The 288358-nt window shown below is 41.3% G+C and overlaps 1 protein-coding gene and 4 long non-coding RNA genes across 10 annotated transcripts; 1 reads left to right on the plus strand and 4 right to left on the minus strand.

The window, feature by feature from the left end:
• Nucleotides 1-17777: 17777 nt before the first annotated feature.
• Nucleotides 17778-21148, minus strand: LOC113978067. The gene is made up of 2 exons (XR_003537491.1): nt 19576-21148; nt 17778-19317 (listed from the first exon to the last, which is right to left on the minus strand). It is a non-coding gene; the product is annotated as an uncharacterized LOC113978067 (long non-coding RNA).
• A 1226-nt stretch (nt 21149-22374) lies between these two features.
• Nucleotides 22375-26914, minus strand: LOC113978064. Of its 3 annotated transcripts, XR_003537486.1 has the most exons (5): nt 26656-26914; nt 25921-26403; nt 25194-25561; nt 24031-25006; nt 22375-23948 (listed from the first exon to the last, which is right to left on the minus strand). It is a non-coding gene; the product is annotated as an uncharacterized LOC113978064 (long non-coding RNA). The 3 variants fall into 3 exon arrangements; XR_003537485.1 differs by having other exon boundaries at nt 24031-25282; XR_003537484.1 differs by having other exon boundaries at nt 24031-25561.
• LOC113978063 (BMP/retinoic acid-inducible neural-specific protein 3) lies at nt 26184-215995 on the plus strand. Of its 2 annotated transcripts, none has more exons than XM_027704759.1 (8): nt 26184-26351; nt 43167-43452; nt 134981-135171; nt 144928-145118; nt 165261-165366; nt 167808-168044; nt 187374-187596; nt 214529-215995. In XM_027704759.1, the coding sequence occupies exons 2-8, from the start codon at nt 43217-43219 to the stop codon at nt 215643-215645; spliced, it is 2301 nt and encodes a 766-aa protein (XP_027560560.1). In that variant the 5' UTR covers nt 26184-26351; nt 43167-43216; the 3' UTR covers nt 215646-215995. The 2 variants fall into 2 exon arrangements, with proteins under 2 accessions (XP_027560560.1, XP_027560561.1); XM_027704760.1 differs by lacking the exon at nt 26184-26351 and adding an exon at nt 29222-29557.
• Nucleotides 140628-143729, minus strand: LOC113978065. Of its 3 annotated transcripts, none has more exons than XR_003537488.1 (3): nt 143353-143729; nt 141318-141517; nt 140628-140984 (listed from the first exon to the last, which is right to left on the minus strand). It is a non-coding gene; the product is annotated as an uncharacterized LOC113978065 (long non-coding RNA). The 3 variants fall into 3 exon arrangements; XR_003537489.1 differs by having other exon boundaries at nt 143347-143729; XR_003537487.1 differs by having other exon boundaries at nt 143287-143729.
• On the minus strand, nt 153668-155864 carry LOC113978066. Its single transcript, XR_003537490.1, has 3 exons — nt 155789-155864; nt 153909-154043; nt 153668-153781 (listed from the first exon to the last, which is right to left on the minus strand). It is a non-coding gene; the product is annotated as an uncharacterized LOC113978066 (long non-coding RNA).
• Nucleotides 215996-288358: the final 72363 nt, after the last annotated feature.

Raw genomic sequence — 288358 nt, forward strand, 5'->3', positions numbered from 1 at the left:
TATGGCTCTCTTGTATTTGTTTCCTAATGTCAATGACTGTTTAAATCTTCTTGGGGAAGTAAAGAAAGGAGTATCTTGTTCTTTTTCAATGTGCCAACAAATCCACAGAACTGGCACATCTGTCCTTTTATATCTTTTTTTGGTCAAAGAAAACTAATTGAGTTTAACAGCCTGCAGAGCAAATAGAAGATATTGGAATCCAGCCTTAAAGCTGACATTTATTGCCAGCATTTCCAGACCTATCAGTGTGTAAAGAGTAAAACATAATTTGATGTTTCTGCATTTGAATAAAGTTCATGGCTAATTAGGTTACCAGTACCACTGACAGGGTTTAGTACTGCCCTTTTAGGACTATTTTTTTACTACACATTGTGTGCAAATGATCACCTCGAGTATTTATTTCATCCTCTCCTTCAGTTCTGTTGCTCTACAAAAATGACATAATGATGTATTTGAAAGAACAAAGAAAGCAGTAGCTATGGTTCTATCCAGTTGCAGTGTATACTGTCTGTCTGACATACTGAGAGTAACTGAAAATTTCAAGATCTCTGAATTAATCCCAGCTTTCTCCTGGTCTTCTACAGATGCTAAATATTCCACTAAAATTTTAAGCTGTCTTGTATACAAATGCTTGTTGTGTTCTATCTCTCTTTAGCTCCATAATATCAGTCTCCAGAGAGAGGAATCAATCCTGGAGATGGTATCTTACAGAACAGTTTATCTGACCAAGCTACAGCATGTACATTCATAGTCGTGTTTTTCTTCCCCCCCCATAACTTTGCTGAGACAGTAAACTTTAAATTACAATGTCAGTATTTTATCATTTCTAAATCTACATATTTATTTTGCACTGCCTAAAAACTGCACCCTGAAGAGGCTGCACCGTCTTGGAATTCCTGCAGTGTAGGAATTTACTAAGTGTGAGTAAATATTTTACCACAGTTTTTCTCTTCCACAGAGAAACCCACCAGAAAACAGAAGCTTCATATCAAAATAACATTAAAAGTCTCTCAATATGAGGCAATAAAAGAGCCAGAAGACTAGTGCTGTTTCCCTTTCTCCAGTCACTAGAGACTTCACCTGGCTGTCATGATGTTGTGGTTTAGGAGTGGCACTCCCCAGTTCAGTGCCCCCACGAGATTCCCAAACCGTGCACAGCTCTCCCTTGGTCTTCTCTTTTCCCACCCTCCTCCCTCTGCAGTGGCTGGAGAGGAGGCACAAAAGGCAAAGATCACGGGTTGAGACAAGAATAATTTACTGGAAATAGCAATGAGGCAAGAAACAAACAGGTACAGCAACATTACTAAGGATAGAGGGTACAAGAAAGAAATGATTCACATGGGAAAACAGACAGTACACGGCTCCCTCTGCCATGTTTGCTCACCCAGAGGGAACCTCTTCTCCCTGGGAGAGAATCCCTTTCCCCTGACCCCAACTGTGACCTGAGGTGGTACAGAATAACCCCAGGGTCCTGGCCGTGCCCCTCCTGGCTACTGCAAAAAATTAACCCTGTCCTGGCCCAAACCAGGACAAACTTTTAAAATCTGACAGAGCTGCTTACAAATTACATCTGCCAGTTCCCTCAGGACCCTGGGATGCATCTCATTGGGCCCCATGGATTTGTCTGCGTTCGTGTTCCTCAGATGATCTCAAACCTGATCTTCACTTATGACGAGAGGGATTTCTTTCCCCCAGGTCCTGACTGGAGATTTAGGGATTTGAGAAGTGTGAGGAGAGAGACCACCATTGAAAACTGAGGCAAGAACAGTTGTTGAGCACCCAGCCTTCTCCAAGTCCATTGTCACTATACCTCCCGTCTTATTTATTGGAGGTGCAAGGCACTCGTACAACTTTGTTAATTTTCCTTTTCTGCCCAATGCACTTGTAGAAGCCCTTATTATTATTATTATTATTATTATTATTATTACACACATACCCTGTCAAATTTAGCTCCAAATGTGCCTTAGCTTCCCTGATCCTTTCCTCAGACTCCTGGGCCATATCCCTATATTATTTCCAGGATTTATTGCCTATGCATTCCCCTCCTGTGATTCAGTGTGACCAGGTGGTCCTCACTCAGCTGTGCTGGTCTCCCGCCTTTCTTGCCTGAGTACTTGCGTGTGGGAATCAAGAGTTTCTGTGCTCCAAGAAAAATGTTTTAAACAGCTGTCAGCTCTGTTCAGGTCCTTCATCCTCGAGGAGAGCTTCCCAGGAAGTGCCATCCTTCAGTTCCTTAACTGAAAGTTCCCTTGGCTGTGGTTTTGGATCTTGGCTGTACCTTTCTCCCAGCCTATATCCCTCGAGACCATGAATTCCACTGGGACATGGTCACTCCAACCCAGGGTTCCACCAACTTCCACTTCAGTGATTTCCTCTGTGTAGGTGTGAGACAGATCCAGTAAGGCATCTCCTCCAGCTGGGTTTCTGAATCACAGAGGGATCATCCTCGATGCACCCCAGGAGTCTCCAAGGCTGATTTCAGCTTGCTGTGTCACATTACCAGCAGATGTGGGGGTAGTTGAAATCCCCTCCCAGGATCAGGGTCTGGAGTGTGATGTTTCCTTAGGTGAAGTAAAACCCCTTTGTCAACAGGCTCCCTTTGATTGCATGAGGAAAGCATCAGCCACGAGGTTTCCTGCTTGGTTGGTCTCTGCTCTTTACTCATGAACTCTGAGCCTCTGCATTGCTGTTTCTCAAGGACAGCTCTGGGCAATCAATCCATTTTTGTTTTACATGGAGGGGCAATTCCCTCTCCCATTCCCTCCTTGCCTGCCCTTCCTGAGCAGTTTATAGCCACTGATGGCAGGACTCCAGCCACCGGATTTGTCCCACCAAGTCCCAGGGATAGTGATCAGATCATAATTTTCCAACTGTGCAGTGGCTTCCAGCTCATCCCATTTGTTTCCCAGAAGCAGTCCAGAGATTTTTCTAGATGAGCAGTGTAGACAGGAGACCTACTACCCTTCTTCAAACTTCCAGTAACAAGATGTAAATTGTACCTGCACATAACCAGAAGTAAATTCTGTTACTGCCTGAAAAGTAACTGAAGACTGTGTCCAACTATAGGGGAAGTTATACAACGTCTCTGATTATGAATTTTGCTATGTGCATGTTATTTGGCTTCCAGCATTGCCTCACATCTGTGCACTGGAACTGAGCTCTGGATGAGAACAAGCGGTTTATCAGTTCCTTGGCTTTTTAATCCTGATTCTTCACCATCTGCTGATGGTCAAGACTGTCAAAGAAACCAAAATAATTGTAGTTTCTCAGTTGAATTATTTTCTTTTGTTGTCCAGATGCTTCATGGCCCACACTCTAAGTATATAAGTAGGAGAAACCTGCTTCATCCCTGGCAAGGTTTGGGAGGTTTGCAGGGTCACAGAAGTTAATGCTATCCAAGATTAACAGGCCTGGAGTTCTGTTTGAAAGTTCTTATAAAGACTGCCAACAATTTTTGGCTTTAAAAGCTGATCCAACTCCAGCAATGATCACACTTTCTGCACCTTGTTTATGTAATAAATAAATAAGGGAGCTTTTAATCCCTTTGAAATTGTACTTAGTTTGAGTTGAACAGCTGCAGTGTTATCTGAGTTCATGATTGAATTTAAAATGGCATAGAAATAGATCTCTGGCTGCAACTGTATTTCTCTGCAAACCTTGCAGATAACAAAGAAGTAAAAAAAAAAAAAAAAGAGTCATTATCATCTACTACACAGAATTCTCATATACTCTTTAGCTAAATGGCAGAAAATATTGTCTGGGAATCTAATTATTAATCCAGTCATGCTCTGGAATTAATTTCTGTTTTAATGGGAGGACTGTGTTTTCCTTTCTAGATTTAAAAATATACGTCCTACAGGGATGTAAAAGCAAAACCTTCTACACAGTTTTCATAAAGATTAGAAGTGTATTCATTTTTTTCGTCCATTTTAACTGTGCTTTTAAACTCAGGAAAGTAAACAGAACAAGAAACAGAAGCTCAAACTGTTAAATTTTCTGAATAAAAGCGTTGGTTGATTGTCATTAAAATACCACAAAACCATCACATTGCAAAACACTGCAACACCCAGCACCCTTTGGGGGTCAGAGTGCCTTGCTTCAGAATTATCAGCACTGAAGAAAGTTAACCTGAGGCATATTAAGCAAACTCAGTCCTAAACTTTGTGGCTTCACTGAAGTTATGTCTGCAAAGAGTTAATTACATTTTCTGCTGAACCCTTCCTAAACCTTTTGGAATTTTTTGTTATTGAGGAGTTGGTAAAGACTTTTTTCCCTCACCATCGTCTCTCTCCCCCTCAGAAAGGCCCAAACCCATTAAAACATAACCCTTTAATTTTTTACAGTAGGTTAATTGATGGGATACCAGGGGTTCAAAATTAGACATCTGTTCTCTTTTTCACCTCTTCTCATCCTCTATTTTTTAATTGCTTGAGATATCAAATGCCTAAAAATGGAACTACCTATTTAAAGCCACACCCACGGAATGGCAGGAGATTCCCTCTTGTTTCATCCATGAAGTCAAACCCAAATCAAAGATAGGGTTGCCCCAACCCTTGAAATACTTAGTTTAATTGGCCAACTACAGAATCCCAAATTCTGTTGTTGTGTAAGCCCAAGCATCATAACCAACTAACACGCACAATATACTACTTTTGCTGGCTTGTAGAGAAATGCCTTTTCCAGTTTTCCCAGTGCCAATCCTTCCATCTTGGTGGGATATGTTGCCAAGGAAAGCAGCACTGCTCTGCCTCCTGGTCCTGTGTGTGCTGCAGTCTCCAGGATGACAGAGGCAGGAGAAAGTGAGCCTTTCCAGTGCCAGCCTTTCCAAACCTCTGCAGCTTTCCATCCTGACACACAGAAGATGCAACTCTCCCTCTGAGTGCTGGGTGGGAATGCAGATGATACAGCCACTGGAAGATTTCCCCAGTCTGAATGTTTATTTGGCAGTGGCCACAACAGCTTTGGCAGGGAAACATTATTTGCTGTTGACTTAGGTAGAAACATAATTTCACCTTTAAAGAGAAGAGAAATTTTGTATGAATAGCCTAATAAGTGAGGGCCCTAATTTTGGCCAGCAGATCTTGAGACTTCAGTCTTCACAGTCTGTGTCCCTCCCTCCCTCTATTAGTGTACATTAACATGTATTGATACAGAAATATATCTCACCTATTAAAAGACTGCTTTATGCTCTTATGGCACACATTTCATTTTTGTAGCAGATGGTGCTTCTTGTTACTGATGCTGATCACATTTGTTTTCTAGTAGAAAGTGCAACACTATCAATATAACAACAAATTCAATATGTGAAAATAAAATCAATTCCTGCATTCGGCACAGAGATGTTAAAGTCCCAGGAGATCTGGCTTTGTCTGACAAGGCATAACCTCAGATGCACTTTATTTTACAGTTTAATTGCCTAAAATATTTAATCATGGCTTTCATCTTAAAATCTCAACTTTTCTTCCCCCCACAATGCCTTTGCAAAGGCAAGCTGTCAGAGATCATGAGACATAAACACTTTGGGAGTTCCACCTTTTCTTTCAAATCTTCTCTCCACCCCTTTAAATGGTCTATTTATTCTACAAATCTAACAAAAACATAAGCTTTTCTTTTTCCATTTGCATTTCAAGTGGACATGAAGATTCCCACTGCTGTAACTGCAAAGCTCTTTTGTGCTCTATGCCTACATTTAGGTATTTCACGCTCAAATACAAGAAAAAGGTGTAAATCAAAATTTCACAAAAGCCAGAAGATGACAATTTGCATGCAAGATGTCAGGACAAGTCCAGAAAGTACCAATTTACCTGTAAAACGTGAAGACAGGTGACAGTTGTCCCTGGTGCCAGGGATCAGCTGTTGTAGATTCCACATCTCCCAACTTCTGCTGCAGGATGGGGGGTGTGTTTTACAGGGGGCTTCTACCCTGGGACTTGAGACAAGCTCAGGGAGGGAGCCCATGAGATGCAATAAGGCCAAGTGCTGGTGCTGCATCTGGACAGGAGCAACCCCCAGGATCAATGGGAGCAGGGTGATGAGCTGATGGAGCAGCCCTGGGAGAAGGCCCTGGGGGTGCTGGTGGGGCAGAGGCTGGACATGGCCCAGCCCAGACCCCCCCGTGCCCTGGGCTGATCCCCCAGCGTGGGCAGCAGGGCAGGGGGGGATTCTGCCCCTCTGCCCCCCAGCTGAGACCCCCCTGCAGAGCTGCTCCAGCCCTGGGGAACAGCACAGCAAGGACATGGAGCTGCTGGAGAGAGTCCAGGGGAGGCACCAAGATGAGCAGAGGATGGAGCAGCTCTGCTGGGAGGAAAGACTGGGATAGCTGGGATTGTTCAGCCTGGAGAAGAGAAGCTTTGGGGTGACCTTATCAAAGAGGGTTTATAAGAAAGATGGGGACAGACCTTTTAGTAGGACCTGTTGCAATAAGACAAAGGGTAATGTTCTTAAACTAAAGCAGGGTAGATTTAGACCAGATATCAGGAAGAAATTTTTTATAATTATTGGTGCTGAGGCCCTGGCACAGGTTGCCAGAGAAGCTGTGGCTGCCCCTGGATCCCTGGAAGTGTCCAAGGCCAGGTTGGATGGGGTTTGGAGCAACCTGGGCTGGTGGAAGGTGTCCCTGCCCATGGCAGGGGGTGGGAATGGATGGGCTTCAAAGTCCCTTCCAACCCAAACCACCCTGAGATTCCATGAGTCAAAGGGGCAGTTCTTATGCAAAGAAAAGAGAAAACGCTGCCTTCTGCTTCTCCCACCCTGTCCAGAACCCTCTCTACTATCTCTGCAAAATTTGCAAACAGCTCTGCCAAGCTGTGAACCAGCTCTGCCCAGATGGACTCTGCCAGAGGAAAACAGCATCTACCACTGCTTTTGCTCAAAGTGTTTATTATAGCTAAGTACAGGAAGCTTTTATTCCATCCCTTTTCCTTTATCCCCTGTTCTACTAGTTGCTGATTTTGGATTAGAAATTGTAAGACCTGAGAAGAAAACTAAGAAAGTACTCCATTTGGGAATTAATTCTTCTTAAAAGGAAGAGCAGATCTCCACCTGTTTCTCTCTCAAAATCTCTAATGCCTCTGAGCTCCCATTAAAAAAAAATAAAAGTATTTTTTTCATCATGGCAGTCTGGTTATGTGCAGCAGCATCTAGAGAAAAGTGGTCTCTATATAATTAAGCTGTTTTGCTTTGGGACTATCTCTGAGCCATAAATATTTGCATAGAGGTTTCAGGAGAAGTTTCCTTTTGTATCCCATCTTATAAAGTTCAACTATTCTTTCCCATCACCCCCATCTCCTTCATTAAAGCGCATCTTTTAAAACATGTCCTCAAATTTTTGTTAGGGATGCAGTTTACTGTTGAACTGCAGATTATATCATGTGTGTGCTCTGCATCACCAGAGCTAAATTGAATCCATTCCAGAGAAGACTTTTTGAGCCTGTTAGCAAGGATAGGTTATCAGCAAGATGGGAAGATAAATTTATTTACTTTCCTAAAGTTCTTTCATGGCACAACCTGGCTATAATCAGTAGCTAAGTGCTCTTTTGAGTTGATGCACAGCCTTTTTTTACTCTGCAGCATGAAATAGCTGTTCATCCACATCCTAATTCCAAATTACTTCAGGCTACTAATCTCTACCATCATTTAAACTCTAATATCTTTGCTTTCAATTAGCTGTTACTGTATCTAAATGCCCTGCCCTGGCATCTATCTTTCCTTTTTAGGGTGTTTTAGATTCCAGATTTTTCTCCAAGGCCTCAGTTTCCTTTGTGCATACCTACAGAGCCTCATTTCTCCTTCCTCATGAGGCATTTCCTTTGATTCCAATGTCAGTCTAAGTACCTTTTTTAATATTTTTCAACTTCATATAGTCTTTACATAATATTCTAAAAAAAAGCTCCGGGTGTTGCAAATGAGACTTTGCTCTGTCTATATATGTGAGTATTTAAGTTTTGATTTATGTATCTCGCTTCTAGAGACATAACACATGCCAAGACGTTGTTTACCTTCTTGGTGCTCCCAGACATTGTGCAGATGGCTGATGCATTATCCTTAATCACTCTCAGGACTTGTTACTACTCCGTTCTGTATATTAGTATTTTTTTTGTGCTGTAAAATTTTCATCATATAGTTCTGCTCTCCATCTCCACTTTTCCATACAGAAGGATAATTACATCCTGTTGAATCAGGTCAGAATTTAAGACCATGGCACAGGGATGTTTTGCAGGACAGTTGTTTCCTTACCACTGCAAGAAAAATTTGCAAATGGTGTTTCTGCACTTTATACTCTGTTTCCTCCCTAACCACCTTTTTTTTTTTCATTCAGGAAAATACAAGGAGTCACTCCAGCTGATGCCTTGGAGATCAAGTGGCTAGAGATGTTTGGGAACATATTCTATATCCAGTAATATAAAATATTGATATTTTATAGCTAATAAAAGGCCTCATTACACCAAGTAGAGCCAGAGGCCAGAAGTTTACAAGCCCAAACACCGGCTGACAGGATTTGCTGGATAAAGCAGCCCTGCTGGAGTGCCCGTGTTTGTGCCCAGGAGAGCCCTCTGTGTCCTGGGGGCTTTAATGTTACATTTCCACGCACAGGAGCTGCCACATCATCTTTGCTCGCCTCCTCACAACATATTTTCTTACCTAGAAGGATATCAACCGAGCATTTAAGTAACACTCAGTACAAGCTGAACTCTGAACCTGAGCTCCCTGAACCCTGTGTTTAAGAGCCCCGGGAGCAGCCGCTGTGGCAGAACTGAGTGTTTGTTATTTGCGTGCCTAAAGCAATTCCAGTTCCCAAACAGATTTGCTTGTCGGTGTGGTTTCTGTGCCTCTGACTGAGGGGGTAGGCAGGAAGCAAGAGCAGCTCGAGCACAGAGTAAAAAGGAAAATAAGTGAATCTTCCTGTTTCGCTAATTTGTACCCCCCTTTCCGAATTACCGCCATCACCAGAAGAAATCTTCATTTCCACTTGAGTTCCAGCGGAACAAAACCAAGCCATTTAGGAATAGGTTGTGAATTGGCTGGGCTGTTGGGTCACAAAAAGTGTTTTGTTTGCAAAACATCCATTCAGAGCCTCATTACTCCAAATGAGCTTCACCTGCACTTCATTATCACAGATTTTTTCTTTTGTTTTTGAAAGTGTAGGAAAATTTCACCTTATCTAGAACCAAGTTTGTGAAGCTGTAGGCAAAGGTGTTGGATGGGCAAGTTTAAATTAAAGTTTAGCTTGGTGGATGAAACGTAATCAAGAGTGAAGAAGCTGTACATGAAAAACTGCATCATTATAAGTAATAGGGTCAGAGGTACGTTTGCTGTCAAGTGTCTCCTGACCTTGCTCAGCTTTCAGGCTGCAGAGACTTTTATAAGCACAATGTATTATGCAAGGTTTTGGCAGGAAACAAAACCACTTTGACTATTCTCTTTTATGAAAACTGATTAATCTCCTTTGATTCTTCACATAAAACAAAGGACAGCGAACGGGGACACTGGAGATGAAGGCAGGAACCCCACGGGGTGAGTATGATTCCCCCTTTGAGCAATCCACTGTTATCCTGGAAATTTTGCAACAGACAGAGTTGATACTTTGAATTTCAACAAATAGTTAATTGAGAATAACTGTCAACTTTCCTCTCATCCCACCTCATTTTCCAAACATTAAAGATGCTTAAGGGGTTGTGAGGGGCTGAAGGCATTTTCATTTATGCCCTGTCCTCCTATTATGTGTTTTTCAACCACCTTTTCTTCCAACCAGCAATCCAAACCCAAAGGACTGTTCTAATGTGCTACCTGGAGAATATTCTTGTCTTTCAATTTTCCACTTGTTTCCTACCCTTGGGATGTTTCCTTAGGCCTTGCCTACTGCACTGTTTTTGTCCTAAAACCTGACTGTGTCTCAGGGTTCAGAGCAGCAGCTGCACAGTGCAAGACTGAAACTTTGCTTCTTCAGGAGCACTTTTCAGCGCATTCTCATGTTTTCTTTCAAATTTTAAAGAAATGCCCTGTGCTATTTTTGATACATTTTCATACAGCCCTGGTGAGTCTCCAGCAACCAAACAATTACTTATTCTCTGACCAGGAAGTCTTACAGGAACCCTCTGCAAGATCTTTCACTGTGGAAGTTTAGCCAGAGCCAGTACATTCCTATTGGAATTCCCACTTTAATCTTGGGTAAAGGAACATTTTATAAAAGCCAGCATCACCACACTCACAAAGGGTTCCTGTGCAGCTCAACTTGAGTGTAATCACACTCAAAGGGCCTGTGTAAGCAAGGAAAGAGGCTGCTCTCAGAAACCACGTGCAGGCACAGGCTAGTCACCTTAACAACTACTTTTGATTATTAGCAAGACTATTTGAATTGTTTTCCTTAAGCCAGCAGTCATACCCAATTTTTATAATCTTTCAGTGCAGAAAAAATGAAATATTTGTTCATCCAAATGCTGCTTTCCCTATAATTTACCAATAAGATTTTTACTCCAATCTTCTGAATCACTCATATTACATATGCAAAACCTCATTAATACAGGTCAGATTTAAACCTGCCAATCGATGGAATAATATATGGTGGTTTATATATTTTGGATTATTGCCACCACCAAATGAAAAAATATTCTACTTCGAAGTAGAGAAGGACCCATGTCATAGAATAATAGAAAAAGAGCCAAGGGGTTTATTAAATTTGACACCTAATCTTTCCATCAAGCTTATAAAAATGAGACTGTTCTGCAGTAGTGAGCTAGAGCATAACAGAAGCTCTACTGCAAGTGTTCTCAGCCACTGCTGTAAAAATATGGGTTTTGTCACAATGTGATAGCCCAAATTTTCTACTTTCTACAGAAAAACCTCATTAATAACCCAATGAAAATGATCATATAAGAACAGACGTTGCTACTACTCCTGTTTTCTTTAGCTCCAGGCCTAACTCATAATGTTTCTCTGTATCCCAAGGCTGGCAGCTCTGGGCTTCTTCAAGGTTTTGGGAAGGGGACAATATGTAATTATCCCCCTGAGATATTTTCTGGGAAGATTGTCATGCCTGTGGTGAAGGTTTTGTTCTCCTCAGAATTGGGGTATGCCTGAGGCTTTTACTGATTTTACTGGTAATTGTAAAAATCACACACTTTGGGTTACAAAGTGGTAAAAAAGTTTGCCTAGTTTCGACAGTTAACACGTTTACAAAAAGCTGATTTTTCACTATTCTGTTCAACAAAGTGATCATGTACTAATGAAAATGTTTCAGTGGATTTTAATGAGTGTGTTTTTTCAAGATTTTAATTTCAGTGCTTAGAGTGGGCCAGGTGCTTAGTTGGTTTAATCCATCTACTTCTGTCAAAATCAATTATTCTGATATAATACCAATGTAGGATTGTATCCACTACACTTTTATCAACCTGTGATCAGCAAAAAAACCCTCAACTATTTTTGCTGAGGATGGAGATAAGACAAATTTCAAAGGCTTTCTATTTTTAACTGTGGCTCTTGTGTTTTCTTCCCTCTTCATGGATGAATTTTATGTGCTGCTGGATCTGTCAGCTGAAATGACAAATTTCTTACACAATCTCTGTTAATTTTTTGAGATAGCTGAATGTAAAAGTAGAGCATGTAAGTACACAGATTACAGATTTAGTGAGTTTGATTGCTATGCTTTTCCCATTCTAATTTATTTTTCTACCATTCCTGTAGCATATACATTCTATTTATTAATTTTCAAGTCTAACAATTACTGCATGACCTTAAAGTTAAAATCTAGTAGAGAATCTGTTTAGCAAGGTTCCTTACAAAACTTTTAATTTTAATTGAAAATTTGGACTCTTTATCAGTTTGCAAGTAAACTGGGGCTTTAAAATAAATAAACAGCTCCTTTTTATGTGGAGCTGTTGATGACAGAGATAAGAACTCAGGTGACTTTGTACATTATACTGAGTAAAAAAGTCTCCCTGGAAGCAACTGTGTTCTTTTCCTCCATATCAGGTCGCAACACAAACATGTTTTAGCCTTGATACTGTGAGGAGACTCCATTAATCCAAAGCAACTGCCATGAAAGGAAAGCCAAGTTCACAGATAGTTGTGTGAGTCAAAGATATAATTGTAGGGTCAAGTAGAATTTGTCTATCTTATGTTTCTGGTACTTCCTCTGAGAAACTATAAGACAAATGAATTTACTGCTTTCTTATTCTGTTAAAATGCATATTATCAGGCATATACAGGTCTACCTGGTTTGGAAAAGCAGCACAAATATTTCAGATCAGAAGGGAAACCTTTGCTGAAGGTGAGATAAGACACCCATTGCAACAAACCTATTATTGTTTGTGGCAGATTTACTTCACTTATTTTATAATATTTCCTATAGAGCTGGTTCCCCACAAGAAGCCTCAGCTTCTACTCTGCTGTCCCATCTCCTTGCAAGGCATCTAATCCTGATGGATAACCTACCCATGGCAGAAAACCTTGGACAAGAAACACAGGGAGAATTATCCCAAGCTTATTCAAGATGGGCAGATGGTTCTCACAGTGTAACATGGGGAATACTACTGCATTAGTGGAGGATATTAGTCATCAAGGTATACCAATATAGAGGAGAAAAAAAGTAATTTTAAGGTTGACATTGATCCAATAAACCAGTTTGAAAAATATGTTACAAACAGCACTGTATTCAACCTTATTGAAGTTCAGGGTAATGTAATGTACAGGCTCCATCACGTGTCCTAAACCCTGGGCTAGAAAACTGTCTACAACCAAGCCAAGAGACTGAAGAAAATGGGGGCAGCAGGGGCCTAGATACTTTTACCTAAGGATAAAAGCCTTTCTGGATGGAAGTGAGAGGTGAAGTGCTTGAAATGTTTCCATAACTTCCAGAAAATACCTCTGAGCTGAGACTCCCTGTGGAGAAGACCACAGTGGAGCAGGGAAAAGGTGTGAGGAGGAAGGAATAGAGTAGAGGAGCTGTTATGGACTGACTACAACCTCCATTGCCCATCCTCCTGTGCTGCTCAGTGATGGGGAGGAGGTAGAGGGGCTGGAGAGGAAGAAGTTCAGCATGGGAAAAAGCAGGAGAAGGTGCTGGTTTAATTTTCTGTATTTTTTTTCTAATTTACTGACTCTATTTTAACTGGCAATAAATTAAATTAATTTTCCCCAAGCTGAGTATGCTTGGCCCATGGCAGTAACTCACAAGTAATCTCCGTGTCCTTATCTCAACCCACGAGCTTTTTCATCTTATTTTAGCTGCCTGTCCTGTTGAGAGGACATCTCATTGGGGTCTGCAGCTTCCTCCTGAGGGGCAGTGGAGGGGCAGCTCCAAACTCTGCTCTGGATCTCAGGGAAAGGTTCTTCCCCCAGAGGCTGGTTGGGCACTGCCCAGGCTCCCCAGGGCAGTGGGCACAGCCCCAAGGCTGCCAGAGCTCCAGGAAGGTTTGGATGATCCTCTGGGGCACAGGGTGGGATTGTTGGGGTGTCTGTGCAGGGCCAGGGGTCAGACTGGATGATCCTTGTGGGTCCCTTCCAAATTGGAATGTTCTGTGATTCTCTGCTTCCATGAGTGGGAGTGGCTGGGTGGACATCTGGCAGTGGGCCACAGTCAACCCACCATGAGTACAAACTATTTCTGGGACAGGAGGTACATGGAGCACTTTCTGTGTGGGTCACGGATAATTCCCACCACTTTCAGTGCTGAAGAGGGAGATCATTGGAAATGCAGTTGGAAATCTTACCTTTAGTATGATACACTACCAAAGGACATTTAAAAAAAATTTTCTTAAGCTACTTAGAGACTAAGTTTAAATATCTGTTGAGAAGAAAGAGAGCTTATATACTTGCCTCCAGGAAAAGTTTTCTGTGACCAAATAATTGTGTTTCATACTGGCTGGAGACTTTGGTCATTATAGTGATGTGTTTTGGGAGCAGATTCTTTAAATATTACTGGGGAGTATCTGAGTAGGAGGAGAAGAATCCTGGGTGTAGAAGTAGATTTTCATGAAGCAGCAGGATCACTCTGCACGTCCTTTAGCTAACTAGAATGAAAAATCCTGTAAAAAACTTGTTAGGATAATGGTTTTCATTTTCTATCACTGCAAGATGTTGCAGGTGATGATGCAGTAATTACTGTGCAACAAGCACAGTTAGAAACAGCATAACTTAAAATTACTTCATTGTTCCAATTGCTGATTTGCAAATGGAAAACACTCCCAGTACTCTATTACTATAAACAGTAGCTGCATTGGCAGACTTTGCAGAAGTGTTCTTCTTTGCTGCTTGCCAACGTTACAGCCCTACAGGAAGAGAAATTGTTTAACTAATCCACTGTAAAGTGCACCACAATTACCTGTGACAAGTGTAAAACATTGCTTTGTTTATTGGTGGGATGGTTTAACCCCAGCCAGCAACTCAGTACCAGGCAGCTGCCCCTCACCCCCCAAACCCTCAACCCCGGTGGGATGGTGTCAATTGGAGAAAGGCAAAACCCACGGGTTGAGATAAGAACATTTCAATAATTGAAATAAATTAAATAATAATATAAAGAAAAAGAGAGAGGGGAATAAAGCAAGTGATGCCAAGAACAAGTGCTCACTGCCCAGCCTGTCCCCCAGCAGTGATCGGCCCCCCTCAGCCAACTCCCCCCAGTGCATTTGCTGGGCTTGGTGCTCCGTGGTCTGGGATATCCCTTTGCTGGGCTTGGTGTTCCGTGGTCTGGGATATCCCTCTGCTCTGGGATATCCCTCTGCTCTGGCCAGTTGGGCCAGTTCTCCTGTCCATGCTCCCTCCCAGCTCGTGGTGCAGCTCCTCAGTGCCAGAGTGGGGCACCGAGAAATCCTCGACTTGGGATAAGGGCTGCTGAGCAACAACCAAAACATGGGTGTTATCAGCATTTGCTCATCCTAAAGCCAAAGCACAGCACTGGACTAGCTACTAAGGAAAAAACTACCTCTATCCCAGCTGAAACCAGGACAACTAAACACTTTTCTATCAACTGTTGCACGGGGTACCTTGCGGAATAAGACAAGGAAACATAAGATGAATAAAATGCAGTGCTAAAAGGATGGAATCTTAAACCAATGCTTGAAAGACATTTATCTTGTATTTCTATAGAAACATTTAACGGTTAAAAAAGCCCTAACATCTGGTGGCCATCAGGCCTTGGTAATAAGTTCATTTCTTCCCAGGCTTCTAAAAGTAGAAGGGCCTTGTTATTTTTAGAATTTTGCAGTTTGGAAGAACTGAGAGATTTGAGTCTTGGTTGTGTTTTTTTGTTTGTTGGGTTTGTTTGTTTGTCAGTTTGTTGTTTTGTGGGGTTGTTATTTTCAGTTTAGTGGCAGGTTTAAGTTAAATGCAGTTAAAATGCACTACTTGAACTTACGTACAACTGAAGCTGATTGTAAGTTGTCAGTGAAATGCCTGGTAATATCTGTCAGACATTGACCTATAGAACATGAACATGAAAACAAGGAATTTTTCTCAGATCTAGACTAAAATTTTTAGTTTTCAGGCTTACTTCAGGTAGCCAACAATCTGCAAGGCAGGGTTCAGGGGATCTGATCCAGCAACAAGCATCTGTCTGCCCCGTGTGAATCCTAAAAAGAAATATTCAGAAACCCAAATATTCAATGACAACCGAAATGATCTGGTGTCTGATCTATCAGCTACTGTTCTGATTAAAAACTTGTATGTTTTGTATTATTTCTAATTTCCAAGTAAATCAGGAAAGTTTTACAATCTTATTTTGCTGACATTATGAAAAAATATGTATTTCCATGCCAGCTTGGATTTGTTTTAATAATTCTTTTAATAGAAACACATAAAATAATGTCTCAGTTACAAAGAGTTGACCGTGCAGCTACAATGGATCTCCATGTGATGGCATTCCATGGATGAGCAGTATCTCCTCTTCTGCTGTGCTCTGGGGATACTACAAGGCACTACTGGAGCCACGTGGGCAAACTTACAATAAGCCAGAATTCTTTACCCAAAAAAGCTCCAACCTCAGCAGGATCAGGGCATAACATGTAAGCACAAGATTCAATAGCAGGCAACTGGCTGGAGGATTGAGGTGCTGATAAGATCCTGCAGTTACACTGGCCAGTTGTGCCTGAGAGGGTGAGGAACCCACAGACAACCAGAGCCAGTTGGGTGCTGCACAACCACAGCCACATGTTTGGGGTCCCACGGGCTCTTACAGGTGATGAAGCCTTTTAGTTTCCCAAATAACTCTCCACCTGCATAACATCAGACTTAAGCTTCACTTAAAATGTCAAACATCAATAAATGCTGTTCCCCACCTCCAGCAGCAGCTCCACCAAACTCCTCCTGAGCTCAATGAGCCCACACACACTTTGCAGCAAAATCTCAGTGCAAGCAGGGACATCTGTGCCTCCATGTTTCTTGGTTTTGTGTGTGTTCAGCCACTGGTAGAGTAGCAGGAGATGTACAAACCATGCGCAGTTCTCAAGGAAATAAATGACCAAATGAAAGGAGAAACACGAACAAACAGAACTCACCTGGTAGAGAAACGTGATGGCAATTGATAACTACTCAGAGAATGAAACACTGCTGCAACACCCAGCTTAATATAAATATTGGTACTACTGGTATGGGAACCAACTCCCACCTCCTTAGGGTTTTGTTCCTATTTTCTGTGCTTTCCTATATTGGTAAGTATTTATTTAACAGATTTTGAGACTATTGAAAAAGGAAAGCTGCATGGAGCTGCAGTATTTGGCAGACAAGACCATTCTGTGCTTCAAAACGTCCACAACTGCTGAGGCAGAACGATTTCCCATTTCCAAACCTGGTCCTGGAGGCTGTGCACAGTTAACTGACTGTGCAGGCAGCTAAACCCCCACCCAGCTGCTTGGTCATGACTTCCCTCCCTCCCCTCCCCAAAGCAGGATGGCAGAAGAGAATAAGAAAGGCAAAAATGAGAAAAACTCCTGGACTGAGACAAAGCCAGCTTAATGAGTATAAAAAACTACCCCAAAACAACAACAAAAAACCAATCCCCCAAAAAATCCAAGTGATGCCACAGCAATCCCTGAGAAACTCCCAGCAGCAGACTGGAGCCAAGCCAGTCTGAGCAATGGCTCCTTTGGGAAGGTGCTGAGGTCCACTTTGTTAGTGACTCACTTGTTTTGAAGGTGTGGTAGTAGAGCTCTTTTTGTTATACTTCACTGACCTTTTTTCCTCTTACTGTGAAAGGAAAATTCATTTTTGAGAATGCCTTTAATTTTTTGTGAGTAGGACGAGTTGAATATCCTTGCCTTTGGCTTTCTCATTTTCATTACCCAGAAAAAAATGGTTTACTCAATTCGGAAATCAGAGGAGATGTAAATGTTTTCTTCATTTACTTGTAACTGCATTTTTTTTCTATTTGTGCAATTCTTTGCATTAACAGCACTATGGTGATAACAATTGAATTTGGGAAAAAAAAAGAAACCCTCATGCTATGATTATTTCTTAAGAGTAGGAAATGGTTGGAGCACTAACTGTAAGGTACAGGTCCACTGGCTGATGCCATTCCAACCACATTGGGATTAACACACATACCAGCTTCTAGCTACAACATTTATTCAGACTCTAATAGTGCTCAATTGTCTAAAAAACCCCAATTGCCAATATATATATACTCCCAATAAAATATATATAATGCCAATTATATAGTGACAATTAATTGTCCAATAACTTCCAGCAGCTGGTTGAGGAGACCTTGTATTGCCTCTCAACAGTTCAAACAGTGTCAGTGACAGTGTTACCTCAGGGCTGCTTTGTTGTTATGCTGTAGGGTGTTTTTGAACTCAGCCATTTAAGGTGCACAGCTAATGGGAACACTGAGATTATCCCATGTTAATACATTTTGTCAGTGCTGCTTTTCATGCCTTTATCCGAAAAAAAAACCCAAACAAGGAAACAGATGTCTGGTCTCCTAATGCTCCAAGTAGGAACATGTCTTAGTGTTGTGCTGTGTCAGAGAGTTCTGCCAAAAAGTGAATGTTATTTCTAGGGTTGAGCAATATCAAGAGAGATAACTCAAAATTGAATCCATGACTTTTTTTGAACCAGCTTCTGAGGTTTTATTTACTTTCTCTCCAATGTAATTTAAAGAAACGCAGCTGAAAATTTGGCTTTCTGGGAAAGACATTTGCACCATCTTAAATGTACGAATTCCTGCTGCTGTATGAGTCAGCAAAACACATGCTAAAGACATGAAACCATCCTTGTTTACTGAGGTTTGAAATGTGTGCTTACAACCCAGCAGATTCCGGAGTGCTTCACAAAAATCCATGTGGGCTTTGTGCTCCACTGCTTTGACAAATGGAGAACGTAATCAAATAAATGATGTAAGAGACATCTTTTTTACTGCCTCCTCTCCTTTGTGACTGAGAAGAGGATCTGACATCTTCCTACTATCGCCCCCAGCAGCTGGAAGCAGTAGAAATGTCACAAGGATGATGGTTGCTGCTGACAGGAGCACATACCTGTTGTGTGCCATAATGACTCAGCCCAGGCTGCTGCAAGACAGGAACTGTAAAAAGCAAAAACCCAATACACAGCTTCATGCATATATTGCTTATTTTTCCTATCATTATGTTTGAGTTGGAAATTGGGTAAATGGAGTTCATCCATACAAATTCTTCACCCTTTTTCTGTCTCATTAGCTCCATAGCCCAGGCAAATGATAAATGCTCATAAAATTGCTGTATTTTAAGTGCATGCTAGAGACTGGAAATGCATGGAACAGACTGCTCAAGAAACTGCATTGTTCTTATGCATTGTCATTGGTGGCCATGTATTTTGATTCTTGTGAGTTAATGACATATAATAACAAAGGTTATTTTCAAACCTCACTACAGACACTTTTCTTGGCTCATTTCTATGGGAGATAACAAGATCTATTGAGATAATACACCAGATGCTATTCAGGGAATGACTATCAACTTGAACCAATATCTGTAAAATAATCTCTTTTCCAAATGCAAATTGCTTTCTCTACAAGCTTTTTTCTTCACAACATAACCACCCTAAAACTCAGTAAAACTCTGCCTTTCTAGTGTGCAATTCCTTGACACTGCAAAGCATCAACTGAGACTTACCCTGATACCTGTTCTTCTCTTCCCTTTTTGGTCCATGACAAATTTCTTTTATACATTCTGGCAAATACATATTTTACTTCTGCAAACATTCATAAAGGGCAGGTGCAAGACTCCAATCAGGATCCCTTACATCTTGAATACAGAACTGCTTTTCCTACAACTTAAGTCTGTCTTTTGTGCCAGGTGTCAGCTGTAACAACACTTCACTGGACTCCACCACCCCTCAAAAAACTCACTTTGTCTGAATGTGGGTCTTGATTTTTTACGTGCACCACAGAAAATGCATTGAGGGGTCTTCTCTTCATTTCAACACTTCTTCTGTCCTCCACCACTAATTCAAATGCATTTCATACTCCAACCTCTCTGGGAAGAGACTGATTTCTGACCACACAGAAGTAACACAGCACCAACAGGTAGGTTTTATTGAAGTCTGTGTGACAACACTAAGCTCAACCGGGGCTAAAACTCAGTAGAAGCTGCATGGCTTCTGTATTTAAACACAGTACACTGAAATTACACCTCAATTCCTCTACAAATCTGCTGACTCTGTGTCAGGCCAGTGCTTCTCACATTGCTTGTAAAGTCACTGCCTGTGGGAGAGAGACCTCCATTCCATATCCATCATATCAACTCCTGGAAGTACATATTACACTACTTCTGTGGGATATTCTTTCTAGTACTGGGGTACTGCAGCCACTGGATATTTTTCTCCTAAGGAAAACAGGTAAACTTGATGCCTAGGACTCTCCACCTCAATATGATTTAAAATGTATCCCCTGCTTTACTTTTTTCCTCTACAAGTATCTTTTCATTTTCTTGAAAGTAACAGAGACTTCTGTGATTGTCTGAAGTCTGGCTAGCAAGAAAAAGTGAATACCTGAACACATCAGAGGTTATTTTAAAAACGCCTGCGTGGCCACTGGTCATGGAAACATGGCCAAGATATGTCTCAACTTAAAAAAATAAAAAAAGATTCCTCCTAGCAGTGTGTGTCTGGCTGTGTCTGGTAAGCTCACGTGAGCTTACAGGTCTTGCAATTAATACCATCAGAAAACAGTAAATACCATATCTTCAAAGAGGTTGTTCTGTCTTGGAAAACTGGTGCTTTAATGATAGCAAGAGCCTGAAAAAAATCCAGCCTTTTAAGTTTGTCCCTTGCTGCCAAAGGATAGAGCAAGTGAATAGGCAAACATGCTGTATTTCTTTGACTTTTGGGGAGAAATTAAGGAAATTCTACACTACTGGTTCCTTCTCTGTAAGCGAAATGTTGGGAGTTCCTAAAAATAATCTCCTCTGCAAGTGAGGAAAAACTCAGTGGGTATAATTTTATTCCAGTGAATCATATCTCTGTTAAAGCAGAAATGTATAGGTCGAAATATGTTGGTGGACAAGGAGTGATCATGAGTCAGCAGTGCCTGCTGTGGCTAAAAGGCAGATGGGGTCCTGGGCTGCATCTGTGGGGACAGAGTGGGATCATCCCATCCTACTCATCACCTGTCATGCTGCACCTCCAGTCATAGAATGGTTTGGGTTGGAAGAGACCTTAAAGACCATCTGGTTCCAACCCCCTGCCATGGGCAGGGACACCTTCCACTAGAGCCTGTGGAAGGAACCTGGAGCACCATGTCCAGTTCGTGTCCCCACAGTTCAAGAAAGAAGCAGAAAGACAAGACAGGGTCCAAAGGAAGGCCAGGAAGATGATCAAAGGGCTGAAGAACCTGCCCTGTGAGGAAGCACTGAGAACACCAAGGTGTTGTCTCCTTGGAGAAGGATGGGGGGAATTTATCATAGTCACTGAAGTGAGCAGATCTAGGGCCACCACGATCCACAGCCAAGTGCTCTAGTGCAGTACACAGCATGGGGAGAGTGTCCTGGTGTGGGTGAACCTGGGAGCTCTGGGAGGAGGGGAGCAGGCTGAGGAGTGTCAGGTAGTATGAGAGAGAGAGCAGCTACTGGAATCACAGCCTGCCTTCCCTGGGACAGGCCCACCATGCAGACAGGATGCATGATTTGTAGGATTCCCCATCCTCTCTCTCTCCCTGGCTGAATACAGTGACTGAAGGGATTGGGGGCAATAGAATCATAGAATCATAGAATCAGACAGGTTGGAAAGGACCTCTGAGATCATCAAGTCCAACCCTTGATCCACTACCACCACAGTTGCTAGACCATGGCACTAAGTGCCACATCCAGCCTCATCTTAAAAACCTCCAGGGATGGAGAATCCACCACTTCCCTGGGCAACCCATTCCAATGGCTGATCACCCTCTCTGTAAAGAATTTCTTCCTAATATCTAACCTAAACCTCCCCTGGCACAGCTTAAGGCCATAGTGACAGCTCCTGCCCAGCTAGGGTGGTTTGAACTTGGCTGGACACCGGGTGCTCACTAAGCCACTCTATCACTTCCCCTTCTCAGCTTCTGTCCCCTTCTCAGCTGGCTGGGAGAGAGAGAATAAGATGGAAAACAACTCCCAGGTTGAGATAGAGTAGTTTACTAAAGCAAAAGTAAAAGTTTGTGGGCACACAAGCAAAGAAAGAAACCAAATATTTTGTTCTCTACTTCCCATCAGCAAGAAATGTCCGGCTGCTTCCCAGGAAGGGCTTCAGCACGTGAAGTGGCTGCTCTGGAAGGTAAATGTTGGAAATAACAGATGCCCCCCTTCTTCCTTCTTCCCTTGGCTTTTATATCTGAGCTGATGTCACATGGTCTGGAATATCCCTTTGGTCACTTGGGGACAGCTGGTCTGGCTGTGTCCCCTCCCAGGACCTTGCCCACCCCCTGGTTTGTTATCAACACCTTTCCAGCTCCCACTGCAAAGCTCAGCCCTGGGAGGGCTGGGATGGGAAATGAACTCCAGCTCAGCCAGAGCCACCACAGCACTGCAGTGAAAGTGTCTCCTCTGTGACTGCTCTGCATTCCCAGGTGCCCAAGGATAACAGGCTCAAGGCTCTGCAAGAGGGTGGGAACAATGATGAGGACAATGGTTCATAAAGGTTGGAGGTGTCACCAAGGTTAGTGGTCCATGCCCTGAGTCAAAACAGCTTCCATACAGAGGAGAAGTTGGATTATTGTCACAGGAGGATTCCTTGTGTGAGGAACAGAAGGGCCAATGTGCTGAGCTGACACTTCTTGGGGGAGTCTGCTGCCTCCCTGGCAGTGCCCCATTGCTGGAGGGTTTCAGTATGTGAGTGAACAGGGCATTAGATAGTCTCATCTTGGCTCCCTTTTCCTTCCAACCTGGGCTGTTCTGCAATTCCAGGTATCTCTGATATGATTATAAAGCAAAATTCTAAATATGGCATATTTGTTTGTATAATGAGCAAATACAGGACTTGTTTAGACACCCAGTCCAATTTATGGATGCAATAATAACTAGAAACAAAAACCACGAGTATATGAAACATTGTTTCCCAAGAAAAATATGAACACTGGACACAGGCAATTAAGCATTCCCTATGTTTTCTAGATGAATATGCAAATTTGACATTCAAATCAGACATCTAAAAAAAAACCCTCATCCGAGCAAAAACACTGAGAACATAAGCAGTCCAAAGTTTAAGTCTTTTTGCTCTAACTTTAATTACTTGCCATAATTCCAGTTAAGGGCAAGGCACTTTAGTAGGTTATCATTTTGTTCCTCCCAACTGTTTCAAAAGTCAAGTACAGTTTCCCCTGACAAAACATGTAGTGCGTGGAATTTTTAGATGGAGAATTTACAGCAGAGTAGCATGCAGAGAATTCATTACAGCCGGGAGAAGGTGACAGTATTGTTTGCATAATAGGTTTGTCTGTTGGAAACTGAGAGTAACTGCTGAACTGGCTTAACAAATTACATACATTTTTTGGGAGCTAAAGAGAAGCTTAAGCAGGTCCTGGGAGAAAAAGGGTGAAAAGGCTGAATATACGAAGTAAAGAAAAATTAAAATATTATGGGATAAGCTGTTAAAACTTGCGTTTACCAACACAGAATCACGCTGCTATTTAATGCAGATTTACGGGACAAAGGAATCTAATGACCTGTAATTCAGGGCCGCAAGGCTTTTAGGATGGGAGGACTTGGAGTGCCCCTCCCCTCTCACATCATCCTGCGCAGCTCCTCAGTTCAGACTGGGTCCCAGTTTGCATTTAGCATTTTGGGGAGTGATATAAGTTTCTGCCCCGTTCCATTGCTTGTGATTTCATTATTCATTATTCTGCCCTAGGATGAGACTTTGTAAGATCATATTCTAAGGCCATAGATTATTAACACCATTGAACAAAAAGCATCATAGTCCTCTACAACCCTTTAGCTCTGCTTCAGGGTGATTTTAAGGGCCAAAAGTGAACTGTGGTGGCAATTAGGTCTTGGAGTTGACCACTGTTGCAGATCTGTGTTGTAATTATAAAGTAAATTGTTTTAATCTTTAGGTTAATAAAAGCAACCTGGTCTAGTGGAAGGTGTCCCTGCTTGTGGTAGGGGGTTGGAACACGATGATCTTTAAGGTGCCTTCTAACCAAACCATTCTGTGATTCTATGAAGAGAATAATATCAGAATATTCTTATTAGATTTAAAGTGGAAAAGGACCAACAGAGGTTATATTAGTTGAGGAAACCAAGTTGTACTGCTCTTCAGGTGAAAGAAGGTGGCAGGGAGGGAAAGGGAGCACAGTGAAATAAAGATCAGACTATGTCCACTGCACCTCTGGATGCTATTAAATGAAAACACCTCATTGCAAAGCCAAAGACTAATGAAGTCGATCTCTTCTCTTTTATCGGGAGGGTGGGGTTGGTCAGACTCAAAATTCTCCTTGGCTGATTTAAGCTGCCCTTGGTGTGAAGGAGCTGCAAAGCAAGTTCAGCCTAAGGACATCATTAGAGATAGGAAGAAACCTAAAGAGAAGAGCAGAAGAGTATTAGCATATCAGCAAACCTCTTTTCATACATTCTCTCTCTCACACACGTAGGTATATACACAGCTCCAATGGATCTTGCCAACATTTGCAGCACCAAACACTGCTATGAAGACACTGCTGCCCGTGTGCACCCTGGCGCTGGTGACCTACCCCAGTCACACACCGCGGCTCTTTGTCTCCTGTTTTGCCTGGGATTTTATCAGTCCTAGAAAATGGACAGTGCTCTTGTTGAGTGTCTTGAATCCCAAGTCTATTTGATAGTCGTTGCAGGCTTGATGTGCAGCAGTCTTTGTTAAGAAACACACGGGCTTTACATAAACAGGCTGACCTTTATAACTGGCATTTTGTCAGGAGGGGCTGAAGGGGAGGAGAAAAGGGGAGAGAAGAGCCTGTGCTACTTGTTGCTGTGAGAGAAATCATATTCTGAGGCAAAGAGGCAAGATGGCATGTCTTTCATTTTTATAACTACATAAGGCAGCATACATATGCCTACATATTTAACAGCTACTACACTTGAAATGGACACTGCATTTTTTTCACAAACTGTAACATCCTTCCTTCAATCCTTTTCTTGCCTCCTTGCTAATGAAAAAGTCAATAAAACCCCAAGCAGGGCAAATCATTACTAAGATCCGCTCATTTAGCATAAAAAAGATTAAACATGCTGACAGGAACAAACCCATGTGATGCCAGAGGAATCTTGGGTTTCTGCGGTTTCCGAATATTTCACCATAGATTCTGGAAACATAAAACTGCCAGACTGGCAAACGGACATGAACTGGTGCTTACAGGGGTAATGGAGAGAAGACAAAAACTTTCTTGATCAAAAAGCTCCACAGAAATTACCATCTCTTTTTGAAGACCACATGTAGCACAGCAGACAAGTGCTGGTGTAATGCTGCGATCACTCCATACTGCCCAACGTACACATCACATAATCGGTATGGTCAGTCTGCTTATTGATCCTGGGAAGCATGAGATGAACGCAGCCAGGCTACACTGCAGGGATGCCAAAGCTCCTCGTTGATCTGCAGGCTGTTCCCGGACACGGACTGGCTTCCGTGGTTTAGCTCTCAGCCCAATTATACTCAGGGAAAAGCGTTTTTATTAGCCATGAACGCGTGTCTGCTCACAGCACGGATGGAGGAGAGGGACTAGGGGTAGGGGGGGACACACACCAAGCTCCATAAATGCTGGCACTGCCTCCCTCTCCCCCACACACCTTGAGATTCCGCACACATTCCAGAGGCACTACGCGAAGAAATGGGAGATTTTTCCACCGAGCCAGCTCGTGATTTCCATACAGAGAACCTGGAAGCGCCGAGAAGGAAGGGGGGGAGGATGAAGAGGGGGATGAAGGGGAGATGCTCCTCTTACCCAGGGCAGGAGAGGGGCACGGGTGATGAGCAGGGGGACGTCCGCCCACCCTCCCTCCTCCACAGAGGTTCCTCGCCGCGGTGTCGCCTCCCCGTGCCGCTCCCAAAGCCTGTTCCCCGCTCCAGGATCTGCAGCCCTTCCCTGCCGGGCACGGACGGACAGCGGCCCCGGCCGGGGGTGGGGGATGCGGGGAGAGACCCCCTGGCAGCCGGGCTGCGAAATAAATAAAATAAAAGGTTGTGAAACAAAGGGTTGGCCGAGGGTGGGGGCCGAGCAGGAAGCTGGGATGCTCTTACCCGGTCGATGTCGCCGCTGCGGCTCGCTGGAGCCCTACCCGGCTGTGTCGCTGTCCCCACTCCGCGGTTCCCGCGCCCCCTGTGCCGCTCCCCGCCCCCCGAGGCAGGTGGCGGAGCCCCGCGGACCCCGAGCCCCCCGAAACCCCGAGCCCCGCGGACCCCGAGCAGCGGTGCCCCCAGCGCCCCGGCCGGTGGCTGAACCTCCCTCGGCCCTCCGTGGCCCGCCCGGCTCGCTCCAGCCTCCCACTGCTCGGTGCGGTCTTGTCTGTGCTCCACCTGCCTGGGCAAAGCCCCTCTCCTCCTACCTGCTGCTGAGATCCCGCAGTTTATTATTCTTTCCTCGAGAATCGCTTCCATCACCACCAAAAAAAACCCACCTCAACCCCAGCGAATCCCATTCCTCTCCGCAACCCCTCTCGCTATTCGGGTTTGCTTCCCTCTCTCCTCCTCCTTCTCTCTCCTCCCTCCCTCCTCCCCTCCTTTCCCCGTTTTGGGTCTGGAGCCTCTCTCTGCCCTACACACACACACACACAGGCAGACACGCACGGTGTAAATGGGTTGTTTCACACACAGAACTGCTGCTGGTTCCCCAAGTCCCCCCGCCCTGCTCAGCCCTGCTCTAGCCTGAAGCCGCAGATCATGGACTATGTGCTTGGAGCCGGGATGCGTTTTGCTCACAGCCGCTTCGCCTCCTGCAGTTTCACCCGGTGAGTAGGTTTGATTTCGCGTTCAGGTGGCGTGTCCCCAACAGAAAGGGCACTAACGGCAGGGAGAAATAAAAATAATAATAAAAAATAAAATAATTAAAAAAAGTATTGCCTCGCCTTGCTCCTGACCGAGCTGGCTCCACTTTCTAAACTCGAAGGAATTAGGAAGCACCAGTCCTGTGCCCACATCCATCGCCAGCGCCCGGCGCTGTTGGCAGCGCGCACCGCAGCACCGCTCCCAGAGCCGTCCCCATCTCACCGCTTGTTCACCACATCCGATTCATGTTTCCATCCGGCACCGTACCTGCTCCATTCCCTGGTTTAACCCTTGCAGACACAGCCGTGGATGCTGGAAAGGCTCAGGGTTTCCCCCCGTGTAAGGGAAAGGACAGAAATGCTGGTGGCTGAGGGAGCCGTGAGCGTGCCTGAGGAATGTCTGGGAATCCGCGGCGGGAGATCAGGTGGAAAAGTTCATCGCTCTTCCTGATCCCCTGAAGAACTCGGATTGGATTGGGGGTGGGGAAGGATTCTCCAGAAGGATAGGAAAGGAATTCCAGTCCCGTGGAATGTGCTGGGAGGTGGCAGCGGCTCGAGCGGGGGGCGGCCGGGCGTGTGGGGGAGCAGCGGGGGCTGTGGGGGCTCCTGCTCTGTCCTGCCACTGTCGCTGCTCGCTCCGTGCCCTTCCCGCATTTCTCAATCCCATCGCACCTGATTTTACTTACTACTATTTTGGGGAATACCTGTATTTTCGGCCGGCCTGAGGAGTGCAGGGTAGGAGAGAGGCAGCGTCTTCCCAAAACGCACACCCTGTATATCTGCCTGGGGCACAGAGTGTCTCTTGGATCAAGTAGGGGTTTCTTTACTTTGAAAGAAAAATAGAGAAGAACTAAGGGAAATAAACACTCTAAGTCAAAAAAAGGACAAGTGCCTTCAAGAGGGCTATTTGTGGTTAATACTTCGAGGATTTCTGTGTCTCTAATTAGCGTCAGAGATCCACCCACGGTCGATAGCAGAAGGTAGGGAGGAAACGTTCCCTCTCGCTGGGAGGTATTGACTGGCTCCGTGTAGCTGTCATTCGGGTGCAGGGGAGGTGTGTGTGTGTGTCCGTGTGGGCGCAGCCGTGTCTCCAAAGCAGTGCATGCAGAGATCACAAGGAGGCTGCTAAAGGCTTGCAAGCAGGTGGAGATGCCAGGGAGAAACACACAGGATCCGAATTTATTGCTTGGTGGCAATAAAGCAGAAGACGGGAAAGACCAACGGCCCCTTCAGTGCCTGGGTGTGCTACCCCCCTGCTTTTCCTTCAACCTCCCCTCCCCCCACTCCCCACTCCCGGCCTCCAAATTCTGACTGATTTCGGGAAAGGGGAAGTGAAAAAGCCTTTCAAGCGCGGGATCCAAAATTCACCCTTCCTCCAGCTCCTCTCTTCTCCCACCAGCTCGAAACCCCCGTGCCCACATCTCCTTCCAGCTGAGTGTCCTTCTCTCGTAGACTGTCCTCCAGGCGGTTTTCCCATTCCCGCCGACCTGCCCCTCTGCCCCCACCTCCTCCTGCCCCGGCCTTTTCCACGAGTCTGGGGTGATTAACCAAATCCCAGACGTGTCTCCTGAACTCCCCGCCTCTGGCGCTGCTGCTGCCGGGATCCTCCCGCACCGGTCTGCTCAGGAAAGTTTCTGTGCAGTCATACTCCCTTCCCTCCCTAGGTAGAGAGGATTAGAGTGCGTTTCAAAACCTCTACCTGATTTTTAATCCCTTTTTTTTTTTCCTTAGCATTGAGGGAAAAAAACCCCAAAACAACCAAAACCCAGGAAGTTCTGAGGGATTTAGCTTGCGATGGGAATAGCTCAGCCGGTGAGCATCGCCTCGCCGTGCTGCTTAAATGCGAGCGCTCTGCAGGAGAGATTTACGTGCCCATCAGCAGAATATTTCCCGGGTTTAAGAGCACTCGATATTCCCTCTGCCGACGGGGGTGGGATGAGGGCAGCGGAGTTGCGTGGCTCACAGGCACTGTGACGGATGGCAGTAAAACTGTGTCTGGGCAGGAAAAGTGACACAGGTTGGACTGGGTGGCGTTTCTATACTCAGTAGAAGTCGAGGGGACACACACCAAACCCTTTGCCTACACCACCAAGTAAATTAATGCAATTAATATGGGCTTAATGGGCGATTGCAACAAGCGAGCGTCAGGCATGCTTAATAGAGAAGATTCCTATTACCCTTGATTTCCAGCATTCCTCGCTCCCAGCCCAGGGATACCTTCTGCTCGTATCGTGCTGGCTGATTCAGAAAAAAAAAGAATACCGGGCAGCAGCCGGGCGGTTTTTTCTTTGCTGTAGTGGTTCTTTTGCTTTTTGTACAATAGACTGGTGGTGTGTAAATACCTCCCGAGCCCAACGGCCCATTCCCGAGGGAATGCTCCCAAACAGCCCTCTTCCCTGTATTTAGGTGTCCAGGCTCCCTGCTTGCCTGTGTCTGTCACTGCCAAGGATTACCTCCACCTCCTCTGCTGCCTCCATCTCCCCTGAAGCCGTGTGGCTTTGGGACTCCCATTTGGCCGGGAGGTAATTTCCCAATTTCCAATATTGGCAGTGGCAGGCGGACACGCAGGGATGTGGCTCTGGCACAGGGAATACCTTTAAGGATGCGTGTCAGCGTCCAGCCTGCCTGGGCAGCCGCTCCTCCGAGCTCTGTGTCCCCGGGGCGAGGTACCAAAAAGGGGCGGGAGGGGACTGGGAGAGGCGGGGGCTGGAGGGGACCCGTCGCCCGCAGCGGCAGGAGGGGCTCCGGGTCCGGGCGGAGCGAGCACCGACAGCGCCGGTCCCGGCTGCGGGACCCCCCGCCAGCCGCTCCCTCTCCATCCTCTCCCCATCCTCGGCAGGACAGGGCAGCTCGTTTTGCAGGGAAGGGAGATCAGCCCGCGGAGCGGTGCCCGCCCGTCGGTGCGGGCTCGGCGGGGCTCCTGCAGGGAGGGGAGCCCTCCCCGCAAAGGGTTAACGAGGCTGCGGGTGCTCCGGGCACGGTCCTGTGTGCGCCTCAGAGATGCACCAGCCAATCCCGGCAACAGCACCATGAACTATATGTAGCGTGGTGGAAGGAGCGAGGGGAAGGAAATAGGGTGTAAACTGTCCCCGTACATCGGAAGGCAGGAGAGCTGCATTTTTCGGGCTACGATTTCTGTGCCACGTAGAGACCATCATGCGTTTAAAAAGGTAAGGGCTTTGTTACCAGCTGTCTGTCTCGTGATTCACTGCCGAGTTCAAGTGCATTTTCTGTGTACCTTTCATTAAGTGCTAAATTCTGTAGTGCAGAGTGGGAAGAACGTGGAATATGTCGTGATTTACTGTTTGGGGATCGTTCTGAAGGAGTACGTCAGCTCCAAGTTGTAATGATTAAGCAAGTGTATGCATGTGAAGTAAAGCGAATTCATGACTGGCAGAAAAACGTGATGTAGGAGGTAAGAGAAAGATTGTTCTATTGTAGCACCAAAATCAGTTATGGATCCATATCAAATGAAGGCCAATGTGAGATAGACAGTATTCTGAAAAAATATAGAGAGTAGTTCAGAGGCATATCTGCCAAGCAAGTCTGACAGAAGAAAGAGAAATGACTTCTTTCCTAGAAAAGCCCATGTCTAACTTTATTTAAATACAGCCTCACAAAAGAATGCTGTAAAAAGAAATGAAGTCAAAACCTTACAGAATCTGTATGTTGAGAGATGAGTGACTCTGACTCGTTAAGTGTACAGAGATAAAGCTGGAATGGCCCTACTTACATTTACAAGATATAAGAAAAAACTTCAGAGGAGCAATCCATTTAGATATCAGACTTTACAGACTTCTGTCATTGCTCAACTTCATCCCTGTGAGGAGTTACTCATTTTAAACAGGTGCTCTATCAGCTTTACCATAAGACCAGCTTTGGGAATAGAAACATTTGACTGGATGTCTTCCTCTCTGTATCCAAGCATAGCAACAGACCCTTGGTCTCAGATGCTGTCACGGTGCCGTTTAATCAGCAGGGTTCCATAAAGAAACTACCTACAGATTCTTGCCTCCAACCATTTTTCTCTCTAAGACACGTACATAATATAAGCAGGAGAGGAATAAAAAGAAAAATCTGCGATATTTTCTGGAAGTTGATCCACCTCCAGTGAGAGCAAACTCCCCACCAGACACCGAGTCCACCGGAGTTGTGTGTTTGTGGCGATTGTTCACAAAATGCTGAAACCCTGTGAGTGAAAACCTTAACTAGGAAACATGAAAACAAGCAGCTGAATGTTTTTTACAGAGCTCACTGCAGAAGGCAGCATTTGTACAACAAGCCAACAAGCCAACGTGAGGATCTTCAAGTGATGTAATCATCCCGTCTCATCCTTTCCCATTTTTTTCCACTACTGTCTGAATGCCTTTGTGAAGAATTAATTACAGGAGTCTACTCACTGTTTACACCAACGTGTGTCTGAGAAGTTATTTCTTTAGTCACATAGATTGCAGTGACTTTTCATTCCTCTCAGTCCCAGACAATGATTTAGGGGACTAAAATATTTTTACTTCATTTGGATTACTTTGAAATCGAGTAATCATATCTGATTCTGACCAGTCTAAGACATTCCTTGCTTGAGATGCAACACCTATTGAAAACAAAAGGAAGCTCTTTTTGTCAGCAAGCTTGCTTCCTCAGCAGTTTGTTGTTTTTTTTTAAATCTAAATGAAAGATTGGAAGATCAAACAACTCACCTAAGTTTTTCTTAGAAGAAAAAGAGAGTAGTGGGAAGTATCAGATGACAGTTTCTAGAAACACAGTTTTCTAGCTGCCATTTATGCCTAGTGCAGCCCTTAATCATCCCAAAGCTCCATCTCCCCTCAAAACCTGAAGAAGACATTGATTTTATTTTTTATTTTCTCTCCTGAAACACTAGTACTCTCATATGGAGCAAAATCACCAGCAACACGTTTTGACAAATGGAGCTCAAATGCTCCTTCAGAAAGATTGCATTAAAGCAAACTGTCCTGTTGGAGCTGCAGGTAGCAGCTTACAGTCATTTCATGGAGAAGTTGTCTTGCTGTTCTTCTTGATCTCATCTTACACCACCATAAGAGAGCACTTTTTAAAACCAAATTTTCAGCCACGTTCTCTTCATAGCTTTGTTCAGTACGTGTATGTTCACGGAGGGCCTGATCTTGCACAATTAAAGGAGTTCAGAGCATTGCTAATAACTTTGGAAGCAAGATCGATTTCCAAAACAATATTTTGGAACTAAGATGAACTTCAGATTTAGAAGGGAAAAAAAAAAAAGAGGGCATCATGCTCCATACTGAGCAGTCTGAGGCTTTGCATATCTTGAGTCAAATAATATTAAACTACTAAAGAACTGAATGATTTTTAACCCGATCTTACATTGGTTTAAGCCTCAGTTACTCTTATCATCATTGATAAACCAACATTTTTTGTTTGAAGTCGAGAAACGTTAAGAGAGCCCCCCATGAGCTATGGGCAGGCAGCACCTTGAGACTCAGGTTGTCATCCTGCTGAAAACTGGAATGGGAATAATTTGGTCTTGTAGCTCTGAAGTTAATCCTTCATATGCAGCACAGTTTTTTGTGCACACACAAATACAGTCTGTAGATACACATGCACACATAGATACAAACAGGCACGACATGCGCTGCACATCGCTCCACACCCAGGGGCTGTAGAGTTACTTTTTTGCCCTGCCTTGTACCATGGCATGGATTATTTAGCCCAGGCTGTTCCCCAGCTCCCATTGAAAGTCTTCACCTCCTGCATGTGCCACAAAATAATGCCCTGATGAGAGAAGGACCCTCTGCCACGTCAAGGCTTTTCGTGCTTGACTAATGAGCCTCTCACAAAGGCCACAGATTCTGTTCCACCTTCAAAAGAAGGTTGGCCAAGCACTATATACTGTGAGCTAAATTGAGACTATTAAACTGTAGTGGTTCCTCTTATAATGAGGTGAGATTGTAAGGCTCTTCCATCAGATGCCTTTACTGTAACAGTTACGTTAATGGTGATTAGCAGATTCTGCTAATTCACAGTAACACCTTCACTGCCACATCTACCAGCACTTGATTAATGAGAAAAGTGGTTTGTAAGGCATTTATTACACCTTGGCAAGTAAAGAACTTAAATCTGAGGAATCAGAACACTGCTCTATACCTTTAATCCCATATTATTCATGACGATGAGAGTTCTGTGGAGCTAATTTAGCTCTTTCAGTACTTATAAATCTTCTGGAAATAACAAAAACACCTGGTTAACTGAACATGGGTGACCACTCTGAAATCAAATGGGAATATTAAAATCTGTTCTAAATGTTACTACTTATTTTTTTATTATTATTTTCCCCCTTTCTCTATTTGAAATCTCTATTTCTAAGGAGATGAAAAATACTGTCACATACTGAAAAATGATATTGTGGAGGGAGGTGGTAGCCCAAGCATATATCTTAATTATCTATTTTTCACCTAAAACGTTATTGATCCCTATTCGTTAACACTTTGGTGGACACAGAGAACAAATATATCTTGCAGTTTTTATCTTCAGTAATTCTATTTGGTTTCTATACTTAATGTGCTGCCCTAAAGGTTAAAATCGCCGTATTTTAGGTCACAGCTGATACCAACCTCTTTTTCTCCAGAATGGTCAGCATTTCTTGGATGAATCCCCTTATTCCTAAATTCTGTACCACCATTTCCAATGAATATGCTTGTTTAGGTAAAACAGCAATGTTTATGCAGGTGGAAACTCATCCTGCTGCCAATCTCTGGAGACTGTGGATTTATTTCACATACAGCCATTAGCTGGTGATGTTCTCTTTTTAAGTCACTGCCCCTGTGGGATGTGACTCTGACTCATTGGCTTGAAAAGTAAAAGCTTTCTTAACTACCTAAGTACCCTTTAAACTCTCTGTTAGCTTAAGTTTATTAGATTGATTCACATTAGTTGAAGAGACAGTAGTGGCTTTTCTTGAAAGGTACTCATTTATAAACCAGCTTAATTTCTTCATGCTGGTTTGTCTTGGCCAGGCAAAGCCTAGAACATTTTCTTTGTCTTTCTGGAGAGAAAAAAAGAGGCTATTATAAAGAAAAGTGATGAGTCTCATACTTAGAGAGACTGCAGTGATCTGTAACTCCTGATAACCAGACTGTCTGTCTCTCATTCTGCACTGTAAAGATACTGGCTGAGAGTTTAAAGCTCTTCAACATTAGCTTTGCAACTTTTTACTAAATAAGGATGTGCTATTCTATGAGGTACAGCAAGAAACAGCGATAATTTGGTACTAATGTGGTTTTAGAGTGTCTCATAGCTAAATTAAAACAGCAGAGAGATTGCAATTCCTGGTGAGACTCTAAAGGCCAGACTTTCTCTCCTTGTAGCATGATGTTCACAAGAAAGACATCTTCTAGCAGACCTTTTTTTCTCTGCAATTTTTAAATTTTTTGTAAACTTATCTAGATTCAAGCCTTTCAAGGCAGCTTTGGTGTCAGATTTATGTGAGACAGCGGGCTGCCAGTACACAGGACATAATTATTACTTGTACAATCAAGCTTTATCCATCCTGAGGTGCAATTAGGCCCAGACTGGCTTGTTGCAGCTTGAATCTTTGCTCGGTCAGCCATTAAGTCCCTACTCTCACTATAAAAAATTAATAGGTATAACATGAACATTTAAGAGGATCTGGCTACTGCCCATATACCAGCTACAGGCTTAGAAACGCTGTGCTAAGGGACTTAGGAAAAATCATGCAACAGTTTGCAGTAGGAGCAGCTGTGAAACCATCTCTTGAAGCTTCTCTGAGTCCTGTCTAGGGAGTTTGCACAACAGGTGATGTAAGTTTGTTGGTTTTTTTTTGCTGGCATAAATAGTTTGAGGATGAAGAACCTGAAAGGAGTTTTAACCATCCATTTATAGCAGCTGAAAACAATCTACACCACCTGTGAAATCAGCTGTAAAATATGCTGTGAGTTCAGGAGCACTTTTATCTGAAAGACATAATAGAAGGGCAAAATAAAAGCATTACCATTCTATGAGATATCCTTGTTAAAAAATAAAATATATAAAATAGTCCATTCTTCTGACAATGCATCCAGAAAGGTGCATTCATGCCATTAGACCTTTATGGATGTTATTTCTAACTGTTGATCCAAGCTGTAACCACTAATTTTCACATGAAAAATAAAGTCCAGAAGAGAGTAAATCCTTGATAGCTAAAATTACAGGGCTGTGTGTCATGCCTGAGCCAGAACCTCTAAACAGAGAAATTCATTCTTAGAAATAAAAAACCCAAACCAACTGCATTATTTCAAAATATGAACAGGATTTTGGATTAGGTCAGGTAACATCTGAGGGGATGGAAGTACGTGAAACTAGGCTGGATTTTGTAAATGTCCCCACTGCAATCAATATAGTTCATTGCTTTTTTGCCCCTCTCATTAAGTCCAGAGAACAGCTAAACACCGTTCATTATTGTACAAAAAATATTAGCACTCCAACAGCTTCAAAGAAACTTCTATTTTTGCCTGAGACTGACAATTCCTTTCCTCTCCATCCTTTTCTGAGCATTTGTTACAAAATTTCCAGAAACAGAATTTTTAAGCAGCAACAAAAATAGTCAACCCCTCTGTTAGTGCAATGAACATCTTCCTTTTATTTTATAACAGTTTTGCCATCCAATAAATTGAAAGTATTCTATAGGCATTGATTGTTCAGGCTTCACAATGCCTTTTTTTCCTGATGTTAGGATCAGAAACTGTAATCCAAGAAGGTTGAGGGACTTGTCAAGAGTTATGCAGTAGAATCAGAGCTGTACTTCGAGGTAACTCAGCTCCAAGTACTCTCCTTCCTCTCTGTAAACCGAATCTTCAGTTCAACAATCTGTTGGTGAGCAAAGTTTCCTCCCACCCCATCCCATTTTAGTCCTTCTGCATTAATCAGTTATATTTGGATTTGTCCTCAGGCTGGAAAGGCTCTAGAACCAAAGTTTTAGTGCACAACGTGTAAATAGCTGCTTCCTGCCACTCTAGATGGCCACAGCTGTAACAGCCCTGGGGTTAAAAAGGGTACAAGGATGAATTTAAAGAGGAAAGGGTTGTTTGCTACTCTGCTGTGGTTCACTGGATACAACCAACTCACATGTGCCTTGGTCTCTTCACAGCCCACTGATACTTAGCTGCTAAATTGGGTCAGGGAACTATCTGGGGACTAAAAGTTGTGGGTGAACAGGAGACACACTGCTAGAACTAGTGTGCCATGACTTCTCAGTGATCAGTTACTATTTAATTTTGGGGTGTGGTGCTTAAAAATCCTAAGGACCAAATTTAATTGCCACTAAAACACACCCAACGAGATTATCATAGCAGAGAGTGCTGAATGATTTTGAGTTAAGAGTTGAGTTTAAAAAAATTCCAGTAAGCTGGAATTCAGGCTTCTAAATATCTGTCTCCCCTTGTGATTTTTCTACAAACTTCAATGCTCCAGTATGCAAAATTGTGTGTCACAGCAACAGTTGTCAGTTTGTGCCTGAGGAAATGCTGGACCAGAACCTCTCCCTACATTGTGATTTTTCGGTAGTGCAGCTCCCAAAGTTACTTAAAGAGACCTTGTTCTGTTTCCCTTCTAACATTTTTCATGCCATCAGATGCTTTAGCTGAAAATTTGTGGACAGTTTGGGAGAATGTTCAGCATAACTTGTGTAAGGGAAGAGTGACTTAAGACTGAAATGTTGTGCAGTTTTCATGCAAAGAGTTTTTGCTGGTGGGACAATCCATGTGTGCCTGAGGACTTGCAAAGATGGAGATTTCATCCCCTATGAACTTTTATGATCTGGAACGTGCTGTCATCCAGCCTGGAGCAGACTTCAGGCTCTCGAAGGAACAGGTTTTTCTGTGGCTTTGTGGCATCCTGGGTGTTGGTCAGGTGAAACCCAGAGCTCAGTCAAGGTGCTGCTCAGCCATTCCAGAAATGAACTTCATTTTAGGTCCTTGCGTGACTGATAGATATTGTCCACCAAGAATTTAGGTACTAGTACCCATTTAAAGATGAGGAACTGAGGCACCAAAAAGACTGGGTGGATTTTACAAGATCATGTAGTGAAAGGAAAATGTGAAATGGCTTTAAACTGAGAGTAGATTTAGATTGGACATTGAAAAGAAATTGTTCCCTGGGAGGGTGGGGAGGCCCTGGCAAATGTTACCCAGAGAAGCTGTGGCTGCCCCTGGATCCCTGGAAGTGTCCAAGGCCAGGTTGGACGGGGTTTGGAGCAACCTGGGCTGGTGGAAGGTGTCCCTGCCCATGGCAGGGAGTGGCATTGGATGGGCTTTAAGGTCTCTTCCAACCCAAACTGTTCCGTGATTCAGTGATTTCTCCCTTTCAGTTATTCACCTACACAGTCACACCAGCACCACACCGCCTGGGATTGCAGGTCCTGGAGCCCCTGGTCAGACCCCAGAGGGGGGGGAGGGCCCAGATGAGGCTGGTCACATCTATTGAGGCCTGTGTGTGCACTCAGAGCCTTGACAGCTAATTTATTCCCCTCAGTAGGTTCCTTGCAGGACCAGATTCACTTGTTAAGGCAGAAAGACTGTAATGGCAATTTGGGGATGCTGCTCTACATCATCACCTAAAACACATAAGAATCCGTTTGCACAGCAGGATGAACTTAGATTAACAGATTTAAAAAGTGCCTCAGGGAATTTATACATAGTGATTTGGGCAGCAAAGGAAAAAAATCAGGTCTTTTACAAATATCAGGCATTGAAACAATTCCCTGGGCATTCCTGACAGGCAGCACAGGAGGGAGACGGCACTGGCTGTGCTGGGAGGCAACAGAAAGCACGTGGGTCTATCCAATTCCAGACTCACAGCACTTGCAGGAATGGAATTCTGCAGGGACGGAGCAAACACCCAAGCCCAGTCCATGGGCAAGAGCTGGAACCTTCAGCAAGCAGCTCTCACGTTCCAGACAGAGCTGGAGATGGCGGCAGAGGTCGGGCTGACAGATACTCTCTCCTTCTGTGCATGCATTTTATTTTTACTCCTCTGCTCTGAAGGCTGGGATGAGGAAAAAATAGCAGGATTGTTTTTAAAAAATATTAAAAATCAGACATCCTATTTGTTCTCTGTTTCAGCTTTTGAGGATGTAGTTACAGGGGTCTTGTCCTTGTCTTAGAGAGGGGAGAATAAAGCTCAAATCTGGCAGTGGATGAAGCTCTGTTTGAACAAAGGAAAGATGTTGATTTAGGGTGCATGTAGTCAAAGCTGATACCAGGACCTGATGTGAAGACCTTGCTTATTTTTAAGCCTGGAATGTGAAACTCACTTAAGGACTTTAGACACAGAATTATTTTCTCCTTTTAGATTTTTTTTTCCGAAGATTGTAGCTCACAATGAATAACAGAGAACAAGGTGATTCGATCCCCCTTGCTGAAAATCACCTGGTGACAAAGATATTTTGTGTGTCCAGGTGCCACCCCACAGTGGCACAGGCTGGACCCTGGAGGTCACGTGTGTTGGATCTGATGGCAGGGAGAGCTCACCATCCTCTAACCTGGTCCATGGTACCAGCCTGGGCTAGTGGAAGGTGTCCCTGCCTGTGGCAGGGGGTTGGAATGGGATGGGCTTTAAGGTCCCTTCCAACTCAAACCGTTCTATGGTTCTGTGATTCCAACTCCCTCAACTCCTGTTCTGTTTCTTTGTGCTACCAAACGTACATGTTGAGTCTCTTGTTTTTGGGACTCCAAATTTGAGAGAACTAAAGCTCTGCCCAACATCTGACTACGAGCACAGGACAGAACAGCCCACTCCAGCCCACAAATCCTTTTGCTATCCTTCAGGAAGTTCAGCTGGGGAGAGGTTTTTTTTCTGTGGATTTGCGTATCCTCCTTTGAAGAACAGAACCCCTGTGATGGCTCTGAGCCCAGAGCAGAGCACAAGGGAGATGCTTTTTTGCTCTCTGCTCTACCCTTCTCCTCTGTAGCTGATAATGATTGCAGCATTTTCTACTCTTTTATTCCACAGCACATCATCAGCTTCATGGCTGTTTCATTTACACTGGGCTGTGTGAGAATTCCAAGGGCAGATGCCTCCCAGGTCTCATTCATTTAAAATTGTTAGCAGTCCAAAAATTGCTCCTTGGAAAAAAAATAAGAATCACTGCTGATAACACAGTAGGTCCTGTGGTTCTTGACAAAGGTGGGCAACATGATCATCACACTTCAGATGGGGAAGTGAAAGCAGAGACACATAAAGAGATAAACCCAGGGTCTTAGAGCAGATAAGAGCAATCTCTGAGATGCAGACTATTACTTTATTCTTTATGCAAAATGTCTTTCCATTTTTCAGTGTCAAAATACCTTTGAAAAAAAAATGGTCTCCTGACTCATCTTGCCTTCTCTGAGCTTCCCTGTTCCCCATCCAGCTGCTGTGGAGAAAATGTTGCTTCTCACCATTGATTCAAAGTTGTAGCAATCCCACTTCATCACAGAGGATCCTAAATTTTCCACTGAGAGCTGGGATGTTTCATCATTTTCTTGGAATTCTGGTGAGCATAAAAAATGAAGGACTTCAGAGAGATCCTAGTCTTCTGCATTTCCACTGGCAGAAGGAAATCTCTGTAGGATCTCAGACCAAAGGCTCAGATACATCCCAGACTTGCAGAGCAGAGAAATATTGCAAAAAACCCAACCCTGATCTTATTAAATTATTGTACAGTTATTGTACAGTTATCATACAGTTATTTACTTTGATTCTTGAGAATTACAGGTAGATGTGGCCCAAAAAAGGTACTGATGAGGCCAAACATCAACTTTATTGACTCTTCTATGAAAAGTTGCTCCACTAGTGAACCAGTAATTTAGCAGCTCTGTCTCTGCTGTGTATCAGCACATCTGTTTTATAGGGGACTCTCACCTCTTAGAAAAGAGAAGGCTGCCTGCACTGAGGGAACCACAGATTTCTTTTTCCACAATTTCCACTTTAGACAGGATTTAAACTTACTGATTTGCTTTTTCTTGAGCATTGCTGTGCACACATCTGAGCTGGCTGAACATTATTCTGTATATCTTAGTTTACATGGTTTATCAATTAATTTTCTGTAAGCAAATCAAGCAGACATTCTAATTTGCACTATTTTAGCTGTCTTAGTGAGTTCATAAACTACCCATATGTAATTCTATGCAATTTTTAATGTTAAAAAGTATTTACATAAAAAAGGAAGACTTAGGCAGGTGGGGTTTGCCCTACAATATGATGACAAAAAAAAGGCTACAGACATCCTGTGTTTTTGTTCACAGCTGAAATTTGTCCCAGTGACCACAATGTTGGCATTGCACTTGCCAGCACTATATTCTCTGATAACATAAATACATGGATTTTGCCAGTCTTCAGCACCTTTACATGTTGATGAGAGCTGGGACTCAGCTGTGGTATTTCCAGAAGGTGCTGAGTCAAATTCCTTATGCACTGATTTGAGTGAGGAGACGAGATTTCTGACAAAGAAGAATTTAGCCCATTGTGCTCCTCAAATTCACTCTGACCTCGGAATTTAGAAGAGGAAGGACTAAAAACTTAACAGCATTTACAAGTGTTAGCTGGGTGAAACCATGGGGATAACAGACAGTAACTGTGCAGAGCATCTCTATGTGAGGATTGTCCTCTAAGCCAGCACTTCAGGAACAGTCTGTTGACATGACAGCTTTTATGGCAGAATAAATATTGCACTAGTTGTTCTCTGAAGAATGCCTTCTCCACCTGAACATCTACCAGCTCTGTTACTTAACAGGTGTTTTAGTTCCCACCCTTTGTCTACCACGAATTTGATTCAGATTGATTCTTCCCTGGAGTTCTTTGATGGCTGTTGTAGCTGCAATCTTTGTATGTTCCATATGCCTGTAACAGTCTTTGAAAAATGTTTTCAGGGCATTTGCATTCACTAGAGAATTTGAGTATTCAAAATTTTCATTTATTTTTCCTACTGTAATCTCTGCTAAAATCCTTGGTCTAGAATTTTCTAAATTATTTTTTTCATAGGAAATACATATTTGAGAGCTTAAAACCCCACTTAGCCTTGGTCTTTTCATGTTTCAGTCCCTTTTTTGTTAAATGGAGGTAAAAGTTTCCTTCTCAAGGGTGGTATGGGAATTAATGCTATGCAAAGTGATTTTGTAATGACTGGACAACACAGACAAGTAGATAAGTATCAGTTAGAAGTGCACAAGTGATTTTGCTCTCCTTAAGAACTGCCTGTCTATTCATACTCTTCTGAGAAATACCTTCATAGATCTTTAAAACAAGGAGATTATTTTCTTCTGTAACTGCACAGGTTCTCTGGAGGTATTTTACCAGTGGTTCACTTATGACACACCACGAGGTGCAGCACTAAGGCAAGAATAAAGTCCTGCTCTTCATTACTCCTTCCCAAGTGCTCATTTGGTCTAGTTTTAGGAAGATGCTACATATACAAAGTAATTCATTTTCCAATCCCAATATTATAATTTTAAATTCAAAAGGGACTCAATTAGTCATCATTACAGTTTAATGGCCTGAAACACTTTAAGTGTTAATAAGTGCCTGAAAAAGCAAACTCCTACCTCTTCTCATTTAAACAATTACGTGACTTTTTCAACAGGAAAGTTTGAAATTCTATAACAGCAGTTGGTATGAAAATTAAAATTCTCATTACACTCTCTGTAGCTTCACGTAATGGCAAGAAGTGATGTCCAGGGTCTGCTCATCTGTGCCAAGGATGATGGAGGGGAATGAGAACGTTGTGCAATGTATTTTTCCCTGATTAATGATAAGAAGAAACAGAAACATTTGTGGATTTTCTCTCTGTTGCCATGCAAAGGCTGCTCTGGCCTGTCTGGAAGTGACTGACATGTTTTCTCCATTGACACTGAGCTAATTTTTAACAGGAAATGGCAATTAAATGATGGTCATGGAGTTTATGGACCAGGAGAGCAATCTATTCCTTTTCAGTTCTGCTTCTGATCTCTGCAGACTTTTTCATGCACTGGGAGGAAGGTTGCATGGTGGTGTAACCTCAAATACATGAACTTCCACCTGTGAAGTAAAAAAAAAGCACCAGTCTAGGAAGGTGATACTCAAACTTCATAGAGTACACAAATATGCAGCTTTTTTGCATGGAAGTGATAGCTTGGGAGTATAAGTTAAAGGGAGCTCTCTGTTGTAGACTTGTGGAATCTCATTTCAGAAGGATTTATAAAATTAATGCAGCCTGTGTTTTATGGTCATAAACTCCTGCATAGCTGTGACTGCTTATGGTTACAACTCAGTGCCTGGGTAAATGCTCAGCATGAAATATGAACAGGGACTTTCTTTGCACATTTATTGTTTGCAGGATCACGTCCAGATCATGTTACAAACAATTCCATCACATAAAACTTGAGTATTTCTCTGGGTGCACAGACAGACTATTATATTCTCAGAGTGTAAATTCCTGTTGGTTCACATGAACCTCTGTGCTCCTGTGGAGGCCTTTACCTTCCTGCAGCTGATATGTTTATAATTTACACAGAAGACTCTTCAGAATATTAATGTCTCACACAGAGCATATTGATTCAGTGGAATTAATGGGGGGTGCTGAGTGTGCAGTTGCAGGAGTGTCCTGGTGGAGTCATCCTTGTTTTGGGGGGCACTCACAGATCAAATTACTGGTGGTAAGGAAGAATTTCCCACCAAGTTACGAAAGCTATGGCAGTGGGCACTGTAAGAATGTCATGATCAGTGCTGATTTGAATGAATGTGAATCAAAAATTTTGTTCCTTGTAAACCCATCAGCTAGAAAAATGAAAGCTCTCACATCCATATATTTTAATTCATTATGTGCTGTTTTGTCTTAGACTGAAAACTAGAACTGATTGCTTCTATATATTTAGGAATCTACATGGCCTTTTGTCATTTCAGCATTTCTGAGAACCTCATCTCTTGCATAGATGTTTTCACAAAATCTGAGCAGGATATAGAATCATTATGCCATTCCACAGGTGTGGGTCTGACGTATAGAGGGAAACTCTGGCTTGTCTTCACCGAGTTCCTACCTGAGGGAATCAATTCTTGGTTTGTGATTGGGCACACAAAAACTTGTTTAGGGTGCATTTAAAAAGTGATTCTAGCCTGAGCCATTGGGTTGGAGTGAATTGGACTGAAAGCAAAGTGCTGCTGTCTGGGATACTCAAACTTGCAGTGTCTGGAGCTGGAATAACTCCCTGAACTCCTCACTGTGGGCAGCTCCAGAGCTGTCAACCAGAGCAGTCGCTGTCCTGCCACTCTGCTTTGAACACAACAACGACAGCCTGCTAACTACAGGTTGCAGTGAAGACAAGCCACTGCCTGGCTTTTCCAAGGACATCAAAAAAGAAGGGAGCTGGGTCTTCTGAATCTCCCCTATTTTCTGTCCAATATGTGAACTGTGAGCTCATGCACTGACATTGCTGAATGATTTTGTACTGCTGCATCAGGCAAGAATTGTCATGTTGCGTATTTTTCATTAACGACTGGCATGACTGGGAAAAACCCCCAACAATCCCTTCCCCGATGATTTGTGAAGGTTTCCCTTCAACAGTAAATATTATCACTGATGATGTTAATGAAGACATTAGTTTCACAGCATTTGAAGTACTGAAGCACTCCACTGTTAACTAGCCTAGTGGGGTTTATGCTAATGTAAAATGTAATAAAGTAGAGGCCACTATCTCTTTAAGCTGAAAGAAAGGAAACTTGTTTCTACTTCCAAGGGATGCCTAGTGTGTGCTTATCTAATTGACTGTGTATTTTGTCTAGGTGTTGAGGGAAAGCTAAGAGAATGAAGGCTCTAAGTCCCCAGTGGAAGCATGATATGGCGCTGCAGTGCTGGTGCTGAATTGCTCTCTCTGATGGCTCTATGGGAGTGGATAGCACTGAGTCTTCATTGCTGGGGTTTAGCGGTTGCTGCTGTCTCGGACCAGCATGTCACAAGCCCCTTCGACTGGCTCCTCTCTGATAAGGGACCCTTCCATCGCTCACAGGAATACACAGATTTTGTGGACAGAAGTCGACAGGGATTTAGCACAAGATACAAGATTTACAGGTATGAAGCAAAGGGAAAGCAATTACAGAGGTATCATCCTTAGAAGCTGTAAATTATCATTAAGGGTTTCCTTAAGGAAAAGATTCAGTTGTGGGAACAAATCCGTAGACACCAAATTCATTGTTGAAATATGTGCAAGGCCATTTGCAAGGCCACTGTCTACCACGGGAATGCTGCTTGTGTTGTTTCTGTTTTTGATAATTGCTTATGTTGCTCTGGAAAACTTTGTTGTTTGCTACCTACCTCTGCTCTGTCCTAATGACACAGTCAAAAGTGTCTCAGGGATTCAAACACCACCTTTGGTTTCAGAGGGCGAACGTGGATCACCTTTGATTGTGCACCAAGTTCAGCTGCTCTCAGTGTGGTTCATCAAGATGTAGGTTGAGGCTTTAAGAATGAAATTGTGGCTCTGCACACACTGCTGACAAAGCAGGGATTTCATGGTACAAATGAGGGCATTTCAAAGGTGGCCCAAAAAAAGTTTAATGTTCGTTTATACCAATGTTTTGAGAAATGGTTTTCTCTTCCCTGAGGGACTGGGTGGTAAGAGCCACCATGATTTTTAACAGAGGTTGCAGGTGTTTGGTCCATCCCAAAACTCAGCATTAGGTGGCCCAATTCAGACCCAGAAACAAAAAACCACGGGAAGGCTTGGAAAGTATAGGTCTGGTTGAGAATTTGGGCCCTGCTGTGGAATTGCTTTGACGATTCGTTTGTAACCTGTGAATTTCTGCTCTTTTGAGACAGCACTGGTGAACTGCCTTCTCAATCACTTTGCACAGGGTGCACCTCAGTAACATCCAATAGCATTATCAAGGACATGGGAATGAAAAGGAGAGTTCAGTCTAATAGGAGTGACCTAATGGCAGATAGACAGAAGGGGAGAAATGAGAGACCAGAAGAGATAAAGGACTGAGAAAACACAACTCTAAGCAGAGATATTTTTTCATTCATATTGTGACAGTTCCCTCCTGGCAGCCAAGAAAAAGTGAGGCAGCAGGGTAATACAGGACAAATTTTCAGCTTCCCTAATAACTGTCCATGCCATGAACACAGGCTATTTTGGTATGGGAAGACACACACTGATTTCACTCAAAATCATGAAAGAGTCTGTACAAATTTCATACCTGTTTTAGGCTATTATTCTCTAGTGATACCCAGCCCTTTAGAGCAAGGTAAGAGTGATATATACCTATATGTATATTATATTTAGTCTGATGTCCAGTGGCCTGTGAGAAAAGTGCTAGCCTCAGTCTGTAAAGATTTTTTTTTAAGAAACTTGCTTTATTTTCCTTTCCCAAATACATACGGTAGAGGGCACTCTGTCGCAGGTCAATTTTTCAGTGGGCTTCTTTGCCGTATACAGACAAATTAAACACATTTTGAAAATAAAGTGTGATTTGGAAATATGCTTGATGAAGTGGCTTGTCTTAACAGAACAGCATTGCCCAATATTTACTGCATTTTAAAAGCCAGCTGTCAGGACCAATAATGTAAAGCCAATAATGCAGAGACTGAGGCAGCATATTTTATTCCCATTATTCTGTATTAGTCAACACTGAACCGAAATTATCTTGCTAAAAACATGAAAGATGGAATTGTATTTCATTTCAGCTCTTACAATGGGGTCCTTGAGAATTTTTCTCCTTTCAGCCATCATTACAGCAACATTGTTAAGTTTTATAGATCTGTAATCATATTGCTAATCTTTATTTGGGTTTGTGCATAGGTTTCAATTTAATTTACACAATCCCACAGAAAGTTTTACTCATGTTTAGTTCTATTCTCTGCCTATTCTGCTCAAGAAATGAGCTGGGAAGTCAAAAGAGCTATTTGGATCAAAAAAAGCTTCATATTTTTGATTTGGCCCTTCCAAACCAAACCTTACTGCAGAGTTTCCCCATAAAATATGATCCCATTAGGAAGTAGTGCAGATCATGGTGACCTTGTTATGAGCCACTCACTGCAAATTTAATCCCAGTTGCTTTGCTATGAGCTTTCCAGGGCTGTAGGATCTGGAGCCTAATTGGTTTGTTCATTCCCTCACCTGTCTTTTACCTGATGGAAATGTTCCCTCAGGGACAGGGTCGTGATTGGAATGGAGAGGGAAGGGAGAGCTCCTGCCTGCATTGGCTCAGGATTTGCATCACCAAGGAACAAAGTGGCAGTGCAGCCCCTCCAGTCCCTCAGCTCTGCACTGCAGCCCTTGAGCCACACCTGAGACCTGGCATGTAAAGATGAGGGGGAAGGGAAGTCTTCTCCCTTCACTTTAACATCCACGCCAGGTCAAAATCCAAGGGGTTGAGGATGAGTGAGATGTACAGGGTGAAGGACTCCAGTGGGTTGTGTCTCCTGTTTTGAACCCTTCCTGGGAGGATCTTGGCAGCACAGTGGGGTCACACACAACATAACTGAAGACACTTTTTTTTTTTCCCCCTAATATCCAATCTAAATCTTTCCCTTTTCAGCTTAAAGTCAATCTCCCTGTTCATATGCCAGTGAGGCAAAAAGCAACTGCTTTGTATCCACACCCTCTGGTCTCTATTGCCAAGTGTCCATCTGACCATGACTGTTATAAATTAAGGCATGAAGCCGAAGATTTGCACCACGGAACACACTGATGGACTGAGCCCAATTTCTTATGAGAGGTCATAACTTCAGCATAATATGAATTTTAAACATAAAAGTTACGCTTTGCCTTATCTCCTTCTCTGGCTTTCGTAGCATAAAGCGATTGTGATGAAACAACTGGTACATCAGTTATGGGGAGGTAGCAGTAGAAAAATCCTCAGTCACCCATATTTTACTTTGTGAATTAAAGATCAGTTATGTCCGTGGGCAAACAAGTTGATTCTGGGGTGTATATGTCTACAAAGCCAAGAGTTTTCCATGTTACAGGACTGAACTGAAAGAGATAAATAATGTTTTAATCTGTATTGCAGAACACTAAACAATTCCACCTGATGTTACCAACTTTAAATTGGAAATGGTGGACTGGTTTTGTTGGTTATGTGGCATTTCTTATAGTGTGCTATTCCCTATAATTCTCCAGAGGAAATACCCTCCTGCAGGAAATTTAATAATTGCCACTTTTTTTGGTGGCATTCGTCATCCCTGACCTGTGAAGAAAAATGCCAAGAAAGCATCTGGATGGCTGCTGAAAACCTCTGGATTCATGGGAATGCTGTGTCAATATTTTATGGAAGGTGATTCCTGTAGTTCGTATCAATAAGTATTTTGGCAAGAAAAATTGAGTTTATAATTTGTTATTTAATACACAAAGGGAGCGCTGTGCCTCTTATGTAAATCAGCAACCCAGACAAAGGAATTTAAATCCAAACAGAATGAGATGAGAGGTTACCAGGATGGAAAGAGTGATTGTGAAATTATGCAAAGAACCTACATTGTATCAGAAGAGGTAATTTCTACAGAGATAGGGAAGTATTCGTGCTGTCAAGTAAGGTGCTGAGGAAATCTCCTCAGGGATGCTGTGGAGTTTTGTTGAAGCAAAATGATTTAAAATCTGAAACAGATGTGAAAATCAGGGGAAGGAAGAGCCTAGCTTTTTCTTTTAAGGTGGAAATTTTTTTTTCCCCCTAAATATTGTCAAATGAGAGCTGAAAGTGGATTCAATCCTGTCAATGTACATGTTATAAACTGAGGTGAACTATCTAAACCAAAAGCCATCACTGTCTTAAAACCAAACCTGTATAAACTAGCTATGAATAAATTTAGGCTGGCTATTTAAAGAAGGTTTGTAATCATTAAAGTAATTCTGGGACATGTGATGTTACAGAACCTTCCCAATCCTATGAATAGGAGGAAAGGTTTATAAGATATGATGTGGATGAAAGTGGACTAGGTTTTAGTGACCATTGAAATCCTTCTGAAGTAACTACGCCTAACAAGTGTACAATTCCAGTCTGCAAAAGGAAAAAAAAGGAATCTCCTGGACAAGTGAGGAGCTCTTTGCAGCATGGTGTTCATGTCATTTAAGAAGTGCTCCTTTAGAGGCTGTTTTGAAATGGGTTGTGCTCATGAACAGCTACAAAAATGAAAGTATTAGAAAATGAAGCTATTGAGTTAAAGATAAGACCATGTTGGGTTCTGAATCCCCTCGTGACTGAATGCACATGGCAAAGTGAGCAAGGCTCCAGACTGTAATAGAACACTCACTAATATGTTTTAACACTTGTGTGGGAACTTAACCACTTAACTTGGTTTTGGTATATTGTTTTCCCTATCAACTTATTTTTTAGCCCGCAGTTCTCACCAGACTTATTGACACAGGTGTGCTCCTGACAGACAGTGTTAGTAAAAATCCTGGGGGATTCAGTTGTGGAGGTGCACATCAGTGTGCTCTGATTTACAATTTTCACCCCAGTCTACAGTCTGGAATAATATTTCCTTGTGCTCTTGCAAGGTTTATTTGAACTGATTATTTTGGAATGTCAAAGTATGGAGAAGAACCAATAAAAGGTTGTTTTCAGTCCAAGTGTTTTGTGAAATGGAGGCCTGAGAAAAGATGTCTGACATTACACCTTCCAAAAGCCTAAGGGAACCGTTTCTTCATGCTGCTATTTCCCATGCCTTTGACCACACTCTAGAAACCAATATCACTAACAGTTTTTTGGAAGGGCCCATTTGCTACTATTCAAGTGTCAGAGCTGTTGGTGTTTTCCAGTAAGACTGTTCCTTTGGAAAGTAAGATGGGAGCTCCTTGCTCGGACACAGAGCTCAGTTTCCTTAACACAAAGCATCCCTTACAAAGCCCATAAAGGGTGAGGGAAGCAGAACAGGAAGTATCAAGGCAAGGAGAGAGGCAGATTGGTGCTGTAGAAGTTGGGGCTGGAGTCAGCAAGGTTTAAAGAGGGACAATGAGGGGGCTTGGCCTGCTGGTCAACCATGGCCTTCAGTTCTTCAGAGCCTCTGCTTCCCAGGGCACTGCCCTGTGTGCAGTGTCACTGCTGGGCACCACAGAACTGGGCTTGCACAGGCACCAAAGAGCAAACAAGTCCATCTGCCACAATTGCCTGACCAACAAGGAACAAGGAGGAGCAGTTCCTTCTGCCTTTTCCAGAAATACACTTCTGGCTGATGTTGTAATGGGCCAGCTTGCTCCGGGGAATTTTCCATTCAGCTTGGTGGATAAAATGTACAGTGATCAGATGGATCATCATTCCCAGGATGTTTGCAAAAGGTTACACTGCTGAATGCACCAAGTGATCTTTGTAAATCCAGTGGCTCACAGGCTGGTAACAGGGAAGAGCAGCTCAAAGAGAGTTTTTGGGATTGTGAGTTGATAAATTTCCACTAGAAAAACAATATTTGTAGCCCTGTACATTTTTTAAGAATGTCTGGATCTGAAAAACATCACTGAGTTTTATTTCTGGTAGTGATATACTTGAACAGCCTCTCTTATTCTAGTTAGCCAGGCATAACAAAGACATGACACCAGTTAAATGACTGGTTTTGATGAAACTGCTTACACAAGCAAAGCTAAATGAAAGCTTTAAATGACCATCTTTCCAGGTCTAGAAACATGGACCTGGATAATGTCCTCCAAAATCATTGAATTTCCAGCCCTTTATTCCAAATGCAAATCCCCTTCATAGGAAAGCATTTTTGTTTGAACTTTAAGACCTTAACACATATCAGGTTGTGATGCTTTAAAAGTAGCAGTTCCTATCATCAAAATTATATTAGTTTCTTGATCTATTGATCTGAGGACTGTGTGGAAGGTACGTGCTTGTGAAAAGGTGTAAATGAAGGAACAGATAATTTAGACAGAGAAGCTTTGCATCCATAAGAGAAAACTTAGGAACGTATTTTCAGATTAATTATAACCAGAGCCTAGTTTAGTTTACCTGAAATATTAAGGAATGATAATTACACAGAGTGGATGTTCAAAAAGGTGAAGGCGACTTTGGCTCCTTCTAATTTCACCGGGAGCATTGAGGGCCCCTGAGATGGATATCAGAGATATGAGAGGGGCAGGAGATACAGGCTGGACTCCTGTGCTGGTCTGTGCTCACAATCCCAGTAATGCAAGAGGTTGGAATATCTCCACAGGCAATGACAAAAGAGATCTCCAAGAGCAATGATAGAAGAGTCTGAGCTCTTTGGGATACTTGTGGCCCAGGAAAAAGGCAGACAGATATGAGGGGCTCAGAGATGAGCAGGAAGGACCAAAGAGAGGTGGGCAGTTCTGATTCCCAAAATGTCCCTCTCTTTCCAGCTCTCTTACATAAGTGAGACAGCACAGCAGAGAAGTCATCTGGGGGCTGGGTAAAGGCAAGCACTCGTCACTTAAGAGCAGGGGACAAATCAAGCTCACTTTCAAGACTGATCCACAACATCTGCCCTCAGTCCACCTTTGAAGATCTTGGGAAAAGGTCCCCTTTCCACAAGTGTTCAAAGCCAGGCTGGATGGGGGTCTGAGCAGCCTGGTCTAGTGGAAGGTGTCCCTGCCCATGGCAGGAGGCTGGAACAAGATGATCTTTAAAGTCCCTTCCAACCCAAATCATTCTGTGATTCTGTGAAAAGCATGACCAGACCCTGAAGAAATTTTGAAGGGAGCTGGTTTCCTGCAGGATCCTGCAGAACTCTCAGCACACCACAAGGGATTTATCAGTGAGCCCAAGCCTGCAAAAACCTCTGAGGTGTTTTGCCAGTGACCAGACTCAGACCTACCCCACAGCCCCTCACTGCGTTTGGTTGGCTCAGAATTGGCCTGGGGGGTTTCAAAGCAAGGGTGGAGTTCCTGTCAGTGTGATAGAGCAGTGCCAGCCCTGGGCAGGATGGTGGGCACAGGGCTGGCTGTGCCAGCAGGATTGGGAGTGTTCTCAGGAGTCAGTTTGACAAGAACACGAGCATGTTTCAGCTTGGCAACACAAGAGAATATTGGTGCCAAGATTGCCTTCTGTATATTTTTTTTCATAACACACTGCAGGAGTCTGTGTTTTGACAATCTCTCTTTGTATTTCTCCTTATTTGTTTGGTGTATTTAATCAAAGATCCTAAAGAAACTCAAATGGCAAGAGGAGGTGAATCTTTTTTTTTGTAAACATTATTATAATTTATTTCCAGAATGTACTCACTCTCAAAATCTAATATTTTAAGGACAATTATTAGATCAAACCTCCTACTGATATGTTTCCCTAGAACAGAGAACATTTATTTAGAGAATATGGTGTGTCATCATTTCAGTTAGTGAGTTCATAAATCATTTAAGTTGCCCTAAAAAAATTAGGATAATAGAGGCTGTAACTTAATGGTTTCATGCAATCACTGAAGTAGTATAAAAGCTGTTTAACACTAGTAATAGATACATTCTTCAGTCAGCAGGGTAGACTGCCAGGATTTTGGGCATGAAATCAGGTAATTTTCATTAGTCCTTTGAAGATTTTTGGTTAGTTGGGTCTTTGTTCTTTCATTTGCCCTTCCTTTTCATTTTTGTTTCAGAATCCCTGCTGGTACTATCAGTGATGTTCAAGATGTAGGGAATATCAAATGCTCATGACTTTCATAAAGGGGAAAAACAATTACTAAGATTTTTTTTTTTTTTTTGGTTGAAACAAAAAAAAAAGAAAATGTTGTTTTTTTAATTACTTGAATCAAATTCTTTGTGGTTTTGTTTTAACCCCTATGATGCTTTTTTCTCTTACTGCTGCTGGGTCAGTAGCTGTGTCCAAACAGAATGGCTTTCATGTTTTTCTTTGTGACCATATGTTAAGTCTATAAGGGTGGCATGTTACAGCTTATATAGAGAAAAATAACTGAGTAGCACAGAAACTTTGTCTGTATAAAAACCCCGTGGTATTGATTGCAATGTGTGACTCTTTGTATAGAAAGGTATTTGTGTCTCTTCCACACAGAAAAAGAACAACTGACACCAAATGTGCTCACTCAAGAATTTCTGCCATTTTCCACTGCTCTCATTGACTTCGGGTCGTGGTCAATATCTCGGAATCCAAATCTTAGTTGTCTTCTGGCTTGGATTGATTGATTCTACAGGTTTTCACAGTCATTATGCTGGTTGGGAATTTTTATTGTGTAGCTACAGATTCATTCCAGCAGAGACCCTTGTGAAGAAAAGCAATACTTCAAAATAATGTCTTGTTGCTCGATTCTCCCCAGAATCCCAATATGATTGTTATGGATAACAGTGTTCTTAAGGTCATTAATGGCTCTGTATCTCAATTCATCTTCTGATGCTCTCAATTTCTGCTTTATTTATGCAACTTGAGAAGAGAAGATATTGTTACTGCCCAGACAGTTTGATATACACAGAGCTCTGAAAAATGCACCCCCAGAGCCCAGCAGCGATTTAAAGTTGTGTATGCGGGTCTCGTGTGCACGGCAGGGACTGCAGCTGGCTTCAAGGAGGGAATGCTAATTTCTCCAGGGAAAAGCACATATAGAGGGTTTGACTTATATGAGTAACGCAATTTAAAATCAAAATATGAAAGACGTTCTACCAAATATTCAGAAGGATCAGCAGAATCCGAGACCTGAGGAAATGCAATTGATTCATTTAAAATAAATATTTGTATTTTAAATAATTCTGAATTATATTCTTGCAGTTCTTGCAAGTTAGCTAATATGGATTTTTTACTTACACCCTGACTGCTAGCAGAAGAATTGGATGCTTTGCTAGGAACTCAAATACAATATCAGCTTTGTCTATTGATAAATATGATTTAGTAATAGAAAATAAACAAAGGCATAACATTATTATCAAGTTCCATCTACTTATATTGTATTTAAACTACATCTTTAGCCACTTACACACATACTGGCTACAGATTGTAATAACAAAACTAAAGGCTAAACATTACACAGCCTAAGCAATACGATAATCTGCATTAACAAACAAAATGTAGTCTTTTGTCTACACTTTACATATTTAACCACACACAATACATTTTAAAAATAATTAATAATTTCAACGGATTAAAATGAAGAACTTTTAGTGAGGTCTCTTGTTAAGAAGAATTGTTCATTTCCATTTTCCTTTCGTAAAGTATCTAATGATGCTTTTGGTAGCAAACCACAAGTCTTGATAAATTAGAATAAGTGGAAAACATGTAGACTGTGGTGCTTGTTCATTTTCTGATGTCTAGAAGCCAAATATTGGTGATTACTGTGAGAAGGACCGGTGTGAATACAGATGCATGTGTGTTTATTTGGATTTACATGAGTATATGTAGGTACACGTGTGTGTATGTGTGTGCATGTGTGTGTATGTACAGATAGCTGCATATACACACAAACACACAGATACTGATATGGATGAGTGCAAATAAATTACTTTCATGCTTCCCATTTTTGCAGTGAGAAGAATACTGTTCATTAGAAAGAAAAACTTATATCTTCAGTCAGGTGTCTGAACAAGAGCCTTTGACGTTTGCTGTGGACACTTCCTCATCAATCAGACATCCAGAAATTCTTCATAGTGCTGGCAATGCCAAAAGATCTTTCCTGATTAGACCCTTGTATTAAAATGCCTCTGGCAGAAATATTCTGTCAGATCTTGCTCCATTTTCTCATGCTCTTGGTCAACTCCAGATTACGCCTTAAACTTGTTCTACTTTAAACTTTAGGCCTGGCTACAACAGAGTATTTCTGAGAATCTGAAGCTGAAACACATTAACATGAAACTTCTTTTTCATACAGGGCAATTATGACTTTCCTTCATTTTTCTTTATCTTTCCATATGATTTTGGGTATGGTTGTCATCAGTTTGTGATGATTTTTGCCTCTGCATGTTTACACTGTCAATCAATGTATATCTCAGCAGTTTATCATTTCATGATGTAACACTGAATATCTCACCTGTTTGGTCTGAGCAAAATGTTCTGCAGAAAGTGGCCCATGGCCTATGACTTAGAATCAAAACAGGCCCTAGGTTTTCTGCTTGGTGAAAAAAAAATTAAATTATTTTCCTGCCACAAGGCTGGAAAATACCTTTTAATCATTGCAGAAAAGAAATAATGGAGCAGAATGAAAGACTTTGCATTACAGATGCCTGGCAAAGATGCACTTGTTATTTAAACTTTGGCTGTTACCAGCTCTTGAAAATCAGGGACCATTCTATCTCTGTAACAGCAATATTATGCAAAAATGACATGACCTGTGAATTAGTCTTATGGGGTATTAAACTCACTATCTGAGATGAAGCAATCCACTTGTGGTTAACATAGAGGGTCTGAACTGACAGAAATGTCTGGGCCTAGACTAGCATGAAATGGTATGTTGATCTTCATTGTAAATAGACAGGCTTACACAGAGGAAAATATATAAAAGTGTAAATGTGTCCAGTGTGGACCTGATGCTGAGACTAATCCAGCAAAAGGATTAGGATTTTGGATTTATTTAACTCCTCTCTGACATAAAGGGCGATGATGTTTTTGTCCCTGATAGCGAACGGTGGAATTTGGAACAGTAGTATGGAGATTTAATTCTCCTGCTGTGAAATGAGGAACAGTCATGCTCCTCACAGGCAGAAGCAGAAGGTGGCCTTCACAATCAATATGTTCAAGGACTACACATTTGCTTTCTATGAGATCTTCAACTGCTACTGAGTGCAGCACAAAAATGTGGATCTGGTGTTGGGCAGGAAGGCTCTGCAGAGGGATGTGGACAGGCTGGATCCATGGATCCATGGATCCATGGGCTGAGGTCAGTTGTGTAAGGGTCAACAAGGCCAAGTGCCAGGTCCTGCCCTTGGGTTGCAACAACCCCCTGCAGATCCAGGATGGGGGAGAGGGGCTGGAAAGTGCCCAGTGGGAAAGGACTGGGGGTGCTGGTGCCGGGGCTGGACACGATCCCAGGGGTGCCCAGGGGGGCAGGAGGCCAATGGCCCCTGGGCTGTGCCAGCCATGGGGTGTCCCAGCCCCAGGGCAGTGCCCGTCCCTGTGCCGGGCACGGCTGAGGGACCTCCAGGGCCGTGTCCAGGGCTGGGCCCTCAACAAGGGACACACGGAGGGGCTGGAGCGTGAGCAGGGAAGGGAAGGGAGCTGGGAAGGGGCTGGAGCAGCAGGAGCAGCTGAGGGAGCTGGGGGGGCTCAGCCTGGAGCAAAGGAGGCTCAGGGGGGACCTTCTGGCTCTGCAACCCCCTGACAGGAGGGGGGAGCCGGGGGGGGTCGGGCTCTGCTCCCAGGGAACAAGGGACAGGAGGAGAGGGAACGGCCTCCAGCTGTGCCAGGGGAGGCTCAGGGTGGACATCCGGAAAATTTCTTCACTGAAAGGGTCATCGGGCCCTGGCACAGCTGCCCAGGGCAGGGGTGGAGTCCCCACCCCTGGAGGTGTTCACAAGGTGTGTGGATGTGGCACCTGGGGACAGGGGTCAGGGGTGGCCTTGGCAGTGCGGGAGGAGGGTTGGACTCGATGACCTTAGAGGTCTTTTCCAGCCTTAACAAGTCTATGATTCCATGATTTCTCCAAGGTATTTCCAGGTTATTTGAACACCTTTTCATCCTAAATAATATTTTAAACCACTAGTTTTACTGAAGTCAGTGATATAATTTACTTCTTACTAAATTTGGACAATATGTGTGAATACATGTGTGCAGACTTTGGAACCCATCTTGAGGCAGATAGGATGTTAGACACAAACACTGTGTTCTTTGTGAAATAGTTGGTAATCATTTCTGGTTTCAACCTTTTTTTGTGTTTTTGTTTTTTTTTTTGATGCTGATAAGCTTAAATTAGAAGTTCCAGGAAGAAAACAACTGTCTGTTATAAACACCTCCTATTTGCCAGTTTTTTCTAATGCGCTCATGTCATTTCTGCTGTGTAAATCTTGCCATGTTGGTGGCATTTGTGAAAGGATTAGGCTTATTCCATGTCTGTCTCCACTCTAGTGCCAGGGGGATTTGATGGTACAAGATGATTTTTTAATTCCAAACCTGGCAAAGCATAGAGGAACACACTCCTTGCTATCCAATAATACCCTGAAAAGCAAAGAAGCTCACCTTTGCCATTTTACTGCAGTGCTTGTTCTTACTTTTTTTTAATTTAATTATTGTTCATTTTTATTTTTCCCACAGCTGCAGTTTGCAATGGGCTGCAGAAGTGGGTTCCCTCCCCCAGCTATAGTTGGCATTGCATTCTTTGTTTCAAGATTCCCAGTCTCAAGGCCGTGTTAACTATGGCTGCAACACTTCCAGTTGGTGAGGGGGCTTTTATACATTCCCTGGTTCACTGGGGAAAGGGATCGAATATTTCATGATGGAAATTGTCCAGCTGTGCCTTTACTAGACTGGAAAAATTAGTCAGATGTCAGATGAATAGCATAAATTCTGATTTTTCCAATTATGTGTTTAGCTGGCTTTGCAGGAGGGGTGATATCAAGTATTAAATATTCTTGTATCTCACTCCTAAAGAACAAGGCATTTTACATTTTCACATCCTTTGCTTTCATGATACTAATAAAGGTAGGGTAACAAAGCTGGCTGTGAGTTTTGTATTAATCACTAATAAAAAGAGGCCCATGTAAATTCTTCTATACAATAAGCCATCTCTTACTGTCAGTATAGACACAATTTGCCAATCAGCAGCAATAAAGGCTCTTTAATTGCATACTTTTGTTGCACATATTTCTAGGTAAGCATCTCCAAAGCATAAAAAGCATAATTAAAATCTCTAATTCACCTATCTGGGTCCATTGATAGAAATATAGCCACATTTTAAATGAGCTTTAACAGTTTAACAGCTCTGTGCTTCAAAGAAAAGCAGATTAATACAAATAGCCTGCAGGGAAAGATAAAGGTTCAGATCTCAGCAATCTGAAAAACTTTGCATTTCTATGGAATCCAATTTCAGGCTGCACAAATAAAGTTAAGAGGATGAGTAAACTTGCTGCATAGAATATTTTGTTATCCTAACTAATGTTGTGCATTGAATTAAATTTGATCATTCTGCTGAAGTTCCATTTTTGCTTCATTCCTCATGATACAGATATGTTCTGGCTTTGATGTTCTCTAAATGTCAGTGAAGCTAATGCCATATCAATTAAATATGCTTTTTAAGTACAATTTTTTTCACCAGTCAATCACTGAAATTTTCTGTATGGCTTAGCATTAGAAGTCAGAAACAGATTTTCAAAAGAACCTCATATTTTCAAAAGACTATAGTCCTTGGTGTGCCATTTGTTTGTTTAGGTACCTAAGGAGAGCAGTGGTTGTACTGAATAAGGTGACTTAGCAGCTTCACATTAATAACTAGGATGGTTCCACTGTCATTAGTGGAAAATTGTGTGAACAGTTGATATTTTTAACCAGATTATACCCCCTGGTTTGGATTAGTAGGTTCAGATCCTGATTGCAAAAGCTTTGAGACAGAGAATGAAAGAGGAATAAAATAAATAACGATGTGAGGCTATAAAAATAAAAGCAAAAAGCTCAGTCTAACAGGAGGAAACCTTGATGATTTGGTGAGTTAGAGGAATGTAATACATAGGGATGAATTACTTACAGGAGGTGACAAAGCACTATGGATGTGATGATGAGGGAGCACAGAAGGGATCTGCAGAACAGCAGAATTGATACAGAACAATGAAATCAGAGGTCCTTAAACTGAAGTAGAAGAAAATTTACAGGTGACAAGCTCAGACAATAGATCTGTGATTGAATTCAAAAGAGTGTTTTGCTGTATATTTTTGCATAATATGAAGTGTATTGGTTCAACAAAATTTTATATAGCTAATGTCATCCTGCCTAGAGTGAATTTTGCCCCCTGTTGCGGCAGTGAATGACACTGTGTTGCTCATCTAAACACAAACGGTTTTCTTTTGTAAATTCCTAAAATGTTACTTTCAGTGTTGCCATTAACCACCTTTTGCTGTGAAATTAGGAACTAACATTTCCCTCCACCTTTCCTAGGCCCCTGAACCCTTGGTGTTGGCTTCTGACAGTGGCACTGGCAGTGACCTACTTGGCTTCCTTGCAAAGAGATGTCAGTGTCTGATGTGGAAGAAAGTAGGATTCCTCTTCACTCTGGTTCCTGATGACACACTCTACATTTGAGCATCTAGAATTGCAAATTAACTGCTCTTCAAAGACATGAACTCAGAGTTATTATATGTTTTATTATTATATTATCTATTACAGTAGTTATGGTTTGTACTTATTTAAAACAGACCAATCCAATACCAAAAGCATTTCAGTTGTGTGATCATGTTTGGTTGCTTACTTTCTTCTGGGGACTAGTTTATTTCTCAAACATTCTGGACAGGTCAAGAAGTCTTTTGGAGAGGAGAGAAATATTTTGGCTGAAATTCTACTGTTATCTACTTACCAAATCTGTGCCTCCTTTATTTCCCTGTTATAGATGGATCCTAGGAAAAATTTTTTCCCTGAAAGGGTTGTAAAGGATTTGGCACAGCCTGCCCAGGCAAAGGGTGGAGTCACCAGCCCTGGAAGGGTTTAAAAAACATTAGATGTGGAACTTAGAGACGTGGTTTATTGGTGCACTTGGCAGTGTTAGTGGCTGGACTCGATGATCTCAGAGGGCTTTTCCAACCTCAGAGGGCTTTTCCATGATTCCCTGTTTTATGGGCAGTGGTCTGTAGTGCATCCCCTACCAAGGGGGTAAGGGAGCATTCTGCATTAACAGTGTAGGGGCACAGAGGGAGGAAAAAGCCCTGCACATCTTTTCCATTTTCTGGAAGAAACTGCCACATGGGAAAGAGGGACTAAACAAACCCAAGAAAACTGACAGCTACAAGGCAGTGTAATGATCTTTTCTACGTGTGCCAGTGAATACGGGTTCAGACAGGGATTGTTTAGGCTTTTAGTTTTTGGCAAATGGGTTCTAGAGCTGGATTCAGCAGGGTTAGTTATACATGAGGCTGTAGCCTGATTGGGTAAAATTTCCCTATGTGGTACATTTTTCTTCTGTGAAAACCACTGCTCGGTTGTAATTGACATTAAAAAGTCAATCTCTGTTTCCATACTGAATGAGAGTGAACTGGGCTATTCCTTTAGTGGGTTCTCATCTGTAAATTAGATTAGAGCTGAATTCGTAGCCCAGCTAAATAACTGGGTGCATTAATGGCAAATCTGTGGTTGCCTGACTCTGGAGCACAAGCGGATAAGGGAACTCTCTGCTCTCTGCACAGGATGTGTCTTGTGAGGCCAATGGGGGCCATAAACAAAGTGCTCTGCCAACCTGCTACACCTCGTTAACTGAGACAAATCAGTGGGAAAAGATTTATCTTGAGCTTTCTTAAACTGAATCTTGCAGGTCAGTTCCTTTTGGGGAGAGCAGTACTGAGATGTCCCAGAATTTTGCTAAGAAAATGTGAGGAAAAGCAGTAGCTTAGTTGGATTTGTGTGAGGTTGGTGCTGTGCTGGGGACTAACCAGATCAAACAGAAATGTTGGTCAATTCAATCAAGCTTAAGAGGTGTAACTTTATTCTTTCAAGATAGTGTTCTTTCACTGTTTATTGACAGACTTCCATGATTTTCCCTGTGAGAAGCACATTGGCAGCTTCCCAATCATGATATTTTATAATGTGCTTGTTCTGAAATTCGTTTGCTCCTTTAATTTGAGTGTTATGAGATACATGTGTGTGTATCTGTGTACACATACATACAACTTTCCATCATCCTGCCTTTGCAGGATGCTTTATGAGGGCTTTGAAAGCATCCTGCCTTCATATTGACTGTGTCCTTGGGTAAATGTAAAAAAGCTCTGGACTCCTCTGAATTATCTGATATTCCTCCAATACCCTTAGAGGGAAGCCTGTATGTACTTGTTCACATCACATGTTTGTGTGTGCACATGGCTATAAAGAGAAGCAATTTTGAGGGATGCCTTACATGAACCCAGACCAATGGCTCCATTCAATCACTGTGACAACACCAACAGCATGTTAAGCAAAACCCAGTGAAGTGTGAGCTTACTTTGGGAAGTTACTGCTCTGGAAACATCTCAGAAAACAGTATTGATTCACATATGTTTCATCCCTTTGCTTCAAACAAGACATGTAGAAGGAAAATACATGGTGTCATATCAGAGACTGGTGCTCAGATGTTCCCTTGGCTAAAGAGTGAATGGAACGATCAACCTGCAGATCTTTTGTGTGTTTGTCTGTTCTCAATATCCAAAACTGTTTTGCAAAGCATAGGGGGTCACTAGCCAGACTAAAGAACTCTTCAACATTAATTCATAAGTACCCTCAGCTACTCTAAAGCATTTCCTCCAAAAAACTGAAGCGAAAAATTGTGCCAATGTCAAGGTTTTGTTGAACTGCTTCAGGTACTGTCAGGACTGACATTTGCTTTGGAAATCTGGAATAAACATAATCAGCTGCCTGGCTGCCATCTCTCCCTTTATGGAACAGGCTGTGATGCTAGGAATACTATAATTCAGAATGTCAAATATTCAATGCTGATAATTCCAACGGTTATAGAGCTTTTCCCCGGTGTCTTTCTGCCATTTAAAAGTAAAGTTATACTGACAAAATGCTGAAATAAATGTATTAACATTTCTCTTGAGTTCATTAGGTTAACTTCAAGTAAAGAGTTGAGACTGATAACATGCAGGCAGAAATAGCTGCAGAAAGTCCCAAAGAAACCAAGTTTATTAAAAATTTCTTTCTGCCAAATGATGAATGCCAAACACTTCCTTGTGCAATGGTTTTAGTTCTACCTGAAAGGAGAGGGAATAGTCACTATATACCTAAAACTTCAGAAGTGATGCTGCTGTAACCTGTTATCCTCCCCCAAATCCCTAGATATAGATTCTTCTCTGCAACCATCTGGATGCAGCTTCCTAGAGGTTTTTATAAAACACACTTTCACCTCACAGTTGAATTTAAATATAGCCTCTCTGTTGCAGGCTTGCAGGATAAGTGTCATTTCCCTGTAACAGTCAGCATATGGTGCTTGGTGAGGGAAAAAGGAAATTGAAGTTGAAGCCAAGTTGTCAGGAAGCTGCAAGCGTGTCCCTGAGATAAACTGCAGAGTTTCTTCAATGCTCTGGGGCTCCTTTCTCACCTACCAGTATTCTGGTATTTATATCTATATTTGACACTTTTAGAGCGGTCACAGGGTATCCTTGGAGGGGAAAGAAAGAATTATTCAAACACTCCAGTGTGTTGGCATATGGAATTAAAAAGAGGTTGAGGCTATTGCTGCAATTAGTGAGCAACTCTTACAAACTGCAAACCCTGGATGAAAATGGAGTGTGTTGAGCAGAGGGACCCCTTTGAGCAAGGCTTATGGGTTTGCTTGCCCATCTGGCCTGTCCCAGTCACATATGCTCCAGATCTCACAAACCACTCGGCAACAACAGGTGAAAGGACAGGTTTGACCCAAGACATCCTTAGGTTTTCCATTTATCTTCTGTTCTGAAACAATATGTTTTACTGTCTGCTTCTTATCACTTTGGTTTCCTTACAAAAAGCAGAGAGAGCTAATCCAACAGTCTTTTTCAGAAGGGATGCTGCTCTTATAATGGAAAGAGCATTGCCTGGCATTACTAAATCACTACATCACTCAGCATCTGTTTTGCTGGATGAAGAAACCCCACAGGTTCAGATGCAGCCACCCAACCTTCCTGTCATGCTTATGAAGTTCCCTGAAAGCATCTTGAGCCTTAAACATGCTTTTTGGGTGGGGAAAGCTGCACTGACGGATGAGATTTAAACATCACACAGAGTCCCAGAATGAGTCAGGCTGGAAGGGCCCACGGTGGCTCATCTGGTCCCACCTCCCTGCTCCAGCAGGGCCATCCCAGAGCACATGGTACAGAATATCCCTGGAATATTCTGGAATATCCCCAGGGAGGACACTTCACCCTCTCTCTGTGCAGCCTGGTCGGTGCTGGGTCTCTGCCCAGCAAAGAAGTTCTTCCTCCTGTCCAGGGGGAACTTCCTGGGCATCAGTTCCTGCCCGTTCCTGCTGTGCCATTGCTGGGCCCCCCGAGCAGAGCCTGGGCCATCCTCTGCCCCCTCCCTGCAGCCCCTGACACCCCCTGGGGAGGGCCCCTCTCAGGCTCTGCTCTGGAGGCTGAACAGCCCCAGCTCCCTCAGCCTTTGCTGCTCCCAGAGCTGCTCCATCCCTTGGGCATCTCCGCAGCCTGCGCTGGCCCCGCTGCAGGAGCTCCATCTCCCACAGCAAGTCTCTTAGGGCCTGATCAACAAAACGTGCCAGTTCCTGACACCACGACTTGCCATATCCACAGCTACACAATGTTTACTCGTGTTTCTAATTTCAATATGTTTGTGTCTCCTTAAAGTTAGATTAGGCCTTGCAGAATGTGTCAGACGAGCAGCCTGTAGCAATGGTGTATTTTGGAGTTTTTTGTATATTCTCAGAACCAGCTATAGCTCTGGCAACAGCAAGGAAGTTTTTGCTGGTCTCATGCCATGCTGAAAAGCAGCAGTTCTAATTCAACAGTAACCACAGAGATGGTGTACTGCAGTTTTAAGGTACTTTTATTAGTGATCTACATTGTGTAGGTTGGATGGAACAGGTTGCCCAGAGAAGCTGTGGCTGCCCCTGGATCCCTGGAAGTGTCCAAGGCCAGGTTGGACGGGGCTTGGAGCAACCTGGGCTAGTGGAAGGTGTCCTTGCCCCTGGCAGGGGGTGGCACTGGATGAGCTTTAATGTCCCTTCTACCCCAAACTACTGTTCACAAGATTTGATCCCAAAACTACATGAAGATTTTCTTAAAATTTTCTTAAAATTTTTCTTAAAATTATTTCATTTATGCACTCATTTGAATCAATCATTGAGAGCTAAATACTACTGTATGAACTAAAACTAGAATTCTCTACTAAATATTTATTCCATAGCTTTTCATGGTAGTTTCTGGAATTATCTAATTCACTATAAAACCATCAAAAAGTGTGAACTTACTATGACGTAATGGTAACAAAAGTGAACCGTATATAAAAGATGTTTTGTGATTCTGCAGAGATTTAGATTGTGGGAAGTAGTTACGATACTAAACAAAAAGTAATTAAAATCCTAATTTCAGTGACACTCCAGAGAGAACAGTGTTCCACCTGCTTGTGTTAGTTCAGATTTTCATTTTGTGAAACTCCTACAGTCTGATTTACTTAAGAATTAAAAAAAAAAATAAAATCACACCAACCAAATAATCTCTTAGATTAATATCTGGAGAGAAAACTAAAGATTAACATTCAAGCTCTTCCCTTTATTTCTAAAGTTATATATGAATGAAATATGCAACCGAACTGAAGTCTGAAAATTTCCCTCATTTGAAGGAAACCTTTTGCAATTAATTCTTTGAATTCTTGAAATATTAACACATTTTCCTGACTTATGGCACAGATCAGTATTAGCACTACTCAGTACTATATTCACCCCTTTTGTTACAGTGAGTGAGGTAATTATGGGGATATTTGGGAAGAAAAAAGGTTATTATCATAGGTCACTTCTAACTGAACTGTTCTACTCTAGTCTAGTGAAGTTGCTGGATAGACTTCCTTCCTTCCTTTTTTCCTTCCTTCCTTCCTTCTTTCCTTCCTTCCTCCCTCCCTCCCTACCTCCCTCTCTTTCTCCCATAGACATTTTAAATGTCACTTTGGGAAGTACACATTGTTCGAATTAGATTATTTGATCTTTAAAGATTCCCTTCCAGCCTAAACCATTTTATGATTTGACAATTATGATTTTTTTTCCTTTATTGTACAAAAAGTTTATATATCCCAGAACCATGTTGAGCTTTTTAGAAGTTGATAGAAACTCTGGTATCACTTTGCTGTTTAATTATGCCCTTCTCTTCTGTTCTCCTTCCCTCCCAGTCTGGTCAGAAGCAAAGAAAGAACATGGAGAAGTGAAATAAAAATTGGGGGAAAAAAAGGGAAACCAGCAATAGTGGTTAACTGTAGAACAAAGGTCTTCTGTCACATTCTTCTTAAAAAAAACCCCAACAAACAAAAACCATTGAAAAACCTGGAAAACCTACTAAACCCCAGAAACAACACCCCCAAAACTGCAAAGAGATGAAGCATCGTATAGATATATATTTATTTGCAGGTTGCAAATAAAATTGTGCTGTTTTTAAGGTTTCCTCTCTCTTCAAGAATATGAAGTATAAAGGTCACCCACTGCAGTGGGCACCATTACAGCTCTTCCAATTTCAACTATTTACCAACCATTCACCTTTTAATGAAGGTAATAAATGAAGTCACACAAAATAACAATGTTTGTGCCCAGAAATCACTGTTTAGGAAATGATTATTAACTTGTGCTGTTCCTTAAGGTCATAGAAAGGTTTCTTGAGCCAAATAATGTTGGCAAATGATCCCCCTTTTGTTGTATGCATGTCCTGCACTGCTGGGATGTTGTCCTGTGCAGTAGCTGCTGGAGCACACATTTGTACTTTATTATAGCACTGCATTTTAGAGGTGTCTGCACTCAAATGCATCTTAAAGACACTGTAAAATTCCCAAAAATGATTTTCCATGCTGTCACTTTGGCTAATACATGCAACCAAAGGCTTCGCACAAACATACAAATTTCTTATTATTTTATCTCCTGCTGAAACCTGAGTAGTGCACCAAAAAACTGGAGAAGGAATGTGTTCATCTCTGTGTTAGAGATTCTTTAGGATTTTTTTCTCTTTAGAAGAAACTGAGCAAACAGAGATGCTGCAAAGGTTCCAGATTAGGACTAAAGAATTCTTCTGGCCAGAACATCTTTTCTTAGATCATAGAATCCCAGACTGGTTTGGGTGGGAAGGGACCTTAAAGCCCATCCAGTTCCACCCCCTGCCATGGGCAGGGACACCTTCTACCAGCCCAGGTTGCTTCAAGCCCCGTCCAACCTGGCCTTGGACACTTCCAGGGATCCAGGGGCAGCCACAGCTTCTCTGGGCAACCTGTGCCAGGGCCTCCCCACCCTCACAGGTGGGTTTCTTCCCAATATCTAATCTAAATCTCTACTCTTATTTTAAAACTGTTCCTTCTTATCTTATCACTTCATGCCTTAGTAAAAAGTCCCTCTCCAAGTTTCTTTTTTTCCCTCTCCATTCACATGGGCACCAATGTTACCTCCAGAGGAGATTTTTGGTGTGTCAACACCTACTGAAGATCTATGGGGCTCAAGAACATGGAGTATATGGTGTTTTCCATATTCTTCCTCAAAGAAGGGGAGAGGCTGGGGAATGATTGTGAGGTCCTGCAGGTCAACCCCTGTACTGACATCAGGAGTTTGTTGTTGACTGTGAGACCTTCATTTTTGTGGATCAAGGAGTGCTAGATCACATGAAGAGATGGGATCCTCGTGACAAAGTAGGACAAGAGCATCTTTTCCAACAAACTGAACAAAATGGTGAGGAGGGCTTGCAAGTGTGAACAGCAGGGGAGAGATATAATGAACCCAAAAGGAATTAGGAAGTGCAGGAGTGGGTTGGAGAAAGAGGAGTGCAATATGGCAGGTGTGAGAGCAAAGAGGCTTTTGCCTCAAGGGTGTGAACACCAGAACATGTGGCCTGGCAAATGATTAGGGACAACTGGAGCTCCCAGAGCAGTCACGGAGCTGCACTGGGATAATGGAGAGAGAGTGGGACAGCTCCTGTGACTGCAATGCTGGGATGGAAAAGCCCAGCTCTGTGGGTTAATCTTGACTAAGGACCAGATGCCCAGCCAGCTGTTTTCTCACTCTTCTGCCTCAAAAGGACAGGGGAAGAAAATGGGATGACAAAAGGCTGTCATGGAGACAAAGACAGGGAGAACACTTACCAGTTACTGCCAAGGGCAAAAGAGTCTCAACAGCAGGAAAATTAATTTAATTTATTACCAGTTAAAATAGATTTGAATACTGAGAATCAAAACTCACAAAATTAAAAGAAAAACATCAAGAAAAAATAAAACCACACTTATCCTCACCCCCCTCCTTCCTTCTCCTCCTTTTTGTAGTCTCGCATTGATTCCTCATTTATCTCTGTGTTAAGGTAGCTCTGATACCAGAGCTCTGGTTTGGGATGGACAACAGCTGGTGGGTCAGGGTTGGAGGAGGGAGGAGCAGGAGTGACACTGTGGTGTCAGAGAGTTATAGAGCTCCTGGGCAGGGTGAGGAAGTGGATGAAGCCTTCTTTAAGTAACTGGAGGCCATCTCTGGCCATATCTGGATCACAGACCCTGGCTCTCAGGGCTGGCTTTAACCCTCCTGGCATCTGCCAGCATGGTGGGACACAAGCTGTCAAGGATGCTCTTGGAGGTTGTCAGGAATACCTTTGTGATGTAGGTGCTGGATGGATCAGCAGAGGTGGTTGCAGACAGGTGAGTTGTTACTAACCAGGAAGTGCTGTGAGGCAATGAGAGAATTCGTGGTTTAATGGCCATGAATTAGTGACATTCAGGGTCTGGAAGGGAGTGAGGACAGGGAATAGCACAGACCTTGTGCTTTAGGAGGAGAGACTTTGGGTTATTCAGGGAACTGGAAAGCTCTTTTGAAGCCAAAGGAGCTCTGGAAAGTTGGCAAGGCTGAAAGAAGAGCATCCTCTAAGCATCCTCCAGGCACACAGGAAAATGAGTGAACGTATTGGGGACCAGCTTGGCAAAGCAGGGAACTCCTGACAGAGCTGTAAAACAAACAGGCACTGCACAGGAGGTGGAAACAGGGACAGGCTGCCAGTGAGAAACTTAGAAACTTCCTTGAACATGCAACTATGGTGTTAGGAAAACAAAAGCCTAACTGGAGCTGAGACTTGCAAGGGGCAACAAGGGCAACAAAAAGAGCTCATACAGTTATGTGAACAACAAAATGCTGCACAAGGTAAATTTGGACCCATTGCTGAATGGGACAAGTGATTTATAGACAGATGCACAGTCAGACAGAGTTCTCCAGTGCTTTGTTGGCCTCTGTTGTTATCAAGAAGCTTTTCTGTGCCCCTAAACTGAGTGAAGAGATCCAAGGGGCAGAAGAGCTACTAGCAGAGAATGAGGGTTGAAATGAGAGAGGGTTGAAACAATGAGGGTTGAAACAAGAGAGAAATTGGCCCATGCAAGCCCATGGGACCTGGCACACATCCAAGACTCTGAAAGGACTGCCTGATATTCTTGTAAGGCCCCTTTCTGTTGCCATTGAAAGATCATGGAGACTGAGGAAGTTCCACGGTGACTGGAGAAGAAAATGTTCAACTCATCTTCTAAAAAGGCTGAAAGAATGATCTGAGAAACTGACCTCTTTGGTTATGATCCATGGGAAAATCATGGAGTGAGAGCTCTAGGAGCATATTTCTGGGGAGATGATGGCCACACCAAGTGGCTGAGAACAACATGGAGTGAGTAAATCACCTCTGACTCAGCTGATTACCTTGTAGGGAGGTGACAGGATTAGTGAATGAGGGGAGGGCACTGATTGTCCTTTGCCTCAGATGTAGGAAGGCTTTTGTTAGAGTCTCACAATGTGCATGAATACAACTTCTGATGTTGCAGTCCAGGTGGGAGGACAGTCAAAGGGATGACAAGAACAGGTTGAATGATTGATTTCAGAGTGTCAAGGCTGAGAGGTCTCACATCTCCTGGAGCCCATTAGGAACCAGACTATAACAGGGGGCTGCTGTGGAACCTGCCCTGTTTAACATCTTTATCAATGACATGGAGGATGAGACAGATGAGAGTACAAGAGACAACAGCTATAAATTGAAGCAGTGGTTCAGATCATATGTAGGGAGAAACCTTTTCTCCAAGAGGACAGTTGAGAATTGAAGAGGTCACCCAGAGAGATTGTGCAGTCTCCATCTTTGTCTGATTTCAGCAGGAGGTTGGACTAGTGACCTCTTGAGGTCCCTTGCAGCCCTTGAGCCTATGATTCCATGACTCTTATAATGTTGCTGAGCTACTGAGACAACATTGAGTACCATGAGAAGCGTTCAGAGCATATTTTTGTGTTAAATGTCGACTTTTCTGTAAGAACAAAACCAAAACCCACAAGAGGACGAAATGGTGCTTTAATAGATATGGTGTCTTTTCCCTCTTTTTTTCCTGTTTGGATCAAAAATGTTTGTCAAGTCTGCCATCCACAAAATGTTCCAGAGATGTAGAATCACAGAATATCCTGAGCTGGAAGGGACCCACAAGGACCATCCAGTCCAAGCCCTCAGCCTTGCACAGGCCCATCCCCATCCCCATCCCCTGTGCCCCAGAGGATCATCCAAACCCTCCTGGAGCTCTGGCAGCCTTGGGGCTGTGCCCACTGCCCTGGGGAGCCTGGGCAGTGCCCAACCACTCTCTGGGGGAAGAACCTTTGGCTGAGATCCAACCTGAGCCTGCCCTGACACAGCTCCAGCCATTCCCTGGCTGCTGTCCCTGGTCCCCCCAGAGCAGAGCTCAGTCCCTGCCCCTCCTCTGCCCCTGCCCAGGCATTGGAACTGCAGGGAGGTCTCTCCTCAGTCTCCTCTGCTCCAGCTGAACACACCAAGTGCCCTCAGTGTCCTCACATGGCTTCAAATCAAGGCCCTTCCTCACCCTTGTTGCCTCCTTTGGACACTCTCTAAGAGCTTTGGATCTTTCTATATTGTTTGATAATTAGTTCAGTGCAGGGCTACAACAGCAGCTGCATCAGGGAGAAGAAATGTATTAATCCCCAGAGGAAATTGAGTGTGAGGTGAGCAGACTAAATCCTTCATGAAGTTCCATGACACTGTTTCCAACTGAAAGCACTTTCAGTTTGGGCTGAACATGGAGGAACTTCTCCCCTCCCCACTCCCAAAACACAACGAAGACCACTTCTGTCTTTAGTACGACACTTTTCATGAAAGAAGGAAAAGTGAAACTCTTGTGAGGAAGACAGTACACTATCTGTGCTTCTAACTGATAAAAAGCATTTTCCTGTTGCCAAGTGTTTTAAAGCAGAAAAACCCTTGTCTAGCTTCATTGTTCATTTCTTTCAGAGAAAGGATATTCCACTGTATTTTCTTTACGTAGGGCTCAAATATATCTGCTTCATGGGGTGAAAAAATAGGCACTGGTATATGTATGTATTCTGGGAGATTTATCACTGTGGGTTTAAAAGAGTAGGTCTGGTCTTTCCTCATTTAGTTCTAGAAAAATGCTGATTTATACATCTCATTAAGAGACTCAGAACTGGTGCTACCTGAGAAAATATGGGCGACTATGCTTTTGTTTGAAATAGGTTCAGAGTCTAGGGCTTAGAGTGCTTTTTGCAACTTAGAAAACTTATGCCCAAATCCCTTTTCCCTTATAGATTCACTGTGTGACCATGCACAAATCCTTTAGTCTACTTTTCCGCAGATAAAACCAATTTCCTGCCTCACAGGACTCCGTCTGAAGGAGTACATGTAAATGTGCCCAGGTACTGTGGCAAGGGTAGGGGGCATGGAAATTACCTGAACACCACTTTTGCTCAACCTGAACTTGTTTGACCTTTCCCATTTAGAATTTAATTTTCATATAGGTGTAAGAGGATTGTTTCCCATATGTGTTGATATGTATCTTCTCATCTGAATCCTCTAGAAATGAAAAACATAGTAGGAGACAGTAATAGTGATTATAAATTGAGTTTATGATGAACAAGTCTCCCTTCTGTTGGCACAGGGGGAGGAATTTAATTTTTTCAAAAGCATAACAACATGTTGCATGATTTAGTTCTTGGCATTACAGCACTGTTGGGATTTTCAGTGTACTGTAGGTGTGTTATAATGTGCATTGTAGGTTTGAATTCTACTCAAGGTGTTGTTTGCTCTTTGTAGAAGGAAAAGCAAAGTGGTGGGTGAAAGATTTCAGGATAAATTTTCCAATTCTTTCACCCATCAAGAAACAGGATCTAGCTTCCATGTGATGGCTTTGGGACATGGGAGCTGCAGGTGTGTTTCCAACACAGCTCCACACAGATCCCTGGATCAAACTCTTGCAGCTGAAAATAGGGAAGTGCAGGGTTACAAGGGAAATACAAATATCAGAATAGTCTGATTAGAGCTTTCCCTGCGCTAAAAGGTGGAAGAAGGAAAACTGAAAGGAACAAAGGGTTACTGGGGATTATCCAGTAAGCATCAGTTCTCCATGTAACCTGGCTGCATAACAATTTGTAGGCATTTATTGGACTCCATCACTATCTTCAATGTCTTTTGGCACTGCTAGCAAGAATTAGATTTAGAGTGCTTAATTTATGTGCTTAATTTATGATTGGATTTACTTAAGACAGTACATTCAGCTGTGGTTTCTGAGGGAATACCATTCACTCACACGGGAAGGAGGAATCTTTCTCTCTAAAGGACAAATTTTGAGGCCCTGCTCATCGCCCTACAACTGTAACAGGTCAGATCAAGGGAATTCCACGTTCCCTTCTGACCTCAAAACATACCAATATGAGAATCTCTGAAATAAAGATGCATCTTGCCCTTGGCTCATCCCCATGTCGCTGGAAGTGAGGGCACAGTTCGTGCAATGGGAGCTGTTGCTGTACTTTCCATATCCTTTCATACAGCACATTGCACTTGCCCTCCCTCCACTATTTACATTGCACTCATCACTAGAAGTACTTGAGCACCACGTAGGGATTATCTGATGCTCACTTTTCCCCTCTGAATCATTTGAGACACTTTGAGACAACTGGGGGCTGCCATCATGTGTTTTTATTTTGCTGTGTTGAAATATGGGAATTGACAAATATAGTACCATTATTCCAAAAATGTATAAAGTACTGCAGCCAATATAAATTTAAATGATTCACATCCAGTGCTTTCACTGTGTTCACCTTTTCAATATCTGTTTGTTAGACCCTGCCAAGGAGATGGCAACAATCATAAAGTCACTCCAGGAAAGTTTCTCTCGTTGATCTACTCGGACAACAAGGATCAAGATTTTGCAGCACAAGGTCTTAACAACTTTGGAGACAGGCAGTGGTAGTTAAAAAACGGGCATGAAAGGCAAGAGAGTCAGGTAGTTCTTCAGGCAGATTGAGAAGACTGGCAAGTGAGTTTCATAATTGTCATCAAAATTTGAGTATTTCTTCAGCAATCAGATGTGCAGAAATGGAGCTGAGTATGGAGATATTCTTCCATGTTAAAAATAGATTTCAAATACTGGAGCAAACAGTTCAAATAAAAAAGTGTTTGGGAATGAACAATCCATTGAGGAATTATTCAGTTCAGCTGAAGGTCTTCATCACATTTTAAAAATGTTGAATTTTGACTTTTTTGCCTCATTACTCGTCCCATTTTCTAGATGACTTGAGAATATGCTGAACAAGAGAGATCCATGTGGGACCCAGTGATAATCTCCCTTGTGCGCAACCCATAATTTCCCCCCTATTTTTATTTCCTATTTTTTAGCAAGTTGCTGATCCACTAGAGGACCTTTTCTCTTGTCCCATTGGACCATGGCTTCTTTATGAGATTTTGGCTGGGAAACTTCTCTAATGCCTTTGGAAAGCCGAATGCTCTAAAATTAAAGTGAAGCTGTTTCTGTTTGGGTAGAGGAGAGAACACTCTCCCTCTGGTGATCCCCTCCAGGAGAGCTGTAATGGGACCAAGCACAGCCAGTGTCATTATGACAGCAAAATCATCAAAGCCTGCTCGTTTCTCCCTCCACAGTGCAGTGCCATCCTGGGACAAATCCTGCCACGGGCACAGCAACTATTTGTGCCTCACCAGAGACATTTTGCCTTATATCCACATAACACTCCCTGCTGCAGTGTTCAGACCCCATTCCTGCTTTCCCAGAGCCTTTCATCACAGCTCACATCCTGAGCACTAAAAAAAACCTTTATCAGCTGAACCAGCACAATCCAAATTCCTGGATTTAGATCCTGAACCAAGGTGAGGAGTCAGTGCTAGGTGAGCGTGGATCTTCTCAACCCCCTCGGATCACATCTGTCTCATTTAGTTTGGAGCTGTATAAGATTTAAGCTGTAAATGAAAAGTGAAAATTGAATTTCCACTTTTCCTCAGTAGGCAGGCCAGATTGCCTGTAGGCTTAGCAGCAGACGTACAATAAAACAGGTCTCAGTACCTTTCCAGTCCCATTTATGGTGCACAGAAATCTGCAGGACCCTTGAAATACCATAAGGCAACAGTGGGACAAACAGTGAACAGGGAAAAAAATCAAAAAAACTTCCATAGAACGTGTTGTATCTTTCTTCTCCAGGAGATTTCCTGCAAATAATCTTGGACAATACAAAGAAAACACACTGAACAACTACAAGAGGCAATAGTGTAAAACACCCACGTATTTTCATGTGCCCTTTGATCCTGGTTAAAAGATGGCACATGGAATTTTTGCAACATTGTGAAAAAATTGCATTATGACACTTTATGCAGACTGTTTATAAAGACTGACTTATTTCCATATTTTTCTGCCATAGATCTTGAAATCTCTTTTAAAAGTGAGTCAACTAAGCCCCAATTTGATGCCAAATTTATCCTTGGGAAATCGTGCTTTTCTCCAAAGCAAAGCACTTGTTTTTGTCGTATCAAAATGTCAGTCGGTTTTTATTTTGCATGTTGTCATCAGTCAGAATATTATTCATAAGGTACACAGTGATGTCACTGAGTAGAAACGAATTCCATCCCCTGGATTTAGAAATGAAAGCTGTAGTTTTGCACAAGCTGTGCCAAAAACTCATGTTGTTGCTTTCTCGTGCCTTTTGCTGCCTCCAAGGGGGTACTTGTAGCATTAAGTTAGTCATGTATTAAAGATATCAGAGGGTCAGGAGCCAAGGCAAAGGTACAGGAAGATAAAGAAAATGCCAGCAAGCAAATTCTTGGGAAATTAATATTCCATCTGAAAAACAGCAGTGCTCCCACAAATTGAAAGAATATGGTGTCTCCACCAGGGAGTGGCCCTGTGATATTCTCTATCCTCTGTTTCCTCTGCTTGCCAGAACTGATGAAACCATTCTGGAAGTGTCCAAGGCCAGGTTGAACAGGGCCCTGAGCAACCCTGTCTAATGGAAGGTGTCCCTGCCTGTGGCAGTGGGTGGAGGGAGATGATCCTTAAGGTCCCTTCCAACCCAAACCATTGGTGCAGAGATTCTGCACTGTGATTCTGTACAATAATGTTTGCATAGCCCTGAGGCACAGAATCAATGACAAAAATCATAAGAAAGACTGGAGCAGTCCTGGCTGGTTTGCTGAGCGTGGAAAATGCTGCATGTACTTCCCACACACATCAATATGCACCTCCACCAGTCTCGCAGCCTTCTGCCCTTCTTGCTTCCTTGGGGAAGTGTTGCCAAATTCCTTGGATTGCTCCATGTGCTTCTATGTGCAAGTCACAGAATTGTATCGTAGAATCACAGAATCACAGGATGGTCTGGGTTGGAAGGGACCTCAAAGCTCGTCTCATTCCACCCCCTGCCACGGGCAGGGACACCTTCCACTAGCCCAGGTTGCTCCAGTCCCCATCCTTGAACGCTTCCAGGATTTCGATGAAAAAAGAGAAGGCAGGATATTGAAGAAGTACAAGTGATAATATGCAACTGGATCGGTGGAATGTGCTGTCACAAGATAGTAGAAGGAGAAATACGTGTGGGAATGTTTCTGTGAGTGACATTGGCAGCTGTACATTTTCTTATATAAAATTGACAAAGCTGCTGGTGTTCATATTTTGGTTTTTAAACTGGTAACCAACTGGGCAATGAAGAAATTTGCTTCCATGGTAAAGTATTGCACAATTAAGGCTTCTCAGTTGAGTGTGGAATGCCTTCAGCTTCCAAGGAAGTTAGATATCTCACAGGCTTCATTCCCTGCCAGATGCTCTGTAGATGTTAATCCACCCATCTGTGAACCATCCACTCTACCCCAGCTGGAGGTGGGATACAGAAAACACTGGAAAAACAGCCTGTTAAACCCTGGTCATTCCCTGTACTTGCACTGAAATGTGTGGCAGGACAGAGAGAGGAGAGATTTAAGAGAGTAACATGATAAGTTATTTCTATTTTTTTTCTCCTAACATTAATGTTATGAATTTGCTGTTGATGTATTGTTTTTATTTAGCTCATTTGGAACTTTAGGAAGTGACAGACTACTTAAAATAATGTATTATTTATGTATTAAAAGAGGAAGCTCAGGCACACATGCAGTATTCCTTCCCGGGGTCTGGTTGCTGTGCTTCGAGGGTGGGACAGGGAGGTGCCTTAGGGAATGAGAGAAGAGACCACAAGGAAAGGGTACAAAGTCATCCACAATTCCAAAAAGGATTTCTGACCCTCTAATAATCCCAGACCGAGATAATTCAGGGCTCCTACTGAAAGACTAAAACTGAAGAGTCAGAAACCAAAAATTATTTCATTTATTAGTCAACAAATGGTGGGTTTAAAGCAGCAGCCTGTGTGAGGTGAGGCTCACCTTACAGTTTGAGCTCAACCAGAAAAAAAAGCAAATAAAAGGTCTATCAGCCACCAATTTTCAGAACATTCAGAATATTTCACAGATAAAGTACTTGGATTTTGAATCGTTGTCAACTGCCAACCTTTTAGGAGATTTGAATGTTATTCAGAACACCTTGTGATACAGCAGCAGGTGTGTTTTATAAAAGAGCCACTTGACCTTGGAGAAAGCATATGAATTCCACTGTTCAACTGGTAACATTTATACTTTCTGCAGAAACCAGCTTTTAATACATTTTCTGTCTCACTCTGTCTTTTCCTCTGATGCTTTAGATTTTGAAATTTGTCCTCCTCTAGGCAAAAGTAATATTTTATTTGTGTGTTAAAAGGAAAATATACAGATTTTAAATGAGAAGAAAAGCTGTTTACAGGATTTAGACTTCCCTTGGTTTCCAACCCGTGCTGCAAAAAGCAATGAAGGTTACTCAAAACACAAAACACCGTTTGCCTTGGACATCTCACCTCCATTTCAGGTAGTTTTGCACTTGACACTGAGGTCATGATTAAAAGCATATTCAAATTGCCTTTTCCAGAATACTGTCATAGCTCAGTAATAATTCTCCCCAGTCAAGCAAAGAAATTCATATGATGTTGTCCTTTTTTTTCAATAGAAATCGAGAAATGCTGTAATAGGTTATAGGCTTTAATCTCTGTAAGTCTTGCAGCTCATCACCACTGTAAATAACTTCATTGTTTTTCCATTATTTTTCCATTCCATTTATTGCCCCTTCCCATCATTATGCACTAAACATGTCCCTCTCAGAGCCTGTTGGATGTTTATCAGATATCAAGTAAAGTTGCTGCTCTGCCCTTTCCAGCTGAGAGCCTTGGTCAGGCTGTTTGGAAGCCAGGAGGAGGAAAACATTCCAATAATTTTTACGTGTGGGGCACAGCAGAGGAAAAGAGGAGCCTTTGCACTCTGCCAGGACTCTCTGAGCAGAGCCATAACCAAAGTCTCATTCCTGGGGTTTCCTTCCCAGTAAGGTGTGACCAGAGCAGGGAACTCTCATCTTGCAGAACTGTCCCCTCAGTGTGAAAGGAAGAAAAGTGGTGTATGACCATGTTCCACAAAAAACCTGTTCTCTTAAGTGAAAACAAGCATCTCTGTGTTTTTGACAGGCTGGAGGGCCTTTGGGTGACCATCAGTGTCTGTCCATGAAAAATGGAAATAAACTGATGTATAAGGACATTTGCAGAGGAATTTTAACAGGCTCTCAATTTCTTATCTCTATATCAGATGATTCCCATACATGCATCCATAGTTTTCTCACCTGACCAACTCTTTTTCTTTCTTTCTAGTCTCTGGTAAACATAGTTGTGAGCCTGTAAAATCCCTCTCCCTTTATCTTTTATGGGGATGCAGCCACAGCTTTCAGCAGTTCCGCATATTCTCAAGTCTGTAAAAGTGATACTTGTTCTAACGTAATAAGCTTAGAAATTGCATTTATTTAAGCAGTTAATGACTCTTGCTACAGTAAGTTTTCATGAGCTTGTTTTCTGTTTTCATTTCATCTTCAAGTCCTCTCTGTCGTGCAAGGAATAATGAAGCTTGGGATCGTGGTAGAAATGTTTGCTTCACTTTGCCTCACAGCAGCAGTTCTCTGAATGCCCTCAGGTTGCACCAGGAGAGGTTTAGATCAGCTATTATGAAAAATTTCCTCACAGGAGGGGTTGCAAGGCATGGGAACAGGCTGCCCAGGGAAATGGTGGAGTCCCCATCACTGGAGGTGTTCAAAAACACATGGATGTGGCAGCTGAGGACATGGTTTAGTGGTGAACATGGTGGTGGTGCTGGGCTGGGAGATGGACTTGATCTTAAAGGATTGTTCCAACCTTAGTGATTCCACGGTTCTATGATTCTATAAATCCCTGGTTCTCTGAATGTTCTGCCCTGTTCTGCCTTTCCCAAAATCCTATGGGTACCCTGGAGGTCAGTGAGGCACATCCTACATCAAGAACCCCTGTACTCACGTAGAGTCTCTTTGAAGTTCTTTAGGAGATGATCCCAGTGTACAACATTCAAGGACTTTGCCCATTGAAGTATGACCCTTCTCCTCATCCCAAAGTTAGTGCACTGCAAATAAAATTGCCCATTGTTGCTCTTTGGTACTCAAATTGCTTTATTGGGATACTTAGAAGTGCCTCAAGTGGTGTGTGCAAGGGCTGCTTTTGTGACCCTCCCTTGCAGTGATTTTCTTAGCCCTGACAGTGGCAGGGTGTCAACCAGCCCTCTCACCTTTCTCACCAACAGTTTCAGATGACCCCAGAGCCTCTGCTTTGGAGGCTTGTTCATCACCAGTAAGGAAAGCAAGAAAATGAATTCCAGTCAATATAGATAGATGTGTAACCACAGTAACAATTTGTTTTTGTGAGATGTAGAATTCAGCTGAGTGTGACTCTGCTGCATCTAAATCCCCCTGCCATTCCCTGGAAGAGGATTTAACCAACCTTTTCCTACATGCTATGCTGAAAAGTCTTAAAAATTATATGATGATTACACTTTCTAGGCAGGTAGAGCTTGAGTTGCTGTTTTTCTATATAAAACCTCATATACTTCAGGACATCCTGACTGTTCAAAGCAGGGCATTCTTCATTAAATGCTCCCTACTTGGGAAGTGTTCTCCAAACCACTTGGATTGTGTGTCTGTCAGAAATGCTTATGCATTTCCCTGTGCCTTTGTGAGGTTAGAAAGGTTAGCAGGATTGAAATATGTAACATGAGACTTTTAAAAACATTTCTTTAGCTTTCAGATGTAAAAGTTGATATTTGCTTAGGAAAGAGGTAATGAACAGTGGACATAATAAGAAATCAAAGCCTGCTTTGAGCAAGTATAGCCAAGAACCATATAAATACTGTTGGAAAATGCAATGTGAGCTGCACTGCAAGGTCTCACTCTCAGTTTTAGCCATGCTGTGTTCTCTCATTAAAACAAGGAGCAAGAAGTAGGTTGTGAAGTGACTACAGAGTGTTTCCTGAATTGACCTCTCCTTTGGTGCCAGTAATAGAACTGGGTCTTTATTAAGCCACTGAGTGTTCCTGCCTCTTAACGTGCCCAGCTGGGCCATGTCTTTTTGAGCACTTATGCCATTTGCATCACAGTGGCAGGACATGTGAAAAAAGTCCTGGGGCCATGCAGCTGTCATTTCTTCAAACTACTGCCACTCCAGCACATTTAAGGCATTAAACAAAACGTGTTTTAATATGTTCCCTCTGTGTTCAGACCACAAAATATAAGCTGACACATTGGACTAGAGCGCTAAAGACCCCTTTGTACCTGCTGAGATGGAAGAATCTGGAACAGAAGAGATGAAGGAACATCTGAGCTCCTGGGCAGTCCCAGCTGCTGCTCCCAGGAAGAGTGAACAGCTTGGACAACCCACTCCTTCCATGTGCCAGCAGGGAGGAACATCTCCCTGAAATGCAGGGGAAGGATTTACTGTTTTCTTGGTTAGCAAATGTAGTTCTGCTGTGGGCTGGAGGCTCTGAGAGAATTGGTATCTGAGGCACCAATTCAGCACATCACTCAGTGTGGGCTGATGAATAAACATACCAATAGGCCAAATTACAGCAGATGGGGTACAAATCAATAGTATTGAACTATTGCTGTAATAGTTGTGAACACTCCAGTCATTTCTTATTATAGATAGAGAGAAAAAAGTGTTCATATGGTTGAAAAAAACCCATCTATAGAAATAATTACGTAGGACTGGAAGGGACACAACCTGTAAGCTGCCTGTTTTGACCCAAAAGGCCAAGAAAAGTAGAAGGAATGGGATGTGGGCCCCAGAGCCTGGATCCCTTTCCATTCCTGAAGTTTATTTTCTCTTCAGCTCTAGAAGGAAAAGCTGTTCTTCAGTTCCTTTACTGGGCCTACTGTGCTGCCATGAACTGAAACACCTCTCATATTTCACAGCAGCAGAAGTTTCACTCCATCCCTGGAGCCTCTATACACCTTCAAGTTTTTCTAAGACCTCAACGCTATTTTGGATTTAAAAGCCTCTACATTGCTGAAAACTGTTATTCCATATTAATCAAAGTCAAAATGTTTACTTTAGTTGCTCTATTCTCAGTGAAGGAAAACACAAACAGTGAAAACTTTAAATACTGTCCTTCCTGAAACAAAATATGGTGTCTATATCAAGGTGTTCTGTTTTTCTCTTTCTCTTTTCTCCACATGTCAAGGCACCATCCCATAATAGCATCCCTGTATCATTAAATTGACTTGAGCCAGGACTGGGCAATCAGTAAATGATGGTTCCCCCTGCTTCCTAGTAACTCGAAAAAAAAATATGAAAAAAAAATATATAAAAAAGCTGCTTATGTTAAAAAAGAATGAAAATTATTTTAGTTTATGATACGGATTAATTAAAAGAATAACACGGAAGAGGGTTATAAGGTTAAATTGCGCCTGGTACAAAAGGGAAAAAGAAATCACTTGATATTTCTAATTAACAGAGCAGAAAAAGATTTGTTTTTCCTTTTCCTTTTAATGTCAAGACAGGTTAAAATGAAGTATCTTGGCTGTTGTTATAATATTTTCTGTATATATTTTTTGTAGTATATGCAGAATACCTCATTACTCAGGTTAAAGAGGAGCAATAAACTAAGAAACAAATGCACAGCAACCAGGAATCCACTCAGAAATATGAGCTGTATTTACAAGAGTATCTGGGAATGTCTGGGTCTCACTCACCTGTCTGAGGGTACTCTCAGAACTAATTTGTGGGATCCTATAATATTTCAGTTAACTTGGGATTTATCTTTAGGCAAAGATAAATGATAAAATATTGGATAAAATTATTTTAATGGGATTGAATGAATTGAAATATTGAACAAACATACACGACAATGTCCTTTATTTTAGTAAAGTTGTGGACAGTTTTTGTAAGTTCAGTCTTCCAATGTTGCTTTATTTTTGTAGATAATGCACATACCTGTGCATGTGGATTTTATTTTAAAAGAGTTTTTTATTTACGCACATTAAAAAAAAAAGTAGGAAACAGCTTTTTTCTCTCTACAGTTCCAGTACAATTGCCAGACATTATATAGGACATTGTATATGACATTGTTTTCTGCTGTAGGACAAGTTATAGCTGTGACAAAACCATATGATTGCAGAGACAGCTCTTTATAAGAATGGAAATTTCTTTGGATATAAGGAGGTTACAGAAAAGGTACAATATAGAGCTATAATAAACCACAGAAAATGTATTCCAGGTGGTATAAAACAAAGAGCAGAAATTACTGAAGAGTGGACAATAGAGATGTAAAATGCAAAACCTGGAAGGACTGTTTCACCTTTTCTCATTTAATTGCATTATATGTTTAATTTCTTCATCCTCTGTTAGACTTCAGTTATTTTTATGGTTTAATCTCTCTCCCTATAGTAACTAATGGGTGGTATTATAGAACTAGAGTATTTAACAAGAAAAACTTTAGGTTTGTTATTTTAAATGTGCTGATAAGGGAAAATAATTTGTTTTGTGGCAAAAGAAATTCAAAGGATTCTGGTTTTGGTGTTTATTTTTGTACACATATTCTCACTTGGAAAGAGAATTACCATTCAGAAAAAACATGGAAAAACTATTATCAGCTAAAATCAATTTTATTGAAAATAATTGTATTTTGATTGTATTCTCCTCAATGAAGTAATTTTTATTTTCAGAAAAGAAATTATGTTCTTCGAAAAATAATCTTTGCCATCCAGCACTGGCAATATTGCAACGCAAGATTCTGATGTTGTGATAATTTTGGGGGCTACAAATTGTCTTTGGATACAAATGTCTTTGCACAGTTTGTGTGACCTGAATAACAAACTCCTGAAGCTTAAAAAGTTCTGAAGTTGTGGCAGATGCCTTTCTCTACAACACACAGTGGAGCCTGGCATCTGCCCTGGATGAAAGACATCTCTTTGTTTTGGTAGTGAAGAGCTTTGAACATTAGCTGGGTTACACCTTTGGGAGTGAAAAACCTGTGCTGATATTTTTTGGACTAATTGCAGTAACATATCTAGATTTATATTAAACATTGGGAAAAAATTCCTCCCTGTGAGGGTGGGGAGGCCCTGGCAAAGGTTGCCCAGAGAAGCTGTGGCTGCCCCTGGATCCCTGGAAGTGTCCAAGGTCAGGTTGGACGGGGCTTGGAGCAACCTGGGCTGGTGGAAGGTGTCCCTGCCCGTGGCAGGGGGTGGATTGAGAGGAGCTTTAAGGTCTCTCCCAACCCAAAGTATTTTGTGAGCCTGTGATTCCATATTTCTATTTGTGGGAGTCAATGTATAGTAGGATACGGCAGAAATGGAAATAGATTTGGAAATGCATTGGTGTTTCAGGGAGAGAAGGGTTTTATGTGGGGACACATCAAGTCCTCTGGTCCCAAAAATCTGAATCCTTCTTTGTCTTTGCTGATACATCATAGAATCATGTTTGGTTCTGGGGTAGAAAGGTATGAAACACCCATGCTAGTGCTCTGCAGCAGCCACCTCTCCTGTCATGAGCTGTTGTGTGGAGTTATAGCACGAAGCACTGAAGTGATATTTGATGGAGTCATTAGGACTGAATTGAGCTTCTAGAACCTGCCCTGCAGCAGCACCTGAATGTCTCAGAGCGTGGGCATTTTGCTTGAGTGAATTATACAGGGTTCTGCAGGGAACAGAATAAAGTCAGAAAGGCTTTCATCACTAAAACCTTCAGTAACAAAGATTCTCTTCTTTGAAAATGCTGTGCCTTGGTCAGGGAGAGCCAATTGATTAATTTTGAAAGGTTTTCTTCCTCCTGGTTTTGTCTGGCCCCTCCAGCTGGTGATCAGTGCTGGCACTGGGATTTCTGCCTGGGATTTCAGCACCACCAGATTCATTTGTGTGCTCTTGGGGGGCAACACAAACCTTGGTGGGGTGCTCATGAATGCAAAGTCCTTCTTGACTGCACGTTACATTTTCCATGAGCCAAACATAATGTTTACCATCCCATATAAACTGACAAGGCTTTATTTCTATACTTTATGGTTGGATCTATTAAGCTCCAACGTTCTAATATTTTTATATTTGGAGGCAGAGGACTTTGTTATAAACTTCTCTGCTTAATGATGGATTACAAATTTGTTTGGTCTCCCTTCAGACTTCCAATGATACGTTAAGCACATTTTGGATATTTTATTTGAAGATTCTAAAGATCCTAGTTCTAAATATTAATTAGGAATTAATTATAAATATTTTTATCCTTATTTTTGAGCCAGATTTCAATGTTTGCCTTTATTAGAGTCTGCCATGTTTTATTTTGAAAGTCCAGAGTCCTTAAAGGCATATCAGAGATTGCAGTCAAGAAAAATTAAAACTGGTGTTATTTTTAGAAAGATTATTATTAAATAAGTTTCCTACAAGTTTTTAAATTAATTTATTTTTAAATAGGAACCTTTTTGTTCTGTCTGTGTTTCATCCCACTGCACTTGTAAGTAGAAAGACATTTGGTTTCTTTATAAAAGATAGCCAAGACCAAGCTCTGCTTAATGGATCCTGATGATGAGTTTCCCCTTGTTTTATTCCCCACCCCCCTATTTGTACTGTGCTTTTGTAGAAGAAAAGTGTAGGTTGAACCCTTAGGGGTGAGGAAGAGATTGAGAAAGCTGGGAGAGAGTTACTTTGAGAGGGAACAATCAAGTGAGTTAAGGACTTTTGTGACTCCTAGTGGAAGGTGTCCCTGCCCAGGGCAGGGGGTTGGATCCAGAGGAGCTTTAAGGTGTGATTCCATAATGAGAAAATAGAGGCATGAAGGGGGCAGCCACACTGTGGAGGTGAGGGAAACCCCCTGAAGATGCTGGGAAACCTCTGAAGGGCTCAGGCTCAGTGTAACAATGTGCACCTGCTGAGCTGGCAAAAGGAAAGTCAGGAATGCATAAGTTGGTTTTTCATTTCTATCTCACCCTTCCCAGTTGCTCTGAGTTTTCTGAAGGCAGGCTTGGGCTCAAGCAACTGCTCAGTCTCCTGCTGAAAGGTACCAATGATTTTCAGGATGAATTGGAACGTTGCAGGGGTTCTAGTTTTTTGGCAAATGCAGCCTAACCTCTCTTTTTGAATCTGAACAATATCCCGGCGTGTGGTTGCGTGGGCTGGGCCGACACGGAATTTCCATCGGTGAAATAATAAGCAGTGCAAAGTCATCCCTCAGGAAAACTGCCAGGACAAGGGGAAACGGCCTTAAGTTGTGCCAAAGACGGCTTAGATTAAATATTAGGAAAAATGTCTCCACAGAAAACGTGGTGAGGCCTCAGAACAGGCTGCCCAGGGCAGGGGGGGAGTGTCCAAAGTGTGGCTGTGGCACCTGGGGACGGGGGGCACTGCTGAACACGGGGGGGGGTGCTGTGTCATCAGAACATGTCTTGGACAGGGTATTCCCAGGCCTTCTGAAGTTTGGGTGAGCCAGCCAGGATTTCTTCCTCTGTGTCCCATCCACCCACCACTGATCCTTTGGAAGTAGGATTCAGAATCAATGTATAAAACAGTTTCTGCTTTACGAGATTCAGAAGTTTTGTACCGTGGCCATCTGAAGGGTCTTTTCCAACCTTAACCATTCTGTGATTCTCTGGAATGCCATCAGCAGAAGGATAAGCAGAATTTAACTGCTTCCAAGGTTTTAAAGCAGCCCCCAATCTACTGGTGCCGTAAAGCCATAAAAAGGAGGATTTTCAGCAAACTGACATTAATCTCATGCAATTTATATTAATTTTCTTTTTCTGCACATACTGCTCCTGGGCTCCAGGCAACACAGGAGGTTTTCACAAGAAACATTAATGGCAGTAAGTTTTTATTGCAATAACAGGCCCTCTACCAGCTCTTATCACTTTTTAAGCCAATTTCTGTGTTGTTAAATTAATAAACACTGACCCCCTAGCAGCTGACTTTCATCTGTTTGAGGGAGATATTGCAGATAACTGCAGGTTCACTGTGTCTCTCCCCTTTTCTCTACTACTTTCTACTGCTTACCATGAAAAGTTTTAATTATTTCTAGCAATACAAGATCTCTGGACATTTACTGTCATTAGATAATTTTTAGAGGACATTCCTATCCTTTTGCTTTCTGTCTGCATGGACTGTAAATATCCTTACTAGAGTTGAAGTTCTCTCAATCTCTTGTTTCCCCTGAGCATTTATTTTTTTCTACAGCAGCTAAACTGCTTTTACAACATACTGATAATTTTTATATATTCAGCTCGTAAGTGTTTAGTTTCAAACATTTTCAAGGGTTTTGCTGACCACTCTTCATTGCAAATATTCTTTTTCGTGGACTTGCTTGGAAAGGATTTCTCATTTTATATACACTTTTCACCTGATACAATTTCAATTATTGTGATATTGTCTCTGGCTCTCCTTGACATACTCTGAAACACGGTGAGCAGGACCTTGCTCTGGACATGGCTCACTGAATTCTTTTGACTCATCCTGGGAGTGGAAATTTGAATGGAAAAAATGCTTTGCTTCATGGCCTTGCAATAATTCAGGAAGGAAAGCAGACGAAACTCTTATCCTTGTCCTTGATGGTTTTCACCACTTGTCTGGATAAAGGTCTGGGTAACATGGTCTGACCTCAGAGCTGCCCCTGCTTTGGGCAGGAGTTGGACTAGAGATGTCCTGAGATCCCTGTGATCCTGTGACCCTACTGACATGATCAGCATCTGTTCATGGAAAAATATTGTGTGTTTGTTTATTTTTTAGTACACTCTTATCAGAAAAAAAATTAAATTAAACACACTTAGCAACCCTTGAGTTGTTTGAATATTTCCCATCTATTTCTGTAATTAATTTTTTATATATTTTTTTAGGAATATATTTTTTCAGGAATATAATTTTTCAGGAATATAATTTTTCCCCCTTAAACCCCCAGTTTTTGTACACTACACAACAGGGGCTTAATTTTTCTCGGGTCTTTTCTTCAGTCCTTCATTCCTGGATTATCCACAATGTCGCATCTGGAGAGAAGGGGGTGAGATTCTCACTCCACTTTGTATTCAGCTTTCATTACAAATGTCTTACAGGCCTGCAGTGTGTTGCTCACCTGCCCTTAGGTCTTCAGACTCAAAATTGTACCTGAGTCTTGCAAAATCCTCCCATTGGAAGAATTTGTATTTTCCTATTTTATATTTGAACAGAGAAATGAAATCTGTCTTGATTGCAAAATTTAAAAAAATGACAGATATCACTGCAAAGGCAGTGTTGCCATGAGCTAAACTTGTATTTGTTCAGAGGTTGTGTCATCAGAACATGCCTTGGACAGGGTATTCCCAGGCCTTCTGAAGCTTGAGTGAGCCAGCCAGGATTTCTTCCTCTGTGTCCTGTCCACCCACCACTGAACCTTTGGAAGTAGGATTCAGAATTAATGTATAAAACGAGATTCAGAAGTTTTGTACCGTGGTTATAAATTACTTTTTTTTTTTTTATTAATAGAACTTATGTTTAAAAGTTTACTTCTTCTATTTTATGCTTAATATTTTGGCCATATCCTTTCCCATCCAGGATTCTGAGTGTTTGGTTTTTCAGGCTCTCTCAATTCCCATCTCAGGAGGGGATGTTAAGGGTCTGAGCACATGGCAGCCACGTGGTACCCCACTGTGAGAATTCCTGCTTTGAAATGTGTATCTTTCAGTGTCATTACATGATATTTATGGGCATGAAATTTAAAGAATCTACCTTTAGGGAAACACATTGGCAACTGTGGCACTGCCATTTCAGGATTTTCATCAGAAGGAAGCACATCTCTGGGAAAAATTGTTATTTCTCAGCTGCCTCGACCACCTTCAATGCTCAGAGCAAGACCAGTGTGTCATTTTGAGTCACAAAGCAAGTTCTACCAGATGATGATTTGTTCACCAGGTTAAGTAGGTTAAGTAGACTGCTTTAGTTTTGTGTTTGATTGTGTCTACTTTTCACACCAGAATGGGGAGGAAAACTACAACTTTCTTACACCTACCCAAAAAAGGGGAACTCAGATTTAAGGTATGAAACTGGGAAAAGTCCCACATGTAGTTCCTGGGTTTGGGATGTGATTCACACAGAATGACACATGTTCTCAGGCTTCTGCTGTTTGTTTTCTGTTGGGGATGAAAGATTTCAGCAAATAGACAAGACTCACAAAACCATCAAGGGGGAAAAATACATGGGAGAAGGTATATTCTGATTTACACTTTCAAAGATGAGATAATATTTAAAACACTTATAGCTAAGTGCAGTAGGAGAAAAGGTACCAAAGCTCAGTAATTAATGGACAAACCTGCAATGATCATGCCCTAAACAGGTTAAAATTCCACTATAGTCCAGAGTGAGCTGCACACACTCTGAACACATCCTACTGCTCCACTCGGAAAGGGACAAATATCATCACAATCAGACACCCAGAAAGAAATAGAAAGACTCCAAATCCTAAGTAATCTCTTATAATTCATAGAATAATAGAATATCCTGAGTGGGAAGGGACCCACAAGGATCATCCAATCCAATTCCTGGCCCTGCACAGACACCCCAACAATCCCCCCTGTCCCTCAGAGCGTTGTCCAAACCCTCCTGGAGCTCTGGCAGCCTTGGGGCTGTGCCCACTGCCCTGGGGAGCCTGGGCAGTGCCCAACCAGCCTCTGGGGGAAGAACTTTTGCCTGAGATCCACCCTGACCCTGCCCTGACACAGCTTCATGCCCTTGTGGACAGTTCTAAAGTTTTTCATTCAGATATTCATTCTAGCATACATTTCCCATTTGAATAGTTTCAATATTTTTTCATTACAATATTTTTGCTTCTTCAAGCAAATTTAATGAATAAATAAATTTAAAAATATTTTTAAGCCCTAGTGTTATTTGGTAACTGATGTTATCATAATTAGCTTATTAAGAAATCCAAAGTTTAAGATATAACATGAATCACAGAGTCATTAAGGTTGGAAAAGACCTCTAAAGTCGAGTCCAACCCTTCATTGATCACCAGAGTCATGCTATGAGATAGACTAAATAAAAGACAATTAGAGACAAATAAAAGATAGTAAAGATCTTAGATAGCAAAGGTGATGAGGCTTTCACATAACCCAAATATGCCAAATGAAGCAATGTCTTTCACTTAATGAAAAGTGTGGCTACAACCATTAGGAGATTGGTTTTGTGGTTTTCAGCTGCTTAATCTGCTTCCAGTTGTCAGGACAGATGCTTTACCCATCATCTCTCGCTCTGCTGCAGCAGGTAAATACTGTTTTATTACCCTTGAAATTAAAAAAAAATTGTAACTTTGAATCCATATTTTACCAAAGCAGCTGATTTCATATTCAGGAGGTTTTTTTAACCTTCAGTTTTATATACTTTCTAGCTTCTGAGGATTTAAATATAATGAGTTTGAGAACCTGTTATTATAAACACAGCAAATTATTCACAGGATAATGGATGGAAAGTGATGAATTACTGGAACATAAATCTATAACATTCACTCATGGTTGGTAATAACAGAGGAATGGCAAGGCTGATTTATTACTTGCTGGTGTATCTATTCCTGTTTTTGATTGTTAAAATTATAGTACATAGAAAAATTTAATTAAAGTTATTAAAATGAGAAATCTATTTTCCGTTTTCTATTCCATAGCTGAAAAAGTTTTTCATTTGCTCATAAATTTAGGAACAAGTGTAACATTCATCAAAGTGTAAAGAACAATGTTAGGCAGGGAGCTTATTGTAAATCTCATATTTCATCAACAGAAAGGATAATGTGTCAGAGAGTGCAAGAACTCTGAGCTTTAGCAAGCCCAGCAGAGACAGAAATCATCTTTCATAAATACCTGAAATCCTTAGACAGATAAAACACATTAAATCCATTTAGATGTTAAAATAATGCAGATAATATTGGCATGGGTTTTACATCCTATTTGAGCCAGGACTCTTCAGTACACTGGAGAAGTCTCCCTGTGATACATTTTGGAACCTCTGTCTCTAGTGTGCTCTAAATTCTCCCCAAAAGCAAGAAAACCAGCAGTGGTCACCTCTGGTCACAGTCCCATAAGTAACTGTACCTGAGAGGGAACAATATATTCTTTATTTGATGCTCCAACATGATCCAGATCTAGAGGAGAAAAGACACTTGCAAGAAAATCTTTCTAAACCTACTACAGTCCCTTTTCTATCAGACTATTCAAAAAGGTCATAGGAAAAAAAACAGTTTAGAAACGGGTTTCTCCTTCCTTGATGGGCTTTTATTCAGAGACTTTATTTTATTGATTTCTAACCTCCAGGTAATTTGAATGATTTTTGCAATGAACCATTATGAAATCTCACTTGAAACAGCAATTTTGTTTTACTTGGTGAAGGGAAATACAACAGGCAGTTAGATCAGCTTTCAAAGTCTACAGTAAAGACAGGCCAATTAAGGTTTATCCTCTCAGACAGTGTCCAGCTGTGACTGGTTATCCAGAGGGAAACTTCAGCCCAGACTTAGGGAATATTTTGCCAGCTCAAGAATTTTCAGCTCTACTTAGATGGTGGAGCTTTTGTTCTCACAGAAAGGATCTTTCTGCTGAGCCAAGGACATAAAACAGGCTTTAAATTCGGAGCATTCCCAGCACTGCCTGTCACCCCCAAAAGATTTATTAGCTTTTAGTACCACAGATAGTTATCCAAGCTGCACTGGCAGAGCTCTGTGAGGAAATGCAGCTCTGATGGACAGCCTGGATAGGAGGGAAAGAATGAAGAGTTTGATAAATCCAGGCAAGATCAGAGAGCTGAACAGGTGAAACAAGGTCCTAAGGAGTGAGCAAAAGGGTGTGTTTGCTCATACCTGACCTGAAACAATTTGTTGTGTTTCCCAGGAATGTGTTTTGCCCCTTTACAGCTCATGGGGGATCAGGGTGGTTTCCTCAGAGATGTCATTTTAGAAGATGAGAATTTGAATTCAGCTAATGATTTCCCTTGGATCGATTTCTCTTTTTTTTCCTTCTTATTTCCTGTGAGATATTTCCTCATTTAACCTTCTAAAAGGTCTTTTGCTCTACACTATTGGGATTAAGGTCTATTGGGATTAAGGTCCTCCTATGTTCTGGCAAAAAATGTTGTTGAAGTGAGGAGGAACAGCTGACACAGGCAGCCAGGAAGAAAAGGGGGAGAAAATCAAGTGGGTTGACAACAGTAGAATAAATCCAGGGAAAACATCTTGAATGATCCATAGTCTTTCTTATCTGATGAAGTGAAGGTTTTGACCAGAGTACAGATGGTACAACTCTGAGAGCTGCTTAAAAACTTAGTATATTTTGAGAAGGAACATTAACCCACGTACAAAAAAATATGGATACTCACTTGTACATATAAAAATATGCATATTTAAGTAATTACTGCAGTGTGCTGATGAAAAGGGGCTTGCCTCTGTGGGTTTGCAGCTCTGTTGCATTACTTGAGTTCTGTGTTTTTCTGGTGCAGCCTTTGCAGGCCGAAGCTGCCTCTATTTGCATCCCTTTTCTTTAATTCAATAAGGATATTTCGAACCTTTGAATCTGTGACATGGATATGGACTGGACAGGGAATGACATGAACCAAGTATGGTGCATATCTTTGTTAGAAACAGTGCACTGTGCCTTGCAGGAAACCATCTGATTTAAACATGACCATTTGAAGAGGATGTAACAGCCCATTTGTATTTACAAAATGTTCTACAGTTTTGCAGTTTTATTTAAGGACAATTTTGCATCCTCGATTGTTAGGAATAATTCTTACTTGAATATTTGGGCATTCTTGGGAACAATAGTTACTTTGGAGCAATAGAATATCAGAAATTGATGTAAATTTGTATGTATAGGAAGACTGACCAAGCTTTAGCTCAATAAGGATTGCTAAATAAAATTCAGATACTGCAAGTTGTGCACAATAAATTCATTATCAACACAGAGATTAGGAATTCTTCTTTTTCTTCCCACAATAAGAAATCAAAAAAATCTGAGCTAAAGTAACAACAAAATCAGCAATTCAAGCCTTTAGGTAACTTAGAGTAACATTACATGAGTTCACACAAACCTGCAATTAAAGGAAAGATGAAAGAGAGAAATCATTCTTTTTGGTGTCATTCCTCTTTCATCAGACCTGTTGTTTTCCAAGGATAATGAGGGATGGACATGCTCTCCTAATAGTTCTGGACAATACACCTGAAAAGACAAGCAGAAGATGACTCACAAAGCTTTGTCAGATAGCTGGAGCTTAAACTGTGAATTCACAGGGTCATAAAAGAATCAGGGAAAAAATGTTTATACACAACCCTTCAGAACACAACTTATCTGTAAAGCAAAACATTTGATGCAACCGAATTTCCAAAACACTAATGATACCCTCGAGACCAACATGGAAAAGCTGTAATTTTCACAGAAAACTTTCTAAAATGAATAATTATTTTCATTTCACTTTGGTTTAGCTTTCCATTAGAGACTGTGGTCAGGGACACAGTAAATCAGGAGGAAACCATGAGCTTGCAGAGGGTGTGATGGCTTGGAAGTGTTCTGTGCTGTGGAATAGATATGTAAATAAACATGTTTGTGAATATTTGGCAGCAGATTGGCCAACTTGGTGAGGTGGCTTTTAAACTGAGGGTCTTGAGGGACCAGAAATCAGCCAGGCCATCAAGAGCAGAGACAAATGTTCCTTAGCTTCCTTCCAACATGAGAACCAGGAGAACAACCACCTCACGTGCATGGAGAACAAAGAGAGGGAAGTGGAGCTCCATGCCCAGCAGGAAGTTATACCACAGGAGAAACCAAAACAGGGCAGGACAACTGCCATGGCTGGAGGATTGTGATGGGTGGCTCTTGGCTGTCTTGTGAAGGCAGGAGGGAAGAGGAGGAGGAGGAGTTATGCTCTTTGTCAGAGAGAACCTTGAATGGAGAGGAGTCAGCTGTGGCAGCTGTGGAAGCCCTGAGTGGTGGTCTGAAAAATAAAACTAGACAGGATTCCAGTTATGGGGGAACTGGAATACTTTATTGGGCAGGAGAACACAATTTAAAGGCATCTCTGGCTGGACATGTTAATGAAGGGGACAGGCTATGTTAATTGGGGGGTTACACAAGTTTTTACTACAGTTTCCAAATAGTTAATTTTTCTCCTAGTAGGATCCCTAGAGGGATTACAGGGGTTTAGACATGATCTGATACAATCATCCCAAAAAGTCCTTTCTGATTTCTGCTGGAGCCAGGCTTAATCCATGAGGTAGAACTTTAACAGGTCTTGTGAGAAGGATCCAGCTCCTTCAGATCACGAGTTCTTGTCAGCCTTTGTTTTCCTTTTGCTGAAAGCTGGGTTTGGGCTCCCACACCCTGTCTAATGACTCTGGGTCAGGATCAGCTGGGCCATCCCCAAGGAGAAAAGGTGGAGGTTCTCAACACTTCTTTCCCCCCTGTCTTTCCCAGCACTGTTGGGCCTCAGTCCTTGGGAACACCAGTCCAGGTTGGTGTGAACACAGACCCACCACCAGCAAAGGAAGGGTTGGGGTGGGAACTGTCAGAGGAGCTCGACCCCTACAAATCCCGAATGGAGCTGACGGCACCGTGAGGCTGCTCCTCATGATCTTTGAGAAGTCCTGGAGATCAGGGGATTCCCAGAAGACCAGAAGAAGGTCAATTAATGTCACCTCCATCTACAAGAAGGGCTCAAAGGAGGATCCAGGAAATTAGGTGTCCATCTGTCTTACTTTAGTCCCTGAGAAAGTTAAGAAAAGTTCTCCTAGGTCAAGATAAGGCAGTTTCCTGAAGGAAAAGCCAAAGGTCATGCATGCAAGCAAAGACAAACCAAGATTTTATTCTCCATTTCCCATCAGTAACACGCATATATCATTCTTTTTTTCTGTGTACCATCCCAGAAATTTCTGTTAAGAGCCAGATTCCTAGACCCAAATTCATAATAAGTAATTATATATTTCACAGGTGTCTCTCCCACCTACAAATACATATGGTATTTAAATCAAGAGTCTACTGAGACACACTATGTGGCTGTTACATATTTAATGGCAGTGAAAAAAAGCACCACAAAGTGTCTACCAGCTTCCTACAGTAACTTAAACAAGCCTGTGATATCCACATTGTTTTCACACATATCCAAGCACAGCCCCATACCAGGTGTAATGAAGACAATTAACTCTGTCCCAGACAGACCCAGCACAGAGAAACATTTCTTTTACAGTGGTGAAAGAGCCATGGAAAACTTGCCCCTTCTCTTTGAAATGCAACTCCCCAGTTGGATGCTTTATGAAGGCCACCTAATTCAAAACATGTCTAATATAGAGCAGCATCTGTTTCTGCAGTAAACAGACACACACTGAGAGGGCTCATGGCTGTCCAAGGCTTCAGGAGAAGTAAGGAAGGTCAGTACATGGATTTGTGTGGGAAAACTGTCCTGCTTTGGATTAAAAACAAGCTGAAGTTATTGAAAATGTACAAAAAATAAATAGGGTATAGACTGGACACCATTTGTTTTCCAAGGGCAAGATTACTAGAATCTATGTGGATTCCAGACTTGCTCACATCATGTTCATTTGGAATTGTTTTCTCTGTGGATATGAAACATTTCCTTTTAGATACATTCCTCAGCATTTTAGGATTGGCCTTTAAGGGCCCTGGCACCTACCAGGGGCAGACCACTGCCCTCTAAGAGGGTTTAATTTAGCCTCTGGGGGCATGGCTGTAGTGTACTGGGTCCTTATGACCTTACCCTGCTCAAACTAGTGGGTTCATCTGATGAAGTAATATGCTTAGTTTTGATTGCCATTGTCATCCCTTTGACTGGGAGAGAAACAGTGCTGGGACGCTCTGCTGAATTGTCTGGAGTCTGCTTGGTTCTCAGAAGTGGGAGTTGTGAGAAGTGACCTCTCAGCACTGAGATAATTGTCATCTGTTCACAAATTTTACTTGTGGGAGGAAAGTAGCTGAGAGAAGCTCTTCAGTCAGAGGATGCTGATAAGTGGCCTCCTGGATAGTTTTGTCCCATTGTCCAGGTTCTTTTTTAGCCATGCACCTGATTCCAGCAGAACTAAGCTTCAAATTGAGCCTGGGATCATTAACACTTGATTATGTTACACTTTGGGGTACAATGGAATCCGTTCTCTCACCTCGAGGACTGATGGTGTTGCTGAGACATCTGAAGCATCTGATCCTGCTTTGGAAAATCATTGCCAATGAGTCCCTGATTAGTGACTGACCAAGTTGTAACTTAGGAAATACATAAAATTTGACAAATCTTCAGAACTGCTGAGGATGTCCTAAGGTTGGGCACATCAGTGTGTTGGTACCATGAGGAGTTACATTGTTTGTGCCAGGAGGACCTTTCCAGATTGAGAGTTGTCCAAACGGTAATGAATTGGAGGCAGCAGATTTCATTCATTCCAAGAAGAAAAAAAAATCAAAACTGATGGGATGGACAAGGACTATTTTCATGAAATAATCCTTTCTTGGCTTCTCTGCTAGAGAAAACTTGCCTGAAAGCTCCAGAAGCAGATTAAGTAAAAGGCCCTCCTCAGTTTTCAATCGTGTTTATTATTGAATGACTTTTAGTAGGTTTTGGGCCTCTGTTCAGACACAGCCATCTGCTGACAATCCAGCAAAGATTTACACTGATGCAGTCTCACAACTCAATTATTGCAATCCTTTTATGCTTGGTTATTGGTGAGGCTGCTCCACCGAGTCAGAGTTAGTTCCAAAGGCAGCAATATGATTTCATAAATTTTTATAGCTAATTCAGCCTAGTTTGTGTATGGATCAATTGAAGCTGCTATTTTTGATTGTGAGAACTGTGGAATGTTTTGTTCGAGACCTTTTTGTGTCTCCACCTGGTGCTCCTGTATGAACAGCTGAATATCCATGATAAAAACTCTGTGCACTTTGGAAATAGATGTTCCTTGAAATCCAAAAAATTCATCTTGCTATGCTTCTAAAAAATACCTGCCATGATTTTTCCAACTTATCACCTCATTCACCTTATAGTCTCTTTGGTTTTTTTCCTGATTTCTTTACAGTTTTGATGACTTTAGAGAGTGATATTTAACAAAAAATGTGGTGTTTGCTTTTGTTCTTCAGCATCTCAAGAACAATTACCCTGTTAAGAGGAAAAAATATTAGCTCAGGTCTGTCTATAGATGTGGCTGTTTTGTGTTCTTGTTCAAGCTCCCAAGGTGAGACTTTAACAAAAAATTCTTCTGAAAAGAAAAAGAAATCCTGTGAAAGCAACAGGGTTTTCAAGAGCAGCATATCTTTCTCCATTAAAGCATGTCAAGTCTTATCTCAAGTGTATTTCTGAGTTTGCCACTTTCCATTCTTGTTCTAGTGTCACTGAATTAACCTTCTACACGCAGTATGATCTAAAAATCAAACAGTTGTTAAGACCTTGAAGGTAAAACCCTAAAGATATCATATGTCTTCAGAGAATTACTTGCCTGAATGAAGCTGTCTTCCTTTTTTTTTTATTTTCTTTTAAAGAAAGGGAAAAGTACATTGTAAAAATACTGAGCTTCCTAGTTGGGAATCCTGTAATTGTTCCATGCAGAAACCAAGTGCTCAGCTCTTCTGGAAAAGAGGTTGTTTTGACATTAGCAGGAGAGTCACGTTCAGGACTGAGTCCATGTTCACTAACACTGAGTTACCCCAACAGCCACTAGTGTTGGTTGTACAGCTTTGCCTTGGGAAGGGGTATAAAAATGAAGAATTAGGCCCCAGAGTTCTGTTTGTGCCCTCCAGCACTCCCTCTGCAGCCACTGCACAAACTTGTCTGCAGGAATGGCTTGCTAAACCTCTCAATAATTTAAAACTCAGTGTTCTATTTATGACAGAAATTAAAAATGTGCCCATTACTGCAGCATCTCAGTCTTCAATGCAGACATCCTCGTATTCCTTGGGCAGATAGGGGACTATTAGGAAGGCTTTATGAAGGGATAGTCCATGATTGACTGGCACTACTATCCTTGATATAAATGAAATTGTTTATAGTTAAAACTAGCTAAAAAAACCACCCAACAAAATAAAAAGAGAAAATAACTCCTCATAGGGAGGAATAAAGAGGGTTGGTTCTCAAGACAGTTGAGGAAAACACAGATAAATCACTTTTTTTCTTTCTATTTATATTTGAAGTTTGGATTCTCTTTGCCAGAACTGACAGCTTGGGAATTTCATCACTTTGATTTCTGTCACGTTTTCATTCCTATTTCCCTTTCACCCTGTAACAGGAGCTTCAACACAAAGTGCCACTGGGAGTTTAGCATGGGGTAACCACGAGGACAGGACCCATCACTCCGTGCCACAAGATCCAAAATGTATCTGCTTATTGGGATTGGAGCAGCTGTGGATGGTCACCCCTGCACTCAGTGTGTGTCCTTGGACACTCACACATTTCACACTCCTGCCAGAGCCACAGATCCTCCAGTCCAGCTCAGAGGGTCCCCTTCCAAGCATTTTGCATCTTAGCATTTGCAGCAAAATGTGATTGTCATTCTGGGTCACTAAGTCCAGAAAACTGGGCTGAACAAAAGTTATTCTTAAACTTTATTGTTTCAAATACGGGGCTGTGGTTACCAGACCTTGCTCAGAAGAGAAGTAAAACAGGAGAGGAGCTCTGGCAGGGGAGACAAGATCCATGCCAGTAACCACGTGTATGGAAAGCTGGATATGGGTAAATAATTTGAAAATTTGGCCACTTCTCCTAATATTTGCTTCATAGCTTTTCCTGGAACATCATGGAGTTTGAAAGCTGATGCAAGGCTAGTGAAATAAAGAAAAAATTATGTCATTCATTTCTATAAGTTGCCATCTAAAAAGAATGTTTCTACCTACAGAGAAAGGGGACATGCAATAATTACTCGAGTCCCATCATTCACAAAGACATACTGAAGGGTAGTGAAAGCACAAATTTAGAACAAGTTCTCTTAATAAGGGCACTTTAACACTCAAATTTGTTGTTGCTGCTACACTATGATTGAATATGAGTTGTGTAGCATTAAAAGATATCAAAAGGTCCCAGAAGTGCTATCATCATGTCTCTGGGGAAGAGATGTCTTTCAGTTTTGGACCTTTTTCAAACAGATGTCTAACAAACTGATCCCAGTATTGACTGCTCCAGCAAAGGTAAATGTTTACAGAACTTTGAATCAGAAGGGAAGGATTAGGGGGTTTCATGCCCTGTGATGTGCACAGGGGATGACACGTGCAGCAACAACCCCTTTTTCTTGGCATTTGGTCATCCTTCAAATCCTACAGTGAGTCATTAGCATTTGTCACATCTTTCTCTTGACCTGAGCACCTCTATTCCAGTATTTGGTCAGTCTCCAAAAACACACAACTCACCTCTTGCAGCTGAAGGTTACTTTAGTAAAAAAAAAATCAATTTATATATTGAGATCTTGTGTCCACCATAAAGGCTGGTGACAAGAATAAGAAGAATTCAACTTTAATACTCAAGTTGGCTGAATTATGATCCACTTTCCTGAGAAATTGTATCATTGAGTAGTCCCTTGCAGTCCAAAGACAAATTTATAATGCTGTGCATTCCCACACCTCTGTGCACACCACAGAAATATGGCACGAGGGTGAAAGGTGCAGCTGAACCTGAGGCGTGGGTTTGGAGCAGGGTCAGACCACAGGATGTTCCACAGTTCTTTTTTCAACCCCCAGGGGCTGCACTCAACTGAGGAGCTACAAGCAGTGGCTGCTTGCCAGTTTTTGCTGCTTCAGGAAACAGTTTTACAGCTGATTCTCTTCTGCTTCCAGCTGAAATGGTGGAAGGGAATTGAAACAGAACATGAGAGAAACTGATCCCAAATATTCTGCTTTATTTTATTGTCATGATCCACTGAGAGGGAAAGAAAACTTTAGTTCAGTCTAATCCTCCCTACTACGAATTTCTGTCAATGCACCCCCCCCTTCAAAATGCTTTTTCATTATTTACAAGTGATGGAATGCACCCTGTAATTATCAGTTTATCTGTTGCAGAGTTGACCTGGTTGAGTTGAAAAGCTGTTTTCACTGACACAGACAAGCAGAACTAGCCTGCAATGTTTATGGAACAATCTGGTGTGTAGAAATGCTCCAACTGTAAACATCTTTCTACAAGGAATGCCCAGATCCAAACTGTGGGCTTCCAAAAGCAGGCCCTGAGATGTTTCAAGGCAGTTGTTTTAAGTCTGTGAGGTCACTTTTTGGTACAGGACCACAACCACATTTAAATGAATCTTTGTGCTGTGGTTCACTGAGCACGGTGGGATTCTGACCAAGGTTGGACTTGATGATCTTGGAGGTTCTTTTCTGATGTTAATGATTCTATGGAGCGAGGTAATGAAGCATTTTTTTCTTGATATGAAATATTAAAAGTGTATTTTTACTGCCACCATAAAATATTCCCTCCCTCCTGCCCAGTGCAGCATTCCTGAGCAGGCAGTTCCGAAATGTGAATGTCAGGAGTGCAGACTGAGCCGATGCTTTTGATGGGGTAAAAGTCTTTCACCCCATTTAAAATTGATTAACGTGTGTTAATGAGTACAGAGACACAAATCCATAGTTTTGAGCACAAGCAGACAGCGTTTCTCCAAAGAGAGAATTCCGTGAGTTCAAAGCTTTGTCCAGCTGGCTGAACCAAGAACAGCTTTCTTTTCCTCACCACTGTGTACCATGTTTTATTCAAGTCACACTTGCACAGGACTCTCTGTTGTCTGAGATAATTTACTTTCAGCTTGATCTTGAATAACTGGCCAGAGCAGGTTTTGTTCATCTGTGAAACAGAAGGTATTACATCAGGGCTGCAAGTGCTTATGGAATGCAAACACTGTGGAAATACCATCAGAAACAGGCATGCAGGACAATAACAGCACTTTAAGTTTCAGCTGCTGAAGAATTCCACATGAGCTTTTCAGGTTCTTCGAGCAAGGGGAAGTTCTGCTTCTTCCTGAGAAATTCCCAGACGTGTACAAATGAGGCAGGGTTACACTATATTGCAGAATATATGTGTTGTCACTATTTTACAGGGAAGGGAAAATGAAAATTGTAACTGTTCAGCAGTGTCTGTAAGGAATTGTGGAGTGACACAGCTTCGTGGACTCTTGTAGAACTGCTCATGGTAGTAGGACTCTGCCCAATGCATTGTTTGTTAAGTCTTGTGTTTGGTGATTTGTTTTTGGTTTGGTTTTTTTTTTTATATTTAAGCACAAATATATGTGTTATTTACCTCAAGGGGTACCATAAAAATTCCCCAACAGTCCTGTTATTGTGATAACAGATAAGTGGAAAGGCAGATTTTTATGATGCCAGATTTCTGCTATGGATTTTATATTCTTTTTTGCCACTTCTGACTGAGAGAGAGAAAGTTCAGTTTAGGTATTAGGAAATTGTTCCCTGGGAGGGTGGGGAGGCCCTGGCACAGGTTGCTCAGAGAAGCTGTGGCTGCCCCATCCCTGGAAGTGTCCAAGGCCAGGTTGGACGGGGCTTGGAGCAACCTGGGCTAGTGGAAGGTGTCCCTGCCCATGGCATGTGATGAGCTTTAAATTCCCTTCCAACCCAAAATATTCTGTGATTCTATGACACCTGTCTTATCCATTTCTACTTCCACTGCCTCCCTTCCTCACTGCCCATCTCAGCTTATTTTATTTCTCACTACAAAAATTTGCCACTGCTGCTTCTTTTGTCCTTCTTTCTAATTTTCATCTGCTTTGGGTCTTATCATCAGACACTTCATCTCCAGTGACTCATCTTAGGCTGTGGCTTTCTTTGAGCTTTGCTTTTGCCTTTGTTTCTCATAACAGAAGATTTGGGATTATGTTCATGAAAATGTTCCTGGGGGTGTGGGGCACAAGCTGATCTTCATTAGGAAGAGAAACTGGAATCCTATTTTTTTAACACACAGAGAAATCTGTTTGATACAGTCCTATGTAATCCTTGTTTGAAAAAAAGGAAAATGAATCCCCTGTTGATTTTGAAGAGTTATATCTAAACTGAAATTCAAAAGGGAGAAAAAAAACATCCTGCAACTAAAGCAAGAGAGTTTCATACGTAAAACAACTTTAGTGATGCGATTTTAATTAAATTCTACCACATTAAAAAAGAAAACCTTATTTTTCCCCCAGAACTTCAGAATTCTGAACAAGATACTTCATTGCAAATGTCTTGCAACAAGGTTATTCATAAGCAGTATTTCTTTGGACGTGTTTAAATGGGTCACTTATAAGTTACATAATTCCACTTTGGTACTGTATGTGAATTCACATTCAGGAATGCAAGTACATTCCAACAAGCCATGGATGACACTCGTGCAGCACACGAGGAACAAGCCCTTCCCCAAGATCCCTTCTGAGCAAAGCAAATCTCACAGAGGTTGTCCTGTCTCAAGGACAGTAAAAGATGAGGGTGTGGAAGTTAAATCACAGTCTTACAACAGCTGCACAGGCTTTGAGTGACAGAGTGGCTGCTCTTCTGCTGGATTACCTGCAAAATAAACCCCACAGAAGGGAACTGCAGAGCTGCAGTGGTTTGGCATCCTTTGTTACCCTATGTTGTGGCATCCTATGGAAGCTGTTGAATTGGAGAGGGAGGTCAAGAGATAAGGAGACCCTGCAGTCATGTTTCCAGTTAATCCTGTTAAAGTTTGTCTTGGAGACAGTTGCGTTTCCTGTACAGTCCTTGTGGATGAAAATTAGTTTCAATTCTCTTCTTACAGAACATTTGGCAGACTGGAGTATTGTCCTACAAGTGAAGTGTGCAGACACTGGTCTGATGGTGGCACCACAGAACTGAGTAGCACTGTGATAACAGCAAACCTCACCCACACCCAAGGGAGCAGAAACCTCACCTTCATCCATACCCAGACTCCGTATTTTTGGGAAAATAGCGTTAGCAAGTTTGCAAAGAGAGAACTTTATTCCTCAGACACCACAAAGCTTTCTTTTGGTGTCTCAACAAAAAGCCCTTCCACTTCTGTGCTCTCAGATAAACCTCAGCCACAACCTGGCCTTGCTTGGTATAAGAGTGGGGCTTTTTCACAGTTGATTTTCTCCTAAATCCAGGGACTTTCCTCTGAGTTCATCCCTACAGTTACATTCTAGAAGATACTGTGCAAAGGAAACACTCTCAGCAATCATCCCAAATGATTTATAAGATGTTTGAATCCAACACGTATCTCATTCACATTATGCTTTGATGCAGATCTGTCTGAGCAGAGAGCAGGCAAATGCATTCACATGCACTGTAATAAGGCTTCCTGCTCCTCCAGGAGCTTTGAAAAGATGTAGACTACTTATCCCATTTTTGTTCATTGAGCCATCCATCCTCGAAGCAAAAGATATTACATTTCATAGCTTCACCACAAGGACCTCCAGCCTCGACGAGGAATTTTCTGAACCACTGACTCTAATTTCCATATTCTGGGGAGAACAGTAGAATGCATTAGATTAATATCTGAACTTAGTAAAGCATTTGATCTCATAGTTCACAAGAATTATTCATGAAAATAATCTATCTTCGCTTGACTATGATCCTTTGGAGGGATTTATACTTAAAAATGCTTAAACGTAAATGTCTGTGAGGATGTAGCTGACCTAGGGAGCCATCACATCAACCCCATCCCTCAGAATGAAAATAAAACTAATATCACTTATGTAGTCCCTTATCCTACTCAAGGGAGGAAGTTTAGGGTCACTACAGTGCTTGAAAAGTGCTTTGCTGTAAGTGACTGATATATTTTGGTTGATATTCTGTTTTTCAATAGTCTCCATTTTCAGCTTACTTGCATTTAAACACACGCTTCTTTTCCTCAGGAGGCCTCTGGGTGCATTTCATCAATTAAAAGACTATTATATACACATTAACAATACTTTGCCAACTAAAATGAAAGCTGCCATGGTGCCACTAGTGCAGAGCAAAGGGCATCCACACCTTTTTATAAGACTTTGTTCATTATCATTGCAGGGAAAGAGAGACCAGCAGGTGCCATTCCCGTGGGCTTCCGTGAGGTGCTTGGGGGAAATGCAAATGCCATGGAACTGGGAAAGGGAGGAGATTTGCTATGGGAAAGAGGCTCTTGTTGTCTCCCGAGGTGATGTGGAGGAGGAGTGTCAGGTCATTCCATCCAGGAAGGTCATCTGGGAACCACTGTTCCATGTCACACACTGGGAGCAGTCTGGGAGGAGGAGGATGTGCTGCTGTGGCTGGGAACCAGTAACACTCAGAACCAGCCATCTGCTGCTCCAGGGAATTGTTGTAATCCAGGAAATCACACCAGAAATTACACAGTTCATTTTTATCACTAGAGCAGAAAGAAGCGAGAATAAACATGGACACTGGATTTACTCCAGCTCTCAAGTAAAAGGGTGAAATTATGACCATTGAGAATGACTTAATTTAGTTAATTTATAACTAGTTGCTTTTAGCTTTTTTAGCTTTTATCCTTGCTGATGGATAGAAAGGCATTCATACCCATTAGCTTAATCACTTTTTTAGGAGTTTCTCTTTTCCAAGAATTCCCTATTCCCGGAATCACCTCTTCCCAAAATCCCCTATAGCCCATCTACCACTAACACAAGCTGGAGAATTCTGAACTTGAAACTTTTTAGAATGAAGGCTGAGCATGAATTTGCCTTTTCTTGAGGCAGTAGAATTGGATGCTTCCTAGGCTGTTTTACTGATTGAGATAAATTTTGTGCACCCCATGCCTTAAAAAGATAGGAACTATCAATTTAAGGAGAAGTTCCACTTGCTGTAACTAAAGTGCTTTGCTCATTTTTTTGTGTGTGCCACGATCAAGAACAGCATCAGGGACACTAATCTATATCTTTATATTTTAATTGCATGTCCACATATGTGATTGACTAAAAAATTGATAAATTTGACCTCCTAGAAAACAAATAGCTTTAAAAGAATGGTACAGACCAGATTTTCTGTTTGTTGCCTTATTTCCCCTGCAGCAAAACTCTGCAGCCCTGTCAGCAAAGATACAAGGTCAGTGGAGATGCTGACATTTAATGCCAGTAGTAAACATTTCAGCATACAGAAAGCAATTATTTACAGCCCAAGCAGTGAGAAATTACAAAGCTTGTCTTTAGACCTTGTGGCTTCTTGGCTGGTATTTGGAAAGGAGATGGATACACAAACGGATTTCTTTACTGCTATATTTTCTTTACTGTATTCTCTGCAGACATTATTGTGCTGAACTTTCTGAAGGCTAATAGCTCACAGAACACAATAAAAACTGGTTATTTAGCAACACTTCAACAGCTATAATACTTTCTTTCCCCCTTCTAATGCACCTTTTTAATAACTTCCAGCTGAAAATACTGCCCTTATTTTCTAAGAGCTCCTCACATTTACTAAATCACCAGTAGGTATTGTTCTTTTTACAAACCTCCTCACAAAAACGGCCTGTAAAATACTATTATTTCAAGTAGCAATTCATGGAAACAGAGTAGTCCTTTGCACTGAGCAGGAGAAGTCATGTAGCAGAATGCAAACTTCTTATTCTTTTAAATAGTAAGTCTTTTTTAGCAGCTTCCATCGCTGTATTTTTTTCTGTGAGGGGTGTGTTCCACAATAGTATTTTGAACTCTGTGCAGCACTGGTGGAAATTGCCAACACTGAGAATTTTGGGAGCTTGCCTTTTTTTACTTTACTTTTTCATTCCTTCCATCTCTGAAGCACTCTGGACAAGGAAAAGGACACCAAGGGTAAATGACAACAGAAATGGCCACTAAAAAGGTTGAGCATAGCAGGGATGTTGTGTGGTTACAGTGTCTGAGAACTTGGCAACTTGATACAAGTCATTGAAAAACAACATAAGAAAACAGGAATTAGGGGAACTAAAACTTTTTCTAGGTAAGAAAGTGGTATATTAAAAAAGCAAGAAGTATTAGGAAAGCCAAGAAAGTTGTGGTGCTCTTCAATGCTCCATGTTAAATCCTTATTATAAATTATTTTGGAGTTTTTTAATGTGGTGGTTGATCGACCTTTGGCATCTCCCAGCTGTCCCCCCTCCTCAACACAACAGGGGATGAGAATAAGATGATAAAGCTCATGGGCTGAGATACAGGCAGGGAGCCCACGTACCAACTACCATCATGGGCTAAATAGGGAAAATTAATTTATTTTATTGCCAATTAAAATAGAGTAGGAAGGTGAAAAACAAAGACAAAAACTCTCAGACAGTTATCTGAGAACATTTTACTGTTTTGTTCAAAAAAACTGTGATTTGTCCTCGTGTGTGGTCTGTTCCATTCAGGTTTTTTCCCCTCTCTCTCACTAGCAAACACCTCCTCCATTAAGAAAAAAACCCACCAACACTTAATTTCCTTCCAGCTTTTGAAAATTCTTGAGATGGCCACAGCAGAGGGATATAGCTGGATATTCCCTTTGGGGAAAGAGGACTGGGACACAACAGTCATAATCCTTCACCTTCAGGCAGGACAAACCTGGAAGTCTAGAAAAAAGCTGTACCACCCTGTACTTAGGCTCAGCCTTGGCTTCCCAGCAGTGGGTGCCCCAAATGCCCAACTCCCACCTTGAGTTTGCATCTTGGATGCACAGGACAAGTAATTCAGGTGAGGAGGTAAATACAGACAAGACAATTTACCTTGAGTTCAGGTAAAGATGCTGTGAGCAAATTTTGGCCCAGGTGCCTGGCTGGGTGATAATCTTGTAGCTCACTGCAAGTTCTGCTCCTCCAAGAGTTATGTGGTTCTTCTTCCTATTTATTTGTATGTGGAGTTATAAATCTCTGAACTTATTTCTTGCTTGTAGGATGAATTTTCTCCCTGTGCATTTTTATTCATGCAGGCTTTCATTTGATCCTGCTCTAAGATTCTCTCCTTTTCATGTGCTCAAAAAATTGTGGCTACAGCAATTTCTATGGGCGTGTGATTATGCAGCTGCTTAACACTCCTGTCTTTCTTGTTGTGCTTATTCTCCTTCCCGGTGCAATCTCAGGGACAGGAGTTATGACACTGGAGTCTCTTCAATCATCAGCCAACACAAGCACAGTTTGCACAGTCTGCAGGCTGAGATCAAAGGCACAGGGTCCCCCTCCCGGGTGTGTTCTGGGCTCTCCTCAGGCTGCCCAGGCTGGGGGGTGCCTGGAGCTCTGCACTCGTGGGAAACAGCCACGTTTCCTGCTGAATTTTAGGCACTAGGTGAATGCAGTATTTTCAACTACCACCTAGAAAGCCCAACTAACAATTTGGACAAATTCCTTGCGCTGCCTTTAAGTTCTGCACAGGCATTCCTGGAAAGTTGCCTCAAAACACTCCCAGTGCCACCCGCGGATTGCTTCGAATCCTCTTGCTGTCACGGGCACTTCCTTGTGCCACCCTCCCTTCAGGTGGCTGAAAGAAATGGAAATAAAACGCTTTCAGAGAAATAAAGATGAAATTTCACACTCCACTCCTTTCTTCCTGCCCTTGTTCTTATCCTTTTGAGAAGCTATGTCTGATTTGTCAAGGTTACACACTGGGAAGTACCTAATGCAGGTGTTGGGAGTTGTCCAGCAGCCTGGAAACATTTATTTGTACCACAAACAAATTGCTCATTTAGTCCTCAGACTGTTTAGCTCCCTTGCTCCTGACATTTTCAAATGGCAGTAGTAAAAATGAACGTGGTGAGTGGAGTTGTAGCTGCTGGTTTATGTACTGCTTGAACAAAGAGGGTAATGAATCCCTTTTCTACTGTGTGAGGTTATGAAGTAAAGCAAAGAAAGGCTTGTGGGGGTAAAAAAACACTGAATAACACAAACATCATAAATCAGTTCCTGAAACATGATTGGTTTGAATTATTTTAGGAAGAGGTTCTGTCTTCTGAGCTAAATTTGATAGCAGAGTACACTTCCTCCACTGTTAAGAGATCCAAACAGATCCAAACTAGGATGTAATATTTTAAAGGACACTAAGAAAATTACTTGGATGAGGAAAGGAAGGAAAGATCATGAGAGAAAGCTTCTCCACTGGCTGTACTACTGACTTTTTTATCCAAATAAACCTTCTGTCATAAAGGACACTTGTCCCACCTCCAGCTTTACCCCATATAACCAACCCCATGAGCTTCAGAGCACCTGGTGCATCACTGACACAGGTGCACCTGCTGCACAGCAAAAGTGGTTTCATGAGACTTAAATCAATTTGAAATTGAAAAAGTGTATTGATGCTAAACAGTTCACTGTCAGGATACATTCAGGTTCAATACTGGTAATGCAATGGATAAACAACAGTGCCAGACACCTACAAGTAACAAATATAGACCTCTGATTTCCATAATATCCAAGTATTCTTCTACAGCTCATCCTGGGAGCTTTAACCTGACATAGACACAAATATGCCTCTGTCCCCCAGCAAAAAGTGAAGTAGCACATATGGAAAAGAATGAACTCTTTGGAGGAAACTGTAGCCAAAGTAATAAATAGTAACATTGCTATTGCTGGATCTGGAAAATAAAAATCATATTCAAGAGAGCAAACCAGAAAACAGATACATTTTAACAGCTTATCCTGAATTTTTATATAAAATAAAAATATTCTTATGACAGAAAATATCTAAAACTTCAAGGAAAAGTTGAGCAAATGAGGGGGGAACCTGTGGGATTATATGTATGAAGAGGTAGAGTAATAAAATCATTTCAATTATCATTTAACAGCAGATCAAAGAGGTGTAGGGTGTTGTTCTTCTATAAAAACAAAGTTAAAATAATATATTTGTAGCAAAATTTGGTATTGTTGCTACAGTAAACACAGACTAATCAAAGCTTACATATCCTGTTCCTTAGACATAGAGGAGAAAAATAATGTCCCTACTGCTCAAACTGCAAAAAAACCCTCAAAATAAAAATTTTTTTCTATCTATTTCTCTTTGATCCTTGCTTTTAGTCTCCCTAGATTATTTTTTTTTCAGTTCATAAAACCAGTAGCACCTTTAATACAGGAGACTGAGCAATTGTTTGTATGACTAAGCTCCTACAAGGCTTGTAAAAGGAGTGAAAAGTAATTATTTATGCCAGGTAAACAGAGTGGTAATCAGAGAAAAATTGACCTTATATGCAGTCTGCTTGGATTTTAAAGGGATTTCAGTGTTTTACTTTAAAAAACAGAGAGAGATTAATTATGATCTTTTCTAAATATGAAAGAACATATGTTTTACGTTTGGTTTCTTTTTCTCTCCTTCTCTGTCCAATAAATGACTCGTCCCTGGTCACTTTTTCCCCACAGAAGTTATTTTTCCTGCATCAGTACAGAAATTGGGAATTCTCAATAGCATCTCCAGGGTAACCTCGGTGTTACTGATCCAGTTCCCTGGGTGCTGCTGGCCTTTCACACTGTCTCCACAAAAGGTCCTCAGTGCTGCCCTCCAAATATTTATGAAAATTGCCTTTCTCTCACATAAATCCCATTAAACCCCCGAAAATCAGACAATTCCTAACAGCACTATTTGTAACTATTTTTCTCTTATCATTGTGCCATTTGTTACATCCAGTAATTTCTCATGTAATTCCTGGTGGTTTCCCAGGGTCTGTTCCCTTCTCAGGTCAGGGTTTAGTCATTGACCTGTGTGCCTTAACACCACATGCACTGTTCTCTGGGCTTTTGGAAAATATCAAGTTAGAAGAGCTATAAAATTAGAAGAAAATTTGAAAATTAAAATAATTATTAAATTTTAACACCACATGCCCTGTTCTCTGGGCTTTTGGAAAATATCAAGTTAAAAGAGCTATAAAATGAGAAGAAAATTTGAAAATTAAAATAATTATTAAATTTTAACACCACATGCCCTGTTCTCTGGGCTTTTGGAAAATATCAAGTTAAAAGAGCTATAAAATGAGAAGAAAATTTGAAAATTAAAATAATTATTAAATTTTAATATCTTTTTTGCATACTGATACACTTGCCAGAAAATATTTTGTTAAGTCTAATTTAATTTTATTCTTTGTCCAGCCTTGTGCTATACTGAACCTCAGAACAAACTGCTATATTAGGAGGCTGAAAAAACATACCTCCTAAGGATATAAACTGAAAGTTACCTTCTTCTGCTTAAGAAAAATTCACTAATCCAATAAAATATTGATCATATTATATGTAATTTCCATCATATGCAATGAATACATGACAAATTGATTTAAAACTGGAAAAAGCCCTCTATGTGTGCTCTTCTGGTTGACATGGCAATAATACTGGAGCACATTATTAACCATGCAGCTAAATGTGATAAACCAGGGATTCCACGAAAGCCACATGCTTTGGTACAGCAGAAAAAGCTGGAATCACTGGCTTCCCAAGCTTTCTTCTGTCATATCAACGCTGAAGAGTTAAGGACCTGATCCAAAAAGCTCAAATGTACAATTTGTGACTTCACAGAGAATGTACAATCACCAGTTTGAAACCCAGACATCCAACCCTCAGGATCAACCCAGAGGGACAATAGCTTTGAGCTTCTTGACACTGAATTCCCACAAGGACAGCCTTGGATTAACGAGCTCACTGGGCTTGTGGCTTGTTACCTTTCAGTGGTAGTTGTTGAGCCACTGGCTTGCAAAACATTCCCTGTCATCCCAGCAATCTAGAGGTGCTGTTCCTTTGACCTCAGGGAAACCTGTGTACACTCATCATCCCCTCAGGAAGGTGCTGAGCCAGGAGGTCACTGCAGTGCTGGGCTGTCACCTCCATCCAGCAGGCAGAGAATCTGAGCTGGAGCCATCCCAGGGGCCTTCCCCTTGACACTGGTGCCCAGGGGCACACATCAGCCTCCCTTGGGATTAAAATATCCCTGATATGCCACAGATACCAATCATGGGAGGCTTTGCAATGAGCTGCAGCTTATAACCAGTCACTTCACAAATGCCTGGCACCTATGTGAGCATCATAAATATTTGACTTTTGCCTTGGATTTTTCCCAGCAAACCAGTGAAAGTGGAATACTGGTGTCCTGGCAGGTTGTTTCCTTGGGCTGTCAGATCAACAGGCACGAGCTCAGGAGGAACTGCACTGACAAGCCTTGAGCTCTGGCTCAAGCCTTAAAGCACTGCTGATCCCCTCGTGGGCTCCTGTACCTTCATGCACAAACAGTAAGTCGAGTCTCACAAAGCCTGGTTTGGGCAATATTTCAACAAATAAAAGGTGTTAAACTTGAGGCTGTATAGAGGAGGTCTGGACCTTTGAAAAGCTCCAGATATGAGGTCTGCTGAGGTGCCCTGTGCCTGGCAGTAAACTCAGAATGAATGGAATGCCAAATGCCCAACCTGAGGAACACGCAGTTAACACATGACAGCTGCCCAGATGGTGACCATCCTTCTACCTGTGCTTTGGCCAACTTGTATCTGTGTATACAGCTTTGACAGCTATTAAATTCTCTTAGTTTTAACACTGGTTTTGGAACGCATTTAATTTTCATACTAAGAGGCCCAAATTGCTGATGTGGGATAGAATCCAAAATGCACTGAACTCAGCAGAAAAAAAAAAAAAATTGCAGACTGTCTGTATCTTGGAAATAGTAATTAGTGACTGAAACTATTATAACTGACATCACACTCTATAATAAATGTAGTAGAGTGTTGATAGGAAAGACATGCACAGAACTGCATTGCCACATGTGTGATTCTTCTCCATTTATTGTCTTGTCTCACTGGGACTAAACGTGACTGAATGTGAGGTGGAAGGAAGGTATTGTGGTAGGATAGCCTTGGTTCAGTCAGCTTATCACACCAGGCAGTTTAACACCAATATACTGTGCAAATAAACACCTTTCTAAATGGAAAACAACCACATTTCTAGGCCTTTTAGCACTCCAGAGCCGCAGCTGACAGGTGGCATTTTGGCTTCCTTGATGTGGAGAAATTCCTGCTGTGCAATTGTACTGCATCTCATAACCAGGATAGAGCTTTTTAAAGGTGTCCACTGTGTTTTCACAGCCCCAGGAGCTGACAAAGGTGTTCACAGTCACCTACAGCATTGTCTGTGTTGGCATGTTGAAATATGGAATCATAGCATTGTACAATCACAGGATGGTTTGGGTGGGAAGGGACCTTAAAGCCCATCCTGTTCCACCCCTGCCATGGGCAGGGACACCTTCCACCAGCCCAGGTTGCTCCAAGCCCCGTCCAACCTGGCCTTGGACACTTCCAGGGATCCAGGGGCAGCCACAGCTTCTCTGGGCAACCTGTGCCAGGGCCTCCCCACCCTCACAGGGAAAAATTTCTTCCTAATATCTAAACTAAATCCACACTTTATCAGCTAAAGGTCATTCCCTCTGTTTTGTCCTTCCAGGCCCTTGTCCAAAATCCCTCTCCAGCTTTTTTGGAGCCCCTTAAGACGCTGGAAGGGACTCCAAGGTATCTCTGGAGCCGTCTCTACTCCAGGCTGAACAGCCCAAACTCAGTCTGTCTCCAGAGCAGAGGTGCTCCAGCCTCTCCTATAAAATTTTATTTCATAAAATAACTTTTTTTATTATTATTTTAAATGCTTGGATACGGCATTTTCTTGTTCAAAGTGTTTCCACCTATACTGCAGCTACCAAGGCAAAGCTCCCAGGATTTCTTGGCCAAGTGATGTAAATCAGTTCTCTGAGTCACAGGGTGAGCTGGAACTTGGAGGACTGAGGGTCTCTCAGGGCAGGCCAGGCTTGGTTTAGTTTTCTGTATAAAATCCATTTCAATTAAAAGCCTTGCTGACAGTAGCACCATTATTCAAGCTGGGAAGTCATTCTGCGCTGATAAAATTGGATTTCTTTGTCACAGTCTTTCAGACTCTGTCCCCACAATGTGTAGCAATTTTGCACAGAAAAAAAAAAGAAAAAAAAAGAAAAAAAAAGTAATTTAATCCACCGTGGTTATTGCAATTACAAATAGTGTTCACAAAACTGAATTCATAATTCTCCAAAGCGTCACACTGCCATTCAGCCACAGCACAGCTGGGGAGAAGAGTGCTGAAGAAGCTGAGCAAAATAACTGCTTTGGGTGATTACAATGCAAATGGTTTATTATTGCACACAGCAGAAATTACCCACTTCCTCCCCTTTTGGTTTTTACTGTGAAGTCATAGCCCAAAACACTGAGCTCCTCCTGAGGAGGCACAACAGTTGGAAGCTGAAAGTCTGCAAGGAGACATCACTGCTGGTGTGTCCTCTGTGGTCTGGGAGTCTAAAAATGGCAGCAAAACCTGAGCTGAAGTTTAAGGAATAAAGGTGGAAGTCTGAGGGATTTGAGCATTTGACTAAATCTTAAGATATTTATGGCCATTCCTGGAGTATTAATCTCATAATTGTAGCTACATGTCCAGCCTGGCCTTGGACACTCCCAGGGATCCAGGGGCAGCCACAGCTTCTCTGGGCAACCTGTGCCAGGGCCTCCCCACCCTCACAGCCAGGAATTCCTTCCCAGCATCCCATCTAACATGGGATGGGATTCCATCAGTGGGAAGCCATTCCCCTTGTCCTGTCTCTTCAGTTCCAAAGTCCAAAGTTGCTCTCCAGCTCTCCTGGAGCCCCTTTCTGGTTCTGGAAGGCCACACTAAGGTCACCTTGGAGCCTTTTCTCCTTCAGGTGCACAATCCCCTCTCTCAGCCTTTTCTCACAGCAGAGGTGTTCTGTCGTTTCACAGTCATTGATGCCCTTGCTGGTTAGTTTTACATGTGTGCATGGAGAATCTCCTTTGCTTCAGGGAAATCAGAATCAAAATATACTTTTAATTACAAATGAAGCAACCCTTTCGATTTCTCTTATATAATTGGTCCTTAGGACAGCAAAGTGGGACTGAACAGGCTCTGCTGATGCTTCACCCAGCAAACAGATGCTGTCACTCCAGGTGGCTGAGGTTACAAGAAGCTCCTGCCATAGTCAGGGTGCTGTGGGATGAGTTACCTTGTAAAGAAAAGTCCATTTTTGGTCGATTTTTTCATTCCTTTAACACATGGAACAGTAAGCAGGGGCAGTGAGGCCGTGGATATAACTTCTGAGAAGTACCAATTATATGCTGTTTTCCAGAGCAAGCCATTGAAGCACCACGAGGATTAGTATGCAACGTGCAAAGGATGCTGAAGAGGAAAATATATGTTTATTAATTATTATAATTATAATAATAACTATTCTAAGAAAGTATGTCTCTATCAATAAGATTTTTTCATTTAATAGGATTATTTCTGTTTCTCCCACAACCTTATTTGGAAATGCAAACTGCCAGAGCAGAAAAGGAAATGACCAACTAGATGGGGAAAAAATTTACCTTCCAAACCCTGAGTTCCTGTCATTGCTCAGACTTCATCAATTCTCCTCAATTTGCCTCCTCTCCGAGCTCCTCCCACAAGTTCAGTTTAAGCTTTTTCAGAGTTGCAGAAGATATTCAAGCTCTGATTGATCAGCAACAAACATAAAAAGAGGTCAGAACCTTGAGTATCTCAACATACACTTCACATAACCACAATAATACTACTAAAAATACAAATTTTAGGGATCATAGTGGATATCTAAAAGCTTTCTGTTTCTCTGAAGAGCTACAGAGACTTTACCTCTTATTATCAGGCATTTTAAACCTTTAAAGGACTCTGAAAGCAGCCATTCTTCTGTAAAATAAAAACTTCTGCAGAAATTATGCAGAAATTATGCCTCTGTTATAGCAGTGCAACAGTTCTGGCTGAGCATCACCTGTGTTACAGAGGCCCCCAGCCCAGGGTGCAACAGCCTTCTTCCCTGAATAGAATTATTTTAAGGTGTTTTTTTGAGCACTTTTGTTCCTTTGAGTATTTTTAAGCTTACTTCAGACTCTGTTACCATTGCTGTTGAGTTTTGGGGGCTGGAAACCACCTCCTGTCTCCCCTGGATCCATGGGGGCTTGGGATCTGATGGATTCAGCCATCTAGTTTGATCAGGGTTTCCACAGGGAAGTCACGCTACTTGTGTTCAATGCCACAACAACAACAGTCCTGCTTTTCTCCACAGACATTGTGGAAACCTCAGTTACAAGTAAAATACCCCCCAACAGCTCCCCAAACATGCAGGGGCATATTTGTGTTCTCTAACCTTGGAACACATTTTTCTTGTTTTCATGTCTCGTTGTTGAATCAGCATTAGCAGTGGTGCAACTATTAGATGCTCTTCCCAGCACCCAGTGGTGCTCAGAAGAAGAAGAAAAGAAAGCAGAAGGGAGAAAATCCCTTTTTGGAAACCATTATTGAGTTGACTTTGTCCTCCAACAATATCTCTGAATATAACATGGAGGGAATATGTGTCCAAGGCTGAAAGTCGAATTGAAGTCTTACCATCTTAACTTTTATGAGCTAAAATTAAAACTAAGCCCCAGCTAGGAGGGCACTGCAGGCAGGTACAGGACACCTGGGACCCCTTCTGTGTCTGCCAGTTGTCCCCTGCATAGCCTTGGTCACTTCCCTTATTCATATCTCCCCCTTTATTAAGGGGGATACTGCTGTTACAGGTACTAAATTGATTCACCAATTAAAAATAAAAGAAAAAGCAGTTAAAGATGTGAGAGGAAGGTCAGGATTGATACTCAGGGTTGTCTATTTAATACTGATTTGCTGGGTAACTGAAGTTGGAAACACACTTCCTGGTATTTGGTATAATATTTCCAAAACACAAAATCTAAGGAGAGGGACATAATTATAAGAACGTAATTTGTATGAAAGAATACATCCCACCTGATATATCCTGCATGATTTCAACAGCACCAGCTTTTCTGCTACACTATGTCAGCATTTCCATTGAAACCCTCATTTTAATGGAAATGCTGTTCATCTGCAAAAAGTGTGTTCTAAGCAGAAAACAGGAACATCCGGGATCAAACACAAGCACACTAACCCTTAAAGGAGTATTCATAATTTTAGAAAGAGTCACTCGCCTCTTTCTGAAAACACAACCACTGAGAATTTAATTTTAATTTTTGAAGATTTGTTAAATCTTGTCTGGAAATCCAAACGGTCCATGAACCACTTTTTAGAGAAATATCTGCTACCAGGGAAAGGGGTGGGCTTGGGGAAAAGACCTATTAGACCTGTTCAATGTTGTTAACACAAATCAGGAAATAGTGACAGCCTGAAAATGCAGGATACCATGGGGGGGAAAAAAAACACCACAAAAAACAACCTAGCAAAAAAGAATGAGTATAATTGGCTCTGATCCTAAGATGCCACTGGGAATTTTCAAATGGGCCCCAGGGGATGTATGAACATTGATCTTCAAAGGAAGAGCACACAGGGCTGGTACAAATTATGTAGGGTCTGATAAGGCAAGTTACATGGTCTGATAAGGCAATTATCTGGCAAAAGTACCATCCTTAAATCCAGAGCAATCCAGAAAGGCACTAGCAGGAGCATTTTGGCCCATCTCCACCTACTCCTAAGCAGGACAGGAGGAGGAGAGGGGGCTTAGCTGGTGTTCTGGCCCCCAGGACTGTCAGAGCCATTACAGATTAATTCACTGCACTGTCACCTGGTGATTTCCAAAGTGGGACCGCCCTACAAAGTGTTCATGTTGCAGTTGTACGTGATGGCTTCACTCTCAAGCTTCACATATTTGAATGCTGATGGTAAGGAAGGCCAGAGGAGTTCAAAGCTGAGGCAGCACCTTCAGCTGCCCCTCAGTGTCCCTGGATCCGCATGATGCCGACCTGTGTGGGCTCCACCTCTGATCAGGCAGCCAAGAATCACCTCGTGCCCAGAATGCCAGTGCCTCCCACCCAGCACAGCTTGTTTCTCAGCACAAGCTTGCTCGTAGCTCAGGGACACACTTCCAAAATATTTTTTCCCTGGCTACAGCCACGAGAGCACGGCCACCCAAAGAACAAGGGCTGTGATTGCAAATGCAGTGGTTTCTTCAGGAGGAACTTTTCTCTAAAATGTCCCCATTAAGCATCTTTGCTGTGATTTGTAGCAGCTGGTGTGTCTCCATGCCAACTGAGGGGGGAACGGGGAAGGGCACCTCAAAGTCAGCTCGGAGCTCTGCAATATCTTACGAAGAAAAGCTCATGATTATAATGAGAAAATAATTCCTCGCCCTGAAAGCTGACTGAGAGCAAATGGAGAAAAGTAAGACTTTCAACTAAAGAAAACCTGACTAGGATTATCACCGTACATGAAAAAGGTGGAATTGCTTTGGAGATGAGACCTTCCTCCTGCCCCTGAAAGCAGCTCCTGGGAAGGGCTGAGAGTTAGCTATTGTGAGTAATCTTTGTGCCAGTGCTCGTGTGGGGATAAAAGACACATGGATTTTGAGTGACTTTCCTTGCTTGATAATCCAAGCCTTTTACCTGAGGACAATGGTTAATTTTTGGCAGGGGTGTGTGTGTAATTGCCTCAATGCTGATGGCAAGTGGGGACCGAAGAAGTAACACACGAGTCCTAATGACGAGGGAGAGCAAGAAACTCTTCAATGCCTCCATTAAGGCACAAGTATTTCAGAAATGCAATAATTACAACAGAAGTTCTCTGCTAAACGAGAACTATGGTGACAAGATAGACAAAGAGAGCAAAACAAACCCGGGGAGGACGAGCTAACATTGAAGCAATGACACAGTTGCTGCATATGCAGCAATCTCAGCACATTCTCAGCTGTGTCGATGTTGTTATCCCAGACAATGCATTTAAGTATTTGCTGCAATGCTATTTAGCAGATGATAATGAAATAGCAGGAAAATATACATGAAAGAAGATGGAAATATCTTGTGCCTCCTCACAGGGAAGCTATCAAGCATAGGAATAAGGAAATGACAAAGAGAGCACTTGGAGGAAGGCGATTGCTGTTCACTGCTTCTCTGCTCTAAATTGGGCACTGGGGAAAAAAGACAGAAGTTCCACTGAAGTGTAACAGAGGGCAATGTTTGCCACCATGTGTCAACAGTGCACTCAGGGAATGCAGAGGAACGAACTGCAAGAGGCACTAGTTTTAGAAATTCATCTGTAATTACTTTCTAATGCAGAGGATAATAATAATAATGAATAGAAAATAATGAGGAAGGTAAAGAATGATGCCCCTCTCATTTCACCTTCAAACAACCCCAGTGATGTGTATTCTGCCCCCCTCTCTGTAGTCTCTGCTCTAGGTCTGGAATACTGAGTTAATTTAAAATATTTTTGTGGACAAATCTACTGACATAACACGTCTCATTTACAGTCGTGACCTGAGCATTCCTTCAGCATCAGCATTTAGATTACCCCGTCTAATGATACCTGTAGTGTAGGGCTTGACTTTCTAACTTTAATAACAGATGACAGTCATTGGTCATATGAGATCATAAGACCTGCTGAAAGAATTGCCTTCACCAATGGATTTCTGCTACATTAAGCTCATCTTGAATTTTGCATCCACTCTCAAAATCGAATTTACAGAATAATAAAAAGGATGTGTGCACAGAAAATGCGGGTAATATAATTGTGGTATGAGGTGGATACAATCGAGTGGACTTCACTATGGCCTAGAAGCTCCCTCAGCTTTGCAGTTTGAGGGTTATGTACAGCTGTGACTGCTGCATTTAGTCCCACCTTGCTTCTAATGCAAGGGTTTGCTTTTTCCCCCTTTTAATGTCCAAATACACCTGGTCTCATTTTGTCCTTTTACATCAGGTTTGATGTGCCTCTCCTTTACCATTTTGAAGTTGTTGGACAACTTTAGCTCAGGAATTACAGATCAACAACTCTGTAAGTCCTTCCCTGAAAACAAAACTGTTGTGAATGCTCCATGTATATAAAACTCGTTGTTCCATACAAAATGGAACCAGGCAAAGACTACACAGCCTTACCTTTCCTTCCCAGTGGGTGTGCTCATTGTCAGGGAGCTTCCAGAGGACATTCTGACCAAACTCTTCTCCCTTTTATCTGCTTATGGTACTGCTTAAGAAGAGGTGTGAGTAGTGTTGAGAAATACTTCTAACAACCCACATTTCTTCCAGTGAAGAAATACACAGATTAACCAATGAAGAGATGCACAGATTAACTGGCAATGACCTTTCTGAGTCAGCATTCCTGCACTTTGAAATTCAAGCATTTCTAGTTCTGCCTTTTTGCCTTTGATTTTGACCTGGTACAGCTGGAACTAAATATAGATGTGTAAGGTAAAACCCCTGATCACTGTGCTTCAAAAGTGTCTTTCAACTTCCTTGCTAGAGGCCTCAAAAGCTGTGTTGTACACTGGTAATCAGTGGGCAATATTAATAGTCACATCTCCTCAGGATAACTTAGGATAAGGACACTTTGGGAATGTGTTTCATTTGACATCACCAACCTTTTTTTGGAGAGACAGTGTCCTACCATTCACATATATTGTAGATGCATATTGTATCATCTTATGACAGTGGCACAATATTTGTAAAATAAGACAGCAAAATATTTTACTTTTTCTTATTAGTACTTATTTAACTTGTTAATAGAAGACTGCATGAATTTCAGTTGCAACTCACTGTGGTGTGTAATTTATATAACAAACCTTGTTAATGATGTAGCTTAAGGTTCTGGGACACTGGTAAAATATAAATAACAAAGAAGAACAAATCAAATCTGAAATCACCAAGGCTGATATATTCAGAGGGTAATAAAAAGTCATTAGTTATCCTGTTAAAGTCGTCTAAGCCTTTGGTTAATAAAGTAAAAATTTAACATTTGTATTCTGAAAATGGATTAACAAACAGGTACACAATTTTCATCACAGAAAATCAAATTGTTGGTTAAAGTCGAATTTCTTATGTACTTCAGATAAAAAAGATCTACTACTATACTGTCCTCTAACAGGAAGAACTGGAGTCACATCTGTAATGAATGGGGCACAGCTTTGGCTGTTGTCCAGCTCTCCATAAATTCCCATAGATCAACAGGAATAGACAAGTGAGCCAAAACCAATGAAGCTAATTTTATCTGGCTGAAAGCAGCACCATCTGGATTTCTGGCCTTGGTAACTTTCTATTGATCCAATTCTTGCAGAACAATTTGATACCAAGTGCTTAAGGCAGTTTTTCAGATTCACAGTTTGCAATGCTCAGACATCATCCCCTTTGAGGGTTTCAGATGCTGTAACTTACCTTTTTTGATTGAGTAACCTTATTTTTGCATGTATAGCACACAAACATTAGCATCCATTTCTTTGCACGATTCTGGAAAAGAAGTACATGAGCTGAAGTTGTTCTCTCTCCAAAGCCACAGAACAGGTTTGAGATGTTCCCCACGTGACTCAGCTCAGCTCTTTGTCTGCTTGTTTCCCACGCCTGCTAATCCAACCAGAGGAGATTCCTGCAGTGATCACAGTTAACTGGCACTCTGGGGATGGAGTCAAGTACATACAGTGAATTATCCCAGCACAAAATACAAGGGAAGTCTTCTCACCACATTCAAATATTGAATAAGCCACGAAAAATAATCCATGACTGGACACGCCATGAACAACAAGAATTCAAATTGATCAGATCTTGATTGTGAATAACTTACTCAAATATAGTTTGAAATGAGTTTTAAGACCAAAAGGCTAGAAATACCAGTTAAAAGTTTTGTGGCTTGTGGATTTATCTTCTCTCTCTTCATTTACTTTGTATTGAGCTCTCATAGAGTAGACTTGGATATCATGAAATTTAGGGTGCGTTTTGCCATTTTCAATAAAGGTAATTATAATTTTAGGACTTGATATGAAAAATAATTTGCGTGTGCTCAATTTTTCCTCTATTTTAAACTCTAAATATAGCAAATGAGATGCTCTAACCTCTGGGGACTGTCAGCTTTTCAGATAGATCTGGGTTTTAATTTAACTTACAGAGCAGTAGGGTTATCAAAAGAGCTCACTAATGGCATTATCTGTCCTTAATGTGGGTATTCCAGTGTATCATTAAACTACATATCCTACACAGAACCTAAGTATACATATACACTTATTTATACCTATTACAAATTAATACATAGGCACTTGTAGGTAAACTTTTTTTCTGTTGACTGATGTCCGTTCAGGACAAAAAACATTTCAGCTGCTGGTATTTCACCAGCGTTGGATAACTTTGCTTTTGCACCACGTTATTCAGTGTCACAACTCCTTCTTAACAGTATCAGAGGGCCTTGAATCCTAAGGCTCAAAATAATCTTGCACAGCATCAGTGTCCTGAAGCTTATTAGGTGTTTATTAGTCACTGCATCAGCCCAGAAAGTTGCCTTTCTTTGATGTCGATACAAACACCCACTTGTGCCTCATTACTGAGGAACCTCCACGTGGGGCCTCCAGGGGCTCAGGCAGATTTGCATCCAACAGCAGGTGCACAACCAACGTTCTTCACTCCTCATTCCCCAGCCACTTCTGACTAATCTTTGTTTACTTCATTAGCCCTGCTTCCAAACTTGTATTTAGAACAATGCTGCTTTATTCGAGCTATTGAAAGGATTTTGAAGGCTCATCCTTGTAAAGATGCCTCTGGGAGAAGTTAGATATTCAAATGTCTAGGTGTAGATTAAAACAAAGGTGAGCATTTACAATTTTTTATACCTATTTTAGATTGTCTTTAATCAATTAAGTCAAAAGCCAGGTGGGAGATGGAATGGAGAAAGAGAATTATAGACAGTTAGCATATTTACTCCTTACTGAAGCAGATGCTGAATTTAGAAGACCAGATTCTACCTTAAATTAAAATGACTCTAATCTTAATCATTCTTTTTGGCACATTTTAAATGCCTAGGTTTTCCAGAGGGGTTAATTTCCATAGACTGTCTCTATTCTTTGATTTACCTTGATTAAAGTAAGATATGGGCAAACTAATCCCCCTCGAGTAATAGCAAGTTTACTGTTCTGTGGTCTTCTGCACAGCTCTAGAGTGTTTCTGGCTTTTACTATTACTTCTTTCTGTATTTGTGATATATAGATAGAGAAATTAAAGTCATCACAGAAGCCCCTGAAATATCTGACATTTTTTTTTCTTATTGTGTCAATAACCTTGTCACAGAAGTGTCCCACGTGTGGGGGTGAGTGTTTGGCCACCAAACACAAAGTGTCTGTCTGCTCTGACACAGACTGAGGTAAAAGACTTGTTGCAGTAAAGAGCAGGTAGAAGCCAAAAGGACTTAGCAGGCAAAGGGTTGTACTGCTCTCTCCTGATTCTGTCTGTCCTGCATCATCTATTTGAAGGATCCCTTTTTGTTCTGGACAATTTAGCCCCGACAGCTCCAGCTGCAGTTTACAGTAATAATGTACACAATTATAAAATACAGCAATGTCAAGCAGCCCCCTAATCTCAGCTCTGGTGCTGGGAACAAGATGCCTTTGCTGCTGTCAGCAATTTGAACACCAGCTTGCTGCAAGGTGTTCAAACCAGCTGAGCCATCCATCCATACTCATTTGCACCTTCCCAAAAATGTTCAAGGCATGTGTTAAGTGGTATAGCCCACTTACCTGTGAAAGTAAATGTACCTGAATCTTGTCAACTTTGAGTATTGGCACATTTTTGAGCAGTTAGAAATCTGTGGCTTAGACCATCCTGTGATGCCATGGGTATTACCTTGCTAAGCAGAAATGGTGCTGGCAGGTCTGTATTTGTGTCCCAGTATCAGATGCAGCTCAAAGGCCCGTGTCCATCTGCCCAGAAACACAGAGAACTGCAGCTGGAGCATCTCAAGGAGAACAAACAACTACGACTGTGAGGGCAGCAATGATTGCTTAGTGCCAGTGAAGCCCCACTGCTGCATGGGAGCGAAATAAGGTCCCTTAAAATCACAAGGGAAACAGAACCTTCACACCAACTATTCTGCAAGGTTCAAAAGGTATCCCCATGCCCATTTAAAATTATTTTTGCACAAAGAATATGATGTTGGAAAAGGTGTTTAAAATCCCATCCCAAGCATCCTTCTCTGTCTGCACCCTGTATGTCATTCTTTTTTGCCCCAAAACACACGGTCATTTAAACCAAATCCCTCTCCAAGTACAGCTCTCTGGCAGTGCCCTGGGGAAGCTCCTTGTTTCCCCCACCTGGTTCCAGCCTTGCTTCCCTGACACACTCGCTCTCCAGGCAGTTGTGTTTTCTTCTCATCAGAGCAGAGCTGTCAGCCCTGTCCCTGCTGCTCCCTGGAGAGAGTCTCTGGGTTGCTGTGCTTTGTTGTCCCATAACACCAAATTGCATTTTGCAGCATGGCTGGGGGGGAAGGGGGTGGAATTTCTGCCCATACACTATTTGTCAAGCTAATAAAGAGTGATCATAGAATCGTAGAATCACAGAATCAGCTGGGTTGGAAAGGACCTCTGAGATCACTGAGTCCAACCCTTGATCCAACCCCGCCGTGGTTCCCAGCCCATGGCACTGATGCCACATCCAGTCTCATCTTAAACACCTCCAGGGATGGAGAATCCACCACTTCCCTGGGCAGCCCATTCCAATGGCTGATCACCCTCTCTGGAAAGAATTTCTTCCTGATATCCAACCTAAACCTCCCCTGGAAGAGCTTAAGATCGAGTCCTCTTTTCCTACTGATCATTGCCTGGGAGAAGAGACCAACCCCCCCCTGGCTCCCCCCTCCTGTCAGGGAGTTGCAGAGAGTGAGGAGGTCTCCCCTGAGCCTCCTCCTGTCCAGGCTGAGCCCCCCCAGCTCCCTCAGCCTCTCCTCACAGCACTTGTGCTCCAGTCCCTTCCCCAGCCTCGTTGCTCTCCTCTGGACCTGCTCCAGTCCCTCAATATCCTTCCTGAGCTCAGGGCCCAGAGCTGGACACAGCACTCCAGGGGTGGCCTCACCAGTGCTGAATCCAGGGCAAGAATCACTTCCCTGGACCTGTTGGCCACACTGTTCCTGAGCCAGGCCAGGATCCATTGGCCCTCTTGGCCACCTGGCTCATGATCATGACTGGCTGAAAAGAGAAGGAAAATATTGGCAACCCCAAGTTTGACTTCAAGGTGAGATGTAGAATATTAGAGTCTTGAATTCTAGAGAACAAAGTGTGGGGGGGAAAGAATGGGTGGATGGGTTCCTCTCCAAATTTTCCTGGTTTTCTTTTACTAGGTTCTGTTATTCCTGAGTTACAGCTTGTAAAATCCTGCTCCTCTTCTGTTGAAGAAAGGCATTAATTAATTTCCCATTGCAGACATTTCCGATTACAGAGTGTCACAGAATTGAACTTTGAATAGTATTTTACAGATAGAGGTGTTATGATTTCCATAAATGTCTCAGTATCTATCATTTTCCAGATGGGAAAACTGAGGCTGAAAGGGGTTTTTCTCTATGTTTAAACAAGTGCAATTGGCTATGACCTTATGACAGTCTGAAAACACATTTTGCTCTTAAATTCCCTGAAGGTACTCAGGTCAGGTATATACTGATTAGTCACATTGCTTGTATCCTTGAATACTGCTAGAAAAATGAAAATGTTTTTTCTGTTAGAGTGTAAAGGTGTAAGGACATAAAAAACCTACAGAGGGTTTGCTTAGTTCCTCCTGAAAATGAGATCAGAGCTCTTACAGAGATGCCAGGTCTCGTCCACTGCACAAAACATTTGCATTCCAGTGTGTTGCCTGAACAATACAGTAGAAAAATATGTTGAAAATAAAGTCTGAAGATTATTTAAGATAAATAGAACCTTAAAATAGCATTTCAGCAATAGTATCCCGAGATATTATGGTGGAAGATCTAAGGCAGGGTGTTCCTGGAGACTCAGCACATCCATGATGCTTTCACATCTCATCCTGTCCAACTCCCTTGGAAGGGTTGTGAATGTTTGATGGGAGATCAATGCCCTCTGTTTGCAGAAATGCTGTGAGGGGACCACAGCCCCCACAGCTCTCTGAGCACTCTCACACTGCTGTGCCAGGGAAAGCAGAGCTCTGGGAACACTGCACCCTCACCTGGCTGCTGCTGCTGCTTTTCCATGCTCTCCTTTTCTTCTCTCCTGGCAGCACATCCCAATTGTCTCCACTGGAAGAGCTGTTTGTCAGCCCACCTCCAGCTCCTCGCTGAGATCCAGGCACAGGGAATGACTGTGGGACTGAAAGGGCAGCACAACTACTACAACTGAGTTTATAAAACACCCACGGAAAGTCTGCAAATACCGTTTCCTAATAAACAATTCTCCTCCAGTTTGAAAGAGACATTTTTCCTTCTGTTTTCCTCCCCACTGAGGTCACCAGCTCCTGAAGAGTCACCTGTTCTCTGAGCATTTACCAGAAATAATCCTTTATAAGGATTAATCCTGACAAGGTTTATAATATGACTTTATTTTCATGACTTGTATGATCACTGCTAACTGTCAGGAGAGCACTCCAGTTTGCAGCAGTGATGGAAACAAAATTAGCACTTTGCATGGTCATGCTTCAGGCAATTACTGAACAGTGTATTGGAAGGATGCAACAACAAAACCCAAGTGAGACCTGAAGGAGAAAAACACTTCATGCAAATTAAGTTTTGTGTTGTGAGGTTTCCCTCAAATCCCCCAGTAATAACTGTTTACTTTGCAAGGGCAAGGCCATGTGGGAAGGACAACATGTGTCAGGAGCAGGACTAACTGCTGCTCTTTCTGGGGCTTCAAACACAAAGAATTCCATAGTTTCAGGGACAAGGGGCAATTTCTTTCTGAGTGCTGCTGTTTGTATGAATATACTTAATTTGTTTCCCTCCTCTTCCTGGGCATGGGATGAAATGATAAGTCAGAATCTTAATAATAACTGAACTGATTCTAATAACCCCAGAAACTTAATAGCAATAAAAAAATTACACACACATATGCTTTTTCTTATTTTTAATCCCATAAGGATAAAAATTTACATTGCATTGCTTTCAATTGCACAACCTGTCTGTAATTAAACTGACATCTTATTGGTGCCTCTGAGCCAAAATATGTCAGGTTCAGAAAAATATTGGTCTCAAGAAAGTGATAGTTGATTAAAATATAATCTTGAAATATTCTTAATGTCATTGAAACAAAACATTTAATCAAAGTATAGTAAATCTACCAAAATGCTGAAACAGGCATTTTCTACTTCATATTTGATGTTTTCAGAGAAAATAACATTCTCAAATGCATAGCTCCAGACTCCAGCTCCACTCTGGAGGTCTAGATTGGCAGAAATGTAGTGCTGGGACAGATCTGTTGTTCAGCCTTCTTTACCCTAAATAAGGTTAAACCTCCTGTTGCTGAGTAACATCTTGCAAGTCTGTTGTCATGTCCCCCAGAAGCTTATGTTCCCTTGAAAAAATCCTGTCCAACCTTTCCTAATAAAGATTTTCTTCCACTGCTTGTTGTTTTGAAAAGGATTTGAACAGGTTTTTTTATTATTTTATTTTCATTTATTTGATTTGATTTTTAATTCATTTATGACTCTTTGGGGGCACCATGACTGGGATCTTGGCAGACCTCTGGAAAGCGACATTTTGTCACACACAAGCTATTTTATTGTTATACATAAAACATTCTAGTTTTATGTAAGAATTTTTCATGATTGCAGTGCAATTCCAAAAAGAATTAGTGGACCTTTTTGAAATGTGTTCTATTTTCCCATATTTCTACTCATTTAATGATTTGTTTTCATAAAATCATAGAGCCATTAAGGTTGGAAAAAACTTCTAAGATCATCTAGCCCAACTTTTGCTCAAATGCCACCATGGCCACTAAACCATATCCCTTAGCACCACGTCCAGTCACTTTTTGACCTCTTCCAGGGATTGCTCAACCTCTTTCAGTGAAAACATTTCTCCTCCTAACCTGGACCTCCCCTGGCACAACCTGAGGCCGTTTCCCCCTGTCCTGTCACTAATTGCCCAGGAAAAAAGGCTGGCCCCCCATTTTGTGTGTATTCAGATGTATTTTTCAGCACAGCACCATGCTTTTTATCCCATGCCATATTTTCAATTTTCAGCCACTTCTCTGGTCTCTGTAAACCTTCCAAAGCACTTGCCAAAGCCCTCAGTTTAGTGTATTTTATGGATGTACTTTCTTTCATTCTACTCAATAATAAGAGTTTTAAAAAAGACCAGGTTCAGGGTAATTTCTGCAAGATCCCTTGTAATGTGATAATGTACCTCTAACAACAAACCCTTTGCAAGGGATCTGGGTCTTACTCCTGCATTCAGACAAATGACTGTAATCACTCTTCTGTGCCTGGACACACAAACCTTCATCCTTTATTGGGGCAGTGGATGGACAGTAATAGATCAAATTGCAGCATCAGAGACTCCAAGCTGATCCATAGCACAGAGGTTTTTCCACTTCAGGATGATTACTGGGGCTGCAGTGTTTCTGTGGCAAAGGACAAGATTGTGGAACCTGCAGTGAGGGCTTAAATTATTCTATGCAACAATCTTTTCTCTTTTTGTATGTTGTCAAAGTGCAATTTGTGTATACAAAAAACCAAAATTTACATCTTGTGTTTTGTATTTTTTAATATTTTTTTTCACATAAGCCAAAAACTACTAAACTATTAACCAGATAATAGATTAAAAATTACAGTATAATTAAAAAGTATTTGATTTATAACCACTTTAATTTTTTTTACCTTTTATACTTTTAACTTTTCATTGGTTCAGTATGCCATGGTTGTAAAGATGTGAAGGATATTTTTTCCTGTAACTTTCTTCGGTTTCAGAAATCTCATTATTTATCACATGATGCAGCAATAACACATAGGAACAACACTTACAACAAAATCAAGCCTTTTAATAACAAAAAAGGCTTGGATTGCTGCAACTCTTTTTATTTCTGTTTCAAAGAGAAATCAGAGAGGAAATTAAATCACCTGCTGTCCCAATTAGCATTTAAATAGTCTCTTTTTGGCAGTGAATTTCATGCTTTTATTTAGGTTAAAGAGGTGAAGAAAGCATTTGTTCCTGTCTGTGCAGCTGCTGCTGGGTGAAGTTTTTCCTGAAAGGATGCAGGGATTCATGACTGTGTTCAGAGTCATTGGATCTAAGATTGCTCTAAATTCTTCGTATCAAGGGCATCTTTGGTCTCATCCAGCTTCAGACCAGGAAAATTGATGTGATTTATGGAAGAAATTGTTCCCTGTGAGGGTGGGGAGGCCTTGGCACAGGTTATCCAGAGAAGCTGTGGCTGCTCCTGGATCCCTGGAAGTGTCCAAGGCCAGGTTGGAGCAACCTGGGCTGGTGGAAGGTGTCCCTGCCCATGGCAGGGGTGGCACTGGATGGGCTTTAAGGTCCCTTCCAACCCAAACCATTCCATGATTATATAAAGTAAGATAAATATAGGCCTTACTTTTTCAGACAACACATTTAACACTTGACTGTTCCTGTTGCAGAAATTAGTAACTCGTCTCCCATGCAATGCTTTTGTTTAGTTAAGAACATTAGGAGATTCTGTGTTTGTAATCTGGAACTATACTGACAATTTTATTGCCCTGATTCTCTGTTCAGCTCACTGGTGTAATTCCACTGTTTCTTTGAGATATTTGCAATTGACTCCACTGCAAAAAAGAAGAATGCCAGGGCTATTTTTAATAAACCAGCACTTCAGGTTTATTCTGGAATTAATAAAAATAGTAGTGCTAAAGCAGAAGCATCCTTTGTTGTGAAAGAAAATAAAACTGAAACATTTTTATGTGCTGAATAAGAATTCCTGGCTTTATTTTTTCTTGTGCCAGGAGAGAACAGAGTATTTCCTTATACCACTGAAACAACACTTAGATAGGTGGATAACATTTAGATGCAAAGAAGATCAGCTGCACATTCCCTGAAGAGCTAAACCATAAACAAAAAAATAACACACCAAAGTACTCTCAGAAAATATTTTGTTTTACATTCTACTGCTTTCAACAATTTGACTTGCTACAGACAACAATAGTGCAGTTGTTATATTTCACAATATCAAGACAGCATTTATGCATATATGTGTGAGATTTACACTGGTGTGAAGCCAAACTTATCCCAGGGTGTTGGGAGAAACAACTGCCTTTATAAATTCAAGTGCAGGTTAAGTGACTGCCATCCCTCAGTGCTGCAAATAGCACTGCTGGCATGTGCTCTGCAGGAACAGGGTGGAAATAAGGGGGAGACAAAACTCCTCTTCTTTGGGAGGGTAAGCTTGTAAATTGTTTAGAAAAGGAGCCAGATAATCTCAACTGTAGAAGATTAAGCTTATACAGTGTTCTTTCTGGAAAAGGAACAATTCTAGACACTATATACAGATTCATAGATAAGGCTTTGGATCAGTATTCCTTTGAGAATGTATTTGAGAATATATTTAAAATATATGTTTTGTCTGAACCATTTAGGAGGTTCAGACAGTCAGGAGGAACATCAGCTTTTGTGTTGAGTAGAATTTGGGATTTTGGTGTCTCTGTGGCACCAACCATGAGCATCAGTAACATCCCAGAAACAAGCAAACCCTTTCCAAAGAGAGAGCTCAAGCTCTCTGCCACACTATCCATGTCAGAAAGTGTTTTGGTTGGCTCCAAGTGTGGGATAGGAGGAGGTTGTGCCTGCTCACTGTGCTCTGTGAGTGCTCTCAGCACTACTGGGCCTCACTTCTCTGAATGAGAACCAAGGTGAATAAAACACTCCCTTAAAATTTGAAATCACTTCTCACAGTGTGGGTTTGTCTGTGTTCCTCTCTGTTGCCCAGCACTACAGAGCAATTTGTAGTTCTGAAACAGCAATTATAAAAACAGTAATAAAAGACAGTTCAAAGACTTTGAGACCATGAGCTGTAGCACACCTCGAATGTGAAGAATTTTAGCAGTTTGTGTTTCCCCTGTGATTCATCTGGGAGTATCCACCACCGTTGAATCTATGAATCCTCTATTATGTTTTATTTTCTCCAGATCTTTATGCTGATTCATTCTTCATAAACTGTCTTTTCATGTGTTGACTTATGTACTAAAACACTCCATAGATTCAGCTTTCTTCCTTATCTCTACAAGAAACCTGGTCCATTCTTTTTATTTTTAGTCAGGACAAGAAGAGAAGGAAGAAGAACATGATTTTCCTGTTGATTTTGAAGCAGTAAGAGGTATAGTCAAATCTCTAAAGCTCATCCTCAGAGAGAGCTTCAGAGATTATGAGTTTCATTTTCTTAGAAATTTCCAGAATCATTAGGTTTTTCTCAGGTCCAATTAACTACAGGGACAGGACTATGATATCTATTGGCTCTGAAGGTCAGGCAAAAAGGCTGTAAATAGACCTTTCTGCTTCTCTTTGTCATAACTCTTCTTATTATGTCAAAAAACTCTTTTCCAGGGCAGTCTTCTCCCTTTTAAAGGTTAACTGCTGTTTTAGCTCGAGGTAAGATACCTGCTCCTCTGAAAGTGTTCTGGGAAACAGAGTGAAGATATTTAGTGCATTGTGGAAAAAATGGGAAACAGTTTTTACCCTATTTACAAAGCTGAAATCTATACATTTTCCTCCCATTGAATGTCAGACAACATTAGTTTTTAAAACAGTTGCAAATAAATTGAAAGGAACACAATCTTCCAGTCAGAGGAATTTTTTGAATTTCACTTTTCCTCTGCCAGTCTAAATAAATGCACCATTTTATCAATCACGTTGCCTAGATAATAAATGATTCCTATGAGCAGGTGTGAACTGAGAGAAAAGGATGTTCTGAGCTTGCCAAACTCTCCACCAGACTGTAGAAGGATTAGATTAGTCCGAGCAATGCACACACAAGGTATTGGAAAGTCTCTTGATATTGTCAAGGGGAGAATGAAAAGGTTTCCTGTCCCTCTAGGACCTATGACAAACCATGAAATCAATACTTATTTCAGTGAAGAATAAATATATAAGCCAGTGACAATAGAGATCTTGGTGGAATTTGGTTTTCTTATATTGGCAATATTATACTGGCAAACATCTGACCCACTAGAAGGTACCTCCCATATGTATTCACAGGGAAAAAGCTGTGATTGCCATAACCAAGGCACATTTGGTTAAATGTAACCAATTTGAATGCATTTGGTAGAATGTGACATGTAACCTGGACTATTTGTCATTGTTTGGATGGACAACTACATGTGACTCCAAAAATGCCCCCATCTTACCCAGCAGGCTGTAAAACCATATTGTAATTGTCATCAGCACAGAATCCCAGAATGGCTGGGGCTGGGGGTGACCTCTGGAGAACATCCAGTCCAACCCCCTGTAAGGCAGGGTCACCCAGAGCAGGTGGCACAGGGTCACATCCAGGTGGGTTTTGAATGTCTCCAGAGAAGGAGAATTCCCAGTCCTTGTGGGCAGCCTGTTCCAGTGCTCTGCCACCCTCAAAGAGAAGCTGTTTTTCCTCATATTCAGGTGGAACTTCTAGTGTTTCAGTTTGGGCCTGTTGCCCCTTGTCCTGTCGCTGGGCACCACTGAAAAGAGCCTGGTCCCATCCCCTTGACTCTCCCCCCTCAAGGGATTGGCAGGCACACAAAAACACCTGCAGGCCAGGGCACATCTAAGGGATCAAACCCCAGAAATATAGAAAAGCTGCAAAATCTATGTCCTGCTTACTCAGGCTGTGAGAAACACCTCCCAAGTGTGCCAGTCATTTTCCATTTCGGATGTAGGTGAGGGTAGCTTTTACCAGGAATTCTCCTTTCCTCTCTGCTCCCTGGCACTATTAACATATGCAGAGCTAATGAATCATTTCCTTGGAATTTAATGCTTGTTTTAAAAGCCTGTGCAAACTGGTGAGATTTTACAAGCTCGTGCACCAGTTCCTCACTCTTGGATGGGTCATACAAACATCTTTCAGTTCTGAAGTGTTTGTACTCCACCTGTACTCGCTGTTTAACCCCTGTGTAATCACCACACACTCCTGGAAGTGCATTTCTCCAGGCCAGTCATTCCTCTGCACTGCTGCCGTGATCGAGCTGCTTCCCAGGCAGGAGGTAAATAAGATTAAGTCATTAAGAGCTGTTGGTTTTGTGCAAATACCTTTAGGTGCACACAGGGCCAGCTGAATGTGGGGATGGTGAGTTCCTGAAGGAGCGTTCACAGAGATGTTTGAAGTGAGTCACAAACTAAAAGTAAAAGGCAAACACACCACCACAGGACAAGACACAGAAATAATTCCCTCTTGGATTTCATCAGAGGAGGAATTTTTCAGTACATGTGTTATGGAGACATGGAAAAAAAGGAAAGCCACCTTTCTTTCTCGTGTCCCTTTGATGTTCATGACAGAGGAAAAGTTTCAAATCCCTGATGTTACAGTAGCTGACACAGTAATCTGACTATGAGTAGTCATAAAAAAGAAATACATCCGAGTACATTCTAGGTATATAATATATGCTTTTTATTAAAATTCATTCATACATTTATACATATTTCATATGCATAATGTAAGAAGATAGTGAAGCTGATACTGATGAATTGTAGTTCTGGAAGTAGAATTTCAAGTGCTAGGAAGCTGATAAGGTGAAAAAGACATAGAAAGGCAAAAAAATGACAAAGATGTTTCAAAGGAATAGTATATTAAGATAAAAAGAAATCCTAATGATAGTGTTTATTCATTGTAAGGTAAAAAGCCGTAAACAAAAATATGGAAAATGTACATATGTTCAGCAGACTTTTCTGTTTTGACCTTGGGAAAATTCCAGCCAATTGTGAGCATATAATTAACAAAGAAACACTTTCCATTTCATCAGGGAGAAATATGTTTAAAAGGATCTTATTGTATCTTGAATGTTTTTCTTTCTGATCACCACATCTAGGTAATTGAAATTTTAAGGGACATAGATGAGATGTGTTCTGTACTATCAGGCCCAACTTCTCTTCCTCAGGGGAGGCTGCTCTGTTTGCTTTGCTCATATTGGTGTCTTTTTCCCTATCAACGAGATTTTGTACAAAGGTAGATATTTTCAGAAGGCTTCTCAGTCACTATAAAATTAAATCCCTTCTTCTTCACCTTGAATAGAAAAATGAACCGTAACAAGCATTTAGTAAAGGTTGCGGCAGATTTTCTTCTCCTTATTATTATTATTGCTTAACTGATTATAATAAACATTGAAAGGTTTATGACCTGTGCTGGTAAGGAGAATGTTTTCACCTGACAATCTATGAATAACACAGCCTTGGTTACTGCCTGATTGTGGGTGAATCTTCTCTTTAAAAGCCTTTTTTTTTTTTGATAGCAAATATTTTCTGTACTTACTATGTTAGAACTGCCAGTAGGTGTGAGGTAATAGGATATTGCTGCTGTGGAACCCTCTTTTATCAAACTGGTAGGACTGTGTTATAGCTGGGACCCAGTGCTGCAATATAAGGAAGGGATTGAGCCATTGGAGAGTGTCAAAAGGAGGCACCAAGGGTGAGGAAGGGCCTTGATTTGAAGCCGTGTGAGGACACTGAGGGCACTTGGTGTGTTCAGCTGGAGCAGAGGAGACTGAGGGGAGACCTCCCTGCAGTTCCAATGCCTGGGCAGGGGCAGAGGAGGGGCAGGGACTGAGCTCTGCTCTGGGGGGACCAGGGACAGCAGCCAGGGAATGGCTGGAGCTGTGTCAGGGCAGGCTCAGGTTGGATCTCAGCCAAAGGTTCTTCCCCCAGAGGCTGGTTGGGCACTGCCCAGGCTCCCCAGGGCAGTGGGCACAGCCCCAAGGCTGCCAGAGCTCCAGGAGGGTTTGGATGATGCTCTGGGGCACAGGGGGTGACTCTGGGGATGGGCCTGTGCAGGGCTGAGGGTTGGACTGGATGGTCCTTGTGGGTCCCTTCCAACTCAGCATGTTCTGGGATTCTGGGGTCCTGGGATTCTGTGATTCTCTGTACCTACACAGCCTGTCTCCTATGGAGGAATTGGCCTGGGTACAATTTCCCCCAAATGCTGCAGTCATACATGGATTTGTGTTGAGTGGGACGGAGGAGATGTGGCTGATGGTGCTGTAACCCATCAGTCAGACAGCTGAGCTGCCCCCAGCTGTGTCTGTGCAGCTGCCAGCCCACCCCACCCCAGTCACACACCGGGCCCTGGTGCAAATCGTGAGCATTGTAATGTCTCATTGACCTTTTTCTTCTGCAGTTGAATATAAAATGAAACGTGTCTCATTTTGGCCTTATTCAAACCATGGCTTCAGGCATTAGAAACCCTCGAGCTTTTTAGGAAGGTAGCAGGAGAAAAACACCATATAATCTCTCATTGTGCTCTTCTGCCAACAGGGTAACTTGCAGCTGCAAGGGAAAGCATTGGATTCAGAATTCCTCTGTCATTCCAGCCCAGTCAAAGCAGATATGTTCCACCATCCAGGTGTGAAGCTGCCTCATTAGGAGAAAGCAACACAGAAGAGTTCTTTTGTATTAGAAGTGATATGGAGTTCATTTTCCCAGAGTGTTCTCCACACAATGTTGTTTGATAACATTTATGCTTACTGGCAATGACACTGTTTTATAAAACACACAAGTTACTTACAATGAGGCCTGACATTGCTAATTTTGCCTGGGCTCTCTTTTGTGTGTGGTTGACCTTGGGAGAGGCTGTTGTAGTGAAGAAGAATCCATCAGACTCACAGTAAACCTCTTTGTAGGCTGATTCAGTCATCTGCAATAGCAGAGATTATACTCCCATTTCAAATCTCCTGCACACTACAATTTTAGAGTTCAATGGCATTTTTTAAATTTCTTTCATCTAGACATTTTATACAGAGATTTCCCTATATCTCCCTGTACCTCTATGATTTAAATGAATGCAGTGGTAGAAGCAAATGTATAATTTATGTACACATTTGGAAAAAAAGCTATGACTTGAAACTCAAAGGACAGCCCTTGTTGGCCTGCTGCCCTAGGAGTCCTCTCAGATCCACTTGCAATTTAAGCTTTTTTCAAGATAAAATCTTGTCCACAACTTGTATGGTACTTTACTAGGGAGTGTTTCATGTCAGAATGTTAATTGTTTCTTGAGATTAAACATCACTCTCAATGCCTTAGAATAGCAACGTAAATCAAAAATGTTAGGAAATAATTAAAGAAAAAAGTGTTGAAATGACAACTGTGTTTTAAATTGTGCTGGTTTTCGCCCCACACTGACTCCCTGACTGGCCATTCTTCAACCCAATGTTCTCTGAGCAGAACTGATGGCAGGAGAGCCCCTCCAGCAGCCAGAGGCTGTGCCATCCTGCAGTCCAGCTGGTCAGAGATGGCACTGCTGGCCTCCAGGGCTCCTGTGTGCACATTACCCAACAGCCAGGAGACAGATTTTGGGTAGGACATACAAATCCATGCTTCTGCCGTGCAGGAAGATGGAGAGAATGCTGCCCATGGCCTCTGGCACTACCCATGATAATAACAGGATTCCTTATGGGCTTCATCCAGGGAGCCAGACTGGCTGATTTCCTCTGTCCTGTACAAGCCCAGGAACTCTGAGCCATCATCCCTCTGGGCACCAGGCTTTGTCCTGAGCATTAAGAACTCCATCCAATGGGTAACATATTGTTGGGGCTGCAAATATCTGGGCAGCACTGGGGGTGCCACCTGCTCTTCACTTCTTGAGCAGCTGCTGCTCTTGGCTCTTCCACAGCAGAGGAAGAGGAGGAGTAGGAAAGAACGAGCTTCTCATATCTGTGGTGTTTGTTCTCAGTGGATAATTGGTTTTCTTGTGCAGCAGCCAGCACTGATGCCATGCTATGCTGTGGGAGGTGTTCTCCTGATGAATGGCACTCCAGCGACTTTGGAAGGCAGGATTTTCTCTGCTCAGATGTTTATTAACTCTGTCAGGCCTGCTAGTCTGCCTCTGGCAGTGGGCAGGAGCATGACTTCCACAGGGGAATGATGCACATTTGGCACCAAAAATTGTTTGGGGCTGGAGAGTTTGTGCTAGAGACTACAAGGGGTGACGAGAGAGGGGAAATGGAAATAGGAGAGAATATACCACGGCCTGCAATGTGAAATTAAAATAAAAAAGGGAAATTATATGGATAGCTATATAAATAGGCATATTTCTATAGGTCATACAAAAGAAAGATAAGGATATGGTTTAACTTACAGTGACATTGATAAAAAGAGAAAATAGCTCTAGTTTTGGGATAGTGGTTACTAGTGACTCTCACACAGCCAGGAATCATTTGTGAAAAACTCCCTCAGCATTCTAAAAATTATGCAGCACAACCCCTCACCCTGAACTCCAACCCAGCTTTCCCTGCTCCTGCACTTCACTCACATAAACCCAGTTCTTTCTGAAATGTTTCCTCAGATTTCCTGTTGGGGAAGCTGCTGATCCCTTCTGGCTTGTCCACGTCCAGTATCCCTGCTCCTGCAGACAGGCAGATCACTCTTGGTGTCCTGTGTCCCTCTTTTATCTTCAGAGATGAAGCTTTTTCTTGTATCTCCCAGAGGATTTAGGGCTTCATCTTTCCATATTCTGAAATATTTCATTTAGGAAAGATTTCAGCAAAAATAGAGAAGTTGGTTCTTAAAATCTCTAAAAGCTTCAGCTGAGTCTGTGGCAGAAATACAGAACTGTCATCTTTTGAAAAAGCTCCATCTTCCATATTCTACACCCCCAGATTCCTCGGCAGTGAGTTTCCAAGGATGATTACTTGCTGCACTAATAATTGTTTCCACTGATATGTTCTGAGCCAAAAAATATTGACAAAACTTTTACAAAAGCATTAGCCTACTTCCTCTCTTTGACATAACATAAAATACAGAAAAAAAAAAATCCTTCCATAGCAAAAACTGTGGAAAGAACTCAAATTTGCTTCAGCCAAACAAATTTCTATTAGTGCTGGAATAATCCAGTGCCTGGATTAGTTCAGGGGAACCTAAACTTGGAGATTCTTCTGAATCTGTTGTGGATGAGGCCATTGTTTCCAGTTTAACTCTTCCAAGAAAGGATTTGCTGCTTCTGGAGAAGGGCTGCAAGACATGTCTAAGCACATTGTGCACAAGGACACACAAAGAAGGCAAAGAGCTCGGCCCAAGGTTTAGAGGGGACTCAGGCCGGAGCTGGAATTAGTTACTCAGATATTATGTACCTAATATTTAGAATGATTTTCAATTGCCCAACAATAGCCAAAAATTGGAACCTGAAATTGGCAATGTTCAAACTGAAAATAAAATGCACTCTGTGTAGTTAAACACCACACGAGATTGGTGAGAAATTCGGAGAAATCCTCAGCACCTGAGGCAGGATGAGATGTTTTTCTGGGAGACAGTTTCTTCTGGAGTCCCAAACGTGTGGCATGGGCAGCAAGAGGGGTTTGGGTGAGGTTTATTTTAAGTGCATTGAAAAGGGGGCAGGTGAGGGGATGAGGGTGGTCTTCTCTGTCCTTAAATGCTCTAAATGAAAATCGAATTAAGGGTGGCAGCAAACCAGCTTTTATAAGAGTTGCATCTTTTCTGTTAATCTTGTGGTGGAACCTTAGCTCAGTGGGCAAGTTTAGAAGAAAAGGTTTCATCAAGGTATAAAATGAGTATTTTACATCATAAAGCTTGCATTATTTTCTTGGTGTCAAAGCAATTCTATCTTGATGGTCTGTTCAGGAACTACAATTAACCTGTATTTTCTGACCTGTTCAAATAAATGATATGACTAGAAAGCTCAGAATTTAAACAAAAAAGTGTGGGATTTTTTTTCTGTTTGTTTGTTTGTTTTTCACATGAAAATTGCATTTACAGTGCAGGGTAATTCACTGTTTTCAGTGTCTGCATTAACGTGGTCAATATGCCCAACGAGTATTTTTTAATTTTGCAGACAAAAAATGTTTGTGTGTAATTTTTCTCGTTTCTTTCTACTGATGAGCAGTAATTCCATAAAAGCTGAAAAAAGAGATTATTGGCTCCATAGCTTCCTAAAGGGAAAGGGAAGTTGTGAGAGAAAACTTTGAAATCTGACAATTAAGTTGAAGAATCCCCTATCAGGTAGCAATTTCCAAATACTAATTTAGGCACACTGGTGATGTGTAGAGTCTTTAGGAACTGTGGGGATCTGTTTAGTCTTATGCTCTTGGCTGATAAATTGCATTATATTTCCATTAAGTTAAAGAAATTTCTTCATAATATCATTTTCACATTTGCTTTGATAAAAAATGGCATCTGCAAGAATGTGTATGAGAGGAAAGGCAGTTCACAGGGGCTGCACCACACTGTCACTAGAATAAAGAGAAATGGAAGCTGGACTGGGGACAGAACAGTTCAGATCTGCAAGAGAAGCAGGAGGATGCTGGAAAGCAGAAGAACCTATTCATCAGGGGTCTACTGAACCTATTCAGAAGAACCTATTCATCATTCTACTAATAACTGTGAACTTAAAAGTATTAAAAAGTCTCGCTGTTGATTATGTATTGCCCTGGTCATTCAGCCACAGGCAACTGCTTTGTTTTGGGGATCCCTCAAATGTTATTTGCTTGCTGCATCTTTGATTTCTTTGCTCGTGTGAATTTTGTAAGTGAACTTGGTAAGATCTTTTAGGCTCTCTAATCTCTTTGCTTTCCTGCATCTTATCTAAGAGGAATCTTAATTGACATGGCTGTAGGAGTGACTCAACAAAGTGGGACCCAAAGAAGGGTCCTCAGTTTGCTTGGACTTAATTCTCAGAGTCTGCAACCAAAACAGCTGTTGCTGTCCCTTGGAAGAGCAAAGCTACTTCCAAGGCTGTGTATCTTGTCTGGATTTTGAGGACAAGGAGTCCTTCTCACTAATAACTCTATCTAGTATCTTAATTGGTAAGTAAATGAATAAAAGATGTGTTTATTGCTGTGCAATGAGCTTGTTTGTTTTCCCTGCTGTCATTGATTTATTTTGGAGAGGGGAAGGGGACAAGTCTTTGAATTCATTTGTATCCCTCCTACATTTGAAAAGTTTTTAGGACTCAGTCTTGCTGTCTGTGTATTTCCTCAAAATGGAGGCCAGAAGTACAGAAAACTTGAATTATCATAGTAAGGTCAAGTATGGTGTGATAGTGTTTTCTCTAGGTTATTGAAATTATCCAGCTGTGTACCTGAGTGACTTATCATCAAAAGCAAAGAACACGGACTGTTTCTTCTTATGATTTTAAGATTTGCCTCATACTAATGAAAATGCTTGTTTTATTTGGTCCAAATGTGGGGCTAGTAATTGCTTTAGTTTCAATTTGTAGCAAATCTGGTGGGTTTAGGGCTGTATTCACACCAGAGACTACAAAAACCCAACAGGAACAGCAGCAACCTAAGTGGCTTAGGTTTTATTTGTTTCTTTCCAGGCAGTTATTTGGTTATGGAGCAGTGTCACCACTTCTAATAAGTGGCTTGTCCCGTGCCATGACACATGAGGCAGTGTCACTGCCAAGGCCTTTGTAACACCCAGCCATGGCCTCCAGCCACTCAGCAGAGCAGAGGGGTTTGCAAACCAAGAACATTTGTCTGAATGAAGCATTTCTGAGTGGGAACTGCTTTGTTTTGCAGAGAGTTTGGCCGCTGGAAAGTGAACAACCTCGCAGTCGAAAGAAGGAATTTCCTTGGCTCTCCGCTGCCGCTTGCCCCCGAGTTCTTCCGTAACATCCGGCTGCTGGGACGGCGCCCGACCCTCCAGCAGATCACAGAGAACCTGATCAAGAAATATGGGACGCACTTCCTGCTGTCAGCCACCCTGGGAGGTAGGGCTCACGCTTGGAGATCCTGGGGATGAGTTTGCTGTGGCTGAACGGAGAGTTTTGGTCACCGCTGGTTCCTGTGTGGAACCGGTGACTCCTCGGAGGGGCTGGGATCAGCAGCTCTCCATGCAGCAGGTTTTGTTGCAAGCCCGGTGGCTCCTTCTGCTGCTGTTAAACTTTGCTTTACTGATGCTGTATAAACAATTTCATGCACAAAAAGCAAAGAAATGGTGTTGCTAAGATTGAAGTGCTTCACCCGAGTTCCTGGTGTGCCCTGTGGCTTTTGGGGATGTTCCTCTGCACTGTGGTGGTCAAGGGGAGAGACCTTTTTTCTGTAAGAGGCCCTTGTAACAATTTACATAACAACAGATTACAGAAATATCTTGGTCCTTTACAGTCCTGCAGAAATAAAGCCAGAAAACCAGTATCAACTATTTCCATCAAATCTTCGAATCCATGAGACTTTTGAACAACTTTGCTGGGAAATCCCTATTTGCCACTCTGCCCTTTTTAGAACTAGTTTCCACTTAACCAGTGGCACTGAATTTTCAAAATGGGCTGATGAGGCTTTGCCATGTGATTCCCATTATCTTAATGGAGTCTGCGTGTCTCAGTCCCCACAGACTAATTTGGAAAGGGTAGCCTGATGGATAATTGGGATCCAGTCACCCAATGGATTGAAGAAATCCAGTGAAGAGGCCTAATGTTCAAGGGAGAGCATAAATTGTTCCGAATGAGAGATAATTAGTACCTGTGATTACCCATCCAGGCATTACAGAATGAACTGACATTTCAGAAATGCAGCTTCATCCCATGGTGGGCAATTATATTAAAGGCAATTCTGGTGATTGAGTGTCCTTCCAGCAGGACAGGCTTGTTGAAATCCTTTATTCACCTGAGGAATGGTTTTCTTTAATGCATCTCATGACTGAATCCCAACCATTTGTGAAGGAAATAACAGCCTTCCTGGTCTGGCTGAGAGCTGAGACCTGTAAGGACCGAAATGGCTCACAGAGGCCCCCTTTTGGAAGTGACCATCCTAGAAACAAGGTGAATTTCTGTCTTGCTGCAGTTGTTTTAAAAAATAAAGAGCTAATGCCTATCATTATTTTGGGAACTGGTATCTCTACAGCAAATACATTCCCATTAGAATTCTAAGAACAAATTACATCTGTTGACCAGCAATTTGAAATAGAAATCCCATAATTTCTTTTAATTACTTTGAATGTTTTTGCATGTAAATATACCTTTTTATAAATGACTATGTGTTCTCTTAAGTATACGACACATTTGCATAGAAAAACTAACTACTGAAGAGAAAGGAAATGTTTCCTAAAATACAATAATGAAATCTTTGGCTGCAGCATGTATCCCACTGCAAGGATTATCCAGTGGTTAAAGTTCTTTTTCAGTGTAACTGGCTATCTGCTCATTACTAACTCATGTAACTGGCAATACCTCAACCATACAATGAAATTAATTTTCAAGGTGAAGTTGGATCTAACAACTCTAGGAAAACAGTCTAACGTGAGAATAACTGACCTTTAAAATCAAAGCACCAGTATCACACTGATCACAAAAGAGCTACAGAGTTGACACCCTTTAGGAGGTCTGGACCTAAGTAAAAACTAAAACTAAAATGATATTTTTTTGAAGACATTTGAAAATTGCAGCTTAGACATTCAATACTCTCCCCAAAGCCTCAGGATTTGCTGCAGGGAAGCTGAGGGAGGGGACCTTTTTCTCACCCTGCTTCAGCCCACCTCTCCGTGGCTCTAAGATCAGGAGCTGCCACAGGCTTGCTCAGATTCTCATTCATGGGGAGACAGAGTTCACTTCTGGGCTCTGTCCATCTTGATGAAGTGGAGTTTCTCTGTAAACTTTGATGGGTTTTGATTTAGGTCCCTAGCCTCAAATTTTAGACATGGTTTGAGGCACACCTGCTGCCTTCCATTATCATTGGATGGGTGCTGAATACTTGAAAAAAATTGGTTCTATTACAATAATTACAGGGAATTAGTAATTTCTAAGAAAGCTTTCATGAGGTAGTTAATAAACCCACACTTTCCTGTATGTGTTAGTTCTCATTTTTGGCTAGATTGAATGGGGATTCCCACAGATGCTTGTCCACACTTTATTAACATGTAATTAGATTTTTTTTTTCCTTTCAGTAATGTATTAGTACTTTCCCTTTAATTACAAGTTGTTTTATTGTGAGAGCTTTGTCACTTATGCAGCTTGTTAAAAGCAGAAGACCAAACTAACTGTGCACAGTACTTTTAGTTAATGAATCCCCAATCATCTGTATTCATGGACAGAAAGGAAAACTTGGCAAATGAATGAGGATGTGGTAAGATTTGTGTGCCTCTGTGACCATTTGGCTTTCATGAAGATCCCTTTTTGAGCATAAAGGGAACTCTTGCACGTGGTTGGTTGTGATCCTTTCCCAAGCCTTTATTCACAAACACAGAAATACGCTCCTCAAGGGCATTGGGAAATGAGAACTTGGGGAAAGGGGTTCTATATTTCTTGCTGCCACAAAATAATCTGGAAAGTGACATTTCTCAGTGCTTTTATTTCTTATGGAAATTTTCTCTTGTGACATAAGCCCATCCATCCCTAATGGGCAACTCCAAGCTGGCTGAAGGCCCCTGTGTGAGCCGGTGTGTGAGCAGTGAGTTCAGGGTGGGCTCATTTAACTCCTGCTGCCCCTGCACTGGCTGTGGGCAGTGCCAAACCTGCAGGGACACGAGAACTGCCTTTGGTTAAACTCTGTTCACTCCTGGGGGTGCTGGGTTAGGCTGGGCCATCCCCAGGAGGTGAGGAAGTTTCCTCCTGCCCTCCACGACAACACACGGCAAAAGTGCGAATACGCAGCCCGGGCAACACTGACCACGACAGCTCTAAGGGAAAAGCAAAAGTGGACTCCTACCAGGGAACTCCATCCTTGAAGGTGAGAGAAGGCTCTGCTGGGCAGTTCCCTGAGCATCTCATTTCATCAGGCTTGCTTTGGGCAGGGAGTTGGATTGGATAACTGCCAGAATTCCATTCCAACTCTACGAACTGCATTTCTAAATTCTTCATCAGCGTTCAGCTAGAAGTTCCAAAAACCAAAGGTTGTCCTTTGAATGAGAGACAGCACACAGCCTTACATTTCCTCCTTTTGTTTTTGCATTGATACTTCTTTGCCTGCATGAAACAATGATGGTCCAGTTGGTTGGAACTGCATTTTAATGGTTTGCAAAAAGTTGTGTGCAGCAGTGAGTTCAGAGCTGGAGGGTATTTGGAAGCCTGGGGTCCCACTGCAGAAGTGTAGGAGGACAAAAACAAAAGTGAATCCCACCTTAAGGTGGATTATCTTAAATGATGACTTAATGAACCTAAATGATTCACTTTAATGTTGTTCCTACATATAAAGGCTATTTAGCAAACCTACAGAGTTGGTGATGAGATAATTACAGACAATTAACATACTACAATGAGATGACAGGCCCTTTTTCCAGGCATTTGGGTGAAGTGAGGCTGATTTGGGTGCTTTGCAAGACTCAGATAGTGGACTTGATGATCTCAGAGGTCTTTTCCGACACGGCTGATTCCATGATTCCAAGATTCTATGACTTTGCAATGAGTCCTCCCTGCATCTGGAAACAGGGGAACTGCTCTGAATAAACCAATTTGCTGGAGAAGGATTTTCATGAAATTGGAACCTCGTTAGGCAATTGGCGAAATGTTAATCTCAAATGTTTGGGATTGATCTCTTTTTCCTGCTGTTGTCAGTCGTCACTGCTCAAGGTGTTCCCTGCCAGCCCATCAGTGCATTCAACTCTGGGTCAGGACATAGCCCTTGATACTGTTGAAGGCTTTGAGAATGGGAAGAAGAAAAGGTAGTTTTGTCTTTACAACAGGCAATCTTAGCAGGTTTGGGCAGATCAGCTTGACCCCAACTTCTTGTGATTTTCCTCTCCACTGATTCCAGCCCTGCCAGTGAGTGAGAGTTACACCTTTACTGTTCTGGGACTGTCAGGTTTTCTGTGCCTCATCAATATTCCTCTGGAGCTGTGTATTACTCTGCCTGCAGAGATGAGGGAAATTGTCAGGTGGTGTAAAGCAGTGAATCTGAATGAATTCTGAAGGATTTATTAGCACTTTCACTAACTACTGCTATGACCTATGCTTTCTATAACACTCCTTTCAAGGTAAGATACAAACTATTGGCAAATACGAGAGGTTGAGGACGGTCTCAAATGACTGATGTGAGAAAGAAACTTGAAAGTTTTGCATCAGACTTGCAAATATCCTCCCCTCTGGGGATGGAACTTTCCCAGCATTTAAGATTACGGAAGCCAAGGGGAAGAAAAAAATGCACAAAATATATTAACTTTCTTCTCCTGCATCCTCCATGAAGAAAACAATGGAATCCTCAAACAGATGGTTTATATGGAATTAATGCTTCCTGTTATTCACCTGAACTGTGGCAATGATACCACATCTGGCCTGGCATGAATTCATATCGGTTTGGAACCTGTGCATTTCCATCAGCATCTGCTGAAGTTTGGGATAATGACCTGATAAGACCCTAACGGTCCATTTGGTGATCCAGACAGGAAGAGATTTTGCATGAGCACGAAGGTGGTAGCTGAGGTATTTTATTTAATCAGAAACTTTGGAGGAGTTCACAGGCCAGAACCCCTTAGGCCTTTGTAAGTGTGAGCAGAGCTCTGAGTGGGTGTCTGCGGGTGATGCTCAGCTAGATCTGCCTTTGAGTGTCATCCTTTTGTTCCTGTTTCCTCTCTTTCTGACTGAAGGGGTGAGGACTGCTTGGATCACTGCCTTTTCCTACCACTACCCAGTCTTCAGATGAAAATATGAAAGATCAAAGCCTATAAACCCTTCATCATTACCAAGATGTGGGTACAGGCAAACAATCTCTCAATAATTGAGGCAGAAAATAGCACTAAGTATTTAAATCATATGAATATGTATTATTATGTATAACAAAGTATGTTTACTCTTTCAATAGATGGCTATATTTAGTTACAGTTGTTACAGCATTATTCCAATTCTACCATGTTGACAGTGATTTGCATTTTTAATTTAAATAATTCCTGAATATGTTCTTAAGATGCACACAAAATTAATTTATAATTTCTAAATGCCATTTATAAACTGTTGTTTAGGAGTCTTACTTTTAAATGGCCAGAGATATATCGGGGTAAATTTCTATATATATATTTTTTATTTCATAATTCTTAAAAAACCAGCATGTGGAATAACTTTCTCAAATCAGGAGTAAGTTTGACTTCCAAATATAAATAATGAAAAATATGTTCCTATAAATCTAGGAAGGATTAAATAAAGTTATAAGTTATAAGGCTGCAAACTCCAGAGCTGGTGAGGACATCAGCACATATTGTGCCAAGGTCAGTCTCCAGTGGGAATGTTGGTGCCCTCATGAGTGGCTGTCAGTGGGAGCCTCTCCATGGCCATAAAGCATCTGTGCAGTGACTCTGCTAATTTCTGGAACCAGCCAATCCTTGGATTACGTGGCATCATTTTGTGAGCATAACTGAGTGTTTTCATGCTATTTCCTTTAAACATGAGAAAGTGAAGTTAACTGGCTCTTCAATTTTGTGCTGGAGAGTAAATTCTGCTTGAAGAGCTTGTGAAAAGCACAGCTGGGAGAATTCCATGCTGAGTAATCACGTTTTTTTAGTATTCACTGTCATTACTCCTTTTCAGTTCTCAAAACTCGTAACTTTGAGTAGTTTTCTAAATCACACTTGGTTTTTTAGCTGATGCTTGGATGTCTCCTTAGCCTGTTTCATGGTGGCAGACTGTAACCAGTGGAAAAGAAGATTCAACCATGCTTTCAATGTGACAAAAGAGCCTCTTCTGGTATGGGTTTCGTTTTCTAGAAATTAACTTCAAACTCAAATTGTCTTTCCCAAATCAAACCTGAGTCAGTGATGTTAATTCCCAAACCCAGGAGTTCTGAGTGCAGTTCTGCAGGGATGTGAGTGCCTGAGCACCAGTGTATGGGGCAGTTCTTGGGTTTTTAATCCACTTTTTCTAACAAGAGCTAAATTGGCTCTGACAGATGAAAAACTCTGTCAAAAGTCTTTTGAGCAGAAGCTATTTTTGAAACCCACCTGATTGCACAACTACAAGTGCCTGGGAATGGCAGTGCTGAGCCAGGACCTGGTTGTGTGAGATTCCACATAAATGCCATGCAGGGATTTTTGAGGAGGAAGAGCTTCCTCCACGCTCACACTGAAGGCCCTTCACTGCAGCTGCCTTTGCTCAGCCTTGGGAGATGTGAGTCAAAGCAAACATTCAAACCCATCTCAACCTGACCACAAGGGATGAAAAACAAAACATCTCCGTCAGGGAGTGGGACTGAGGCTGCAGGGCTGGGGATGCCAAGGGAATCCTGCCTGCCAGAACACACCCACCACCAACTGCCATGGAAAGCATAGGATCAAACAGGACTGGGTTGCTAGGATGATGTGACAACTGTGATGGGGTTCAAAGGCTGTTTTCCTGGACTTTCTAGTTAAAACAAAACAACACAACACACAAATGCTTTTCCAAGGTTTGTTTGTTTGTTTGTTTGTTTTTGAAATGGGAATTTTTATTGAGGTTTTGCTCTCTGCCCCCTGGAGAGCAGGGGGTGGGAAAATCCCTGGGGTTTTTTTTTGACAGTTAAAACAAGCTCTGTTTTAATAATAAAACTTAGCAGAACTCTGTTGAAGTAGAAGAAGTCTCACTATCTCTGCTAATGACTATACAGATCAATCAAAAGTGTTTATACCAGAGAAGGATGGGATGGATGCTCAGAGGGCTGGAGCAGCTCTCCTATGGACACAGGCTGAGGTAGCTGCAGGTGTTCAACCTGGAGAAGAGAAGGCTCCGGGGAGACCTTATTGCAACCTTCCAGTGCCTAAAGGGGCTTATAAAAAGGAGAGAGAATGACTTTTTACATGGACAAATAGTAACAGGACAAGGGGGAATGGTTTTAAACTAAGAGAGAAGAAACTTAGGTTAGATGTTTGGAAAGAATTCCTGGCTGTGAGGGTGGGGAGGCCCTGGCACAGGTTGCCCAGAGAAGCTGTGGCTGCCCCTGGATCCCTGGAAGTGTCCAAGGCCAGGTTGGACGGGGCTTGGAGCAACCTGGGCTGGTGGAAGGTGTCCCTGCCCATGGCAAGGGGTGGGATGGGATGGGCTTTAAGGTCCCTTCCAACCCAAACCATTCCATGGTCTATGGTATCAGAGAAGACAACATCAAAACTCAGAGGGGTAAATACTGTGTCAGTGACCAGCTCAGGCTGCGCAAATTGGGTGCAAAATTTGACTTGGAGATTTCTCTCCATGTTTTCCCCTCTTCCAGAGGTCTTAGCCAGCGTATTTAGAACAAAGGGGCTTTTGAAAGCTCAACCACCTTTTTAGTAGAAAGATGAGTTGTAAGGATCAAGAAAACAAGCACTCAAAGCTGCAGAAAATCTCTGAAAACAGAGGGGAGGAAAAGGTTTTCAGGTTCTTTGTTTTTCATTATCATAGAACCACAGATTCATAGAATGGTTTGAGTTGGAAGCGATCCTTGGACCAGGCTGCTCCCTCTAACCTGGCCTTGGACACTTCCAGGGATGGGGCAGCCACAGCTTCTCTGGGCAACCTGTGCCAGGGCCTCCCCACCCTCACAGGGAAATCTTAACATCTGTTCTAAACCACATCTTTACAGCTCCACAAACAGCTGCACGAAGCCCACAGCCTCTGGCTCAGATCTCTGCCCACTCCATTGCTTTTCATCTCAGGAACACCTTTCCCGCTGGCTGGATCCCACGGCAGGTTGTGCCAAGGCAGGTTCTGCTGCATGGGCAGAGCTGAAAGCCAACAGTGCTGGAGCCTGGATGTGGTTTTGGTGGCACATTTCTCTCGGAGTACAAGTCACTACGGTCTGCTGTGCTTTCCCAGTGCCCTGCTCACAGCAGCTGGCACAGATGCAGCACAGTGTGACAAATGTCCCACCTGGCCACAGCGCTGGCACTGCCTGGTGGTGCAGTGAACCCTGTGCACACATCTGTGCTCGTGCCACGGCCCCATCCCTGCCCTGCCAAGCACCTGGGCTGCTTTGCAGGAGCTTCTGGCAGTAGTTAAGTAAAAGATGAACCCGTGTCTAACTATTACAGCAGAAAGATTGGATAATTGGGCGGGAGAATCCTTGTATTTATGGACGCTGCTTTAACTCCTGGTTCTTCGGAGCTTCGGGCAGTGAATCCCTGCATTGACGGCTGTGTGCACAAAAAAAATGACCCATTCTGACACTACAGGAGGAGAAGTGTGAGTGTAGTGGTGGAAACTGAGGGAAGCTCCAGCTGGAATAGCCACCTGTCCTGGGCACAGCTGTCCCTTCCTGGACAAAGGGAACAGACTGGACAAGCCCCGCAGGGCTAATTAGATAAAAGGCTCCTGGGTAATGGCAGTTTTGCCTCTCTGAAGGGCCTGACTGTCCTCTGAATTTGTGAGAGATTGGGAAGCACAGAAGGTACATTGGGGAAAGAGGAGTGTGCTCATGTTAATTAAAGACAAAGGAGCTCTGTGAGCCAGACTTTGCTGGCAGATGTGCTCCCCTGCACGGAGGCAGGAGCGTTCTGCACTCAGCACTGCTCACCACCAGGATTATCTCCCTCTAAAGATGATGTCATGTTTTCAGCCTACATTTTATCCCTCTCCAGCTATTACTTTTTGGCACGTAAACTCATGTGAAGTTGGCATCCCGTCCCCTGCATGGGCACAATGCCACTGTAGCAGATGGGTGAGCAGTGAAACGAGCACAAGTGGCAAGACAGACCCTGTCAGGGTAACTTCCTTTCCAGGAACAAGGAAACAGCATTCAGTGGAGTTGTTCAGTACCTAAAATACAGGTATAATGACATTATAATGACAGCATAATCCATTCCTGAGCTAAGTTTTGAAGAATGTAAGTTGCCAAACACAGGCTCAAAAAGTGAGAAAGGTGTTTTTGTAGTGACTTCGGGCATAAATTGCACAGAAGAAAATCCTGAGTCAATAAATTACTTTTCTAATTTTTTTTCTGAAGTAAGGACTTTTGCCTAAACACTTTGCTAAATGAATGAATGCTTGCTTAGCCTGGAACACAGGAAAAAGTATTCATGAACTAGACAACAAATGTGGAAAATCTGTCGGTGTTAGACAGTCTAATCTGGAATGGTTCCTCAGAACTAATTCAGTTGAGCGAGTCAGATTTTTGGTTTTCAATAATCCTACAGAAATTAAAATTTTTGAATTCAACGGTATTGATCCATGTCTCTATAAAGAGAGAGGAAGTGAAAAATCCACCATGGAAGATGCTGGATCTTTGCTTTTGGAAAAGCATGGGCTTTCCAAAGATCTCATATTTTCAGCTATATAAGTCTGGTTTAAGACAAGTGTTCTATCACATTTCAGGCATTTTAGCATTGCTGAATTCATTAGAAAGCACGGGGTTGCTTATAACCAGTTGTAACCTTCCTTCTGATATCAGCTATGACAAGAGAAAGAAACCAAAAAAAAAAAAAAAGGAGTCTTGTGTATTACACTGGTTTCATTTTCTTTTACACCCACATTAAATACTGTAAAACGGACATATTAAACCTTGGAAATAAACATATTTTTTATGTGATTCACGCTGAAGCTCTGTGGGTTCTCTCTGTGCTGCTGGGTGTTGCTGATGGCTGCCGGGGTTCCTGTCTCCCTGCCCAGGAGAGGAGTCGCTCACGATTTTTGTGGACAAACGGAAGCTGAGCAAGAGGTCGGAAGGGAGCGAGCCCGGCACCAACAGCTCGGCGGTGACGCTGGAGACCCTGCACCAGCTGGCAGCCTCCTACTTCATTGACAGGGACAGCACCCTGCGCCGCCTGCACCACATCCAGATCGCCTCCACCGCCATCAAGGTAGGGAAACCACCTCAACAGGAGTGCCCAGCTTCACTGCTGCTGCCCTGGGGAAACAGGGGTTGATTAGTAAAAAAAAAAAAACCAAAACATTAACTAAAAAATAGTTCCTAGCAAAATAATAAGTTTTTATTGTGAACTTTTTTTACCCGAATCAAAGCGTTCGATTTATAGGGAAGATTCTGGTTTAGAAGATGTTTGGAAGGAATTCTTGGCTGTGAGGGTGGGGAGGCCCTGGCAAAGGTTGTCCAGAGAAGCTGTGGCTGCCCCTGGATCCCTGGAAGTGTCCAAGGCCAGGTTGGACGGGGCTTGGAGCAACCTGGGCTGGTGGAAGGTGTCCCTGCCCATGGCAGGGGTGGGACTGGATGAGCTTTAAGGTCCCTTCCAACCCAAACCATTCCATGGTCTATGGTATCAGAGAAGACAACATCAGAACTCAGAGGGGTAAATACTGTGTCAGTGACCAGCTCAGGCTGCACATCTAAAGATGCAGTAATGATATTAGTCTGGGTGAATGATACATAATTTGATTGATACACCTTTACAGGAGTGTTTGGTCACTGAGGCAACCTCATGTACATGTGTGCTCAGTAACTGCATTTATAGACACATTTCTATTTCTCTTACTTCTTTTCTTCTTTTTCCTCTTCTTTTAATTTTTTTTAAATGCAGTTATTGTACTCCTGTGCCTGAAACATTAATTTTATTACTATTATTTTTTTACTGCCCTTTGGAACAATCTGGAGCTCTTAGCTCTACAGCTTTATGGAGAGGTGTTATTTTCTGCTAGGAATTTCTTTTAGCTCAGTTTGTCAGTGAAAGCATTCTGTCTACTGACTCTGCAGGTCACTCATAGAAAGTCTCCTTACAGGAGGATGCTTGGCTAAGATCTGAGTCCCCCAGGTATAGTATAAAGCAACAATTTTCCTTTGGAGCAGCTCTCTAGCCTTGTGTTGCTTATTTGAAATAACCTCTGTCAGTCCATTTCCAGTGTTGAAGAGCAAATAAAATTTTAGCTTGCAGTTGAATATGCAGTAATTATGAAAGCCTTAATGTAAAATGTGATTTAGAATCCTTTCTGCTTATTAGATCTTTCCACTGGTAACCAAGATCTTCACTAAAGACCACCTGAAGCCAGATGTAATTTCCAACTACCTTGGCTGTTAGTCAAGCCAATATGAATTTAGTTCCCTGGAAGTGCCTTTACAGGGAGAAGGTTTGACCAGAATTTGTGGATTGACAGCACCTGTTCAGTTTGGCTGCTGGTACATGGAGGATATTCCTCCTGTCCCATCCATCCAGGAATGGTGGCAGGGCAGCTCACCCAGCTGGACTATACTAGCAGAGTTGTTTATATTTTAGGAAGAGAGAACTGAGAGTATTAATGTTTTATTTAATTCATTAATGTTTTATATAACTCATCCTCTTCCTAGGAAGAATACAACTATCCTTTTGGGAATGTGTATCTGAATAAAATGAAAAAAAACAATATACTATATGGAACAGAAAAGACTTAAAACACAAATCAAAAGCCATGATATTTGCAGTTAAATCAGAGCACTTCAGTGCACAAAGGAGATCTGCCACTCCAGTTCCTGCAGGTTTGGACTTCGACATGAACAGGAATAATTTGCTTTGCTGTTTGACGAGTTGGTTTGTCATGTTTCTGTGACTGGCAATCTGAAACTGTGACAGGAGGGAAAAAAAAACTGCACAACTATTTGCACAAAAACGTATTTGGGGACTGTAGTGTTCAGAGATGATTTTCTTCGTGGCTGGACACCCCTAAAACATTATTTGAGAAGAGAGATTAAAAAGACACTCTACACAGACGCCCCCTCTCCCCCCCATAACCAAAGCCAATATTTCTTCCTTTTTTTTTTCCCTCCAAATCAGCGTAAGACTCCCTTTTCAAGTTAAGCTACATCACTCTCACACCTCTTTCTTTCTCTATTTATATGAAAAAAATGGCAGGTTTTCTTCTAAAAAGCAAAAGGATAATATTTATAAACACCACAGCGCATGTTCTAAGCAAGTTACTACATTCATTCTATGTCCTTTCTTGTGATTTTTTGTTTCTCCTGATTTATCTGTATTTTAGGCTGTCTGGTTCCTGCAAACCAGGAACACGTTAGCAAGATTTAATGATCATTTATTTATCAACAAAAATGTAAAAATAACAATTTGGAAAGAAATATTATCTCATCTACAGCACCATGAAATAGTAAGAAAAAAAATCTAAGCATTCAGCAGTAGAACAGAGTCTTGAAGCTGCCTTAAAGCACCCCCAAGGATGGATTTATTTAGCACAGGAAAGAGGATGAGCAACTCACCCACTCACAAATCAGGGCTGTGTCCAGGTTTGGCCACTCAGTTCCTAATGTTTCCATCCTCTCAGACTAATGAATTCTTCCTTAATAGATTAAGGTCTAAGGTCTTTACAGAAGGGACACAGAATGAGATCCATTAAGTCTCTGAGTTACAGAGCCCAATCAACAAGGCATCAAATATTAGGTGAGAGTGATCAAGCTCAATTAGTCTTCTGGAAAAAAAAAAATAAAATCAGCAAGAGATGTCTGTTTTCCCAAATTCTAAGGATGTCTCTTTAGAAAGCAACATATAATGAATAATTTTTTCTCGCTTATGGAGTTGAAACAATTAATACTGGAGAAATTCTTATCTTCTTTGTTCAAAGTCACTGAGATATGTGATTGCTGAATTTTCTTCTCACAAGTCTTGTTATATTATTTTGTGAGACTGATGCAGGATGACAATATTTTGATAAGTTTTATAATTAAGCTTTTCTATCAAAAAATGAAGTTGTCACAGAGAAAGGAAAGCATTAAGAAGAGGAAAGTGAGAATTAACATTAAAGCCTTCATATTTAGTTTTTATTTATCTAGTGAAAAACAACACTATTCATAGCAAAATCTGCTAATGTGCAGTATGAGGAAAGGAGTGGGAGAGATGAATTTGATGAATCAAGTTTGTTAATCAAATTTGCCTGTAATCAAGTTTGTTACTGTGACATAATTACCCTTAAAAGCAGCACTGAGGCTTTGGATTAATCACACAGACAATACATTGTTTAGTCCACATTTAAAAAGGTAACATCATCCCGTTACAACATTATCTGACTGGAAATCAAAATGTCCATGGGAGAAACCCATAGCTTGTATCAATATTTAACTTATTTAACAGTATTGTATTAATATTGTATATTCCTTCAGGATTGTATTAATTCATGCATTTTAGTGTAAGGCCTTGGGCTCATGTGCTAAATCAACAGTTTGGAGCCTCAAGGGCCTCACTGGAAACTCCCCCAACTCCCGAGAGCTGTGTCTCGTTTGTATGAACATTTCCATGAAGGTACATCCTGGTGTGTTTGAAATATTCCAGGTCCAACATTGCTTCCTCTGTGTGAGAAGCATTTTCCCATGAAAATTCCCTTCAGATGCAGGTTAGTTCTCCCTACTAACATCCCATTAGGATGATGGGGTATGCTCTCCTCCCATCCAAGAAAATCCTGGCCAGTTGTGGCAGCAGAACACAGATAAAGGCAGGGAATTCTTTCCTTTCCCTGGGGGGTGTCGTTCTGAGCGACATTCCCAGCTCTTCCCACAGGGAGCTGGTGGGACACAAGCACAGCCAGGATGGTTTGTACCAAGGGCAGGTCCCACCACAGCTGGAGACCCAGGGGAAGGTGACCAAACTATTGTGCAGAGCACAGAAAACCCACGTTGGTCACACAGTAAATTAAATATTACCGAACACTCTCACTGCATTCTGCAAAATTAGAAACAGAGTTATGTTAGAACAGGGCCATTAATAAAGTGAGGCTGTTACAGTATTGGTCTCTTGGAGGATTACAGTATTTGTCTTTTAGAGGATATCACCTTCCATCCCAGAATTCATCTCCTTTCATGGGAGCTGGGCCGGGCGACCACAGAATACATGTTATTTTAGAGTCCAAACAGTTGTAGGACAGCCACAGTGCAACAAAAGAACAGGAGGCAGCAGAAGAACAGATGCATAAATTGAATTTTCCACCAGCTATTTACAGCCAGATTACAGCCCATTTATTCCATCTGAGTGAGAAAGAATAAACATCCCTGAGAATGTGCCCTCTAATTTCAATTAAATTTTATTGTGCAATTTGCTTTTTACTTTCCCCCAAACACTTTTTTTTCTTTGCTATGAGAGATTTAAGCATTTTGTTGTCTCTGAAAACTTTCGATTACAATGAACAGGGCTCTATTGTGATGGTAACTATATCTGATTATCCATAATTAACCCGTGAATGACTCATGGTGGGCTGTTAGAGAGGAAACTTAAGTGTAATGAAATTAGTTTCTCACTCAAAACTAAGCCTGAAATACAGACCTTTTTTTTTGTGTGTGTGTTTCTTTGTTTTGGAGCTCGCTTGCTTCAATATTTTTTTCTTTCACATCTCATATTTGAACGTGCTTTTCCAGGGGTTCCAATAATTGCTGTAATCAAAAGTAGAAATGCTGAAATACTACAGAGCCATGTGCTTTTGTCAGGTTTCTGGCAAATTCAAAATCTCAATTGTTTGCATAGTTTTGTATAAACAGCCATTTTTTTTGAAGCTTTTGAAATCCAGATCTTGAACCCTTCTTGCCCTCATTTTATCCATTCAGTTTGTGGGTAGAATTTAAGACTGTACAGCTGAGAAACCTCGTAAACAACCAAAAACTGAGAAATAACATTTGCCCAGCGACAGCTTTGTGTTGTAAAATCACAGTTAGAAACATTGGGCTGGAAAGCCCTGTGATAGCAGGTATGTGTTGACTCCATTGAAGAAATGAACTAGGAAATGTGTATTTAACTGTACAAACCAAGGAAATTAAAAGCCTGAAATTATTGTCCCTTTTCAAAACCTGAGGCTTCCCCATTGCAGAGGTTTGGTGACATGACTTTAGGAAAACCTCAGGACAGATTTTCAAGGACAGGTGTTGTCCAAGACCATGATGAAATTCCAAGTTGTCCACATCCTCGGGAGGTCAGAACCGCCTCCATCCGAGACCAAAGCTTGGAGTTTTTCAAAGGGGGAGTTAAAAATTAGGAAATACATAGAAATTGTGATCTCGAATCTCTGCCTCCCATGAAGTTTCTGTGAGAATTGAATGCTTTTGCAGGTTTCTTTAGAAATTTCACTCAATATTAAAAACTTCACAAACCCAGTTCATGATTTCTATGGCTAGAATTTTAAATTTAAATTTAGGTCATTATTTGATCTTACCAGAAGACCAGAGACCTGCAATCAGACCCTGGGCATCACCCTTCAGGTAGTGAAGAAGTCTCTGTACCATCTTCTACGGCACAGGGATGGTGTTTGTCTCATTGTAAAAATGAAATACAGGAGGTTTTATAGATTTTTCTCTGGAAGCTGTTGGAAATTTTTGGATTAAATTCATCACGAGTGTAATGAAATCTTGTGACTGCCACGTGTGGATTGTTAATTAATTCTAAGAACACACTAAATGTAAAAGTTAGGGGTTTATTTCCATATCTTATTGAGGAATTTAAGGTCAGATGATATTAAGAACAACTTTAAGTCATTTGGACAGCTGAGTTTTAATTAATCTGAATCTCCAGGGCTGCTTTCTCTGAAAGGTGATAGAGAGGTGAACTCCTCAGTGGGTAAAGCAACTCGAGTCCTGGGAGAATGTGACCCTCACTGTTTGAGACCATGAGAGAAAAGGGGGAAAAAAACCTAAAGTGTCTAAAGAGGGCTTTCAAGAAGGCTGGAGAGGGACTTTGGAAAGGGCAAGGGGTAATGACTTTAAGCTGAACGAGGACAGGGTTAGATTAGATATCAGGGGTAAATCCTTCCCTGTGAGGGTGGGGAGGCCCTGGCACAGGTTGCCCAGAGAAGCTGTGGCTGCCCCTGGATCCCTGGAAGTGTCCAAGGCCAGGTTGGACAGGACTTGGAGCAACCTGGACTAGTGGAAGGTGTCCCTGCCCTTGGCAGGAGGTGGGATGAGATGGGCTTTAGGGTCCCTTCCAACCCAAACCATTCTGGATTTTATGATTCTGTGATTCTGAAAACAGAACAGCAAGTGAATGCAGTGCCTTGTGTCACTGATCCCCTCAGAATGCACACTCAGCACCAGCATTGACACGATCCAGCCCAGCAGCTGCAGCAGACACTCATTATAAGAGGTGTTTTAGCAGCCTCTGGTCCCAGCTCTGCTGTCTCAGAGCGTTTTCAGCCCTGTGTGCAGAGGAGTAATGAGTGCAAGGAGTTACAACATCACCTGCTCCTTCCAACACAGCTTGAGATACTCTTTCAAACCAATAAAATAGCACATAATAGAGATGCTGGGATATGCATTTTGGAGAGAATTTAGATAACTATTCTTCACTTAGGAAAAAAAAAACCACATCACAAAACAACAACAAAAAAGGATAGATCATATGACATGATGAAGCAAAACAAATTGAAGGAGTCTGGTATATTAGTTATTTAGTTTTGTCAAGAGAGAAGAGTAAAAAAAAAAACAAAGCCAGGGAAATAAAGACTGCCAAACCCTGAGCAGGCTATAAATATCCATATGTAAATGAGAGACCTTAACAGCACTCAAACAACACTTGCCATCACAGTTGTCAAAAACCTATAAACAATTCATATCACAGTGCCTTAAATGTTCCATATTCTCTTTTCTTTTTTTCCCCTAAAAACCCCGAAACTAAAGTAAATAAACCCAGAAGATGGAGAAGGGTTTTAATACTGAGAGATCCACAGTGAACATATTGAACAGTGCAGTTAGAGCAGAGCACTCCAGCGTGAGTTTGGAGGCACTCAGATTTGTATGGATTTTAATTTGATCTTTATTCTGGCTGGGTTGAGAAACTTGAGCACTCTGCCTGTCCTCCGCTCTCTAATTGGCAGCTACTGCCTGTCAGCAGGTCAGAGAATGTCAAGCAAGGACTATAAAATTCAGAGAACATTTCCCTGCCTCTGAACACTCAGAAATACGAGATATCGTGTATCAACAGCTTGTATGAACACAAAGGTCAGATTAGGAGGAATATCTCAGAGGAATAGAGACTCTGAGGCAGAAGAAATCAGAGTAGAGAACAATAAAAGGCTGTGCCAAGTTTTCCGTGTACATGTTATTTTTCCTAGAGAATTTTTGCCCGTAATACATTTTTACATGTTTGCTGTTATAGTTTAGGATTCAATTTGTAACCATCCTTTTCAATCTATCCACTTAGTGTGAAAAAAACCTGAAAATATCCTTTGTATGAGAATCCTTCATAGGCAACTGACACTGAGAGTCACATCATTGCTGTCTTCTGCAGTTCACCATCATTTCTACCTTGTAGACCCCCACAAGGTGCTTCAGCAGGATTGCCATGTCTGACAGCAAAACTGTAACCTAATCTCCGACAAGATGACACACATAATGCCTCTCTACACTGTAGCAGGAGCTGGGTTTAAGAAAGGTTTCATTATTCATCCAGGGGACTTTCTGTACTGTGGAGTGATCTTTATTTTCAGATCTTTAATGTCTTAAAGGTTGGAAGTTTCATCACTGTTCTCCAGACTTTGTAACTGAATCGAGTGAGGAAAATAAAAAGTGTTTCTAATTTTGCCTGGTGAGATTCTGACCTTATTTGATGAACAAACTCCACTGACGTCAGAGGAGTGCCTCTGCACCCACATCCATGTCATTGAGATCAGAGTTTCACAGTTCAGCCTCAGCTATCTCTTCCCAATCTACCAAAATACTGTTCATTATCTCTGTAGATAAGTAATTTAACCCTCTCATTCCCAGGGAAGAGTTCATACATTTCATGGTCTTCGGGTATTTTTCCTTTGATTTCTATTAGAAGTAATATAAAAATAAATAATAACCCCCCCTTTTGTGTCGCCGTCACAGTAGTTCATAATTTTCCAATATTTATAATAATTCCACCAAATGGAGGATATGTGTATGCAGTCTCTCACTAAATATGTAGCTTTGTAAGGAAATTTAATTGTATCTTCTCTAGGAGCATCTAGAGCCTGGAAAAAGAAATTTCATGTTTTTCCTTCAACTTTTCATGAAATCCTTAAGGTGTAAAAATAAGTTAACAAAAACAGAGAAAGTGCTTTGAAGGGGACCATTAAAATATTTTCCCTGTCATGTTTTAGTCCATTTAAGAACTTTGTTCTCACTCTGGTTCCCTGTTTGAAATGTGACATTCACAACAATATTGAGCCATTTGTATCATTGTAAGAAAGAAAGAGCCCATGTTCCTTCAAGCACAGCAATTTACAGACTTGGTTAAAGAATGGTGCTAAAATGTGTGGGTCTGCTTCTCTGACTTTGGTGTTGGTTCACACTGGGGAGGATCTGTCCTACCTCGATGAAAATATACAAAACTGGCAAGTCTATAGCGTGTGATTTAAGTTCTACCCTGCTATCCCAGTGTAATGGCTTAGGAAGAATTGTGCACTACAGGCAAGATAAACTTTCTGATAAGTAAAAGGGCGTGAAGAAAATACAGAGTGACACACGTGAATTTACACATATTTACTTACGTACAACATCTAATTGGAAACAACTCCTGTCAAAAGGTTTTTCACCTCCCACATCATGAAAGGAGCTGGACACTTGGATCCCTAGAAATGCCCTACCTGCCATGGCAGTCTGCATGGAAACAAAACAAAACCTGCAGGTGGTTGAGTTCCTTTCAATTCTGAGCAGAACAAAGTCCTTTCACTCCACAGGACTCTGCAGTCTGGATAATAAGTGCTGCTCTCTTTTCATATGTTACCTCCTTTTCCTTCTGAACTTCCCTCTTTCCCTAAATTCTCATGCTCATAGGAGCTTGAGCTCTTTCTTTTTCTGTTTTTTGGTGAAAGAAATGGTCTTGCCCTTCTGATACGTTGTTCTTTGCCCTTGGCGTTGTCTCATCCATGTCAGGACCAGAAAGAAATGAATAAAACCCTTGGACAAGATTCTATATTCTAAACATCTTTTGCAAAATTTATATCAATGCAAGACCCGTAGCAGGACACATTCATGCACGTTTTAATGAACAGATCTTGATATCTGATAGGTCTTTCTATTCCCATGAATCAGGATGATTTGAAGGATTTGCCAGCTGGGCACAGCAGTCTGTCTTGATAACATTGCCCTCAGAGCCTAATTCTAAGAGCAGTCTTCTGTACATTCAAATATCTCTTTTTGTTTTGTTCATGAAATAAAAATACTGAGAATCACTCAGCTTTCCAAAGAGCACTCAGCTCGTTCACTCACAAGTCTTTCAGGATGGTGAATGAGCTCAGATCCAAGAGCAGAGTTTGATGAGCCAGGCTCAGTGCCACCTGTCAAAAACATGGAAATGCCCGTGGTGCAAATCCACAGTGTTCCACTACAGGCATTGTTGATTTGCACTGGGGAGGATCTGGTATTTTCTTGATGAAAACAGAGGATCTCAGTATATCTGCAGGGGTTTCCCACCCAGCTGTAATTCCTATCTCTCAAAATGGCTTTTATGTTTGAATTCTTTGTGTTCCAGTTTCCTAATGGTCTCTATTACTGTAAATTTGCAGAAATACTTGAGTTACATTTGCTATATTTGAAGTTATGAATATTTTGATTATTTAATCAAACTCAGCAAATTTATGAATTCAGTTTTGCTTTTATTCTGAGTAAGACTTTAAACTGATTTGAAGATGCCACTCAGACGTGATGGAGTTTTGGACAGAGAGATATTCTTTCGAGTGTTCCTTAAAAATTTAAGGGATGTAAGGGATAAGGCACATAGTGGGATCATTGGGGTGTCTGTGCAGGGCCAGGAGCTGGACTCGATGATCCTTGTGAGTCCCTTCCAACTCAGGATATTCCATGATTCTGTGTTTGAATGAAAACACGGTTTGGTACTCACACCTTCCCTGTCCTCATTCACTAAAAGGAGTTTCCACAGTCTTTAGACTTTTGAGTGTTTGACATCACAAGTTTCTACATTTAAGGGTGAGTACAACCACAACGATCTCAGGCCCTGTGCTACGGGGTTCTGCACTTGACTGTGCGTATTTGACAGGACTGAGGTGTACAAGAAATGATCTTTTCCTTCATATATTTTGACAGATCAAATCTAAAAGATCAGGCATCTGGATACAGAACACAGCTACCAACCCTCATTTCCAAAACATTTTGACTGAACTGTGAAACCTGGATTCAGCTCTCCCTTCCAAGCTATAGCAGACAGGCAATAGAATTATCTGGAATACAACTGGTCTCAGAGGGAATAAAAAGGGGAATTGATACTATTTTGGTAAAAATATTAGGGGCCTAAGGTTTCTCTGTAGCCAAACATTTTTCCATTATATGGTTCTTCACTTGCAAATCTGCTTCTTTCCTCTTGACCTGACTTTCCCTGTAATTTTTATTTTATCTATAATAGTGCCTATTATCACAGCTGCAAAAATTGTTACCTGAAAAGTGATTTTTACTTATATACATATAATTGATAATTGAAAGACTTGTTTGGCTCACAGTGGAGAGTTCTAGTAGAACTGTGTGAATATTTGTATATTAATCAAATATACCCTCAGGTGTATTTACCCTCATCTCAGGCTTGCAGTAAGTTGTCCTAAGACAGGAGGTTTACATCCCAGATAAAATGCTTCCTTTCCCACTCATTCTTACCTGGTGCTTCCTCAACTACTTCTTTCTGCAGCCAGGCTCTAAATGCTGATGGTTCTGCATTCCAGACTTAGCAACTGGAATAGCAACAGAGAGAACTTGGGAGAATTTTTTTCTGCTGTGAATAATTTCAATATGAAGATTAAACATGGTAAATGAGAACCAATTTTCTTCTTTTCTGACCCCTGGGGTTTAAACCGTTGCAGATAAGCTCTGAAATTATAGAATCCCAGAATGGTTTGGGTTGGAAGGGGGCCCATCCAGTGCCACCCCCTGCCATGGGCAGGGACACCTTCCACCGGCCCAGGTTGCTCCAAGCCCCATCCAACCTGGCCTTGGACACTTCCAGGGAAGTGGTTATGGGCATTATTCCTTTAACTCACTTAAATAGTTTAGAAAACATCAATGTATGTGCAGGCATCAGAATAGACTCAACACCAATCAGTTTGGTTCACTGTTCTTCAGCTAATTTGATATTGGCCTTTGGAGTTTCAAATGCAATTGCAGATAAATATTTGAAGATGCTTTTTTTCCTATCAAATAATAAGAAACTAACAGGTACATTTACATGGTAGGTGCCAGAGATTTGGTTTCTGAATCTTAAGTCTGTTATAGTTTATACAGCTCTCAGGCCCTGCCACAGGCTGCCCAGGGTGTCCCCATCCTGGGAGGGGTTTAAAAGATGAGTAGATTTGGCACTTGGGGACACGGTTTAGTGGTGGCCTTGGCAGTGCTGGGGGAACTGTTGGACTCAATGAACTTAGAGGTATTTGCCAACCCAAATGATTCCATGATTCTATGGTTCAGTTATTCTGTGGTTCAATTATTATATGGTTTTATGATTCTATTGTTCTATGATACTATGATTACATAATTCTGTGATTCTATGATATGAAAATCCATAACTCCATTATTCCATCATTCTGTGAACAAGTTTGTCAATCCTATTGGTCTACTTTGAGTAAGATTCATATAATGTGGTCATGCCCAATGCATGACATACATACTTACTGCAGCAGAATTTGCACATCAGGTTCCAGTCTCAGACCTTCTTTCCCTGTTTTTTTACAAGTCTGTGGGATTTAAAGGCAAAGATTTGCTTTCACCACAGATTAACCGACAGAATCATCATGTAACAACATAATCAATCAAAGTTACAGAACAACAGAGCTAAATTAGTCATCTACCCCTGAGGAGCATCCGTATGAAATGAAGTTTAGAGCTTCAGTATTGAATAGCTTTTCTTTTCTAATACAAATTTCACCAAGCTAAACTCCCTTTAACTGGAACATCTGATAGAGGTTTAATGGTTAAATTATAGATCATTTGTAGCTGCTGACTCTGTAGGTAGGTCTTCAAATGTGCAGGAAAGCATTAAAACCAGCAGCATAAAAATAACAGTTTAGCAAAAACTATAAATGGAGAGTTGGCAGTACCAGTGAGACAGAAAGGGCAAATGTGTTACAGTCATTTACCAGAGGGAATAAATGGGTGGGAAGTAATGAGGATACAACCTAAAAATAAATCCCTACAAACACGTATGTGAGGCAGGCAGAGCAAGCCAGCAGAGAGGCATGGACAGGAATGTGATTTCTTTGGAGAGGTTGGAATGACAACCCCGTGAGGGGGAGTCTGACTAGAGGATGGGAAAATAAAATGGACATGCAAAATGTCCTGCTGGGATGTCACTGGGAGAGGGGCACAGTGTTCAGGGTTGGAGTGCTGTGAACTGCAACAGTAAATCAGGAGTTTACATGTGCACCCAGGCAGGAAATGTTAGAGCTGGAAACAGCTTCAATTAGGAAATTGTTAGAGAGATTACTGAAAAGAATAAGTGATGCCTTAAAATCTATATTGTATAAAGTTTTACTGTAGCTTGTTAGTACCTTTAGCCTGCTAAACATCTTTGTACCAGATTTCTAAAAATGCTGTTTAACATTCTTTGTTAAGAATTTCAATGGACAAGGGATTTTTAACGAGGTGAAGAGCTCCTTATCTGTGAAAATGTACTGGGAAAGAGGCCCAACAGAGACATAACACTTGGTATAAGTAGTCAGAGCTATTCAGGGGCCTTGAAACCATTCCAAGAGGGTCAGAGGAGACGAGGTAGACAAAGAAGATGAAGGGGTGGTCATTGTAGGACCATGGACTCAAATCCCGGTGCTGTGGGAGGGCTGGTTTTGGGAGTGGGTGTAACAGATGAGGAAATGCCCAAATATTGTAATTAGAAACTGAATATTGTAATTAGATGATTGTATAAAGTTGCAAAAAGCCTCTGCAGGTGGGGTGTGCAATATATTTTCGTGCACCACCGATGCCACGTTAAAGAAGTGCTTTTTGCCTTTCAATACTCAAAAATAGTCCAGAGAATTACTTCTCTGTTTTAGAACTGCACAGAAACATATAATCATAGTAGGATCTCCATGGAAAATTGGGTTCTTAATTAACCTGCCCTTATCATTTTGATTTTTGAGCTTCAAGTCTTTAAATGTGTTATTTTTAGGACCTAGTGTTAACCTTTCACACGTTTTCATTAGCACAAGTTTTTTTCTATTTTTTTCCTCTTAAAAAAGAATGTATATATAATTTTTGAAACTGACCCCTTTGGAGGTAAAATGTTTCCAAATGATCTAAAGTTAATTTTTATATTTACCAACATGATCTTTTTCCTGATACTTCACAAAGAAAAGGAACATTTTAACTATTCATTTTAATTAAGGAAGGACTACAGTTTTTCTTCATACTTTCCCAACTTAAAAAAAAATAAGTTTTTCATTCAACTGCAGTATTATTATGGCTAATAACCTCTGTGAGTATTATAAAGGGACAAATCATCCTGTCTTCCTGAAATTAATGGGGACACAGTGAAAAATCCCAGTAGCCTTAGCACTGGATATTGGAACTGATCCATGAAGATATGAATCCTATTCCTAATACTCTTGGAAAGTCCTTGCATGGGATTTTGTAGTTAGATGTATGATGATGGCCTCCCTTTACAGTCTGTGCCCCAAAATTTCTTTGGAGGTCTTTGTCCTATATATAGTAATGGAATTATATTTGGAAAAGGATGCAAAGTTAGGAATTGGGTTTTGCTTCAGTAAGCAGCTTTGCTTTTGCTTTCTGCAGATACCATGAGGTTTTTATAAACATGAAATATCATTTTAATTTGTATCTGCACTGTCCTCTCTGTTTCTAATTTTATCTTTTAGACCAAATATATAGATTTCATTTACTGTTTGTTGCTCAGCTCTCTCTTTAGGCCATAAAAGCTGTGAAAAAATAATATTAGTGTTAATTTAAGTAAGATATGAGCAAGTAGAAATAGCTAAATGGAAACTGAGACAAAATAGTCAGTTTTTATTACATTTTTGCCAGCTCTGCTACTTGTCCATAAAAGAACTTCACTGTCATCTGTTCTTCAAGATTAATTAAAAGAGATAACCTGTTCTTTCAGAGAGAGTGCCTGTCCTCATTCTCTGTATGAGGCTGATGCACCTTTGATTTCGGAAAACGCAGGAAATAAAGTCTCTGGCAACACTGCCCTGCCTGGTTTTCCAGCAGCCTCATTTCCTGCAAACTTACTGGTTGCATTCCAGAAGGATGCACGGGAACGTGGCATCTCACAGGCAAGGGATTAAAAATGTCCTTGAAAAGGGGAAAACTGTGGCTGCGATACCAGGACTGTCAGTGCTGCCAGACTCCTTTCAATGTTCTTGTGGATTCTCTGGGAATTTACAGACAATAAATTACTCCCTGTGCTGGTGGGGAATAGACTTGAGCAGAGAGGTGATTGCTCCCTATCACATGAACCTAAACAGCCTTAAAAAATCATCATATTTTTTAACAAATGCAACAAGAGAGCAGAATTCAAACAGTGGGAGTTTATATTTCTAGTTCCTAGAATATTCTGATTTCTGGGGTATTTAATGCTTTATGTAAGGAGGATACATTTCAATCTCATTGTAGTGGAACAGTCTGGTTCACAGTAAATTCCCGAGAGCACAATAAGAAAGGAGAGGGAATAGAAGGATTAGACTGAGATCTTGGGAAACTTAAGTGTTGCATTTGGTAAAATTCAACGTTGTCTCCTTGCCCAAAAACTTGAAAGAAGTCGTTATTCCTCCTCTAATGAAGTTAATGGAAATTTTGCAATTACTTCTCTTGCAGAAAGATCAAGTTTACTGTTCCTAATGCATCTTACAGATGACAGAAAAATACAATGGGAGCATTTCCAGGTCTCCTGAGTTAGTGGGCTCTTCAAATTGAAACATCAGCCCTATTCTGGTAGCAAATGTGCTGAAAGCATTACATGCCTATGAGGTATTGTTTTAGAATGCTGGCAATTAATGAAATGATATTGAAAACATGAATCCAACCCCTAACATTGCAAATGCTGCTGGTTTGTCTGTACCTCCTTCAGAAAAGCCCATAGCAGGAGAAGTGTCAGTCCTTGGAACACACAGAAAATTTGATTTATTTTAATTACCCACTAATTAGCAGGAGTTTTTTAATACCTTCAATGACATAAGTAGGGCAGCAGAGCAGCAACTATTGTGTTGCAAAGGGAAGTGCTGGCATAAAGGTGCTTTTGTGAAAAACTGTCAAGCCCGGGGGGAAAAAAACGAAGAGAATTGGCAGGAGATCCACATCTAAATAGAAAGTACATTTAGTGCCTATTCATTTGATCACTTTTTTTAAGGTGAAATGAGCTTTGACTGCAGAATGTGCGGGGATTCCAATTTGAGGGAACAGAGGCTGGAGGACCAGCCCTGAGGGTGAGGTCCAGGGGAGAGTCATGGAATCATTAAGGTTGGAAAAGACCTCTAAGATGACCAAATCCAACCATCAACCCAACACCACCAGCATGTTATTTAGGAGAATCCTAAGGACTTCAGGTTTTCTCTCCATTCCAAACTTTACCCTGCCTTCTGCCTGCACTGGTTGTTCGGAACAGACCTTCTTAAATCACGTGTATATGATGAGTTTGCTTAAATAATTATTTGAATGTTCAAAACATTAAAGAGGTTTATGGGGATGTGAATATGGCTGCCTGTTCTGAAGTGACCAGCATTGTCTCATCCTCCTTTGTGTTGGCTAAGTTCTCTTCCTTAGAAGCCAAATACCTTTTTAAGCAGTCTCACAGAAGAGGACAGTGCTTTATGAAGGCAGCACAGCGTTAGGGATATTAGCTCTGTGCATGTAAAAGGACACACCAGGAGCAAAATCTCTGCAGAAATACATTTCTCTTTTATTAGGAATGTCTTCCATAGGCTTAATTATCATGGACACAAAAAGCAGACTATTTCCCAGGGAAATACTACCCACTGATATCACAAGAATTCAGCCCTGCTGAAGTGCCGGGAGTTGTGTTCTCAGTGCACTTATAATCGGGTCGTTATCACCATGGTTATGAGATTTAACTGACTCAAAACTGTAGGCATTTGTCTCATTAATGCCAAATTGTTAGAGTTTATTTCTGGGAACTGAAAGCCCTGCTGCCCAGGGAAACCTGTTCTGTGCTAATCTCTGCAAACAAGGCTGGAGAACAGCCTGCCTGGCTCGTGGCAGAGATTTCACCCGTGTTTTGTTACCCGTTCTTAGGGAGTTTGGTTAACAAATAACTTTGTTCTGTGGTGTTTTGCTTTGTGAGTTCATGTTCTTTGTGGGCTGCAGGCCTTACAAACTAAGGATGTGGTTCTGGTGCTCTTTGTGCATATTCAGTCCCTTCTGGACCATCTCAGCACAATCCACATTTAGATCTTAGCTTTTCTTCTCCTCTTTTTGGTTCATCTTTTTTTGTGCGCTCTCAGACAAAACAGTTTTCAGTTGTGATCTTGGGACTGAACACAGTCACACTTCTCTGCCTGGAAGATAATTAAAGACGTGCCATTGCCTCTCCAATGTCACTTCTGTTGTTCCTGAAACAAAAAATGTAAAATCATCTGTGATACCAGCAACATTAAGATCAAACCAGAATTAATGTCTTTGTACTACTTTCTCCCACCCCACCCCCTTGTCTGCTTTTTTATCAACAAGAGTTACTCCAAAATGTCCAAGGCCAGGTTGGATGGTGCTTGGAGCAGCCTGGGCTAGTGGAAGGTGTCCCTGCCCATGGCAGGGGGTGCCACTGGATGAGTTTTAAGGCCCCTTCCATACCAAAGCAATCTGTGATTCTGTGATCTATGACAATTAAATCCTTTCTTTTGATCAGAAAATTTGATGGGAATTCGAAGCTTCCATTTATCAACCACTCAAATTCTCTTTCTGGTTTACAATCTTTGTGGAGCAGGATTTGTGCAAAATATAAAAAAGCACATGGAACTGCATCACTTTGACCTCTGACTGGAATTGTCACCCATCAAAAATGGAAGGTTGAATGATCTTTGTGTTCTTTAGTATTTCTTTGTTACATATTGAGACTATACATTTTGACTTTCTTCTTGCAATGTATTTTCCATGCAGAAGTTAAAAGTACCAGAGCTGATCGAGGAAGGGGAAGGTACTTGGAAAAGTAAAAGAGTGAATAATATAAATATATAGATTTGAATGAAAAATTTAGAAAAGGTCCTTGTTTATTGCCCGATTTGTTAAGCATTGTCTTTTATTGCTATTATTAGAACTGTATTTTATTACTTCCTTGTAACAATTATGAACATCTCTAAGTCACATCCAAATTTAACTGTCCTCGGCTTTTTTTCATAGAATCAGTTTTCTTCTGATCCAATGTATTTATATAACCAGTCTCTAAGAGCAAAAAGACTTTTAATGGTGATTTTTTTCCTCATTCTGCCTCTTGGCACAACTAAATACACCAAGTGCTCTCACTCAAGACACTGGTAGTCCCTAGCTATGTTTTGCATAATTCAGATGGAGTGAAGAAGCATGAACACAAAGGGCACAATAACTAAAAAGCTACTTACTAACCTTCCTTATTTTATGATTTCAGGAGACATAAGAGTAATAAGAATGGATAGGAATTGTAAAATTTGCTTTACAGTTTATACATTTCATACAATTTTATGAAGCTGCATTGCCTTATAATCAAATGGTTGAAAATCACAATAATATACAAACAAAAACAACACTAAAATAAATGGGACTTTAAATAAAGAATTGCACAGATGAAGGCTGAGCATAATATTTCAGAGTTAGGATAAAACTCACTGCAACATTCACCTGCCTTTTATTATCTTCTGGCTATTTTTCTTATTTGATCTGGGTAACTCTCTTTGATATTGTATAAAGAAATTGGGATTCTGTAAATGGGCTGGGAATGTTACCAAAAAAGGAGATTTTAGACTGAAATTTTAGACTCCTTGTTGGCGGACTGAAGGATCCCAGGTAAATGACAGCTGTCATTCCAGCTGTGTCCAAGCCAAATGTGATGCCTGTGCAAGAGTCTTTGTGCTGGGTCAGGATAAATATCCTACCCTGCCAGGGACATGCAGGGAGGAGCCAACCTGTCTGGGGCTCATTTCCTCTGCTCCAGGGGTGGCCCAGGCCCCTTCTGGGTGTCCTCTGCTGCCACTGCAAAGGGTCTCCAGCTCCACTCCCAGGAATGCCAGTCCAAAGTGATGGGAACGTGCCTGGAAGGGCCCGAAAAGTCATATATTCTTTGCAAAAGTGCAAGGAGAACGTGAGATCTGGGGGGTTTGAAGAACAGGCTGATCCAGCTGCAGCCACCCACATGTGCTGGTGGTAGCAACAGACTGTGAGAGAGCCAGGCAACCCTCAGCAACACGAACATTCATTATTTTAGCAAACCTTCACATTCTTTTCAAAACAATTCTGAAAAACAGAAGGGAGCTTGCTATTTTACCAGTCTAAGTTGGTTGTGTGGTTGCCTGGCACTCGGTTGCTCAGCGGAGGTGCAGATTTTGGAAATCTACTCCTTGACCCTGTAATTTAGGTTTGTTCTCCAGGAGATCCAGAGCTGAATATAATGGCTCATATAATACCTATAATGCCCGACATCAGAGAAAATAGAAGCGGTGGCATTAAAAACTGAGGCAGGTCACCAAATAAGGGTAAATCTGGCCCCAATTTCTGAAATAGCTAAAGGAAGAGAAGAAGTTCCAGGATAGTGGCTGAGCACAGTTTGGGAGGGGTGTGATAGAGGGTTTGATTGTACTTTGGCAGTAAATGAGTCTGGGACCATATCCCGTGGCCAGCATTCCCTGCTATGGCTGTTTGTATTGCTTTTATTCCACTTCTGCTTTCTTCTTTCTGCCTGGCCTTGATAAATAGGAAAAGGAACTACAAACCAATGAATTTTCTACAGCACTCAATCCAGTTTAAAAATTGTGAGATCATGGTACATCCACCTCTGCTGAGGGTTTGGGTTTTTTGTGGCTGCCTGTTCTGCTGTGGTGCTGCCCACCTGCTCTGGGCATCACAGCACTGCTTCATTGCTCAGAAACTACATTTTCATTTTAAAAATAAATTTGCCTTCATAATTACTTTGTTGACACTTAAGAATTATCTACAATATTCCAGGAAGCATATCAATTATTTTTTTTTTAAGTTTAAATATATTTACACTGGGAGAGGTGTAAATATACCAGGGGGTATTTAGATTGGATATTAGAAAAATTTATTCACTGAAAGAGTAGTCAGGCACTGGAACAGGCTGCCCAGGGCAGTGGTGGAATCACCATCCCTGGAAGTGTCCAAGAAATGTGTAGATCTGATGCTTGGGGACGTGGGTTAGTGGTGGGTTAATGATGGGACTTCACCATCTCAAAAGGCTTTTCCAACTTTAATGACTCTGTGATTCTCTGATTTAAGTAACTGCTCTTTTCCAAACACAATCCTCAGCTGTTAAGACAGAGCTCTGCTGGTGGTGGTTCTGTTTGATAAATGCAGCTGTACTTTGGTTCTGTGCCCATGGATTTGGTGACTACAATGGACAACGTCTAGAATCTTGTGTCTAAACTTACCTGACACCCTTCCCTGATGAAGAATATCCCACCCCTACCACCGTTACAAACACAGCTCATTAAAGGTTTTTACTTCCATATCCCACTGGGCTTCACAGAAAAATCAAAGTTTTTTCCATGATCTCAACAAGGAGTTGTCATGTGCACAAGTTTTGACAGAGCAAATCCCAACCTTCATGTTTGTAAACCTTGTAATTCCCACAGCCATGAGAAATAAAGAGTGTTTAGGCTGTTAGTTGGCAGCTGGGATGGCATTCCACTGTTATAGCACTGTACTATTGCAGTATTTGTATAGTATTGTGATATTATAGTGTTTGGGAGGATTCCCTGCAATAGAAAGAACCCTTCCTGCAGTTTGTGGCATCGGTAAAACATTTGCAGTCCTCCTTTTTGCAATTAAAATGAGTTATTTCACCCTAATTAAGTCTGAAATGCATTGCTGGCTGAATTAAAGGGAAATTTCATGAAACAATTTTCTGAACTCCTCAGTCTGCTTGGAATAATCCAGCAAGTGCTTCTCCCTTCCCCTGGCACAGGTGACAGAGACACGGACGGGGCCTCTTGGCTGCAGTAACTATGACAACCTAGATTCTGTCAGCTCAGTTCTGGTTCAGAGTCCTGAAAACAAGATTCAGTTGCAAGGTACGTAGGTGCAATTTCATTCATTTGTTTTGGAACGGGATGACATTTATCACACTGTTTGTTTTCCTGTTTTCCCCCTCCATAAAAGGTCATTTTTCCTAATTTTTGTGTGTGTGTTTGTGGAATAAGACAAAGTGAAGGAAATGTCAGTACCTCGTGTTGCCTTTGAAACAGAAACAATTTCTGTACCCATCAGAAAATAATTTGAATGGCCCCGTTAACATTTTGCATCCCTATTTAGCCTCCACTGGCACACTTTTTAAACAGCCTGAATTCCCAGGTTCCACCAAGCAGGGGGTGACATTTGGAGTGCTCAGCCTGCTCTGCACATCCTGAGCAGGACCTTGGGCCTCACGCAGTTGTTCCACCAAAATCCAGGGAGTCACCAGAGGAGCAGGATATACACTTTTAAACACTCCAAATAACGAGGAGTCAAAAGGCTCCTCTTGGGAATTTTAAGAAAGCTTGGAAGGTTAAGCATCTCACTCAGTAGGCAAGTAGTAGTAATTATACATAAATAAAAATGAAAAAGGAAAAAAATAAAGGGAAACAGGAAAGGGAAAAAGAGGAGGAGAGTCATAATTTTTAAATGTTTTATTTTCTTTTTTGATTCCAGCAGATGCATTTCCCAACCTGCATTTTAGGTAGATAAAAATTTCTGATAAGTTCCCATGTATTGTATTAGACTGCTAATAATTGCTATTTTCAGTTACACAAGTGAAACAGGAACAACTTATTGCTATGAAAACACACTAAATTCCCTTTAATGTATGTATTTGTGCAGACCTCTGACTACACACCATGAGAAAACAATGCAATTCTTAATTTGCAGTTGCAGGGAGATATAAAATGATTTCCAATTTTTAAACGTTTCTATATTGATTTGTAAATCAATTGGACAGAGTGTGAAGTTGTTGGTGACTACAGAGAACAGCTGTCAGGGATGATGATCCTTGTGGTCCCTTCCATCTCAGGATATTCTCTATGAGTCTTGCTTAAAATATCCATGTGTTTTTTCTCCTTTTTCCTTTCTGTCTCCCCAGAATAAATTAAAAACCATAAAATTATCATTTTTTCCCCAGAGAGAACGTATATTTAAAAAAAAAATCATTTCATTTGGGATGTAAAGAGTATTTCCAGACATAATTTGTGATTTTTAGTGGTTTCCAGCATATTCATGATGTTTGTCTGTTCAAATTCAGAAAATAATCTTTGCATCCCTCAGGCAGTGGATGGTTGCCATTGAATTGTCTTTAGCAGAAATACATTGTCAGAACTGTGTAAACTATTTAGTGGAAGAATGGAACAAGACTCCTGTTTGTTTGTCTGGGCTTTCTTTTCCTTTCACAACTCTTCACAACCACACAAATACATTGAAAAATTTACTCGGGCAACAGCAGAGTTTTACAAATTTTGACATGAGATAGAAGAAAGAGTCAGACCTGGTTTCAGCAATTGTGATATGAGTTTCATCTTGGAAGGGTTATGAAATTACTGTTACAGCTATATTTTTGTATATACCTAAAAATAAGGGATGATTCTATGAAAATGCCCAAGTGCTTATGTAAAAAAATCTTGCATCAGAAATACCCAACTCATATGCTGAGAAATTACCTGGACCACAAATAAGCTCCACTGGCTCCAGAGAGTTTATTTTCGTCACAGAAAATAACAGCAAATAGTAAATAAAAATGTATAATTTACCTCCCTGTGGCTCTTTGATTGGTAGATCACTAATGTAGCTATAAAATACTATATATGTGTAAAATACTCATTCCCATCACTGGGGTCCTCATAAATGATAGTCAAAGTTTTCAGACGAATAAATCTAAATCTCTGGTCGCAAACATTGCGAGATTTTGATCCCCCTGCTCTGTTCTGGTCCATCAATGTGACATCCTATATGGCATGGCAGGGTGAGGACACACAGCAGAGGGATTTGTGACCCACCAGGAATGTTTTGAAACCCCCTTGGAGCTGGACGTAGCACCCTTTCTCCTTTAGGAGGTTTAAAAATGTTTGCTTTCTCAAGGTTTTGTAGCCCATCACATCCAGTGGATTATCCCAGAGCAATTTCATACCAACGCTAGAAAAATTAACAGATCAGCTAAATTTTATTTTTCAAAAATTTCCTCCCATCCAATTTTTCCCATCCTTGGTTTGCCCCCACAGAATCATGAGAGATAATCAGAGTTCTTTAGACAAACTATATCTTGCTGTATCAAAGGAAACATGGCAAACAAGCCCAGTTTAGGATGGCAGTGTTCACCCTCACACCTCTTGTCCTGGTTACGTTGTCTCTTCACTCAGGGTTGCTTTCCCTTCATCAGCATTTTTGTTTTTCACAGTTGTTTGTTTGCTTGCTACATGTGCTGGGAAAGTTGCTTGGCTCCAACGTTACTTTGTGTTTAACAACATAATATTTACTCCGTTTCCTTCAGGCCTTCAGGTCATCCTGCCCGAGTACCTGCAAGAACACTTTGTGCAGGCAGCTCTGAGCTACATTGCCTGCAATTCCGAGGGGGAGTTCATCTGCAAGGACAATGACTGCTGGTGTCAGTGTGGCCCCAAATTCCCCGAGTGCAACTGTCCCTACATGGACATTCAAGCCATGGAAGAAAGTTTGCTCCGTATAAGTGAGACTTGGAATGCCTACAACAGTGAATTTGAGGAATCTGGTGAGATTTTGGCTTTTTTTCCCCCCTCTTTGGCTGTATTTCATACAATGGTTTGGGTTAGAAGGGACCTTAAAGATCACCTAATTCCAACCCATGCACAGGGACACCTTCCACTAGACCAGGCTGTATTTACTCAACAGACTCCATCTAAAGTCTCCAGAATTCACACATATAAAGGTAAATGTTTTAAAATTCATCCTGGATCTGAGTTGAAGTTATAATAATAACAACTTTCTAATAGGAAGTGTTGTCCTCAGCTCATGATGATCCCAGTCTGTTCACTTCCCTCAGGATTTGGGTAGATGTGTTTGACTATTCTCCTGCTCTGCTTTGTGGTGTCCAGGGCTGTGAGAACTTGGTCTCTACTGGAGCAAGAAGTGTATGGGCAGAAAGCAGAAAAAATGGGAACAAAGCCAGGTTATAAACTTTGTCTGTGCATTCTGAATGTTTGTTCTGTACTGCAGCTGAAGCAGTTGCTTTATTTCACATCTGTTTTTCAGTGTGGGGTCAGAGTTTATCCCGCACTTCCCCTTTTTCTTGTCCCTCCAGCAATGTCATAAAGCTGACATGGAGAGCAAAGCCAGCCCTTGATTGACTAAATTCATCCCATCACAGATGACACATTGCTTCTTTCTTTGACTTCTGTTTGAGCTGGCCCTGTCCAGGTTGTCTCCTCAACCTGCTTGTGCCACATTAATTTTTCTGTACTGCATCAAGGTTTGTTTCATCCATCATTTCGCCCGTCCTGAGCATCAGAACTTCCAGTCCCACAGAGAATGGGAACTACAGGTAAAATCAGTGTCAGAACAACTGTTTTCACAACTCACTTGCTCAGTGATATCAGTAACAGCTGTCTAACCAGATGGTGGGAAAAGTTAAGGACAGCTCAGCAGACCTGGGAAAAATCACTGAGGAAGAAACAGAAATGAGGGAGATAAGAAAGAGTCAGAAAAAAACATAAAAATCACAGGTTTTAATGAGTTGTGTTGGAGAAAGAGAACAAATCAGTAGCAGAGGGAGGGAAGAAGACTATACAGTGGTCATGGGAAGAACAGGATAAATATCAGTACAATACTTAACTGTGAATGGACAGTACTTTAGATACAATCATTTTTTGTATTTGTTGTTTTATTGCTAAAGACTGATTCCTCAATTCAAGAGAAGTGAGAATTTCAAGAGAGCCAATATCAGTGCAAATTTCAGTCGTTGCAACTTTTAGTGAGACTTGATGACTAAACCTGAGTCTGTTTAGAAGATCTTGGGCCCTTTTCCTATCCCTGTTCTCACCTTTAAGCAGGACACCAGAATTTACAATACTTCCCCTTGGAGGATCACAGATTTCTCTGATTATAAAAGCCTGAATTTATGTTTTGGTTTTGTGAACATTTGGGTGCAGTTTCCCAGCGACTATTTTGACCCCTTTAAGTATTTATGGAGCTGTGCTGTCATCTATTACTTTGCAAACTAGGACAAGTGCATTGACTCTACAGAGGGGCACATATTTTACCATATTTTGTCCTGTTTGAATGGATGTGACACTGTTCAGTGCCCGAAGAATGTCATTTAAAGGAACCTTCTTAAGAGGAATTTTAGTTAAGCTGGAAGAGCACACACATCTGAATCTGTGCAGGATTCTTATGGCAAGCTGTATATGGGCATCAAGTGAATTATGAGTGGGAGTTGTTGTCAGCCACATTTGTAGTCCTGTGTTCAGGTCTGTGACATGAATGTCAAGGGAAAATTGGGAAGAGTTAAATTCTGGGCTTTTAAAAAAGACTCTTTAGCTGTGCTGTGTGAATCACTAAAATGCCAACTTCACATATATCTGTCAATTAGGTAATTGGTGGTAGGTGTGGTTACTAAGAAGTGTGAAATTTAGGTTATTAACATCATTAAAACATATGCCACACTCCCCTCTTCAGTCCTTGAATTATTTAAATCATTTTTAACCTAATAAATATACTAAGCATGACTTCCATATCTCAGAGGTAGCTGAGGAAATTTCTGCTTTTATCTTAGAAACTGTTTTGCATAAAGATGTTCTTGGGAAGGTGAGCTGGGTAACCTTGTATGGGTCTGTGCTTGTATAAAAGTCAGCATGGGAACCTTTGATAGATGGTTCAGTCCCTGTGCATTCAATTCCCTATAGAAACTATGTATTTCCACCTGAGCAGCTCTTCCAGTGCTGTCACACATGTTCCAGCCACAGTGATACAGATACAGATATTTTTCTAACCACTGAGACATGTTCTGAAATGTTTGGAGATTGAGCAACATTTAAATTATGAAAAACACTAAAATATCAGTGTGCTCTGATTCATGTTAATGGCTTGTTCTGGGAACCAAAGGGACTTATGCAGCACAACTAAAAAACTATTAAACCCAGCCTTTGTCTAAATCAGTGGAAGTCAGCTTTTGAGTTGAGTACATTGTTTTATTCTAATCTATTTATAATAAAAATAAATTAGCTAGAAACAAAGCCAGATTATGTAGTAATTTCAGTCTGAGTAGTGAGGGGCAAGATAATCCAGAGCACTGACTGCTGGCCCATATAGACTGCTGTTAACAGCAGGGGCATGAATGAATTCATGAATTCTGTTCTTTGGCACTCTGAACTCCACAGTCAAGTAGAGTAAATACAAGTGAATTAATTCTTCAACTTTTCTGCCTTCCAAACCCTTTCTTATCTTACATATTACAAAATAGTCCCCTGACTCCAGAAACTAATCTTGTCCCCTAATACAGACCTGTAAGACTTACCAGGTTCACTTGAGGTCACACACAGTGCCTGTGGACAGAATTTAGTTTAAAGAGGAAGAAGTAAACATTCTGTTTAAGATGGTTTGTTTACCCTGGGTGTTATCTCTCCTCCTTTCTGTTCAAGATAAAACAACTGAGGGCTTTTTTGAAGGATAAGAAGGCTGGGACTGTTCACCTGGAGAAGAGAAGGCTCAGGGACCGTGTGTGTCAATACCTGAAGGGAGGGTGCAAAGGGGGCAGAGTCAGGACAAGGGGCAGTGGGCACTAAAACACAGGAGGTTCCCTCTGAACACCAAGGAACACCTTTGAGGTGACCTGGCTGGCCCAGGGAGGCTGTGGAGTCTCCATCCTTGGAGTCATTCAGAAGGTGACTGGCCATGGTCCTGGGCAGCTGGGTCTAGGTGGCCCCACTTCAGCAGGGGTTTGGATCAGATGTTCTTTCCCATCTCATCCTGTTGCTCTGTGACCAAAGAATTCTCCTAGTTTTCACCCTGGAGGACTCTGGTCTGGAATTTGGGCTTGCTGGGAGTGACAACCCTCTTTTGAGCCACTGTGACTGTTACAAATTAGATGACTGAGCACTTTCCAGTTCAGAATGTGTCGCTCATCATCGTGTGCAGATTGGATCTCACTCAGGCTCTTCAGGAACTTTTTAACTACTCAAATGTCATTTTGGAGGATGTGGAGCAGTATGCTATTTATCTCTCAGTAAATTTGGCTGCCTTTTTCACCTCTCTAGATGCCCTCCAGCAATAAATACTTGATCACTATTATCTCAATGAGCTTCATATCAGCTCTTAATGTCAGGTTATGTACTACGTTCTCAAAGACGACACAGGAGCTACTTCAAACTGTTTACTCTGAACCATCTGCTTATTCCTTATCAGATCTTGTGGCCTCCAGACTCAGCTACAACCCAAGCAAATGAGCAGCTGTTCAACCTTTAATAACAAATTTCATTAGTTTCTTGAGGCCTTGGAATTACTGTGTAAGCAAAGTTCTCCCTGAGACCACCACTCCAAGAAGCTGTGCTCTTACCATCCAACACGCAGGCTAAAAATATCCCCTCTAATGGAATCAAGCAGTGTTTCATTTACCCTCTCTCAAAGTGCAGGAAAGTGGCCTTCCAGGGGAGTTTGTAACCTGAAACACAACTGGATAATGCAGTTGAGCTGCTGTTACCACAAGTCCCTGAGTTGCACTGACATTTCACAGTATGGAGTCCACCCATGTTAGTTGGATTAAAGATTAAAGCACTGCAATCCTCACCACACTTCCCTGTAGCCTCCCCACCTTTACACTGTGTTGTTCTCTAACATTGCCAATTTTCTTGTACCCCTTCTGCCCCCAATACCAGGAGCATGTACTTGTCCAGGTGCTCCTCCTACCTCATCCTCTCAGTAAACTCTGTCTTCCCATTTCAGGAGAAAGCTTTGCCCTAAGCACTCGAGCGCAATTAGTTTCCCACAACAAAGACCATCAAAAGATTCCTTGAAAAAGAATCTCAAATTTTGGAAGCATTTGGACTTCCACAGCTTATGGTTGCAGCAGTGTTGAGGATGGTGTGGGTAAATATGTTATCTTGTTACACATCACTGCTCTGGGAAGTTTTTGAAACTGTCTTGTCAAGGCAATGTACAAAGAAGTAAATTCTGACCCACAACTCTGACTGGCAATTTAACATTTTACAGAGATTATGTCCCACTGCTCTATAACACACAAAAGTCAGGAAAATCCCCAGAGACATCCACAGGCTCTGGATTCTGACAGCAGGGATGAGAAGATGGTCACACATTGCCTGTACCGTGATCTTGATGTGGTTGGCTGCTGAGTGCCTTTGGAAATCTGAACACTTCATTTAAACAATTTGAAGGACGGCAACTTTCTTTTAAGGTGATCTGCTCGTTGACATCAGAAAGAAATTTGTAGCAGTCCCTGTAGCAACCTAATTTCATTTTTCTAAATAAAAAGGCTATCAAAATAAAGAAGGACATGGATAATGGGGTTGCTCAAACAACAGAAAATGGCAAAAGTGTATTTTCATAATTTCTTTTTTTTATGTCTGGCATTTATGAGGCCTCCTGGAAACATGAAAAGAAAATCTTCCGTCAAGTATTTATTTTCCCATATCTGGCATTCAACGGCAGCTTCCACCTTCCCTTTGCACATCCCCCAAGTGCTGGGAGTAGAATATCTTTCTCCCCCTCAAAGGTAAAAAAAATCTCTTTGGGAATATTTCCCTGATAAGCATGGGATCAGGGATGTGCAACAAATATTGTGAGACAGCATTTCAAAGGAGCTTTGAAATTAAAACCCCATTCTTTCAAAGGTAGTTTAAGTACAAAATCCTGTGGAACAAATAGCAGGCCTGCAACAAACTGGACACAAGTTTTACTGCCACAGTTGGGCTTAAAGGGGATTCAGTGATGCACTGAAATATGTGCCTTTTGGAATCCTTTGTAGTCCATTAACTTTGGATTTGACTTGTGTGCTTGGGTGTCCAGCACCAGCTTAAGCAGATCAGAGCCAGAGCCATGGAGGACCCTGCAGAGCTGGGCCAATAACACAAACTGTTTACTCAACCAGACGTGTGGCTTCACAGGCACAATTAAACATCAGAAGTCACCTTGTAAATATTTTGAAATGTATCCTTCTACAGCCTTAAATGACACAAACAACTCCTCAAAATGTCGAGTTTGATTTTTCCAGTCACTTCTGTGTCTGCTTTACAGAGATAATTCAAAAGGTAAATTTCAGTATCACAGAAAGTGCCAGTGATAGAAGTACAGCCAAAGTAAATTGATATTAACTTGCACATTAATATTTGCTGAAACTATTTTTCATTGTGCATCCATCCTCCGCCACTGCTTTGATTGCAAAAGCACTATCAGAAGTGAATTGCTGTTGCAAGCTATTCTTAAATCCCTGGATTCACTGCCTTTGGATTTCATGTCTAATGCATTTCATAATTCCCTAATAACTCCGGGATGTCTTGCTGTTGGTCATTGGTTACCTTTTACATGTACTGACTTAAAATCATCTGAAAAAACCCACAGTTTTGAAAGGCTCACCTAAAAATTCAGTCTGAATCCTCGGTTAATGTGTAGCACTGCAGAGTTGTTCCCAAAGTTTTCTTGTTTGCATCAGCAGAGATTGCTTTTGAGACTTTGGAGTCCTGCTTCCTCAGTTCAATTATATTTTTCCATTTCTTTACAATGATTGAATTAATGATGTTCCCAAAATCTCTTTTATAAAAGAACTGGATTTAAAGGGCTGCAGAAAGTGGGTTCTAATAGAGGAGATGATAAGCTTATTACTGAATTAAATATCAGTAATACTAAAGATGAGCAAGTTCAAGCATGCCATTTTTGGGGGGGGGTAGCATTTGCATCTTCTATAATTACTTTTATGTAAAATCCACAGAAAGTAATAGGAGAGATCATCTCTAGCATTTCATAGTCTGCAGTGAGATTTAGAGAATTATCCATTTAATAGTGTCATGAATTTGTATCTCCATCTTCAAAACTGCAAACTGTGGAAAACCACCATATTTTGATAATACACTTTCCGAACTCTCTCCCTTCTCCTTCAGCTCATATATTCCCATATGAAATGTGTCCATGCTGTAAAATGCCAACCTTGGACAAGAAAGGCTCTTTTCACTAAGCACAGATCTGCAGAATTTTTTAATGAACCCCAGCACAACAAGAGCCCAAAGCTGGTCTCGGAAAAAGTGAAGAATTAAGTTTTCTCTCACTCTTGAAGTTCACCTGGCCCTTAATCAAGAGAAACTCCTCTGCAAATTCGGCCGGTATTTTTGCTATTGAATATTTCTAAAAGACAAAACATGTTACAAATCACACTTTGGTGGGATGGGTGGTGGTCCTGAGTTGTGATTCCTCCAAGGATTGACCAACCCTTTGTGCTCCCAATGACTCTGTAAAACAGGACCGTGCCCCCACTCCTGGCTCCAAAACTGCTCTGCTCTTACTTATGAAGGATCCTGAGCCCTATTTCCACGGTGAAAGTTGTTTCCAACACCCCGGCTGCACAGTGCTGTAAAACACAGTAAAATCAAGACTGAAAATTGCAATTGGCTCCGAGCTGGAAGTGCAGCTGCTCAGGGGAGAATTCTCTGCGCTCTCTGCCAGCCTTATGGATTTGTTACAGATGGACAGCATTGCCTTGATGGTTATTGAGGCTGTAAAGAAGCTGTAAAGGAGGAATTCTAAGACTGTTCCAAAGTCAGAGACAGTCACATAGTCAGTCAATACATCCACCCATAGCAAGTGATCAAATTTGAGCTCAAAATCCACACAAATCTCTTTGTATTTCTCAGAAAAGAGAATTGTATAGTCACTTTTCGTGCATGTAGATACTCTTAGGTGCTCAGCACACTATAATACAGAGTAATACATCTATTGGGTCATTTTTTTCTGTTCATTTTATGTAACAACCAAAAAATAACAGCCATAACCAGACTTACTTAATTTGCTAAAAATATATTTATGCTTAAATAAAAAGACTCAAAACCAGGCAGCTAAACAAAATGTGAGGTTAAATCCTTAACTTGGATTTAAATAGACTAAATTTAAAGTAAAAAAAAAAAGTAAGTAAATTTAAACAGATTGTCCAGTGCTGAAGATGGAAATCTTAGATATCTGGTGTACAAAATGCATTGTGATGAGAGCTAAAGACAAATTCATATCTTCAAGATCAAATGTGAATCACAACATAAAGATGCAGGAAACCCGGGGGCAAGAATTCCACATCATCAGTTAGGTACTGGCTTTTTCATCCTCTCATACACCAGTGTCAGCTGAGGTTCTGCAATCATCCTAATTCTGGGTCATATAATTCTCTCCTGGCAGTGCATTAAGGAATGCAACATTGTCCCTCAGGTGGAGCTTTCTTTCTCCTCCTCTCCATCAGACAGGTATTTGAAAATATTGCTGTGATTATGGTGTGTCGGGTTCTTTCTGATGGAGGACTCCAGAAAAGCTGCAGCCAGTCTGCATTTCCTCTGTGATGTTCAGCCTTAAAAATCCCTCTCTCTAGGCAGAAAAATCCAGTATAACTTTGTTTGCCAGCCCAGTAAGGCACAGATTTTTGCTCTTGCTATGGCACAAATTCTTTCTTAAAACTGTTTCAGCAGAAGTGGACACCACGGGATTCCTTTTGATTGCCTCTCACTGTCTTCAAATCAAAGTCACCTGGCTGACAAGTAAAAAGGTAATTCTTCCCAGCTGCCAACTTGCAGATTGACTCCATCATGTAGACACTGACCTGGGTTCCAGCCTTCTCCCTTCTTACCAGCAGTAATAATGTTCTTAACAGTGCCCTCAATAACTCCTGTATAAGCTACAGTGATGTTGCTTTAAAAAATTTCAGATTGCCATTTAATCACTAGCTAAAAATTATCTTGGCATTGACAGCGTTCCCTATGATTCTTCCAGCCTAGAAGAGAAAATAACCAGCAACTCCCCCACCTAAAACCCACAAAAATACTCAGAGAGAAACTGCATCCTAGGACAGACATTTTAAAACATAGTTAATGTACCAAATGTCTCATTTATATCTGTTCCAAATGACTAAAAGGCAGTAAAAGGGCAGGAGGTAACTGCAGGCACAATTTGGAAATGTCAGTTTAAAGAGAGGTGTTACCATACGTACACTCTGAACAGGAGAAACTTATTGCATTTATAGTGAAAGAGAAGTGCCCAGACTGACTTTTGATCTCAATGTTGAGATTTCAAATCTTAAATAACCTCACAAGATGACTGGCTTTGGCTTGGCACCCCAGACAGTCTGGAAACTCAGAGGCCCACACTGAAGACAGTTCCCACTAGGAGTTCTCTCTTACCATAGCCCAGTGACACATTCCCGCTTTTCCAGCTGCTGTGATTCCATTAAAATGCGCGTAAAAGAAGCTTAAAAATTAAATCTGGAATTAAAACTCAATACTGGAGGATTTCTTCAGTCTATAAACTCGGCCGATTTTGACCTTGCTGCCTAAGAAGCTTTGTGTTCATCGACTGGGGAGCAGGGGAACGTGCCTGTCAGAGGGTCCTTGGCAGCTCCGTGGCAGGGACACCCCAGGGGTGCTGGCCCAGGGCAGGCAGGTGGCACAGCCTGTCCCTCCAATGACCAGAACAGACCCATTGCCATGCAGAGTGAGTCTCACCCAAATCCTAATTGAAGGACTCCTTGTGAACAGTCTGAACTGACTCACTGGCAGCTGAAGGTGCTTTTTAATCACGGAGAATAAAGACCTCAATCAATATGGTTCAAACCATTTGCCCCCGAGCAGCAGAGTGGTGGTTTGCTTTAAAACAGTGCTCACAGCTTCGGGCTCAACGCCAAGGAAACTTAGCCCTCCTGAGTTCTTAATATAATTATTGTTTTCGCTATTATCTTGCAAGGGTGTTAATTTGCCTCCCAGTAATTAACTTCCCTCTGTGGTTGTCAGGAAGTTTAATCAATAACATGAGCAGATACACCAAGCTGCCGTTCCTTCTGTGACCAAAACTCCCCTCCCCAGCTCTCCCACCCCCGTGGAGGTGTCACTGTTTTAATCAAGTGAACAGGTGGGATGTGCATAATTTCTTCAGAGAGTCAGTGTCTCAGTTGTGCCTCTCCTACTCCAAAAAGTAGGGTACAGCCAACAGAATTGCCCCTGTTCCAAAAGTAAAAGCATTATACAACTCCTGCTAAAGCAGCACCTGGCAAATCAACTTACTGGAGTTTTACATGGCATTGCACTCCCAGATCCTTCAAACATTGTGGTGACATTGTAATAAGAGGAGGAGCAGAAGGCTTGATCTAATATAATTCTACTTATGTCCACCATGTACAGGACATAATGTAATTCCCTTCAAAGCTAGTGACAAAAACCCCTCATTCTTGGTGGAATTCCAATCTGCCTTGGCAGCTTTGGGCTTGCTTTATTAAGAGTGATGTCACTCTGTGGCCTCTCTTTTCTTCCAGGGCAGTGTTGTCTGTTCTGATTCATAGCTTCTTAAATCTTCTCTTGGAACAGCTTAACACTGCTTATTTACTTCAATGTGTTTTCCAAGAACACTTTTCAGTTTCACTCATTCTCTTCCCTCATCTATCCTTCTGTGAATCATTACATGTTTATTTACCCTTCCCAGTTTGCAAACTACAGGAGTTCTCAGCATGATCGAGATCAAAGAAGGTAAATTTTGGACTGACAGAAGTTATGCCTACCCAGAAGAATTACATCTTATGCATTGAGTGCATTTATAGCTCTGTAGAGAGATAATGATAGACACTGGAACATCCCAGCTGCAGGACTACTTAGAAACAATATTGAAATCATCAACGTGTTTACAAAAAAAAAATCCAAAATAACCCATAGATACATTTTTGAGACATTTTTCTTGAAAGCTTAGTGTGAGTTCCAAGGAACATCACTTTGAAGGGTAGTGATAGAAACATCTTTAAAAGAGAGATGAGCCAAATTCACACCCAAAAGAAAACCTGACAGGATGAAGGGAACGTCCTTCAATGCTGGGATTTACAGGGACAGCTGTTGGAGTCTGGCTTTTTGGCTTCTGAAAAGTCAGCTTGCTGTCAAGGTCATATTTATATTGAGAATAAGAAGCAAGTTACTTGATTATAGGAAATGTGAGTCCTTCCAGCTCGTAGCAGAGCCCAGGGAAGGTTGTTTTCTGCTGCCCAGCAGAACTTCTGAATTAATCCACAATTTACAGGATGATATTCTGGTTTTACTACCAATTTTAACTCTGCCATTTTTTCATCTTCATTTAGCACCAGGAGAGTTTCAAAGCTTGCAAGGGGAGGATTTGTGGTTTCCTATTCCTGACAGGTTGACATTACCACCATTAACTGTGTAATACACATATATATGCACATGTGGGTATGTACATAACATGTAACATATGTTATAGTATCAGAGAATCATTAAGGTTGGAAAATAACTCTAAGATCATCAGGTCCAACCATCAGCCCAGCACCACCACCATGATCACCACTAAACCATGTCCTCAAGTGCCACATCCACAGGTTTTTTAAACACTTCCAGGGCTGGTGACTCCAGCCCTGCCCTGGGCAGTCTGTTCCAATGCTTGACAACCCTTTTCATGAAGAAATTTTCCCAATGTCCAATGTAAACCTCCCCTGGCACAACCTGAGGCCTCTCATCCTCTCATCAGTTTTAACACTTGCACGAGGTTCCTCTGACCTGTGTGTTAATGCCTGACCAGAGGATCTCTGTCCCCCACCAACTCCAGTTCACCTGCACTGACACTTTCCTTCTTGCAAGGCATGGGGTTGAGAGGAGCTATTCCTGCAGCATAAAAGAAATCAAACATGAGGAAAAAAACCAACCCCAAACCTACCCCATTGCAAGAATCACCAAAATTTGCTTCCCCTGCAGCTTTTGTGGCAGCTCGGCTGCACCACTTCAAACAGCCTGTCCAAAACATTTCCTTCCTTCCCTGTGTCCTTCAGAATGTTTAAGGTAGAAATCCTTTGCTTTGGAGAGGGAAACATTTTAATTATCGGGGGAGCTGACTAATTTAGCTTAACAAGGGGGGAAGGGGAAGGAAAATTCAGATTTACTATCTCTTCTATCAAGAAATAAAGTTGTTTCAAGCTGCAGTCTTCTGCTTCTTTGAGTTGGATTATTTTCCAACATATATTTCTTGGAAACCAGCTGCTACTTCTTTGACAAATTGAGTAATGCATCATGAAGAACTAAAATTCATGGCAACATAAAAACAAATATATGTTCATTTGAGGACTTTGTTCTCCCCAGGCTTTTGAATCATGGCAGGATGTTTTTAAAAACATCTATCTTTTATAAATCTCTTTAATAACACCCACAGAATATTGAGGCATCCCTTTAATGAACAGCAATCCCGTCCAACCCCTGGAAATGTGGGTTCTACAGCTTTATATCCTCTCAGAACACCAGCTTTGTGGTTTGATTTACAGCTGACACTGGCATTTGACTTGCTGTCATAGTTATTGCCCTGATTACAATTTGAAAAGCGTTGTTATGGGAGGGGAATGATAACACCATGGTCACATGCTGAGAGCTGCAGGTTTTCACAGCCAGGACAGTAAAAAGTGTGATAAAAGGGGGATTATGAGATCATTCCTCCCAGAATTCTCTCTCCTCGCACTAATTGCAGCTCCCACAGAGGGCTCCACGGAGGGGGCAGTTGCCTGGAGTCATAGGCAAATTTATTTTTATTATTTCTAATAAATTGCAACAATTGAATTTGGGATCTATTGTGCTAACTGCCCTATAAAGATATAATAAGAGCCAGGCTCTTCTCTGAAGAGCTTGCAGTCTAAACAGAAAATGCAGTTGCACTGTAGCACAGAAAAAGATTTACATCCAGAATATTACAAAATATTAAGGCACCTGCTCTGAAAAAAAACCCAAACAAACAACCAGAAACAATCTTCCAGTAATTGCAAAATTATGTGTTTTGGTTTTTTTTAAAGAATACAGTAAAGCTTTTGACCTTCATTTTGTAATGTTTATTCATTTTTGTCATTTTTTACCTCATAACTTTTACATTATAACACAAAATTAAAGGTTGACATAACCATAAAAAATTTCAGTTCTGTCAAGATGAAGTATTTTTACTGATTCAAAGCAAAGAGGAAAACTTTGCAGTGTTCCCTTTAGAGGATTTCAGAGGAATTAGAAGCATTTGGAGAATTTTAGAAAATCTCCAAAGATTTAAGATAATTTTGGAATGCTAAAAATCCTTTCACAAAATGGCTTTTCTTTTTCTTTTCTTTGCACAGTTGTTTGTCTTTGTGGTGACATGAGGAGCTCTAGCAGTTTCCCTGAGCTTTGAGATGGGATTAATTGACAATCTTCTTTCCAGCTTCTAACCTGTAAGAAAAATCACCCAGTTTTTATATTAAATATGGGCTAATTTACAACCTCAGCCGACAATCAGCCCTGAGATGGGCACAGAGCAGGGCTGGATGGTTTTCTTCTCTCCTCTGTGTCACCTTTCCTGTGGGTAAATAAACTGCTGGAGCTATGGAGATACTTCCTAAGTGCTTCTCAAGGAGAGCTTTTGATCTGAATATTCTTCTTGGTTATGACTGTTGCTGCTTTTCCTTATGCAATCCTATCTGTTTGTTTTGGCTTGGAATGAATTGTGCCAAAGGAAGGCTGGAGTAGTATTAAAACCAGATGTAGGCAAATGATTAACACAGACAAGGAGACAGGTTATTGTGAAGGACGAACACACCACAAATGAACTAAAACTGCAGCTGATTCTTTTTTTAATTAAAGTTTCAAGTTCCTTAAGTAGTTTTTCCTGTCTCGGGCAGGAATCTGGAAAGACAGCTGCCTTTGGAACATCATCTCATGAATCCCTGTTCAGAGAGGGAATAGAATTCCCTCTGCAGAGCCCTGGAGAAGAGGGAGAAAAGAGAGGGGCTCTTCAGAGAGAAGACCCTGCAGAGCCAAGCACGAGCCCTCACTTCACAGGGTGAGGGTCTGTGCTCCTTCAGGGGGCACATACAGCCTGCCAGATGGGGGAACAGGAGCTTTGTGACTCCTGGCACCTGGAAAATGGCTCCTTTTCCACCCCTGGATCTGTGAGTGTGGAATAGGTTGAGTTGCTCCTGGGGGCAGCAAGTCAGGGGGAGAGAGCGTGGTGGCCTCACAGTACCAAGGGCAGCACATCCTGGGGGTACCAAAGGGATGAAGGATCAGGAGATCAAGAAGGGGAGTAGCCTCAGTACTTTTGAGCCCACATTCAGACACTGCAGCCAGTTTGGGGCTCCACAGCACAGGAGAGGCATCAACAATCCAGAGGGTGGTCAGGGATGTCCCCAAGGAGGTGGGGACTGGAGCAGAGGCCCCAGGAGGGGGGTTTGGTCAGCCCCCTTGTCTGCAGGGAGAGATCCAGAGGGAGCCAGGTTCTGTGTGCTGAGAGGCACCAGGCACAAACTGAAATGAGAGATTCACACTGAGGGCAGGGAGAAATGTTTTCTCCATGAGGGCAGTTGAGTCTTGATTACAGCAGTTCCCAAAACCTCACTGGACCAAGCCCAAAACCTGGCTGGACTCAAGCAAGCTGAGCTGATGTCAGACCTGCTTGGAGCAGGAGATCATGTTTCCTTGGAATTCTGAACTCCCATGTGCTCCTCTCCTCGTGGCTGGAGGACAGAGCTGGTGTCCTGCAGCAGCTTTGGAGACAGTAGTGGTCATTTGGAAGTGATTCTCATTAGGAGAGTGGGAACAGATGAAATGCACTGGAGAACATGACTCCACTCCAGCTGAGTTTGAAATTGTACAAAGCACTCTCATTTTACCAAAACATCATCTTTGTTCAACAAAGTATCACACCCTCCCTTGCTAAAGTCGATTTTTGTCCATTTGCCTTAGTCCTCCTGTAACACTTTGTTAGAGCCAAAGCAAACCAGTTTTTCCCTGAGGTATTAGAGCACTTCTAGACTGTGAGGGCAGAATTTTCATACCTTTAGAGCAAGTGGAAGAACTCGATTAAAACCAGAGGATTTATGCACAAATGACAGATGTATAGATTTTTTAAGGGAGAAAAATGTTTTGTTAAAGCATCATTTAGAGAAATGACAAAGCAACCCATTACAATTGCTGTCTAATGGTGGATTTTGACAGCATAATATGATGTGAAAAGTGGTTTTCTCCTACAGTCATACTTTTACTGAACTTTGCTAAATGGAAAAAAACCACTAAAGTCCAAATTCTTATAAATTTTAGAAAATACACACACTATATGTAAGCCTGTTGTGAATAGTATGTTTTGGTCAACAAGGGATTCTTAAACTTTTTCAGTTATTGTCAGGCTGCTTTTTCCAAATTTTTGAATATTCCTTTAAAAAAAAAATTAATTTTGGGTAGGTGATGTAATCCACTATTAGACAGGGTTATATATTTACTGAAAACCATGTTGTAATTCCCGATGTTAAAGGTTTTGTCTCCATAAGATTAAATTATTTCACTTTAGGTAAAAAGTCTCATCAGAATATGACATTAAATTAAACAGCAGAATAAAACTTGATGAAATGTCATCTTCCCAGAAACTGTCATTTCTGGAGACTGAGAGAAGGTGGCTGACATTTCTTTCAGTTTACTTTGCTGTGAAACAATTTCTTTCCTAACGTATCACCAAATGCAGATTATTTTCAAACTGTGTTTTGCTTTACATTCTCCTAAATCATATCTAGATTTTCCCCTCCCCTTTTTTTTTCACATGTGCACATATGTCATCATCAACTTCAGCCAGCATAGGAGCCAATAAGGGGAAATAAAAAAAGAAAAAGAAAAAATAGTTTGTTTTTTCTTTCTTTCATAGAAATTCATGTAAAGTTTGAATTTTCCAATTTACTCAGGACTTCTGGTCTTCCATAAAGCACATTACTGAGACCTCCTTAGACACAAGCTCTGGCTTCAAGAAGCTGTTCTTTGATCCCCTCTCCTGTTGTCCTGAGTGCAGCAGCTCAGGCTGTTCTCTGTCTTTATGCAGAGCCTGTCTGGGCTGTGAGGAGGAAATTGCTGTGACTTTGAGACCCATGGTGGAGATATAATCTCTGTTACATTGATTGGGGAAACATTGTCTATATGATTTAAAAGAAAATTTTAGGAATAGCATTTTGAAAGCTCTGTCTTGGACAGTTCACCCTAAAGAAAACAGGAGCAGAAAGTGCAGTGATATTCCTTGGCAATTTTAACATTTCCAGTGTTCAACTGTGGTCAGATGTCAGCCTGTGGCACCTGCAGTAAGCCAGCATTCTGAATTCCCAGGCTGATATAAATCTATGGACTTCCAAGATGGTTCCAAAGATCCTCCCAAAGGGATCTTAGGAAACAAGTTCACCTAAGACATTTTGGTAGCCTGGAAAAGTTGCACAAACCACCCAACCTCAGCTGGAACAAAACCAGAAGTGCGTGTGGTCTTGTAGGTGGGATAGTCCTTGGGGTAAAATATCAGGGATATGCAAAGTATTCCCTGCAGAGAAATCAGGAGACTCTCTTGGTTCTCTTCCAACACAGAGCAGGCACCTTTTTTCCATGTAGCAGAGCACTATCAACCCCCTTGATGAGACTTCCTGTGTTTTTGTGGCCTTTGCCAGCTCTATGTGCAGAATATTAATCACTGCATTGAGCACCGAGCCTGCTCTGGTACCAAACAACAGTGAGTTACATCCCTGCAGCTCTGGGTATTTATCACAGCCTAAATATGTCTGATACCCATCTGATTTTAGCAGCACTGTTTGGTCCCATTATGATATTTCTCATTTATTCTTTCCCACTGAACTATTGGATGCCATTTCAATCTCCAGACGCTGTTAATACAAGGAAGATTTACCTGGCAGAAAGGGGGATGTGAAAAACAGACACAAACATTCAGAAAATGCACTTGTTTGACCAGCCATTTTTACCTTTTTTGCAGTTAGTTAAGAATATATAAAATTGTACTGTGTGCCCTACCTACGTGACAATGAAAGAGCAGGTGCAGGAATCAGATTGCTCGTGGCATCAAGTGTCGTGGTGGGATTCTTGGGTGTCCTGTGCAGGGCCAGGAGTGGCCCTCAGTTGTCTCTGTGGGTCCCTTCAGCTCAGGGTATTCTGTGATTTTGTGTTTTAGAAGTATCCATTCCCATGGCCCCCAGGACTGTAACAGTGGCTGTTAATCCTCAGGAATGGCTGGCACAGGGTGTTGATTAGAGTGTAATAGTTTAATCATCTCTCAGTGTTAGGAGTTCATGTCGTAGTTTCACAGATCATGAAATGTGTCTGTTTAAGATATGGGCACATTATCTTCCCTTTTTTTTTTTTGCATGCAGCAGGCACTCTGTGACCGTGCTCCTTTTATCTCTGCCTCTCCTCTACCTGCACTACAGAGCTCATTAGCAGGATCAGAGAGGGCACGGGGGTAGCCAAAGATGATGTTTATTACAGGGAGAAAAAGAAACATTTTCTTATTGGCAATGCTGTTGCAGTGCACGTCGAGGAGTGTAAACCCTCCTTATCACTCCTAAACACTGCACCCGATGAGTTGTTGGCTGTAGAGCTCAGTGCAGGGGACAGCAAAGTGACAGTGTTCATTAAATAAGTGATTACAGCAACATGAGGGCTGAAAAGGCATCTTCTGAGTCTGTTGTCTCCTCGGGGAGCTGGGTTTGTTTGGGCTTCGTGGAGCTCATTTTAAGTAGATATCCCAGTGTCTCAGAGGGACAGAAGGGAAATGAGAAGTTAGTGATTAAAACAGGTAGTCAGGAGTGTGGCTTTGGGACCTAATCCTCCCAAGGTGTCAGAGCACATATATATACACACCCCCACTCCTCTCAGTTTAGTAGAACTTGTCTGATTTTTACAAACTGCAGATCTGTACTTAACCAAAGGACTTACTTTGCGTCTGTTCAGTTAACTTTATTTGCTGTTATTTTTCTTTTAAAACTACCAGTTTTTTAAAATTATTAAATCTTTAACCTTGGAAGTCTTTACCAAGGCAATGTGACTGTGGTTGCTTCAGACAAGCCAGACATAACCCTCTCTCACATCTTCTGTGCAAACCCTGAGGGGAATTGAGGGCTGGAAGGGCAGCGTAAGGAGCAGAGACTGGTCAGGTTGATTGGGACTCTAAACAGCCTGATCTAATGGAAGGTGTCTCTGCTTATGACCCTAAAGGTCCCTTCTAACCCAAACTATTCTATAATTCTGTGAAAGGCATGATTCTCACCCAGTAAGGAGAAAACAGGCAACTACTTTTCCCAAAACTGTACTAAGATTCACAGGGATGCTTGTCTGGTAATGTTGATTTCCAAGTGTTCAGTTGCCAGGAACAGATATTCTTATTGGACCAAGAAGGATTAAAACCGACTTAGACAAAATTAAGGAATGGAAAAAGCAAAAGATAAAAGGGCCCAAATACTTGAAAATAAATAAACAGTTCCTTTCCCTCAGTCCCTAAATTGTACCCTGGGACAGCAGAGGGGCAGCAGTGCTGTCCTCACACCCAAAGAGGAGAAAATGAGCAACACACTTCCAAAGAACTCCCAGATGGATTATTGAAACCACTTTATTGAATATAAAATAATCATCTTTGCACCTTGCTTTTCATGTTTTACCTGCCAGAAGACCTTTCAAAGCCTTTTGTCTTCTTATGAGTCTTCATCTGTCACAGAACATGCTGTGCCAAAGTGGGACTGTTCTGTTCCATCCGTGCCCCATGTCCCTCAGGATGCGGCCAAGGGCCTTTACAGCTTATTTACAAAAGATATTTCTTCTCCATCTATAAAAAAAAAAGTATTTTTACCTGTTTTGTGTAAACATGTTAAAAAAGCTAAAGTAAAACCAAAAGGCTTATGAGCAATGATGGTAAGGGAATGTTCTTTGATGTGAGCAGACGTTTTCCCCACTCAACCCTCTCCCACGAGCATCCTAAAATTACAGCAATGTTAAATATTATGATTATTTTAGTTTTAAGAGGGAGGCTACTTCAGGCACTTGGATCACTTTTTTTCACATAGTCTGCTGAAGTGCAGACTACCCAAAAGGAGCATCTGGCAGGGTGAAAGCCAAACTGTGGGATGAGTGACTTTGCTGCAGGAACAAGCTGAAAGAAAAAAATGGATTGTGAAAGGTGGGAGGAGAGCAGGAGGCAGGAGGGCAGACAGGGAAATGGGCTAATCCATGGAAACAAGGAAGAAGAGGGATAAACGTGCATTCAAGTGTGCTACTTGTTCTCATATTTCCCCCCCAGTAATTAGAGCCCTTTTAATGAACATTTATTTTGGTTCAGAAGTCATAAATCAACTTGCAAATTATCCTACTTATGAAAACAGACTCACTGATTAATAAACTTCTGTTAAAAAGATTCTCTCTACATGTCTTATGTGGACTGAGCTACCAGAACAAATCACAAAGCAGAGCAGGTTCCCAGTGCCAGTGACCTTGTGATTGAAGAGCTCCTTTTCACCACTTTGGAGTCAAAAAGAAGTTATGGGGACATTCTTGAAGTGTCATAAAATTCTGAAGTATCATAAAATCCTTTGAAAGGCTCCATTTTAATTGTAAACGCTTTTGAAAGTCTGATTTAATGGCTTGTCTCAGGTGAAATAACATGTATATAAGAGAAATGGCCTGTAAAATCACATTTATTTGCATTTCCTAAGTATTGGAATATACTTCTTTTAAAACAGTTTCTGATCTTCAAATGAGTCAATATACATCAATCATTAAATGGGCATTTACTTTCAGATCCTAGATTTGAAGGTAAGAATCTCTGTTTCTTACTGCATATTATCCAGGTTTAGAAATAAGTGCTTGTATTTGCTTTAATATCAGGTTAAAAATGACATGAATATTGACTTTTGCTGGCTTCATTCTAATATCACCAATAAAAGTGTAGTCACCTTTCAACTACGAAAAAGTTAAAATGCCCAATCTTAACATTTCAGAAGATCAAATTTATAAAAATTAGTTCAAGAAAAAGCAAGAATTTCCGCAGCAAGAATAACCATAATACGTCGTTAAAGACTATTAATTATTTCTTTCAGATGAATTCAAGTTATTTATGAAGAGGCTGCCCCTGAACTACTTCCTGAACACATCTGCTGTCATGCACTTGTGGACAATGGATTCCAACTTCCAGCGTCGCTACGAGCAGCTGGAGAACAGCATGAGGCAGCTGTTCCTCAAGGCCCAGAGGACGGTGCACAAGCTCTTTGGCCTCAGCAAGAGGTGCCACAAACAGCCCCTGATCCGCATGCCAAGGCAGAGGTAAGGGAGCCCACGGAATGCTGAGGGATCCCAGCTGCTCTCTTCACCCTGAAATCTCCTCAGGCGCGGGTGTGGGAATGCTGCAGGCACAACGTGCAGTCCTTGTGGTTGCAGGGAGTCGAGCAGTCCCAGCTTTCAATATCCCTCTGTTTGTGTTTTCCTAAATATGATGGGAAGGACAGGATAAATCCTCATTTGTTTGTGGCTGTGGAGTACATGGGGCAACTTAGAAAGCACACGAGCGCATGGATTCATCCCACTTGGTCCCCCTGTTTTCCAGAGCCATGTTTTCAGGGGCACTGGGCCAGATGTGATGGTGCCAAAGACTCTTACAGTGAACACTGAGCACCTGTTCTGGAGTGAGCAGGGCTATTTTGGGATCTCTGTGGGTCGTTATCCAGCGTACACTGCACACAATTGATTTCTTGTCTCGTTTGTCAGATATGAATTAGGTTCCAAAGGATGCCTGAGGAAAGAAAAGAGAAGTGTTTCACTCCTTCCTAGAAACAGAGCTCCTGAAAGGCAGCCAGTCAGATCTGTATTAGCATAAAGCAGGGAGAGGTGATTGCTGGTCGAAAATGGCTTTGTTGAAATTAGTGGAGTGACACTGCAGGAAATCTGGAATGAATGAGCTTTTAAGGACATTGTTCTTCTGAGCACAAGCATCATGGGATAGTCCAGTGACTCCTGCATTTAGCATGTGTCTCCATTGATTTTAAAGAAACCTGGTTTAGGTTCAGTGTTCCAGAACTGCCAGGGCTACTTTGCACTCCCCTGCCTTCAGCTCTGCTGTTGGAAGCTCAGGCTCCATCAATTCCTCTTTGCCTCCTGGGGGCCCTTCCCCTTCTTTCAGGAGACAGTTGTTGTGGCTCTCATGCCGCCCTTCTTCTACATGTTTTGCCCTTGAAACAAAAAATGTATTTCTCACTTGTAGGGTCATTTCATAATTAGAAAACATTCTGCTCAGAAGGGTTGTACAATCACTGCAGTGCTTCAGTATCCTCTCCTGTGTGTCTTGGGCACAGCCTGGATGAGCATCCTGCCAAAGAGATGATTCACCAGCAACGACTTCAGCAGGAACTCAGAGCTTTTTAAAGCACGAGAAACAACCCAGCCTCAGTATTTTTTTTTCCTATCAAAATTTAATATAATATATTTAAAATAATTTTAAGTAATCGGGTGTTCCAAAATAACCTCCACAGGGTTGTGAGACAACCTTTGGCTGCCATCAGTAACAGCAGTGATAGAGTAAGGGTGAACTGAGGTATATAAAGCAAGGATCAGTGGCAAGGATTGATCAAAACACAGCTTTCTTGCTATAGAAAGGATATTTAAAAAAAAAATGCAGAACTTGTGAGGTGACAGTTTATTTTTTAATATAAAGGTGTGGCACTATACCAAAAAGAAATGGACAGGCTGGAGAGGGTCCAGAGAAGGGCCACAAAGATGATCCAAGGACAGGAAGCTGCCCTACGAGGAAAGACTGAGAGACCTGGGTTTGTTCAGCCACAAGAAAGGAGGGCTGAGGGGAGACCTTAAGACAATATTCCAGTGCTGAAAGGGTGGGGGAATGAGTTCAAACTAGTGCTGGGGAGGTTCTGACACAAGAGGAAAATGTTTCCCAATGAGAACAGTCAGCCACTGGAATAGTCTTCCTGGGGAAGAGGTGAATTCTGCAGTGCTGGACACTTTAGGATGCAGCTGGACAGGGTGTGGGCCATTTTATCCACACCACACCTTTGCCAAACAAGGTTGGACCAGATGATCTTTGAGATCCCTTCCAGCCTGGTGTTCCATGTTTCCATGACAATAAAGCAATGAGTTTGACTGTTTTACAGGGAATTGCACCAAACCTTCATCCCAGTTAAATTTTGCAAGGTATCTCTAGCTTAGGAATACCACCATTTTTTAGTTAATTGTGTCTCTTTTTAGAGACTACCCTAATTTTTTTCTAGTCAGCACAGAGGGAGATTGGTTGTACGATGGAATGATGACTCAAAATCAGTGTTGAGGGCAGGCTTGGGAATACGTAGCCAGTGGGATGTGTTTGCTAAAAGGGAGTGTGTTCAAAGTTGGATTCCATCTATCTGGGAAAATTGCCTTCTGACATCCAGGCTTTTATGGCTGATAAGAACAGCTTTAAACTGAGAAGCAAGAGGAAAAGGTCAAAAGAAACTGGTTTAATGTCCAAACCTGGTTAAAAAACCACTCTGATAGACCAAGATAAAGAGTGGCTAAAGGAATATCAGTGGTGAAAAGACTGATAGGGAGAAGAAAGGGAACACAGGTATTGACAGAAGAGCTTTCAAATACTGCTCATGATGAGAATATATCTAACCCAAATAAGGTCCTGATTTTTTGGATACCTGTCAACAGGTAAGCAGGCAAATGAATAGCAGGTAATGCAGTGGAGAATGAATCCCTGAGTCATGCCATGGAGAAACATGAGCCATCACTCAGGCTTTAAAATCAGGCATCTTGGCAGACAGCGAGTGTGAGAAGAGAACCAAACCCCAGGACTCATTGTTTTTTTGTTTTGTGTTTAAGGGAAGATAGAAATAAAAGCAAAAACCACATCTTCATGGTCTTTAAGGTTCCTTCCAGCCCAAGCCAGTCTATGATTCTACGTGCCACGGGTAGTCTGGGCTTCAAAAAAACAAAAAGGGGGAATTGGAACAAAAGGTTTTCTAAACAACTCCTTCAGATTAGTGTTTGGGCTCTGCTAGTGATAGTTAAGGGTGAATTTTATTATGGAAAGGGAAATTAGACTGAGCTAATGAAGACATAAATACTATTTTAAATTGCATTTTTTAGGCACTTGTCTTTTCAGATGCAGATTAAACAGGCAATGCTTCAGTTTTCAATAAAGGTCATGGTGCTGGCAGTGAGTGAAAACAACTCTGCTAATGTTGACTTTTACACTGTATTTCACTAGTCAATAAAAGACATGTACAGAGGATTTTTAAAGGAATATGTCAAAAGTGAGAGTTGATTTTTCTCTCTCATGAAACTGGGAGGTATGTCCTAAAAGTTTAATGTAATTCATGAAAACTGCCTCTGAGCCTTGAGTTTTAGTGGGGTTTATCTGTGTAGTCTGCCAGAAATCATTTGGTCATGCTTGGAGGACCTCCTACACACAGTCAAGGTTATCATTAATTACTGAAAATACTCTTCTCTTTTCTCTGGCCACAAAACTTTTTAACTGAACATAAACCAAATTGTTGCCTGATTGTTTTTAAATGAGACTTAATTAATGAGTTAGACAGAAATTCTTGGAACTTATTTCACGTTTCCTGAGTTCCAGGCCACTTAATAATCATGAGACTAAATTACATTAATATTTTAATTTTCCGATCCCAAAACCAGAATAGCATTGAATCCTCTCCTGATGTCTTTGTTCATAGCAAAAAAGATTCAGTTGACTTGCAAGCAAAGAAACTCCATTCCCATGTCTCATTTTTGAAACAGTTCATGTTCTTCAGCTGGAATAAAGTATAAATAGTTTTCTTTCAGTTTCTACTTGTGGTGAGAGCAATTTACTGCAGCAATTTTGTGTACAGTGGAGTTGGGAACAGGATTAGTATTTTTATTTTATTCTGTTAATTGCAAATCTTTTCAAGTTCCAGATGTTCTGCCCAGCTTTTAAACTTGCTTTCATTAACATGTTCTTTTTCCTGAAAGCCAAATCATGCCAAGATCCATCAAAAGTCCGTAGATTTCCATTATAAACCATTGTGGCACTGCTGAATGTAACTCTTAAAATTCACCTGAATTAATCAATCCTTTTCTGTAATCAGTGCAGTATTTAGTGGTTGTCTGAGCTCGATGAGAAACACCAACTGAGAATTCAAAGCCAACAAGGAGCAGGGAATTTGCTGTGCAGGTAGTCTGTCCCCATCTCGTGTAAAAGGATGGAATGATCAAGCGCTCCATTTTGAGTGATAAAGAGAAAAACAAGATTAAAAAAAAATAAAAGAAACTTGTTCTGTGGGGTAATAATGCCAGGATGAACTGCTGCCTCCATGAATTTGAGGCTCGGCTGCTTCCAGAGGCTCAAGTGCTCGTTACCAGCGTGTTCTCATTGCACTGACACATCAGCCTGACAAACCTGCAGTGTCACTGGGTTTTTCTTGGCCAGAGGCCACTTCATGCAGCAGTTGTTGTTCCACTAGATGGCCAGCTCCTGCCACGGCTGTGGGCAGCAGGGGGGGTGGGACAGGGCTCAGAGGTGCTGTGGGATGCAGGTGGGAGGGGGGTTGGAGCAGCGCTAGAAGCACAACATATTTTGGTGTGCAGGAATCGAGCTGAGGTGTAAAACCACGTGTGTGCCCTGAGCTCCCTGCGCTGGGTTAGGACCACGTGTGAAGAGCTGCAAAGGTCAATAAAGCTGAGACAAAAACTGGAATGCTTTATTGGACATACAACTTTATATTTAAAGAGTTTAGGGTTTACATATTTAACGGGGGGTTTATATATTCACGGTATTAAAATTGGGGGGGTTTCACAAGGATGACACGAGGGGAAAACCGAGGTTAATACATCTTGGGGTCTTAGGAATTACCTTATGGGAAAAGCCCTACTTTATCTTAGGGGATTTTACAGGGGGGTTAGGTATTGAGTCCACAGGATGCAAGGGATACAGAGTATACACATGCAAAGGGGGGAACACCATGGGTTTTATGCAGAGGTCTGATGAGATCAGGATGTGGATTCTCTGGCTGGGCAGGGCGTGTGATAACATCATGTAAGGAGTCTTTTTACATCCTGTTGAAGAAGGCAGGAAGAGTCCACAGAGATGAGGTCAGTGAAAAGGGGTTTTTCCATCTTCTGTTCCCCACGGCCTTCTGCAGAGACCATTCAAATTTCTTTCTGCAGATACCATATTTTGGAACCCAACAAGGAACAATTATTAATCTTGGGAAAGAGTTTGCACGTGGTGTCTGTTGTCAAGTGCTTCTGCCCTGAGAAAAGGACTATCCTGGTCCTTGAGTTAGTCCAAGCTCTCTGGTCCAGCAGCATCTTTCTCAAGGGAGGTCAGGAGGTGATGTTCTATTACAGGCTCTGCTGCCTGTGAAGGGAAAGCTTCCTCACAGCTGCACTTGAGAGACTTGGTGGAGAAGGAGAATCTTCACTTTCCCAAATATTTTTTGAGAAGGAGAGCAAAGATTTCCTCTGATTTGATTTAATATTCAAACACTACTGAAAGACATTAAAGACTGGGGGAAGCTTTCATTTCTTCCTTCAGAAGTGCCAGTCTAGCACTTGATTTCACTCTTTTTGGTGTCATTTAAGTGGGTTCCTTGACTAATGTCATCCCTTTGAGTGGATGACACTCAGTCCAGTACAGTGCTCTGTGTAGGAACCTTATCTGTATGCAGTTTAACTCACTTCATAATGAAAAAGCACCTCTTGAGGCCAAATTTAATCAGCACAATCTGTGATTTAATAAAGACATAAACAAAAATATTAAAAGGAGAAACATAATGTGAATCCAACAATAGGTCAGAGCAAAAAAAAATGCATCTTCCTTGCATAATAACAAAGTGGAAACCTGCTGCAACAAACTGCAAATGAAGGTTATGAGCATCTTAAGTGAATAAGAATTTCCATCTTAAAAGACCAAGGTATGACACGTGAACACAAAAGCATGAAGTCTTGAATAAAATGTTGGTATTTGAATTTTTGAAAAGTCTGGATGCTTAATATTACCATCTAATTTACAGTGGTTCTACCAATAGTCCAGCCAGATATTTAAAGGATCTTTTTCTGGTAACAGAAGCTGATGATAAATACAGACAAAACTCCTTAATAACTTAAAAAAATTAACAAATTATTTTAATATATAAAAATCTCTCTTTCTGAAAGAAAAGTCATTCTTGGCAACCTTATGTTTGAAGCATGTCCTTGTCTCCACAAAGGTTATTTTTTTAAGAAACATACTCTGAAGCTAATGCAGACTTAGAAGGAGTTCATCACTAGAGGCAGTGAACAGCCCCATCAAACAGAAGAGCTTCAGAAAGAATTCTGCTTTTTAAAACCAGATTTTTATTTTGGAATTTCCCATAGAATGCACCACAGGCAGTTATGACAGGAGGAAGAGCCATGAGTTTACATTTTCTCGTTTTTCTCTTCATTTTGAATTTCACAGAGCAAAAATTTCACATGCCCTAGAAGTGCAACAGGGCCTGAATACTCTAAAAACACGTCAGAGAAGGGACTTGTATCTTAGTGTTCCCTTCAGTCCATGTGCAGAAAAACATTTAAAATGGATGACTTTTTTACAGCATCTGTAACACAGTCCAGAAGAATGTTGAGGCCTTGAAACCTGTTTCCTTCAGAATGTTTCAGAACAAAATACATAAAAAATAAAAAGGATAGCGCAGATTAATCCCATTCCCTCAGGATGTAACACAGGATTAGTTCCTTACATCCCAGAGCTGGTTATCAGCTACTGTAGATTGCTTTGCTGTGAGTATAATTGATTCAGAGGCACAAAATTAGTAAGGAATAAAACCTTCCACCAGGGTTCAAGATGTGAAAATTTCACAGTGCATCATGCAGAGAGTTTTCTTCTTAAAGCACATTTGTGGCATTGGATGTAAGAGAAAAAAAATCTAATTATCCATCACTTAACAGGCTGCTGGAATGAGAGTGAGCAGTGAGTCTGGATGAAAATTGTTATGGAAAGGCAGTGTAAGGCAGCAAAAGCTCCTCTGATGTAGATGATGCTTCTGAACAAGAGGTGCTGAAAACCAATATTTTGTCTGGTTTTTTGAACATCTTTTAATAAAGTACAAAGGACCGTTGAGATGTTTCTAAACAAAAATCATTCCAGGAAAGAACAAAGATATAATAATAATAATAATCGATTGTGTTATTATAGTATATTTAATAATTATTATTATTAATACTCCAATTAAGAAACTTCATTTGGGAGTTAAAAATGGATTTCCAAGTTTCAGTGTAAAGGAATGCCCCTCCTGTGGAAATCTGGCTTGTATCAGCCACCCCAGGTGCACATCTGAAAGTCGTGTGCCACGGACAAGGGAGGTGATAAGATGAAAGTGTGTGACATAAATGAAGGTCAGTTTGGCAGTGGTTGCTTTACTGACACGAATAGTAAGTCAGCATCTGTTCTCAGAGGAAATCAAATGATCTGCTTTGAGGTGATACCTTTAATTGGATTGGGGATTAGAGTTATTTAAAACTAACGTGACACACATAAAAATATGGTCCAGAGCCCTGCAAATAACAGGGCTGATAACAGTGAGGAGATAAACTCTTGTGTCTGTGTGTGTTTTCACACGTGGTTTAGGAGCTGTGTGTACATGGGGCAGCTGCTCTTGGCATCTCTCCTTGTGGGAGATTTCCCTCAAGGAGATTTGGTTTCCTGATGTTGCAGCACTTTACTACGCGCTCAAAGAGGCTGTTCTTGACCACCTGCTACAAGTGAAAATGTTTCCAGCCTCCCCACAATGTCACTTTTGATATTTCTGATGAATAGCAACGTTAGAATGAAGTAATTTCAGCACATCAGAAAGTGCTGTGAAATGAGGAGACAGTTTATATTACTGTCACAGGGCAGGAGTATTCCTGCTCCCATGCTCTGGAAACACCATCTGTGCAATATGTGGAATTAAGTCACATTTCCACACCAACATTAAAAGTTTCCCTTTTAAACTATAAAATACTTACCAGTGCAACTGTCTCCTGAGAGCAGTGCTGTAGCAATTGTGGTTTACATTTTGTCCCAGGATGTTCAAAAGAGAAAATCATCTTGGTAGGAATCATCCAACAGGAAAGAAGTTCTACCAGTACAGTCTGATATGATGTGATATTGATTCAATACTGCAGGGTGCTGTATTACACCTTGTTCCGAGGCTTGCCATACTAAAATCTCATTTCTGAATCACTAAACACTAGTGCAGGGGCAAACAATCTGTACTGTAAAAGGACAAAACATTGGCACAACAGATGGGACTTGCCTTGCCCATGCATTTCATGTCACTGCTGGATATTCGGGCACTTGGAAGGACACAGTGTCCAGAAGTGCAACAGCAGAACAGGACTCAAGGAAGTAATTTCATGACTTTCTTGTGGGCTCGTTTCTAAGAGTAACAGGGTGATAAGAAGGGAAATCACATGTCCTGTTGAAACACGAATTTCCTCTGTACAGTCCAGTTCTGAGAAGCAGAAGGTTGGGCTTAGTTTCCCCTTCTCCCTCGAGAAACAGTATCTGGAGTATCCATTTATTTCATGTCTGCTGTACTACTACTGTAACTAATTCACTACCACTGCAAATTGCCTCTGTTCCTTCCACAGCACAAGGTTGTTTCCAACCCAAATGTCTAAACTGTCTTTTTTTTTCCCCAGACAAATTTTGTACCGGAGTCTGAAAATTCAACAGAAGGAGCTTAAAATAATATTTTATTTTATAGATATGTGGCATTACCAAAAAAAAAAAAAAAAACAAACACACCAACAAAAACCTGGGTTAAGAAAAAGCTGCCACAGAATTTTGGCTCTACAGTATTCAGCACATTTAATCCCCAGTGTAGGTCCACAGTACTGAAGATCTTGCTTTGAGCCTTTCAGCTTTTACTGTGACCAAAGTGCTGTAAAGGACTTTCCCTCAGGCCAAATTTAAAGATATCTTAATCACCTATCCCCATGAATCATTTGCGGAGGCAGCACCAGAGCCAGCACTGTGGTGACTCACAAGGCTTGGAAGTCTACGCTTTAAAATAATTACTTGACACGTGGATAGATCCTGGCACACATTTCTGGGCTTGGCAGCTTCTGTTTGCTCCTGGCCTGATGACCATCTGTCTGTGCAGCCTTGGCATGTGACAGGATGGCCATGAGCCCCTGCAGACAGCACCACCTTGGAGCACTGTGACCATGGACACCACAAACGCAGCTGGAGGTCAGGCAAGGACACCAGAGGGACATCCTGGATCTTGGAGCTCCCTGGGCTTCAGGCTGTTGCCACATGCAGAAAGATGTAGTGTCTCCCAGGTTTCGCCAGCGTATTTGAACAGGCAGGTTATAAAACGTACTCCAAGGGCATATCTTTTCTCATCTCTGAGTTATTAAATAAGACATGTATGAATTCAGAAAGAATGGGCTTTATCTCCAGCATCAGGAATCCTCTGTGGAGTCCCCCAAGTCCCTCAGCCCAGCAAGAGCTTGACTGTATCCCATCTCTCCTGCTCCCTTTCTTCCCTTGTGTTCCTCCAGAGTGAGAGTGTCTGTGCAGCTCCTGTCCCAGCAGGGCCCAGCCCAGGCTGCCATGAATTGCTGTGACAGAAACACTTCTCTGGGCTGTGCTGTTCCAAGGGAAACCCTGTCCCCTCTGTTGGGAACATGGGATTGATGCACAGCATCACAGGAAAGCTTTGCCACGAGGGCAGAGTGAGAGGGGAGATGAGGGTTGGACTGTAGGACACCTTCCACTAGCCCAGGTTGCTCCAAGCCCCTTCCAACACCATTATAAACAACAGATATTTTTGTATCTGAAAAGATATTCCAAGTATTTAATAGGAAACAGATTCTCAGATCTTGATCTGGGTCATATCTCTGTGGCAGTTGGACTTGATGATCAGAGAGGTCCCTTCTAACCTTTACAATTCTCTGATTCTTTGAATATTAGAGTTAGAAAACTTTCAAGAATAGGTTCTGCTGTCCTTCTTTGGGTGGATCAAGTTGCTTGTACCTGCAATAGGATCAGTTCCTTTCAGACTAAGCAAACAAGAGTAGAAAATCTGTGTGACACAAGTTGTCCCTTAGAAATATTAATTGTCAATGCCATCATTAACTGTGATGGGTGTTTGTAGCACCTAAAACCTCATTATCATATTGATGTGTAAACTTTGATCATATGTTTATATGGTCCTGGAAAGGAAAAAAAAATCCTTGGGACGTTCCATAAATTGTTATTGTAGCAAATTTCCCCCAGATATTTCTCAATGTTTTTATTCTTTTGGAGAAGTGCCGTAAATATACCACAGAAAATGAACATAAAGCACCATGCTATCAGCAACATCCTTTAAAAAAATTAAATTTTCAAGTATTTTTTTGGGCAGAAAACAGGAAAGCTTCAGGCTGAGAGAATGCAAATGAAGTTTTATTGAACCAACAAGGGGATATCAGGGCCTTAAAGCAACATTTGAGATGAAAACAAGATTGCCTTGCTATCAAGCTTCCTTCCTCCACATTCACATCCTGACCAGGATTTTGGAATTAAACAATTATCTCCTTATTCTACAACTGCACAGCCAACAATGACAAAGAGAAAATCAATGTCTAAGACATCAGAGTGCCTTGGCTTCAACCCACACCTCTCTGAGGGAATGGCAAGAAGGGTTTTTTCACAGGAAGGTGTCGGAATTCACATGAAGGAATCAGAGAAATCACATCCTGGGATCCCATGGGATCTGCCCCGTGTGGCTGATTCAGAATTTATCACCTGTTTACCCCTTTTTTGGACTCTGAGACACATTAACGAGATACAATCAACACAATAGTTTAAAATAGACATCCCCAGATCATTAAAAAACCCCTTAAGTAGCAGATGATACAGCACAGCTGCAGAAGGAATTAATTCCAATTAATTTGTGAGGAATTTATCCTGGTCAGAATATTATCAGTGTTCTAGAAACCCATCTCTGAAACGATAGATGATAAATATAAAATAAAGGACTTATATATTGCAAGGAGCAGGAGTAATAAAATTTGTTGGCACTCCAGACAAAAGGTGACACTTGCTGATTTTCTAATATAGTTATATTTTATTACCTTTAATGACTGACTTCTCTCAATCGTCAAGATATTAAATTAAGAAGATGAATCAAACAAAAAACCTTCTCTGAAGTCCACCCAGAATCACCTTCTCTTTGCTTACTTTGCAATAATAAATTATTTGTTTAAAATTCAAGAAATTACAAATGTAATTATAGCCTCTACAGAAAGGAAACCTTTTTTCACCATTGTGAAGCTGCTGCCATATGTACCCCAAAATTTATTTTCTCCAGGTTTTTGTTATAAAACAAAACCGATGTTACTACTTCAATTTTTTTTTATTTTCCTGTCTGTTTTTTTGGGCATTCAGATTCTTAGATAATTAGTTCCTGTCCTACCCATAGGCCAGGAATAACTTCAACATACCTTCAAACCTCTCCTGTTACATAAAAGTACAGCCAACATCAGGATCTGTCACATTAATTAAAATTAATGCACAAGTCTGTTTTCATAAAAGAAATTTGGAATGAAATTAACTTTTTGAAAAAAAAGCAATTCTTTCTAAATGCTTTCTAAAAAGCAATTGGGAATCTCTCTCAACATTGGAAATATAATGAACAGAGTTTATGCAAAGACTCCCCTTCCTTATTTTAAACAATGATATTTTCAATAGAATCTAAAATCAGGATTTTTATCTTAAACATTTATTAGCTTGTTGCGGGTTAGTTTTTTTTTTTAACCTTCCAAATTAAAGAAACTGCTCCTTGTTAGTTGAGAGGAAATCCTAACCAGCTCTTTAAGTGACCTTAGGAGAACCCAAAGGCACCCTGCCCTTGAAATTGCGCCTCTATTGTTCCGCAGATTTTTGAACAAAGCTGCCTTAATTTTGGAAAAACCCGGGCTCAGTAAGTGATGGTTTGTGTAAGGTGAGCTGATGGCTCACCATCTGTGGAGGTGCTTCGGCAGTGCAGGATCTGCAGCAGCACCACGGGGCTGGGAGGGCTGTAAATACAAAGCAGGCAGGTGGCAGATGTGCCCGGGGTGGGCAGGGCACCGCGCGGGGCACGGGGCTGCTGACGGGGCTGCCCCACCACGCTGCACTTCAGTCAGCTCTGAGCACTGCCCAGGGCAGCAAATCCCCAGCCAGCAGGAGAATTTCTGTTCCATCAGCTCAGCCCTCGATGCACTTGAGCAGCAGTTTTATCTTGCTGAGCCCAGCCCACAGTTTAATGAGTCTTGCACTGGTATGAGGTTGTTCGACATTAAGTGATTTTTTTATTTCTCCTGCTGGCCATCTGCTGCATCTGCCAACTGCTCCTCTCTGCACATCCACATTGGGGTATCACATCAACTGTGGCACAGCAAACATTTTAACTCGTGGATTAAGAGATGAGCAAAAGTTCATAAAAGCCACAGTCCTCAGCTGTGAATGACAGAAGCAGAGAAACAAGTTTGCAGCCATGAATGTTTAGAGGAAGTCTGTACAGAATAACTGCATCTGGGCTTCCAAGTGTTGCTGCAACTTTGGGTTGGATCAACTTCAAAGACAAAAATAGACACTCTGTCCATGAAAGGCAGAATTTCTCTGTGCTGAATAGAGGTTAGTGTCCTGACACTGAGGAGGGAAGCTTTGTAAAGAGGGTTTCTGCAGGAGGCACCTGTGAATCTTGGCAAATGATGACTCCAGAGCCTGTTCCTTTTTTTTTTTCTTTTTTTTTTTTCTGAATAGCAGACAGTCATCTGGTTATAGAGCTCTATAGACAAATTCAGATGAATGGTGCCATGCAATTGTGAAATCCATGACACTGCAAGTCTCATAATCTATGGGATCACAGATCTCACACAAGCTTTCAAATCTGATTTACAAAAAAACCCCCTCTTTTAATCTATTTCACCTTTGAAGTTTGCAAGAGCACTTGCCACATCCTTGATACCCTGTGTGTGATGGTGATAGTGAAATGGAACTGTTATTCTATGGCTGTGAAATTCACAACATTTTTATTTAATTCCTACTTTAAATATCTACCCCTCATAGTAAACATAACCAGAAATTCCTTGCAATGTTTGCAGATCATCAGCCCTAATCATAAGTATAAAAAAATAAAACTCTGCAGACACAAAATTATATTCACGTCTACTGAAATTTAATGAGTAAAATTAAGGAGAGCATTTGCAGCACTCTCTCTTCAACAAAATTGTACAATTTTCCTTTAAAATTGTCAAGTAAAAACTTCTTGAGCACACAAGTTAAAATTCACAGAAGTTTGCCTCTTAAAAAAAAACAAACCCAAAAAAACCCCCAAAAGAAAATGATTTTTTAAATCCATCCCCACGAATTTTATAAAACTGCCCTGATGTGGTTTCTGCTTTTACACTTGAATAAGCTTTGTTTTAGCAGGTACATCACACATTGATCCCTCTGAGTCAGAGAACTTCCCATACTTTGGAAGCAAAGGCTGTGTTTTGGAATTCCAGAATGGTTTGGGTTGGAAGGACCTTCAAGGCCATCCAGTGCCACCCCCTGCCATGGGCAGGGACACCTTCCACCAGCCCAGGTTGCTCCAAGCCCCGTCCAACCTGGCCTTGGACACTTCCAGGGATCCAGGGGCAGCCACAGCTTCTCTGGGCAACCTGGGCCAGGGCCCCACTACCCTCACAGGGAAGAACTTCTTTCTAATGCCTAATTTAATTCACATTCCTTTTGGAGATTTGAACTCAGTTGAACAATTCAAACCCAACACCCCATAATGTTTTCATTTCCAGGAAAGAAGTGAGCAGTCCCAAATATTTACTTGTTTTCACTCTTATGTCTGCAAAGTCCCACAGACATTAATAAGACTAATTTCTTTATTGGCAATATCAGTCTAGCACGGATTCATTGTTTTAAACCCCAGATAATCCAGTCTTTTCTCCCCACATTGGTGTAGGTTTACCAGGTACTGTTATTTGTGCTCAATACCCTCATGGGAAAGTTAAGATCCTAAATCAATTCAGATAATCTCTAAAGAAACAAAATAATTGACCTATGTGTGGTGTTTGGTTTTTTTTTTTACTGTGGTTAACACTTTATGTTCAGGTCTGGAAGCTGGCACACTGCTCGGGTTTCATTGGCTTGCCCAGATTTCCAGGCTGTTCTTTGGATGTTGTTGACATCAGAAGGTGCTGAATTAACATCTCCACTGGAGGAAGGGAAAAGATTGAGCGCTTAATTTCTTGAGAAGATAGCTTTTAAAATGCAGTTAAGGTGTGCAACTGCCAGCACTGAGGCACCTGAATGGCAGCAACACTTTGCATACTTTTAAAGCTGTAAAGTAAAACTGAGTGTGATTAATGGGATGGCTTTGCACATAACAGCACAGCTGGGGATTATGTTATTTTATATTCATCTTCCAAACTCCCATAAAAGTAGATTATTGTAGCATAGCACTTGTGAATAGTTACATGATGACTGGAGTTCTCACAAAGGGAATACACTGCAGGGAAACTCAGCCTTCCTCTGTGGAATTCACCCTTCAAGGGTGAATATAAACAGCTGGAAGGTTGTTTGGGGAACATTGGGGTCATCATAAAAGTATTGGAAGAGGTGTAAATATTTGGCTGAGCGTGGGAGTACGTGAACAGGGCATCTGCTGAACTTCTGTGGCCCAGGGGGACCGTGGAGAGGTGAAGGTCCTGCCTGGGGTGGGGGCACTGGGGTCTGCACCAGCATCACACTCTTCACAGCTGGACACGAGACACAAAGCCAGGGTGAGAGTGTGCAGAAGGTGCCTCTGTACTTTTAAGGAACGTGTCTGAGCCTGCAGACATGCCCAGAGTGTCTGTGGGACTGGCAGCACCACGGCACCATCCATGGGGGAACCTGCACACAGTCACCTTAAGGACCTGAACAGCAACAGAGAGGTTACAGAAATGGAAGTTATGTATAGACAGAGGTGATAGGTATTAATAGAGCTATTAACAACTCTGCATAAAAGGATATTTGACCTGTGGTTTTCATTGCCCACTAATTACAAGACAAAAATTTGCAGCCATCCAAACTCGGTTGGAGTTGGAATTGCTGCCACGTATCCTGTGAAAACTCATTCCCAAAGGAAGTTCATTTACTGGGCTCTTGGCATCAGCTGGGAGATACCCACTGATATCATGGCATAAGAATAAGAGTCCTTCTTTAAAATGACTATTTAAATTAAAATGCCTTTCAATAAAAAAATCAATTTTTCCTTGATTTGTAGTCTTTTTTTCAAAGATTCTGTTATTTATGACCAGTTGAGTCAAAAGAAGAGAAATTTCTCTTTGCCATTCCTTTTTACTGTTATTTTTGAGACAATATAAGGTTACCAATAATTAAATATTAATACTTTAATTTCATTAATTTTAAGTGTATCCACAGCTAAAAGGATTCAGGGTGATTGTGCAGCAGCAACTGTATCGATCTGCACAACAAGTCACTGGCAGGTATCAAACAGATACAGGTACAAAGAATATTAACAACAGGCAATTTAAAAATGTCTAAAGTTTCTTTACATGAAATTTATTGAGCAGGACCTTAGTTTTTTAAAAAAAACTTATTTTTAGTAAAAGAATAGTACTCATTAAATCCACATTTCTGGATGTTAAGGACCAAACCAGCCACAGTCATGAGCTCAGATACGACTTTCCTGTACTAATTTTTAATTTGTCATGGATATGTTACATACACTTTAAGTGAATGAATAAGAGAAAATGTTAAATGTACTTTAAACCCCCTACTTTTCTAAGAAAAATCTCCTTTTTTCAGCTGTTTGTTTGTAAGCATACGGTAATGCACACCTTTCCTAGGAAAGGAGGGTGTACTTAACTAAAGCTAAACACTAAAAACTGCTGTTATTTTCCATATATTATTGCAGTGCCACTTCTGTGCTCCTAAATTTCTTAAAAGGATGGATCCTGCTTAAGGAGAAACTTAAGTTTAATAAGAAATACTTAGCAGGTCAGAAGGAGATGAATAATAATTGGTGATATGTAGCTTTTCCTGACAACAAGAAGGAATAGTGCAGATATACAAACCTTAACATTGGAGTGATAAATAATGTAGATGCATATTAACAAATTGAGATCTACAGTTAAAACTAGATGTTCTTATTCCTTATACTTTAAAAAAATACATCACAATAACAGTTGAGTTGGGTTTTTTTCAGGAACCTTTGTGATTTTTTAAGCAGTTGTTGCAAAAAAAAAATTATTCAAACAGAAAGTAGTTCTGTAAGTGTTGTAACAAGTCCTGTTTCCCCATAAATTAGCCTCTCATTGTTGAATTCCCTTGAGTTTATGGGATATTTGGGCTTACACTGCAATTTAATAGGTTCTCCATCCTATGGACTATCTTCTTGTTTTCATAAAACATGAAGGAACTCAACTGTTATTGACAATTCTGAGCCTTTAGCAATTTTGGTAGATATCAGCTGAACACTTGCAAAACTTGTTGGCAGAAATAGTGTAGGAGTGGTAGGCAGCACTGACAGACAATTCTGCTGAATAAGCTGTTTTTCCTTCAGAATCCAAGTGGGAGCACATCCAACATGAAACAAAGTGGTTCCTTCAGAGTCCCGAAGGACAACGCTCGTGGCAGGGAGGTTATCGTGGGTCTCAGCACCAAAAACATCATTACAACAATTTATCCTTAATGATAGTGATCTCCCAGTTGGATTTGTGACTCCACATTGGACAACTGTTGATGTATGGCCACACTTTTTCCTAGAACTCCCCCAATTTTAAATTATTTATGAGCACCTATTCACTGCTCCTTCCTTTTCCTTCAAGATCTCTGTTAGTTGTCAGCACCGTGGACAGATTTTCATATGATCTTTTTTGGCATTCTAAGAACATCAAGGAGGTGTAAGTTTGACAAGCAATTATGTGGGGATTTAAGAATAAGGGTAAAGAGAAAGAGCAAATGTACCTTCACATGGGTATGGAGTATTTGTGTCAGTGCTACAGCAAAATTCCTCTTGTCTCTACAAATTCTTGGATATTGAATGGAATGATCCATCAAAAACAGACACATAAACAGTTAATAGGGAATGCAAAAGACCCCTTGAATAGAAACCCCCCAAGCTTTAAAAATCATCACATCTCAAAAAGACACCCAAACTGTAAGTCTGAAGAAACAGATGAAACTGGGAAACCAGCAAAGTCCCTCACAATGTAGATGATGTAGGAGCAGAATCTTAGTCATCTTTTTTAATATTTGTAAATCAAACCATCAGGGGAGGCTTTGCCAAGTCAAAAATGGAAGAATCATTTTGCCTATCTATAGTAAGTTCTCTAAAGTAACAAACACAAACAAATCCCTTACATATACCTAGTGATTTGGTGGAAAATTGCAAATTTAGTGGCAGATGGCAGGAAATGGAATTTGCTGTCTTATCAGGACAATAAAGCTGAAAATAGTGGGGGTAAACTTGTTACAAAGAAAAAAAAAGTTGCAAAAGAAAATAGGACAGATCCTCTAGTTCACATTTATAGATTCTATTAAGGACAATCTGCTTTTAATTGGAGAGGGCTCCCTGAGCCTGAAAATGTAGTGTCTGAAAGAGTATTTGCAAATTATTGTCATGCTGAACACGAGTGCTGCTCATGCACTAAATTAGATTCACTGCTCGGAGACTCCCCAGCTCTGGTAGCAAAGCAGGAGAATCATGAGCAGTGTCTGGAACAGCATCTCCACAAATCACAAATCACTTCCCTTGCAGTGGAGCCTGCGGAGAGAAGCTGCTGATTTGTCCAGCTGAGCTCAGTCACTGCTGCTCAAGGGCTCTGAAAACTCCCCCCACAGGTGACTGATCTGCTCAGTGTGGCTCAGCACGGGCTGCAAGGGCCTGAAATCCTCTCTCAGATGGAGTGAGACATGAGAAACTCAGGAACCATTTTCAGTGCCAGCGAACTGGCTGCAGGGAAAGAGAAATAAATAAAAGGTGACTCACAGTATATGCAACAATAGAGAGACAGCCCAGTTTTAGGGGCCACCCCAAATGTTTGCACTTCTAAACTTCCCACAATTTCTCCTCTCTTTGGTTTCGTTGTTGCTGTTTCAAGGTTGGTATTTGATGAGGAAAGGGAAGGGGAGGAAAGATGTAATGTGGTGGTAGTTTGAGTTCACTGTGATGTGACCTCATATGACCCTGAGAAGGAGCTTTGGGTCTCTGTCCTTGGCAGAGTGTCCTTTGGGGGCAGAAAGTCTCATCCATCAATCATTTCTGAGGAATAGCTCTGCTCAAGGAGGAAAAGAATTGTAGCTGCGTCCAATGTCTGAACCAGTCACTGGCAAAAGAAGAAAAAAGTCATCTTTTATCCATCCCCTTCTATGTGATGTGAGGGCAACATGCTGCTTCCACCCCCCTCCCAAATAAGGAAGCTACTCCATAATTGCTCTGAGTCTAGAACTCGAATAAGTTATCTCTCAGCACAATGCAAAGTGGCATATTTTCCTCAATATTTGCCAAGTTTCCCTAGAAAAAAAGCTTGTAGACCATCTTTTATGTATTAGTAATAAATCTCCTAGTGACATTTAGAGGAAAACCTGCTCACTGTTATGTACAAGGTGTTCATAATTAACACTTTGTTTATAAAAGTTATTGCCAGTCTGTGCTCCGAAGGGATCATACATAAATAAAAAATAAAGAAATAAATATAAAAAAACCCAAAGAGAAATTGAAATTAGCCAAGGAGAAAATAAAAAAATGCTTTCCAATATTACTCCTGCAGAGTAGTAGAGAGTTGAGAAAGGTTATTTTTCTTTTTGATGCAAAAATGCTTTTGTGGTTTTGGTCATCTGTTCTTCACCTTGTGTCCATTTCATCTGAAGTCCAGTGGTTCTGCTCCCAATTCCTAATCTGAAATTCCCTGATTCCAAATCGTGATTGCTTTAGGAAAGGACACGGGAATCAGCTCTCAGAATTCAGCCACTCTCCTGCTTTGTGCCTTCTGTTCCTGCACATGAGAACTACCCTTGACTCCAGGATTATCTGAAGGAAAAGCACCTGGATTTGAGGGTGGGGGATTGACTTGGCATTCCAGGTGTTGCTTTTGAACTCCCTCTAATGGGTTTATGTTTTACATGCTGAGCAGCATTAGCTGAATACAAGCTGGCAAAAAAACATAGTTGTGTTTTTCAGGGTTCACAATGTAAAAGACAAAAAATATAAACAATATTAAACAGTTCAAAATGTAAAAGGTCTGTAAAACAACCTCCTCAACAGCCACGCTCAGCTTCAGCAGAAAATTTGAAGTAGAAAGGATCAATGAAATTGCAGATCAGGATGTAGGAAAGCAATGACCCCCTTGGCAAGGCAGTTCTCCAATAGCAACCCTGTCCTCCTCTCTTTATAATAGTTACTTTTACCCTGATATCATCTTCAACTAGAAGTTGGGAAATTCTTTCTATCCTCAACCTGCAGGATTTTGCAGGATGCACTGAGGATTATGCCATGGCACTTCAAGTTTTCTTCCCCAGACTCAATCATTTCATGCTGGGAAACGAAATGGTCTTTGAGTACCCAACAAACCTTTATTTCTGGAGCCGAGGGTACAGATATTTCATTTGGAGTTCAAGTACCCATATGTGGACAGGGTGTCTATGCAGCAATTCAGTCCTGTGAGACAAAATAATAATTGAATATGTTCCCATAGAAATTGAAAACAGCCAGTGGAAACTGCTATAGAGTATTAAAAGAATTCAGTCAAGTTATATTTGAGTAAATAAGGAACACTGGCAATATACTACTGGTTACAGGACAGGTGATGCTCTTAAAATTACTTTTAAAATTACATCCTAGAGCTGCAACTTCTGTGGTTTCTCCCAGGGTTACAGATTGGTATTAAGTAAGTGATTGATCATGAATGCTCTCAAGTTAAAGAGGTATTTTCTACCAATGCCCATCATTTTTTTGGAGCAAGTCCATGGTGAGGTAAATTAAATAGATTAAGGGAGCAATAAGCATTCAGCTGATAGTAATGTTTGACAGAACTATATTGCAATAAGCAACAGTGATTGTAAAACTCCTGCCAGATATAAAGCCAAAGTTAATTTGCTCTCCTTGTATCCCAGACAGTTTGGGTTTTTGGGGGATGAGTGTTTGGCTGTTAAGTGTTAACTTCAAAGTTAAAGAGATGAGAAATATTTGGGCAGGGTCAGTTTAACTTTGTTGTAATGTCAATTCTGACTGTCTCAGCCTGGTGGAAAACACTGGATTACGTGTGGATTTGGGCTCCTCGACCCATTCGCCAGCAGAGACTGATTGTGGGGCAGAGATAAAGTCATCCCTCATGCAGATGGGAGTGTTTGTGTTTCCCTTCCCTGTGACAAACCTTTGCTGTCCCTCAGCAGCACCACCAGAGGCAGCAGCCAGGGATGAGGGGAAAGGCTTTAACCCCTTGAATCCAAGTGCCACGGCAGGCAGGCTGAAAGACATCCCCCCAAATCTGCCTGCCCTGTAAATGCTCCTTTAATGGAAATGCTGAGTCACCTCATCCATCAAAATCCATGTGAGAGATACCTCCCAAGCCCATGGATATGGATTGTGTGCTGGATGAACAGGAAGCATCATGGATGATATGTTTGCCTGAGGGCATGAGTGCTATTTTTGTGGCTCTTTCTTGTTATTCAGTGCTATTCACTGTGCACAGTAGGAAACCCTCTGCAGGACAGAGGGAATATTAAAGCTTCAGACTCGTACTTTAGCTGGTGGCTCTGCAGTTACCTCCTCCAGTCCTCCTCCTCCTCATCCCACAGCTCCAAAACCTCTGTGAGCACATCCTAGAGCCTATTTCTATTTCTATTTCTATTTCTATTTCTATTTCTATTTCTTTTGTCTGGTTTGCACTTAGATTGGCAACTCTTCAAGGCAAAGACTCTTGTGGCAGATTGGCTTTTTCCATAAGGACCGTGACTTCAGGCTTTTGTTTGTTGGTGCTTTTATTATAAATACAAGAGAAAGTGCAATATCATTTGTGGAGTGTTGAGAAAAATGGATGGAATCCTCTTGGGGACATTTTGGTAGTGCTGTTACCCTGGTAATTAAACAGTTAAACACTATCACTGTGACATTTCTCATGTTTCATGACCTCATTCACAATCTTCCAGTTCAACCATCCTTTCTGAGCTTCATGAGTTTAAAGTGAAAAGATATTGAACTACAGGTGTAGAACTCTGTACAAGGTGGTAAAGTGGTGTACAAGGTGCTCTCATTTCTCTTTCCCCAGGAAAAAAAAATCAGTTTTATCTCACTTTATATTCCTTTCCATTAATTAGTATCATCATCATTCCCCTAATGCAAATCATGACCTTTGTTCCCTTGGTTCAGTTACAACCCCTGAGTCTGGGTTTGGGAGGACTTGTTTTTTCAGGGGATTTTGTAGCTTTGTTTTTATATTTTCCCCAGGTGAAGGTGTCTGGCCTTTCTGGAAGGGACAGAAAAACCTTTCAGGGAGTGCCCAGGGTATCAGGGAGGAGTGTGTGCCTGTACCTATAAATAAATAAATAAATATATCTATCTATATATACATATATAAATTATTAGAGCCCTTGTTCATGATAGATTTCCTCCAGAGCCTTTGGTATCCCACTGTGCCTATGATCAAAGATTCTTCAAATAATTATGTTGGAAATGCTAAATATGTCTTAAACATATGCTGTTGTAGGCTCTGAAATGTTGTATGTCACTTGTCAGAAGAGTATATTCTCTAACAGATCTTTTTTTTCTTCTGCAAGGAAATCTTGTCTGCTCCAATCCACTTTTGGTTATTAAGGTTAACTTTTAGGAATTCTTTGTGAAAGACAAGGTCCTTAATTTAATTCCTTCCAGTAGCAGCCTGGAAGGACGACTAAAGGGGTCTAAGGGGACTAAAATGTTTGAGAGTTTGATTTTGGTTTGATTTTTTCGTGCCTTTTTTGTTTGTTTGTTTGTTTTTGTTTTGTTTTGTTTTGTTTTTGTTTTGGTTTGGTTTTGTGTGGTTTTTTTGTTTGTTTTTTTTGGTTTGGTTTGGTTTGGTTTTTGGTTTTGGTTTTGGTTTGTTTTGGTTGGTTGGTTTGTTTGGTTGTTTTGGTTTATTTCGTTGGTTTGGTTTGGTTTGGTTTGTTTTTTTTAAAATATTTCTCCCTTAAATAAAAATTGCAAGGTATTAGGGAAGCTGTTCTGCTTGGGAAGATTTTCTTTCCACCCTTTAATATTATGGCCTATAAAAACAAGTAATACCAAGGAGAGGATCAGCTCATCAGAATGAGGTTAACTAGATAAAGAGCATATCAGAAATAACAGGTTATTTCTTTGCAATAAGAGTTGTCAGTGCTTCAGGGTAGGATTTAGAGCTGATATATAATATGTATCATTGTACATATTCCAAAATAAATCTGTCCAGCCTCCCAAGGCAGGACTTTGCTTCCTCACTATTTTATCTCTACTAACTTTATGCAGATCAACATGTAGAAAATGGTTCTTTTTTCGACCCAATATCAGCCTTTCTATCACCTTCTCTGTTGCATTTCAGGCTGAGGGTTTGATTCTTTAAGGAAGACAAAAATGTCCAAAGAGATGCAATCACCTGATATTTGTTAAAAGCATCATTTTGTCTCCTAATTTATATTATAAAGTCTTACATATGAAGTATTATATTGTAAGCCTATCTCCTAATTTATCTTATGCCACATTTGGCCATGTATATTAATACTTTCCCTCATTATGACCATTACGCAAGTGAAATCTTATTACAAGAATTACACATTATTAAGAGAAATATGTTTTGTTTTTAAAGCAGCAGGATACAGTTTTTTTAGACAGCCCTTAATTTTCCTTCAGAAACGTAAGGGTGTCCTTACAATTTATTCAAATGCCCTCAGGTTTGCAGGTGACACTGATGCCTTTGCAGGTGACGCTGTGGGATCAGCCCAGGGCAGGGGGGGATTCTGCCCCTCTGCCCCTCAGCTGAGACCCCCCTGCAGAGCTGCTCCAGCCCTGGGGAACAGCACAGCAAGGACATGGAGCTGCTGGAGAGAGTCCAGGGGAGGCACCAAGATGAGCAGAGGATGGAGCAGCTCTGCTGAGAGGAAAAGCTGGAGAATTGGGGTTGTTCAGCCTGGAGAGGAGGATTCAGGGTGACCTTCCAAGACCTGAAGGGAACTTACAGGAAAGATGGAGAGAGACTATTTACAAGGGCCTGGAGTGACAGGACAAGGGGAAAAATGGTTTAGATATGAAATACTAGGAAGATTTAGATATTAGGAAGAAATTCTTGGTTGTGATGGTGGTGAGGCCCTGGCACAGGTTGCCCAGAGAAGCTGTGGCTGCCCTTGGATCCCTGGAAGTGTCCAGGACCAGGTTGGATGGGGCTTGGATAGCGGAAAGTGTCCCTGCCCATGGCAGGCATTGGGACTGGATGGGCTTTAAGGTCCCTTCCAACTCAAACTAGGCTGGAATTCTATGATCATTCACTGATCTTCTGTACAGTTGGTAGTATCACCCTGATTCCTAGAAGAAGACTACATTCACATAAAGACCATTATCAAATTTAGCAGCAATTATTGCTCTTGTTTTGAATTAGAGCACAGAAACAAAGTACTTGGAGCCTAATTCGTCCTTCCCAGGAGGTAATCCCACAACATTGAGAGTAGGACATTTTAGAGAAACCTGTGAGTGCATTTGGTGTTGATGTTGCTGTCTTACAGATTTATATTAGACTTGGCCTCCAAAGGAAGGGAAAATAGGTGATGGGTATTTTACTGCCTATCCACTTCTTGTTAAATTGTCTTCATTTTTTCACTTAGCATCTGCCTCGCTGAGTACTCATCATCTGCTCCTGAGCCAGCTGATGTACAGCAGATGTTAAGCACTTAGTGAGACAGAGAAGGAGGTAAAAGTGTCATATCATGATTAAATACTTGCTACAGCTATTATATAGGGTGACCATACTGCTCTGCTCTTACATTTAAAGTCACAGTGTATTGAACAGGAGGAAGCACATGTTTTGGATCAAGCCTGCAACTGCTATTGGAAAAATATATGTTTTTTAAGTAAAGATTTTTCATGATTAAAAAAAAAAGACAAATATTTTAAGTATACTTTAGAATTAAGATTTACGTTTCTCATTAAGGTGTTTCTTGAAAGAAACTTGGTGATTGTTGATCATTCCATAGGATTATCTGATTTTTTTATCATGCTTGTGTCAAGTTGAGGTTCTATGACTGGCTTTCTTCAACCTGCAAGCTTTCCAGCTGAAGGCATGGGACTGGCTGCCTGGTGCAGCCTCTGTGACAGGGGATTTACCCACAAGGGTCTCATCATCCACCAACAGCAGCTGAGCTCCTTGGGGTAGAGTAGGAAATGGGTGAATGTAAGGAGTTGTTATTAAACCATAATTACTTAACAATCTGTTTCCAAGTGAACTTTAAGAATTGAGGCTATTTCTGGAATATTGTCACGCAGGAGCAGGTATGTTCATGTTGATGTATTTGATCAAAAAAGGTAAATAAGGAGGGAGGGACCTGTTCATCCACACAGGAGACGTGGTTTGTGGGACTGGGAGCTCTTTGCAGTCAAAGGGGAGATTGAAAGCCCAGAATAAAGGAGAGCCAGTTTAGGGGGCTTAACTAAAGGGCAGCAGTGTGTGATTTGTGTGGGGTATCTGGCTCAGTGCTCATGAGTCAGAGCAGTGGCTTGATCATCTATCTCCTATAAAGGCAACATGTTTTGAACTGGCAGGACAATCAATATTCATGTTTTCATAGAAATTCCACCTGGACTTAGCACGTTTTTGTAAGTTTGTGCTGTTTTTGAAGGGTTGATTTCAATGACTCAATTTTAATAAACAAAAGAGATAAGATGAAAAAGCTTTTGGGTCAGGACGAGAACAGCTTTGACTGGAACCAGTTGGAACTGGATGGACTCAGCTGTGTCTGGGATGGGGCAGCCCCTGGCTTCTCCTCACGGAGAACATCACTGTGACAAAACCTTCCCAGGGACACCCCACACACCTCAATAAATCGATATTCAAATATTCACTCATAAAATCTCTTCAGTTGTTTGTCCTCCACTGAGATGAATTCAAACCCACAGCTGTAAGCTCAGAGTTGGTCTGTGTAAAATGAGGCTTTCTGGAAATGTGTTCCATGGACTTCTGTTCCCAGCAGAGGTGGAAGAGGATGCTAAAATTCACGGTTATATCAGCTGCTGAACATGCTCAGCCTCGATAGAGGAGTCATGTGGTACCACCTGGGTGTAACAATACAGGCAAAAAACTTGGAGATTAAAATGCAAATGAAATAGTCTTGCACTCTGCCCAGTTACCTGTCCAATGTCATAAATCAGAAGGTAACAACTTTATGAAGGCCACTGTGAAGCAAATGACATAACCAAAGATTTACAGGAAAGCAAATAAAGCAGAGTTTTCTATCTTACATCCAGCAGCTTTTGGGACTCAGCATCAATTCTTTAATAAGCACAGAGGGCCATAAAGAGTTAGGGAGGAGCTGTAATGAGAGATTTTTAAAAGGTTAATTTTCCCTCCTTAGGACAAGAATCTTCTCAGTTTTGGTTGCTGTGGGGCACTGTGGGGCCATGGCTGTGAGATGGACCCTGTCTGGAGAGCTCATCCCACCACGGGCAGCAGGGTCACAGCACCCCTGGGAGCTCTGGGACAGCTCAGGAGGGGCAGGTCCCTTCCCATTCCACCTGGGAGAGCAGGAGCTTCGAGTCTGCTCAGTTTTGGAATAACTTTCATATTGCGACATTGACCTTTCTTGTAGAATTGTGATTTTTAATCAGGAAATGAAGGGATAAACTCACCAAAAATCCTTTTGCCTAAGGCTGACTTTCAAACAAACACAAAGAGGAATGGTGGTCAGGCACTCAAGTCCTGGATGTTAATATATTTACTTATGCTTCTAGAAAACACCTAGTGACTATATACATATAAAACCCAACCCTAAACAACCAAGGTTCCCAATAAAAAAAAAGGGGGGGGGGGAAAGAATAAAAAAGTCACCAGACTATAAATTGATGTAATTTTATTGAACTTCATTTTCAGGTTTCTAGAGAATTACTAGACAATCAGACTTTGAGATGCCATAGATTTTTAGTTTTATTATTGATTTTAAAGTTAGGAAAAAAGAACAACAACAAAAAAAAGGATCTCTCCTTGAGACAAATTCAGATGTGACTTAAAAAGTAAGTCAGCAGTAAATGAGGCTCTTGCCTTTTCTCTCTGAAACAATGCAATGAAAAGGGAAGAAACTGTACAACCATCATCATTCATGTGGCAACAATAGATCTGACTGCAGCAGACAAAACAAGTTCTTTAAAGTGTGTGTTGCTGGGAATAATAAGAACTGAAAAATGCAAAGAAAGAAGATAATTTTTCTGACTATTTCCATGTAACTCTGCTGTTCCCACTGTCTTTCTTCTAGTGACTGTGTCTCATCAGCCTGAACCGTTGGTTTCAGTCTGTTTTCCCAGTGGGATGTGGGACATTAACTGTTGCTTCCGGTGAAACCAAAACGAGATGCCAAGAAGAACATGAAAGTGATATTTTGATTTTGTCTCCAAAGGTGCAAAATAAACACAGCATGTTCATTCTTGGCTTCCTGCAGAGACATTGTAGTGCTGGAAGTCATCAGGAGAATTAAGGCTGAATTTATTTTGGAGGGGTGCAGGGTCCTATTTGCTATTCCCAGAAAGCATTTTGGCTCACTGTCTATGAATCAGTGCAGCTCCAACCAGTACCCAAAAAAAATCTTCATAGTAAAATGGAGGGACAGCACAGTTGTAGGCACTTAGATACAGACAAAACACCTTGTGTCCCAAATGGAATGGGGAAAAATCATCTCAGCTGTGTAGGATTTCAAGAAGTTAATCTGAAGACAGTTACAGAAAAATGACTCTTTGTCAGTCCTCTTTGACAGAGGTACAGAGATAGAAAATACACCAACCAAATGTTTCTGTTGTGCCTGTGAGTTCATAAGGAAACTTTTCCTTTGTGATTTTGCATTGTTAAGAGGCAATTTATCCACGTATTTATGTGACAGCAGATGCTGTCATCTGACTATGGTACCTTAATCTGATACTAAAAACAGCTTTATTTTTCTCTTTGTGATCAACCGTAACAAAGTTGTGTTTGTCGCGTGCGGGCCTCTCTTTGTGTTAAACGAGCTCTTTTCACGTTGCAGATCTTCCAACTATTGGCTCAACCGCATCCAGTCCTTCCTCTACTGCAACGAGAACGGGCTCCTGGGAAGCTTTTCCGAGGAGACCCACACGTGCACGTGCCCCAACGACCAGGTGGCCTGCCAGGGGTTCCTGCCCTGCACGGTGGGGGACGGCCCCGCCTGCCTGAGCTGCGCCCCCGACAACCGCACCCGCTGCGGGAGCTGCAACGCCGGCTACATGCTGAGCCAGGGGCTGTGCAAGCCCGAGGTGGCCGACTCCACCGAGCACTACATCGGCTTCGAGACCGACCTGCAGGACCTGGAGATGAAGTATTTGCTGCAGAAGACGGACAGGAGGATCGAGGTCCACGCCATCTTCATCAGCAACGACATGCGCCTCAACAGCTGGTTCGACCCCTCGTGGCGCAAGAGGATGCTCCTCACCCTGAAGAGCAACAAGTACAAGTCCAGCCTGGTCCACATGATACTGGGCCTCTCCCTGCAGATTTGCCTGACTAAAAACAGCACCTTAGAGCCCGTCCTCGCTGTTTATGTCAACCCTTTTGGAGGCAGCCACTCTGAGAGCTGGTTTATGCCTGTGAATGAAAATAATTTCCCAGACTGGGAGCGGACTAAGCTGGACTTACCCCTGCAGTGTTATAACTGGACGCTGACTCTGGGCAACAAGTGGAAGACATTTTTTGAAACTGTGCACATCTATTTGAGGAGTCGAATAAAGTCAAACGGTCCAAATGGCAACGAGAGCATCTACTATGAACCCCTGGAATTTATCGATCCCTCCAGAAACCTGGGCTACATGAAAATCAATAACATCCAAGTGTTTGGCTACAGCATGCACTTCGACCCAGAGGCAATTCGAGACTTGATTTTGCAGCTGGACTACCCCTACACTCAGGGCTCACAGGACTCGGCACTTTTGCAGTTGTTGGAGATCCGGGACCGTGTAAATAAACTCTCTCCACCCGGCCAACGGCGCCTGGACCTCTTCTCTTGCTTGCTCCGTCATAGACTCAAACTGTCGACCAGTGAGGTGGTGAGGATCCAATCTGCTTTGCAGGCCTTTAATGCCAAATTGCCAAACACAGTGGATTATGACACAGCCAAATTATGTAGTTAACCATAAATGTGAAGCACAACACAAAACCTTGAAGGAGTTTTTACAGTGCTTTTGTGGAACAGTTTATGTTTGGAAGAGTACATTTAAATTGTCTTTTCAATATCTGTCTTATATCAGTCAATACTGTTGGATGGCAATTTACACACATGAACTTGCTGACAATGAATATATTATACCTGCAGTTTTGGTTTATGAATGAAATAAATACTGACACCAGTCTAGAAGACGTTCTACTTTTTACAATAAATTTCATTTGTAATTTTATATGTTCCGTGGCAATGCTTTTGTGCATTACATCCTCTAGAGGGAACATAGAAGGATACCAATAAAATTTTGTAGCTGAACAGTTATTACAAAGAAACGCTGTGGGATTCTTCTTTCTTACACAAAAGTTGTAACATTGATACACTTTTGTGTGGGTTGAACCCAGGAGGGGGAGGTAAAGACAAGAGAGTGACTCCAGATTTTAACAGGAACTGCAGGAAAGTCAAAGCCATAGAATATTTTATTTTTAGAATGTGCATCTACAAAAAAGAATGAAGCACATGCATACGTTGGCTCCTCCAAATTCACACACTATAATATTCAGAATTATCTCTTTTGAACTATTTACCTAAATACAATTCATGCTGTTTAGATTCAAATTCATTTTAAACATTTCCCTTACAGTGCAGCTGTTTAGTAGGTGGATATATTTTTTCACTGGTACAGATATGCTTTCAGTGCAACATATTTCAGTTTTAAAAAATGAAACTTGCAGATACATGACAGCTATCAAAATCTAGATCTAGTTTATAAAGATGAAAGTGCAAATAAATGTAATTTTAAATTAATGACATTAATTCAGTGTACATGTCTGTGGGGCAGAATCAGGTTCTTTGCTATTTTGCACATCCCAGCAGCAAAAAACCCCATCTAAGACAGAGCTTGGGACTCCCAAGAAGCTTTTGTTACCTCTTGCAAGAGAACAGAACTCAGAAGTCCTTGTTAGTAACTACAGGGAAAAGTGAAGGAAATTGATACAAAATGTTTTGATAGCACCTCCTTACATTCAGTCTGAATCTGTGTCATAAATTTAAAAGTCAATTTGTGTTTTTAAAATGAGAAAGAATTACATACGAAACTACCATTTTGTGAGCAAGCACAGAGAGGAAAAAAACCCCCATATTTAGTTCATACACAATTTTAATTCATCTAGACATAAATTAATTGCAATTAAATTCAGTTTTATTCCTTTCAATTGGTTATGTTACAATTTAATTTGAATTGTGGTTTAATCTTAATTTAAGGTACGCTTCTCACTTCTGGCTGGATCACAGCAGCACCAGAAAGGCAATGCTTCAGAGGTGAATGTAAGCAAATGAAAATACAAGTGCACAAATACTTTAGAAATCCACTGCCAGGGGAAACCTTCTGTTCTTCAGTGATTCCTGTTTCTCCTGATTTCACCAATTTTTTAGAAGGATTACTGTTTCACCACCACACCTTCAGATAGTTCCTCAGACCTTCTATACTAGGAAGTCCCCAGAACTAAAAGCAGCAATTTTTGGGTTTTTTTTTGGCAATAAACCTCTAGATGTATTTCTGTTTCTGTCCTACTTACAGCTTTCTTTTGCTGATAAATTACGTGTCTCAGCCCCTCACCTGTGTGTCCAAATTTTGACCTGCTCTTGCATTGGCAAGACCTTCCCAGTTCAGATTCTCACTATTCCTGTTTTCATCTCCAAGTTTTTCTTTTGCTCTGTCTTTGGCAACTGTAATGAATTGTAAAATTAGATACTTGGATTTTACTACTCAGTACCTCATGTAGTGTTTTTAAATAAATGAAAAACTCTGATGTTATAAAACGAACAAAAAGGGGGAAAAAAATCCTCATCTGCTTATAGAAAGTAAAAGTTCCAATAGAAATGTGGGGCATTTGTTATGTTTTCCCTTCACTAAGGAAAAATGCTAATTGTCACAGGAAATGGGCTGAGGGGTTTTCTCCCCTTCTTTTGTGCTCCTTCCTAAAATAGTTCCTCAGTGGCTATTTTTTCTTTCCTAGTTGGGTTGGATTTTGGAACCTGCAGGATCATGGAGTAGGGAGAGTTTCTCTTTTCCCAGAACTGGATTCCATGAGGATAAATCCAATAGGAGAAAAACACCAAGGGAATGGTGAGAACAATTAAGTCACAGCTTTATCCGGTTCTCAAGTACAAACAAGATACAATAGTATTTCCCTTCTGATATTTTTTTCCAACTGAAATCTTTCTATGTTCTCAAAAAGAAACTTCAGCAGGTGTTAAAAAAAAGAACAGTCAAAGCACTCAATGACTTGATCCATAAGAAAGTTTTGTACTAATCTATGCACCCAATGGTGAGGAAGAAAGAACTGCGGCTCCATCTTTGTTCACTCATTTCCCTCTGGAAAAGGGGTGATATTTACTGTGTGCTCTACATATTTACTGTGTGCTCTACATATTTACTGTGTGCTGGACAGCAGACTCTGGCAGTTTTTAATTATAACACTCTCACCATCCTGCTGAAGTGAAGGTTTATCTGATCCAAAACTCTTCTAACACCATTTTCCAAGCCCATGCAATTCAGATCACGTCTAAAGTCTGGGAGCCAAATTAATGTCTAGAAGCTTCATTGTGGGAAGAGACTGCAATAAGGATAGGGTACCTTATCACTACCTGGGAACCAGAATTAGGTTTTCCAGACTGATCTAAACATCTGGGTGACAAAATTTAGGATACAGCAGCTGAATTGAATCATATTAAAAACATAGTAAAGGTGAATAAACTTTCACTTCTCTCATTTCTTACTAAAAAAATATAGACAGGAACCTGATGTGTTTGAATTCCAGTTCCTGAAGTTGGAGAGAGGTAGAGTTGCATTTCAGGGTGTTTCTTCCCCAGATTTGAGGGAGAGCCTTTGTTTCCAAAGGTGTGCATGTGCTGACTGCACGTCTTGGGAAAGTGCTTATCCGACAGATACTTCAAGTCAGCAAAGACACAAAAGCCAAAAAAAGTCAGTTTTCCTCAGGCTGAGTGAACAGCTTGTGCAGGAGAGAGGATGGAGACAGGAAGGAGAGTGCCACAGCTGTCAAAAGATCTTTTGTTTGGAAATACAGCCCATATTCCAGGGACAAAACAAAACACTGTAGAGCACCGAGGAGGAACCAGGATCTCATTTTACTGTGCTTTTAAACCCCTGTGCCCCATTTCAGTTAAAACCAAGATCTCCCTGGAAGGAGTTTGGTACCAAGGACTGTTATGGCTCCTCTTTAATGAGGATCAGTGACCCCAGAGCTGGTGCTGGCACACACACAGCTCAATGACACCCAGCCAGAGGCACTTCAGGGGCTGCACAACTGGCTTTGGGCCTCTTCACTCAGCTTCACATTCTGAGCACAAAACCTATTCCAGATGTAGCACACATCTAACACTGCTCTGCATACAGAGGGCACTTGTGGAGCAACCCATAACCCTGGGTCACAGTGTGTAAAATGCCAATTCTCCACGGGGCACAGGAGTGCAGGGATTCCTCAGACATTCCGGGTTCACAAATTTGGCAGCACAGATGACACTGCATGAGTGCACAAGGAGTAGTAATTTCTTTCTTTCCCTGCCAAACCAAGAACATTAAAGTGTGAATTATGATTAAGGAAACAGTTTTGCCTCCCAGAAATGGTGCAGATTTTTCCTTGCCTGCAGATTAGTTCTTGTGTGGTAACATGCATCTAAAATATCAGCGTATCTTGTCAACACACTGCCACATTCCTCTATTTTATGGAACCTTTTAGTCCATATTTGAAAGAGTAACACAAGAAATGACAATGGCAGTAGCACCAGGTGATGCTGGAGTGTATTCCCTCTGGACACACCTGCACCAGGCATTGAATATCTGCCTGAGCTCTCCTCTCCAACACACAGAAAATGGAAAAGAGCTTAAAACCACCTGAGAGGCAGAGACAGCTTTGCTCTGAAAACAGTGCTCCCCCAAAAGGGACTAATCCAGAGCGTGACCACCTTTCAAACACATTACAAGAGCTTTCTTCTTTTAGAAAAAGCCTTTTTGCCATTTCTCAGCTGACATGAAAGGGAAAAGAGAAGAAGAGGAATAAACCAAAGCGTTATATGTGATATGTGCACATATCAAACCACGATTCTTCGGTGGGGAAAGAGGGAGAACAAGGTGTCTTTGAAGCCCTTTGGGATCCCATCCCAGCTGCAGAACTCACTTTAACAACATTTAGGTATCACAGGGATAAACACAGTAGAACACCAAAAATAAGAGAGAGGTACAATCACTGAGCAGGGGCGTGATGTGAGAGAATTGACCAGAACTAATTTTGAACCCACAAAATTTTGTCTTACATCTTGCACTCTCTCTCAGCAGGGAAGAAACTTTAAGCATTAAATGGGCACAAGAGAACAACAAGAGATGATTAATAATATAAATGTATAGAGCTTCTTTCCTGTGTCCTTTTCATTGAGGTCCCTCATCCCCCCCTTGGTTATTTCAGTTTACCAGTTATGTCTTAGGGCATAACTCCTTTGCCTGCCTCTAAAATTAAGGCATCAGAACACGAGAGAAAGTTATGGTTGTGTAAGATGTCCAAATAACGTTTAAATAACTATTTGTCTTGCACATAATTATAAACTTTCCGGGTAAGTCCTTCCTCATCATCAAACAAAACAAAACAAAATGAAACAAAACATACAAAACAACAAAAAACCCACACAAAACCCCCAAACCCCCACCCTAATAAAAAATAGACAATTTTTAGAAGGAGAATATGATATATTATATATAATCTTGCTCAATGAATAACTTGTTCTGTTTGCAGAAGCTGAAAGTGGTTTATATTCTATTCTAGGAGTGTAAGAAATTTATCCCATCATTTAGTAACAGCAGAAATAGTTTTGGTGTATGTGTGTGGTTTTAAAAGATGTGATAGATTAGACAGTAATTCTACAGTGTATCAGCTCTCTGAGATTTTTTTTTTATTTATTTATTTTCAAGCTGGTTTTGTACCACTGACTTTCTATGACTTTAATTCTCCTATTGCTGTCCAGTGTTTAAAATTTCCCTACCAGAATCAGTATTTCTTGAAGGGACTGGTTTGACAGCTTGAGATGTGCAAGTTCTTGTTTAACAGCAGGACATCAGAGAGCATCACAGTTGCCTTTTTAATATTTAGATGTATGAAGTTGAGAAGAGGACTGAGCTGGTGAGCATTTTAAAATGCTGACTTGTCAACAAGAAATAGAAAATGGAAATTCTTAGCTATAAATTTTATCTGGACTGCAAACATTAGAGTCTCTAGTCAATCAGAATTTGGTTATAAACATGTAAAACTGCCAAGCATTTATTTTCATACATAATTTCTCAGCTTTAACAAACTCAGAGAGCAAAATGAACAGATGAACTGACTGAGATTGAAAATATGGGTGCTATTTCTAATAAGCCTTAGGTTAAATGGAATATATTGATGACAGTTTTCTTTTCTTCATCAGAAAGATTTAATATCCCTGTCATATCCTCTTACTAGAATAAACTGGAGCAACTCTATCACTTCAGTTCAACCCACAAATATATGACTTTTTATGCGATTATTTACTAAAGTAGCTGAGTTATATGCACACACACAGACACACACATTTATTCAGTGAACTTGCCCAGTTACTTTTTTTCTTTAAGAGGTGACTTTTAGTGTCTTTGCTGGAGTTGGGAAAAGCTATTCTGTGAAGAACTGGGAATCACTGAGCAGTAATCCCCCTGCAAGGCCGGATATTTGACTTTCAGGTTAATAGATGTCATTTCCACCTGAGCACTCTGGGAACAAGCAATTCCTGAGCAGCTGAAGTTGCTTTGTAAGCTCTGGGTCACCCCTGGGAGAAGGTAACACACCTTTCAGGTGGCTGAAGCCATCCCTGCTCACGTGGAGCCATTCGTGGGAAAACTTATGGCATCTCTAATGAAGGGTTAAAGGTAGAAGCTTCTTCTATTTGCAGTAAGGCTCTGAAGGGCAATTCAGACATTTTGGGAGCCTACACCTGTCCATCAGCCATCCAGAGGTCCAAGGTTCCTCACCTAGATCAGATGTACAGTGTTGGGCAGTCACATCATTGACCCATGCACAGAAAGAGGCAGAAGCACTGAGGGTGTTACAGCAAACTCTGCTGAGCCTGGGGCTGTCCTCTGGGGAAAAAAATCTGCAACATAAGTAGGAGATTGGGGGGAGGAAAAGCAAAAAAAAAAGGAAAGAAAAAAATACACCAGTCATATATATGTATTTTAAAAAACACTTATTAAAAAAAAAGGCAAGAAATGATTAAAGGTTACATGTCGCCACTGTGTTGAATCCCAGAATGTTTTCGGTTGGAAGGGACCTTAAAGTCCAACCAGTGCCACCCCCTGCCATGGGCAGGGACACCTTCCACCAGCCCAGGTTGCTCCAAGCCCTGTCCAACCTGGCCTTGGGCACTTCCAGGGATCCAGGGGCAGCCACAGCTTCTCTGGGCAACCTGTGCCAGGGCCTCCCCACCCTCACAGGGAACAATTTCTTCTCAATATCAAACCTAAACCTTCCCTCCTTCAGTTTGTACCCATCCCCCTTGTCCTGTCACTCCTGTTCCTGATGAACAGCCCCTCTCCACCTTCCCTGTGGCCCCTTCAGCCCCTGGAAGGTGCTGTGAGGTCTCCACAACCTTCTCCTTTCCAGGCTGAACATTCCCAGCTCTCCCAGCCTGTCTCCACAGGGGAGGTGCTCCAGTGCCTTTTATAAACTTTGTGGCCTCCTCTGGACTCACTCCAACAGTTCCATGTCCTCCTTATGTTGGGGACACCAGAAGTGTCACAGTGCTGCAGGTTGGGTCTCACAAGAGCAGAGGGGGAGAATCCCCTCCCTCGACCTGCTGGGACCACACTCCTTTGGATGCAGCCTGGGATTCCATTGGTTTCTGGGCTGTAAGTGCTCACTGCTCATGGGGAGTTCTTCATCAACCCTCACCTCCAAATCCTTCTCCCAGGGCTGCTCAATCCCTTCTCTGCCCAACCTGTTGCTGTCCCTGGGGTTGCCCTGACCCGGGGGTAGGACCTTGCACTGCACTTTGTTGAACCTCATGAGGTTCACACAGCCCCATCTCTCCAGCCTGTCCAGGGATCCAGGGGCAGCCACAACTTCTCTGGGCAACCTGTGCCAGGGCCTCCCCACCCTCATAGGGGACAATTTCTTCTCAATATCAAATATAAACCATCCCCTGGATCCATCCCTTCCCTCCAGCCTGGGACTGCACCACACAGGTTGGTGCCATCACCAGTGTGCTGAGGGTGCCTCAATCCCACTCTCCATGTCACGACAGGGATGTGGAACAGAATCCTGCAGGAAGGTTCTTTAGTCAATGCATTGAAATTCAGCAAGGTGTGATGCAGCTTAACGTGAAGACTGCAGAGCCAGATCTCAAGGAAATATTTTCAACACATTAGGAGAAAATGTAAGATCCTCTTATGAAATATGATATTTGGATTTATAACTGAGTTTCCCCTGGTAAGTTCTGGGAAATTTCCCTAAATCAAATTAAACTCAGGGAGCTGAGCCGGCCTCATAAATCAGTTGTCTGAACTAGACTTGCTTCAAGTGCTGCACGTCCCAGTCAGGGAGCGTGACAATAAATTTGATGGCACGAAATGAGCCTGTTAGGCCTGGATAAACTGAGAAGAGGCACTTTTTATACCTTGCCTAGACAACTATAAATGAGGCTTGTGTTTGTAAAATGCTTGATGAAGTGCCCACGTGTGCAACTACAGCCCCGCTGGATCTTATTCAAAGTAATGAAAAGTTTTCTGCTCGAAGAATTTTGGAGGTTTGAACGTGAAAATGCTCAAATTGACATCAGGTCTTGGATATCCACTTCTCCAATGTCTGTGCTGAGGCAGGAGGGGAACCAACAGGCAAAACTCTATGATTAACACAAAGTTGATTAAGGGACTGGAGCATCTCTCCAGAGGAGAGGCTGTGGGAGCTGGGCCTGGTTAGTCTGGAGAAGAGAAGACTGAGAGGAGATGCCATCAGTCCATACAAATATCTCCAAGGTGAGTGTCCAGGGGATGGTGCCAGACTCTTCTCAGCGTTGCCCAGTGACAGGACAAGTAACAATGGACATAAAGTAAAGCACAAGAAATTTTACCTCAACGTGAGCAGGAATTTCTTTCCCAGAGAGTTGCAGAGCCCTGGATCAGCTGCCCAGGCAGGGTGTGGAGTTTCCCTCTCTGGGGACATTCCAAACCCACCTGGAAATTCATATTGTGTACGAAAAAAGCCCGTAACAAAAGCTTCTGTTTCAGAGTCTGTGATTCACTGGCTCCAGTTATAAGACACATTTTACAAGGAACTACCAATTTCAAAACACAGTGAGAAAGTGCAAGAGTTCTGTAGAGAAAAATCTGGAAGGTTTCATTGGAAGAACTCTGAAAAACTCCTATTGTGGGTGAAGTGCTGCTGCCATGAGGAAAAAGGATAGGTCAGTGCTGTATTTTTTGTAGTGTACAGACGTGTTTTTTTCTGGGAAATCACAAAGTTCTACTGAGGAAATTATCCCCTCCTTCCCCTGCATGAGCTGGAGCAAAGGCTGGAATTGGGACTGCTGTGGGAGAGCATCTCCCCCGACTTTCTTTAGGGCCATATGTAAAGACCTTTTTGCATGTGGACAAGAAGAAAGAGGAAGTGTGTGAACATTGTGGAAATATTCGTATTCCAAGAAAGTTTCAGAACTGAGGGAAAGAATAGAGTGGTCTGTTATCTGAGATAATAATTGAGTAATGTTCAAATCATTCCTGCACACATGACAAGGGACACACAAGTCCTCAGATGATGCCTTTGTTCTCTATTTAACAGACAGTTTTCCTTAAATCTCAGTCAAAGAATGGTGGTTGGAGAGAATAAAGCTGAAGTGTGAACAGTCAAACATTGATACACTCAAAAACTGCATATAAGGACACAAAGGTACAGCCGAATTCTACTTGAAGCAGCCACTTGGTGTGTAAATCCCCGTCAACAATCCTAAATATGAAAGAGCCCCAAAATCAAACAAAACTCAAAATGAAAGTGTCCTGTTGAAATCCATAACTTCCTCTTCGTATCAAAAAAGACAAAAATAAGAATTCAGGTAGCTTTCTCAAACTATAGAGTTCTGTTCTGCCTGTCTGTTCCCTAAACAATCAATCTGCAGTCCAGAATCCCAGGATGGGTCAGGCTGGAAGGGCCCACAGGGGCTCATCTGGTCCCACCTCCCTGCTCCAGCAGGGCCATCCCAGAGCACAGGGCACAGGATTGTGTCCAGAGGGGTCTGGAATATCCCCAGGGAGGAGAATCCACCCTCTCCCTGTGCAGCCTGGTCAGTGCTGGGTCACTGCACAGCAAAGAAGTTCTTCCTTCTGTCCAGGGGGAACTTCCTGGGCATCAGTTCCTGCCCGTTCCTCCTGTGCCATTGCTGGGCCCCCCGAGCAGAGCCTGGGCCATCCTCTGCCATCCCCCATAAAGGATCTGTGTGTATTGTTTGATCAAGAATTTAGGCACCAATGGAAAGAGTCATGCTCTATGATTTGGGAACATAAGCTTTGGATTTGAGTCCTGGACTGCAGAAAAGCCAACGAAAATGTGTGCAAAGTGGATGGAAACAGCTACATATTCCTGTGACAGTATCTGATATTTTAAGATCTGCCCAATCTACAGCTTGGATTGGGATATGGAGCAAACACCTTTTTGTGGTTCTGATGGGTGATCTCCCTTCCCACTTTTCCTGAAGGAGAGGGCAGACATTTAACCTCATAATCCCAAGGCACTTTCAAACTGTTTCTGCTTTTCCAGACACCCCATTGCATCGACTTTCAAAATCTTATGAGGAAAAGCTGGTGAATCCAGAAAAAACTGTTGCTTTGGCCCAGTGAAGCACATTAGAGACCTTTTATATAGATACACCTGGGTCAATGGAGCCTCCCCAAGACATCCAAGATGCTAGAAAACCTCGCTGTTTTATGCTTTAAATCACAGAAATTTGAGTCTGTTTTCTGAAGAATAATCACTCCATCTCTATGTGTATCTGAGAAGGCCTTGAAGTTACAAAGTCACCCACAGCAACACACACACAAAGACAGAAATACATCTTTCTCCTCCCACCAGGAAGAAACCTTGCTGAAAACTGTGACTTCTCCAAAGTGCTTTATTGCTGAGACATCTCTACTGCAAAAGGTCAGGAAAAGACAGCCCAGAGCAATTATTAGTTGCCTCTGTTATCACTCAAGATCTTGTTATAGACAACAATGAAACACACATTAAAGCAAAGAATCAGTTACCAGAATATTTAAAACCTTAACAGAATAATCAGAGAATTAATATTAGTTCAGATCAAAGTATTAGAATAAAAACAAAGAGGAGAATACTATTACACAGAAAATAATAATAATAGCAACAATAATAATAATAATAGTTAAATTTATTATCTGGCTTCAGGTTCTTGTATGTGGCTGGAGGAACATCAAGTTATCAGCATCCCATTTCCTTTGCTGGAAGGAATAGGATATGATTTCCCCCATCCCCAGGGAACAGACTTGTTCTCACATGCTTTCCAACAAGCTTCTGTACCTTCCTCTTCCTTCCCAGCTGGGAAGGTTCCTACTCTAAGTGAATTCTCTGCATGTGGTGCATCCTGTGTAAGTGGGATATTTGGGGTTTGCTCTCTTTGCTACTTCTAAACAAGTTTTGTCCAGCTCCAGTTGGAATACAGAGTGCAACATGAATACCTGCATCTGACTGAGATGTATAAATATATATGTAAAAATATATAAATGTATATTTTTATATATTATATGTATTTATACATGTAAATGTATAAAGATGTATAAAGATTCTAATAGAAGAAATAAATTCTATCCTGTAACAAGATTTCCAATGCTACCCTGGTGTACCCTACGAACACATTAAAAACTCAGCCCAGTTTCATGTATTTCAGTGGGGCTCTGATGGCCCAGTTTCCATTTAGAAGGATGTTGGCTCGTCTTTGTTTTCATTTCCAGAGTGCTTCATTAAGTTTACAAATGTTTCATTAAGTTTTATTAAATGCATTAAGCTGAGAGTAAGGAGCTGCACTTTGCACACTGGGTGAAATGGACTCCCTGCAAAAAGCCCATTAACAGGAGTGATCAAGATTGATCTCGGAATGCTTTGGCCAATTTGTGGCTGGAGGGAGCCTGATTTTTACTTGCTGCTTATTTAAGGGAATGAATCATACGAATAAAAATAAATCACCATTTTAATGGGTTTTTTTTTATCCCTCTTTTTTTTTTTTTTTTTTTTTTTTTTTTTTTTTTTTAATTTCCCTGTGCAAATGTCTATCTCCCTGTTAACAGGCAGGCTGCACTGACTCCTTTAGGAAGTACTGAAGTTTTACCAACTCAGGGATTTTCCTGTAAGTCTGAAGATACTGAATTTGTATTTTAAAGGCCAGGTCTTGGAAAGCTGTCATTGAGTGAGTCTTTGCTATGCACACACGAAAAATTTCTCATCCTCAAGGCTAGAAATGCTTGGTGATATGGTGGGAATATGGTGGGGAACAGCCTTCCAGATGGCATGTTCTGCACCAGGCTGAGCTCAAAGACAAATCCCAAGATTTTCAGGCATCAAAGTTTCTGATCTGTGAAACCCCCCATTTCTGTGGCAGATAAAAATCTTCTCACTGTCCTTGCTCTGAGTACAGCTGGTATCTGGGGGTCAAACTCCCTGGTTGGAAAAATCACAACCAATACACTGAACAAGTCCAAGTCCAAATTTACAAAGCTTTTTAAGGCAGATTCCAAGGATCAAATACGTGTTGTTTTTCTTATTATGCTAATTCTGTGTAATTTATGCTAATATATTTCTGATTACTGGTGGGGTTTTTTTACTTGCAAGCTCACAATTAATCAAAAAAATATTTCTATCCTTGGCTGAACTTTAAATTTTATACTCAAAAGTGGTACCTGCTACACTTGGTCTTGGCTCCTTGAGAAGACACTTGTTTTGAAGAATACAAAACTCTTCATTCAACATATCCACCATTTTTGCCTTGGTTCATATATACTTGGTACTACTTGGATCAGAACTTTAGAAGAGAGGAGTTCTAGGATCTGGCAATGAAGGAGGGAAGTTAGGCCTGGAAAAAGGGAGGGATGGAGTGGAAGCTCTTGTTTAAATTTATCTTTGTTTTGTACCGTCCAACTCTGGTTTTAATTGGCAATAAATAATCAGTTTTCCCCAAAGAGTTTTAAAATCAGGAAATCCAAGCTCTGGCTACAGTACAGAGAACAAAGATCTGTGTTTAACAAATCAAGTTATGACTATTCAGTATGTCACTTTGCCAGAAATCATTTAGGTTGGGAAATACCAATTCCTTACATCTTCCTGTCAAATAAGGCTCTAGACAGCATTGACATACTATTTACTGTCACGTGTGACAGCTCAGTGTGAGAGCTTTTCCAGTGGGAAATGTGGGTGTGAGCAAAGGGAAGGGTGAACCAGGTGAAACAGCTCCAGAGCCCATCAGGAACCTCCACAAGACAAAGCTCTTCATCTTCCAGGAGGAATAAAGTTCCCAGAATCTCAGGGCAGGACTTGCCTGAGCACTTGGCATCCAGCTGAACCTGTGGTGAAGCTTCATTGGCAATGCTTTTAACTATTATGGATAAGAAGTTATTTTGGGAGCAGTGGGAGCTGGACAAGAGCTCAATAAGAATCTGGGCAGAGCTCAGCTGCTCCCTCCCCTGACTGTGTTTAACCACTTATGTGACACATTTGTGTATCAACACGGTAAAGCCTATTTTTCTGGTAAAACATATTTCTCTTATGGTTTCTAGATTGTTATAAATTTGTATATATATATATATATATATATATAAATAATTTACATTGAAAGGATCAACACTACAATCAATAATACAGACTTTTGGAGTCTTTTGCCTTGTGCTTGCCAAAGCTTCTAAACATTTCTTCAGCATGATATGCTGCCTGAAAGCACAAATAGCACTTTCCACAAGGGACCTCCATCTGAAATTCAAGAATGGCACGATTTGCAAGTTCCATAGGATAGATGATCTATGGTTCTCATGCATAACATATCTCTCCTGTCCTGTACCTTACATTTCACACCCTGTGTCTTATTGTTATTATTGATGTCTCTCTCCAGGCAGCTGCCACTTGAGCTAAATCAGAACTTTTCAATCACTGCCATCCATGTCAACTCTTTGTCAGACATTTATTCGTAGATGGACACCTTTTTACCTCACAAAACCTGAAGTTGCCACCAGGTTCCAAATTACACTCAGATCTGGGGGTGTGTAAGAGAGCAAGAATGCTTTAGATTCACCTCTGCTTGTGGCTGCTGCTGTGTTTGAAGCCTCTGCATTTGAACACACTGCAGGTCCCTGCAGTGCTGCTGGAGGCTGGGGGACCTGGACATGTCACCCTCAGGCTTCCCCAGGGACTGAATTTAAATTCAAAGGGAGAGTCTCTCACTTTCCTCTTCCTCTGTGAATCCCTATTTGAGCCTGCAAGCCTTGCTTGAAAGAATCCACATTAATTACTACTCATCAGCCTTAAATACGGTGACAGCTCCTGTTGGCAGCCCCGTTTATTTTGTGACCACCTTTTCAGCTCTGCTGTCAAATGGAGACTTTCTTCTTGTTCCCAAGAAAACAACCTTTCTCTGTGACCAGCTGCTGAGAACAAATCTCCCCTCCCTCCCCTATCCAATCCTGAATATGCCATCCTTATTTCCTTGCCAGTGAAATTCTGCCTTTATAAATAGGCTGGAGTCAGAGATACAACATTTTAGGCTGCTCAAAGGAGAGAAGGTCTGCACTGCTTCTCTGGTTTTGCTCTTCCAGGTATTGTGATCCAATTGTCAAAAAGTTCTTAATTTCCTGTGACTGTGTGAGGTTTCCCTCTCTACAGAAATATTTCTTTTTGCAGTGGTTGGTTTGGAACTCTCTCTACCCTCCTACTCAACGTGAAAGTCTTTTCTGATGGAGGTGATATTCAGTAATTACATATTATTTCTTGAGTAAACTGAGCCTGAAAAAGAAGTGCCTGGAAAGCTATAAGACAAAACATCTTTTACCATCCTTTTCTCATAAAAAAAAATTAAACTCTCCCAATATTCAAATAATAATATCATCCAAAAATGTATCAATATTAGCTGAAGAAGGAAGGAAGGAAGGAAGGAAGGAAGGGAAATCAGAGAAAGCTCTTTCAAAGCAAAACAGGAAAATATTAATTCTCCATCCCTCTACTCGTGTGCATGGGTACAGGGACAGATGGGGGAAAACAACATGATCATTTTTTACATTTTGAAACCTTAAGCCTTTGTCTTAAACACACTGTGCAGTTCAGGTTAACCCACTAGGACTTCCATTAACTCAAACTGCTTTGATTGTTGCATTTAGGTTACTCCATAATGATGTAAAGAGGTCAGAGTTACAGGCCAATCCTACTGTGAGAAGCAACTTATGTGAGACCAGTGAATATTCTTTTTCCTTTTGCTGTCCATGATTTCAAGCAGTTAGAGTAAAGATTTTGACACATTCTTTAATATTTAAGTTTCCCCGTTGTTTCTATCAAATTTTCCACACTTACTTCGTATTTTCAGTCACTCAGAACTCTGTCCTTTGTCGTTGTCCTAGGAAAAACCTCAGGTAGCACTATGAGCAGGAAATCCCAACATGTTGTGATTCCTTAACAGCAAAACCAGAAAAGCAAAAGCACTCAGAGGGAGTAACAAACCAAGCAGCAAAAACACTGCAGCATTTTAGTTTTAATGTGCTTTACAATGAGAACTGAGAATTTAATTTGGGCTTTACTACAATGCTGCATCATTAACTTCCAAACACCTCTAGAGCTTTTCCATTTCCCTGACTCCATTCTTAAGTCTGGAATTAGGCTGCATTAGCCTTTAGTTCAGGTGCAGCATCTACCTTAGTCTTATGCAGCTGTTCCACTTCTCTTCCTTTGGATAAATGTCCTATTTCTCTTTCTCTCTTCTTCCTTTTTTATTTTTTTTATTTCTGGAAAGTCTGAGATTAAACTATCTGTATTAATCCTTACTGTCACATCTGAACCACTAACCAAGGATTGTAGGAAGATGCTGTTCAACAACTGTGTGAATAAGAGAGATGACTAACAGAAGAAAAATACAGTTTACTGATGTTTCCAGTTTTTTCCTTTCTACTTTGGACAAAATGTTAAACCTTAAAAGTCTTAAAACCAAATCAACATAATTTTGCAAATCCCCAGGGTTTGCTTGGAGGGGTTTGGCTCTCATTTAATTTTCTCCTCCACCAGTTATTTTTACAATACTACTGCCACAATCTCATAAAACTTTCAGTGACAAAGGTGTCAAAACAGGGAGAACTCCATGAGATATTTAGCTTTCAATGAAATGGATTTTTCTCCTGAAAACCACATTTTTTTCTGACTAGCCTTGGTGAATGATAACAATTCTGACAGAACTCTCATGTGGGAAGATTTAAGACAGTGTATGTGTCACATGTACATTCACCTCAGTAACTCCTTGTTCTTGTAGTAACAAGATCTTTCTGATTCTCTCACCAGGCTCTCCATCATCACCTGAAAGGAAAGCTGGGTGTCAATGCCAAACCTGAATCAATAAAGAGCTGAAGTACCTGTAATGGTGCCAGAGGTAATGTTTCAATTAATCTTTCAAAATTAATGTCTGCTTCATTTCCAGGAAGTCCACAGGGGTACGTAATGGACCCATTTTGTGCTGTTTAAATAGGATGAGAAAAATGTTGCCTATCTAATTTGGATTACACACCTGTAGAAGGAATTGGGTTGGAGAAACACCACCCTAAGCCACTTTGATTCTGGGCAAGAGGAGAGAAAAGTGCAATTCCTTTTTATTCCCTTTTGCAACCAGGCAGAAAAGCAAAGAGGAATCCTGTGCCTGCACTGTGCCTCCCCCAGGAACAGACAAATTTGCTGCTAATTCAGCCTGAAATAATCACTGCACCTGGGCCTGGTGGATTCATGATATTGCAGCTCTCCAGCTGATCTCCTCTCAGGGTCTGGAATATTTGGAGCATCAAAATCCATTGGAGAGAGGGAGGGTTGTTGAAAACTGTGGGACACGTCCAGGTTCATGATGGTGTCTGCAAGAGCCTGGTGCCCATGAGCTCTACAATCACCTCAGGGAGAATGAGCATCCTGTATAGAACGATAGAATCCCTGGGAGGTTTGGGTTGGAAGGGACCTTAAAACCAATCCAGTCCTACCTTCCACTATCCCAGGTTGCTCTAAGCCCCGTCCAACCTGTCCCTTGGACACTTCCAGAGGTGGGGAGTCCACTTAAGATGAATTTGCCTTCTAAAGCTGTTTGGAGTAGATGCCAAAGTCTGGCCTGGCAGGGACTGATGGGGGCACTTGCAGAATACACAGGCATTTGTTAAGAGGATTATTTTGCACAAAGCATTTCCAGGGACACAGAAACTTTTATGAAGGACCAAATCTATACCAAGGCTTCTTTTAAAGACCAGGAACTTCTAGAGCAGCTCTAGGCCTTCGTATTTTCTAACTGACAATCTCAGGGGCTCTGTCAGAAGTAATGAAGTAATTAACTGTGTGTTTTAAGTGGTGACATGCTTGTGAGTAGAGAGACACTTATACAAATAACAGTTCGTGAAGGCTGGTTTGGGGCAAGGGAGTGTTTTTTTCTATTTTTTAAAGATCTGTTGAACTTTAGTGGTTGCTTTTCTGAGGCTCTGTGCAATTATTACCAACTTCTGTTCAAGGCATTGACATTTATGAACATTCTGAATTCACTTATGAATTCTGTACATGAAGTGCTCTAGCTCAGACTCATCCTAACAGGAGTCTGAGTAGGGTTAGGGGCAAGCTCAGATATTTACTCAGCAATAAAGAACAGTATTTGAAATATGGAAAAAAAAATCTCATATTGAGCATTTTGTGCAATTCTAAGATAGTCTTATTTATTTTTCTTATTTAATCTTTGCAAAATTTGGCGAATTATATTATAACTAAGAAAAACAATTTTGGGAGCGTCAACATTGTTATTTCTGGAAGACATTTTACTTTTGCTACTTCCATTAATCAGGGTGAGACACAATCCTAAGCCTACAAATGATTCAAAATCCAAACAAGAGACTTATCCAAACATCAGCTTTATTACAGTGTCTTAAAAATATAGCTAGAACTTTGTTTAATGGTCACTCAAAAACTACCCCTCTCAACTACCCCACTCTGTCCTCCCAGGACACGGATTTTCTCTCTCTTTCTGTACGTGCAACTGATGGAAGCAACTGGTGAATAATTAACTTCATGTTATTAAGTTTCAAAATGCAATGATGAGAGACAGAATGGTCTGTCTGTGTGTTCCTTGAAGGTACACCCTACAAGGGTGGAATTCAGCTCAGTCCCAAAACAGCCTCACATTCCCAATCTCCACCAGGCCAGCAGCGTTTCTTCCCATTTCTGATGTTGCCACTGATACCACAATTGATACCAGGATGTGACCATAAGCACTCGTAGAAAACTCAGTTATGATGTAGCTCCACTGTAGTTTGCAGCCTATAAGGCAATAAATGTTTCCTCCAGAACAGCTTATAAATTCTGACTCTCACAAATAACAACGTTATCACTGTTCCATGAGGGAAGGCCAATAAATTTTAACAATAACCAAAGCAAAAATAACGCCCTAAAACCCAAGTGAATGAACTGTTTCGACAGAGCTGGATGGAAACCAAGGAAGCACTAAGAAGCATAAAAACAGGGCAGTGCAGTGCTTACAAATTTGGGTTACTTCAATCCTTCAAGAACCAAAAAGCTTCCAAGTTGTCTCTGCTTTATGAGAACAGAAACTCTCCTCAGATCTCACACACATGCAAATGCACTGTGGAACAAAAATATTGACAGTCAAGTCCCAAGGACACCAAATCCTATTGTCAGAAAGACAGATCTGGTGGTTTGAAAGTTTGAGTACAGTTTGGTCATTCCAAAGCTCTAAACATATCCTGTACCTCATACCGCTTTAAACCAAACCAGTGCAATGTACCCCCACCCCCAAAAAATAAATGATTGAGATTTATCTCTTGTGAGGGGGCAAGGCTTATCCAAAACCTGCCAGGGAACATGCACTGTGCCCTACTGAGCGTGCCTTTGCAAACATGTCACTGTTCAAATGAAATGCTTCGAGGGACAAACAATTAATTTTTTGGCTCTTTGTATCCCGTCTATAAAGATTAATCTGCTTGCTTGTACGTTTTTGTGCACTGGACAAGGTCACAAGGACTGGCACATCCAGAGCCACAGAAAATGGGGCTGCTGGAACAGCCTTTAGTCCATTTTCTTGCACTGAGGCAGCACTAACCACCCAAATGCAGTTGCTGGCAGATGGTGGGTTACTTTGTTCTCACGGAGCTTCAGTGGCAGAACTTCCACAACCCTCCCCTAGAATTTATTCCAGCACTTCACAGCTCTTCCATTAGCTAACCAAACACGTTTTTAATATCAAACTGTATCACAAAAAGGTTATGGTTTAAGCCATATGTTTCTACTCTCTTCACAATGGACAGGAGAATGGATAATTTCCTTTCCCTTTGAAGTTTGTTGTAGAGGCCATTGTTTTCCTTCCAGAGTAAATATGCAGAAGAAAGTTACAGAGAATTAATGATCTCATAGTCCCTCTAAGGACATTGAAATAATCCAGGTAGCTCTCACTAAATTAATTATTGAACTTTCTCTAATTAAAAATTGTTCATAAGAAATACCTCCCAACAACCCAAGGGAACCTTGACGTGCCTGGTGAAAAACTGTGTTTGCACCTTCAGTGTTTGATTACCAAAACAGAGCGAGATGAACATTTAAAAGGCCTCATAAAAACCAAAACAAAGTTTCTCTGCAAATACAATACAGTGCTTTCTTAAATGTATTGATTGCAGTTATTCAGACAGATCTCCTCACCTAATGATTAAAAAGCTTCTCTGTTTCACCTCTGCTAGTGCTGGAAATGATTTGCACCCAGCTCAGGCCAACACTCCTCTTTTCTTTGAGTCCCATTGCCTTTTTCACTGTTCCCGGCACAGTTTCTTTGGCAATTCTTGATTTCTCATGTTCAGCATTAGCAGGGAAGGGTGAGGGCAGAGTGGGAAAGGGGAGACTGAAGTGGTCCCGGCCCCGATGCTGCCAGAGCTTGGGAAGGTTTGTCCAATGCTCTCAGGGACAGGATGGGATTGTTGGGGTGTCCTGGGCAGGGATGGTCCTTGTGGGTCCCTTCCAACTCAGGACATTCCATAATTCTGTACCATGATTCTAAATCGTTTTTTTGGCTCAAGTTGTGCAGGAGGAGGTGTGGTACAACTCTCTGGAATTATAACTACTGCAGATGCTGCTGGATCATCCGAATTATGGGTAGGATGAAGCTCTGCTCCTGCCAAAAAGTAGGAATCCACTCCCAACATTATTGTTCAGCCTTAACCAAGGCTAGAGCAGCATGACACTGGAAATGGAACCAACAGTACCATGTGCAAGCAGTAACATTTTGGGGTTTTGCCACTACTGCTACGAGTATAACCAGAACCATATTGGTTGCACAGATTTGGAGAAGGACGAAATTTTGGAATTGAATTTTTTTTTTTTTTGAGAACTCATTTTACCATTAAGCAACATAAAGGATTGCATAATGTCTGGTTCCCCTCCTCAGTGACACGAGAACTCATAGGAAGACTGAGATTTAGACAGTTTTAATTTTTTTTTTTATTATAGTGTTGCTATGGAATCACTAAGGTTGGAAAAGGTCTCCAAGAGGGAGTCCAACCTTTGGCCCAGTCCAGCCTTGGACATGTTGGGAAAGCAAGAGAAGGTGATTCCAGCTGAAGGACTGAGGGTATAAAAATCCAGGTAGTGCTTGGAAATGCTGCAAAAAGTGTCACTACCTTCGTATTTAAAGAGTAGAAAGGTGGTTTCCAATTCTTATTTAGAGAGGAACACTGTCTATATTTGACTGCTCTAACTTTATACTTGTTGGAGAAAATATTAAATATACAGATGGAGATGAAACCAGTGGAGGCTGGTGGTTTCCTTGTAGTAGCCAGAATAGACACATTTATTCAGACTGAAAGGGCACATTGCCTGTTTAAAGAGATGTTCACATCTCTAACATGTAAAAAAATTTATTTAGGAACAATTTACATGAAGAACACTTTTAATTATCCTATGTTCACCACTAATTTATTTAGTATAAGTGCTGTAAAACTGATAACTATTTGACAAAAGCTCATTTTGTTGCTTTAGCCACGCAATCATTCCTCTAATACATGACAAAAGATGTCTGAAAAGAGATCAAAAGAGCTACGAGGTTAAAGAATTACATTTCTTCTTCAGTTTCTGGAGAATTAAATTTTCTTCTAGATGTTTAAAACTGACACCTTTTAGGCTAATAGTAGTGATAGAATATATATCGAGCGTAAAAGGAAAGAAAGTAGCCAAAAATATTGAAAAAAAAATATTAGACTCCTGGAACGATAGAATCATTAAGATTGGGAAAGACTTGCAAGATCATCAAGTCCAGCCTTTGCCCTGATCCCACCACGCCCACTGACCCAGAGCACAATGTGCCACGTCCACCTGAAGCACAAAATATCCATGCCTATTTTCTAACCTGAATTTCTCTGATAGCACCTCAAAAATGTAGTTCCTCTGAAAGGAGGGCTCTGGGAGTCTGCAGGGATTGTATTCCTGAGGAACATTCTCGGCAGAATCCTCTCACAGTGCTGCTCCAGTCTCTCTCTACGGGTGAGCAATGGAAACCTCAGGCAGCAGTGGCTTCAAGGAGTTGCAGAAATCGTTCTTTTAGTTTAGAATCCATGTTTTCAAGAGAAAAAGATTGAAATATTCACACCAGAAATCCCATCTTTTATATTATAACCCCTCTAGTCCTCCTTGGGGAGAAGCTGCAGCTTGTGAAGCTGTTTGCCAAGTGCTCAGCTCAGTTCCAGCTGAGATAGTCCTGACTGAAGAAACCACAGTTTAGGCTTAAATTAACCCAGAACAACCAGGGCAAAGCTTTGTGAATCAGCACGAGATTGCAAGAACATTACCAGCACAAAGGCAAACCCTTCCTGCTACCCCATTCCTCTCTCTGCAAGGAAAATATTGCTTCTTTTTAATTCACACAGGCTCTTTGATCCAACAGTATCATTATCATCTGACAAATTAGCATTGGTAATCAAAGGTTTGTTTTTTTTTTTGCAAATTCTCTTTAAAAATGTGCATATTAAATGTGTTTAGTAACAGTTCAGATGAAAAAATAAAGCACAAGTTCTCAGTCTCCAATTCTACACAACTAAAACCAGTTTAGCTCTTGGAGTGGGGTTATTAACAGTACTATGAGTATGTAAATCTCTGTTTGATGGTTCAAAGTCATCCTGAATTATTTCTATCTAAAACACACTGTCAGATTTGGTCAAACTAAATATCAAATTAAAACAGGCTTTAACTTCTCTAAAAGTTGGTGGTTACCAGTTCTAATCAGGAGCTTCCATGGTTTCGAGTGAACGGAATTTCCCGTTTACCACAGAAATCAGAAATTTATGTTAACAAAAGACACACCCTTGAAAGATAATATACATTTGCTAAAAACGTCTCTCCTATTCTAAAAGGAATATGATGAAAAGGTGTACGAGGACTGTAAGATTTTCCCACAGAACTCAAAGCTGTAATTTTTTGTGCACCATCGAATTTCCAAAAGTTGTCATTGGAGGAAAATATTGTTTCAACAATTGGCATTTCATTTTCAACCAATTTAAACAAACGGTTTAGCAAGAGGTTTAAAAATATTGTGAACCTGCATGTATATTTTATATTCTCTCATGATTGTTCAGCAAGTAATAAGATACTAAAAATGACATATCAGAATAATATAGTAACAGTGTTGGAATGAATGGCTCAGAGACTGTGACATACTGAATATGTTATGTATTTTGGATAAATATTGATACAAAAATATGCTCCTGTCAGTGCAGCAGCAATTTTTTGCTGTTTAAAAAATATATGTTGACTCATTATCTCACACTTTGCCAATGTCACAATATGCACCATTACAATTTTATCACAAAATGTAAAAAAAAAAAAAAAATCATTAAATTATTGAATACTAAAAAAATACCCTATTTTCACCCACAACTTATCCGTAGCTGCCTAACCATGGGAGTTTCATCTTGCAAAAAGCTTATTTTAGCAAGATCTTTCCTCCCATCTGAAGCAATTCATTTTTCCAGAGAATTTGAGGGAAATTGTGTTGTGAGCAGTACCTGTAATTCCCATGCACAGGAGCTGGTGAAGCCTGTGGTAAAATCCAATGTACCTTGGGGCATTGTCTTGCAGAGCTGCTGCTGCGTGGTTTGGATTAGACATATCCTGAATTATATGAAAATGCATTCATAACCTTTAAGTTTCTTGGTAAAAAGAGAACCTTTCAACTTTATTAAATCCTGCACATCTAGACTAACAACTCTTACAGGCGTGGTGCTTTAGGGCTGATTGAAAATACTGCCAAGTCAATAGGAGTCATTTCATTGACTGTAAGTGGGGTTGTAACACCCACTGGGAAAAAGAAATAGACCTTGAATTTAGTATGTTCTTCTTTTTATTTTTATTTTTATCATTAGATAATTTTCACTTACTATATTTGTGTGCTGAAAAAACAGAGAAGATATTTTTCTTTCCGTTTCCCTGTGTCCCATCATTGCATCCCAACTCTTTTGCTGGAGTTCCATTCTTCAGGGTTTCATTGGGATTTGTGCTGATGCATGACTGGTATATTTTTTTTTCTCCTTTATTTTTCTTCTTTCCCTTTATAACTAATGTCCAATGATTTATGAGTAAGTCAAGGAAAGTACATAACTAAAGCAGACATTTTATGGAAACTTCCCGCTCTGGCTTTCCTGTTTTAGAAGGCTGAGAAGGGCATAGAAAGAATAATGGAGACTGCAAACAGGTAACAGAAACTTGTGAACTGAAAAATGGGCACATGTCTACAAAATTAATATCACACAATCAAAGAATCACAGAATATCCTGAGCTGGAAGGGACCCCTAAGGACCCTTTTCTCTTAAATCATCTCCTCAGCCCCTGGGTTTTATTTCAGGTGATGAGAGGAACAATAAATACAGTAGTTAATAAATTAGAGCAGTGCAAATTCTTGTGTTTTTCTCATCAGTGGTGTCTCCTGGGAAGGGTTTGTGCTACAGGAATGTGGGGTTTATTTTTTGTTCTTGTTCTCTCCCCGATCCCACTGAGGGGGGAATGAATGAGCAGCTGTGTGGTGTTCAGCTGAAACCACAACAGTCCCTTTTAGCACCCAACATGGGGCACAAAGGGTTTGGATGATGACAGATCTAATTAGAAAAAAATTTGTTAGAATCATTCATTCTATTATTTAAATAGTTGCTGGTCACAATGTTGATTTAGTTGATCTCAGACTTGCTGTGCTTATCCTCAGAGCTGTGTCAGTGTTACACAGCACCTTCCTTGCTGTACACGTTCCCTGTTGTGCTGTTTATCACCTCTGGGGGCTGGATTAAGGTCATTAATTTCCTGTACTGTGTAACACTGGCTTATTAGATGACAAAATTCCTGGTTGTGAGACTAATCTGATGTTTGTACTCTGCATTACCATCATCTCTGCAGCTCAGGAACCATCTCATGGAAGCTGTTCATACTCTCTTTACCTTTTCTCCTCAGAGAGGCAATCTGTGGCCGAGTCAAGGGGGACACTTTCTTCCACTCCTTCCCTTCTCCTCCTCTTCCAGGCCAGTTACAATGGCTCTTGAGAATTCTGAGTGTTCCTGGGGTGTTCAAACATCACGTTCCTGTTGCTGTGTTCCCTGAATGTGTCTGCCTGAGCCTGATCCTTGAGAGATCTGTGAGACAGGCAAAGATTTTGTGACTAATCCATGTGAGACAACAGGGCCAGTAGCAATTAGAGAGTAGGGAAGCCAAGCAGCTGGAACCACATTCTATGGAATGGGGCCGTGGGAAAGTGAATGGAAAGGGGGCACAACCACAGCCTCTGGAGGTGACTTCTGTCAGGTGTGAAGGAAAGGTGTCCCTTCAAGGGAGATGTGTCCCCCAGGCGAGTGGAGCAGCGTGGAGAGAGGAACCCAGTGCCTGGGGGAACCAGCCATGCTGGGGGTGATTTAGGATGACCTGGACGATGAGCAGTTGTCCCAAGGTATGGAAGAAGTCAAGTGTACATGACCCATGTGACAAAAGCTTGTGTGTCCCTCCGTGCCAGCTCGGTGGCAGCAATGACAGAGAGAGTCAAACACATGGGATTGGCCAACTCCAGCAATATGGAGAAAACCTTTTCCTCCCTGTGGTCTCAGTCTTAGCTGTGGAGAAACTGGCAGGGGAGATCCAGCAATTCCAACAGGGTAAGTGCTACTCCCCACCTGTGTGGAGCAGAATTCCAGCTATCAGGAGGAAGGTTCCTCTGCCAGAGAAGCTTCAGTGGGTGCCTACCAGGCTGTGGTTTGACCTGTGGGACCGTGGAGAGGACATGAGGAAGTGGGATGGAAAATCTACCTCACCCCTGGAGTCATGGGGATGTGAGTGGCAAGGAAAAACTGTGACAAAAGGGGTTCTTCCAGGAAAATTGCTGCTCCTGTTTCCAGCAGGCAGTTCCCCAGACAGAGTAGAAGGGCTGGTATTAGTAAGGGTCCCTTTTATATTGCATTACTTCCTTCTCTTTTAAACTGTCTTTCAACCTACGAGTGTAGGGAACCGAGATTACGTGAGAAAGATGTTTAAAATGCCAGGAAGTTTTTGAAGTTCAGCCTTTGAATTCTATTCCTGATTTCATGCTTCTTTTGCTAAACAGTAACTTTAAGGTACCTGATTTACAGTACTTTTATTTCTAAATTTCTCCCCTTTTAGTACAAGTCTGCTTTTTTCTTTTTCCTTCAAAATCAGGATCTTTATGACATCCATACCGGAAAAACTTTAAATCAAATTTCTCTTACAGGAAGAAAAAGAAAAAAAAAAAGAAATAATAATATTTGCTTGCCTGGGGCACTGTTTAACTGTGACAGCACTTTACTTACTGTGTATGGACAATTGCACTTTCTAATGCAGGACCAGGCAAATATTGATCTCTCACTGTAAATAAAATTCAATGAAATTTTCATCCAACAGAACATATATGAACAAAAATACTAGCACTGCAGAAAGTCTCTGACTTTATTAGACTCCTCTCAAGACAAAAAGAGATCAAATAATCCATGATGGGAGCAGTAGGAGACATGTCCAGGTTCATCAGTAGAGGACTTTTCTCCTTTTGGGTGCTGCAGACGTGTCCTTTCATCACTGTTATCAGCATCACTCTTCTGCTTGAATTTATCCTCTTCTCCATTCAGGACTTTCAAAACACGTGTGGACTCTCCAGGAGTGCCTCAACATCTCACCACACCTCAATAACCTCTGTGGCCCCTCAACACCAGCACACTTGTGCTGGGGCTTCACATCCCTTCTGTGAAAGAACCTTTCTTTCCCATTCAGGTATCCCAGGCCCTGAGTCAGAAGGTCATCCTGGTCTCCTGGAGCATGGACACACCTCCCATCAGCTCCAGGGATTGTGTTTGAGCTGGAATGTGGCCTCCCAGGCCATGCTGCTCACTCTTGGTGTTGTCTCAGGGGTTTGTCCAGGTGCTCCAGGCTCAGGGATCCCCAGACCTCATTCTTGCAGGCTGCCAGAGTGTAAACCCCCAAACCCACAGCTAAGAACAGGAAAGGTACAGGAAACTTGCCAGGACATCCACCTGCATCCTTCACAAATCCCTGCTCCCTCCTGTAAACACAATCCTCTCGCTTCACACTGATATTAAAAACAAATACAAAGTTGAATTTATTGCAAGAAACAAAGATAAACCCCCACAAAATAACACGCAAGCACCTGTTTAGGAGCCCTAAGAAATGTAGAAATGATACCTTAGTTTTATTAGAGTGAGTAACTGCCAGACCAACAAACCTGATCAGGGAAGAGATGTATTTGTGTCCCTGCCAGTTCCCTGCATAAATTGGTTCACTATTAAAAATTCACCCTTTTCCAGTCGCATTCTTTACTCTTCCTGTTATTTGTCAGAAAAGATGGTCTTGACAGGGAAATGATTTTTCACACTCTTGTTTGACATACTTATGCTGGTAAAACCTCCAAGCACAACTCAAGCCAGGAAAGCCCTGGGGAATATTCCCTGAGCAAAACAGAACTGAACAGAAAATTAATAACCTTTTGTTAGATGAATTCAACAGGGGACAAGAATTCAATATTTTTCAGTGGAACAGCTAAAGGAGTGATTCAATGCTTTTATACTATTCAAGGATCTTTAAACAGCCAATTCATTCATTCTTTAGCAGAAGCCAGTGCAAGTAACTCACTGCCCTGAAAGTAAAACTTCACTGAAATTCCCTCACAGCCTCAACCTGTGGTTCCAGTTCAGACAAAGTGCCAATTGACTTAAAAGGCAAATCAGAAATACTCTTACCCCTATGTTTGGTGTAAGAAGGAGCAATATTTTACAGGGTCTGTTCAAGCAGCTCCCAGTTCCTGGTGCAATGTTTCTGGCATCTGTTACTTCCATGTGATGTTTCCATTGGCACTGTAACCCTTCAGCCAGCCACGGAAAACTGAAAAATGGCTTTGTGCAATCAAAATGACAGACACAGATCTGCAGGATCAGCCTTCAGCAAGAGTCCATGATCATAAATCCCACGTTTCCATCGTTTCCCTGCAAAATTGATGATGCAGTTTGGCTTAGTTTGTGACTGAATGCTGAACACATGGTCAGCAGAAGGATTCCACAGCTCTGTAAACAATAATCCCTGGGGTTCTTTTAGGTCCTGAAGATTTGTCCCAGTGGGAAGGTTTGCAGTTTTACAGAAGCTGGCTGGGCAGTAATTTACTACTTTATTTAGGCTGTCTATTACAGTTTTATTGGGGTTTAGTTATTTATGATTTATTCCAGACATGTAGAAACGAGCTGCTAGAAAAGGCTGCTGGGCCAGAGCCACGTCGTGCAAACCAATGTGGGAGTTCTAAATCACCAACATACCAAGGTTTTTACACTGTAAAGATTAAATAAGAAGCAGGAAGGGAATGCATATGATAATATGAGAAGATTTTCCTTCGACAGGAAAAGGGTAAAAATTATATAAACCACAGATAAAACCAGGAATACTCCTTGATTTCCTTTCCCATCTCTTCCATAATCTTATTCATAATCCATGTCAATCAAGTCCCTTAGCCCCCTCTGATGGAATTTCCTCTGTCTCTACTGTGTGTTTTCTGTGGGGAGGAAGGAATCTGGAAGGATTCTGGTCATCTTTCCTAAGCCTCCAATTCTCCTCCTTTGCTGAACTCCCTTATTCCATCTGACTCCTCTAATATCACACATGGCATAAGGGGAAACTGGGAAGAATTCACAAGATATTAAAAAGATTTTATTTAAAGCAAAGCCGGTCATGACCTTCACTTTTTGTGTTTTCAGGTTAAAAGCAACATTTCATTGAAGAGTAATTTTAATATACTAAAAAAACACATTTCACATACACATTTCCTGGAGCTGTTTTCAGTGAGAGTTACTCACAAAGAACCCGTTCTCTGGGATGGGCAAAGAAAAATATTCAGATCCACATTAAGAAAGGTTCAGCAATCTTGACCATTTCAGATGGGGGCACTATTTTACCATTATCAGAGCCAGTGCTTTGCTGTGAAAGGCCTCTCCTGCTTAACTTGACATCTTGTGCTGTGTAATGAGCCATTGGATGAGTTTCTGAGGATCCATTCCCTCTTCCATGGCTTCTAAGTGAGAATGGAAAATGCAGAGGAAAATAATTTCCATTTCTTAATTAGGAAATTATAACTTAAAGCAAAATTGACCAACTTAAAATGAAATTGTGGAATAAATCCTCTGCTTTTTTCCTTGTGTGTTAGAAAAGAACTAATTCTGCTTTTCCCATCTATTCCAATATTGGAATTTTTCAAGATGTTAGACACTACAAAGAATACACATCCATGTGGACAAAAGTTTTTCTTCTATTCATGAAAAACACCCAACATCATAAGATCAAAAATGCTACAGAAATGTTAAAAATAAGAAAACAAAAAAAAATCCCACTGTGAACAGGTAGGGCCCTTAAAAAACTTTTTTAAATCTTGGCAGACTGAATTCCATCCCTCTCTGAAAAGCAGAGAAAAAGAAATACACTGCTTAAACCTTGTTGGTGATTTGTATGAACAAGGAAAATGCAGAAATATTGTTGTTCAGAAATGTGTAGGCAGAAAAGTCATCATCCTGGTAGCTGGGGTGTTGGATTTGCTGAGGGCTCTGAAATCCTGCTAAGCTTATTTCTTCTGAAGAAAGGATATTAAAACCAAAAGCAGGATCAGTACCTAGACAGGAGAAAATACCAGTCCTTGGCAGCAAGAGAAAGCAAAAATCACACCAGTGAAATACTGAAAAAAAAATTTACAAGTAGGGAAAATTATCCAAGAGAGTCACAACAAATACACATTTAACCAGAAACTGCAGGAACTAGAAAACATTTTCAACCATGCTTGGTCCGAAAAATGTGCTTTGTCAAGATCTCTGCTGGAAAAGAGTTGTCTGATAAAGGTTAGAAACCAAAAATTCCTTAGGAATGGCACACTGATGCTTATTTCCCTTTAGGAACAAGGACCAGAAATATTTGTGGTTCACGATTATGTTCCTTTCAGATCTGGGCTAAAGGCTGTTCTGTTTGTCTTGGTTGACATCTGACTGGTCACGGGCCCAGGTGAACCCAGGGGTGCCCAGGTGTGCCCAGATGTGCCCAGATGAGCCCAGGTGAGCCCAGGTGTACCCAGGTGTACCCAGATGTGCCCAGGTGAGCCCAGGTGAGCCCAGGGGTGCCCAGAGGTGCCCAGGTGTGCCCAGGGGTGCCCAGGTGTACCCAGGTGAACCCAGGGGTGCTCAAGTGAGCCCAGGTGTACCCAGGTGTGCCCAGGTGTGCCAAGATGTGCCCAGGTGTACCCAGGTGAACCCAGGGGTGCCCAGGTGAGCCCAGGGGTGCCCAGGTGAGCCCAGGGGTGCCCAGGGGGGCAGGAGGCCAATGGCCCCTGGGCTGTGCCAGCCATGGGGTGTCCCAGCCCCAGGGCAGTGCCCGTCCCTGTGCCGGGCACGGCTGAGGCCACACCCAACGTTCCCAGAAGGATCCTTGGAGTTGTTTCTGTGGGTGCCCTGACTGGGATTTGTCCTGCTAACACCACATCTGCAGGCTCAGCTTAGGAAGACAGCAAACCTTGCCTAACTTTAGGCCTTGCTGCCAACACCTCTGCCGGCCGTGTCTGTTTTTAGGGCAAGAGAACAGAACTGTCTGCAGCTTTGACACTTAAGGGTGACCCAAAACTTAGCTAAGCTGACCAAAGAAGCTGCAAGATTATCAATTTGTGCCAAGGAAACTGTGTCATGGCAGTTCCTCCAGCAGAGGAACTGAGGATTCTTGTGGAGTCAACACAGGAGAAAAAACTAGGGAAGGGTAACAGAGAATCTCAGGCATTTGCTTTGTGGAGTATTTTCTCCTCTCCTTCTTGCAGTGCACTCGTGCACAGCAGCAGTTGGAAAACCATGGACTGCTGAAAATTCTGGGGAGTGGGAAGACAGCAATATGTGGGTGTAACATAACTGAGAAAAGCTGATCCCCTCCCTCACTTGTTTAAATACAAAAGGAGGCAAAGCAAAGCTGATCTCTGGCCCAGCCTGCCCCTGCCATATGTTGACTTGTCACATGAGCAGTGCCATCAGCAGGGTCTTTGCTCCTGTTCTTGCCTCTGTGATGACAATACAGGCAGAACAGGAGGTGCCAGGATTGCTGGAGGAATCCTTCTCTTGCTCTTTTTACTGTAGGAAGGGAATGTGAAGCTTTTGAGACTCTAATTCTTCCCTCGTTTCTAAGCTTGGTGTTTGTTTGCATGTTTTTCTCCTTACAAACTAAAAGTTTTTGGCACTGTTCAGATAATTCTCTTTTTTTCTTATCTCAAATAATAGTTTATAAGGATAATAAATGACACAATTTTACCACCTTTTCCCCTGTGTCTAAGGAAGGTCATTATGGACTCATCAAAGCAATCAATAAAGGGCATCATAAAGAAACAGGGTAAAGTGTCTTTAAAAAGTCCTCTGATATTCCTTGAGTTGGTTCTCCATTTGAAAAGGAAGGATAAAGCAGGAAGCACAGGCCTCATACAAACAGGAACTGGTTTGGGAGTGACTTGGTGCTACTTTTAAGCATATTGTAGATTAAACCCACTTCTGCCTATGTAACTCCCTTGTTTTAATGAGCTCCTCATGTCTCTCACTTCTGGGTGGATGTGCAATAGGACATTTGGGGTTGATGTGCCCTGTTTTATATTAAAAAAAAACCCTGAACATGCCACCTTGGAGAAAAACAAGTAACATACTCAATCTGGAAGGAATGAGTTTTCTTCTAGGGAACCTAATCCTGTGTGATCCTTGTACAAATGGACCAATAACCAGGAATGTGGAAATGTGAAAAAATACCACAGTCAGATTACTGAGACTCTCCCACTCCCATGTCTCTCTGTGGGCTGTGAACTTTAAATCTAGAACACAAAGTTTTCAGCTGATTATCTCTTTAGGTGGTTGAGTTGAAGTTTAATCCTCTTTATTTCACTTTGCCTCCCATCAGTTTCATGGGAATGTGTGGAAAAATGAAACCTAGAGGAGGTTCTACAGGGAGTCCTTCACAAGTTTTCTCCATTATGGGACAGGATGATTAGATACATTGTTTTTCTCCTTTTTTTTTCCTTTTCTAACATTTAATAATGTATAAAATCTAATAAGTATAGAATGCAGCATTTAGTGATATTATTTTTTCACCTGTCTATTCTTTCAAATGTAATTTAGAAATACCTACATAAATTTCTGTTATTTAATTAAATGGAAATTAGAAATGCAAACAATTATGCTCAAGCTTACAGTTAATATAAATATTTAATGGAATTCTCAGTCAATTCCTTTTTTTTTAACTACCACAGATAGGATTTTACACACAAGTTGATGTGACCACCACTGATCTGTAAAAACACACATAAAATAATCTCTTTTCATACCTTGCCCAGGTGTTCCTGTGTCTGTGTGTGCAAACCAAGGGTCCCACTAGGGGTGGACACATTTCAGCAGTGGATATGTTGATATATTTCTGAATTAAACACAACAAAGGTGAATATTGGGCTGAGTGTGCAATGATCAAGGAAAGTTTATTATGGTCATGACATCAGTGAGACAATTCACACAAGCACCTGCAAAGTTGGAATTCTATTAAAAATTATGCAGCAAACAACGAAGGCATTTGGAAAGAGGGTGATCAGAGCAACACAGGGGAATGCTGGTTACACCAAACAGTGCTGGCCTTTGATATCAAATCTTCTGAACAGGTTGAATTAGGTGCTGAGGTGGAGCTCTGCACCCTTGGAAGGGCTGGTGTGGAAGATGCTCGTGGCTGCTGGAGGAGCAGAGATGGACACACAGACTGGGGTCCAACCAGGCCCTGGGAACAGCTGCAAACTGAGCCCTTGGTGGCTGTTTCCAAACCTGGAATACAGCTGCCAACTTCCAAAATAAAAGGATCTTTACAGCCAGATCCTGTTGGGGCTTCTGAACAGGGGGGATTCAAAATAAGTGGGTCTTCCAGTGGCTGCAGGGAGCACGAAAGGAAGGTGGAGAGTATTGACGAGGGCCTGGAGTGACAGGATGAGGGGGAATGGCTTCAAACTGACAGAGAGTAGATTTAGGTGGGATATTAGGAAGAAATTCTTGGCTGTGAGTGTGGGGAGGCCCTGGCACAGGTTGCCCAGAGAAGTTGTGGCTGCCCCTGGATCCCTGAAAGTGTCCAAGACCAGGTTGGATGTGGCTTGGAGCAACCTGGGCTAGTGGAAGGTGTCCCTGCCCATGGATGAGCTGTAAGGTTCCTTCCCACCCAAACCATTCTGGGACTCTGTGATTTATGTCCAGATCCCACTGGTGCTCATGGGAGGGGATGAGCTGGGGACAGGCTGGAGTGTCTGTCTGGGGGTGCACCCAACTCAGTGGGTTGGATGGGGCTGAGCAAGGGCTGGGTTTGGAGGGACAGGGCTTTGGAGAATCTCTCAGGCCCTGAAAGTCGCCTTTGGGTGCAGCATTTATTTCTTCCATTAATTGGAGAAAAGGCAAAAAAGCCCCTGAATAGGGCAGTCAGCAAACAAAACATCCCTCCCTGGCAGGGTTGCCTTTCTTCTCTGCCTAATGGTCTTTTTTGTCATCAAGGTCTTTGTCATTCCCAAGCCCTTACAAGTAAAATTGAACTTTCAGTTCCTTTCTGCTAATTGTACAGTATCTCAGTAGCTCATGAAATTACCTTTCTCATTTACATGACAACACTAACCAGGATGCTCTTTTCCTGTTGGATGTTTCCTATTGATCCAGCAATATATCGCTTACAACAATTGCTACAAGCCTTGTTATTGTCATTATTATCATTAAACATTTCAACAGTGGTGAAATTCCACTGAGGTGGGAATAATTTCTAGGGGATGTTGTGACAATATAGAAGAGGATTTCATAGACTCATAGAAACATTGAGTTTGGAAAAGCCTCCCAGCCCATGGATCCCCCCTGTCCCCATCCCCAGCCCAGAGCACTGAGTGCCACGGCCAGGCCTTCCTGGGACACCTCCAGGGCTGGGCACTCCAAACCTCCCTGGGCAGCCCCTGCCAAGGCCTCACCACCCTTTCCAGCAAGAAATTCCTCTTGAGGTCCAACCTGACCATCCCCTGGCACAGGGGTATGTGTCTTGCAGGCTGGAGTCTCTATGGTTTCCACAGAAGATACTAGAAATTTTTTTTTTTTTTTGCTTCTGTATCTTATTATCTCAAAATCAGGTATATATATTTTTTTAAAAACAATACTGAATGTTTAAAAGTCTTTACTGAATGTAAAGAGTAACTTAAATTTGCAGGTGATTTGACAGATTAGATTTAATCTGACAGATTCAGAAGGCCCCATGGTAGATAGATTTAGAATCTCACTGGTTCTTACCCACCGCCACAGTCCACAAAAACACCTGACAATTACTATGGATTAAAATAATCAGTTTTCCCTGACCAGTACTGTAAATGGGCCAGTTCTTAACACATGAAGTGCTAGAATTAACCTATAACAGTTGTTTTAGTCCTCCCCTCAGGGTAAAAAGAAGTTCCCACTTAAATACACAGCAAAAAAGGTGAAAGCTTAAGTTCCACAGACCAAAAATACTTGATGGTCAAAGCAGAAAATTATTCCCAAATGTCAGTATTCAGGAACTGTGTTCTTGTTGTGGTACCAGGAGGAACAGAGGCTTCCCCACGGGGTAAACCAGATCAGAAACTCACTGGTGTGTTTTAACATGCTGGTTTAACTGAGCTCTCTGTGCCAGCTGTTTAAAACTGGCAATCTGACTGTCTTCTCCACCCCATCTTCTACAGACTGTTGGATAAATGGGTTAAAGAGGACATTAAAAATCTCCTCCCTGTGACTGTGGAATGTCCCAGTAGCTCTCAGCTTTAGCCTACTGTTCTGGGGCCAACGATAGTACCAGAGAATTAAGAATATTGTGGTATTAAAAATAACAGTCCCAGGACTACGGATCATTTTTATTTGCATTTCTTGCAGCCTTCTGGCATCTTATTATTCCCCTGAACACAAGGCCAGTAACCTTAATGAAATACCAGAAAATATATTTTATATACAATTCTAGCACTTCTAGTTTAATAAAAAAATACTTTAAACTTCTTACTGCAGAGCAGATTATGGGCTATTTGTAAAGAATTCTGCTTGGGAGAGCAGCTGGTGCCTCAGTGAACCCTGTGGCCTTGGCTTTAAGCACTGCCTATTATTTTGGGAAGCAGTTCTGAGATACAAACATAGAGCAGGCACTTTTTGGGAATTACTACCAGGATTAATAATCGTTAACTGAGTCTCGACAGTTATCCAAATATTTCACATGCATTGCTCAAAATATTCCAACCCCCCTTGTGTAAACATCCCCCTGAAGTCACCAATAATCCTATTTGCTGGCTCTGGGTGTGTGCAGCTCACTGCAGAGGCAGACCCCGCTCCAGATCCTCTGCCTGGGCTTCTGAAAGCCAGGATGGGTGGGATGGGAATGGAATGGAGGCAGGTGCTGCAGGAAGAAGCTGGAGAGAACAGCTTTAGATGCAGCAATCCTGCCTCCCTCAGTCTCCCACCAGGTCTTCAGTCCAGCTCTGGGCTCTTCCTCACATTTTCCAAGTGATCAGAACGAACTGGAATTCATCCCAGCAGTGACTGTGTGGGACCAGCTGTGGGAACAGAGGAAGGTTCAGGCCCTAAATAAGTTGGAAGGTAACACAGAGAGGAATGGCAAGGGAAAAACGGGGGAATGTGGAATTATTTCACTATCCATCACTGCACAGTCCACTGGAGCTACTGTGCATATTGTACAGAGATGGAATTTATGCTGTTCTGCATTCCCTTGTTTAGTTTAGAGGTGTAATCAAGTGCAGCCCCCCCATGTCCTACCAACACATCACAAAATGTGATCTCTACCTTTAAGGTGCCTGATGCAGTGGGAGAATTTCCATTGAGCTGCCCGTGAGTTATTACAGCTTTGTGGCTGAACATTTCCAATAAACGATTCTCTAACTTCATGGAAAAAAGATCTCATCTTTCTTAAATGAGCTCTTCCTTCATGATGAGCGATTTCCCAAGCTCTGCTGCTGGTGCCCTGCAAGTTCCAGCCAGCACAACAGTGACACAGCTTCATTCTATTGATGGAGTCTTTCAATAATCACCTTTACCACCAGATTACTCTTCTTCCCCCCCCCAAGATACTCCATTCTTTCGTTATTTTCTGGATTAGGACCAGATTCTTGTCAGCCAGGGTTTGCCAGGATCTCATCCATAATACTCTGAATTAACAGACTTGATACCAAATGAGGTCTTTGATACTCTCACTCTGCCCAGAGCATTGGATTCCTTGCTGTAACAAATTTCAAGAGGCATTTTATGATACATTGTCCTTTGTGAAGTAAAACCCTACAGATTTTAACCCATAAAGAGAAATTTTAATTATATTTTCCATTTTATAACCTTTTGCATGAGAAATTCTTTTTTTGGAAGGGAAATACAGTTTAGGTTCTTGGCACTCTATTTAACAGAGAGCTCCTGAATTTTGAAAGGCCCTGGAGAAGAAAGGTGTCCTTTTACAAAACTTGCAACCACCTTTTGAAAAAAAAATGAAAAACAACCGTGGATTTTTTTTTGAATAATGAATTATGCCTGGGAAAGGCTAAGCAGCTGATTTGTTATTCAGAATGAGTGACCTACTGCACTTCTTCAAACTGAGCATGGAAAAAAATATAATTGGGCTTCCTAACAATGGTATTTAGCATCAATATACAGTTAGAGGCTTCATTATTGAAGCTGTGCATGGAAGTGACATGGTAACACTCTATTACCACACTACCATTCCACACAACATTTTGAAGTTCAACTGCAAAATAGCAGAAAAATTCAGTGTATAAAAAATCTATTAAGTCTGTACAACACTTGAATGAAGATGTGTTTACAAAGGCACTACTCAGAACGTGGAATATTTTCCTTTATTCACAATTCAGAGCCCAGAGTTGGTGCATTTCTGCCCTTTCTCTGAGCCCCCAACTTTATAAACATCACAAGAGATTTTCCTCTTATGTCCTTGACTCTGCACTGTTGTAACTCTGCCTTCCAAGTGCACCCCGGAATTTCAGTGTTTAAGGGAATATGTAACTGCTGGGTTTAGTATTTGGCCTCCCTCATAAAACACAGAGTCTATAACCTATCCTGCAATTTAAATGCAAATAATATTTAAACAAGGCTAATCTGGGGAGCTTTTGTGTGTAGAGTGATATATGGGAAGGAGCTGTTTGAGGTGCAATAGTTTACTGCTCTGGTTTCCTTTTCACATCAATCATCTCCCCACATGCTTCAACAATTAAAATGGCTCGTGGCTGCAGGGACTATGACAAACTAACTCCATCATTTAAATACCCCTGATAGTACCTTTGAGCATAAGAAGCTGATAGAAAATGATAAAATGTTAATTATAAGTTGTAAGCAAAATGAAGTACCTCCATTCATCAGTGACCTGCTGGTTATAAATAGGACTTGTTTGTACAGCCAACACACACACAGAAAATATGCTTGTGCTTATTTAATGTTTTCCTGTGTACATCAGCCATGGTCAGGTCTGCCTGTTGCCAGGGGAAACCCACTTTGACTCTCCTTTCCCACCTTATCACGAGGACATAACAGAGTGTGTCCCTCCACCCAGGGAAGATATCAAAAAGTTAATCACCAAAGAGGGACTTTTCATCCTCCTCTACACCAGGATCACAATGGATGTGTCATGATCAGCCATTGCTCTGAAAGGCACTTCAGGCTCTTGTCCAGTTCAAAGGGATTGCTGACACTCCTTTTTCCATCTTCCCAGGTGGCTCCTTAGCTTTGCAGTGTCAATTTAAATTGATGCTGACACAACCCAAAGAGGGTATTTTTTTCCCTGTCCTGCAATCAGGGCAGTGATTCTGAATTGTGTTTAAAATGATTCTCCATTTTTCTTTGCCTTGGCTGTAAACCAGTTCTCATTATTTGAGTACACTGTGACCATGTTCTAAAAAATATCATGAGTCACTTGGTGTATTTTATTTGAACTGTAGAAATGAACTGTAGAACTATAGCAGGAATTAGAGAGATAGAAACATATTGTTCTTAGAATTTAGACTTAGAATGGGATTTTTTTTTGAGTAAGAAAGTAGGTTTGATTGTAAACATGTTTATACCTGTTTTCTATAGATATAAACTCATTTGCTACAGGATTATTTTTATGTTGCACAATTCCATTTGCAGTTACATAAATTGATACTAAATCTATATAACAAGGTGACCTTTTTTTAATCCCAAGCAACACCTCTGAACCAATATTCTATAACTTTGCCTTAGTATTTCCTCTCTATTTTTAAACCTTTTCTATACTATTTTCTTTTTTAATTAAGCTGGCCCTTGCCTCACTGTACTTCCTTGTTAAAAAAAAAAGGCACCTTTCTGCTTATTGTCATGTTCATTTTCCTTTTTTTCCCCCCTTTTTTCTTCTACAACTGCTTTTCCAGAGGCTAATCAATACCTGGAATATAAGTATTCACACTTCCAAGCTGCCATATCCAAGAGCTGTGAGCTGCCTGTGAAACTTGGGGCAAAATGATGAACCAATAGAGCAGTGGGAGTTTTCAGGCTCATACCCTTATATTTTTAACCAAGACAATTGCAGTGGGAGTTTGGAGAAGAACAGTACAATGGATAAGCAAGAAAAGTCACTCTTCAAGAAAGTCCTGTTTCAGGACAACAAGAAAAGGAAATGGGAGCTGGGAGCAAAATGGAGAGAAGCCTTCCCTTTGCATCAGTCTCAAACACAATTGTTCAAATGAAGAACAAAATAGGCAAAAACCGTGTAGCAAATCTGGAAATGGAATATAGGCTGCTAATTTTTTTTTTTAGTTCATCTATCCTTTTGGAAGTTCACTACTTTTATTCAGGAGTATATTACAAACTAAAGCTACAGCACTGCTGAGATTTTCAGCTGAAGTGTTTTGTGGTGACGGTTTCAAGGCCTCTGAGTTGTTTGGCTGTTGGATTCTTAGGAGAGGAAGCCAAATTGGTATGGTGGGTTCTCATTCCTTTAGTACTCCTCTTACATGTTAGTCTGACTTACAAACACGAGACCAGCAATTTGTTCAAAATATCTGCAACATGCAGTGACATCTCAGCTATTCACAAACCTGTCATTCTGAAACATAAAGGGAAAAGTAACTTCCACAAGTCCTCTTTCCCACTTTCAGCAGCAGCTGAGAAAACAGGAGTGTACTGATGTGAAGCCTAACGTAGGAAGTGTGTATAAAAATGCCAAGTTTTGCAGACAGAATAAATCCAGTCACAGAAAGATGCTGGGATCCATCCAGTGTCGTGGAAATTGTTCCGTGTGCAGCTAATAGAGCTGGACAGCAAAGCACTCAGTGCTCTTGGCTCTCACATGGAATTTGGGGTTATTTAGGCTGTAAGACAAATTTTTCCTCGAGTGAAGACTCACAGGAGGTCCATAGCATGCACTCAGTGGTTTTCCTAGAGGAGAAGGAAGAGCAGAAGAGGTGAGAGAACCTGATCTCTTTGGAATCATGAATCTGCTCCTGCGTTATCATTCTTGGAACCCTCAGTTTGGGGCAGAGTATTTTGAGCACATTCAGAGAACCACCCTGACTACTGTCAATACAGAATTAGATTTGTTGCTGTTACAAGTGAGGTGAAAATGAAGAAATGGATAATTTAAACCACATCTTAATTAAAGCACAGCAGATGTTGGGTTGGTTTGTTTGTTGGGGTGTTTTCAAGAACCTCTCAAGTTAGAGAGGATCATGTGGATTCTGTTTGGATATGATTCCCATTCAAAGCAGCAGCTTTTCTTCCTTTCTTGATTTTTGTTTTTTGGTTTTTTTTTTTTTTTTTTTAACATTCAAACAATCAAGTATGTAATTATGTTCCCATCCAACTTCTGCAGCAGAGGATTGATAATGGTGTCATTTAGCAGTGGATGCCCTTCCCACTAAAATAACTGAAGGAAATCACTTGGTTTTGAGTGTTACTGTGTTAGGCACAGGAAAGACAGACCAACAAGAAGTATTGTGTCAGTGCAAAAGGCACTTCAGGTGTATCCTCAGAAATAAAATATTTATTACCCTCACACAGCATATTTATCAAACCAAATTCGTTGTACGTGTAATTATTTTCTGCAAGTTTTATCTTTCTAGTTTCATCTTCTGGTTTCAATCTGTTACATAAAATATATTTTTGGTCATCATCTGCTGGCATCTGTTATGTCCAGAATCTGAGAGCAGCTACTTCAAAAATATTCATTCCCTTTTGTTCTTGGCAATCTGAGCACAAGTGTCTGAACACATTTTGGATCTTGTTCAGACTGAACAATGAAATCTAATGCCTCGGGTTTTCCAGTGGGGCCACCTTGGTAAGGAAAGGAAATGAAGAATTAGGAAAAAGTAGTTGAGAAATGAGGCACATCTCTGGTCTTAATATGATAACAAATCCAGCCTGTGAGTAATCAAGGACTGCATCATGTAAACAGAGAGGATGTGCCAAGAGCAAGTGGGAAGCCAGAAGAAAGCCCTGATGTGTCCTGGGCTCACCACAGCCAGCACATCTCAGGATGCTTTGAGGGAATACAACCTTCAGGTGTGCACAGGTACATCTGAAACCAGCTGTTAAATATGGCATCTGACATATTTTCTCTACTTCACAGAACACACAGAACCACCTAATTGTCAAAGTTAGAAGTGACCTCTGGAGGTCACCCTGTGCAACCCCCTCCCTCCCTGAGCTGTCACCCAGAGCCAGTTGCCCAGGATGTGTCCAGTCAGGTCCTGAATACACCCAAGGGTGGGAACTCCATACCCTCCCTGGGCAACCTGTTCCCCTGCTCAGTCACCCTTGCACTGAAAAAGTGTTCCCTACATTCAGAGGGAACCTCCTGTCTCTCAGTTTGTGCCCATTGCCCCTTGTCCTGTCACTGTCCTCTTTGCATCCTCCCTCCAGCTATTGATACACATTGGTAAGACCTCCCTGAGCCTTCTCCAGGCTGAATATTCCCAGTCTTTCCTCACAGGAGAGGTGCTCCAAACCCTTAGTCATCCTTGAGGCACTTCCTTTGCAGCACCGGGGAGCCCAGAACTGGGTCCTGTACTCCAGGCATGGCCTGACCAGTGCTGAGAGGAATCACCACTCCCTCAGCCTGTTCCCAACACTCTTCCAAAGGCAGCCCAGGTCCCCCTCAGCCTTTGCTGCAAGGGCACATTGTGGGCTCATGGCAAACTTGGAGTCCACCAGGACCCCCAGGTCCTTTTCTGCCCAGCTGATTTCCCACTGGGCATCCCCAGAGCCTGGGGTCATTCCTCTCCAGCTGCAGGACTTTGCATTTCTCCTTGTTGAACTTGGGATGTTCCTGTCAGCCCGTTGGCTGAGGTCCCTCTGGATGGCAGCACAAGCCACTCCTCCCAGTTTCTTGAGGTTACAGCATCTCCCCCATCGTCCACATCCTTCATGGAGATGTGAAACAAGATGAGCTCCAGTGTTATGCCTGGAATGCAGAGCTGTTACTGGACTCTGCCTAAATTTGGGGCCAATGACCACAATGAAAGTTGCTTGGTTTTCAGTGCAAGTGTCTTCACACCTCCAAGCTCTGTTGGAGGGCAGGGGGGAGATTTAAGCAACGTTTGAGAGCAGTACTTGCTTATCCAAGCATACTTGGCATGAAACACCTGAAAGCTCTTGGGAGGAAGGTGTTTTCCCCTGAGTAACCTTTTATGACAGTCACAATATGTTGTTCCCTCTGTTACATGAAGTTAATGATAAAGCAAACGAATTCAGAAAAACATGAAATCAAATCCATGGGCATATCAATTATTTACAGTCTAACGGGGGAAAATTCTCTTTAAGCTGAGAAGGATCTATGGCATAAGTATAAAAATCAATATGCTGGAGTCATAAGGGAGAGGGGCTGTTTGCAGTGCTGAATATTTATGAGCTCTCCAGAATGAATGAACTCTGCCAGCTGAAGGAATTTACAGATGGTGGAACAATCCAGGAGCAATCCTGGGATTTGTTCCTGTGATCACAATGTTTGAACATGAAAGGATGTGTCTGTTGTAACTCAATATACCTGCTCTAGAGGAAGGTGTCCCTGCCCAAGGAAAGGGGTTTGAACTGGATGATCTTTAAGGTCCCTTCCAAGCCAGGCCATTCTATAATTCTCTGGAATTCGACAAAAAATGGTAACTGAGTAGTTTTTTCCCAAAAATGCTTCCCTCTACAACCCCCCTGTCCTAAATGCCTTTGTGTCCTGCTATTACTTGTAAACCACCTTGATGTTTTCTTCCAAAGGAAAGCATTTTCATAGGACAAGGGGTTTTTCTGCTTGGGACAACTGTTTCTTGATCTACAGCACCTGCAGGTATAGTTATTTCATTATTTCATGTTCCTTCAAAGCTGACAAATAACCTTACTTGGATTTTGGCTTCCTCCTCCACTTTTCTTCCCAAGGCAATGATGTGTTCAGAACATGTGCTTTGTCCACTTCAGTGATGCAAAGGTGTCAATAATCAGAGATATGTGCCTGACACTGGGATGCCAAGTGATGAAAGGGCCTTTGGGTGGCAGAATATCAGGAAGATGGAATTGCTGAAACATAAAATTGTATTCCAGTGTTCCAAGTGCTGATCTGGCAGTAACTGGGCAGAAAGGCCAAACCCTCCTCGCTCCCAGAATTACATAGTTCTGTTTGTGACCTGAGGGGTTCCTCTGCCACAACATCAGGTCACCAGAATGAAGGCAAGGTGCACAAGAACTTTAAATAAGTCTAATATGACACTGTGCTCTTAAAAGCTTAATGTGACAACACACAGAACTGATTCATAACCCCAGGTTTCTTGCACTAGAGAATTATTAATAAAGCTGTATAAAATACAGCCCAGATATATAATTTCCATCAACCCTCCCAATCCTCCAAACCTACACAAAATGTGGGATTAAATGGCTTTAAAAGCAGTGTGGTCTCTTTTCTATAAGATCTATAAGATCTTTTTTAAAAAATTATGATTTTTTTCACCCACACCACTTTCCAGAGGGGTTGGGAGGGGTGAAAAAAGACTGTCTTTTTCACACCTCCCTCCCAGGAATTTTCAGTAACACTGAGAATTTATACCCAGTTTTCTGGACAGAGCAAATATTTCTCATATTCATCTGCATCTAAATGTTGAAATTAGGCTCAAAAAGAAAACAAGGAAGAAACAGACAAATCAGAAATTTCATTTTTAATTCTGTAATCTTTAAATAACCTTTAAAAAGATGGAGTTCTAATGGAAAATATCTGCCTGGCTGTGATCCGGTGTCCTTCTTTGTGTTCTACCCTCCCTGTGTTGTTCCCCCATTTAATTTATACTCACAATGCTCCATTAGTGAAACCTCACAAGAGTTTGGGTGACCCCAAACCCCCCATTCCACCCCAGAATTCCCATTTTCCTGCTGTTTTCCCCCAGTTCCCTGGCTGGTTTAACAAGGTGCATCTGTGGGTGATCATCTGGGCTGGGATCCTGGTGGCCCTTGTCCCTGCCCATGACTGTCACTCAATCCAAGTGACCCCAAATCCCTTCATCCACCCCAGAATTCCCATTTTTTCCCAGTGAAAGACCAAATGTAGAAATGGATGCACGTTTTGGAATCCAAATGTAATTGGTAGGGTTTGTGGTTGAAGGCTCCTCACCAATGTTTCTCTAGATTGATGATGATAGCTATAATAATTAGACTAAAGATCTTAATCAGAATTATTTACTGCATGGTATAGAAAGCTCTAACTACCAGCACAGTGCACTGGTTGTTGCAGCAAGGATATTACGGCAAGCAGAATAATAACTAAGTAGAGATTCATGTTACTCCATTCATGTTACTGTCCCAATGACCAAAAGATCTAAATCAGAATTATTTACTAAACGTCACAGGTAACTCTAACTAGGAGCACAGTGCACTGGTTATTGCAGCAAGGATATTAAAGCAAGCAGAATAATTATTGAGCAGAGACTGATGTTACTCACCCAAACCAACAACTGTGGGCAAATCTCTCTCTCTCAGCCTCCAGGAGTGACCCTGAGGGGTGTCCCCACTGCAGGAGGAATCTCCCCACACTCCCCAAGGGGTGTCAGAAGATCCCCTTCCCAAAGCAGGACTGTGCTGTTCCAGCCCCCAGAGCCTGAGGTCAGTCAGGGGGCCCAGGCTGGGCCAGCTTTGGAGCAGGGACAGCACTGTCACCTTGGGTTCCTCTGGCAGGAGCTCAGGGAATGTTGCTCATCCAGGGGGGATGGACTTTGGGCTGGGTGAGTCAGGGGGGCTCAGCTTCCTTCAACCCCAAAAGCAGCAGGACCCCCCTTCCCATTCCACAGACAGGGAATGCTGGAGCTGTTTTCCCCCTAAGGCAGAGCATCTGTTCCATCCCACACAGATTTCCCACGGGGGAACCTCAGTGCTGGTTAGAGGGAAGGAGCAGGATCAGGCCATGCCCACTGTTTGTGGGTGGGATGTGTGTTCACTTCTGCTGTGTGTTGTTCCATCTGTGACAAGAAATTAAAAAGGGCATTAATTCAGCACTAGCAATGCTCTGCTGTGCCTGATTCAACACCAAAGTGTCTCACTGGCACCAAGAATTCCCTTTTAGCAGCTGTGAAACCCTGTTTTGGCTTAACTGAACGAACCCCTACAGCAGTGTGAAAAAGCCTCAGAAACTTTTTGAGTTCTTCCAGCCACCTGCCCACTCTTGAAACCAAAAGCCCTACAATTATTGCCTTTTCATGGGTTGCCACAGGTCCTAGAAGAAAGTTCTTCCCTGGGTACATTCAGTGGGTTTGTGGAGTTGTTCCTGATGTGGATGTCCTCCCCCTGTCACAGAAGAGCTGGGTATTGAATAGGAAATTAGGTGTCTTTCAGACATATGTGCCAGCCTAGTTTACAACTTCTATTGCACTCATTCATTTTTATGAAGGAAGTCTTTGAAGTGACTCTCAGGTACTTTTATAAGAGTAATCACAGTCCTATTAAATGAATTATGTGATCATTTGGCTAGAAAGTCAAAGTTTACCAGGTAAGGGGACATAGAATACTCTGTTGTAAAAGAGATTTCGGGTTTACAAAGGTGAAAATTTATGTGCTGTCATTGTTTAGAAACACACAGCTTCAAATTTGGACAAAAATGAGGTTAAAATGTCTTTTGTAGAATGGTTAATTCCAGCCTGGATGAATGAAGACTTTTCAATAAATGGATGTGAAGAGAATCTTATCCAGTGCCATGATTCCTTCCTGAAAAGATTAGAGCTATTTCACAAATTACATTATTTGCCAGGCAGTAGACAAAGTTAAAAAATTTGCTTTCTTCAGGTCGAAGCACTTTTCCACCCAGTTCTTAGTAACATGATTTTCTCAGATGAAGACATCCTTTGCAGGTCAGATTTTACCAGGGAAGAAAACCAGGCAGAAATCACGTTACATAGAGAACACCAACAATTCTAGTAGACTATTTGGTTGGGGTTTTGTGTTTTGCTTGGGTTCTTCTTTGGATTTTGATGGTTGGCTGTTTAGGGGTTTGTATGTTGTTTGGTTTTTTGATTTGTGTTTGGGGTTTTTCTCCCCAGTTGTCTGGGGCAGTTCAATTCAATGGCAAAATCAGGCATATCACCACTTTTCCTGTTAAACCTTCCAGATCCTGGTCTCACAAAACATTAGCTTTGAGTTGCAACACCAGAGAATAATGACAAAGTTGGGTTTAGGCTTTAGGTTTTTGGGTTTAGCCACGAAAACTCCAGTACTTCCTTAACGTTTTCACTTGAGGGTTCTAAAATCACATCCTTCAATAATCCTTCTATAAAGTCTCTTTGAATTTTTTAGCATAAAATGGATGATTTGAAAGAATCCTGAAGAAGGTCTTGACAGTTACAAGAAGACATTTTTAAAAGCTGAATTAACTTTTTGCCACTCTTGAATAGGACAGTTAAAAAAAAAAAGGTAGGTTTGGTAGTCAGTAAGCATAAAACTCTCCTTTTATAATTAAATTATATGCTATTAAATACAAAGAGAGAGAAAAACACATTTCCCATTTGGAAAACAGTTTACAAACATGTAGACTGGTAGAGAACTCCACAGTGCCAGAAGAAGTTTTCTAGTAAAACCAACTGTTTTGACCCTTGACTCCTTTTGTTCTGTCTACTCAGAAAACATTTTAAGCAGAAAGACAAGCTCTTATTTTTTCCCTCCTCAGCTTTTTTATTTTTTCTTCCATACACTGAAATTCTTCGGATAATTTGAAAAAGTTTCTCACTCAAATTTTTGTCTGAGCTCTTCTTCCTCTGAATTTATTGGAAAATGCCTAAAGCTGAGCTGTGCAACTCAACTTCTCAGGAGAAAAAGATCTATTAGCAAATGAAATTTAGTTTGACGAAGATACCGAATACCAGTTTGGAGCAACAATCAACTATGGTTGAGAAGGTGTTTGTTTTGGGGTTTTTTTATGAACCAGAGTTCTTTTGAGTGTTTTCTATAATAAGCAATAAATTTCTTCTGCAATGAGTTTCTTGGTAAGTCTTCTAATCTTCAGATATGCACAGTCCTCCTTAGGCTTCTCATAGGAATTATCACATGACTTAAAAATATGAACAGAAAAACAAAGGTTGAACTTACACTCGGTCTAACAGAGAAAGGGAATTTTAAGCAAATCTATTGTTTGATTCCTTTTTCTTCCCTAGTTGATTTCTGCCCTTTTTCTTTCCTGCTAAAGGTCTGCTCCAAAGCCTGTTCCAGTCAATAACAGTCTTTCTCCTGATTTCAGTGGATAGTTCAGTGTTGCTAAGGCATTTACATTTTCTGAACTAAATTGGTTGCTTAGAGCTAATTTATTGCAGTCATGAAAACCCAACCCCTTCCCAATTCCTGGCTTTTGTAGAGCAGCCGGTATTTGGGATTGAGAGGATAAAAGCTGCTGAGGAATCAATCGACTGAACAAGTAGAACCTACAGAAAAAACATTGGGAAACCTCCATGATTTCCTGCATTACCATTAAACATCAATAAGGACAGGGAAGCAAAGCACAAGCAGTTTTCTCTGCATGGAAGAGGGTGGATAAAACCCAAAGGTAGGAGAGATCTGGTTTAAGCCCATTAACTCTAAAAACAAATGAATAAGGAAATTTCTCCTCAATTTGACCAACCCTCCTTTTTCCCCCTGCTTGCATAAGAAAACAAAATCTATAAACTAAAGAGTTTCAGAGTGTCTTTTATATATTCTAAATATTATCTCTATATCACTTTATGAATGTCACTTTATGACTTTACACGTTACACATTCACCATCTTGCTGCTGCTCATTACTTTCAATTTAAGGCAAGACAAGCTCTTCTCCATCCCTTAATTAGCAGTAATGAGGTAATGGCAAGAGCCATCTGCTCTGATTAAGTGATTCAGCTACAAGAGCTGCTGGTTCTCACCTCATGTTTGCTCAGTGGTCTGGGGTGCTGCATAGTAAGAGCCCATGGAAAGGGAGTTCCACCTCCCTTGGTTGAAAACATCTCCCACACAAGCTTTTCTAGGACTGGTTTTGTGCTCTCACACTTCCAGGTTGGGATTCAGATCAGAGGATTGGGGGAGCTGCTCTGCACCAAAATCACAGCTGCCTTACCTTGCCTTTTCACAGCTACTTCAGAAGCAAAACTCCCAGTAACTTCTTAAAAATCTTTGAAAATTCCTGCATAAATCAGTCCCTAAATAGACCTCAGTCTAAAAATGCTTCTTTTCTACACCAGCGAGAAAAGATAAGACAGGGGAGTCTCAAAAATCTTTTTTATATTTTTTCCTCCCTTTTCACTGCAGGCAGGTGAGAACAGACTAAACCTGTTCTAGTTTCTCACTTGGCTTTGAGTGGTGAGATGAAATTCAACAAGGCCAAGTGCAAGGTCCTGCACCTGGGTGGGGCAATCCCGAGCACAAACATGGGCTGGGAAGAGAATGGATTGAGAGCAGCCCTGGGAGAAGGCCCTGGGGGTGCTGGTGGGGCAGAGGTTGGACATGGCCCAGCCCAGACCCTCCCGTGCCCTGGGCTGATCCCCCAGCGTGGGCAGCAGGGCAGGGGGGGATTCTGCCCCTCTGCCCCTCAGCTGAGACCCCCCTGCAGAGCTGCTCCAGCCCTGGGGAACAGCACAGCAAGGACATGGAGCTGTTGGAGAGAGTCCAGGGGAGGCACCAAGATGAGCAGAGGATGGAGCAGCTCTGCTCTGGAGCCAGGCTGAGAGACCTGAGGGTGTTCAGCTGGGGAGGAGAAGGCTCCAGGGAGACCTGAGAGCCCCTTCCAGTGGCTAAAGGGGCTCCAGGAGAGCTGAAGAGGGACTTTGGACATGGGATGGAGGGACAGGACACAGGAAATGGCTTCCCACTGCCAGAGGGCAGGGTCAGATCATAGAATCATAGAATCACAGAATCAGCTGGGTTGGAAGAGACCTCTGAGATCATCAAGCCCAACCCTTGATCCACTACCACCGTGGTTCCCAGCCCATGGCACTGATGCCACATCCAGTCTCACCTTAAACACCTCCAGAGACAGAGAATCCACCACTTCCCTGGGCAGCCCATTCCAATGGCTGATCACCCTCTCTGGAAAGAAATTCTTTCTAATATCCAACCTAAACCTCCCCTGGCACAGCTGAAGACCCTGAGCCCTCTTGTCTTACTGATCTCTGCCTAGGAGAAGAGACCAACCCCCACCTGGCTGGGATATTGGGAAGGAATTCCTGGCTGTGAGGGTGGGGAGGCCCTGGCACAGGTTGCCCAGAGAAGCTGTGGCTGCCCCTGGATCCTGGAAGTGTCCAAGGCCAGGTTGGACGGGGCTTGGAGCAACCTGGGCTGGTGGAAGGAGTCCCTGCCCACGGTATGGAATGGGACTGGATGGGCTTGAAGGTCCCTTCCAACCCAAACCATTCTGGGATTCTGTGAAACTTACACTTTGATTATTTCCTTTTCAGTTATTTTAATATATATCATGTTTGATTTAATTGTGTAGGGATGAATGTTTATTTTTACATACTTATATATGAATCATATGGAAATCGTATGAGTTTTATCCTTAGTAAGAAAGATAAACCCATCACACACAACTGTGTAGGAAATGTAGGAAAAGTCTAAAAAGCTTTATTTCTGTCTCTCTTTGTGGCCTGCAAAATGCTGCATAAATTGCTTTCTGTGGTGTTTTTCATTCTGTGGTATGCTGGGATAACATTTAATTCCTCTATAAAGAATTTTGCTATTCATACAAGCTAATACTACTCAGGAGGAAAACTTTTAGTTTCATTTATTTTCTGTGTAGGCCTCGCACTTCAGTATCCAGAATGCTGGAAAGATGACTGGACCCCTGGAAAATCAAGGCAACACATGAGTTAGACTTGGATGTGCTTATTTGGTTGAAAAATGTGGGAAATAACCTTAATTATGTCCCTCAAAGAGAATAATTTCTTGGTAATTCTTGATTCTTATTACACTGAGAGTAGGGTGGTAACTACTAATTAATACATCTCCAATTAGTTTGGAGCTTCCCAGTGTGTTGTAGTGATGTACACATTAGCACATATTAAGACTCTAAACCCATATTTATATATTAAAAAAATATTACAAGATCTATAGAGAGCACAGAGAGAAATGTAATTTTTTATTTTTTACTTCCAACAAAACATGTTCAATGGGAAAAATAAAAGATGACACTGAGAACTGATTTGCATTACATTATTCAAAGTGTGTTTCTCTGGACATTAACTCCTGTGGTCTGGGTTGCTGTTACTGCATCTGAATTATTAATCTCCCTTTATTGAATATGACCATTTAAGACTGAATGGCACATGTATAATACAGGGGCAACAACACTCAAATGGTACATTCCCTGCCTGCCTTTCATCAGAGAAATGAGGGCTTGTGCACTGGGATTGTAGCAACCAATATTCTGCTTCAGGGCAGGGAATGGGCAGGTCAGATCTCAACAGGAAGGAAATTCCTGTTGGTCTCAGTTCATCACCTGTAAAATATCAAATTAGAAACCTTCCTTTTTAGAAGTTTTTTTCGTATTGGACTAGGCTATAGATGATTTGGGACAGCCTTTATCTGTAATGATCACAGAATTGATTTCAGCTGGAATCGGTGGATGCTACCATGGAAAATGTAGTTCACGGAGTGGTTTGGGTTGGAAGGGACCTTAAAGATCTAACCCAGCCCTCCTGCCCTGGGCAGGGACACCTTCCACCAGCCCAGGTTGCTCCAAGCCCCATCCAACCTGACCTTGGACACTTCCAGGGATCCAGGGGCAGCCACAGCTTTTCTGGGCAGCCTCTACCACTGTTTCAGTGCCCTCAGCTTTAACAATTTCTGCCTTGAATGCAATCCAACTCTCTCATCTTTTGCTTTAAACTGTTGTCCCTTGTCCTGGTAAGAAGTCTTTCCCCATCTCTCTTAAAGCCCCTTTGCACATGGAAAGGCTGCAATAACATCTCACTTGCTTCTCCCACCTAAGCACCCTCAAATCCCTCAAACTTCCTACATGGAAAAGGTGTTCTTCCCTCTGACCAGCTTTGTGGATCTTCTCTGGACTTGCTCTGACAGTGCTGTTCTTCCCATAATTAATAGTCATAATACAAATGTTATTAACAGATTTGAAGGAAGAACATACACAAATGAATTTCATAAAAGCATATTTTCTTCCCTCATCATAGACAACCTAAAAGGAGACCGGGATGCTTCCCATTTCCAGCTCCAAACCCACTGGTAATTTGGAGAAGCTTATTCAAAAAAAAAAAAAAGAGAAGTGTCTCTATCCTGACTCTAAGAATATGTAAAACTGTAATAAAATGTTAAATGTTGGTTCTGAGTTCTACTGGTTTTTAATTTTATGGTTTCAAAACTGCTTTAATAATAATATTACCCATGTAAAATCAACCTCTGAAATAGAGTTAAATATAGAATGTGGCAATCTAGACAGTTCATGTTGTGGTAATCTATAGAGTTAATGTTATTAGCAAAGCAGGGGAAGTTGATAGACTTAATATTGGCTTCTTGTCTGAGAAATACTTGTTATTGAGAAACTTCCAATGCAAATCACTGTAACATCAGGCAAAGCAGATGCCAGGCTGAACTTTTAACAAGCTATATAGAAATTTTGATATATGGCAAACTATATAATGAAAGAAATGTTAGATGTTAATTCAGGTCACAAATAAAAGCTACTTGATAAGATTTAATGCCAAAGTTGAATTCTAAGGTGCTCTTGGGATGATTAATGCCTGGAAGAATGTATGAGACTGTTCAGTGGTTTAGACGACCCTTAAAAATAACAGCAGTATATGGAGAGTAATTAAATTTCTCTCTCTCCTCCTCCTTGTCTGGTACAAACCAGCCAGTTCATCCTTCTGCTTTCACCATGATGCTTTATCTCAGCTGAGCTCTCAAAACCCGTCATTGCTGAAGAGTTTGCACTTGTCCTGGATGAGATTTGTCTATGGGAAAGTAGCTATAAAAAGCAGGGTCAGATGTTATAAATAACCCAAACCAGAAGGGTGCAATGAAAACGTCTGTTTTCATACCCATGCTAGCCAGCTTCTCTTCTATCGCTCTAAAAAACAAGTGTACAAGGACAGAGTTATCCATTTAACTTATTAAACAGGATGTGTTTTGGACAGGATTCATAATTAGGAAGCCATTGGAAACTAAATCCTTCATTCACGTTATTGGAAATGGACATTAAGCCACTGACACTTTGTCTTGTTGATAAATACTAATTTATTTATTTTTTTTAGATGGTAAACATTGAACCTATTAAATGTACCAGAAGATGTAGATTGAATTATATCTCTCTGGCAGCAATGAAGTGACTGATTTTTGTATCCCTGTTGATCATTAAGCCAGTGGGGACATTTGTGAGCAAGATTTGTGTAGGTGGGGGGGAGAATTTGACCCTGGAACATTTACTGTGCTGAGACAGGAGGGAATATGTTTATCAGGAGGTGATATTTCATTAGACCTGGCAGCAATTCTGTCTCTACAGAACTTCTGCTGCAAAGGATCCCATATCCCAGAAGTTACTTTTTTCAAACCAAACCAGTTGCTTTCAGTGTGGCAGAAGAGCTCCAGCAAGTGACACAATTACAGAATCTTTCAGAAAGAATAACAATTGGAAATACTAAATAGAAAGATTTCTTAAGGAAATTACTTGTGGAAATGGGTCAGTATCCCAAGGTGGTCTTCATTTAAGGGAACACCAGCCTTCAGTATGACACAGAATCACAAAATCATTAAGTTTGGAAAGGACCTCCAAGATCATCAAGTTCAACCTCCTTAATGTCAAGAACTCCAATTTTCAACTCATTGCAGAAAGCATCAAAGCAGGAGAGAGGTAACAGATTTATTTTTCACCAATATATTATATCTTCAAAAGAGGAAAAGAGTTCTCTAATGGTTTATCATTAGGAGCATGCCAATTGTTAAATATTTCTTAATACACTCTCTGAAATTCAGGCAGAAATAACACTCCCTTGTGATTGTAGGGGAAGCAAACCTGAAGTCAAATAAAACCCAGTGAGTCAGTAATAGCAATAAGTCCCTGATTCCACATGGCTACAAGGCAAAAAGTAAAAAAGTTTGAATTAATTAATTAAAATAAACAGCTTTAATATCCATTGGATAGTATCCTGCTGACTTCGCTCTGGTTTTCTCTTGGCAAACAACTTGAGCAATTAAGACTAAAGACAAGCATCACTTCTTCCTTTATTTGTCATGTCAGTTTGGGCACTCTGTTGTTCGTACAAGATGAAAACTAAAAACTGGGTGTTCAATAAAAAAGCAGAATCAGGAATCAGGTCATAGGGTGGAATTTCTACAGGTTTGAAATGGACTCGGCAGCATGTCAGTACCTGTCTTTAAAACTGAGATCCAAGTCTTCTCCTCCAACTGCAACACAATCTTCTGCACACCTAAATAAATCTGGCATCTCCATTTTGTGCCACAGAGTTCTCTGGAGACTTGTATTCAGGTTTTTTATGCATCTTAGCCTGATCTAAATTCCTTTGCCAATAGGGCACAGGGAAGAGTTGTGCCCATCATCTACAGAACCACAGGATGGTTTGGGTGGGAAGGGACCTTAAAGATCATGCAGTTCCTACCCTGCCCACTAGAGTGGAATATCTGTGTGTATCCCTGAGAGCATTCAAGGCATGTCCAACCCAAAGTCACCACCCTGCAGACACATCCTGGGATGGTTTACACACTTCTCTGTAAAAAGCATCTGTCTGGCAGCCCTGAAGAGCTGGATCCTTTGAAACCCATGGACACCTTTCCCTTCAGAAAAACCATGTGCTCACCAAGCTATCAACTGGTGTGTGTAGACAGAAAACCAGTCCCCTGTGCCACCAGCAGTGGGAGAAGGACAGGAGGGAAAAGGGAGCCCTATTGTGGCTTAGTGGTCACTGCAGTTGGGACATAGGACTCTTGGCTTCTGAGTCCAGCCCTCTGGGATGAGCTTTAGTCTGACTGCTCACCATTCTGAACTCTGGAATGCAATGGAAACCTTCCAGACTTGCAGATGACCCCCAGAGAATTCATGAACACCCCTGGATCCCTGGAAGTGTCCAAGGCCAGGTTGGATGGGGCTTGGAGCAACCTGGGCTAGTGGAAGGTGTCCCTGCCCATGGCAGGGGGTGGGACTGGATGGGCTTGAAGGTCCCTTCCAACCCAAACCATTCTGGGATTCTGGGATTCAAATCCATGTAGAAGAGGAGTATTTGTTTTATTAGAGGGCTACATAAATTGTAAAAGTGGTTCACATTTTGTAAGAGTTTAAATTTCCCAAGTGTTCACAAGAAAACTGACGTGTAGATATGACAATGTTTTTGTCTGCAGTAATGGTGGCCCACAGGAGAAATAATACTGGGAATACAAAAACTGGGATGCTGCAAGCCCTTGAAACAAAAATCTATTCTTTAGAACAAAATGTAAATTTAAGCAGTGGATGATGCTTCTTTTCAAAGACTTTGACAGAAATGATTTTACTGTGCATAAATGAGATTTATTTCAATTGGGAAGAGAAGGATTTCATAAGAACATACAGACATAGAGAGATACTGTTTTACAGTGTTTTTGGATTGACTGCACCATTAAACCCCAGTAATCTGCTGCAGTGAGGTGCTGTCAGGGTACTAAACACAAATGAATTCATTTCAAATAAAATGAAGCAGCTGCTACAACGATCATCAGGATTTATATTTTTGTCCCTAAACAAATAAAAAGTAAGATAAACGCAGTGAAACTAAGAAAAAAACTGATGTAGATCACTCTGCCATGATTGGGTATGTGAAAATTAGAGTAGAAAACAAGCATATTTGTGATGTTAACAAAGAAGAATTCAAAAATATTGCACAAATGGATTGCCAATAGCTGACTTCTCCAGAGGTCTGTAGTGTAGCTCCCATGATGTTTTGGACATGAGGTGTTCTCTGTCATTTTTTTTTATACTCCTCTCAGATATAGGAGACCAATTAGTTTATTTGACAGCTCTTCCTTTGGAATTCTGTAAATGTTATTTCTGCAGAAATGACAGAAAGAAGTCCTTGTTTGTTTTCATAACAATGACACCCACGATGAGTTCATTCACAGAGACTGTCAATATTCCTTCAAGCTTATCAGATGTGACTTTTTTAATACTAAGAAAAAGCTTCAAGAATGCGGAGATCCAAGATTAAAGCATTATTTGGAGTTCAGGAGAACAAAGTGTTACAGGAGATGATTCACTTCCAGTTTCCAGAGACGTTTGATTTGTGCTGCCAGAATCCTCATTAGGAGGCTGGCAGTGTGTCTCACCTCTCTGACAGACACAGTGCCAGGGAAGCAGGGAATATTCACAGAGTTTTGTGGCAGAGTCATAAATTTATAAATACCTTTATGGGTTTGCTGCTTAAGATGCAGAAACTAAAGATACAGAATGTTATTACTTTACATACACTGAAAGGTGAAGCAATGCTGGTAGCAAGGCTTCTGAATCTTCACTGACATGCCAGGAAAGATTTATTTTGGCAGACTGGGTACCTCAATGTGTAAAACTGAAATCTTGATTTAAGGAAGGGCAGCCAGCAGCATTAAATGCACTGAGTAAGAATTGCTTGTAAGGATCTGCACAGCTGCACAACCCACAGTCTCTGGGTGGATATTCACACACTAAGAGGGATTTCCTTTAGTGATTCCCCTTTCCTGGGGCTGAGCAGGATTTGCTCAGGATTAAACTACTTCAGATTGTTGCTTTGGAGCACAAGTCTGATGAGGAGCAGCTGAGGGAGCTGGGGGGGCTCAGCCTGGAGCAAAGGAGGCTCAGGGGGGACCTTCTGGCTCTGCAACCCCCTGACAGGAGGGGGGAGCCGGGGGGGGTCGGGCTCTGCTCCCAGGGAACAAGGGACAGGAGGAGAGGGAACGGCCTCAAGCTGTGCCAGGGGAGGCTCAGGTTGGACATCAGGAGGAATTTCTCCATGGAAAGGGTGATCAGGCACTGTCAGGGGCTGCCCAGGGAGTTTTGGAGTCCCCAGCTCTGGAGGTGTCCAAGGAACCCGTGGACGTGGCACTTGGGGATAGGGTTTAGTGGTGACAATGATGGTGGCACTGGGTTGATGTTTGGACTTGATGATCTTAGAGGGCTTGTCCAGTCTAAATGATTCTGTGATTCTTTGTCCCAACTCTGCTTTTAGGCTGTGTGAGAACCTGACTTCCACAAAAATCAATCAAGCCAACAAACCAAAATCATACAACCCAAACAATGTCTGCACACTTTTTCTGGGAGTTTGATCTGAGCAGTGAAGGGATTAGGACCAGACCAGCTGCTGTGTGATATTTTTGCTGTTCAAGCATGGCCCTGTCACTGTGTGTAGATGAGGGAACTCTTTGGTGCTGGTTCTACCCTTAGTTGTGGTTTTGAGCTGAGAATCCACCAGAGGAGGGGCTGGGTCAGAGGCAGAGCTTTGAGTCCCCTACAGAGCTTTGAGCCTTTCTCATCCCCCTGTCCCTGGATATCAGGGCCATCAGCACTCACCTCTCCAGCTCCACATCTGTTCTTGCCAAATTTCCTGCCACTGAGAGCTGCCCAATGCTCCAACCTGTCCCATCTACCCAGATCCTTCTGCAGGACCATGTTACCCACCAAAACAGAACCACTTCAGCCTTGCAGCTTCCAAGCACTGCAGCAACTCTTGGCATAAGAAAAATACACTTTCTTTTGAGACATTAAATGTCAGAGTATCACGGGAAAGTTAAATCAAAAGTAAGAAACCTTACACAAAAAAACCCCCCCAAAACCTTTTCATCTTTGACTTCCTAATAAGTGTGTGTGTTTTGCACCTGGTAGCTGAGAAAAGAAATAAAGAAACGATATCCAGCTAATTGAATACAGGGGTTTGTTACAGGCTAAATCTTATTTATAAACAAATACCTGTTCATATGCATTGAAGACAATCAGGGATGAGAATAGCCTTGGGTTGAGAACATTGTTAAGCCTTGTAGGTACATAGAATGTCAGAGTTTTCTGTTATTCACTCGAATACTTTCAAAAGGTACTTTGAAAATCCCAATAAATCAAGTATTTTATGTGCTGCCCAGGTACCTGACTGTCAACTTCCATTAGAGGTTGAAAGAACACTGAAAACATCAAAAAGACATAATTTCCCTTAATATGATTTTTCATAAATTCAAGGTATTTTGTTATTAGAATATATTTTACCCAATTTACCAAAAATTAAATACTGTAAGGAACATAAAATTTCTTAAAATTGAATTGAATGACTGTCTTTGCAAAAGCTTGACCTTTTTCTTTTTTGAAAGTATTTGAAGTAACTCACTAGTTAAAGAGCTCAAAACCTCAGCATTCCCAGACAGGTTTTTCTACAATTTTTGCTTAGTTTTCACTAGAAAAGAATGGAAAATATAAGTTGTTTCTCACCTGTGCATCTCCCTTTGAGTCCTTCTTGGTCTTTTCTACACCTAAAGCCATCAAATATTTTATTTGGTTTTGTGTGATGACTTTACTGCACTTAAAATAACAAAAAAATACTTTCAATCTTTGATTTGCCATCTGTCAAAAAGTGAGTTGGTTTTCAGAGGGTTGTGGGTGGGAAATGGCTTTCATCTCTCCATGTTTTCCTCATTAAAATAAAATATATATTGTAACACTGAAAATACAAGACAAAATGCAGCTTCTATTGCAAGAGTGTTGGAAAATATTGAGACGTCTTGCTAAATGAAATGTAAATCTAAATATAAAAGAAACCTAGAGATTACTTCAATAAACCTGAGCCAGTTTGAAGGAAAACAACATCTAATAATCTTGTTTAAACAAATAACAGGATTTATGGTTTATAACTTGATCAGAAAAAACATGACAATGATACAATTAGGCAGATTGTCAAAGTCTTTAAAAAGAACTTAAATTTTTAGCTGATGAATTTGATTACTGAAAAACGTAGATTTGGAAAAAGAAAAAAAAATAAATCCCCAAAATTCATAAATAATCTTTATAAAACCTTTTGTAAGAATAGTAGACAGGACAATTTGGCTTTATTAAGAATCCATCAGAAGTCTAAGCACTTAAAAAAAGTTTTAATATCAGGCATGATGAAACTTTGAATCCCTCAGGTTTTTTATACACATCTTGATGGAGTAGGTAGCCAGTGAAAAATAGTGAAACCAATCCAAATTATCTAAAAAATCCTTAAGCATCTGAGGAGAGTTTTGAGAGAAGAATTTTGAGTGGAATAGATGCCTCCAAACCCAAAATGTATATTTAACATGCATATCTATACATCTATATATCCATATATATCTAGGTCTGTGACATAAATCTGAGCACGAGGGACACAAAGGTCCAAATCTTCAAAATCTCAGCTGTGGGGGCTAAAACTGGTAGAGACACAGAGACAAAGATCTGGAGGTGTCTGTAAGTGTGTTGGCTGTGGTTTAGACACACGTGGAGGTCACAGAATCCCAAAGGGTTTGGGTTGGATGGGAATTTAAAGCTCATCCAGTGCCACTCCTCCATGGGCAGGGACACCTTCCACCAGCCCAGGTTGCTCCAAGCCCCGTCCAACCTGGCCTTGGACACTTCCAGGGATCCAGGGGCAGCCACAGCTTCTCTGGGCAACCTGTGCCAGGGCCTCCCCACCCTCACAGCCAAGAATTTCTTCCAATATCCCATCTATCCCTGCCCTTTATCAGCTTCAGGTCATCCCCCCTTGTCACAGGCGTGGAACTCTCCTGGTAGTGAAAAAAATGAGATGTTTATTTTAGGAATGGAGGATTTTGGATGAGGAAGTGCCTTTGCCTTGTGCCCAGGTGCCCATGATGGGACACATCACCCAGCAGGGGTGGGATCTTTGAGGGATGTGGCTCGTTTTGTTCCCAGGGGTTTAGAAATGTTGAAGGGACAAAGGGAACTGCACAAGAAGGGGATCTTATTTTAGCTGAAATAGGTTTGCAGTTGGATGCTGCTCAGCCCAGCTGCACATGCAGGAATTTTACCCTCGTCTCCATGCAGGAATTGTATGGATTATTCTTTCTAGAAAAGAAGAAGAAGAAGAAAAAAAAGGAAAATATTGAAGAGGAGACTCTCATTTCGTTGCCCTATTGATGCTCTGCCAGTGCTCTCATTATTACAACCACTTGATAACTGGAGTGAAAATGATCATATTTATGACTCAGAGTTTACTAAGGACTTATATATATACTAAAAACATATTTTATATATATATATATAAAATAAATACTGCTGTGCAGGAGTGACACAGGTAAAGAGATTCACAATATAAAAAAACTTCAAGTTTTCCTCACATCTTAAGGTCCACTTGGTACTAAGTTACACCAGAAAGCAGATTATCAATGATATTGATTTATCTGCCAACTTGATACAGTGCCCAGATAGCTTGGACCCAAATATAGATTGTTATCTTATCTTAAAAGTGTTATAAATATCAAAATGAATATTGGTTTTTCTCTTTATTACATAAATATGAATGAGCTACTGGCCTTTTTGAGCTATTCCCAGGAGTATTTATATTTTAAAAAGCCAATAAAAAAACTGTGTTCATATGTAAAACATAAGCATTCTTTATAGAGTAAAGAATTAAGCCACTAAGGCAATGTTGGCCATATAATAATTTCCTTGTATCTTGATTTATTCCCATTTAAATGTTCATAGAATCATAGAACAAAAAGAAAACAGATAATGCATATATTCACACAACATTTTTCTTGCATACTCATTTATTTAAAGACAAAAACAAATTTTAAAAAATCAAGCCTTGTATCAATATCATTGGCCAGTAAAACTCACTCTCAATTTAGCAAGAGATTTCCAGAACTGCTCTCATTCTAGCCCAAGACAAAATAGCAATAAATACATTAAAATAATAATATTTCCATCTTTGAAACATTGAAAAAAAATCCTAAATATTCCTTGACAAATTCCTAAAGGACTGAAGGAAGTTATCCCCGAGGGAGTTCAGAGCCTCTCATAAGAGCTGCAGGGAGGAGGGTGGCTTGTCAAATTTTTTTGCTCTGAAAAAATTGCTTATCATAGTATTTCTATGTTATTCCCCTGTGACTGCAATTTAGAACTACGTTCCTGTGCTGAAACATGGCAGAACTCCAACTCTGTGGTTACACCTGAGAAATACTTTGCAATTTTGGCAGTTCCACGAGTATCATCAGCAATGATGGGAATGTTTTGGTGATACATGAATATTGAATAATCCACAAGGTTTGGAGTTCAGTTTCTCAGCTGGGACATCACCAGCATTTCTGGAATCAGTGCTTAAAACTTAGTTCATGGGCAAGGTGTTGGGAGGTGTTCACAATAAATATTTGTCAGATTCTTCACAGAATTACCGAATCACAATTATGATCCTCAAAATCCTCTCTCTAAAAAGCAGCTACTGCACTAGATTTCATATGAAAATTGTAGCAACTCCTGCCCAAGTTGAAGCCTGAGAAAACACCTTTCTTGCTGTTTTCTAGAAATTAATCTTCACTATCAAACACAATGGCAGTAATCCTGTATGTATTTATACAAAAATGTGTTGAGTCAGGCTCACTTCAACTACTTCCTTATTTATTTCTGCTCATAAATCCTCATTTGCCCTTGTGGATTGTAGGAGAATAAAGATGAAGTGAAAATGTACTTTGAGCCTTAAGAAACTTTCTGTGAGGGACGTGAATAATTCTCAGATCTGCACATTATATTGAATTTAACTCCATTTATTCTGTGCATGGAAAGCTTCTGTTGCTGTTTCTCAAACTGGCGTGAAAATATTTAACCATTAAAATTATTAGAAATAATACAATAAAATTATTGGGAAATTATTTAACAAATTATTGGAAATTTGTTAACACTTAAACAACAACCTACTTCTTTTATGGACTGTAAGGAACATGTTTTTTCTCCAAACAGAGATGCTGTTCCATTCTGAAGGAAGTATTTGGTAAATGAACCAAATTAGTAATTCAGTAAATGTAGTAAATTTAGTAAATTCAGTTTGTGTGAAAAATGCTGCCAAATCTGGGCTTTCTTAACAATTCTGGCTCCTGTTGAAATATTCTTTTTAGCTTGAATTTCCCATGTAAAGGAGACAGAAACTCCATTCTGTATCTGTCTTCTCTTTCTTGTTTTTTTAAAGGTGGAGAATTGAGATGCTTAAATAGATTAAGATTAATGAACTCAAATTGTTCTTGTAGAAATAAAATCTCAGATTCTCACCAGAATTATTTTTTGAGTTATCAAAAAAAAAAACAACAACAAAAAAAAAGAATTTGCAAATGCTTTCTGGAAAACCCACAGTTACACACACAGGGGTCCTTGCTGTGTCATATCAAAGCCTTTTAGTTGGTCTCATCTGCTTCCTGAGACCTGGCAAGGCAATAAATCTGGTTGGGATCTCAATAGGCTTGGGGGGAAAAAATAAAAAAAAATCCAAAGAAAATAATCCAAAACTTAAAAAAAAACCCCTCAATGAAAAATAAAATAAAATAATTTTTTTTTATCTTACTATTTTCTGGCTTTAAGATATTAAATAATGCTTTTCCCATGCAGTTAGGACAGGTAAAGGAATCATCCTGCTTTCAGCTCTGTTCTTTTAATTTTGACCTGAGACCATTTACATTCTCACTTTTGTTTTTCTCTTTATTCTTTCTTTCTTTCTGAGCTATCTCATAGTATATAGAACATAATTTTAAAGAACTGCCATGTTTCTGATCTAAACAGGCACAGCATCAGTGAAAAATAATAAAAAACCTGTGAGAAATCTGATGAATTTTGTATTCTGTGCAAAGCAAGCTCCAATTTTATCCTGGTTTTCTATCAGATTCATATCTAGACACATTAGGAAGGAAGCAGAACATTTCTCCTCAGCTGCAAAGAAAGCTTAAAAATACTTTTTTTCTTTCTATAAAACTAAAAAAGTTGTCAGACTAAATACATTTATATTCATGTGAGTATATAAAGGTGAGACTGAGTGATGAATCCATTCAGTACACATCATATTTCTTGCAGAAGAGAGAACAGAACTCAGAAGTTTAACATTATATTTCAAGAGGAGTCTTTTGCTTTCCTTGCTTGTTTATGAGCTTTTTCCCAGCTCCCCTCTCCTCTGCACACAGCTCCCAGGGCAATTAATTAAAAGAATGCAAATTCCAGCAAGCCAAAAACCCACCAGTAACTTAAAAAGGGAGCAGAATAAATTAATCTACTCCTCTGAATTTCTTTGGAATTTTTTTCCCTTCAAATTGTCAATGTTAGGGGCAGGTGACCAAGTGCTGAGTGAAATATTCAACAATAACGTGTAGGAAAGTCTACAAACAAATGTCAACAGGTCAATGAAAGATAAATTCCAAGTTCTAAAGTAACTTTTTTATTTTTGAGAGTAGAACTATCTCTTTATTCTCCCCTTTGACATAGTGGATAATTAATTAGATGGCAATAATTAAGCAGAGCTGCAAAACAAGCAGTTTATAAATCCTAATACTGCATATTCCTTTTCTAAATTTTCTAAATTTTCTCGCTCTCCATGCTGTTATTAGGAATTTTGACTAATCCAACAGGAATAGGAGGAGGATTTCACTTTTTCTTGTGCTCATAACCATTTAGCAGACAGCAAAATAAATTTAAAATAAAACACCAAAGACAATTGCACACCTGACACAATAAACCACAGATTTTCTTAGAGCCACAATAAGATTGAGCAGTAACAGTCTGTTCCACATTACTTATTTTTTACAGGATACAACAAAATTAATTTATGGTTAATTTTGTTCAGTTATTTTTCTTGATTTCTTAAAATTCTGGTTTACAACTCTTAAGGTGCTTCACTGATAAGGGCTGGAAATCCCACCCTGGAGTTCCCAAGGCAGGATTGTCCTGTTTAATGTGCACAGCGTGTGCTCCCAGCAGGGTCCTTTATTCCCTGAGCAGGATCTTAATCACTATCTCTATGCTGATGACATCCAAATATAAAAGGTATATCAAACAGTTCATGATGACTTAGATAAACCTGCCTCTAGTCTGGAAAGATACTTATTAGCTGTTAAGTGTTGAGTGTGTGCTAACACTCGGTGCCTAAGGCAGAGTGGATTTTATTTGGCCCCCTGCCTGCCAAACAGCAGCGCCTCATCCATGGGCCCATTTGTTGGCAAGAGAAGGTTCCCTCCTCACTGAATAATTCTGTTTGACCCGGAGACTTGTTCTGAAGGCCACAATGTGAAGTCTTCATATTTCCACATCAGGAATTCAGCAAGGTTGAGGACGTTGCTGCTTCAGCAGATCCGCGGCTCTTGATCGATGACCTCCCCCCGCAGGGCTGGAGCACCATCAGTCATTGTTTGCAGGCCCTTCTGAGCTCTTTGTACACACTCAGCTGTGCAGCGTCCAACACCTCCTGGAAATCGGCTCCCAGAGAACATCTGAGAAGATTTTGGCTGCCTGTCAAAATGATTCCTAGATGCTGGCCCATGTTCAGGAATTATGCCACTCAGAAATCAGCCTGTTATGGTTTGGAGCTGGCTCCCTGCCAAGTCTCCAAACCTTACCACAAGGAGTCCCCCCCCCAACCCAAACCAAGGGAGAAGAGGGGAAAAAACCCAAAAGAACTGAAAACGAGAGAGAGACAAAGTAATGTATATAAATATATTCACACTTATATTTACAGTTATATACAGTTGAAATATATATAATAATTTCACAGGGAAAAGGGAAAGGGGAAGGGAAGAACAAAAACCAAAATTATATATATATATATATATTATCCCGATCAGTAGCCCAAGGTCTATCAACTAAAAGAATTAGCAGAGAATATCTTACTACTCTCCTTGGGACAAGGGAGAGTCACGCTGGGGTGACTGCCGTCAGCCTCCGCCTCCCAAGGTCGACAAGGCCTTACCAGGCCTCACTCCCCAACCCGACAGACTCAACAGCAGGGAAACCTGCACCTCCAAAGCCACCAGAAGGAAAGAGAACAAAGGCCTTTCCTCCCTTCTTATACCCCAGTTTACGTAAAAATCATAGGGAATACCGGGTAAATCTGGGCACTTCCTTGGTTCCAAACTGGTCACCAAAGAAGGCCTAGGCCAAACTACCACACAGCCCCTTCAGAAAGCAGAGGTGGTTGATGCCCCCTGAATACCTGCAGCAGATTCTTTAGAGATCACTGGATAATTTTTTGGTGAGTGAATTTGTGTGAATTTCCCATTTTCCCTATGAACTCTCCAGAACTCCCTATTCTTTCCTGGAATATGGTTTTAGTTGTCCTGAGGAGCTGCTTCCTTAACAGTTTGTTTAATTCCTTCAGACACCTTTCCCTTGCACTGACAGGAATTGCTAAACCACTGGAACTATTACTTGGAAAATCATTTATTTAATTTGACTGATACACTTAAGCGTTTTATCTGAATTTCCTTGAGCTTTTGTGAAACCCCATGGTTTTAGGAAATAAGCAATGGAGTTCAAGAATAATCAGCTGACATTTGGACTTGAAATTCAGGAGAGATAAAGATAAATCGTGGTCCTCAGTATCATTATTGATCACATAATGACAATGGAGATAAATTATACAGTGTTACACTTACCAACAGACAAACTTTACTGCTCAGATTGCTTTTCAATTTTCTATTTATTTTCTAGTAAGTTGAATCAATAGACTCCTGCCATTACTCCCATTGGACCTATTTGTGATAATTTCTCCTAAAAACATGTCCTGCAGTCAGCACTGATCACTCTTGGATGTGTGATAGAAAGTAACTTTGCAGTGTCTTCATAGAATGTATTAATTTATTTTCAAATTATCCCAGAATAGTTTGGTTTGGAAGGGACTTTAAAGCTCATCTCATTCCACCCCTGCCATGGGCAGGAACACCTTCCACTAGACCACTTGCTCCAAGCCCTGTCTACCCTGGCCTTGGACACTTGATTGTGATAAAGGGTGTCCCTGTGCTTCTGATGCTCTGGGGATCAGACACTCCCACTCCTCCCCACACTCCCTGTGCCCACCAAATTACAGGGATGTGCCCAAATCTTGCTGACTTTGCTAATGGAGCTGCACGTTGTCACCGTGCTCTGGTGGGCAAAAGGGAACTTAAATAAGAGCTGTGTTACTTCAGCTCATGTCTCAACAGTGTAATTGAATACAAATTGTTGTTTTGCTCAGTGTAAGACCAGAACTATCCATAACCCAACTCATTAGTTATACACTTCTAATTGTTATTCATTAAAATCTGCCAACATCTACACCTCTGTCCTGATGTTTCACTCATCCCTCCAGTGTCCTGGGACCTGAGGCTGAAATTTCAGGCACCCCCCAGAAGCAGAAAGGAGCAGGGTAGCATCCCAGGCTGTTAGCCTCATATCCCCATACCTTTGGCAAGAGGAATGTGATGTTCATGCTGGTGTGAGTGCCTTGTGCCTCAGTCCTGGGCCCCCTGGGTTGCTTTGTTATCCTCTGAGCTCTGTCTCCTCCTTTGCCTTAATGGCAGGCTGAAATGTGAGAGATTTCAGAAATCTGGGAGCTGTACAGTGGCTCAGCCTGAGTTGACATCAAGGATTGATGTCCATTGGAGTGACTCCCCGTGTCTGCCAGAACATTTCTCCAGCTGACAGTCACAGTGTTTACACTTCTATTGTTAGAAAGTCACCAGCATTTCATCACTAAACAATTGCTGCAATAAACAAAGTCAATTAAGTTCAGGGCAAGCCCAGGGAAAAATTGAAATCCTGCACAATACTCCTCGAGTGTATCTCCAGTGTGTGGTCAGGTCACAATGTCCTTCCCTGATCATTCTCTGTTCTGACACATGATCCCTGTTCTCAAAACTGAGACATCAATGGCCAGTGACTGAATTGTGACACATTAGTCCCTTATATAGGGAACTAAGGAAGCAATAGGTGGCACAAGACTGTTAGTCACAGATGTGGGGATCAAACGCTATTGTACTAAAGTTAAAAGAATTTTCCAACATCTTCTCCCACTGCTGCACAGACTCCTTTTTAAAAAAACCAAACTATAACTTGTTCAGTGACACCAGCCCAAGGCTTTGAGAACTTTGCTGCGAATAAACTGGGCTGTACCTAAGGACCAAAACGGTCCTAATTGATTATTCAAAAAGGGTGATGGACTGCAGGCTGGAGGAAATTAACTACCAAATAATCTTTACATTTTTAAATTATTTTTAGTGCTGCTTTAGCAGTGCTCTGGGTCCTGTAGCCTTTCTCAGTGCTGTGTGCCTCTCTCAAAGCAAAAGCCTTTAGGGTCAGGTCTGTCTAACTCAGTGTTTGTTCCACGCTGGTTCATCAAGGTCTTCTTTAGCTCTTCCTTTTTCAGTGTTTGTAATTCTGCAGTGTCCCACTTTGCCTCAATCAGTTTTCCATAGGAAAACCAAAGCTTTCCTTGGGACAGTCCTTTCTATACTGTAGACACTTTAGTCCCAAGAGGAGCTTTTCTGCTACATATATAAACATAAATACATAAAAAATATATGTGTGTGTGTGTGTGTATAGATAAAAATTTCTTAGTCTGGATTTCATAAGAATGAACCCTATTAACCTCCAGATTTTATTGCTATTTGGAATAATTTATGGATTGGTAAACTGCCCCAACTTCTGCCCCAGATGTGCCTCCCTAAACCCCTCAAGAGCTTTGTGTCCTGTCCCATGGCTGGTCCCAGGCATGTGGAAAGGCCTCCAACAGATTTCCAAGCTCCTGGTTTGCACCTTGGTCAGGCAGCCAATGGAAAGAACACAGCCCTTGGATACTCTGGAAGTGTTGTGTTGGGATGCTGATTACTCTGAAAATGTTTCCAATTACAAAGATTGCTGCCCCCAAAGGAGAAGAGGACTTTGATGGTGGAATTTATCTCCAAACAGTGGGAGATATGATAAAACCCTGTCAGAAACCACCATCAGTGCGTAGCATCCATGCACCAGGTCTCAAGACAACACTTACCAAGTACCAGATAAGCCCCAGGCTTCTTCTTTTTTAGTTAACCTCAATTAGGTTGTCCTTCTGAAATTTCTTCCTTCAGGAGTGATTGAAGTCGTTGGAATTTTCACCGAGAGGTTTTCAGGAGAACTGAAACAGGTGGGCAGAGCTGGTTCCAGGTTCAGTCATTCCCACCAGGATTGTACAAGGTGTAGGGGTGTTTTGGGGATGTCTTGTACTTTCCCGAATCTTTGTGATTATGGACAGAGCAAACCAAATCGTCTCATGTAAAAATCAACTCTCACAGCATTTTTTACCCTCTCAACACCTCTGTTCCTGTTCTGATAATTAAACTTTTACCGTTCAAGGGATAATTTCTGAGGCTGGAGCCACGTTCATGCATATTCAAACAGGAGTGTTTTTGCTCACCTCCTAAATGCCATTTCTCAGTAAACATCAGAATGTTGCCATTCTGGGCTCACAATACCTTTCCTTGATGGCAAAAGTCTTCTGTTTGCTTCAGTGCAAATGAGAATGCAATTTGTGTGTTTGTAACGGTGCAGAATGCAAATTTGAACAGACAATCATGGAAATATAATGCTGAATTTTGTGTTCTGGCAGCCCATATTTATGGGTTGCTAACACTGAGAGTCTTCTACTTGTTTACATTGGTCTGGTAATATGATAATTCAGGCTTGGACATCTTAGGGAACAATTACTGCCATTATCAAGAGGTAAATGATTAACACAAAAGCCATCAGTACTGACTGCAGAGCATTATTCTGATAAAACAATTTTAAAGTAACTTCCTTATTGTTTTTTTCTCTGTAATTTTACTTATTTGAATAAATAATGCTTACAAAAATATAAATTATTTACTTATTTAAATAAACTGCAACATCAGGAAAGAACTTTCTGTAGGTTTTACCTAATTATATGAATAATTCCAATTTGTCACACAGTCAGTGTGGATTGTTTGGAACTTTTAGGAGAGAAATTCTTAACACCCAGAAGCAAAATAATACACATGGGGGAAATAGGAAAATTGGATACATTTGAAAAATTCTTTTCTCAAGGTTTCACAAGTAACTTTAGGGTTATTAATGATAAACCCTTTATGTTTAAATGATAAACTGCATGACATAATGGTAAGTTATTTGTATTGCCAGTTTTTGGTAATATGTTTAAGAAAAGTGGCAGATGAGAACCTCTAAGTTCTGATATATATATATATATATATGTATGTATATATATTATTCAAGATTGATACTGTTTTTGCTCAAACCTTTAATTTCAATTTCACGTAGATTTTGGCAGGATACCAAAGTTATTTGAATTCAACTGAAGATTTACATTGACTATAACAGATAATCATTTAAAATGCAAAAGATTCATGGATTCATCCCAAATGGTCCAGAGTACCCACAATCCTTAGTGCTTTAATGACATTTAACAGTGTTATTCTTTTTTTTCCCCCTTTTTATGTCTTCCAGGATGCAAGAATTTGATATCAACCCAATGATTTTGTACAAATTTTCCTCAAGTCCAGAGGTGTGCAATGGAAGAACAGGTTCAAAGCTTTTACCAGCACTACAAGGGAAATCAAATTCTCTTCTGTAAATCTGGTTTGTTGGTTGAAACCAATTCCCAACACATCTGGGAAAGAGTTCTTCAAAATGACCAAACCACACAGATTTGTCCATGCAATATAAAAGGATATATCAGGTACTCCTCTGGTTGAGTTCTAAGCTTCAATTATTTGATCGAGATTAAACCTGATATTTTTTCCCACTGTTTTCCTTGGATTTGTAATTTTTCCTCTTTCCATCCATTTCTGTGTATATTTTGGTTCACAGTGTGGATAACCCAAGCATATTGCTTTAATCTCAATTTTTAGACCAGACCTTATCAGTTACTTAATGCATCTGTTCAGTTATAGGGAAATAAGGGATAAGGAAAGGGATCATGAGTTTGGATTGGAGACCTGGACTTAATTTGTGTTGCAACCAGGGCAATGACAAGTGGTTTTGTGACACCTCTTGGGGAGAGCTGCTTATTTCTCTGCATTTTTCTTGCAACAGAATCTGCAGATTTGCCTTTCTGGTTTCAGACATATTCAAACTGGATCAAAAATAAATAGGAAACAAAATGGGAAAATTAGGAATATACTGATAAACAGATGCTGTGTTGGGTGTTTTTCCCCTTTCTTTTAAAATCAGCTTGCAGTTAGATTTAATAAACAGCATATGCTTGTTGATATAATAGTAGAAGTAGGCCAGATTTCTATCTGGCATGGTTATTGATTAACTTGCAGAAAGCTGGAGGCTGTTCAGCTCTAAAGATTTGATGCAATGCTACTTGTAGATATGTATATTAAGAAAGCTGGAAAAAAATACAATTTTACTACCTTAAAAAAAAAAGTGAATACTGTTCCTTAATATTGTAAATATGTCAAGATCCTGCTTTTATTAAAAGCTCAGCCCAGGAGAAATTTCTCTCAGCCACGTGTGTTACCAGGAAGCCTTAGAGAACTGAAGAAAGCAAAAGGGAGGGAGAGGAACAATATACCTGTCAATCTTCAATCAACTCCTTTGCTGCTGATCACAGGAAAAAGGATTGAAATAGTGGAATGCATGGTATAAAAAAATAATGAGCAGTTTCATCCTAAATGTCGATCCTGTGGTTTTGTGTAGCACAGCTCTTACCCAGTGTAATGTATAACCACACATGAGGTGTGTTAGTGCCTGTGTACCTTGGCTTTATTCTTTAGATTAGAAGTTGGAGTGTTTAATTTGTTTAAATATCAAAATTGTTTTGCTGCCTGCAGAAAAGTGTGAAGTTAGGGGGCACAGCTGGAAGTTTATTTCTAAGCAGAAACTGCAGCAAGTGGATGGACAAGCAGGGGAAGTTGGTGGGCGGATGGCAGTGCCAAGCTCGATGCAAAACCTTTGTAAAATCCACTTTGTACCAAGTGCAACATCAGGCAAAAAAATTAGAGCTCTTCTCTGAGTCGTGGGATCACACATCACATATCACAGTATCATTAAGCAATATAAATATAAACAACATAAACCCATTAGATTGGAAAAGATCTCCATGATTTCAACCAACAAACCAGATTTACAGAAGAGAATTTGATTTCCCTTGTAGTGCTGGTAAAAGCTTTGAACCTGTTCTTCCATTGCACACCTCTGGACTTGGGGAAAATTTGTACAAAATCATTGGGTTGATATCAAACTCTTGCATTCTGGAAGAAGGGGAAAAAAAAAGAATAACACTGTTAAATGTCATTAAAACACTAAGGATTGTGGGTACTTTGGGCCATTTGGGATGAATTCAAGCTTTACAGAATCGCAGAAGAAAACCTCCTCATCTAATGCAAATATTCATTACTGGAGTAGAAATGGTGATGAGTATCAACAGGGAAGTGATGCTGTCTTTACAAACCAGCCAGAGAACGTTACTGGAGTAGGATCTCCACGTAAAAGTCCCACCATTTGGAAATGATGTGGAAAAAGTGTCTCACGTGAAGGTGATTCCAAGCCCTGGAGAACCAGATGTGCAAAATCCCCAAAGAATGGGCCATAAATTTCAAGAAACCAAAGCTGTGTCATTCAGTTTACAGGTGGTTAGGAGGGGACTACCTCATGTTCTATAAATATGAACCATAAAATAGGAGTGTACAAACCACTTCTGAACAGAAGATTATAGGAAGTTTAGAAGAAAAAGATACAAAAATTCCTTGGGTGGATTTTGAGAGTGTCTGCCAGAGATTAACTACTGAAAGAAATAAACAAGGAGCCAACTCATGGAAGTGAAAGTTTCCCACCTCTCCAGACTAACAGAACATTTTTCTTAGAAAAGGACATTTTCCTTCACTCTGCCGGGTTTACTCAGTGCCACCATTATAGGAGTGTCACAAATGACATTAAATTTGATGACTGTACAGTTAAAAGCTCAACAAAATGTAAAACCCCAGTTCCCTGGGAAATGTCAGGTACAGATGTGATTCTTCTCCACCATCAGAGAAAAAAACTTCAATATAAGAGCCTTGAGGCTTTTGTTTTATTGGGTAATCAAAATGCTACTTTTACTTATAGGTAATAAAAAAGCGACAGTGAAAACAAGTCCATCAATTTCAAGATTAACTGGGGTTTTTTTTCAAATTACTGAAACTCTTGAGTACATTTTCTCTTTTTTAAAACCAAACGGTCAAAAGAGCTTTTTCTTCCGGATGTATGTGATGTTTCACAGTGTGGACTTTCAGCTGTTGTTTAGCCTTTTCTGGATATCAGTAATAACATTTTTGGTTTAGGTCTGCCTATGAGTTCAAATATTATTTAATTATTAATTAATTTAATTATGTTTATATATTAAATATTCTGAGTATTTATCAGACTTTTAGACTGAAATTCTTACTATATAAAATTCTATTTTTCCATAATTGTCATAAAAATAAAAACATGTCTGTGGAAATTAAAGTAGAGTCACTGTAGATAAATGTAATGTCTCACAGAATTTAAATATCCATTTGCCTAATTACATTTGTCTAATTACTTCATCAGGTTGTTCGGGTCGTTGTTTGGGTTGGTTTGTTGGGGTTTTTTTTCCAGAAAATAACTTTTTGTTTGCCTGCGTTATTTCCAATGTTCTATCCATAACATCTTGGAACCATTTGAGAAAGATTTATTATTTCCTATGTTATTCTTCTTAACAAAGCTGAAAATTATAAGTATTTTTTCTCATGGCCAGGAAGTTTTATATGTCACAACAAAAGTAATGTAATTAAATACTCTTTTCTTATCTCTGTCCCACTTTTAGTCTAACCAATCAAGATGGGATATGACAGGTGATTCAGGATTCAACATTTTCATTGAGAGACTTGTTTTCTGAAAAAAAAATAAAAGTTGAGTTTTCTATAAAATTTTCCCCCAATGCATTTGCTGTTGCTGTCAAAACCTCAGCATTTAGAGGTTAAAAACAATTAGTCCTGAATTGGTTTACAGAGGTGTAAAGCAGTTTTTGGTGGTGCATTTTATATATATATATATCTATGTATTCCAACAGATAATTATAATTGTTCTGAGAGCCCAGAACTTAAAGAAACACTGGATTCTTTTGGGAAAATGAAAATTCTTAGTTTCCTAATTATGCATGAAACTGAGAGGAAAAGGAAGTGAAAGCATTACAAACCCTCCAAACCCTCTCTGCTTTAATAGAATTTTTGTGTTAATGTCGCTTCCCTGCAAGTGTCCCAGGCCAGGTTGGACAGGGCTTGGAGCAACCTGGGCTAGTGGAAGGTGTCCCTGCCCATGGTATGGAATGGGACTGGATGGGCTTGAAGGTCCCTTCCAACCCAAACCATTCTGGGATAATCTGAAAGTGAGGTAATATATTCATCAGGCTTCCAGTTATTTCATGGAATGACCTGTCAGATTTGGGCCTCTTGAACTTCTCTGCTAAACCTCCCACTTTCCTGCTGAAATGGTTGTTGCTTCCAAAGCATTTCCCCTATTTAAAGCCATACTGTGCTATTATTATCATGTAGGTATTAATTATAGAGCCATTAAATCTGACAGAGTTCATTATTATCCAATGACATCATTCTAGTTGTTCAAAAATGCCATCAAAGTTCTAATGTCACGCTTGGAGACTAATTCACAGAGCTAAAGAAAAAGAATTCCACCTTCTTGTTTTCACACAAAATCCATGCTGGACCTGTATTAAAATACACAATGTATATACTGTAAAAATAAGACACCTGTAATTTGTTTTTCTTTTTACCAGTCTGATAGATGGAATTGTCCTTGTGAAAAAAAAAAAGAAAATAAGTTAAGAGAGAACAAAAATGAAGTAAAATGAAAAAAGAACTATACAAGTTGAGAGTTTGCACTTACAAAAGAGATTTCAACAAAAAATTCTAATTAAGGAAGGATTATTTCCAGATTAATTAAAGAATTCATTTTTGGCTTCCATTAGCATCTGCAGGCATGCAAATTACTTGCAGATAAACTACATAAGAGAAAAGCAAACCTCGCCTCCTAGAAATACTTGTCAGACAAAATATTGGCATGATTCAGATTCACTGCCAAGACCTGCATATCCTAATCTAGGGATGTATTTGGTTGCAATATCTTTATCAAAGCCAACATTCCATATAATAACATCAGTTGAAACCCAGTTTTATACATCCCAGCTCACCAAGCTGCAGCACAGCCATGAGAGAAGTGCTTCTTTTAAAATTTCTAGTTCCTTTTTGTCATGATTCATCCTTTCCCAGGATTTAAAATTATTTATTAGAAGAACTACGCATAAATCATTTTATGGCCCCTATTCTTTGTTGACTCTTGTGTGAATAAAGACTGCAAAGGCAGAAGTGCCACTTCAGTGTTTGTTATAATATGTGAGAGGAAAAGCAGTTTGGCTTTGGGAAGGCGGGATGAGCTTGGAATAAATGCATATTGTTGTTTGTAAATGACCACACTCGGTGTGGTGTCACTGTAAATAATGGGAGAACAGACTGCTGTGAGGCCACTGGAAAGCCAGGCTGGGGAGGGAGAGTGCATTAAACCCATCTTCAGTGTCGTGATGAGTGGGTTATCAAACAGTGCCTGGCAGGTCAGAGCAGCTCCGAGACAGACCATCCATTCTGTGAGCTGTGCTCACCTCCGAGGGGAGGGAAAGGGCACACTGGAGAGACAAACAAACAAACAAACAAATAAAGTCAAAGGCTTTTTACAAGAGGACAAAGCCAAATAATAATAAAAAAGGTTGACACTGGACTCAGCAAGAAGAGGGCAAAGGGTTTGAGGAGCCGGCGTGTCTGTACACGCTGAGATGACTTTCAGCCCTCTCAGACTGGGACACTTAATTCTTTTTCTATTTGTTATTCTATTGGCAACCAAGCTCCTCCACTGTGCATTTGTCAGTGTTGAATTGCATTTGCCTCCTGTCAGAAAACCATCTATAAAGGCTTTCTGCTATTTTTTTGTTGTCATTGTTTGGCACAGCTCTGAACATTGAAGTATTGAGTGTGCAGGGAATACGGCAACAAGGCTCGGGATATTTTAGAGCTTCATCCAAGGGAGGAATGTTGCCTTTGAACTCATTAAGGAATGATTTATGTAGGGGATTTCTGGGAACTTGGCAGGTTGGAACTTTTTTGCTTTCTTGAAAAATTTTCTCCTTTCCAATGTTCCTGAACAAGTGAAAGGACTCCCTATAAAGTGGAGATTCTTAATTTCCTAAAAGGTCCTTTTTTGCCTCAAAAGATTCTATCTTTGCAGAGTATCACTTTTGATTATCATCATGTTATTGAGATTTAGTAGAAAATACTTTTAGGTCTGGATCTGAAAACCAAAGACTGTCAGGTCACCAGACACCTTCTGCTGTGAACATTTGTAACAGGTCCAGCAAT

The sequence above is a fragment of the Neopelma chrysocephalum genome, unplaced genomic scaffold (assembly GCF_003984885.1).
Source record: "Neopelma chrysocephalum unplaced genomic scaffold, ASM398488v2 Primary Assembly neopelma1_287, whole genome shotgun sequence".
Classification (NCBI taxonomy): domain Eukaryota; kingdom Metazoa; phylum Chordata; class Aves; order Passeriformes; family Pipridae; genus Neopelma; species Neopelma chrysocephalum.

Coding starts and splice junctions, on each gene's coding strand:
- LOC113978063 (XM_027704759.1), top strand. CDS start 43,217: ATGATATGGCGCTGCAGTGCTGGTGCTGAATTGCTCTCTCTGATGGCT. Junction 165,367..167,807: donor AAACAAGATTCAGTTGCAAG/GTACGTAGGTGC, acceptor CGTTTCCTTCAG/GCCTTCAGGTCATCCTGCCC. Junction 187,597..214,528: donor ATCCGCATGCCAAGGCAGAG/GTAAGGGAGCCC, acceptor TTCACGTTGCAG/ATCTTCCAACTATTGGCTCA.